Here is a 288,358-nt window from a genome sequence, read left to right as displayed (position 1 = left end):
CCATACTTCTCTTATTTATTTTATTCTCTTTCTCTTGTTTTCATGCTTTCTGCATGTCTTGTGCCACAGGTCATGCTGAGTGGATTGAGCTCTCATGCAAAGATTGAAAGTTCAGCCCAGCAATAATCCTCTGAGGGAGACTGGATGCCAGACTCAAATTCTGAATGTGATCTCCCATTCAGAGTGTCCCTTTCTGGATTAAAAGCTTTAGCACGGCTGGGCATGGTGGCTCACGCCTGTAATCCCAGCCCTGTGGGAGGCCGAGGAGGACAGATCACCTGAGGTCAGGAGTTAGAGACCAGCCTGGCCAACATGCTGAAACCCCATCTCTACTAAAAATACAAAAATTTGCTGGCCATGGTGGCACGTGCCTGTAGTCCCAGCTACTCTGGAGGCTGAGGCAGAAGAATCGCTTGAACTCAGGAGGTGAAGGTTGCAGTGAGCTGAGATCACGCCACTGCACTCCAGCCTGGCGACAGAGTGAGACTGTCAAAAAAAAAAAAAAAGGCTTCAGCACAATAATGAGACTTGAGACAATACAGTCCTCCATCTGGCCAACTTTGATCTGATCCATGTGATAAGGTCATGAATGATTTTGACCCAAGTCCAGGGCCCCAAACTCACAGCCCTTGAGTTGCATTCCACATGAATCCAGGGTGGGGTATAGGAAGTCAAGACTAAGAAATTGTTGTCCCCAAAGCGGGTCATTATGGATGAAGAAAAGAAGTCACCCTCATCCTTCCATGTTCTAGCCCACCCAAATGCCAACATGGAAGATGACTGGATGGGGGTCATAGATGGCGGAATGGGACACCACAGTGAACCAATCAGTTATCTCATCTTGTTAGCCCAAGATGTGACAGCCATAAATGACTAGGAAGAAAGAAGAAGTCCCTGGGAAGAAAATAAAGAAGAGATGTGTCTGCTGTCTACTGAGGTCACTTACATATAAGGGAACTACAAAGTACAAACATTACACTCAAAAGATAAATTGCAGCATTAACTACTCATTTAACAAAACAACTAACCACTTAATTTCCTTAAATAAAAAAGTCACCCAGGATATTTTTCAAATGTTAAGATTTGCCAAAAGCTATCTGCACACTACTTTTCAGAAGCACATCAACTTCCCAATGACCCTAGTGTAGACCATGTATGGTAAAAAAAAAAATACAGGGCTGGAAATGCTGAGTATATAGAAGTAAGGACTGCTTGACATTAAGATATTACTTTTGTTATTATTTCTAGAACAACAAAGGACATGCCTTTTGAAAATTAAAAAAAAAGTCAGTTCATATCTTTCAGATCAGCACAAGAAGCAACTTTCAGATTTCAGTCTTTGCAAAGAGACTGTCATAGTTTAAAAATCAGCCTGAAAACATTAACTCTAATGAAAGATCAAAGTTTCTGTGTTCCTTATGAGGATGTCGGTATGTGTCCCTGCCTAGAAGTTGGGATATATTTGGCTCACTAGTAATTTCTGTTTTTTCAAATCTCATTTTATCCTCTATTTCTTTTTATTTTAATCCTTCAGGCACTACATTTTCTTCAATTAAAATTTTAATGACATGAGGCATCTGGTACTTGCCTCCTTCACAAAGAAAAAAATGGTGAGTAGATAATCACACTTCAAATAGATCATCTAAGAAAGAACACTGGAATTCAATGGAGAAGTGACAAGAAACACCTAAAGCAAGGAAGGAGAGGAAAACAGGGCAGCCCGCTTGGCCAGGATCTACTGGGAGCCCAATCTGGGGAAAGGGTAAGTGAGCGAACTTCAGTGGTCCACATTCACACTGCGGAATCCTGCAATCCTAGCCATGGGAGAGCCTTCAAACCACAAAAACCCTGAGACTAACATGGGGAGCTGCCTGAAGAACACAGGATGGCATTGCTCCAGAGAGAGGACCCATGCTGGCTCCCACACACCCTGAGCCCTAAGTAGCTACAGCAAAGTGTCATATGGTGATCCAGCCCCCAAAAGACTGAATCCTGCCTGCAAGCCCAACAGCTCTGCATCTCCACCTCCCTAGATCCATACTGACATTCCCCACCTGTCGCCACTGCCTTTGACTGACTGCTTCTGCCAGGGCTGAATTGCGAGCCATTGGCAATGACCATGCTGCCCCCAGCAGAGAAACCACCATGCATTTTTACACACCTCAAGGACAAACTCCCCAACTGCAGCCACCATCACTGCAGGCTGCCACTGCCTATGGCCAAATGGCAAGTGAAGCGCATGCTCCCCAGGCACCTACAGATAGCTGCTGCCACTGAGAAGAACCCTGCCCTCCCCAGTAGCAGGGTCACATACATAGCCAGCACCTGTGCACATCACCAAGAGGCCTGAGAACAGGTCTGCTAGGCCAGTTTCTGCCTCCCCAGTGCCTGAGCATGCCATCAGGGGCCTGGGGACTGCCCAGCCCAGTCCTCCATCATTGGCACCGAAGCACTCCTTCTGGGGACCTGAGGTCAGGCCTTCCCAACCTGCCACTACCACCACAGTTGACATCGCCTGCACATACCTCCTGCAGGCCTGAGGACTGGCCTGCCCATCCTTTCACAGCAACTGCCAACACCAACGTGGACCACTTAGGAGCCATATAATTGTCCTGCCACTGCTACTGCTAATACATGCACTATGCCTGCTGCCCACAGGCTTGAGAATCTGCGTACCCACCTGGCCCACCACTGCCACTAACGACACCCAAGCAAGCTGTCTGAAAGCTCAAGAATTGGCAACCTGGACCCACTAACACCAATACCAGCATATGCCACCCTGGAGCCCAAGGACAGGCATGCTCAGCCAACAACTGCCACCATTGGAACCTGAGGACAAATTCACCTGGCATCCCTGTCCCCAGCAAACCTTCATCGAGCCTCCACTAACCACTGCACCCTGAGACACTGAGGAACTCATGTATACTATTGACAGTGGTTAGAGCCAACAAACTCATACAAAGACTACACTACTGCATGCATCAAAACCAAAGTGCTCTACCAAACCCGTGTCATAGATATATATTCAGGAAAAAGTTCTCCCCTACCAAAGCAAATACAAAAAAATTTTTGAAGACATGATTGTCACATCAGACGTGCAGATAGCAATCTAAAAATACAGGAACTATGAAAAAGCAAAGAAATATGACACCTCCAAAGAAACACAGTAATTCTCTAGTAACAGATTATAATCAAAAAGAAATGTATGAAATCCTGGAAAAATCATTCAAAATAATAACATTGAGCCAGGTGCAGTGGCTCATACCTATAATCCCAGCACATTGGGAGGCCTAGGCAAGAGAACCATTTGAGCCCAGGAGTTTGAGACCAGCCTAGGCAACATAGGGAGATCCTGTCTCTACAAAAAAATTAGCCAGGCATGGTGGTGCATGCCTATGGTCCCAGCTACTTGAGAGGCTGAGGTGGAAGGGTTGCTTGAGCCTGGGAGGTCGAGGTTAATGTGAGCCATGACTGCCACTGCACTCAGCCTAGGCAACAGAGATCCTGACTCAAAAAAAAAAATCAAAATAATAATAATATTAAAGAAACTCAGTATAAGAGAATACAAAAAAAACTAAGAAATAAGAAAAATAATTCAGAATGAGAAATTTACTGAAGAGATAGATATCATAAAAAGGAACCAAACAGAAAATCTGGAAATGAAGAATTTATTAAATGAAATTAAAATACATTTGAAACCTTCAACAATAAACTAGATCAAGCAGAAGGAATAACTTGACATAAAGACAGGTCTTTTTGAAATAACCAAGTCAGACAAAAATAAAAAAAAAGGACTTAAAAAAATGAACAAAGCCTAAATGACATATGAGAGACCATAGAGCAACCAAATATTCAAATTTTCAGTGTCCCAGAAGGTGAAGAGAAAATAAAATAGTTAGAAAACCCACATAACTAAATAATAAAAAGTTCCAAGTCTACTAACAAATTTAGACATCCAGATACAAGATGCTAAGAGACCCCCAAACAGATACAATTCAAAAAGATCTTCCGCATGACACATTATGGTCAAACTGTCAAAAGTCAAAGACAAAGAAACAATTCTAAAAAGAGCAAAAGAAAAGCATGTAGCCACTTATAAGGGAACTCCCACCTGACCAACAGCGGATTTCTCCACAGAAACCTTACAGGTCAGGAGAAAATGGGATTACATATTAAAGTGTTGAAAGAAAAAACTTTCAGCCAAGGATACTACACCCATCAAGGTTAGCCCTTATAACTAAAAGAAAAATTAAGTCTTTTCCAGACAAACAAAAACAGATAATTTACCACCACTAGACTGGGCCTACAAGAAATGCTAAGGGAATCCTACATCTGGAAGCAAAAAGACAATATATAACGTTATGAAAACACACAAAAGTATAAAATCCACTGATAGAGCAAACACACAAAGAAAAGAAGGGACTCAAATGTTACTACTATAGAAAACCACTAAACTGCAATAATAAACAAAAGAGAAAGAAACAAAGAATATACAAAGCAACCAGGAAGCAATTAATAAAATGACAGGAAATAACCCTCACATGCCAATAATATCTTTGAATGTAAATGGATTGAACTTTTCACTTAAATAATACAGACTACCTGAATGGATTTTTTTCAGTGACCCAACTATATGCTGCCTAAAAGAAACCATCTCACCTGGAAAAAAAATAAATAAAACATAAACTGAAAGAAAGGGGGTGGAAAAAAATTCCATATAAATGGAAACCAAAAGAGAACAGGAGTAGTTACACTTGTATCAGATAAAACAGACTTTATGTCAAAAAAAAAAGTAAGAAGAAGATGCACTTAACACCAGAATACGCAGATACATAAAGCAAATATTAGTAGATCTAAAAAGAGACACAGACTTTAATACAATAATAGTTGAGGGCTTTAACACCCCACTCTTAGCATAAGATAGATCATCTAGACAGAAATTCAAACGAAATATTGGATTTAAACTGCACATTAGACCAAATGGACCTAATAGATATTTACATAACATTTTATCTAACAACTATAGAATATATAATTTTTCTCATCAGTACATGAAACATTCTCCAAGACAGACCATATGTTAGGACACAGAACAAGTCTTCACAAATTTTTGAAACTTAAAGGAAATACTTGAAATCAGGCCAGGCACGGTGGCTCAAGCCTGTAATCCCAGCACTTTGGGAGCCTGAGGTGGGCAGATCACAAGGTTAGGAGATTGAGACCATCCTGGCTAACATGGTGAAACCCCGTCTCCACTAAAAATACCAAAAAATTAGCCAGGTGTGGTGGTGGGCACCTGTAGTCCCAGCTACTTGGGAGGCTGAGGCAGGAGAATGGCGTGAACCCGGGAGGCGGAGCTTGCAGTGAGCCGAGATCATGCCACTGCACTCCAGCCTGGGCGACAGAGTGACACTACATCTCAAAAAAAAAAAAAGAAAATTGTATCAAGTATTTTCTCAGACCACAATGGGATAAACCCAGAAATCAACAAAAAGAGGAACTCGGGAAACTGTAAAAATATATAGAAATTAAACAACATGCTCTTGAATGACCATTAGGTCAAGGAAGAAATTAAGCAGGAAGTAAAAAACATTTATTAAAACACAAAATACCAAAACCTATGGAATACAGCAAAAGCAGTGCTAAGAGGAAAGTTTATAGCAATAAATGCTTACATTTAAAAAGCATAAAGATAATAAATAATCTAATGATGCACCTTAAGAAGCTAGAAAAACAACAAATCAAACCCAAAATAAGCAGAATGAGAGAAATAATGAAAATGAGAGCTGGGGGATTGGGCCAAGATGGCCAACTAGAAGCAGCCACTACAGGAAGCTTCCATCAAAAAGAACCATAGCATGTAAATCCTGCCCAGCAACTAACATATCCAGATTCTGTCATTAGAACTGACTAGGTAGCTGGTATGACCCACAAAGAGGAAGGAAGAGCAACTTGATGTGGCAGCCCACTTGAGACCCACAGCCCCCCACCCCATAGCCAAGGGAGGCAGTGAGTGAGCATGCTGCCCAGCCAGGGAAACTGTGCTTTTTCCACGGAACTGTGCAACCCATGGATTGGAAGATTCCACTCGTGAACCCATGCCACTGGGTCCTAGGGTCCCACCCCTGGAGCTGCACAGATTCTCAACAGCCTCTCAGCTAGAATCTGCTTAAGCCTGCTGAGTTCCCAGTGGGGAGGGGTGACCAGCATCACAGCTGCATCTGCCTGCTGTCTAAGCCATTTGAGCTCCTTGGGGAAGGGGCAGCAGCCAGCACTGGGACTGAAAGCTGCCTAAGACACTATACTCCCTGGGAAGGGGAAGGGTGGCAGCCATTTCTAAGCTTCAGGCCGTATTTTTCCCCTGCTGGAGCCAGGGAGGCTGGACAGCTTGTTCCCAAGAGGTGTCCCCCACAGCCCAACACACCAGCTGTGGCAAACTGCAACCAGAGTGCCTCTTCAGGCTTGCCCTGACCCATCCCTCTTCACTAGGCAGACTACCATGGACATTCTTCAAAGAATTAGAAAAAACTACTTTAAATTTCATATGGAACCAAAGAAGAGCCCATATAGCCAAGGCAATCCTAAGCAAAAAGAACAAAGCTGGAGGCATCACGCTACCTGACTTCAAACTATACTACAAGGCTACTGTAACCAAAACAGCATGGTACTGGTACCAAAACAGACATATAGACCAATAGAACAGAACAGAGACCTCAGAAATAATACCACATATCTACAGCCATCCGATCTTCAACAAACCTGTCAAAAACAAGCAATGGGGAAGGCACTATTCGGTAAATGGTACGGGGAAAACTGGCTAGCCATATGTAGAAAATTGAAACTGGACCCCTTCCTTACACCTTATATGAAAATTAACTCAAGATGGATTAAAGACTTAAATGTAAAACCCAAAACCATGAAAACCCTAGAAGAAAACCTAGGCAATACCATTCAGAACATAGGCATGGGCAAAGACTTCATGAGGAAAATGCCAAGAGCAAATGCAACAAAAGCCAAGATTGACAAATGGGATCTAATTAAACTAAAGAGCTTCTGCACAGCAAAAGAAACTATCATTAGAGTGAACAGGCAACCTACAGAATGGGAGAAGATGTTAGCAATCTACCCATCTGACAAAGGTCTAATATTCAGAATCCACAAGGGACTTAAACAAATTTACATGAAAAACATCAAACAACCCCATCAAAAAGTGGGCAAAGAATATGAACAGACACTTCTCAAAAGGAGACATTTATGCAGCCAACAAACATATGAAAAAAAGCTCAACATCACTGATCATTTAAGAAATGCAAATCAAAACCACAATGAGATGCCATCTCACACCAGTCAGAATAGCAATTATTAAACTGTCGAGGAACAATAGATGCTGGTGAGGCTGTGGAGAAATAGGTATGCTTTCACACTGTTGGTGGGAATGTAAATTAGTTCAACCATTGTGGAAGACAGTGTGGCAAATCCTCAAGGATCTAGAACCAGAAATACCATTTGACCCAGCAATCCCATTACTGGGTATATACCCAAAGGAATATAAATTATTCTACAATAAAGACACACATGCACACGTATGTTTATTGCAGCACTATTTACAATAGCAAAGACATGGAACCAACCTAAATGCCCATCAATGATAGATGGATAAAGAAAATGTGGTACATGTACACTATGGAATATTATGCAGCCATAAAAAGAATGAGATCATGTCCTCTGCAGGGACATGGATGAAGCTGGAAGCCATCATCCTCAGCAAACTAACACAGGAACAGAAAACTGAACACCACATGTTCTCACTCATAAGTGGGAGCTGAACAATGAGAACACATTAACACAGGGAGGGAAACAATACAAGGCCTGTTGGGGGCGTGGGAGGCAAGGGGAGAAAACTTAGAGGACAGATCAATAGGTGCAGCACACCACCATGGCACATGTATACCAATGTAAACATAGGTATACCTATGCAAACCTGCACATACTGCACAGGTATCCCAGAACTTAAAGTAAATTTTTTTTAAAAAATGAGAGCACACCTAAATGAAATAAAAACTGAAAAAGTAGTATAAAAGATGAATAAAATGAAAAGTTTTTTTCTGAAAAGATGAAAAAAATAATAAACTGCTAGCTAGTCTAAGAAAAAAAGACTTAAATACACAAAATTGAAAATGAAAAAAAAGACATTATAACTGATACCACAGAAATAAAAAAGATTATCAGAGATCACTAAAAAACTGGAAAACCTAGAAGAAACTGATAAATTCCTGGACACATACAACCTGCCAACATCAAATCAGGAAAAAATAAAACACTTGAATAGACCAATCATGAGTAATGAGATTAAATCACTAATAAAGTCTCCAAAAAGAAAAAATGTCCAGGACCAAATGGATTCACTGTTGAATTCTACCAAAGTTTCAAAGAAGGATTAACACTACTTCTCCTCAAACTATTCCAAAAAATTGAAGAGAAGGGAATTCTCCCTAACTCATTCTATGAGGCCAGCATTTTTCTGATACCAAAACCACACAGATGTAACAACAACAACAAAGAAAACTATAGGCCAATATCCATGATGAGCATAGACACAAAAATCTTTAACAAAATACTAGCAAATTGAATCCAATAGCACGTCAAAAAGATAATACACTATGAACAACTGGAATTTATACCAGGGATGCAAGGATATTATAATATATGCAAATCAATAAATATAATACATCATATCAGCAGAATGAGGAACAAAAACCATCTGATCATCTCAATAGATGAAGAAAAAGCACTTGATAAAATTCAATATCCCTTCATAATTTAAACTCTCAACAAGTGAGGCATAGAAAGAACATATCTCAACATAATAAAGGCCATTTCTGACAAACCCACAGCTAACATCATACCGAATGGAGAAAAGTTGGAAGCCTTTTCTCTAAGAACTGAAACAAGACAAGGATACCCATTTTCACTCCTATTCAACATAGTACTGGATGTCCTAGCCAGAGTAATCAAGCAAGATAAATGAATAAAAGTCATCCAAGTTGTAAAAGAGGAAGCCAAATTGTCCCTCTTTGCAAATGACATGATCTTATATTTAGAAAAACCAAAAGATGCCACCAAAAAACTCTTAGAACTGATAAATGACTTCAGTTATGTTGCAGGATACAAAATCAACATAACAAAAATCAGTAGTGTGTTTATACACCATTAATGAAATAACCAAAAAAGAAATCAAGAAGGCCACCCCATTTACGATAGCTACAAAAAAAAATACCTACAAACAAATTTAACCAAGGGGGTTAAAGATCTCTATAAGAAAAATTACAATACACTGATTAAGAAATTGAAGAGAACAAGCAAATGGGAAGACATCTCATGCTCATGGATCAGAATTAATACTGTTAAAACAACCATACTGCCCAAAGCAATCTACAGATTCAATATGATCCCTATCAAAATACCAGTGTCATTTTTCACAAATATAGAAAAAACAATCCTAAAATTTGTATGGAACCAAAAAAGAGCCAGAATCTCTGAAGAAATCCTGAGCAAAAAGAACAAAATATATGGAAGTATCACACACACTACCTGATTTCAAAATATATTACAAGGCTATAGTAAACAAATAATCATGGTATTGCTATAAAGGTAGACACGTAGACCAATAAAACAGAATAGAGAACCTAGAAATAAATCCACATATTTTACAGCTAATTGATCTTCAACAAAGCCATCAAGAATATACAAGGAAAGAATGCCCTCTTCAATAAATCGTGCTGGGAAAACTGGGTAACCATATGCAGAAGAATGAAACTGGACCCCTATCTCTTACTATATGCAAAAATCAACTCAAATTGCATTAAAGCCTGAAATATAAAACCCAAAACTACTGAAAGGAAACAGGGAAAATTCTTCAGGTCATTAGTCTAGGCAAAGATTTTATGGCTAAGACCCCAAAAGCTCACGCAACAGAAACAAAAATAGACAAATGAGACTTAATTAAACTAAAAAGTTTCTGCACAGCAAAAGAAACAATCAACAAAGTTAAGAGACAACCTCTTGAATGGCAGAAAATATTTGCAAACTATTCACCTGATAGGGACTAACAACCGGAATATACAAGGAACACAAATAATTCAACAATAGAAGAAACAAATAATCCCATTTGAAAATGGGCAAAGGACACAAATAGACATTTTTCAAAAGAAGACATACAAATGACCAACAACAATATGAAAAAATTCTCAACATCACTAATCATCATCTCACACCAGTTAGAATGGCTATCATTAAAAAGACGAAACATAACAGATGCTGTTAAGGATGTGGAGAAAAGGGAATTCTTATACACTTGTTAGTGGGCTGTCACTAACAACCACTATGGGAAGCAGAATGAATAGTTCTCAATAAACGAAAAATAGAACTACCGTACAATCCAGCAATCCCACTATAGGGTACTTATCTGAAGAAAAAAAATCAATATATCAAATGAGTACATACATCCCATGTTTATGGCAGCACTATTCACAATAGCAAAGATATGGAATCAACGGATACGAGTCCAACAACAGACGAATGGATAAAGAAAATGTAGTACATATATACACAATGGAATGCTTGACCATAAAAAATGAAATCATGTCACTTGCAGCAACATGGATGGAACCAGAGATCATTATGTTCAGGAAAATAATGCAGGTACAGAAAGACAAGTGTGGCATGTTCTCACTCATATGTGGGAACTAAAAATGTTGATCTCATGGAGGTAGAGAATAGAATGATAGTATCCAGAGGCTGGGAAGCGTGTATGGGTGGGGGGAGTAAAGGGAGATTGATTAATGGCTACAAACATACAGTTAGATAGAAGGAATAAGTTCTAATGTTTAATAGCAAAGGAGGGTGTCTATAGTTTACAACAATATGTTGTATATTTTTAAATAGCTAGAAGAAAGGACTTGAAATGTTTCCAATACATAGAAATGATAAATACTCAAGATGATGGATACCTCAAATACCCTGGCTTGATTATTACACAATCTATGCATGTGATAGAATATCACATGTGCCCTATAAATATATAAAATATTATGTATCAATAGAAAATTAATGATAAAAATAAAAGAAACATGTTGTAATAACATGTTCTCAGCAACAACAAAAAAGAACAGGGAAAGAATTCTGCAATTGCCATTTATACTATCCTCTGATAATCCTGCTGATTTTATTTATCTAGCTATTTTGATGTTAATTCTTAATGAGCATTAAAATTGTGTCTACTTTGATGTGGAATTTCATGTTTGTCAGAGTACGTTTTGCCTAACGGTTTGAAAGAGAGAGAAAGTCTGAAAACCAAAGGATAAGGAAGAATAAAGTGATTTTAAAGCAATTTTGAATTGGTGTTAAGAAGCAGTAAAGGCAAAAGAAAAGTCACTCATAAAAGCTTGGTTAAATTAAAAAGTCGTCAAATGAGCCTACTTTGCCTGGGATGGAGAGAGTTCCTGGGATGTGGGACAGACAGTGCTGAAGCCAGGATAGTCTGGGGCAAGCAGGGATGACTGGGCATCCTGGAGAGAGCCTGAGGTGTTATGGAATACATGCTATGTGCACCTTATATACTGCCTAAATCCGGAGTGTTCTGGATTCTGAAACCCATGTGTCCCTAAGAGGTCTGAATACACATATGCTGTCTCCGGAAGGGACAAAAGCACTGGCCACAGCATCTGGGAAAGAAATGGGTGGCTAGAAAGCAGGGACAGGAGAGAGAGTTTTTCACTGCAAATTATTTGCATATTTATAAATACTGAAATTATTGGGGGAAATGTGGTCAGCATTAATTTGGGGTCTCTATGCATCTGAAACAATTAAGTTTCCTGGTTATTTATAAAATCAGTGATTTCCAGTATCACTTCAAATTACTCCCTTACTCTTTTTTGGCCATGTATACTATTACTATGGACTGAACTCTTCCCCCAACAAATTTATATACTGAAGCCCTAAGCTCCAATTTGATGGTATTTAGAGGTAGAGCCTTTGGGAGATAATTAGGTTATATGAGGTAATGAGGGTGGGTCCCTCATGATGGGATTAATGTCCCTATAAGAAGAGACACTAGAGATCTTACTGTCCTCTTCTCTCCCCTCTCTTCTCCCCTCTTCTCCTCTCCTCTCTTCTACTCTCTTCTCTTCTCTTGTCTTCTTTTCTCTTCTCTTTCTCTTCTCTTCTCTCTGTTATTCTGCCATATATGGACATATCAAGAAGGCAGCCATCTACAGGCCAGAAAGAGAGCCTTCACCAGAAACTGAATCACCCAGCACATTGATCTTGGACTTCCCAGCCTCCAGAACTGTGAGAAAATAAACTGTCGTTGAAACCAAAAAAATTATATTTTAACTAATTGACTTTTAACTTTGCTTAATGATTTTTGACACATGACATATTGATCAGGATATATCATTATGTGTATATGACACTATATGTGTAAGGACACCAAGTAAGACTAAGGCCTTACTTTGGTACCTGGCCTCAAGAAGCTCACATCAATGATGAAGAAAGTGAATGTGTGGAGGGTGGGGTGAAGAATAAAAGATGTTAAAGGAAAAACTTTCATTATAGCATCACTTTTAATAGTCAAGATTGAAAACAACCTCAATTTGGAAAATTATGTAATAAGTAATTATGTAATAAATGAGTATAATTACTAATAAGTCATAGCACTACACATGGTAAATCATTCTGTAGCCATTTATATTTGGTTTATGAGGAATTTTATACGCTATACAAATTTGTATGTTGTAATATTAAGTAAAAAACTGGAACACGAAATTATATGCACAATATGGTCACTGCTATCTTTAAAAAAATAGGAAAAACAGTGTGGTTGTCTTTGGGTGTCAAAGTTATGGATGACTTCTTTCTACTTTTCTATATTTTTTGATGATTGCTATTTTTACAATAGCAACACCTAATGAGACACTATTTTAAGCACTGTATACATTTAACTTACTTAATTTCTCAAAAACCCTATGAGTTAGGTATGTTGTTATCCCTGCTTTGTAGACAAGTGAAGAACAGACTTAGAGTAAATTTCCCATCACACAGCTATTAGGTTGTGTAACCAGGATTTGAATTCAATCTGGCTGCAAGTCTATATTGTCCTATAATAAACGTGTATTAATTCTTATTACTGGAAGGCTTCTAATATTTTTTAAAAGCAGATACACACAATTTGCCATAGGAATTCAAAGGAAGAAAATAAGCCCTGCACCCTGGGAGTTAGGGAAGTCTTAGGAGAAAGGTTGAATGGGATTTAAACATGCATTAATTGAAGGAAGGGCATGTCAGATAATAGAAGAGTAGTAGCTAAAACAGTTAAATTTAACATTGATGGCCTGCAAACAATGAAGATACATTGTTTTTGTGCCTGTTGTTTGCATTATTTGGTGTCTTTAATCATTCTGCATCTCCTGGGAGTGCTTATTTTGCTCCTGCACAGCGCTTGCTTTTTTCCCAAAATCCAATACCCTTTCAGAAAATGTCAGAACCAAAAGGTATTATCTTGGACAACCCCCCATCCAGAGCAAGGACCCCTTTATACAATTCTTAACAAAAAGCTCCTCTATGTCCCTAAAGAGCCCATTTCATTTTTAGAAAACTGTAAATCATTAGAATATTCTTCTTTATATATGGGCTTAAATCTAATGCTCCAAAACTTTTATCATTGGTCTGGTTTGTCCCCAGAGGTATTCAAAGTAACACTAAGCACTCCTTAGTTCCTGGGCCTTCAGTTACCAGACTCATCTTGATCTTTTCTTCCCCGTGATACAAATCTTAAGTTTCCGTCTGCAATTTTCCATGGGACTTGATGCTCAAATCCTTCCCATCGTCATTCATTCTTTTCAGGAAACCCTGCAGTTTTAGAATGATCTTTTTAAAATGTTTACTCAAAACTGAACAAGACCCTCCTACGGAGAGAATCGTGAAATAACTACCTATCGTGATCTGGGCCCCATCTATTAATGCAGCTTGATTTAGAAGCCTCTTTATACTATTGCCTCATGTTCGATGTCATCAACCAAAACTGTTTTGTTGTTGTTGTTGTTTTCTTTTTTTTTTTTTTTTTTTGAGACAGAGTCTCGCACTGTCACCTGGGCTGGAGTGCAATGGCGCAATCTCAGCTCACTGCAACCTCCGCCTCCTGGGTTCAAGCAATTCTCCTGACTCAGCCTCCCGGGTAGCTGGGATTACAGGTGCACACCACCATGTCCAGCAAATTTTTTTTTTCTGTATTTTTAGTAGAGATGGGGTTTCACTAAGTTGGCCAGGCTGGTCTTGAACTCCTGACCTCATGATCCACCCTCCTCTGCCTCCCAAAGTGTTGGGATTACAGGCATGAGCCACCACACCTGGCCGGATCTTTTTAACATATATCTGTGTGACATGAGGTATTCCTAAATATAGATTTCATTATTTATTCTGCTCAAGAAGGAAGAATATGATCCTGGTATTTGGATGAAAAAGAAATCCAATAATGGAATTTGACAGTTTTCACTTCTCAGAATAGGCCATACACTAAATCACTGGGTTTTGGACATTGAGGAGAAAACAGGGAGGTTGTGTCATGACTTTGCAGATCAAGAGGTTAAAGGGTTTTTATTTTCTGGGGATATATGGGAGAGATAAAAAAAAAAATCTGCCTTTCCCTCGCAGGATAGAAGAAAGACACTAGTTTCCACCAAGGGCCTACTGAGAGCACTGTAATACCCCATATTTTGTGAGTGGCAGCATTTGCTCCAAGTGTTGTGTGTGGGCCCTGGACAGGTGTTTATCCCTGACGACACTGCCACTGATTCAGGCAAAATTAGAGGAAAGATAAGAACAATGACTTTTATGAAAAAGTCCTCTACCTTGTTTGGTTGGCAAAGCCTTGTACTAGTCATTTCTTGCTTTCTTTTCTGTGCCTTCCTATGCCACTGGAGTTAAAGCAGAATTTCCTTCAGATGTAACAAACATCCAGTCTCATATTACTCAATTAGCTTGGGCTAAACTTAAATGTAAAGCACTGATCTGCCTTGTCCAGGATCATTCTGTTTTATTTCACCTGCCATTAAGAGGACTGCCATCGCAGGCTTTGAGGGGGACTCTCACTTGATATGGCAAAGACCAGCTGAACATAGTGCTCACAACATATTCTGCTTCTCTTTCTTTATTGGCACACAAATACACTGTATTTCCTAGTTCTCCTTCTATTAGGGATGGGCGGGTAGTTGAGATCTCCTAGGCTGTGACTAGAAGGCTAAGGCCTTTAAGAAGTAAAGCATGTCCCCTGTATGCTCTCAATCTCCTCCACTGGCTGGAGGCAGTGAGGCCCTGGGGGATCCCTGAGCCACAAAATGGAAGGAGGTTTGGTCTTTGAACCACCTTCTGGAAGACAGCCACCTACCAACCTGAAACATGTCTCTTGGTTTGTTGCCTGGATGAGAAATCAACTTCTATTATGTTTGGGCCATTGTTATATTTTGGGTTCTAATTATTACAGCAGCTGGTGACATATTTAGTTTGGTGCAAAAGCAACTGCAGTTTTTGCTATTACTTTTAATGGCAAAAACCGCAGTTACTTTTGCACCAACCTAATACGCATAATCTTGACCTTCTCATTGTGTTAAACTGGCTCAGTCTAAGCTATCTTCTCTCTGCACTATATTTCCTTGGAAAAGCAGCCTCTTTGTGGCCTGGGCCTCCAGCCTTTCTCTCATCTTTCTCAATTTTGAATTGACACTGTCTCCTCACAGTCATCTGAATTCAGTATATACACGTTGGATAAGTGGGTGCAGCACACCAGCATGGCACATGTATACATATGTAACTAACCTGCACAATGTGCACATGTACCCTAGAACTTAAAGTATAATTTAAAAAAATAAAAAAATAAAAAAATAAAAAAAATTAAAAAATAAAAATGATCATTAAAAAAAAAAAAAAAAAAAAAAGAACTTGTCCACAGAAAGTCCCCAACTAGTTTTTCCTCTCTCTGTCCTGGATGGCAAAGCTGAACCATGGTGCTGAGCCAGCATACTTCCTGTGCCTGCCTCTTTACTTATGTGTGCTGTTTTTCAGAAGCAAATAAAGTTACAGACAAGACAGGGCTAGAGAATGTAAAAGCACTAGAGCAGCAGTTTACAGACGCCAGTTCACAGACCTGAACTGAGCTGTCTTCGTCAGAATTGCCTGGGAAGAATTTTTAAAAATAGAGATTCATGGGCCTCACACTCAGAGATTTCGATTTGATGTTTCTGAGGTAGGTGACTAGGAATCTGATTTTTGAAGTATCTTTATGACCCTGATGCATAACCACTGTCCTAGACAATGTCATGTCAGGGTCAGCATTAATGCTAGCAAATATTAACAGTGAAGCATCCCATGATGGCCAGCAAAGCATAGTGGGTAAGAGCTTGGGATCTGAAGTCAGACTTGAGTCTGAGTCCAGGTACCATCACTAGTAAGTTGTGACTTTGGTAAACTTACTTAATGTCTCTGAATCTCAGTTTTATCACCTGTTACCTGGGCTTAATAATGCACAATAACAAACTTAAATGAAATACTGACTGTAAAGTCCCTGGCTTGGAGAAAAGAAGAGCTAAATAAATAATAGATGTGTGTGTGTGTGTGTGTGTGTGTATGTGTGTGTGTGTGTGACAGAAAGAGAGAGAGAGAGAGTTCATTTACAGAGATGACAGCTGTAACGACTTCCATACTGGGTAAAAACAGCATTGGAACAACACTGCATGTTTAGATCTTCCTCCCACAGATTACATTATCCTTCATAAACTATTCTTGGGGGCTGGTTTTGCTGCTCCCACCACTACTAGAAGTAACCACCAGAGGGAGTGATTTTGCCCCTGTCGTGATCTTTTGAATCTAACCACAGTTGGGTTTCCCCTCCCTCCTTCTTCCTTAAGGAAAAACAAAGTGTAGCCAGGCCCAGTAGTCTGATGCATGAGTGTAGCCCTGGTACACACTGAGCACAGGGCAATCTCAGCACCCCCTGCGTACAAAGCAGGTCCCATTCAGGGCAGCAGGCCTCCTGCTCTCTGCTGACCCCAACACTGGGCACCCTGGCTTCCTAGCTGCTGGAAAAAGCTCTTTTCACATCACCCAGGACCTCCAACATGTCTCCTCCCTCTGGCCCCTCTCCTACAGCTCTGGGACGCAGCCCCTTTGACTGCAGGTGTAAGAGGTGGCTTGACCCCACTCCGTCACTTGCCTCCTGTACAATCCTGGGCTTGTCACTTAATCTCTCGGAGCTTGTCTCCTGATCTGTAGACTCATCAGTTTCACAGGGTTTTCATGAGGATTAAGTAAGCTAATATACATGAACATGTCTTGTAAATGGAAAGCGCCATGTGAGTGTAATGCATTAATGCTAGCATCAGTTAGCATTTAGCAGGACACAAACCCCAGCGCAGCATCACACCCAGTACACTCTGCTTTTCCTATGAACTATTATCCTACTTCCTGTTTCTCCAAGGCAACTTGACAAAAACCAAAGGATTATTCTGCCTTAGCTTAGTTTACTTTCCCAAGTTCGAGTAAGGAATGTTTATAAACCCGCAGAAAGCCCCATTGTGTCTCATCTGTCCCAACTGTCCATTGATTCTTCACAAATTCACAGCGAACTGAGGAAGCTGGATTTTACTACCGGAAGGTCCACGCTCAGGGTAAGGGAATCTTTGGGTTAGAAAAGTGATCCTAGAAGACCCTACTAGGAATTCCCAAAGGACTTTTAAGAATTAAGGAAAAAAAATTAATTTAGGTTCTGGGCCAATGAAGAAGCTGAAATAAAAATTGGAAGCTTTTACTTCCAGAACTGCCAAAGCTTGTGGGGAAAAGACTTCACTAAGCCTCAGTTTCCTTGCCTGAAAAATGGAGGTAACAATCTGCCCTCCCACTACTCCATGGGATTTTTAGGGGCGTAATATAAAAGAATTATGATACAAAAATAATGTTGAGTACCTACTGTGTGCCAGACACTGTTTTCAGTATTTTATGCTTAAATCTTCAGAACAAACTCATGTGGTCAGCACTATTACCCCATCTTATAGATGAGGAAATCACGCATAAAGGAACAATAGCTTTCAAAGTGCTTATTGATGATTATCATGATTAAATATAAATGTTCAAGGGGATGGGCATAGGACTCACACCTGTAATCCCAGCAGTTTGGGAGGTCGAGGTGGGAGGAACACTTGAGCCCAGGAGTTCGAGACCAGCCTGAACAACATGGCGAAACCCCGTCTCTACCAAAAATACAAAAATTAGCTGGGTGTGGTGGCACACGCTTGTAGTCCCAGCCACTTTGGAGGCTGAAGTGGGAGGATTGTTTGAGCCCAGGAGGTATAGGTTACAGTGAGCTGAGATGGCACCACTGCGCTCCAGCCTGGGCAACACAGCAAGACTGTCTCATAAATAAATAAATAAGTTTCAGGCACTTATATTTCTGCCTTGTGGAACCCAGTGAAGACATGGGCTTTTACTAACCAGATGACAGAGACTGTCAAGTGAGATGAAGTTTTCTGGGTTCCCCTTAGAGCAGGACCCTTCACAGTAGAACATTTTAAACATGACTGCTCCAAAAGGCAGACATCCATGGGTTAAGATAAAGGACTCTAGGTGCCGTCAAACTAGAATGGGGCGCAATGGATGGATACTCATCCATTTCATGGAGGAGACTAGGAACCAGGACACAAGGTGGCCTCCTCTATTCTTTTGTTGATTTCCCCTTCTCCATCCTGTCCAGGCCATGAATACCCTCCTCCCTAATTCTCTTTCTCCCAGGAATACTGCTTCTCTTCTTCCAGCTGCTAAAGAAAGTGGGGTAGATAAAACTCTGCATCACATCATGGAGATGGCTGTTTAATTTGAGATGAGTGTTACATTACTCATTGCTCTGAGCCCCCTTTGATCCACCAACATTTGCTTCTTTTATCCCCATGTAGTGAGTACATTAGTGCCTGAATGCTGAGTGATCTCATTGTCTTTTAGATGCTGTCAGAGATTATTTACTCAGGAAAACAGATGAATATCCTGTTTAATGTCAAAATAATTACTATTTGGCTGGCCTGACAGTTTATTTATGCTTTCAATATTTTTATGTTTATATCAAAAGAGCATTGCTAAAATTGTATTTTGCCATTAAACAGGATATGACAACTTTTTTAAACTTAATTTTTCTGTTTGATTAGTTTGTTTATTAAAATGGTTAGAAGATAACGGAACCAAGTGGAAATGGTCACTCGAGTTGAAATGTGCAGCTTTATGTTTCTTATTTGTATAAAAGCTTGAAAGAGGCAGTAAACAATGCTTTAAGCAAGGGGCACTAAAATGCAGTGGTTAAGAACACAGACTGTAGCCCCAATTTCAAATCCTCACTCTGCAGTCTTAGTCCAGTTTTTCAACCTATCTGTGACTTGGTTTCCCCATCAGCAAAATAGATATTATTGTAGGAGTTGAAGGAGTTCATATCCATAAATTTCCTGGCATATGTAAATGCTGCTTAAGTATTAGCTATTATTTAAATAAACATTTGTTTTTTGTTTTTTGTTTTTTTTGCAGTTGCAGGATTTAATAGAGTGAAAACAGAGCTCCCATACAAAGGGAGGGGACCCAAAGAGGGTAGCCGTTGCTGGCTCGAATGCCTGGGTTTATATCCTGATCATTGTCCTTCCTGCTGTGCTCTCAGGCAATAGATGATTGGCTATTTCTTTACTTCCTGTTTTTGCCTAATTAGCATTTTAGTGAGGTCTCTTTATTACCTGATTGGTTGGGTGTGAGCTAAGTTGCAAGCCCCATGTTTAAAGGTGGATGTGGTCACCTTCCCAGCTAGGCTTAGGGATTCTTAGTCAGTCTAGGAAATCCAGCTAGTCCTGTCTCTCAGTAACCCCTCTCAACAGGAAAACCCAAGTGCTGTTGGGGAGGTTGGTCGACGACTGCTCTAACTGCTTCCTGCTGAACTGGGGCATAATAGGGGTTGTGCAGTTGAGATTTCCTTGGGAGGGGTGCCTTCAATGTCATTAACACAGAGCATGGGCTAGCAGGCCAGTCCAAGGGTCCTCGTTAGATTTTAGTCATGGACTGCATCTGGGGCTCCAATTTAAGAACGATTTGCAGCTTTACAGCTTCAATTCTGGAAGAGACAAACTTAACAAGGAGATAAAAGATACAGGGTCCAAAGAGGAGTAACAATATTATAGCTGCTAGAGGTCCTAAGAAGGGGAGAATTCAGGGCATCCATTGGCTGAGGAGGCCCCAGGGTCTGGTGTTTTGAAGCTCCTCTGCTCTACATTGCATTTGATCTTGAATTTCTTTAAATTTCTCGGTAACAATTCCAGATTGATTAACATAACAACAGAATTCTTCCCCTAAAAATAAACAGGTTCCCCCTCTTTCCGTGGTTAGCAAGTCTAAAGCTCTTCGATTTTGAAGGACTACTGCTGCTAGGGAGTTAAGTTAATCTTGCAAGGTGACCAGGGAGTCGGCGACCCATTCCATGTCACCATTTAGTTCTTGAGACAGTTTGTAGTAGAACTGAGTAGAGGTTGTGATACCACCACACAGCACACCTAGCACTCCTGCTCTGATAACAAAAGGAAGAATGGGTACTCTTCTGTTGCGGGGCTTAGGTACATAATTGTATAAATCTTGTTCAGTGTAGATGGTCATAGGAGGCACTAAGAATGAGAGGAAGCACATAGATTCTGAAGAGCCATTCAAACAACGATAGGCTGAGGTACCACAGACAAAAAATATTCCTGAGGGTAGGCAGACCACTCATGTGGGAGGAGTTACCCACCTGAAATAAACACAAGTTTTACAGTCATTCTGTGAGTTTGAAATGGGGAAAGGGAGTCCCTATAATTTTACAAGGGACTTGACCTAGAGTGAATCTCCGTGAGCCACCACCTTCCAATGTCTCTGGCCCAATGGCCACCTTGCCTCCATTTTGTAAAGCAAGAAGCCTTCTAAATTCCAACGCCCTGTCCTGACACTGGACAAATCTTCCCGTTTCTTGGCTGAGCTTATCTGGAAAGGTGTTAAAAAGCCAGGTTTACTTGGCAATAATGTGTCCACTGTTTTCTCTTTTTGGGGGACTCCCTATAAGATTAGTTCATCTACACAGACAGGTTTCTCTAGCCATAAACCTTTATTCATTTTCATTCAGCAGCTTTTATTTCAACTCTTTTGTTTACCAAAGAAGCTTAAGGGAGGAAAAGCCCTCCCGGCAGGTTACAACCACTGTGGCACTTGGAAAGAGACACAGGGGATGAGGATTCTACAACATAACCCTGCTGGGAGCTCTTCTGGTTATTTTGGCTTTGTTTTTGTGTGGTATGTTACTTCTTTATTCTTCATATGACTGCAACTTTCTATTAAAATAAGCACATATAACTAGATATTAATTCATTAATTCAGCCAAACCAGGTTGTTTCTATTTGCTTCTCAGCTGGGTGATAAATGTATTGGTTTAGCCTCAGGTATGCTTTCTCAAATTCAAGTTCTTTTCTCAAGTTTACAATGGCTGTGGAGACTCATCTTTCTGCAAGATGTCATTTCTTTTTTTTTTTTTTTGAGATAGTCTTGCTTTGTTGCCAGGCTGGAGTACAGTGGTGCGATCTCAGCTGACTGCAACCTCTGCCTCCTAGGTTCAAGCGATTCCCCTGCCTCAGCCTCCCAAGTAGCTGGGATTACAGGCATGTGCCACCATGACCAGCTAATTTTTTGTATTTTAGTAGAGATGGGGTTTCACCATGTTGGCCAAGATGGTCTCGATCTCCTGACCTCGTGATTCGCCCGCCTCGGCCTCCCAAAGTGCTGGTATTACAGGCGTGAGCCACCGCGCCCAGCCAAGATGTCATTTCTTAAGAGCACTTCTCTCTACCCTGAGAAGAATGAATCCAGAAATGGTTCGTTTGTGTGTTAGGTTACCAGGTTTGGGGCTTGTTTCAAGTCTATGGGACCTTTGAATTTCCCTCTTTGCCATGGAGAGGCAGGTAGGATGACTGGAATCAGGACTGGCAGAGAAGACTATAGAGCCCATTATACTCCCAGAAAGTAAGCCAGGGTGGGGCTGGCTTCCTTAATTTTCCCAAAGCCCCTTAGCAGAAGACTAGTGGCCCCACAAAAGACACATTCTGTCTTGCAGAGATTAGATGCCATACACTATTTTTTTACCCAAATGGCAAGAATTACACATGGCATTTCTGCCATGTTGTAAATTCTTTCTATGTATCTGGCATTAAAGATCTGAGAATAATAAAATTTTGTTTTATTCCTTCACCAGAAATTTCAGAAATATCAACATTCAAAAGCCTGAGATGGGCGCAGTACCAGGCTACAATTAAAGTCAAGCACTAATGAAATAGCAATTTAATTAGGGTAGAATAGACGTGTCATAGTGAAATACAATTCTGTGTGTTGGGAATCGATTCTTAGACCCGAAAAGGACCTTAAAAAGCCATTTAGGACTCTTCTGATATTAAAAACCTTAGAGAACCACATTAACTGACAAAAAATTTTAAAGTGCAGGATGTGGCAAAATAGAAATACATTGTGCAGGATGTGGCAAAACAGAAATACACTCCTGGTAGGGATACAAAGTAGTTCACACAGTGTGGATAGAGACTTGGCAATATCTAGAAAACTCAAATATGTACATGCCCCTGCTTCACATATTCCACTTCTAACATATATACCTTAGGAAAGAATCTCATATAAATGCCCAAGCAGACAAGCAGAAGATGTTCACTACATATTTAACAGCTTAATATTGGATAAATATTGAATATCAATATGAATTGATGAATATTGAAATGTTCATCAAACAGAAGATGGATAAATAAGTTATATATTTTTACAATATAATACAACAGCTAAAATAAATAAGCTGAGCTTTGTGCATCAACATGCATAAAAGTTGGGCCAGGCGCAGTTGCTCACGCTTGTAATCCCAGCACTTTTGGAGGCTGAGGCAGGAAGATAGCTTGAGGCCAGGAGTTCAAGACCTGTCTGGACTACATAATGAAAACCCATTTCTAAAAAATACTAAAATCTCAGCCGGGCTACTAAAATCTGGGGGAGGCTGAGGCAGGAGGATTGCTTGAGCCCAGGAGTTCAAGACTGCAGTGAGTTATGATCACGCCACTGCACTCCAGCCTGGGTGACAGAACAAGACTCTGTCTCTAAAAAATAAAAAATAAGATGGCCAGGCGTGGTGGCTCAAGCCTGTAATCCCAGCACTTTGGGAGGCTGAGGCAGGCGGATCACAAGGTCAGAAGATCGAGACCATCCTGGCCAACATGCTGAAACCCCGTCTCTACTAAAAATACAAAAAAATTAGCCGGGCGTGATGGCGGGTGCCTGTAGTCCCGAGCTACAAGGGAGGCTGAGGCAGGAGAATGGCATGAACCCGGGAGGCAGAGCTTGCAGTGAGCCGAGATTGCGCCACTGCACTCCAGCCTGGGCGACAGAGCAAGACTCCGTCTCAAAAAAATAAATAAATAAATAAAAAATAAAAAATAAAAATTTAAAAACAGATAAAAGTTGGAAACAACGCTGAGTGAGAAAAACAAGTTGCTGAAGGATGTGTTCCCAGGATGATGTCATTTATGTGGAGTTGAGACTATATGCAAATACATACATACCCAGTAAAAGTAAAAATATAGAAAGGAACCATATACACCAATTTCACAAGAATGCTATCTCTGAAGAGGGGAGGCCAATCAGGGAGGAATAAATAGGGCTTTCAACTGCATCTGTAAGAATTTATGACATGAAAAAATAGACATGAAAAAATATGGCAAAAACTGCTCTGTAAGAATTTATGACATTGAAAAATAGACATGAAAAAATATGGCTAATATTACTGTGGTAGACACATGATTTCTTTTAATTCCCTGAGCTTTTGTATGCTTCAAATATTTTTTAAATTCCCTGAACTTTCTGTACATATGCTTTCTTTCATCATCCTTACAATGTAGATGGCAGGGCAGCTAGACTTTTCCTCACATAACATTTCTGTTTAGACTCATGTTTAGACTCTTTTATGATCATTAATATCTTTAATTCTTCAATTGCAAAGGAGCTTGAGGTTCAGGAAGAGCATTTTATTTTCTAATAAGTTCTTTCTGTCCTCAAGTGCTCTTGTTCAGACAACTGAAAGTCATTTCCAAATTAAATCAACTCATCAATGTCTGGACAGAATTGCTTCTCTGCCAATAGAGCTTATTCTTCTTAGGTATTTCCTCTGTTCCCAAGGGTGTCATGACACCTTCCCATCTAATTCCATCAGCCAATTTGTGAAGGTACTGTTTGTTCTCTAATCCAGATCACTAATGACTCTATCATGTGTTTCTATCTGATTCTCTCGGTTAGGAGAGAATTGTCTTCTGCCTAAGCTGAAGGAGAGATCTTACTCTCAGTAGAGACATTAAAGTTGCCAAAATAGCTCCATAGGATTGTCCATTCTCTTACTGCCTGTGTGCTTTCTCAAGGGTAAATTAAAAACCTGAAAAATATGTTGCTTAATGAAAACCCAATGTATTGTTCTGGATTACCCCAACTATGCACTTGCATCTTCTTTTTTTTTTTTTTTTTTTTTTTTGAGATGGAGTCTCCCTCTGTCGACCAGGCTAGAGTCCAGTGGCGCCCTCTCGGCTCACTGCAAGCTCCACCTCCCAGGTTCACGCCATTCTCCTGCCTCAGCCTCCCAAGTAGCTGGGACTACAGGCACCCGCCACCACACCTGGCTAATTTTTTGTATTTTTTTTAGTAGAGACAGGGTTTTACCGTGTTAGCCAGGATGATCTCGATCTCCTGACCTCGTGATCCGCCCACCTTGGCCTCCCAAAGTGCTGGGATTACAGGCATGAGCTACCACGCCAGGCTACATCTTCTTTATAGTTGGCTCAAACTCCAAGAAATTTACCTCTAATTTGAAACATCAGGTCAAGGTTAGCTATACAGAAAAACAAACATTTAAATTTTCTTTGAAAAATCTTCGAGAGCACTAAATGGAAAATAAAAGAAATAGACACATTTCTACAGGGCTGCTGAATAGACAGAAATGGGAAAATTTAGTGCTTAGGGTGTTTACAAGTCTCTGTCCTCTTCTGTTTCCCAGTTCCTTTCAATGGGAACATTGAAAAATGTAGAAGGAGGAAATCTGGGATATAATGAATAACCTTAAAGACAAAAGCATAGGATGAGTTCAAAGAGGACAAGGTCAAAATTTTTTAATTAAGGAAGAAAACCCAATTTCTGTTATATGCCTCCATCATTTTATAAGCATGCTCATTCATGATAAATTATTATTATTGTGGAACAGATGGATGAATCTCAATCATTATACTATAACGGAAGATTAAACATTTTCTTAACTTCTATTCATCAAATTAAGTCTTTATACTCACAAAAAAGGACAATGCATCAATGTTATCATTAGGGCTTTTTTAAAATATAACTTTAGCGTGAAGCATAATAAGACATGATTAATATACTGACAAAAGTAAATACTAAACAACACACATTAGTCTAGATTAGAATCACTTTTTCAGTAGTTCCATTTTGTAGCTTCTCAGGTTGCTATGAATTGTGTCAAAGAGAAATGACCATCAAAATAATCTGGTCTTTTCAGCTACATCTTTACCTGTAAAATATTGCTTATTCCCTAAAGCTGTGGGTTCAAAGGGTGATAGTATCTATCCAACCCCCAGTGAGGAGATAGGGTTCTCATTTTGTTGAGTTTTGTGTCACATTTAACAGACTGTCGGGGCTGGAGAGAAATCTCAGGATCTACAGCCCCACTTGTCCACCCCTTCCCAACACGAAAGAGCATCCAGAACTACAGCAGATCCACAAAGCAGAGCCAATCTTTACAGCAGCTGGGAAGGCAGTTCTGCAATCTCCCTCTAAATTGCATTTCAACACTTTTCATCATTACCAAACACTCATCTGTAGAGGCAAATTTAAAGAACTGACAGTCGCAAAAAACTACATAGTAGGACAAAGAGCACTAAACTGGGAGTCGTGGGACCCAAGACCAAGCCCCTAATCACCTTATGAACCGGAGGATCTTGCACATGCTGTTTAGTTTTTTATTTTATCTTATTTTTTACTTATAACACTTATTACCATCTCTGACCAGATGCACATTAAACATTTGTATATAATGTCTCAGTTTATTAATTAGGAAACCCCTTCCCCCACTACATAGGTCCTATTATCCCCTCTTATGCCCATTGTTATTATTCTTGCTAATTTATAAAGAACTGAAATACAACAAACTTATGAAGGCTTCAAGAAAAAATTGTCCTGTGTGTAGTTCAGGTGCTGAAAAAATTTAAAAGAAAAAATTGCAAGAGTAGTTAACAGGCCTCATGCATTCATTGTTCAATGAAATATCAATAGTTAAATATTTGAAGACATAATAAAGAGGATCAAATGTCAATTACTGTGCAGCAGCACATCATCTATCAAGCGTGGGGATCCCCAGCTGAGATATGTGCTAAGATTTTTAACATAAAAAAGAATTTCATGACAAATTTTCCCATCAGTCCAACCAACTTTTGGAGGTCATATTTTTCAATCAATAAAGCCTAACAAAGTAGGGTACTATGTGGAAAGAAGAAAAACAATAGTCCACTATAGTTTACAATAATGTATTATATATTTCAAAATAGCTGAAAAAATAATTCTAATGTTCCTTACCTAAAGAAAAGACGAATATTTAAGGTGATGGATATCCCAATTACACTGATTTGATCTTTACAAATTATATGAATGTGCTAAATTATCACATGAGCCCCAAAGTATAACGATTATGTAGCAATGCAAAAATAAAATTAATTTTTAAATGCTCAAAGATGCTCTATGAAGTAAAATATCAGCAAAACCAAGTAATGACTCTATGTTTGCTTCACCTTACAGAGAGGAGCTTGATCCACACAACAAGAAACATTTCAGCTTTTCAGCAGGTAATGCAGGAAGGTAGTGGGACGTAGTTTAAGTATCTGCAGTACTAGAATAATTACTCTACCTCTTAACCATAAGATAACCCTGATATAAATCAATCCTTTCTTGGTAATGATCCAGAAGTCATGTCAGATCTTGAGGCCCTGCAGCATCATTTCCTACATTATCACTGAACAGAACTGAAACTTCAGAACTATAAAAAGATAGGCTGAATCTTGCTATCAGACCACTTGTCTGTCATTCATCTATTTCTTGTTAACATTCAGTACAGACACATGCATGCCTACACAGGCTCGGTTTGGACTCTAGATACAGAATTTATGATACCTAATCTAAATCTAATCCTTGTTTAAATCCCATTGTCTTTTATTTTTAGACTAAAGAGACAAAATGAAAGATTTTCTTCATGAGTGAGATGCTATTGTAAAAAGAACATAGCCAGACTCTGATACTATGAGGAAGAAAGCAAGCTTGGAGGAAGGGCCCGGCAGGGGTAAGGGTCACACATACATAGTTTGGTGTGGGAGCCAGCAAGCAAATGTACTGTCAAGGAATCATGGAGATTGTTAGCAGAAAGAAGGCAGTTACACAACAGTGTGTACAGTTTGATCTCATTCTACAAAAATACATACATATATACACATACATGTATTCTTGGAACTATATGGACTAAGGTATAAACAATCCCTGGGTAGTGGGAACATGATGTTTTCCTTTGCTTATTTTTATCTGTATTTTCTAACTTGCTTCAATGTAAAAACACTGATTTTGTAATAATTAAGGGTTTTGCTAGTTATTTACTTAAAGTAGATAACTTTCTCTACACGTCTCATAGTCTTGCTTTATTGCTCCATCTTCTGTCTATTCATCATGGTCTCAACCGCAAGGTAAGGCTAGCATTTTCCCTTTTGTTCTGAATGTTGGAAAAGGACCAGTATTGAAGAATATGCTAAAAGGCTGTGATTGCTGTCTCTTCCCTGCCCTCCTCAGCACACACGTGCACATGCGCACATGCACACACATGGAGTTATGCTTCTAACTCAGAAACCTGTGTCTGACTCTAAGTTCCTCTATTCGTTAGCTCTTGGCCCAGACAAATGAATTAACTTCTCTCCACCTCAGATTGTTCAATTATTAAGTGTGGTTGGTAATACATACCTTAAAGTGTACTGAGTGAATTAAGTGAGAAAAATACTTGTAAAAACATGGTAGACATTCATAAATGGTAGAGCCCCAAAAAGCACATATGTGGCAATTATGTGGGGAAACCATTGCTCTTGGATGCTGACAAGTTGAACCCTGTGTCTCTCGGACTATTGGAACTGAAGCCTAAATATGATTTCTCATCTACAAAAATTACTGAAGCAGGGAAAGAAAAGGTATTCACCTTTTGCTACCCACTTTCTTATTGCCAAGAAATAGAACATTGTTTCCTGATAATCTGACAAGAATGGATATAGAAAAGAAGATGAAAATAAAATGCTATCTCATTTCACAACTGCAAAGAAAAGTACACAAAGGTCTTGGCATTACCATGTAAATACCATAATATAGAAAAAGTGTTACAAAAGATGATTGCAGAGTTTTTCCTAATCTGAATTCAAGAATCTACTACTGTCATAAACTGCCCCAACCCTCCTCTGTCCATCTCCAAATGTATTCACCAATATCTGTAACAGACTTGTCAAGAATATGGCTTGCATTTAGTAAGTGAGCGAGAAGCCAAATTTATGGCTGGAGGTCAGATGAAGATTTGGAAGATAAGTCTCAAGGGATGTGTGTGTGTGTGTGTATGTGTGTAATACAGATGCTTCTCAACCTACGATAGGGTTATGTCCCAATAAACCCATCGTAATTTGAAAATGTCCTAAGTTGAAAATATATTTAATACATCTAACCTACCAAACACCCTAGCTTAGTGTAGCTCACCTTAAACGCACTAAGAACACTTTTATTAGACTACAGTTGGGCAAAATCATCAGGCAACACAGTCCTCTATAGAGTATCAGTTCTTTACTCTCAGGATCATGTAGCTGACTGGGAGCTGTGGCTCGCTGCCACTGCCCAGCATCTTGACAGAGTACTGTACCTCATATTGCCAACCCGGGAAAAGATCAAAATTCAAAGTATACTTTCAATTGAATGTGTACCATTATAAGGTGAAGCATCATAAGTCTAGGAACATATGTACTCATTTGTGCAATGTAAATCCTGTCTTCACTCTTTCCTATGAAACCCTCAGTAAAATCTGCATTGTTCACAAATGCTTTCGTGCAAATAGATTCCTTATGATGAATTTAAAGGAGTGACAGGAGGAGGTAATCATGGAGGTTGCCCTTGGGGCCAGCTAACATGTGGGTCACTTTACTCTGAATGAGTTCAAGGTCCTGCTTAGTGCCAGTCAAACCAGCGTTGGCAAATCCCCACTGTTGCAATGTGATGCAAACACTTTCATAACCAACTTTCACCATTGATGTAGCCAGCCAAGGTAACGTGTTCAGTGATGCTATGCAAGAACTATCAAACTTACCCAACTCTCACTATGGCCCACCGGTCTGGGGTGCCCTCAGACTACTTTCCTCGAACCTGGGGCCTCCTGGGTTCCATTCTTGCCCTCCTGTACTCAAGAATAACTGACGCATTATTATCTCCAGAACATAGTCTTTCTGAGCAGCCCTGCAGGCATTTTATTAAATGATACTGCTTAATCATTTGAAACTAATTCTCTCATCACCTTTTTTAGAAAATTTTAAGACCAAGTATCACTAACTACCCTATACAATGCTTCTGGGGTTTCAACACATTTCTATCTCTTTTCAGGTAAATTCTAAGAGTTCATGTCCCTGCTGTTATAAGTGGACTGGCCTAGTGTAAAGGTCAGAATTTAATACAACAAACAGAAACTGCTCTCAGTTTTTCAACCTCTAAGAGATTTAACATAGGGAATTGGGTTCTTTTAAACAATGGAAAGTCTCAAGGGGTGAAAGTCAGGAGGCCCCAATAGCCTGTGTTACAAAGTTCTAACATCATCACCTTGCAGTACTCAAAATAATTTACAAATTAACTGACAGCTTAAAATGTTTTTCCACGATAGGATTTCTCAATTTTAAGGGAAGATATACCGTATGTAAGATAAACATTTCAGGCAAAATTGCGGAACACATTTGGAGTAGATAGGCTTGTAGAGCCTAGGACCTATAAAGAGGAATGTCTACATGTCTGGAGGTCTAGTCCTAAATAAGTGATGAAATTCTATTCAATGTTAGAAAAAGAGAGAGCAAGCTCCTTGAGGACAGAGGTTTTGCCTTTTTTTTTGGTTCTATCTCTAGCCCTTGGTAGAGCACCTGACGTAATAGGAATTCTACAAATAGGAATTCTATAAATTTTTAAGTGAAGAAATGAGTGAGTAAACATGGCAGGAAGCTGCTTGGTTCTTTGTCTCTCTGCCATCTCATCACATCCACACATGATTTTGAAGGACATAATGTTTTCTTCATCAATCAACACAAACCCCACATTTGCTCCTTAGACTTGTCTCTGTGATTTTGAGTGGTAAAGGACATGAACAGACACTTTTCAAAAGAAGACATACATGTGGCCAACAAACATATGAAAAAACTCAGTATCACTGATCATGAGAGTAATGCAAATCAAAACCACAATGAGATATCATCTCACACCAGTCAGAATGGCTATTAAAAAGTCAAAAAATAGCAGACACTGGTGAGGTTGTGGAAAAAAAGGAACACTTATACACTGTTGGTAAGAGTGTGAATTAGTTCAACCATTGTGGAAGACAGCATGGCTATTCCTCAAAGACCTAAAGACAGAAATACCATTCAACCCAGAAATCTCATTACTGGGTATATATCCAAAGGTATATAAATCATTCTGTTATAAAGACAGATGCAGTTTATGTTCATTACAGCACTATTCACAATAGCAAAGGCATGGAATCAACTTAAATGCCCATCAATGATAGACTGAATAAAGAAAATATGGTACATATATACCATGGAACACTATGCAGCCAAAGAAAGAATGAGATCCTTTGCAGGGACATGGATGGAGCTGCAGGCCATTATCCTTAACAAACTAAAACAGGAACAAAAAACCAAATACTGCATGTTCTCACTTAAGTGACAGTTAAATGATGAAAACACATGGATACATACAGGAGAACAGCACACACTGGGGCCTGAGGGTAGAGGATGGGAGGAGGGAGAGTATCAGGAAAAATAACTAACGGGTACTAGGCTTAATACCTGGGTGGTGAAACAATCTGTACAATAAACCCCCGCAACACAAGTTTACCTATGTAACAAACCTGCACGTGTACCCCTGAACTTAAAAAGTTTTAAAAATTGGTTTTTTCACAGTTTTTATTTGGAGGATGTTCTTACTTTGTTTGGTTTTGTCTAGTTGATTGCTTTAGTAAACTCTATGTTTCTTTGAGGCACAAATATGGCATTTTGAGATAGCATATGTTTCTAAGATATTTCTCACTTGTGTTAACATTAACCATGTTATAGGACTTGCCTGAGGCACCCTGCCCAGGTACAAGCTATCTTTCAGAAAATTTTACCAAAATGGGCATAAGAGCAGACAGGGAAAGACAGCCTGAATTAAAAGCAATTTTTAAAAAGTGGGGTATAAAGTGCCTCACAAACAAAGTACTGTAACTGGTATTATGGACCAGAAATAGCAATTATAAAAAAGTAAGACGCAAAGTATATTCCGTGCCCATAAACATACTGCTGATACAGATGAAAAATCTAAAACCTGAGCTTTTCAGAGTAAATTGCAGTCTTTGAAAAGACAGATCAAATTTGGGAAACTATTAAAATCTAGATTGAAATATCTCTCTTCTATCATCAATTTTGTCACAAGTAATAAAAATCCTCAAGCATCTTTAACTAGAAGTAAATAATCCATTCTTGAGTAGCGGAAATACTGACATGCAAACCAATGCTATTAAAGATTGGACTAAAGAAAGTCCTAGCTCAAAATATACAGGCATAGTAAAACCAAAAGAATAAAGGCTGTATCTTCATAATTACTTTCTTTCTGAGCCAGAAATAATTTGTGACTACAGGCTAATCTAATGTATTGCATTTGGATAGTCGTGATATCATCTAAGCTTTCAAATAGTGCCCATTAAGTTGCACAACAAACATAAATATAACAGCTAAGCAGAGTTCCTACCTTCCTAATTTAAGATTTATCTCAGAAATTATTGCTGAATAGTGGCAAAATTAAGTTGAGAATAAGAATGTTAAGTCAAAGAAGAAAATATCATTATTTTAGTAGGAGGTGTAAGAATTCCTTTCAGGGAGGGAGCCACTTTTGTTATGAAAATTCCTACTTGGGTATGAAGCAGAATCAGTAATGCTCACCAAATGTCCTATGGCTTCCCTGTATTTCTAAGCCCTTTAAAGTTAGTGGAGTTATGTGGGGCATCTTCTGGCCAATGAGCTATAAGAAGTGAAACCATGTGTCACTTTGACATAGAAGCATAGAGGAGCATTTGATGTGTTGAAATGGTGGAGCCCCTGTCAGCCTGGTTCCCTGAGTGGCTCTTTGGAGCAGAGACCCTTAATGACCCATACTGAACATCTATCAAGAGTAGGAAATAAATTTTTTTTTATGATAGCCTCTAGGATTTTAGACTTAATTTGTTATGGAACATTCATCACACCTATTCTGACTAACACAGATTAGAAGACAGATCCTGAAAAGCCTGGGTACTCACAGAATTGATCTATGTGAAGAATGTGGTCTTAGTTTAAAAAGTAAAAGAAATGTAAAGAGAAGAATAGGCACAAAACAAAGGGAGGCTGTGAGTTATACAATGGTATCCTCATCCTATAACTTCCAGATCTTAAGTAAATGCTACAAAAACTCACAAAATGCTTGGTGTCAGTGGATTATCAGTAAAGCGGTAAATCTTTGCATGAGGGTGATATAGGAAGAGATTGCAAACAGCATATTTGCTCTTAGAAGCAACACCAAAACAGCACTGGGAAGTAGCAGAAATCGTAGGCAAGCTTATGAGATCTTCAGCCCATAAAACAGGGGGTTTGAGGCCCTCATGTGTCAAATCCAGGGTTAAGGAAGCCTAAGCTTTCTTGTTTTGTCTCAGCTATTGAGCCACTTCTTTTAACTACAGGAAAAAGTTTTTTATTAAAAAAAAATTTTTTTTACTTGAATCAATAAAATCCAGTAGTTTATGATCATAGAATCTCAGGATCTCAGGGTTAGAAAGACCATTAAAAGTCACCTATTCTACCTCTTCCTACCCTCATTTTCTAGGATAATCTCACCAGGTAGCTTTTGATCTCTGCTTGGACATGTCCAGTGCAGGATATTCACTCTCTCTCTCAAAGGAGCACTTTCGATCTCTGCAGAGCTTTGATAGTCTGTAAATTCTCCCTTATATTAAACTGAAGTCTTTCTCCCTAGAACTTTTTGTGGCCCAAGTTCTACCTCTTGGGGCATATAAAACAAGTCTAATCCCTCTTCCATGAAATAGGCCTTCAAATACTTGAAGGCAGCAACAATCATGTTGTCCTTTCTCTGTAAGTTATTTTTGGAAAAGCATTACTCATATTCTTATCACCAAGCCTGGGTGCGGTCTGTCCCCTTTTCTTCTACTAATTACTCTGCTCTTCGGAAATGAGTTAGATGCCAGGGAGGGGGAATAGAGGGAATACAGATCATGTTAATATCATGTTAATATCAACCAAAGACCTAATTAAGCAAGATTTCCTGTCTGCTCATTACCACTTCATGAATCTCACCTCAAGGGACCCATTAAGTGGGTGAGAACCAGAGTTGCCTTTTGAGTAGCTCAAGTAAGGGCTGCCCTCATGGTATCAGTTGAGACTATACCAGACAGGGCCCTCTGCCTTAAAATGTCAAACCCGACACAAAACATTTGGCTATTATCTCTTTGGATAATTGGGGTTTTCCTGATGCACCTCCACAATAACAATTATGGTTTTTTTGTTGTTGTTTTGGGTTTTTTGTTTGTTTGTTTGAGACAGAGTCTCTCTTGTCTCCCAGGCTGGAGTACAATGGCACAATCTCGGCTCACTGCAACCTCAGCCTTCTGGGTTTAAGCGATTCTCCTGCCTCAACCTCCCGAGTAGCTGGAATTACAGGCGCGTGTCACCACGTCCAGCTAATTTTTGTATTTTTATTAGAGACAGGGTTTCATCATGTTGGCCAGGCTGGTCTCGAACTCCTGAGCTCAGGTGATCCACCTGCCTAGGCCTCCCAAAGTGCTGGGATTACAGGCATGAGCCACCGCACCCAGCCACAATAAAAATTATGAGACAACAGTTCTCTGACTGCAGCCCATTCACCAAGATAAGACCATCCATTCTCATCTGCTAACAACACGCAGAGTCAAAGTCAAAACTGGTATCACTGACCAGCTATATTTGAACGGCAGTGAAATTAGGAAACATTTCTCCTCCATACCGTTCTAGCCTCATTTATAACACAAGCCCCCAATATATTATGTTCCCCATGTCTTACCAAGATTTCAAACAACTTTCAGATTATTTTCAGTCCCTGATTTCTACCACTCAGACTGGGCTGGAGGAACTCTAAGAAACAGACTTCCTGCTGACCCTCCTGCTCTGACTTCTAGGCATGTCTCTGGTCCAAATTTGGGCTCCTCTTCCTCCCTCATGCAAATGAACTCTTAAAGATTAGTCCATCAAGTCTTCTAGAGATGTCTACACAAGTCTGAATTCTAGGGTAAAAGTGGCTGAGGTTTAAGTTGAGAGTCAGGATGGCAGATTCCTGGCTCTTAAAGGTTTTTAGTTTGAAGAAGATGAAATGCATGAATCATACTAGGGCAGAAAGAGTTCACAATAGGTGTTTTAGTGACAAAACACTTGTTCTACATAGCTTAAGGGTAAATGCCAATACATATTTAGAAGGGAGCAGTGAAATTGAAAATAAATTTGAACCCCCCTAATGTAAAGCTTCTGTTTCATATCCTGGCTCTTACCAACCGAGTGACATTGAGCAAGTTATTTAACCTTTCTGAGCCTCATTTTCTCACCCTAAAATGGAGATAATATCAATATTGTCCCTATCACTCCCAACCCCCTTACTGTTTAGTAAGAATTACATGACATAAAATATGTAACTAATGCAGTGCCTGGTACAAAATAAGGAGTCAGTTAATATTAGCTCTTCTTCCCCCACCAGCTCAGCTCCTTTCCTCTTCCTTATCCAGGAAATACAGAAATATATGGATTCACCATAGAAGCTGGAACCAGCTCCTCAGATGCAGCAGATGGATTGGTCCACTCTGTAACGGCCCAGGATGGGGCAGGTGTTCTCCCACAGGGTGACTGAGAATGTGAGCCTCAGAATGAAATGTAAGAACATCAGGCTCCATGAGGAATGGCTGCAGCCACAAACTACAGGTCAGTGTTCACAGGTGCTCGTAGGAAGAGAGAGGGGTTTGCAATTTTTTTTTCACCCAGATGGAAATATGCATTCATAAAATGATTCCCCCCCCCAAAAAAAAGGAGTTTGTGCCTGTGCATGTAGTGCATCTCTTTGTCTTTTTATCCAAGAAAGCCAGTACCTTTTGCAAAATGATGACAAAATAATAAAAATATCCAACAGTGGAGGGAAATGCAGCATCAGCTCAGCATGGTATAACACAAAACAACATGCCCTTAGATAAGAAGCACTTGATCTAAATGTATGTAGAAGCCAATGAATAATTATCCAATATGGAAAAGAGATGGGGTAAAAATTTTAATGCCATATCTTCCTTACTTGCCATTTTCCCCAGTGTACCTCAGAAAAGGGAAGTTTTGTTTGTTTGTTTGTTTAAATAAATAAAGCCAGAGTTCTTCCGCCTAGCCCCTCCACCCCCAAGCATCTTGCTAGGGAACAGCAAGGCATTAACTCAGAGGGGAGGCTGCCACCTACTGGGCCACCAATAACATCCTTCAACATTTTTTGTTGGCCTTTCCAGGTCTCCCCTTAACAATCTCAATTTGACCTGAACCTGCTTTGTTAGTGACAGTGACAACAGCATAGCCCAAGGTACTACTATATAGAAACTTAAAAGCTGCGGCATAAATTAATCATATCACAATGTCTTACAAACTTTGCAGCAAAAGATTTTTTTCTTTCAGCCTCAGAGACCCAAATTCAAATGGAAAAAGAAACCTTTCTCTGAATTTCTCTGTTGTTTTCTGAGGACAAAGTGCTTTAATAGTCGGTAAGTGCTGCTAATTGCTCCCCAGACAGCCCTAATCTAGCCATTTCCTCCCTGCCTTTTACTCCATAAATCCTTCAGAAAACTAATATATTGGTTAGCATTCCCCAAAAGTACCCACTGGATTTGACTGGTTTATATGTTATAGTTTCTCTACATCCACCCATTTGAAAGAGCCTATTTTTTTTTTGATAAATCTTCTATTATTGATGCTCAAAATAACTTCAGGCTTATCATTATATTGCCAAGATCAACCACCAAATCATCTTTCCTTTGTCTTTTTCGTTTTTGTTTTCAGAACCAACGGCCTGTACTCAATGGCAACCAGAAAATATGAAATCTCTACCTCCAACCAGTTGTATGGCTTTGGACAGGTTGTATGCCTTGGATTTTTTATATATGAAACAGGAATAAGAAACCTGCCTTTTAGCACACTTGTAATAGTGGCTATACTTAATAAGTGTGCACGTCACTGCTCTATCATGATAAAGCACTTTCTCTTATTCTGAATCCTCCAACAACCCTGTCTATGAGGCAGGCATCAATCACCCTAAAGAAGAAATTGGAGATTAACCTAAGGTCAACCAAGGAGTTGAATTCACACTGGGAAACTCCAATCTGTGCCAGGGCTATTTCCACTGCCTCCTGCTGTTGCTCTTGAGCAATAGATGGAGTTTTATATATGTGAATGCATTCAATAAAGATATAACTACATGCAAATTCACATTTCATAAAGAATACTACCCTTTGAAATGATAACTTGGAATAACTGGCCTCCAATGAATACTCAGTACTCTGAGATTTAGAAATATTTGCCTGTACAAGCAGGCAAGCAAGACTGACAGATAGGTAGGTAGGTAGATGGATAGATAAATAGATAGATGATAGATAGATAAGATAGATAGATAGATAGATAGATAGATAGATAGATAGATAGATAGATAAAAGAGCTCTTCTTTTCTGGTTCTTTTTCACTTCAGGCTTTTTCCCCCTGCATGTTTGCAGATTGCTTAATTACTTCATTGGGCTTTGGAACTTATACATTACAGATACATGATCATCCAAGTCATTACCTGCATATTTTCCCATTAAGAATAATTATAGCTCTTACCATCACTGCCCACGTACTTATGTCCTGCAGGCCTGGGCACACTGAAGTAATCATCTTTCAAAAATGATCTTGATGGGCAAGTGTTGTGTGTACAATCAGCAATAAGCAAGATGAGGTGGGAAGATTTCCATCTCCTCCATTATTGAGCGGCTCAAAAATCACATTCCCGTTATTTCATCACAGTGCCATGCAGGACACTAAGGTGGTTTATGTTCTCCTGAAAAGCGAATTAGTGCTAAGTGCAGAGATGAGACCCATGGGATGCTGGATTGTACTGTCTCTCCATGGATTATCTTTCCAAGCACGTACACATCACCCATTTCCCAGCTCAATTTCATTGTCTACAAAATGGGATTTATAAGATACTTTAAAAATGTCCGGTCATCAAATATGAGGTGGAACAGTTTTACAGATGGCAGCATAGCTTTTTTTTTTTTTTTTTTTTTTTGAGATGGAGTCTCACCTTGTTGTCCAGGCTGGAGTGCAGTGGTGCAATCTAGGCTTACTGCAACCTCTGCCTCCTGGGTTCAAGTGATTCTCCTGCCTCAGCCTCCCAAGCAGCGGGGATTACAGGCATCTGCCACCACACCCAGCTAATTTTTTGTAGTTTTAGTAGAAATGGGGTTTCACCATGTTGACCAGGCTGGTCTTGAACTCCTGACCTCAGGTGATCCACCCGCCTTGGTTTCCCAAAGTGCTGGGATTACAAACGTGACCCACCGTGCCTGGCCAGCATAGCTTCTTATACTGATGAAGAGTTCACACTCTGGGATTCTGGCTTCTCCACTTCACCAACTCTATAACCTTGGGCATGTTACTTAACCTCTTGAAGCCTCAGTTTCCACATCTGTAAAGAAGAGGTAGTTAATAGTCCATTCCCATTAGAGATTCAGTGAGATCTTCCTTGTAAGGCACTTTGTCTAGTGCCTGGTACAGGTGATTGTCCAGCCAACATTAGCTAATATTATCATCAAGATGAAACTCAAAGAGTCTAGGGCTGTTCAACAGAGCTCAGGCAACACATCTAAATTAAAAACATTAACTGTCTGCCCAATAATCATTGAAAGCCATTGTGAAGGGGCCACATGTTCTTTTAATCAGTGAATCATGAATGAGCTCAATTCCAAAGGTAAGAGAAAAGCTAGCAGATGTTTGAAAAAATATTAGAGTATACCCAAGAAAAAAGTATTTCAATAACTAGTGAATAATCTCCAACTGGTTGTAATTAATTATTCTTAAGTTTAAAAAAGTTTTTTGTTTTATTTCCACACAGACAAAAAGCACTCACTGTTAAATTTTCTAGATTTTAAATTAGCAGTTAAGAGTTTCCAAAAGCCATTAAAATTGCCCATTTTAACTAGAAACAAGGCTTAATATTTGTTGCAAGTCATTCTGCTAGCTTTCATCCAGGTTCTTTCTTATTACACTTTCCATATATAATAAATAATGATTTTGTATACACATTCTTTTCTTATACTGCTCTTTTCACTAAGCCATATCTAGTAAATACCTTTCTATATCAGTTGATATTCCTTGTCATCTTCTTAATGGCTACATATAGCCATTAACATATAATGTAATTCATTTAACCAAGTTTTTATTGTTGATTATTTAGGTTTGTTCCCAAATGGTTGTCATGAATATCCACGTAGCTGACTCTTCGGATAAATTTCTAAAAATGAGTCTCCTAGATCAATAAGAGTACACTTTTTCCCCCACAGTTGATTTTTAAACCCCATATTTTTAGCTGATTTGTACATGTAGACAAGTCCTCATCTTAACTAGAATTTGGTGTTCCCACTGGAATAATGTGTGTGTTTCTTCTGACAGACTATCTTTGAAGCAGGTTCTACTGGTGCTACTTGGCTAGGCTGCAAGTAGCAAATGACCAACAGCTCTGAAGACAGCGTCTACTTGGGCCTCAGTAGACTAAACGTGTCACATTTATAACCTTCTTGGCTGTGCTCCCCATAGCTGGGGACAGCATAAGCTTAAGGTGTGCTAGCCACTATACCCAACTGAATATAATTATTTAAGGGTCTGAGTAGCTTGGCTTTCCAAGACCCATTTAGTGTCATTGATTTGATAGACTGTGTTCAAAATGGTTTAGAAAATTCAACCTTTTTTTTTTTTTTTTTTTTTTTTTGAGATGGAGTTTCGCTCTTGTTGCCCAGGTTGGAGTGCAACACGGCAATCTTAGCTCACACAACCTCCGCCTCCCGGGTTCAAGAGATTCTCCTGCCTTAGCCTCCCGAGTAGCTGGGATTACAGACATGTGCCACCATGCCCAGCTAATTTTGTATTTTTAGTAGAGACAGGGTTTCTCCATGTTGGTCAGGCTGGTCTCAAACTCCCAACCTCAGGTAATCTGGCTGCCTCGGCATCCCAAAGTGCTGGGATTACAGGCGTGAGTCACAGTGCCCAGCCTCAACCGTTCTTTTACAAAGTTATTTGAAATATAAGCTTGTTTATACTCTGTAGAGTATCTCCAGAAGGATATGCAAGCAACTGGGGACAGGATTTGCCTCTGACTAGGGGAAGAGAGAATAACAGAAGTGGGTGAGAGACTTACTTTTCACTGTATTCTTTTGCACTGTTTTAATTTCTTACATATACAGGTTTAATTTCTTACCCTATTCAAAAGGGAAATTATTAAGCAATAAAGATTAAGTCCAAAAGAAACAATGCATGCATGTAGATGTTTTCTCATTGTCAACTACTGGATTAGTAAAACATAAGCAACAGTAAAGCAATTGAACAACTTTACCAAAAGGGTATGGTCTGGTAGTGAAGAATGCAAGCTCTGGAGTCAAACAGTCTGCCAGGGTCCATAATGCAGCTCTGTTATTTATCAGTTATGTGATCTTGGACAATTACTAAACAACTCTGTATATCAGTTTCCTCATGTATAAAATGGGACTAATAATGGTACCTACTTCATAGTTAATTGTATTAAATGAGTGAATAGTGGTGATTCCAAATTTGCAAATTGTTGCAAGTCTTTGTGAGAGTATGTGACTCAAACTACTTCACATCAATATGGCCTATGAATAGATTTTTAAAGTCATTATATTCTGGGGGGTTAGTTTTATGTTTTGTGTGTGATTCTGTTTCTTTTTTGAGCATACAGGTACAGTGGTTAAACAATGGCAAAAGAAAAGCTGCAGTACCCATTCAATTTGATCATGTCTTAAAGAACTGTATTTTTGAGAAAGGTGTTTTGAAATCAGTATTTGCCTAAGGAAACCATTCACAAGATAAGAGGGCATTAAATATTCTGGAAAACATTCTAATCCCATTCACTCTGAATAATGTGCTCAGTCATTGGAAATGTATGGCTGGCAAAGCAGGTGATATGGTGACAGGGACAAGTAGACTCTGCTGTCACACAAGCCTAGATACATTCTTTTGCCCAACACTTTACTGAACATGATAAACAGAGTGCTGTTATTCCTGTTTTATGGGTGACCCCTGCTTCCCTATTTCAATGTGGCTCCTCCCAAGCTGCCAAATCATCAGAATGGGATCTTCACTCCAGGGTTTTAGGTTCAAGCCATCCCAAACTCGGGTAAACAAATTTAATGGATGAAAATACAGAAGACTTTTAACATTCATGAGGACTCTATTCTGGAGTCTTCGTAGATTCAGCATTGTGTCTCTCCCACAATAGGTGTCCAATAAGCGTTTATTGAGTGAGTCCTCAAATTCATCATGTGGCTATTACATAGTATTTCCCCATAAATGCAGGCCAATCTCAAATGCCCTGGATATGCAACACCTTCAGGCATCAAAAGGCTGTTTTGTATGGTCCAGAGTCCTTCCCCTACTGCTTATTTGATTGCCATAGATGATTCAGACAGAGCAAAGGGTAAGACTTATGTCCAAACAATAAAGTCTACTGAGAAAACATTTTCATTTTATAAACACAGTTTATGTTAGCTTAGAATTCTGACTCTCAGGACATCCTATGATAACAGCTTTAAAAACAAAATGAATATTTGTTTGCTTCATTTTACTAAATTATTCAAAATCCAAAAAGTTTGAAAAAGTGGGCTCCATGATGAATGATCTGATAGACCATCTAAAACCAGAGACAAATGTCTGTCCTGCCTTCCTTGGATGACATGAGCAGCGTCCAGTTTGCCTTACCAGTACAGAAGGAAGCGACGATCAACATTATTCTGTGCACCACAGTGTTCAGTATTCCCCTGTGAAATACACACTTTCTTTGAACAGTGATATAATTGCATGACAAAACTTTGAAGAAAGAATATTTAGACTGTGTGTCTGTTTGTGTGTGTGCGTGTGTGTGTGTGTTTTTTTTTTTTTTTTTTTTTTTTTTAGAAGGACTCTCACTCTGTCACCAGGCTGGAATGCAGTGGGGCAATCTCGGCTCACTGCAGCCTCCGCCTCATGGGTTCAAGTGATTCTCCTGCCTCATCCTCCCGAGTAGCCGAGATTACAGGCACGCGCCACCATGCCCGGCTAAATTTTGTATTTTTTAGTAGAGACAGGGTTTCACCATGTTGGCCAGGATGGTATCAATCTCTTGACCTCGTGATCCGCCTGCCTCAGCCTCCCAAAGTGCTGGGATTACAGGCGTAAGCCACCAGGCCCGGCCTAGAACGTTTTATAAAACTTTTGAGCAGATTGAAATAACTATATTTAAGCCACGTAAATTAGAATTTACCAAGACATCAGATCCAGATATTTTAAAAGCAATATTGTAGTGAAACACTTAAGACACTGAGGGATGGGATAATGTGATTTTCTTGTCAGTGGTCACAAGCTATATGGCATTACATTGTTAAATCTCCCCCAGAGACAGGGAACAACTAAGTTCTTGGAATACAATCTGTCTTGTTAATATTAAAACTGATGGTCATGGCTCTTTGGGGCTTGTAGATATTTTAATTATAGTATATTTGCTTTATAATTTTAACTGAGGTTATTTTATAAACATTTTTAACATATCATTATTAATAGGCTGAAGAAAGAAATCTATTTAAGACAGCAGATGGGAAATAAATCTTCACTATCTCCTTGGTCTGCTAGTCTACATTTAGAACATCACACGTTTTCTGAAAAGCTCTTGGAGGCACATACTCTCATTATTGTCCTGCAGTGAGTTATCACTTACCCCGAAACACACAATATATCCGTCTTACACACTAACTGGTGCCCTATTCCAATTCCCACAAATTAACTCAAAATGTGTTACTTTTACACAAACAAAGCATTATTTTAACATTCTTATGCTTTAAATCTCCAACTAATATTTTTCTTTTGCCAATATTTATTGAAAACCTATTATATACCCAATGCTGTATTACTCAATGATATTTTTTAGTTTCCCAAATATATCTGAAACTTCTTATATAAAAATTTATTCTCAAAACTGAAAATCTGTAAGAAGAGCCGCAGGGTCAGAGAGTAAAAATATGAGACTGTAGACTTTCATCCCAGCTATGCCAACAATTCATAGTGTGGGACAGAAGCCATTGCATATCTCTGTGCCTCTGTTTCTCCACCTGCAACAGAGTAGTAAGTAATTTTTTTTGACCTGATTTCAACTGTTAGGAGAAACAGCTAATAAAAATTTTGCAAAGCATCATGAATATTGAAAAGTGCATGATCATCATGATTAATAATAATGCGTAGAGCTCAAATATTGAAATGACTCTGGCTTCATTCCAAATCAAGAAATACAAGCTCTGGTCTTGCATAGTAATGAAGAGAAGCAGTGTGAGATATTCTTACTGTATTAGTTCGAATGAACATAGTGATGAATATCTTTAATTATGGACTGTATTCTGTAACATTGCATGTATGTGTGTATGTTTTAAACTAAATGCATTGCAATCTTCTCCATAATATTTCAGGGGTTCAAATGGAACCATTCCCAAACCAGGCAGACATTTATATGCCTGTACCTAACCTTGGAATGAATGTTCATTTTGATAGAGAATGTGAACAGGTAAGAGCCCTCAGTTAAAGAAAGCAAGCTCTGATTTCATAGATCTCCAAACCTGTCATCTTCATGTTAGCCAACTGTCTGGCACCTAATGAGAAAAACAAATTGCTTTTACTTTCTACATAAGACATTTGCATTTATAATTTTTGGGGGCTCGTAAAAGCTTTATAAAGCATCCACTCAAACCATTCTACCTGCATTTTTCACCTAAAAGGGTCTTTATGAAACCTTACAGTAAATTTAGTAACCTTCTTCAATAAACATAAGCTTTTATGAGTGTGACATACCTAAATAGACTCAACGGTCTGGGAATAAAATCTGCATCAGTAATATTTTCAGTGCCGTAATATCCCACATATTTTTAAAAAGCCACTTACAGAGCAGACCACTGCATAAGGAAAAAAAATCAGTCTCCAAGTTTAAGAAAGCAACTGTTCAGTGAACACCTGGGTAACTCATTAAGTTAAATGTGAAATGTCCTGATGTGTACAACATCGAGCTTCATAATATTCAAACATTAGCATCTGTCTTTTTCTTCCACTTTCAGCAAATGCACATTAGAGAAATAACTTTAGGAATGGCCTTCAGTAATCATTCACACTGGGTTTTTTCAGGAAAGGGACCTTCACATGAGACAGTTCCCCAGTTCAATCACCTCCACAGGGAACTTCTGCTTGGGTGAACCTGCTGACGTGAGTCCTGCTGCCCTGGGTATCTCATAGCTTCTTTCACCAGTTAAGCTACCAAATTAGCCATGAGACTGGGACCCCCATTTCTCCCATTGCTGGTATGTATCAGTGAGAAAGACAGGAGAATGCTAGTGACTTTTTTATAGCTGCTACATAACAAGAGAATGAAATGTCAAAAGCCTGGAAACTCCATCTTTCTTAGTCCCATGAAAGCTCATCTAGCTCCTGCTGGTCGTGGGACTTGCATTCACCTTCAACTTTGCCTTGCTAGCAAGTGGCAATTTAAAATTCAACAACTCAAAGCAATCCAATGAATGAAAACATCCTGATTATGGACTCAGTACTTATCAAACATCTACTTGTGCTAAAGGCTTGAGCAAGCATTAAGAGTGGCCAACCCTTACTGAGGTAGCTCACTTCCCACAATTAGACATACCCTTGAGAAGTTGCATGTAAGTTGCTTCCTTGATACCTAGTTCATATTTATAACACACCAAGGGACTGTGTTTTAGAACATGATGAATTTTTTTATACATTTTTAAAATTCTTAAAATTATTTCCTTTTAAATCAAGCTTTGCTTGCTTAAGGTAGACAAGAGAGGGGGACAGAGATAAATTAAACACAAAACCACAAATTCTCATTTAAGATTTTATTTCTATCTTCTCTCACCCCCTCATATTTTTTTAGCAGAATTTCTAGCCAGAACCAAATGGAGGAAAGTTGTCCAACAGTGAAAAGAACTGTTTCCTCTTTTAGTTCAAACTTTATTTTTCAAATCATTACATTATAAAGACTGAGAAGCAGCAAGATTGTAAGAAAAACAGCTGGGGATAAACATGAGACCTCAGAAGGAGATGGTCCATCTATGCCTTGGGCCTTCTATTACCCTTATCTAGATCCTCTCATTGTCTTCAATTCTCTGCAGCTTGGGACACAAGACCATATAGAAGCTGAAGAGGAGCCTCTGCTTCCATACTCATTTCTTCTCTAGACAAACTCAGCCTAGAAGCAGCAGAATTGCCCAGCCAATCTCTCCTTCCAGCTTAGGCTCCCCATTCTCATACCCAACCTCTTCCTCTGCATGTTTTTTTTTTTTTTTTTTTTGCCATCTCGGTGGACCTAAGGGGCTCTAAGGCAAGAAGGCCTTCTGCATTTTGGAGAACCCTGCGGTCAGATGCTCAGACAAAGCAGAGTTAGGTGCTTCTAGAATGCCCAGCGTCGCCTTAAAATCTTCCTTCCTGCCTGCCCTTGGGACGCTTGCCACAGAGCAGCAATTGGTCCAAAGGCTGACAAACAGAAGGAAAAGCACTCTTCTTAATCAGCAAAATAGATCATTGTCCCTAAATAGACAAGAATTGGCAAGTCACTACTTAAACTTGGTTTTAAAACTTGTTTGTAGGGCCTTTAGACATGCCTGCTGCCTACAGCGAAGTGGGAGGGTATTTGTCAGTATCCTTGCCAACATGACCAGGGGCCCATCTTCGTGCCAAAGAGCCCCATATGACCATAAAACGTTTTCCCAAGGCCTACATAGCTGTGCCTACTGAATGTTCTATTCCCAAGAATCAATGAAGCCTACTGCTCCAAATTAGTGCATTTTAAAATGACCAAATAAAATGAATGAGGTGATGATACAGAGAAAAGAAAACATTTAAAGATAATGAGTACAGAGCACAGAGCTTCATTCTATACAGGAGGGGAAAAGGTCAGTAAATTTAGCACACACATAATGGTCCTCGCAAATCATCTCCTAATTAAACCTCATCCAGCCAAAATGTACTGGTTTAACCTTTTCATTCTGTGCTTCTCACCATATTTATGAACCACTGCCTCTCAGCAGAAATGGAAAATGTGCCCATTCTGGAACCCTTGGGGCTAGGTGTGCTTCTAGATGTGTTCCTGCAGGACAGGAGACGGTGCCTGGAGCTGTCCCTCCATGTACTGGCAACAATTTGGAGTCTGACTGTATAATCAGAAACCATAATCCAAACATTTCAGGCTGATGTCTACATTTTCAGTGCCAGAGTTACACATACTTAGAGGCAAAAGGTTTTGGGGGGTTGGTTTGGTTTGGTTTTGAAATAACAGTAATATAATTGATCCCTTCTAAAACAGTACAGCTGACCTCAATGAGAAACAGGTCTCACCTGGATCCTGTCCAAGAGAGTATGATTGGTGATTTATGAAAAAAACCTTGACCAAAGGCAATTTAATTATAAGTTAATCCCTAAGCATGGGGATACTGAGAATAAAGAACACTTGTGAAGATGCTAGGGCAGAAATTCCAAAAGACTATTCCAAATACATAGTTTCTCAGGAACAGTATGTTGATAACCAACTTAGGGTTTTCATTTGGAAAAACCACAGGGAAGTGCATTACGTGCATCACCTACTGAATGCTGTCATTTTGAACCCCTATTACACTGTACTAGCCCTACTCTGAACAAAGAGCACAGAAAAGGAATCAGTAGCCTCAGCTTTCATGTAATCTCCTCCATAATTTCAGGTCCACTCCAGCCAGTGTGCAGCCTTCTACCCAAAAGGGTCAGTCACTTTGATCACCATCACATGAAGAGTCAGAGAACTTTGGCAGAGCTAGGATGAGGTGTGAGGAGAGTGAGAAGGATAGGTAAGACAGCAACCATATTTAATTACTCTAGTGTCTGCCTGAGTAAATATAATAGATAACATCTACTAAATGCTTTCTGTGTCCCAGACACACTTTTATGTACTTTATAATTAAGCCATTTAGCCTTCATGATACTCCTATGAGGTAGGTATTATTGCTATACTTCTCTGTGCTGACAGGCAGATTAAATAATTTCCCTAAGGTCACAAAGCTAGGAAGAGGGGGAGCCACCAGATTGTGAATATCTCAAGGACACAGTGATATTTTATTCAACTCTGTATTCTTTCTTTAATTTTATTTTAAGTTCCAGGATACATGTGCAGGATGTGCAGGTTTGTTACGTGGGTAAACATGTGCCATGGTGGTTTGCTGCACCTATCAACCCATCACCTAGGTATTAAGCCCTGCATGCATTAGCTATTTATCCTAATGCTCTCCCTCCCCTCACTCCACTGACAAGATCCAGTGTGTGTTGTTCTCCCACCACGTGTCCTTGTGTTCTCATCATTCAGCTCCCACTTATAAGTAAGAGCATGCAGTGTTTGGTTTTCTGTTCTGCGTTAGTTTGCTGAGGATAATGGCTCGAGCTCCATCCATGTCCCTGCAAAGGACATGATCTAATTCCTTTTAATGGCTGCATAGTATGCCATGGTGTACATGTACCATATTTTCTTTATCCAGTCTATCATTGATGGGCATTTGGGTTGATTCCATGCCTTTGCTATTGTGAATAGTGCTGCAATGAACATATCATGCATGTATCTTTATAACAGAATGATTGATATTCCTTTGAGTATATACCCAGTAATGGGATTGCTGGGTCAAATAGTATTCCTGGTTCTAGGTCTTTGAGAAATCACCACACTGTCTTCCAAAATGGTTGAACTAATTTACACTCCAACAGTGTAAAAGTGTTCCTATTTCTTCACAGCCTCACCAGCATCTGTTTCTTGACTTTTTAATAATTACCATTCTGATTGGTGTGAGATGGTATCTGATTGTCATTTTGCTTTGCATTTCTCTAATGATCAGTGATGTTGAGCTTTTATTCATATGTTTGTCGGCCACATTAATGTCTTCTTTTGAGAAGTGTCTGTTCATGTCCTTCGCCCACTTTTAAATTTTTTTTTTTTGTAAATTTGTTCAAATTCCTTGTAGATTCTGGATATTAGAACTTTGTCAGATGGATAGATTGCAAACATTTTCTGCCATTCTGTAGGTTGTCTGTTGGTTCTGATGATAGTTTATTTTGCTGTGCAGAAGTTCTTTAGTTTAATTAGATCCCATTTGTCAATTTTTGCTTTTATTGCAATTGCTTTTGACATTTTCGTCATGAAATCTTTGCCCATGCCTATGTCCTGAATTGTATTGCCTAGATTTTCTTCTAGAGTTTTTATAGTTTTAATCTATCTTGAACTAATTTTTGTATAAGGTGTAAGGAAAGGGTCTGGTTTCAATTTTATGCATATGGCTAGCCAGTTTTCCCAACACCATTTATTAAATAGGGAATCCTTTCCCCATTGCTTGTTTTTGTCAAGTTTGTTGATCAGATGGCTGTAGATGTGCAGTCTTATTTCTGAGTTCTCTATTCTGTTCCATTGGTCTATGTGTCTGTTTTGGTACCAGTACCATGCTGTTTTGGTTACTGTAGCCTTGTACTGTAGTTGGGTAGCATTATGCCTCCAGCTTCATTTTCATTGCTTAGGACTGTCTGGGCAATATGGGCTCTTTTTTGGTTCCATATGAATTTTAAAGTAGTTTTTTCCAATTCTGTGAAGAATGTCAATGGTAGTTTAATGGAAAAAGCACTGAATCTTTAAATTACTTTGGGCAATATGGCCATTTTCACGCTATTGATTCTTCCTATCCATGAGCATGGAGTGTTTTTCCATTTGTCTGTGTCTTCTCTGATTGTCTTGAGCATGGTTTGTAGTTCTCCTTGAAAAGGTCCTTCACTTCCCTTGTTAGCTGTATTTCTAGGTATTTTATTCTCTTTGTAGCAATTGTGAATGGGAGTTAATTCACGATTTGGCTCTATGCTTGTCTATTGTTGGTGTATAGGAATGCCTGTGATTTTTGCACAATGATTTTGTATCCTGAGACTTTGCTGAAATTGCTTATCAGCTTAAGAAGCTTTTGGGCTGAGACAATGGGGTCTTCTAGATATAGGATCACGTCATCTGCAAACAGAGACAGTTTGGCTTCCTCTCTTCCTTTTTGAATATGCTTTATTTCTTTCTCTTGCCTGATTGCCCTGGCCAGAACTTCCAACACTATGTTGAATAGGAGTGGTGAGAGAGGGCATCCTCGTCTTGTGCCAGTTTTCAAGGGGAATGCTCTCAGCTTTTGCCCATTCAGTATGATATTGGCTGTGGGTTTGCCACAAATGGCTCTTATTATTTTGAGGTATGTTCCATAATACCTAGTTTATTGAGAGTTTTTAACATGAAGGGATATTGAATTTTATTGAAGACTTTTTCTGCATCTATTCAGACAATCATGTGGTTATTGTCTTTAGTTCTGTTTATGTGATGAATTACATTTATTGATTTGCTTATGTTGAACCACCCTTGCATCCCAGGAGTAAAGCCAACTTGATCGTGGCAGATAAGCTTTTGGATGTGCTGCTGGATTCGGTTTGCCAGTATTTTATAGAGAATTTTTCCATTGATGTTCATCAGGGATATTGGCCTGAAGTTTTCTAGTTTTCTTTTTTCTTTTTCTTTCTTTCTTTTTTTTTTTTTTTTTTTTTTTTTTTTGAGACAGAGTCTTGCCCTGTCGCCCAGGCTGGAGTGCAGTGGCGCAATCTCGGCTCACTCCAACCTCTGCCCCATGGGTTCAAGTGATTCTCCCGTCTTAGCCTCCCAAGTAGCTGGGACTACAGACATGCACCACCATGTCCAGCCAATTTTTGTATTTAGTAGAGACAGTTGTTGAACAGGCTGGTCTCAAACTCCTGACTTCAAGTGTTCCACCCACCTTGACCTCCCAAAGTGCTGGGATTATAGGCGTGAGCCACCAAACCCCGCCTAAGTTTTCATTTTTTGTTTATCTCTGACAGGTTTTGGTATCGGGATGATGCTGGCCTCATAAAATGTTCAACTCTATATTCTTACACCTAATCCAGTGGTTCTCACCTGGGTAGCTTTTCAACTGGCTGGTTGAAAAGAATTAGGATGAATTGCAGAGTTTAAGGAATGCAGAGATTGCCTGAGGCTGCAGAGGGAAAGGGGGACACTTGCACAGTGCTTTGTGAGCAAGAATCATGGTTTCCTAATCCTGGTCAATATCTAAGGTTTGTACATTCATTGGGCAGCCCTCTTTTGAGACGTATAGCACACTGGGAGTGCACATAAGCCTCCATCTCCCCTTGATATTGCCTTTTCTCGAATGGTGCCTGCTGATTACAAATAGTAAGTGTGTTTCCTACTGCTATGGATTTACTTGAATTTAATTTCACACCTTACGGCAAGGTGCTATTGTTTCTCCCTAGCCAGAGTTTGAAATACAAAGGAGGAATAATGAGAGCTCCCACATCCCAGATGCTGATACTTGCCCAAGTGGGACCCTGAACTTATTCAAACTGCACCCTCTACAGCACTCTCCTGAAAAGGAAGGAAAGGTTACATGTGACAAACCTTGACAGTGGAGTAGTCATGCAGATTAACAAAAAGTTGGGGGAAAAAAAACAACAGGGTAGGAATTAAGAAATGATCACAACCACCAATGTACCTGTTACTAGGGCTGAAGACTTGCTGTGTGAACTCAGCTTTCTATAATCTGAGAGGTGTTGGGACTTACATGTTAACCTTCTGATCATACCAATGGAAAAGAGAAGGAAAGCCTTTTATATTGGCACAAGGCTGTGGTCGCAATTTGGAGAATTAGACCCAGTTATAGAAAATTGCTGCAGGAGCAATATTGGGAACCATTACTGGGGAAGCACAGACTGCTGAATTCAAGAGGCCACTGAATTCTCACTTATTGGGAAGCTAATTTGGAAGGAGGAAGAGCAGCCAGGTTATCGGCTGTCCTCGGGGAACAAATCAGAGCATCAAAACTGAAATTGAAGACCTAGGTTCTGGTTTGCAAAAGTTTTAGCCTCCTGGTGGGCAAACTGTCAAAAAGCAGGGTCCCAGGAGAAAGAAGTAACTACATTATACATATCTGGTTAAGACTATACCATAGAACACAACAGGGGCTGACTGTGGAGACAATACCCAATGATGTGCCTTCAGTATAGGGTCATCCCACACCTAGATGAGATGCTATGGGACCTAGCAGGGGCCAGGCATACAGTAGAAGCAGAAGCACACAGGACTTCCCAGGACTATGTGATGTGAAAACCTTAATTTGTGTTGATGGCAAAGCATGTATGGTAGAAGTTCTAGTCCCCAATACCACTGTACAGCAACCAGTGATACTGCCCCAGCCCTCTGTGGACCACCAAGGACTTCTGCTGTTGAAGGAAACCCACTGCCTGCATGTAGAGATGGAGGAGGCCCGGTACATGGCACTAAGTCAGTGAAAAGAAGGTGACACCCTTTCCAAATACCTAGGTGATGAGCAGAGCCAGGAAGGAACACCCCCAAAAAGGCCTCGGACTTTAAAAAGTCCTGCCCAGTCCCTTAGAATAAAAAAAAAATGTGTGAGACACAGATGCCACAAATAAATCTTGAGTTCTGTGGTACAATGGGAAATAGGTATTTGGTCTTTGTCTCTAGTTACTGGCTCACAGCTCCTAAAATGCTTGGACTCGCCAAAGTGATGAGTGTCTTTTGTATGCTCCTAAAATTCTTGGACTCTCTTAAGTGATAAGTGTCTTTTGTATGCTCTCCAAATTGATGACTGGTGGCTCAGGCCCCTAGGAGACTTCAGGATGAGGGCTGGTCACTAGAAAGACCTAGGCATGACTAGAAGATTGGAACTTTCAGCCCACCCCCTGACATCTGGGGAGGGAAGAGGGGCTGAAGATTGAGTTTATCATCAACCGTCAGTGGTTTAATCAATAGTTACAATATAATGATACCTTTATTTAAAAATATATACATATGGGGTTCAGAGAGTTTTCAGGTTGGCAAGCACATCAAGGTACTGGGAGAGCTGTGTGCCTGCAGGGGGCATGGAAGGTCCAACTTCCCACCCTCCTCCCCCTGACCTTGCCCTATGCATCTCTTCCATTTCACTCTTCCTGAGTTGTATCCATTATAATAACTGGTAATAGGAAGTAAAGTGTTTTCCTGAGTTCTGTGAGTCATTCTATCAAAGTGTTGAACCTGAGGAGGGAGTCACGGGAACTCCCAATTTATAACCAGCTGGCGAGAAGTATAGGAATCCCTGGACTTGAGATTGGCATCTGAAGTGAGGGGCAGTCTTGTGGGACTGAGTCCTTAAACTTGCAGAGGCTGCTCTAATTCCAGGTAGTTCGTTCAGAATTGAATTAAATTATGACACCTCATTGATGTAATCAGAGAATTAGAGAATAGCTGGGTGTGGAAAGCCCCCAGACATTTGGTGTCAGAGGTCGTTGTGGGTAAAAACAGCTCAGGTTCTGTCTTCTTCCATGTGCCTTAGACAGTTTGCGCAGTAAATTAGCAAGAATGGAAATATTTTTTTCTCATGGGAGAATGTAAAAGATGGTGAAAATGTTCTCTTAGCAATCACCCTGAGAAATCCTCTTCTGGGAGAGAGGCACCTATGTCACAAACTCCCTGATAAGGTTTCTTGAGGCAGAAGGTGCTGAGCTTCCCTTCCCCTGCCCTCCAGGCCTGTTCTGGAAACAGAGGAAGGATGGGTTGCTCAAGAGAGAAGGATGAGCGAGGAAGAAGGAAGAGTAGAGGCAATAGCAAGGTGGACAGCAGGAGGTAAACCTGCTGACGTCACAAAATGCTTTGTGCATGTGGATTAATTGTCAACACACTGGGCTTCGTGTTTACATTGATGTGACAGTGGGACCAGAGCCCCAGATGCATGCAAATGCAAGAGCCAGAGACAAAAGGATAGAGCCAGGAAGGGATGCCAGGGAAGCGCAATTTCTGAAACTCACAGAAATCCAGGGAGGATTTGTGAAGGGAAGATGGTGAAGCTGAGGATACATGAAGCCTCCCTCAACCAGGTAGGCTTCATGTGTCCTGGGTGACCCAGGCCTTTGCTCCCCTCCTTCCTCCCTCGGATGATCCATGGGCCTCCTCTGCCTTCCCCCAGCCCTGGTGCTTGCCTTTCTTCACACTCCATCCTCCCATTGTCCATCTCTTTCCTTTGCCCTATTAATGCTAGTTCACAGACCTCATTTCCAAAGATTCCCCCTTTTCATATGAAGCCCTTCATAGGCTCGTTCAATTTCCTGCTCTCACTAGAGAGTTTCTTCGTAGGCATTCAAACCGTGCATGAATAAAGTCACTTTTTCCTATTTCAGCCAGCTAACAAGATCACACACCACACAAATAAACTGATCTGTAATTCACAAACCTACACACATGGGATGTTTCTGTTTTACAGTTAGTACACATACTAAACAGAGTAATTTAAAATAAAGAATTGGATGGCTACGTATTATAATTTGTCATTGTTAAAGAATGAAGGTGATCGGATAAGTAGACAGGACAAATGCATGTGAGATAATATCGACAGCATGTTGACTAATCAAACACCCAATCATCTTACTTGCCACAAGTGAGAATTTGGTTAAACATTTTGATGACGTTCAGAATAGCTTGTGGAGGGATTTGTTCCCAGGTAATTGGCAGAAACTGCAGCTCATTAAATTAGCTCTCATCTGACATGCCAAATGATACTCACAGTTGATCCGTTAGATCATCAGCAAGCAATTGTTTATCTCTTCCATAAGCCAGGATGACAAATAAGCAATTTTTGCCACAAGGGTTAAGGCCAGTGCCAATCATTATTCATACTGCAATTTAACTGATTCTCTGGCAATCAATACCATGCGTTCAAAATGCAATACAGCAGTTTCTTCCACATTGTGGGGCCCTTTATATGAATATTCTGCCAGAATATAAACAAACAAAATACTAAATAAAGACAGGTCTCAAATGTAGTATTTATCATCTTATTTTTAGGGAGTGGGGAAATCAGTAAACCTAGAGGCATTCACATCAGGTTGTTGCTTAACAGAGCAGGTATATTAAGGGAGCTCCTACCCAGATTATTGGGCTAAACCAATAAGAAATCAAGGAAAGTGGTAGAAGAGAAATGATAGGGACTGGTTTAATGCCTACACCAAGCTTATAAGCCTCATCATGAAGTCTGAGATAATGATGGATAAAGCAGCTCTAAATGGCTACATTTTGCACTTTCATTCCCATGCACTTGAAATCAATGTCTTCACATGAGATTAACCAAGGGAAGGATTTGGCACCATGGCAATGCCTTATTCAATTTTCCCATTGAAACGGCTGGCCCTTGTCCAATAATAGATGCTATTTCCTTTTCTGACTGACCTTTTCTCATCTTGCCTAAGGCTCCTGACATTATGACAAGGGTCTAAGTTGTTGGGACAGCATTTCTCTTCATTGTACAAATGACCAAAATATAAATAGTCACAGGGAAAACCACTACAGATGAGTATTTTAAATCTTAGAACTATAGCCCAGAAACTCAGTCATCACTATGCCACTTAGTGGGATAAGTATAAGTGAAACAAAAGCACAAAGACTGATGCGCCTCAAGCCTTGATTTCTCTTTCACTGGAACATGCAGAGTCTTATCTAGTTTGTAAATTATTTGGGTTTCTTGCTTCTTCCTCTTACCTTGACTATGGGAATTATGGTCTCTTGTCTACTTCACTGCTCATTTGCTTTGAGGAACACAAGAGGCAGAAATTCAAGCCAATAACAGCTTCCTCACATGATGCCTCTGCTGATAAAACATTCAGAGGGAAAGAGGATTGAAGTTATTGCCTAATATGAGACTTTGGGGTCATTTCATTATTCTCATTTCTTGTGCTTTTTTTTTTTTTTGGCCTTCTAACCAAGATCATTAAAATTTGGTCATAAATCTCCTTGATTAAGGGTCCTTCTTCTGAGATGTTCCAGTAATCACAGTAGTAATCAAAAGCCTTGTGGAAAAACAGGTACCTTAGGTCTTTAAAGCAATATATGTAATTAACCTGGTCATAATATTTCCAATTTTTATTCATGAATAAAATAATAAATACTATGCACAAAGCTTTCTCTCTGGAAGCTTGTTAGACACTCAGTGATGAACGCTAGATACTGAACTATGTGAGTGTAATGGGGCATGCTGTATAAAAAGCCATGGTGACTGGTCAGATTCTGATAGGAGGAGGAGTCAAACAGGGTGAGAGAGGGAAAGTCTAGAATCATTCCATGTTTCTAACCTAGAAAACTAAGTATATGCAGCATTAAGGTGGTTTGAGATGGGTGAGTGAGATATGCTTAGCACATATTGAGGTTAAGATGCCAGTGGGACTTTTAGATGAAGTAATCAGTTAGATATTTGAGCCTAGAGTTCAGGAGAAAGGTAGGAGCTGGAGATGCAGACTTGGAAGCTGATAGCACATAGTTAGTGCTGGAGCCATTAGAAGTGAGTGAGAGCTTTCTGGGGTGTGTGTAAAGAAAGAGCAAGACATGAGTTTCTGGGGTGTGTGTAAATGAGTTTCCAGGGTGTGTTTAAAGAAAGAGCAATGCAGAAGAGCAGAACTCTGGGGGCACGTTTAAGGAGCTAGCCCGGGAAAAGCAGTCATCCAAGGAGGCTGAAACAGGACAGGAGACACTAGTGTTGGGGAACCGCCAGGGACATCCAGAGTGGGTTCATAACCTTCTGGAAATGTTCAGGCCTCCCACCATTGATAAATGTGTATTTCTATGCAGCATAATTAGAGTCCTGGGCATAGGCTGGGCATGAATACTCCCGAGCTCAGACACCGGAGTGACACATCTTTTGTCCAAGGACTGTGTTCATGGAAATGTTCTGGGGAGGTGATGAGAGGAGATCTTAGGAACACAGCAAATGAAAATCCAGGGAGAATATCTAATGAATAGTCATCTATAGATGTTAGACAGAGAGAGAGAATCAGGTATGAAGTAAAGGACGCAGAATACAGGGAGTCTAGGCAGGAAAAGAGGATGAGACTAAACCTCAAATACAGCCCCAAGCCAATGAGAAGATAGGTTCTGGACTTCTCCTTTCAGTAAGTTACTTGGAATTTGGGTCATGGGAAGGAAGAGCCACGTAAAGCAAGGATGTAGCCTCGATCCCAGATGCTTTACTTACATATATTATCTCTAGGCTTTACAACAACCCTGAAAGGTAAACACTCTCACCTATTCCCATTGTGGAGATGATAAAGTTGAGGCTCAGATACGCTAAGTATTTGTACAGTAAGTAGCAGAGCCAAGATTCATATTCATATCATCTGTCTACCTTCAATACTGATGTGCTTACCAGGCCACCTATGGCTTCCTTAGAGTACATTAATTCCCCTAAGCAGGAAGAACTCTGGGTATACTGACAAAATCAAGTCTGCAAATCTGAAAAGCTGAGAATCACACCCTGGATGGCAATGGTTCCAGCCAAACACTCTCTACGGGGCACAGTTACACAGCTATTCAGGACATCCCTTTGACATCAAGCAAACCCCAGTGGCCTTCTAGGTAAATCACCATGTTTTTCCTGATTACCACAAAGTGCATAAGTCTTGAGATGGAGCAACATATAAGTGATGTTAAATTCAGGAGTCTAATCTCATTTAAACCAGTAACTTTAATTTGATCCATAACATACACTATGTCCCTAAGTCTTACCTCTATATGTGGCCAAGAAAGTATAAATCAATCAATATTATCCATTATAAACACTAGAAAATAAATCAAAAGAAATGCCAAATTAGCAGTGGGTAGATAATAATTATATTTCTGTATAGTTCTAATAAATTAAGGTGGAAAAAATAATCAGAGTTCATTGTAAATTATACCAGTGAAAAATAAAAAGAAAACTTTTGTCTTTCTTTGATATTTAGTAACAACTATTTTGGGTGAAGTTCCTGGTCTTAAATTGAAAAAAAAAATAGGTCTGTTAGTTATTACAATTTTAAAAATTATGAAGTTTAGAAATAATTCTGTAATCTTAAACCAACAGTCAATGTTATACATAATTACAATACACTAGAGCATTTTTCTTGATAGCCAGTGGGGAAACATTTAAGGTTTTTAAGAGGTGTAATGTAGAGATCAAAACTGATGCCTTAAGAATTTGAATCTTACAGTAGCATAATGTATAAATGAAAATGGAGAAGAACTAGAGGTAGGAATACCAATTATGAATTTAAGTGTACGGATTTCTGGTCAAGAGAGTGGAGCAGCTCACACCAAACACCCCTCAGCTCTACCTCACCACCACTATCACTATGACCTCGAAACAAGAAAGAAAGAGATAAAAATAAGAAGAGAAAATTTTTAAAAGGCAGAGTTATACTCAAAATCAAGACAAATATCTTGACAACGAGAATAGAAGGGGAATTAAATTCATGAGGGGGAAGGAAGACTGAACATTTCCCACAAGGGGAAGGGAATCAGAGATTGGATGGGGCTGCCCATCCACGGAACAGAAGTTGAGGTTCTGGGATGAATGAGCAACATCCCCCCCAGGGTAACAGCTCTAAGTTGCTCACATAACGTAAGACCTGGTTATGGGCTGGAGTCTGCAGGAGACAGCTACAAAATCACTAAAAGAAAGGCTGAGCTCAGGAAGAGAACGAATACAAACAAAATCAAATTTCCACTCAAAATGAGTTTGCAAATGAGAGTTACAAAGCACATAAAGAAAAATTCACCCAATGAAAGACAGTCAACAAACTCAAGGGACAGAAGAATTTACTTTTATTTTGGAAATGGAAACAATAGAGTAATTTTAAAAGAACATTTGTGAGATCCTCAGATATATTTTCTTTTAAAACAACAGTAGGTTATAAAATAAAGCAGGCAGCTCTGAATCAAGTGCAGGGATATTTAAAAAAAGATTTAGAAATCCTGGAAATGAATATAATCATTGCAATTTTATAAAACCCTTAAACAGATGGATAAATTTTAACTAGTCATAGTCAAAAAGAAAACTGGCACATCTGAACAGGAAAACGATTGCAAAAACTGAGGTAGAGGTAACAAGCGTCGAAGTAAGGTAACGGCAGGAGAAATGTACAAGCTAAAAAACATTATAGAAGCATAGAAATAAGTAGGCTCTGACACTGTTAGGCAGTATTCATTGAGACTTAATTCTATCTAAACCTTGCCAAAGGCTGACTGTGGCTATGGCCATTTGAAATTCTTCTATTTGTGGAGCCTCATTAATGCCAAAAGAGGACTGAAAAGATGAGAAGTAGACCTTCAGTCTGTCCATCAGCAGCCAACAAAAATAAAATGAACTTACAATGAAAATTCCTCGTTATTTGTGTCTGTAGCAATAAGAAATCTTTATTTAAGGATCAAGGAAGTTCATTAGAACTCTCCATTATCTGGCTGTTTTCTGCTTAAGTCCACAAATAAATAGTTTTAACATGAAATACTTACTATATATTTCTACATTTAGTATACATTATATATTTATTACATATTTACATGTTACTATATTATTCCCTCTTAGGTTTTAGGCCGGGCATGGTGACTCACGCCTGTAATCCCAGCACTTTGGGAGGCAGAGGCAGGCAGATCACGAGGTCAGGAAATCAACACCGTCCTGGCCAACATGGTAAAACCCCATCTCTATTAAAAATATAAAAATAAGCTGGGTGTGGTGGTGCATGCCTGTAATCCCAGCTACTCGGGAGGCTGAGGCAGGAGAATTGCTTGAACCCAGGAGGCGGAGATTGCAGTGAGCTGAGATCGTGCCACTGCACTCCAGCCTGGTGACAGAGTGAGACTCCATCACAAAAAATAAAAAAATTAAAAAAAAGTTTTAGAATATCCTCCTTTGTATCAATAAAGTGATTACAAAATGATGAGTATTGGAGTATTGAGACTGTAAGAATTTTTTTAAAAGACAGAATTACAGTTTAGTTGAAAAGTTAACATGTAAAGTAAGAATGTAATAGAGAAAATGAAATTATTTATATTAAAACAAAGTTTAGAAATAAGTTAGAATTCCTTTAAAAAGAAACATTTTTCCAGCTCTACCACTAAAGATGTCCCGAGAGAAGCAGCAGCATCTTTGCTCAACTCTCAAGTTTTGAGGCAGGGAAAAATCAGAACAGACTTGGAGCATCCCAGAGTACTCAGACTTTAGTCTCCAATACTGTTCTTTATTAGGAAGAATCAGAACTACTTGGAGGATAGATGATTCCATGTTTTGAGGCAGGGAAAAATCAGAACAGGCTTGGAACATCCCGATGCTGCCAGTCAGTAATTCTGGATGTTCTCAAGGACATCTGATGTCCTGCTGAAAGGATAAAGAAAGACCATCCACTGAGAGGACAGTCTGGGACAAGGGCTGAGGGACAAAGCAAGAGGCCAAGCCTAAGGGGGCTCTCAGACTCTTACAGAGGACTCTTCAGGTGAAGGCACCTTTCAGCCCTGAGAAGAACTCATCAAAGCACCCCCTAACAGCCACACAAGAGACCAGAATTTGGACAGTTGATCCGTCACAGAGAAGGAGCAACAGTGATAAGAAAGGGGTCAAATGTGGGATGTGCTTCGATGGAAACAGCAAGTACAACTGACAAGACACCTTGAGCGCCAAAGTTACAAGGACATGATTTTGTTCTTTTGTTCCTCCTTGCCCCTACACCAGAGGAATAAGAGCAAGAAAGAGACAAAGTGGTATGTGACAGAGCTAACCATGCAACACACACACACACACACACACACACACAGAGTCACTCCAAGCTGTTTGAGTCCCAAGGCCAGTCTGTATGGATGGAAGAGGAATGTTTTAGATCAAATGAGATGTTAAAATTTTTAAGTAAAAAGGACTAAGTTTTAATAACAAAAATGAGACCACTTTACTAATTATAAGAAAGGTGACTGAAAAGGTTGAGAATCAGAGGGAGCCATTATCAAGGCAGCTCCTATGCAGGAAATAGCAAGAGCCCATGACAGCAGTGGTTGCAGTACAGAGCTCTGTGATGGCAGTTTATAGCTGAATGAGTTGAAATTCCTCAATCACACCGCATAAATAAGATGTGTGATTCAAACGCTAAGAAAGATAGTAGAGAGACTACCCTCTACACACACACATACAAGAAAAAAAACCTTTGAGCCACACATAGAATACAACCTTTTAAAATATAGCCACTTTTAGGCAGGTTTTCTCTAATATGGCTATTCGCATCCTGTACTATTAGAAGTTGGCTGTTTATTGTGGCAACTGCAACTTACTTTTAAAACATATCATAGTATCTTCATCTTTACTTAAGATTGTAAGCAGAAATTAAAGTGTAGACATATATTTAGCTTGTAGAATCTATTCTTAAAACTTCCAGCCATTTTCCTGTACATGTGTGTCAATATATTTCAACCTCCTACTCCCAACTCTGAAATTGTTAAGGCTAATAAATTACCTTAGGATGTTGTCTCAGACATGTTCATTTCTACCCAGTGTTATGCTGGGCCACTTTTCTTTTATGAAAACATGATCTACAGTTCAATAACACACTTAGTCCAAGCTATTCGAGTCCCAAGGCTAGTCTGTATGGAGGGAAGCGGAATGTTTTAGATGAAATGGGATATTAAAGTTTTTAAATAAAAAGGACTAAGCTTTTTTTATTTAAAAAACTCCTTCACATGTGCTCCTTAACAATAGAAGAATATGGATCATAGCATTCTAGCTGTTTTTAAAACAACATAATATATAACCATGTAATATTACAAATAACACAATTTTTCATGTGTCACTTCCTTCCAAGACAGTTTGAGCTTCGATAAATTTTAATTGATATAAGTTAATCTCATATAATTAATGTAGATTTGCTGTAAGAATTAAATGCATAATTAGAATTTCTCTACTAAATGCAGATTCATTTGCAAACTCTTTTGAAATATATTTGGAAATGCATACTGGCAGCAGGATAGATTTTTGAACCTTAGAAATATAAATGCATTCTTTAATTACAATAAGTTACCATGATTTTATATAGTCAATATGTAATTAATAAATACACTTAAGTTACTTTTATTTAGGAAAAGTTTAATGCCTTGAGAGAAAAGGAGATAAGTGATTGGGCTGTGAGTTAGCAAGAAAACCTGAAAAAGAATGAAACCTCCTGAACCATGTGGCTCCCTCTTCTTTTAACAGAATTTCTAGCAATGAAGTGCTTGGAGACTCTGGTTTGAGTTCTAAGTCCCGCATTTCCAACATGTGAACCTGAGCGAGCCACGTATCTACCCCAAGCCTCAGTTTCCTCATTAGTCAAGTAGCCTATTTCAGGATAATCCTGTCAAGATCAATAGAGATCTGCAGGGCAGAATTATAAGCAAGTATTATCATCACAATTATTGTATGTAATACACTTCTACTCATTTTGTAGCTACCAGTTGCTGTATCAAGGTATAGTTAAATTTGGATAGTGATAGCCACCATTTATTAAACACTATGCATCAGATATTGTGCTAAATGCTTCACATATGCCATTTCATTCATTTTTTACAACAACACTAGTATTATCCCCATTCTATAATTCAGGAATCCAAAATTCCATAAAGGAGTAACTTGTCCATGGTCACACAGCTGGTACTTGACGGAGCTGGGACTGAATTGGTATCTAGCTCCAGAGCTGATGCGCTAAACCACCTGGGTAGACTTTCTCCCTACTAACATTGATAAAATTATACAAGCCCTACTCATCACATGCAAACTCCCTATTCATTATTAAGAACAAAATAGCCAGTGAATTCTAAACCTAGGAAGAAAACAATCTATTAAGGTATGATCAATCCCTTTGCTATGCTACCCTCCCTAGCAATGAGTGTAGTGTGTTGGAAGCAGTTACTATCCTACTAGCTAGACTCTAAGCTTCAAGAGGGCAGGTTCTCACTGCCTACTTCATCACAGAGTGCAAGAATACACTGCTTATTTGGTAAATAGTTCATGTTATCACCAAATTCCTTAAAAACATGCACTATTGAAGGAAAATTCTTGTCAGGCTAGTCTTTTGCATTACTGATAGAAGAAGTAAAATTTGGAAGAGGACAGAGACAGAATAGCATCTACTGGGTCACTTGCTGGCCTAGGAGCTTTAGGATAGAGGCATCCCTGCAGCTCCTTAGTCCCAGAGGCCTGCATCTTACATGTGAAGACATCCGGGGTTAGAAATCAATGAAGGGCCTGTACCTCTGGGAAGCAGGGATATGAGCAAGAGAAGGAGGAAGTGGAGAAACCATTTTTCTCCTTCATCCTAAGTGACCGGCACAGCAATAGACCCTGTGTCATTGGGCACACTGGGGAAAAATGTTCATTGTAGAACCCAGGTGCCAAAGTGAAGAAGAAACAGAGCGTTTTCAGCAGCTGCATCTGGCTTTTTGGCAAGCTCTCCACACTTTGGTACTGATTATCCCTGCATCTGCTCCTTAATCGTTTCACTAGTTACCTGTGAACTGTTTTACTCACTTTGATCACACATTGCTTGGAACATGGAAAAAGGTGCCACTGTTATGTCTATTTTCAAGCTGCTGTGAACCTTTCCAAAGAAATCAATATCAAAAAACTTTCAGCTGTAGGGATAAAAAGAAAGAAAGAAAGAAAAAGAAATTCTCTATTCTGGACTCCCAGCAGCTAAGCACCCTGATCACGTACACATATAACGATTTCAAAAATTGAGAAAAAACTGTGCCTTATCCTGAAGTAAGTGCTCCCTTTCTGTAAATGAGAATAGGGTTCAAAGGGTTAATCCAGTGGCCACACACAGTTAGGTAGGCCCTTCGGAAATTTAATCTACAAGGAGGATTTGTTAAAACTCTCATCTTTAGCAGGGCTTTTCTGCACATCAGAAAAGTGAGATACATTTCATGGCTTTCCCTCTACACATTTTTATGCTACACCTTTCAGCAAAAGCTTTTACAATGATATTAAACATTAACTCTGTATGGGTTAATCCCAAGACACAGCAGCAGCCTTAAGGTTAATAGTCCTTTTAATTAAAAGATAAGTCAGTTATTGAACACAGAAGCTAATCACAAAAGGATTACCACTGAAAATGAACATAGTCTGTGCAATTAGTCTGATAATTAAGACTTAAGTACTGGACAGAGATCAAAGTGCTTGTAATATGCAATAAAGTTCCCAGAGTTGTAAGGATATTCAAAATGTTAGCTTGTGCTTTTATTGCACCTTCCATTTATCGTGTACCCATGATAGCAGCAAACACATTTCCCCGATGGATGTCAGCATGGATAACTGCAACAGCTGTTACTACATAAGCCTGGTGTTTCTCACAATATGATTACTCTGTCAACGACGGCCGTAAAAGGTGGCATCTGCATTCATCAAACAGAGTTATCAATAAATGTAAAACCATACAACAATTAGAGATCTCAAAGGAAGAACAAATCTAACTGGAAAAAAAAATGTCAACCACACTCTTTAATTACTAAAATTGTTAATCAATAAAATGCCTTCATAACTTTTAATTAAAATTTGATTTGAACTGGATGTTTGGATAATCTGATTTTTTGTTTTCATTACCTTTAACAGTTGCATTACAAAATTCTTAGTGGCATCTGTGAGCCTGTGTTCCCTGGGGAACACTTTATATCTGTAATTGCATATTGTTACCTACAGAGGGTGTTAAGAATCCTTGTTAAAAATAAAGGAAATAGTTAGGAGACATCTCACAGTAGCCATTATTATGGAGCAAATTACTAGCTAGAGCAATCCAGAAGCTGTCAAGAAAGGTTAGCAAAAAGGAGTGTCAGGAAATCAACCATTCAGCAATTCATCATGGGCCAAAACTAGCTCTAAAATAAAACCAAGGAAAAAAGGTTTTATGAAGTCAATACATTGTCTTTGTTTATAGCAGTGAATAAAGATTATAAGAGGTTACCGATGAAGGATAAAAAGATGAAATGATAAAGGAAAAATCAATTGCTTTAATCACACTGATGCTCAGACAAGATATAATGAGAACAACTACTTAGAATTCCAAAAGCTCAATGCTGTATACATTATCTTTACTTTAATTTGTGTTCATAAGGGTCTGTGTAATTTATGCATCACCAGCCCCAGGAGTTGACTGGTAAATTTTCATACCTTCATATCAGTCTCTTCAAGCTGAATACATGTATCACTGTTACTTTTTTTTCTTTTTTTAAGACAGATTCTCACTCTGTTGCCCAGGCTGGAGTGCAATGGTGTCATCTCGGCTCACTGCAATCTCCATCTCCCAGGTTTAAGCGATTCTCCTGCCTCAGCCTCCCGAGTAGCTGGGATTACAGACGCACACCACCACGCCTGGCTAATTTTTTTTTTTTAGTAGAGAAGGGGTTTTGCCATGTTGGCCAGGCTGGTCTCAAACTCCTCATCTCAGGTGATCCGCCTGCCTCAGTCTCCCAAAGTGCAGGGATTACAGGCGTGAGCCACCATGCCTGACCACTGTTACATTTTTAAATGTCTTTTTGATTTGTAGAAAAACAAAGTTGATCTTGAATTTCTTTCCTGAGTTTTCACTGGGATTTCATTTGACTGTCAACTCCAACCTACATGAATAAACCAGGTTGACTGTTGCTTATTTCACTGCTGAAAGAATTAGCAAGCTCTCCTTTCACATTTTTGAATGCTGATACATGTAGAATTTAATACTCAAAGATTCACTCTTATGGGCTTTTCTTTCCTTAATCTCAGCTTGGTTTCCTGGATTCCCATATGCATAAGAACAATTGAGAACTATAGCCAACCAACCTATCCAGTGTCCTAGCAAAGGCCACCGACGGGGTGCAGAACACACAATCTCAAAATATGGCACCTTGGCATTTGAGAAAACAGTAGAAGCAGGATGGTCACTCTCATCTTCTTCCCTAAAGTAGGCCCTCAACAAATTATCTCATCTTCCAAAGTAGGTCATAAGACAGTCATTTCAGAGACACCTTCCCTATACCTTAGGGAGGAAAAGAATGTCTCTATGAAGGACTATGAAGACACAGGGAAACAGAAAAGAATCTGAGCAATCAGGCCTTACTAAGTTCCCCGGTTTATTACCATTAGATCATACACCCTTTATCTAATCATACTTCTGCACGACTATCCACTTCTTCATCAAATTTAGCATAAAAATACACAGGTTTCCCTGTTTCTTTGGGTCTTCATTTCTGAAGGCTTTCATGTCACATGAAACTTATATTAATTATGTTTATGTGCTTCTCTCTTGTTAATCTGTCTTTTGTTATAGAGGCCTCAGCCATGAGCCTTATGATAAGTGAGGGAAAGATAGCCCCTTTTCTCCCCTACACTATAATTCATAGCTCATAACAGACAGAATGTGCCCTCTATGCTTTTTTTTTTTTTTTAGACGGAGTCTTTTTCTGTCACCCAGGCTGGTGTGCAGCGGTGCGATCTTGGCTCACAACAAGCTTCGCCTCCCGGGTTCACGCCATTCTCCTGCCTCAGACTCCCCAGTAGCTGGGACTACAGGCGCCTGCCACAACGCCCGGCTAATTTTTTGTATTTTTAGTAGAGACGGGGCTTCACTGTGTTCGCCTGGATGGTCTCGATCTCCTGACCTCGTGATCCACCCGCCTCCCAAAGTGCTGAGATTATAGGTGTGAGCCACTGTGCCCGGCCACTTTCTTTCTTTCAAGAAAAGTTAACATGCTCTCATCAGAGCATTGCTTGGAAATCAGCTAAAGAAGGCTCTATTTCACCAACAAGTTTGCAGCTCAACTTTGCTTCAAGTCATTGGGAAACAATGGTTACACTTAACCTTGTTCATGAGATCAGGGTCATATCTTGAAGAAGGAAGAGGAAAATAATGGTACGTTGTACCAAAACAATGCTTACCAGATGCCAGGCCCTATTCTAAGTGTTTTACAGATATTAACTAATTTAATCCTCACAAAAACCCCAGGAAATAAATTGTTACCAAACCAAGAAGTTAGATAGCTTGCCCACATCACACAACTGGTGGAGTTGGAACTATGAACCCAGGCCGTCTAGCTTCAGCGTCTATGCCACTAACCTCTTCTATACTGCTTTTGAGAAGACAGCATTTACTGAACATGCTATTTTGTGTCAGGCTTGTGCTAAATGTTTTATTTCTGTTTGCGTAACTCTGAAAGGTAGGTTCGACAGATGGGGACATTGAGACGCAATGAAGGGATATGAACCTCCCCAAAGTCACACAGTAATGTAGTACCCAGAGTCAAATCTATGTGTATCAGACCCTACAATCCCCTATTACTTTACGTATCATCAGTGTAAGATATTATTGTTGGATTTTTTTTCTATCTCCTTTTTTTTTTTTTTTTTTTGGTAGAGACAGGGTTTAGCCATGTTGCCCAAGCTGGTGGTGAACTCCTGGGCTCAAATGATCCACTTGCCTCAGCCTCCCAAAGTGCTGGGATTACAGGTGTCAGCCACCATGCCTGGCCAGAAATTATCACTGGATTTTGATTCCACTAGCATTCAATGATGAATGAAAAAGGAAAAACAAAAGATGAAAAAGGCAAGAGAGGAAGAGACCATGTCTATGTGCTACATAATTTCTCTCCTGGCAGGTTGAAGAGTAAATTGGGTCCAAGACAAAGGAAAGATTAGGCAAAGTTTGAAAAATTTCCCAAAGGGTAAGGGTGGTTATTAAACAGAGTTTAAATATTATAGGGTGGGTTTTCTAAGAGAAGAAGACACTCTAAGAATGAGAGCTTTTGTTTCAAAGAGGATCTAAGATCTAAGAGGGCAGAAGGCAGGTAAATAACAAAAAATTTTACGTGGAGATGTTCCCAAGAACTCTGAGAGATGGTTGTGTTCTTATTCTCCTTCTCAGGCATGAATATTAAGAGTTGTGACATTCTTGGTGAAACACTCTCCACCTGCCAGGTTAGGAAAACAAAATATACTCCAAGGAAGACACGGGTGTGCAAATAAATGATTAAGCAGTCCAGGATGGGAAATAATTCAGCAGGGTAAGTAGAGGGGGGCTGCTAAAGTGGGGAAAATTGAGGTCTAATTTATCTTTGTAAAACCACAATACCATGCAAAATAGTTTACAGGCTCTAGTCGACATGTCTGGACTAAATGGTGGACCTCTTTCCCCTTTATTTAGCTACTATCCTAGGAGATGGTAACCCCCAACCTCTCAAAAAACAAGACTCAGTAGCCACTGTCAACCTACCAATGATTGCACTTGCCAATCTTTGGCATTTAACATTTGTTTTTTTCCTGTTTTTCACCCCTGTTATTCTTAGAAGTTGTTAGCTTTTTCCCTTCATATAATCAACAGTGTAGAATGGTCAACAACTCTATTTAATTCATCAAAATGTAAATTTTTAATATCACAGTAGGACCTATGATTTCTTCCCCATTACTTAATATGGCCTACCTAGTGTGTCACAGACAGCAGTCAAAAACATCAATGGAAATGGTGCATATTTATGAAAAATCCTTAGTGTTTTGTTCATACCTATAAACAAAGCAGGGGCATGCCCAGTACAAGTAATTTTAACCACTTAATCTCATCCATTGAATATAAATGGCAGTCATATTTGAACATCAAAGAGATGTTTTAAACCTTAAATGATATGTAAAAAGCACTGTAGACCCCCGGATGTTATTCAATTCCTACATTTTGAGATGATTGAAAATGAACATGATTGAAATATGAAAGTCATATTTTTTAAAACTATCATTTTGCAAAGGTTAATTGACAAGTAGTTTGAGCAGAGGGAATGAGCTGAAAGTAAGTTTCCAATTACCAGAACTGGGCCATAGACTTGGGAGAACGTATGAAATATATAAATCTTGAAATGCTAACAAAACTTCCATTTACTAGGCTGAGGAGTGAGCAGTACAGACTTGAAGACATCACTCTCTTTATAAAGCTATCTACATGAAGATAAAACATAATAAGTATCTTGAATTTAATTTCAGAAAAAAATTATTTTAAAATTCTCTATAGGAACCATTAACGACTAACAAAATGAGACTGCATTTTCTATTAACAAAGTAGAAAAATTGCACGAGTACAGCTGCATGGTTGTATGACTCTCTATATATTCACATATAGACACACATATGTAAATTCACTCCCAAATAGATTAGCAAAATGAAAGTAGTACGGCAATCTGGAGGAGAGTCTATCTTGTTGCAATTTTAAAATTTCTCAATCCATCAGTTAAATGTGGATTCAGGGCACAGACTCATATTTCCTTGTCAAATAAATTATGTCTTACATCAAAGACCACACAGATTTCCACTTAACAAAACAGGAGAATGTCTGAATAGACCATAAATGTGAAATATGCAAGAGAGCAAAATGAGACAGCCAATAAAATAAAAGATTTGTTAGTCAGCTAAAAACTATCTACAAAATGGTACTACTGACAATCAGAACTGTTGATTAAAGAAATATTCTTTTAAACTGATGCTAATTTTTTTTCCATGAGAAATGAGCTCTGGTGATAATGCAAAATGGTAAGAAATTGCTATGCATAAAAAGTTTTAATTAGACAACAAAGACTAAGATAGTGCATACATCTTTTTTGCTTGATTATTGAAACGCCATGTACACATAATATAGCAGGAGAAAACAAGAAACGTCCTAGGTCTTTAAGAAATAAACCAGGTACCAAATTATTATATAGCTGTAAATCCATGGGTCAATAATATTCTTTATATGAACTTGACATTTTTCCCTTCCCAGGTAATTTGTAGCAATTAATTCTTATTTATAGATATGTTTGCTACCCTGTTTTTTTCCCCCAAATACGGCATTAAAATATACAGTTGCCCCTGTCTAGCAGCCACTGTTAAAGATGTTATTTGGTTTAATGATTCTGGCAAATTAAATTGTTATCAGTCCTTAGATTAGTATTATCTTAAAATGTAACACAATATAACAGATTATAAGATAAAGAAAAATACCTTCAATTCTTCTTTAAAACAGCTTCACTACAATAATGAGTTTCTTAGATAAGTCTGATTTCCAAAGGGTTTTGGAGGATTCAGCTTAATGGTTAAACGAGATAACACAGGGAAAGTGTTTAACACTGTGTCTAGCACTCAGAGTAGGAGCTCTATATAATTGGGATGAGTTCTACAAATATGCGGAGAAATGAGAGTCCCTCGTTGTCTAGGGCTTCATCATACACATATTAGTTTATTAGGGCTGCCATAACAAAATATCACAGGCTGGATAGCTTAAACAACAGAAATTTATTTTCTCACAATTCTGGAGGCTGGAAGTCTAAGATTAAGGTGCTGGCAGGGCTTGTTTCTCCTGGGCCTCTCTCCTTCGCTTGCAGGTGGCTACTATTATGCTGTGTCCTCACATGGTCACTCCTCTGTGTGCACTGATGTCTAGTGTCTCTCTCCTCCATAAAAGGACACCAGTCATACTGGATTAGGACCCACCCTAATGGTCTCATTTTAACTTAATCACCTCTTTAAAGACTATCTCCAAATACAGTCACATTCTGAGGTGGTGAGGGTTAGAGCTTCAACACTGGAATTTGTAGAAAACAAACAATTTAGCCCCTAACAACATAAGATCATATATGGACACCTCCCAACATTTAAGGAGGATGTTGGGAACCCAAGTGTGCAGAAGTGGGAGTTACAGCCAGTCTGGAGTAGAAAACCTGATGTGGGTGGAGTCCCAGCACCCTCTCTCATGCTTTCTTCCTGTCCTGGTCCTGCTGGCCTTCTCTTCTGCACCAGCATCTTCACATCTTTGCAATTTTTTTTTTGTACCAGCATCAAAGCATCTTCACCCTGAGTCAGGTGTTGATTTGTTTGAATTAATTATTAGATGAAAGTGAGTAAAAAGCTTAGCACGCCAAAGAGGTGCTCCACAGCCCCCCAGAGAACCTAGTTATCCAAAAAGAACCTCTGCTTAATGAAATGGGCAGGGAGAGGTGTAGCAGGTGGGTAGAGACATTTCCCAGTCATAGCTTAAACTGCCCACTCAGGACCCCTCACTGAGTAACTGCTTTTATCTTCCACACCCTCTTCCTTTTGTTAGTGGCTCTGTGCTCTTGCAGAGTGAAGCGAAACCAAGTCATGGAGTGAGGTGGGGGTGACTATTCCAAATGGGGGCAATGGAGGAGGGGTGAGGAAGAGAAAGGGTCAAGGGGAGGGCAGACAATACTCTATATTTAAAGAGACCTAAAGAGACTTGGAAAACTTGTCTCAGCATAAACAAAAGTGTTATTTTATCCATGTCTCATCCTGTGTTATAATTGTCATTTATGAAACTGTATTATGTTCTCTTCGGAAAAGAGTCATCTTTCCTTAACAGGATATTAGTGTTGACAAAGACTGTCATTATGGAAAATCATCTCACTGGAATATGTTATTCACTATAGTACAAACCCTAAGGAAAGGGAGGAAGCAAACATCTCTTCCCTGTTTCCCTTCTCTCCAGGTTACAGGAAGAAAGGGGGTGTGAGTCTGAGAGTGTCTGTGTAATTTAAGCCCTGGCATAATGCCTAGTACAGTGCTCTGTGCTGTGTTCAATAAATAGATGTTGTCAACTGACAACACCATTGTAAAGTAACGTTTGTTTCTTCAGCAGCCAAATTCACCATATCTGCATAGTTCCATTATTCTTTGGGGCTCTCTCCTCCTTAAAATGATGGATTTCCAAGTAATAAAACACTTTCACCTTTATCTCCACCTATCTCACCCCCTTTAGCTCTTCTTTTATTGCCAGGCCCTGTGTCAGGTGACCCATCCACCCATCTCTCCCTGGCTTCCTGGTACCCAGCAGCTCACGGCCATTCTGGATTTAAAATATCAGAAGGTCTTTCATTATAATCATTGAGGTTTGTCGATTAAAGGAGGTGTGGATTGTGTTTTAATTGTTCAGAAACAACAGCATCCTGATTGGCATTAACCTAGAAAGTCTCCCCTGAGCCAAGGGGACCCAGTTGGGGAAAATTAAGAGGCCAACTCCACAATGAAATCAGGAAGCTAAGCAGTTGCACAGCCCAGCTGAGGGGTGATCATCTTCTTTGCCTAACCCTGAGATAAGTCTCCAAAAGCAGAGACCTCAGATTGAAAAGGGTTATTCATTCTTTTAAAACACCTAGAAAATTAATGGTTTTCTCAAATAACATTTTTATCAAAAAAGGAGATGAAGGGCTTCTCTAATCTCTACATGTACCATCTCTTACTGTGGAGCTTTCTGTGGCCCACATTCCCCTTCATCCACAAATCAGAACCAAAAACACATGCAGCCACCTGGAAGAAAAGGCACTCAAATAATAATAAGTTAATGTTTGTCATCTCTGCATAATCACAAAGTAGTGTGAATATTCTTCAGGATAGAACCAGAAAGATATTATGCATAAAGTTCATTGAAGGACTTTGCAGCTCAGGGTGAAATCTAATCAATGAGATGCGACCTGTGCAAATTCAGTTTTCAAAGGGCAGCTGTGAAGTTTAGGACTACTAAATTAGAAATCCAAGTTCATAATTTTGTATTTTTCTCCTGCATTTTATAAATTATTTATTTATTTATTTTGAGATGGAGTTTCGTGCTTGTCACCCAGGCTGCAGTACAATGACACAATCTCTGCTCACTGCAACCTCCACTTTCCGGGTTCAAGCTATTCTCCTGCCTCAGCCTCCTGAGTAGCTGGGATTACAAGCGCCTGCCACCACACCCAGCTATTTTTTGTATTTTTAGTAGAGACGGGGTTTCACCATGTTGGCCAGGCTGGTCTCAAACTCCTGGCCTCAGGAGATCCACCCGCCTCGGCCTCCCAAAGTGCTGGGATTTCAGGTGTGAGCCACTGTGCCTGATCGTGTCATTTACTTTTTAAAATCACTTAACGTCGACTTTGTTCTTTAGGCTTTCTGGCTAAATATACCTGGTGCTTGAGTTCCTAGCAGACATTTTGAGTAAATAATAAAACCATTACCTTCACTATTCCTTTTCCTTTTTGAACTAAAGATCTAAGTAGAGTTCATTTGGGCCTGTTCCCCAGCCCACCCCAAAAAAAATCACTAGCCCTTATAAGGTGGTATAATAGAAAGAGCACTAGAGCAAGACCTAAGAGATCAGGGTTCTGGTGCCTTTGGATGTTACTTCATTAGTGGATGAGAGAGGAGACATCTTGGATTGGGGACTTTGGGTACCCTGTGAACAAAGTCATCCACAAGGAAACATGAATTAAGCATATTGCCCTCCTTATTTTTCTCTTCTCCTTCCCCACACAGACATCCCTCCTTAAATTCACATCGAAGGCAAACATTGTCAATTACTCAGTCTTTATGATAACTATATTATTACTTCATTGTATCTTAAACAAATGAATGATAATTTGGTCATCTTATTTATCAAAGTATTCTCAAGCTTACACTTGGAAAGTCTTAGGATATAAAATGTCTCAAAGTCAATAGGTTATGAATGTTTAGCAATATTTAGTAACTCAATGTGCAAATCATTTCCAACACCAATGAGAAGAGTTTACAATTTAATTTCACTAAAAAGCAAAGTTATGTATGATCTCTTTATAGAAGGAAGTAGCATGTAAGTAAAATAATTGAATATGAATATTCTCCTTAGAAAATGCATTTTAATTTACTATAACAAAATAAGATTTGAATTTTTTCCCTTTACAATTACTTTACTAAGAAATATGAAATTTAAGCTATTTCATATAATTTATCTAAACGCTTTTCAACACGGCTTACAAAGAAAAAACACAAATATCCATCTTTTGTATGTGGTGAGTCCAACCGTTATATGGTACTTTGCCTTTATTTTTCAATGGAATAAAAAGAAATGATAAATTTCTAAATTCTGTAAAGCCCAAATCATTTCTTAATTTATAACACACTAACTCAAAAACATAATTGAAGCTTTTATTCTACCCCTAAAAAGAAGCTAAATGGCTAACATTATGTTGTCATCGCAGTTTTCTCTGATGAAGTGTTTAAGTGAGCTAAGCTACTACTCATGTGGCTTTATGTTAAAGCCCTCAGTAAACACATATTTTTCACCTTCAAATGAATTACATTCCAAAGGATGGAGAAGAGATATATCTGTGTAAAGGCTGATCATTTTTAGAGTCATGCGTTTCAGAGCTGGAGGTGCTGGGAGGAGGCATCTCTCCTTCCTCAGAGCTTCATCAGCACCAGGCTCACACCTCTGTCAAAGCACACAGCACCCTGAAGCCCAGTGGTCTTTATTCTACTACAAGGGGAGCTCCTTAAGGAGAGGGATTATAACTTATTTTTTTTTGTTATCCCAGGGTCTAACTTGTCTTTTCAAATGTGTTCTATAGATTGTAGGTGAATAAATAGCTCACGGCCCAATCCAAGAGGGATGTTTCAGTCAAGAAAAGAAAAGTCAGTAGAAGCCCAATGACTTGTGTTAGATCATACAGTTAGTTAGAAGCAGGATGAAAACCCAGATCTTTTGATTTTCATGCTGTGGAAATCTCAGTCAGCAAGTTAAACCTAGGTATTGAAAATGGGTTGAATATAGTGTGTGGCTCATGATGACTGGTTTATACACCTTTTTATGAAGGTGTTCTTCTAAATATGATAAATGTAATAAATTAACCATCCTAGTTCACAGAGATATCTAGCATGAATGCCCAGTGATTCAGAGCGCAGTGGATTCAAATTCCAGTTCAGACACCAGCTGCATGGCCTTGATAAGTTCTTCAGTGTAATCCTCAGACACTCTTCTGCAAAGTAGACACAATAGTAGCTACCTCATAGGAGTTGTAAGAGCAAGACAAAACAACACGTGTAAAACACAAGCTCACGGCCGGCCACATGGTCATCAGCATGACAATTTAAACTGCTTTGCAGGGATTTGTTGAGTGAATGAAAAAAATAGATCTGACTAAAAAGTATATTTAAAATATGTATACATATGTATGTATATTTTTAAATATAATTTAATATGCATACACATTCTTTTTTTAGCATTTACATATGTATAGTAGATATATATATATACATATACAGAGGGAAAATTTTTGGATAAAAGGACAACAAAATATTAAAATATTAAGATGATTAAGTAGTGGAAGTTTGTTTTAGTCTCTATTTGTATATAGTTTCTACAATAAGCATGAATAAGAATTTGTGTAAAATAGGTTTACATATTATTTTTAAAAATCAATTTTGACTTTTATCCAAAATGAGATTTGGTTTAAATCTCATTTATTTGGCGGTAAAACCTAAAATTACTTTCACATGTGAGCTACTGACAATGCCAAAGTTATCGGAATTTTTCCCCAAAATGTTGCTGGGATTTTATTTTTAATTAATTTAGTTAATTTTTGCATTTATTTACCGATTTTATTTAATACTTACCATGCAACAGGCAGTGTTCCAAGTGCTTTATGAATATTAACTAAGAAAGAGTAATATCTTATTTGGAGAGGAAAATAACTAAATGTAGGAGTAAGACATACCTAGAATTAAAAGAAGAAAGCATAGTCTAACTTGTCTTTTAAAACCAGACCAATGAAAAATATAGGGCAAATGTAAGACTCCTGTGAATTATTTTATTCCCATATACATCATATCCGGCAAAATAATCTAGCTTAAGTACACTCTGCTAAGAAATGAGTCACTATTTTCTAAATAATTTAGACATGGTTTCATAAGGCATGATTTTACAAGGAAACCATCAAAAACTCTGTAAACTATATAACAGGCTCCTAACATACCATATTGTTTTCTCTCTAACCAAAACTACCAATTGCTGTTGTCTTGGTGAAATTCAAGTACACAATTACAAATGTAATAATAAGATTGAGAAATCTTTCTCATTATCTCCCCATCATGTTCTTTTCTGCACATACAAGATCCCCACGAAGCCAGCAGGCAGAGACTCCGTAGCATGGAGGACACAGAGGTGGCACAGAAGTGGGTAAGACTCGAGCTGGTAGTCAATATGATATACTTCTAGAATCAGTATAATCACCCTGAATAACACGGGAACATCTCCGTAATATATGACGGACTATCATTTTTCCTTGCTGTTCCTTGTGTGGCCGTGATGACCATAACTCAACAACAAATTTGTCATAGAACCTTCAAAGAAGTGGGGGAATATCAGTGGGCTTGCATATGTCTCTTCTGGGAACATACGATTTTTTTCCAATATAAATCCAAAGATATTCAGGACCATATTTGCTTCAGGTGTGGAAGTGGCTACTCTTAAATATCAGTGTTCCAAAGGGTAACCACACCAAATTTGCCACTTCTGTCACTCAAACACTGAGCAATATAGAAAGAGTTGCAAGCCCTTAGGAAAAGGAAGAGTCACTAGCGTTCCTGATCTGGATGCTTCAGGAAAACCACCCTTACAAAGATCAGTGGCTACAGCTTAACCTGGAAGAAAGTAGTTGTTTTCCAACCTGCCCTAATGTTCATTCAGCACCAGAGACGAGCTCAAGTTCGAAGTCTGAAATCTAAGCATTTAGATCAGTGAAACAATAGTCAGCTGATTCTCCCTTCTGACACACCTGATTCCCTGATTCTCCCTTCTGACACACCTGTACTGACTTCAGGACGTCAGATATGTGCAACAGCTAATGGCTGTCCTGGTAATTATTTTCACACCAAGAAAGAAGAGAGCAGAGGATTATTAAATCTTCTTTCTCCTTCTGGGGATAAATCAAGGAGCTTTTCCAACTTCATGGCAAAAAGCAGAGGTCCTCAGAAAAATGTTATTCAATTTCTTTATAAATCTCCTATGCTGTATTAGTCTGTTTTCACACTGCTATAAAGAACTTCCCTGAGACTGGGTAATTTATAAAGGAAAGAAGTTTCATTGACTCACCCTTCTGTATGGCTGGGGAAGCCTCAGGAAACTTACAATCATGGCAGAAGGGGAAGCAGGCACCTTCTTTGCAAGGTGGCAGGAGAGAGAGAAAAGCCCAGGCAACATTGCCATTTATAAAACCATCAGATCTCGTGAGAACTCACTCACTATCACCAGAACAGCATGGGGGAAACTGCCCCCATGATTCAATCACCCCCTATCAGGTCCCTCCCTCAACACATGGGGATATGGGGATTAAAATTCGAGATGAGATTTGGGTGGGAACACAGCCAAACCATATCATATGCACACGTTAGAAGATATATCAAAGTCTGAAGCCTCCTAAGTCCAAAGAGGGGTAGGGCTCTATAAATAGAACAATAGCAATAAATAGGAAATAAAGCAGAAGGGATGTTAGGATTCACCACACCCAGTCCTCCAGCCCCCATCCCATTACTGATAAGGAAACAAAGATAAGAAACTTATCCCAAGTCAGACAGTGCATTTCAGGCAGAGCCAGGGTTGGAACCCACAGCAGACTGCAGACTATTGGCACAGTATTTCCCCGACTATAACAGACTGCTTCACAGTAGAAAATGGGGAGTCACTGCAGGTTTTTGAACAAAGGAATGGCATGATCATCTTTGTGTTTCAGGAAGGTCAATCTGGCAATCCCATATGTAAAACGGAATTTAAAAGATCAGGATTAGCACAACACATCATCAGTCCAGGCCCATGGAAACAGGAACTAAGGGAATAGAATGGAAGGGGCAAGATGCAAGAGATATTTCAAACCTGCTTGTTTGCAGGCTTTATGAAGGCAAAGCCAGTTGTATCCCCAGCTCCTAATACAGTGTCCAGTGCATAAAAGGCAGGCAGTCACCACTCACTAAATGGACAAATATTTTAAAGAAGCAGAAAAAACAGGAATCAGTGACTGATTGGATAAAAGGAACGGAAAGTGTCAAAAATTACCTCGAAGTTTGTGAGTTATATGGATGACAGAATGTTGAAGAAATTGGTGGTCTGAGCACAAGGAAAACAATGAAATATAAGAGGTCATTTAGAGTGGACCTGAAGAGGGCTTTCTGGAATGACCAACATAGAAGTGATCAGTGAAGCCACAGAACAAGTGAGAATGCCACCAAATTATAAAAATAGAAATGGGGTTGGAGATATCCGTGGGGTTAACGTGTGCACCTGTAGAGTGTACCTGGGGGTGGTTTTAGACTCATGGTTCTCCACATCTGAATGACTGAAAGAACCATGAATTTGGCATTTGACAAAAATAAGGGGCAAAATTTCAAACCCAAGCTCAAAGTCAATGTGAAAGTTTTAAGCAGAAAGACCTAAATGTATGTATACAGTAGCAGTCAGAAAATTTTCGCTTCTATGAACTTGTACAGAATTTTACAACCAGGAAACCTTAATAATAAGACAAAACAAAACATAAACCCTCATGATTTTCATTTTAACATCTGTATAAATTTTGAGTTTTGTAACAAAGAGATATTTTAATTTCAAAATACACACCAGGTATGGGGGGCATCATAATCTTTTCAGGGACTGGACCAGGTAGCAGACAAGCCCTGACATCCCGACCCCTGGAAGAGACAACATTTGCATGCATCCTTTCTGCAGGATCCCTGGGGAGCAGTCACCTGCCCACGTCTGCTGCTGGCCACAGCAACCTCCTCAGGGGTATCCCTGCTGCTTTTCCACTCCTTCCACCCACCTGGTCAATCACATATGGGCCAGAGCTTTGAAACGGAAATATAAAAGTATATTCTGTGGTTATTACTTAATGTCGTAGAATCCTAGAACCATAAAAATCAAGATTCATATTCTGTTAGAGCTAAATATGACCTTAGAGATGAGCTAGTTTAAATCCCCTTGAGGGAACTGGGAACAAAATCTGACCTTCCCTCCAAAGATAGAAGAAGGGCTAGGTTTTTAACTGAGGTTGGTGTTTTAAGGTCTGCGGCTGGAAAGTGAGGCTGAGAGTGGGTTTGCCCTCCTGCTGTAGAATGTGCACTTGTGAAGAGAGCACAGGGCGGAGGGACTTGAGAACCACAGATACAACAGCAAACAGGATTGCAGACAGGAAGTGGGATCTGAAGAAGTGACAGAAGGTGACTGGACAATCAGCGGAGGTGTGTCATCGTGGGGACGATTCTTACAGACCGTTGGGGTTAGGAGTTCTCTCCACAGTAACCTGGCCCTGCTGTGAATTAGGGCTATCCACTTCCCCTGAAGAGAGGTTTCTCCAACATTCATGGCATTACGGTTGATTGTTATCACTGGTGGAAATAAGAGTTTTTAAATAAAGGGAAAAATGCAATAAGATCACAAGTATTAGCTAAGCAAGACGGAACTATGTTTTATTATAAAGAAGAGTAACATTAATTTGCCAAAAGAAAATGAAACCCGTCAACTTGTATTGGGTATGTATAAAGACTTCTAGTTATTTTTCAATGTTTTTTTTCTATTTTCTCACTGGCCTTTCTACCTACCTACATTGAAAAAAAAATTCATGCATTCATTTGTTTATGATTTACTCAGTAAATATGTATTGTTTGCCTAATATGTGTTGGACACTAGGTATACAATAGCTCACAAAATTGCATTGAGCTTTCAAAGAATAATTTTAATTTCCTATAACAGATATTCAGCTAATTTCATCTTTTATTCTTTCTTTTCCTAAAAACAATTATGTTTTCATAGAACTCAGTTCCGTTAAGCTGAGACTATCTCTTTTTGGGAGAAGGAGAGTAAATAAAAAGTCTCTCCATTGCAGTAAAACTCGCATTTTGTGTACATTTATCCTCAAAGTAGGCAGGAATTTATAATCTGTTCCTTAGGAATATTCAGAATAATTGGAAAATCACCCTCACTTATCTTTGCTTTTGACAAGAGTTTGTTTGTAATATCCTCATTTGCCCTGTTCAGTTGGCCTCGGATTTCAAAATTCAGTACCTACACTCTTAAGAGTAACTCTTCCCAGTCTCTATTCATGCCGATTTCTTTCAACACTTAACGAACCTGTGGATAGTGAGGTTGCATTAAATTATTCTCAATTTTATCTTTAATATGGTCAGCAGGCAGTATTTTCTGCAAAAGGCATTTACTCCTAACTAAAAGGAGAAGAAAGCTAACTCTAGCTTCCTGTGGGCCCTGTCCCTTGTGAATTCCAAGAGGGAGAAAAAGGTTAATTGCTAACAGTTCTGTGCATGTGTCACTTACAACTTACCACTGGATTCCTTCAGTCTAACACCCTTTCAGCAGTAGCATTTAGAACACTGAGACCAGACCGAGTTTTTTATTGCTTACTTCAATAAGATACAGGGTGAGTTTAAAAAAGGCGATCTTTAAGATTTATCTGTGTACTCTACAATAAGAGTTCAATAATTCCTTTAATCCATGTTGTCATCTCCCTTGGCCTTTTGCTTTACTTTGCTCTTTTAACATTACACCTTATTTTAATAGCAGTTATCAGAATCCATATACTAATTCAAACTAACAAGAACTCTAGTATGAGCCTAGTATGAGTAAGGTACTGAATCAGGTACTCATATTATACTTAGTAATTATACCATATTTCACAGGCAAGTAAACTGTTTTCATAACCATACTTTATCTACAATTTATCTTTAAAAGATCTGACAACAAATCAAAAGGGTTAATTGGATAAATTTTTCTTAAGAGGAAAGTATAGTCTTATAACCTCCCTTAACACTAGTCGAAGCAGTGGACATAAAAACTTGCAAATGTACCACAGAAATAATTTAAATTTAGTGAACAGGATCAAAAGAAGTAAAAGCCAGGCTTTAAATAGAATTCGTGGATCCAAAGTTTCTTCTGGAAACTTTAAAATTATATTTATATTTATTGATTGATCAATCTATCAATTGACCTGTCTGTCTGCCTATCTCATATCTATCTGTAAATGTCTGTAGATATATTCTTAAACACACTTAGTTCTTAATGTATTTAATTTTCCACTTCAAGAATCACTACATACAGACTCCATTTCTAGGATGTTTTGGGTTAGAGCAACAGCACCTCCTTAAAATTTCACAAAATCTTCCATACCTATGATATCTCTAGATAACCACCAAAAGAGAGCTGAGCACTTCAACACTTGAAAACAGTAAAAATCATTCCCATCCTAAAAGTAAATCAACAGAATCATTTGCTCTTATTTCACAAACATATCCAAAAACGGAACCTCTATGTATCATGTGGTTCATCCTGTATCTAAAATAATTGCCATCTTTAGCATCATACACTTGGTATAATTTTGCAACTCAGGGGTTTCTTAGAAATCCACTCATCCATTATTTCTGCAACTGCCTTCCAAAAAATATTCATGTACTTAAACATGTTAATAGGTGTTTAAGGGAACAATGTCTGTGTTCAGATAAAATTTGAAAATTTTTTCTGGGAGCTTGTGGTGCACATTTTAGCAGTAATAAGGCTGAGAAGATCTGCTGTTGAAAAAAAAACAAGGGGGGAGTTTACATTTTACTCTCTAAATATATTTGTACTTTTTATTATTTTATATAAAAATATTGTTTTGTACAAAAATATTGCATGCTACTTGTATAATAAATGATGAAATAGATCTCAGAGAAAGTGAAGAAAGAGAAGAGACTTGGGGAAAGATGTGATCAGTCCCAATGAGGAATGTAAATTTAAAAATTAAGAGATATGTCTTACGAGCATTTCTACCAAGTTTTATAATGTAAGGTGCTATATATCTCTTCTTTGATGTCCTTAAGAATCACATTTCTTGTCAGGGCAAGAGAAAGAAGAAAGGAAAGAAGAAGGAAAGGAGGGATGAAGGGAGAAAGGAACTAAGTTTGTCTAACTCTGTGCTTCCAAAATTTATTTGACAGTAGAACGCTTTTTTTTCAAAGAATATTTGTAAACACTAGAGATATGCTGGCAAATGCTTAACAACCAGCTCTTGGGAAAGGGAGAGGGCCTGGTTTGTAGCACTTGTCCATTTCCATGGTGCAAATAATCCCAACCATGGCCAGTAACAAACTGCCAATATGACATCACTGGCTCCCAAGCTTCTGGCTCTAGCCCACCACTGCCAGTGTTCCTTGGAACACAGTTTTAGAAATGTTGAGCTTGTGTATCTTACCCTTTTTCTCAGTCCTCACTCCTGTATACATATGTGCTTCAAAGATGAAAAAAACTAAGACCCAAAGAGGTTATGTGACTGTTCAAACTACACAGCTACTCATCTTTACTGGTATCTAAACTAATTTCTAAATTAAAAGATGATCCCATACTATCTAAAGTAAAAATTCAGCTATATGAAAAAGAAGTATAGTACTGTAGAGTCAGTGATAAGGAAGGCCCTTACCTCATAAATATAAAATGCATATTGATGTCTTTTAGCTGCTCAGCTCCTCTGCCTGGAGTTAGCATAACTTGGATAATATGTATGTATTACCAATATCTTCTAAAAGTAGTAAGAAATTTGAGCCCATTTGTTCATAAATATTTTCAAATCCTTAATCAAAAAAGGTTGCAGAAGAATTTAAAATATTATTATAAAGTCATTCAAGTCTTAAGATCTCTTGGATCTTTGTCTCACCCAGAGGTAACTCTCTAAGATTAGAGAACACACCTTACTTAGAAAAAAGGAAAGTTTACTCTTACTTATTTTACTATTTTTTTTGTTCAGACTTTTCCTTCTAGCCCATAATTTATCTTGTATTTTTTACTTGCCTTATCATATTTTCAAAAGATAAGAATTTGTTGAGATACATGCTTTTAAAACAGAATTGTTTTTATGTGAATCAATACATATATATCAATAAATTTATTTTTGTTTGTTCAATGTGATGCTACTTCCTTAGGTTCAAAGATGATAATATGAATGTGTTTATTGTTATCCTTTGTGGCAGAAAAGTGTCTATGAGCACTTCTCTAAAAGGATTTGTCATATAAATCCCACGCACTTCCCTGCTGGATTTTACTAATCTCAGACAAGTCCTTTAATCTCTTATAACCCTGATTTTCTTATTCATAAAAAAGAATAGAATAATAGTAACCTATATTTCATGGGGAAGTTGGTCTCAAATACATAGATTTTGAGAATTGATCATTAAGTTTGTGAATTTCACCCTAGCTTCTGGCCATTTTACAACATGTTGACTGTTTCACCAAGAGCTTGGTGGGGAAAAAGAGTGAAGATTAAAATTTGTTTTCTTTAAATTATCTCTAGATTGAAATCATTCAGATGCTCCTGGCTTCTTGTTAAGAATGGAAGCCAAGAGTAAGCAACAGTGGATAGTCAGTATATTGTAAGCATAATAACAGACTTGTCTTGCCACTATAATTATTTAATGAGCAGCATCAACAAAAGGACAGTTTTAAAAATAAGGACCTTACAAACTCAATAGGCCACAGATACAAGATGAAAAGAAAGAAAGAAGCTTAAGAAAAGTAGAAAGAATTAAGATAAATGGAGCTCCCTGCTTGGCTGGGGCACTTTCCTGGGCTGAACCACACTTTCCATCTCAGGTATACAATAACTAACATTCATTCTGTAATGATGCCTATCTGATTTTTTCAGACATTCTAATGAAATTCTGCAAACTTTCAGTTTTTTAACTTGAAATCTACCTCTACCTCCAAGTTTCTCTGTGGTTACAAAGTGATTGGTTCCTTTGATAATGCATATGCATCATTCAAGAAGACAATTTCCTCATAGGTATCCTAAGCTCTGCTGGAAAATTCTAAACAAACAGGTAACTACAAGTCAAATTAGTGCTCCTAGGATTGGAACCAGTGATCCTTATTCATTGCTCCATCCAAGTCTACTAAAGTCAGTTCATCAAGCAGCTAGTGAGTGCAACTACTTTATAAGAGAGATTTTGCTAAAAATCCTGAAAATGGTGTTATATGAAAAAGAAGGAAATTGTAACTAATATTTAAATAGGACTTTACTGTTTAGCCAGTGTTTTCCCCATGTTATCTCACTTGATCCTCACAATAATGCCCATAGGGTGTCCTGTCCCAATTTTATGGATTAAAAAGCTGAAGTTTTAAGAAGTTGACTTATTTAAATCAATAGAAGACTGTCAGGGAAAACTTTGAGATTCAAATATCAAATTCTGTGCACCTTCCATACTGCATTAACTCTTAGAAATGAACTTGACTTTTGCTCCTAATACTCAACTAATTACTGATGCCAGCTAGTCCCCCAATCCTGAGGAACCAGCAAAGGTCAGGGAAATAGTTGCCTCTACATATTTGCAATAGGCCTGTGACATACAAATGCAATGGTAATAAGGCCGTATACCAAAGAGCCCTTCCTCTGTAACTGGACAATGCAAGGTGCAAATCCTGGCTGCAATGCTTACTTGGACAAGTTACCTAACATCTTAGAACCTCGGATTTCTCATCCGTACAATAGGAATAATGATAGCACTTGCCTTATAGCATTGTTGTGAGGATTAAATGGGGCTAAACACAGCAAGCACTTAGCACATAGCAAGCATTCAATAAATATTAGCTTTAAAAATACATAGATTTATGTGGCTATATGGTCTCCTTTAGACTATATAGCCTATACTTGACTAGGAGAATCAATCAGACTTAAAACTCTGTCCATCCAGCTGAGGTAACCAATTAGATACATATGAAAATTCCATAGTCACTACCACCTCTGATACCAAAAATACTATTGGTAAACAGTATTAAACTATTTAAAAGTATACAGTATAGATTATATAAAAATAAAAATTAAAATATATATCAAATTCAGTGCAAGAGATTGAATTTAAACATGATCTCTAAGACTCCAGTCCAAAAATTTGATGACTCCATGATAACTTGGTACTGGTTATTGGTATAATGAGTTTACCAAAGGCAATTACTCAGTTTCATTATATTGCCTTTTAATCTCTTAACAAAAATTTAGTCCAAAATTAAAATTAAAGGTATTCAACTCAAGACACACACACAATGTTTACATAAGGCCCATCACTTGGGCCTTAACTGTTCACTCCTGTCTGCAGAAATCTAAAAGCCACCCAGGCCACCAACTTAATTATATCCAGGATGCGCACCAGAGGTGAAAAGCCTCCTAGAACTGTTTTTCAATCATCATCTCTCCAACTGAGCTGGACTAGTGACACTAAAACCAGCAATTAAAAGCCTCAAGTTTAGAAATACATTCAGTTTCCCAAGTCTCCAAATGGCAAAGGTTAAGTGAATTATGTGGAGATAATTCACCAAAGTCCCAAGGGAGGGTCCTGCTAACTTCACATTGCTGGCTGTTTCACTCTTATTTTTTTCTTCTCAACTGATATGCTTCTTGTCATGGTGCTGCCAATGCAAATGGCAGGAAAATAAGAAAAGTTGCAGATAGGGAAAATAAAATCCCTTCGATGTGTTTTGCAAGGGGAAGTCATGCGATTAACACATTCAGTGTTTCTGTAACACAGAAAGCTGTCTCCTCTAGCTATTTTCAAGAATAATTGTGAGTAAATTTACACTCACCTCATATTAAAAATACGTTAAATCTTTACTGTGTTGCTTTGCTACTTAAATTGGATGGCGTCGCTGGGCATCTTACTGTGTGAGACTATAATGGGACCGGCAACTCTCCTCCAGGCTGAATTAGAACCACCCATTACACCTCGAGTTGTGTGGTAACACCTCCACAGTGTTTCCAATTAACTTTGTAAGTTTTTAATCAGTGACAAATGCATCTTTGTAAATTCAATTTACCTTTTATTGCAGCGCTATAAACCGTCTTGCAGCATTCCGATATGTTGTGAACATTTTACTTGCTACTGACATAAGACAGCTGTTGGACCTACAACAAAGGCTAAGCTTTATGAGTTACCTGAATTAGGACGTAGGTGAAGTAATTAAACCCCAAAGAGAAAGAGGGGGAAAATAGATAGCCCTCCATGATCCACATACACCGATAGGTAGGCAAGGACTCCTGAAGCAACTCTGAAGCTGAAACATTCAAGATTAAAATCCCAGAAACTCCCTTCTGGTTTAAACTCACAATATATTGAAAGAGGTAGATAAGTGAAAAGGTCAGGCACATTTTATTAATAAATCCATACAGCTCTTTGTTTTTCTTTTTAATCAGATTCAAATGCATCCTGTTAAAGAGCCATGGGTGATTAGATCATAAATCTGCATGACCCTGAAGATGATGAAGGAAATGCTTCTCTGTAAAGTGATCATCATGCTGCCAGTTCCATCATTTACACATTTTTACAGGTGCAAGGAAAAGGTTTAATTTCAAATTGCTTGCAAAAATCACTCAAAATAAAATATTACTTTATAAGATCTCCAGATAATAAAGTAAATGAGCTAAATGTACTACTTGAAAATGTATTTGTATTTTTGTTTCTATCTTGGCTCCTAACATCTACAAAAAGAAAAAACTAAGAGGAAAGAGTAGTATAGGTGTTTGCCTCACTGTACTTACTCTAGGAGTCTAGCTTAGGTTTTGTTTGCATGTTATTAATGACACATTATTAACTCATTGCCACTGGTAGCATATTATTTACAATTACTAACTAATTGTAAGTAATATGGTCATAAGACATATCTTTTGTTACCTATTTAATCAAAAGTCTGCATTTTATATAGGCAGCAAATTTATGGATGGCATTTACGGTTTTTTCCTAAAATACTGAAGAATTCTTTTTGTCTTGCTTTCAGATTTATCACCCAACCTATAAGACATTTGACATTCAAGTTGTAGATATGAGTCTTGCTATTTTCACACTGAAAATATTGTAAATGTTATAATTTGTCAAGAGTTTTTAGACCCTAACATTAGCTAATTCATTAATTCATTCATTTATTCATCAAGCATATTAAGTGTCTAATATCTGCCATGGACAAATAGTGAATAAAAATGTAGTCCCTCTCCTGAAGATCAAAGATTATAAACACAAGAAAAATTTCAGACCTATATTTATATATTGCTTACTTCACACCTCTATTTAGACTTTATACAGTTTTAAAAATCAGCCATAAACTAAAACTTTTTATTAAATCTGTACATTGTTACCATTTCTAAACAATAGGCTTGGCTTTCTTTGACCTTTTCTGAAGGGCATACTCTTTGAATGCTGTTTTGATTCTTCTGTATGTATCACACAGCCTTATGGTAGCTTATGAATTCTTTATAATACATACACAAACTAGTCAAAATACAGCTTTGATTTGCATAACCCTATTTTTCTCCATTATTACATGTATTAAAGAAATAAGAAAACGCTTGACAGGTTACTATATAGCTACTTTAGGATGTAGGAATTAGAAATGAAAAGCACCCTTTTAAATTCCTATAAACTGGTCATCAGTTTCCCACCATTTCCTCTGGGTGCTCAGAAAAATATGACCGGCTGAAGGAGTGGAGTTTCAGCAGACGATACTGAGTTTATGTTCTTTATCCCACATTGTGCTGTTCAACCAATGGAAGGAATACTCTGATGGCAGTCTTGTGACTTCCAGGACAAAAGGAATCAGTGCCCTGCCACAGCACAGAAATTAGAGAGGCCTTTGAGAGGCTACTAAGCCTTCCCCATCTCGTTCTCTGCGTAACACTCACAAAAACAACCCGAGCACCTTGCCAAATGGGTGGAGAGAGAGGTGGCCTCCCAGCACTCAGGCTTTCATAATTATTTCCCAAGATCTCATCTGACATCTCACCTCAATGTGACAGCAGAACATGCCTTAAAGATGGGGCAAATCAGAAGTGAGAGTCAAAAGCTTTAGAGAAGTGTCTGCGTGTAAGTGGCTAAGCTGTATGAAGATACCATTTATTAAGAGCTTGAAATTTGCAGGCACTGAGTTCGTCACAAAAACCCCATGTGATGGATGAGAAAGCTGAATCTCAGGGGTTTTACCGGAGTTACAAAACTTTGGAACTGTTATTCAAACCCATGTTGGCCAGCTCCAAAGCCTACCTTCTTTTTTTTTTTTTTTTTTTTTGAGACAGAGTTTCGCTCTGTCACCCAGGCTAGAGTGCAGTGGCGTGATCTCGACTCACTGCAAGCTCCTCCTCCCGGGTTCACGCCATTCTCCTGCCTCAGCCTCCCGAGTAGCTGGGACTACAGGTGCCCGCCACTGCATCCAGCTAATTTTTTTGTATTTTTAGCAGAGACGGGGTTTCACAAAGCCTACCCTCTTAACCACTGCACCACTTTGCCTCTCAGATGCCAACAGGTCATGCTATCTCTGAAGCCTAAATCCTTATTCTTTAAAACATGAAGCTTAAACTCTATGGCTTGCCTGTTTAGTAACAAAGTTTACACCCTCAGAAACCCATCCTTAAGTGAAAACTAAATAACTACTGTTATATTTCAATTCTATTTCTTTTACTTTATGCTGCCCAGCTATGTTTGATAGAGACTATTCCCACCATTGTAACTATACGTTGGAATTGAAGATCCTCTCTAAAATAGCAAAATCTGCCCTATCTTGATTGCAAAATATGTCTCTATTTTAGAAAAGTAGATGAATCCCTTCCCTCCCGATTGTCAATTTTAACCATCTTAGAGCCAACGCCACTTTACCATAATTTATGTTAAGCTTTTTTAATAAATGTCTTCTAATAATGGCTCTTGCATAAGAAGGATTTTATAGTATTGTATGTGATATGTAAATTGTTTCCACTAAAACAAATCTAAAAGAAGGTTTGTACATATTCTGCATTATTTAGTGATACAGGACTCTAGCTCTTGAAGTAATTAATTAGGGATCATTGGGAATTATCATTTTGGACCCCGATCAGGGAACATTTTAAAAATCAATGAATATTGGAGACTTCACTTTCTTCACACCCAAAAGGAAAAACAAAAGATTAAAAACAAATTCCTTGGGTATTGTCAGGCATTCTCAGCACACTCACATCTGGTACCGTCTGCAACAGCTCAATCAATAGAGAAGAGTAATGTAATAATTGCTACAACGTATTTTGTAATTCCTCGTTGTGGTGGCAACAGCATTTCAATAATATTCAGAGAGACTATTTATGATGCTTAAGGTAAGAGGCTTCTACCATGTGCAGAATAACAAAATTCAGCAGATATTTAACCCTTAGTGTGAAAAACCTTTAGTGAAAGTAAAGAAGCAGTTAAGCTTAAACTGAAGTCATCAAATATTCTCTGTGCCAGACAACAGTCACAGCAGGTTGAGCCACAGGGCATTTGAGTAGGCAAAATAGTTTTTGATGACTATTAATTAATACGGAACCAACTGAATAAAATATGCTATATCTACACAGTTGAAGATTATGCAATTGTTAAAATGAACAAAAATTGAAGAAGCTCTCTGTGATATAAAAAATTCCAAGGTATTTTGTTGAGTAAACAAAGCAAAACACAGAATACTGTGTCTAGGAGGCTACCTTTTCTGTAAAAAGAGAGGAAAATTACAAATCTACATTTGTATTTACTTCTATATGCATAAGGAAACTTTGGAGACTATATCTAAAATGAGGGGATGAATATCCCATTCTCCATGACATGCTCATTTCACATTGTATGCCTGTATAAAAACATTTCATGTACCCTACAAATATATATACTATGTATCCAAAAAAATTAAAAATTAAAATAATAATAAAAAATATATATAACTATAAAGTTTTTACCTGAGTGTATGTGTGGTGGTTGAGGGCACTGGAGTGGTTGGACGACATGAATGAGCACAAGATGTCTGTATATGTGTGTATATACATATACACATATATACACATATATACATATATACACATATGTGTATATATGTATATATAAATATATATACATATATATAAAACTTATATATAATTGTTGAAACATATTAGTGTATTACTTATTTAATGAATTAAATTAAAAGTTGTTTAAGTAATGTACCTATTATCAACAGGAGCTAGTGAAATAAATATGGTAAATTAATAGAGTGGAATACTACGTGGCCATTAAACAATAACAATAAGGAAGCTCTTTATGTATGGATACAGAAAGATCTCTCAGATGTGTTATTGTGTTTAAGAGAAAATCAGAATAGCGTCCTTAATGTGCTACCATCTTAGTGGAAGGAAGAGGACCATCACTGTGTGTTTGCTTGCATACAACTATCTCCGAAGGGTGGTTGGTTGTGTAGAGGGGAGCCACTTTGCGGTCTGGCTTGGGAGCGGAAGGGAGATTTTCACTGCCTTTTCTGCTTTATTCTTACCCACTTCAACGTATTATCTTTTCATTAAAAATAAAACTCAAGCACTTTTAGATCATTTTTAAAACAGTATTTAATTATAATTACTGGGTTTTTTTTCTAGGGAAAGAAAAGAATTAATCAATAAATCGAACTCAGAATTAGAGAAAGGAGGAAAACCAAGCCCTCTTGAAGTTTAAGCTATGTAAGTCAACCCTTGAATGAGATCTAATTTATCAAACTATCTAATTAATCAAACTACTACTCCAACTGCAGCTCTTAATATTTTTTATTTTTACTCCGCTCATTTGACTGCAATGTATTGCCATTAATTCAAACTTAGCTTAATAAAATTAACAGGATTTATTTCTTCCCAGATATATAAACAACTGTCATGTTGTCTTTCACCAGCTCCACCTCCACTCCAAGAAAGGAAAACTAAATGGATTGAGATTGAGTAATTTAAGTTTTACCTGGTTCATTATCAGTTTCAAATAATTTATGCATTTTAAGCAGCTGCTTTTCTTCTCCTTATGTGTCACTCACGCAAATTAGCAAGACCTCAAACTAGCCTATAACAAACCAATTTTTAAACTAAGTATTTCACAGGGTTATCTTTCCCTGTGCAGATTTTAACAGGGTAAAGCACCCACATTTCTACATTGTAGTGGAAAGATTATGAGCTTAAACACATCTAGGGCTTAATCTTGACTCTGCCACTTAGAAGGCACATGTCCTTGGACAAATAATTTAACCTCTTTCAGCCTCAGTTTTCCTTACCTGTAAAATGGGAATGGGAATACCTCTTCACAAGGCTGTCATGTGAATCATATAAAATATATTAAAGTGCTTAGTAACATCCCTGATACCAGGGTGACCAAAAGTCCTGGTTTGTCTGAGACTCTTAAGTTTCATTTAGCAACACAAATCCTAGGAAAACTCTCAGTTCCAGACAAACCAAAACAGCTAGTCAATGTATCTGTACACACGAAATATTCAATGGAATATCCAATGAAGTGATTTTCAAAGGGAAATTCTGAGTGCACAGACCAGGGAGGGCAGTAGTGTCCACAGTAAATTGCTTTTATTGCTATTAGGGTGAAAGATACAAAAGGACACAAAAAATTCTGCAACTTTTAGGCAATGGAAGCACAAGATAAGCAGGGAAAAGTAACTTGTCTTTGGAGCCAGATGGCCTAAATTTTAGTTCTGGTTCTCTTGAACCAGAATGACCAACTCTCTCACTGGCCTCTGTGCCACTGGCCCTTGGTTTCATCATGGATAAATGAGAAGTTTAGACCTGCTCTTTCCTACTCTAAAATTCGATTTCAAGAATAAGATTCTCAAATGACGTGAGAAATTCTTCAACACCCCCAGAAGCAGATGAAAAAGGTCAACATCCCTTTGTCTTGTCAGCCCCTCCAATACTGTGGGCACTGGAACATTAGCTATTCTTTGAAAAACATTCCACTAAGTAGGAACAACGTAAAGAAGATCCATCCACGCCCTTCACTCACGCATCACAGAGTCAGAGCATTTTTGCCAGCCAGAATCTGAAAAAGCTCTAGCAACAAGTGGTTACCAGTTGGGCCTGAAAGTTGGGTAAAAAGTTAGTAGGCAACTGAGTAACTAAGGGCAGAGGCAACTGCCTGAAGGAGGGAGAACGCTAGTCATCTAGAATCCTACTGCACTGGGTTTGGTGAAAGCAGATAAGAAGAAATATTCTGGAACGCTATTTTACGAGGGTCCGTAGCAATATCATCGGGATTTCCAAGGGGGGAAGAACATGGAGGTCTTGGAAAATGAGGAGAAGAGAAGAGATGAGAACCTGAAGTAGCAACAGAGTAGCAGGGGCAAGGAAAGTTTTCCATAGTAAAGAGGGGAGATTTGAACATGTTTGTAAATATATCAAAAATTAGCAGCAGAAAGAGAGCAGAGTTAGAAAGGTACACTTACGGGAGTAAGGAACTTTCTTCTTTCTAGACTTTAGGTACAGGAAGAAAAGAAAATTTCAGAGAAGCTGAAAATGCTGGAATTTGGACTTGGTCTCAACAGAGTAAAATAACATGCAATGCCTTCTTTCAGCTAATTTCATTATCACCTCAGTTTGTTGAATTGTCTTCATGTTCTTGTACTAAGGACAGTGGTGCTTAATTAATGGATGGAATACTAACAATGTTTTGGTTAAGTCAAGCTTTGTTGAAGATTTCAAACAAATTCTGCCTTGTTCCAACTCTGATTTTGAATTTTATAAAAAATATATTAGTCTACTCTCCCTTCTTGGCAATATAACTGTAAACATTGACTTTTTTAAAAAAAAATAGCCTATATATATGCATTTTTAAACAAAATGTATTTTATGAAAAAAAGCTTAATTATAGAAGACATGGAAAATAAAGACATGTAAAGATGAAAATTTTTCACATAGCACACAACACAAACACTATTATTTTGGGGTCAGTATTTCCTTCTAGTTTTTTTTCTAGACTTTTTTTACAGTTATGGTAGTATGCAAATAATAAATATCACAGCTTTTTTGTTTCACTTACCCACAGAAAACAGAAATTTTCTCAAATTACTGAGAGGTGACAGCATGCTGGCAGCCCTCACTCGCTCTCGGTGTCTCCGCGGCCTCGACGCCCACTCTGGCAGCGCTTGAGGAGCCCTTCAGCCCGCCGCTGCACTATGGGAGGCCCTCTCTGGGTGGGCCGAGACCGGAGCCGGCTCCCTCTGCTTGAGGGGAGGTGTGGAGGGTGAAGCGCCGGCAGGAACCCAGGCTGCGCGCGGCGCTCGCGCGCCAGCGCGAGTTCCGGGTGGGTGCGGGCTGGGCAGGATCCGCACTCGGAGCGGCGGGGTGCCGCCGCCGGCCCCGGGCTGTGAGAGTCTTAGCACTCGGGCCAGCAGCTGCGGAGGGTGGGCTGGGAACCCCAGCACTGCCGGCCCGCCCGCGCTGCGCTCGAATTCTCGCGGGGCCTCAGCCGCCTCCCCGCGGGGCAGGGCTGAGGACCTGCAGCCCGCCATGCCCAAGCCCCGCCCGCCATGGCCAAGCCCCGCCCGCCATGGCCAAGCCCCGCCCGCCATGCCCAAGCCCCGCCCGCCATGCCCAAGCCCCGCCCGCCATGCCCAAGCCCCGCCCGCCATGCCCAAGCCCCGCCCGCCATGGGCTCCCGCGACGCCAGAGCCCGAGCCTCCCCTACGGGCGCCGCCCCCTGCTCTGCAGCACCCGGTCCCATCGACCGCCCGAGGGCTGAGGAGTGCGGGTGCGCGGAGCGAGACTGGCGGGCAGCTCGCCTGCCGCCCCAGCGCGGGATCCACTAGCTGAAGCCAGCTGAGCTCCTGAGTCAGGTGCGGTCTTGGAGAACTTTTGTGTCTAGCTGGAGGGTTGTATATGAGCCAATCAGCACTCTGTGTCTAGCTCAGGGTTTGTGGATGCACCAATCAGCACTCTGTATCTAGCTAATCTGGTGGGGACTTGGAGAATTTTTATGTCTAGCTAGAGGATTGTAAATGCACCACTCAGCACTCTGTATCTAGCTAATCTGGTGGGGACTTGGAGAACTTTTCTGTCTAGCCGGAGGATTGTATATGCACCAGTCAGCACTGTGTCTAGCTCAAGATTTGTAAATGCACCAATCAGTGCTCTGTGTCTAGCTCATCTAGTGGGGACTTGGAGAACTTTTGTGTCTAGCTAAAGGTTTGTAAATGCACCAATCAGCACCCTGTCAAAACGGACCAATCAGCTCTCTGTAAAATGGACCAATCAGCAGGATGTGGGTGGGGTCAGATAAGGGAATAAAAGCAGGCTGTCAGAGCTCCAGCGACGACCTGGTGGGGTCTCTTTCCACACTGTGGAAGCTTGGTTCTTTTGCTCTTTGCAATAAATCTTGCTGCTGCTCACTCTTTGGATCTGCACTGCCTTTATGAGCTTTAACACTCACCACAAAGGTCTGCACCTTCACTCCTGAAGCCACCAAGACCACGAACCCACCAGAAGGAAGAAACTCCGGACACACTATCTTTAAGAACTGTAACACTCACCGCAAGCGTCCGTGGCTTCATTCTTGAAGTCAGTGAGACCAAGAACCCACCAATTCCATACACATTACTACAACTTTTTATAAGACTTTGCCTACATGAAGCATTTTAATATCTGCATTCCATGATAAGGCTATACCATACATTATTTAGCCACACACCTATTTGGTCATTTGGGTTGTTTTTAATTTTTCACTATTATACATAATGCAGCATTGTGCAACACTGTGCACGAAAGGAGTTTTCTGGTTTATTTTGGATCATTTTCTCAACTTTGATTTCCCATAAATGTAATTATTATTGAAGAGATTTGTTGAGTATTATTCACTTACCACATAATTCACCCATTTTTAGGGTATAATTAGATGTGTTTTTTGTGTATTCACAGATACATGAAACCATCACCAAAGTCAATTTTTAAACATTTTTATTATCTCCAAAAGAAACCCAGTACTCTTTAGCTATAACTTCCCTACCCTTTTCTACCCTTCCCACCACCCCTACCAATAGTCTGCATTCTGTCTCCACAGATTTCCCTGTTGTGGATGTTTTATATTAATAGAATCATGTAATATGTGGTCTTATGTAACTAACTTCTTTCACTTAGTATAATGTTTCCAAGGCTCATCCACGTTGTAGCCTTCAATACTTCATTCCCTTTTATAGGCAAATAATATTCCACTGTAGGGATATATACTACATTTTGTTTATCCATTTGTCAGTTGATGGACATTTGGGTTGTTTCCACACATTACTATTATGAATAATGCTAGTAGAAACATTTTTGCAGAAGTTTCTATGTGGACATACATTTTCATTTTTCTTGGGTATATACCTAGAAATGGAATTTGTAGGACATAGGACTAGAAATGGAATTTTTACTTCTAAAAGTTTAGACACTGCAGTCTCTTAATATGTATCTCCAAATGCTCTTCGAAAGTGTTTTGAATTGAGTTTTAATTCTGATTGAAGACCTTGTTGCTGTTCATGGTCAGTTGGTTCTCGAGAAGCAATGATGTCACAAAGTAAAACCCTAGGATATTGCTGTACAAGGGAAACAAAATATGAGTCATACATGTAATTTGAAATTTTCTAATAGCCTCATTTTTAAAAGTAACAAGAAACAGGTAAATTAATTTTAATAATATGTCTTATTGAACCCAACGTATCCAAAATGTTGTCTTTACGACCTGCAATTAATATAATACTTTGTTTGTTTGTTTTGAGACAGATATTCACTTTTGTTGCCCAGGCTACAGTGCAGTGGCGTGATCTTGGCTCACTGCAACCTCTGCCTCCCGGTTCAAGCGATTCTCCTGCCTCAGCCTCCCAAGTAGCTGGGATTACAGGCATGTGCTACCACGTCTGGCTAATTTTTGTATTTTTAGTAGATATGGGGTTTCACCATGTTGGCCAGGCTGGTCTTGAATTCCTGACCTCAGGTAATCCACCGGCCTTGGCCTCCCAAAGTGCTGGGATTACAGGAGTGAGCCACCATGCCCAGCCAATATAATACTTTTTAATGAACTATTTTATATTCTATTTTATTCACATTCCATTTCTGAAATCTGCTATGTATTTTACACATAAGCATATCTCAATTTGAACTAATCACATTTCAGATGCTTTATAGCCACATGTGGCTGATGGCTACTATATTGGAGAATGCAGATTCAGGAGTTTGACTATATTTTCTTTGGAAGATAGTGGAAAGTTACTTTTTAAAACATAGCCTCACAATTATTTCCCCTTATGTTTCTCTATTTAATTAAAAAAAAGCATGAACAAAATTTAGCTAACTGAAGAGTCCTCCTAGATAAAGAATGGTTAAGTGCTTATTGCTTTCGTGCACTACTTTATATTTTTACCTGATGAACAACAATGTATAACGTGTCAAAAAAAAGTCAATTTTAAAATATCCACTTTTATTCGCGTTAACTTGGACAGACCCTGGAGCTATTTTTGTTTCCTGAATCTACATAATTGTGCTGATGCTAAACACTAATGATAACATTCCCCAAATTGGTGAATAATTTTCTTTATTGGGTCTTTAATGGTGAAATAAACAGGAAAGAAGAAAAGGCAAGAAATAAATTTTACTATGCTATGCTGGGGAAAACCATGTTTTCCAATTTATTCTTCACACAACAAAACCTATTTGATCTGAGATCCCATATAATCCCAGGACACAACAATCCTTCTCTGTTGTATGGCAACTTCCTGCCATGCATAATTATTTTGCAAAAGCGTATCAGGTCAGAGATGAAGCAAAGAATGGGGGAAAGAGTCCATGGTGACCTCAGGCAGATTTTTTTACTACTACAAATCAGTTGGATAGTTATTACCACCTGGCGCTGCTAATGAGTCTAGTCGGGAAAACAAAGCTGCTAAGCATTCCACAGCAGACTGCACTGCAGTCCAGGACTGGGGGAGTCTTTTGGGTCTGCTGAGCATCTGAAAATACATTTTAAGGTGTTTTGGCTATTAAAGAAATCAAACTTCTTAGTTTCTTATTTTTAAAAGAAACGTGTTGCTAAAAAGCATTATCTGTTGTTGATTCTTTTGTACTTCTGTAAACTATTTTTCTGTATTCATAAAATAATTCTAAAACCTTAAGTGTATCTTATGCATTAAAATTTTTTATTCATAGTATTTTCAGATGAAGTAGACCATCTCTTCCAGGAAAATGTTTCCACTACTAATTCAAATTGCCCCTAAGCAACCTAAATAAAGAGACCATATAGTGCAGTCATTCAGAACAGGAAGTTGGATGTCAAAGAGTTCTGGATTCAAATTTGAGCTCTACTACTTACCAGCCCTGTGACCTGAAGCAAGTTACTTTTCTGTGCAAGATCTCTGTACTGAAAATAGAAATAATGAGAGTTATTTTAAGAATCAAATTAGATAATGAATGTATGGTGCTTAGCAGAATGCCTGTCACTACTATTTTGTTGTGTACTTTTTGTTGTTTTATTACATCCATCTCATGAATTTCAAGCCTTAACAGCATAGAGAATAGCTGTTCTATCCAGGGAATAGAAAATCATCAAGCATCAATTATTATGTTGGTCAGCTGCTATGTTGCATAAAAGGAAAGCACGGCTATCCCACAAGTTGTGAGAACTAGGGAAAAGAGAACTGGAGTGATGGGAAGAGGAAGCAGTAGGAAACATGAAAGTCACTTAATTACCAAGAAGATGTTTTACTAATGTATCTCACATGTTGTTAATTAATTCAGTATATACTTATTGCACACTAACTATATGCAAAACACTGTGCTAGGTGTCAGAGTGTTCTGGAGTTACAAAGATCAGACATGTTACCTGCCTTCAATAATCGTAAAGCCCAGCAGAGTGGTTGCCTTCATTATATCTGTACTACCTTGCCTCGTAGTCACTGACTTATCAGCCTTAGTCTATTGATTATGAGAAGGTATGCTGTCATTCACATTTGTTCCTCTGCACTTAGCACAATGCCTTTCCCCTAATAAGTACGCAACAAATGTTTGTGGAAGTAAATTCTTATCATGAAGGAGAGAATCAATCATTGTTGGATTTCTAACTATACTATGTAAGCTCTTAGAAGGCAAAGACATGTACTTGTAAATTTCTTGATGCCAAGAGAAAGGTGTTTTTGATATTAGATTAGCAGTTATGCCAATATTAAAATACTGCATCATTTGTTCTCACTCATAGGTGGGAATTGAACAATGAGATCACTTGGACACAGGGCAGGGAACGTCATACATCAGGGCCTGTCGGGGGGTGGGGGGCTGGGGGGAGGGATAGCATTAGGAGAAATACCTAATGTAAATGATGAGTTGATGGGTGCAGCAAACCAACATGGCACGTGTATATCTACGTATGAAACCTTCACGTTGTGTGCATGTACCCTAGAACTTGAAGTATATATATATAAAAAAACTGCATCGTTGTTAAAATGAGAGTTGCTATGCAATATCAAAATGCACTTATTGCAGTCTCCATTTTCAATAGGCCTCTTTAGTCACAGGTGCGTAAAATATGCATGGTATTGCACTGTGGTATCTAATTAAAGGAAATAAAGCAATGAAAATATGCTCTCTGTAAACAGGCTCTTTCCTTGAGGTTTGGAAAACCCATTTTTTGATAAGATACTATAAAGAAGCTTTACGTTGAGTCATAAATGCTGGAACTTCATGATTTATTTTTAATTCATATTATTTTAGTTTATTTGTCTATTAAAATACATTATAAAATGTGGACAATTATGTTTAAATTAGGAAAAACTGATTACACAATGTGTATGTTTTCCAATTCTCATGTGGCTGTAATAGACAATTCATAATACTGTTGTAGTTTATTTGATAAAATTATGGTTTGAGGAGTTTATTCTTTCTGATGTTCTATGAGGTAGATTGTGCGTTGTTATATTACTGAACTTTGTTGGCTGTGGAAGTTTGCAGCTGAGGCTTTAATGGCAGAGTGGAGGCAGGCTACTCCTCTTCTGTTGAAGCTGATTATAATCGGTAGGCTGGAATGAAATTATGTACAGCCTAATCCAAGCATGATGACTTTCCATTAATCTGTGATGTGGTTTTATTTCTTTATTATGAGCTAAATGTGTAAATGCCTAAGAATTAGCAAAGCAATTTTGGCACAATTTAATTCTCAGGGCTCCCTCTGCTGGTAGTGAAAGACGACAAATTTACAGAGAGCTTAAGAATGAGGGCAATACAATTATTACCACAATTTTGCCATTTATATTAGATCTAAATTTATTGTTGGACACTTATGCAATAAAACCAATGTTTTGGTTTACAGCTAGCCAGTTTTCCCCTTAAAGATTAAGTGATATTTTGTAGTTGAATTAATTAGTCTTTTCATCATGGAAAATTGAGCTATTTTGTATTTAAAATAAATATTTGCCAGAGTTATACACAGTCATTTATAACATCACTTATACAAATTATTACCAACAGCTTACATAAATAAAAATAAAACACTTAATAGAGACATAGTGAAGATTTAGTAGCTACCCAAACTACTTCATTCTCCCCTATAATTCCTATACAACAAATACCCCACATACCATCTGATAAAAATTACTTTCTGAGACATAATTCCCATCTCAATGTAATATATGTATTACATGAAAAATTGGGGCTGGGCGAGGTGGCTCACGACTGTAATCCTAGCAGGATTTGGGAGGCCAAGGTGGATGGATCACTTGAGGTCAGGAGTTCGAGGCCAGCCTGACCAATGTAGCAAAACCCTGTCTCTACTAAAAACACAAAAATTAGCTGGGCGTGGTGGTGGGCACCTGTAATCCCAGCTACTCAGGAGGCTGAGGCAGGAGAATCACTTGAACCTGGGAGGTGGAGGCTGCAGTGCCACTGCATTCCAGCCTGGGCAACAGAGCAAGACTCCACCTCAAAAAAAAAAAAAAGAAAGAAAGAAAGAAAGAAAAGAAAAAAATTGGAAAAAATATTCAAAGTGGAATCTCTGAGACTGAGTACTCATATATATGAGTGCTCTTTTAACTTTGAAGCATACTTTCATATTTATTATCATATTGTATCCTAACAACCCTAGAAATAGAGCAGAGACTATCAACCTAATTCGACAAATACAGAAACAGAGGTCAGAGATTTTAAGTGACTGTCCCCAAGTTATACACTAGTTAGTGGAAAAGAGCGTTTCTTCCAACAAGGCTCAAAAGCCTCTGTCTCTTGAGAACTATTTAATAAAAAGGCATCAAGAAAATTATTTAAATAATCTAGTTTTTTATTAATGATGTTGTCTTGGATGGCTTCTTCATATTTATACTTCACAATACCCTATTCTGACCAGCTCTCAATGAATCAAAATCTTCTGAGAGCTGTAGACAAATTTCAACAAAGGGTTCTGTCAATGAATGAGAGAAGGCATGAGGGAACTGGCCAGGTAGAGTTCTAGTCAGGATCTTGAGAGACCTCCATCTAGTATTCAGCTAAAATTGTGCAAATGTAGGCATTGTCCTCTTCAGAGACTTTTTTGATCCAAAAGGGACCACTCTATCATTATCCAGTAGGTTGGTGCTTAAAAGATGGGTTATTTTCTCAAAACTCCAAGTTTCAAGATCATTCAGGAAGTGATGAGAGTTCTGTTATTGTATAGAACTATAACCTGGGTTCTAATTAGGTCAGCCTCAAGATAAAAACAAATGAATAATACAGTTCCCAAGAGTCACCCAGACCATAAGCAGATAATCTTTTGAAACCAAATCATGAACTTAGCTTTTTTCCATGCATAAGTGCACAACCTTTTAGCAAAATTTAATGACAGAGTTGAGACCAAAGATTCTGGTCTAACTAACAATCCTCAGTGAAATCAGTTTGATGGTTTCAGTTCAGTGCATATCATGAAAGCACTCTGGCACAATTGATAGGATGTTCATGAGGAGGTAATATACAGATCCGCAGATTAAATTACTTTTCACCCCAAGAGATATTTATAGGGGCGATCTATCAAGGTTACAGGGAAGAGCAGAGACATGACAGTAAGAATGTTCAACCTAAGCTTATATGCTAGAACATAAAGACACCTGCAATTTTGTCTTTGTTAACTATTACAATTGACAACTTTTCATTAAAAAATGTTTTGGTACAGAAATTAGTTCTAAAGATTTATATTTGTTTATTTGTTTTTCAAATTGAATAAAAATGTAAAAATGCATCAATTTATTTTATTATAGAAAAGATACTACCTATATTTTAATATATATATGAAATTACTGTTTCCATAGTTAAAAAGTCAATTTATTTTATTATAGAATATGTGCTACCTACATCTTAAAGAATAAAGACCAGAAATATGAAATTATTATGTTTTTACAACTATAAAACCCATTCAATGACAAAAAATTATTTTTCTGAATAGAAGCTTCGGCAAACATTTTGCCTCTATAAAACCTTCCATGAGATCTACTCAATTTCGACTGCATTTCAATGTTGGGTAATACAGGTGGATGAAATTGTCATGTTCAACTCCACAAATTCTATTCCAATAACTCTTAATTGGAATGGAATCTGGGCCACCTGACCTTTAGACTTCACATTAATAAACTGTGTTATTTTCTTGATTTTGTCAACAATTGAGAAAATAGACTTAACTATGTTTTCAAAAGCACAGTAATATTTTATTTAACTGTGTCTCACATATCTGATTACTTCATTCTACAGACTGCAACAACCAAGGAACCAGAAGAAAACTAAAAAGGCATCTAAAAAATAAGAATAAATTGGGTCAAAGCTCAACCACTGTATTTGTGAGAAAGTTCCTTGGTACCTCATTTATAGTCTATTTACTCTTATTTTTATATACATTCCAACAAGCTTGGTTAACTGGAAGAAAGGTATTGTTAGAAGTGAGCATACTGGCATTAAGAACAGCATTTTATGTATATCAGATGCAAATCAAATTACCACTCAGGTCCAGAGAAAGGGAGAATTGTAAAATTGTAAAACACACATAAAAATCTACTCTTGTCTAGTCATAATATCAGAAAGCAAGATTAAAATGTATGCCTTATAATCTTTAATGCTGAATAAACTGAAGAGTCCATATTGCCTACTAACTCCACTAAGGAATATTTACTCAACCACTTGGCTCAGACCAGGCTGTCACAGATCCAGAGAGAGACCACCGAGGTTTACACTAGGAAGGGGAGAACACGTCTCTTCCTCCTTGCCTGAATGCAAATCTAGCTTCAGAGGCCCAGATGGGGCTCAGCAGAGAAAGAGAGAAGCCAGAGTTGTCAGCCAATGTAACCTGTATTCACTTATCCACAGAGGGCCACCTCTACAGGATCTCCATGGCAGGTTCTTCTGCTCTACTTGTACAGAGGCACAAGAAAGCCGTGTTCCCCACTCTTCTTGAGCAGCATTCAGCAAGGGTGGGAGTAAAGGAAGCATTCTCCTTTCGGTATTGAAGTAGAGTCAAACAAGAGCAAGAAATGGATACTCAGGGGATACGCACTTTATATCCTCCCAAAGAAATAAATCATGGTTTAAACAGAAAGCCAAATAAAACACATCCTGCTGATGGACCTTTCAATACTGAATTAAAGTCCCATTTTTCTCTCCATAAATATCTTCATTTGATAAAGTCAGAGTGCCTTTCATACTTCCTGTGTTTCTTTGATTCTCTTCCAAAATGTTGAACCCAGCAAAAATGGAAATATTTTACAAAGACAGTATCATGAGAGAAACTTCTAATTTTGAGTGGATGTCTTTGAGAACATTTAAGAAAACACTTGAAAATCTCTAGAAATTATTTAAAGAATCTCAGAGTGATCATTTGTAACAGGGTTCTCAACCTTCTTAATCACAAGGGGACTTTTAAAAAGTTTGTAGAAAATGGAATTAAAATATAAAATTTAAAAATATAAACTTTGTTTCTCAAAAAAACTCCATCAAGGTCAAGACACTTTTGTAAGTGATGATATCAGCCATTTTAGTCCATACCTAAAGAACTGACATTTCTGAGAATTTAACCGCATCAATGCAGTCTTTCTTTACACTATTAAGTGAAGGAAAATAAGTGTCCTTTAGAGACTTTTTAAGATTAGAAAGCAAAAAGTAATCAGAAATAGCCAAATCACGACTGGAACATGGATATCTAATGATTTTCCCCTGAAAACTCTTGTTTGATGAGAGGAATTAGCAGGAGCATTGTCATGCTGGAGAAGGACTCTGGTGAAGATTTTTCTGGGCATTTTTCTGCTAAAGCTCTAGCTCCTTTTCTCAAAACACTCTTTAATAAACAGATCTTATTGTTCTTTGGCCCTCTAGAGAGTCAACAAGCAAAATGCCCCAAAAAACTGTTGCCATGACCTTTGCTCTTGACCAATTTGCTTTTGCTTTGATTGAACCACTTCCACCTCTTGGCAGCCATTCCTTTGATTGTGCTTTGTCTTCAGAATTGTACTGGTAAAGCCATGTTCCATCTCCTGTTATAATTCTTCAAAGAAATGCTTTGGGATCTTGACTTCACTTATTTAATGAAAGCTCTGCTCTTGCTCTTATCTGCAGCTCTTATCTGGGTGCAATGGTTTTGGCACCCATCAAGTGGAAAGTTTGCTCAACTCAATTTTTCATTCAGAATTGTGTAAGCTGAACCAATTAAGATGTCTATGATGTTGGCTATTGTTCCTGCTGTTAATCATCAGTACTCTTAAATTAGGGCATGAACAAGTTTATTTTTTTCCTCAAAAATTGATGTGGATGGTCTGCCACTGTGGGACTCATCTTCAACATCATCATGTTCCCTTCTTAGAACTAGTTTTTCATTTGTAAATTGCTGATTTATTTGGGGAATTGTCCTCATACACTTTTCATAAAGCCTCAATGATTTCACCATTCTTCCACTAAAGGTTCACAATAAATTTGATGTTAGTTCTTGCTTCAATTTTAGCAGAAGTCATGTTGCTCTGATAGGGGCTCTTTTCAAACTGGTATCTTATCCTTCTTAATGCCTCAAACTAAATCCTGTTCAGGCATATTATAACAAGTCACTATGAGTTTATTTTGGCACAAAAATTTTTTGAAATTCATGTATTTTTTTTCATAATATGCATTTTCTATGAACTTTTTGAAGTCACCTTGTATGAGGACTCCTTGCTGGAAGTCTTTAAACTTTTAGTGTCTGTTGATTAGGAAGCAATATAATGATGAAAAGCTACTACCAAGTTAATGATTAATTTAATTTTAGATTAACTTTCAATTAATTAATCACAACATCTACATATATTTGGAAAGTAGCAATATATGTATGTGGGAGACAGTATTTAAAACCTATTTTAAATCTACTCACAGATTCACCACAGTAACTTCAAAGACTCCTAGAAACTAAGATCCACAGGTTGGAAACTACTTTAGAATAACTAAACTCATAAAAATAATAAGTAATTAAATCATCTGACCATTTTGAATGTGTGCCAAATTAATGGCAGGAATCTGAAAACAGATGAAATTAAGTGTTTCCCTACTTTTTTAAGATCAAGTATATTTTGAATACAAATAGTATAAAGAAACTGAAAACTAAATACTTGACTGGCATTGAGACAAAAGAGACTTCACATTTAACACAGGAAAGGATGTCATTAAAAATTAATCCTTGCCTGAAAAAAATGGGTTTTTTTTCCTCCCCTTTTCTCTTTTATTCTGGAAGAAAAGGAAAAGATAGGAACATATAGATGATAAGGTAGCAGAATCATGTGGTGGCTAAGAGCCCAGTTTTCAGAGCCAGACAAAGTTGGGTTGGGTTTAAAACCAGGCCTCAACTAAACCAATATATAGGAAGGATCTTGACAAGTTTCTTCACACCTCTGAGTCTTTTTCAAATGTAAAATAAAAATATCTATATACAAAAATACCTATTGTATTATTTTGTTCTCATGCTGCTGATAAACACCTACCAGAGACTGGGTAATTTATAAAGAAACTAGGTTTAATTGACTCACAGTTCCACACGGCTGGGGAGGCCTCACAAACATGGTAGAAGAGCAAGGGACATCTTATATGGCAGCAAGCAAGAAGAACTTGTTCAGGGGAACTCTTCTCTATAAAACCATCAGATATCATGAGACTTATTCACTGTCATGAGAACAGCACAGGAAAGACTCACCCCCATGATTCAATTACCTCCCACTTGGTCCCTCCCACAACACGTGGGAATTGTGGGAGCTACAATTCAATATGAGATTTGGGTGGGGACACAGCCAAACCATATCACCTATTTTATATATTTACTAATAGGAATATTTATATTCCCATTATATACACTTGAAATAGTGAAATAATTTACAATTACTTCACTCAGAGACTACTTCAGAGAATGGTGATATAACCATCTACTTCAGAGAATAGTGATAAGCACTGAGTAAAGTAATTGTAAATTGTAAATTGGTGTATAATAAGAGCTCAAAAAGTGATCATCATTGTTGTTAGGGAATTTTGTATGTAAATGGATACTCTAATGAGGTTTATGTTTAGAAAGCTAATATTTTTTAGTACACATAGAGAAAGAACAAATTGCAAACAAACCTAAATGCTAGATCTTCAAAGTGCAAAGTGTAGATAGGTAGATATCCTCATCCTGTTTAAGTCAACTCCAGAAGATGAAAAGACAGAATTTTTGTCATTATTTATTTTATGCTCAGACTCTTTGCTGAGGTCATAAGTACCAAATGGTCTCTGTACTCCCGGTAATATACAAGACACTTACAGAAGCTAATGTAAGTCAAAAAATGCCTATAAACTTAACAGAGTGTCTGAGACAAGCATGGATTATGACAAAGACATAGTCTGGGGACCTTCCTATTGTTTTAGTGAAATGTATAGTCTTCATTTGTGAAAGAAAACCCTATTTCTGCTTTTAAATAGGCATTATGTATTCCACTACTAGGTTTAGAGATTGTGTATTGTCAAAAAGGATCATATATGAACTCATATGCTGACATTGCACTTTTTCTTTAGTAGAACATTAATTCCCTTCTACCTCCCCTTAAAAAGAACAGTTGAATAAAAACACAAATCAAAAATATATTGTGCCTTTAAGTTGGAAAACCAAATTTCCACTTCTCACTCTTGTATAATGCTGAATATTATGCATTTCTTTTACCTTGAAGATAAACAGGTATAAAGATCTATTTCTCCATTTTTGTATGGGGTGGGGAAGAAGGAATTGCAACTCAGAATTTCCTTTTTCTTGAAACGTATTAATACTCAGGAGCCAAACATTTAGCTTCACTTGAAATAAGGATTGTAACACCAAGAAAGTGTCTTTGGCCCTTCAGGGATTTTTTTGAAGTCTGCAGAAAATCATGCTGATAGCACCTGAAGGATCAGGAAGGGATAGTTCAATTACAGTCGGGAAGTGCTGCAAAGAAGATCTGCACATAATTCTCACAGTGCTCATTACCTCTGGCTTTCTGCCTTAGCAAGTGCCGTGTACTATATCAAGCATGTAAATGTTCTATGCAGAATGCTTTTTTGTCACAGCCTTTGGGCCCCTGGGGCACAGACAGGGCTAAGAGAAAGTTAGCATAAGACATTCAGGATCCAGTTTCCTAACTTTTCAAAGTGTTGAGGTTTTAATCATGAAACTTATGATGAATAAAAATATCAAGAAGTATAACACAACAAGTATTTAATAGTTGGTTAAACCAGATAACAATCCTATGAGGGATGCAAATACTGTGGCCATCTTCATCGGGTTTGTTTGGTTAGTTCGTTTTCAATATAAGGTGTAAGAACTCATCCCGAGTCATCCATCAAGTTTGGCCCAAATATCCTAATCTCTCTCTTTGTTATACTGTCCCGAAGTCATATAAGGTCTGGGCTTTCTTCTTTCAAATTCTCAGTTTCTTGTTCAGTCTCCGATCATTCATAAGCCCATTCATCCATTCCACATGTGTTTTTGAGCTCCTACTGTGTGCAAGGCACTAAATATACATAAGTATGTACTCCCTCCCCATGTGTAGGTTACAATCTGTGGGTGATACCAATGATAAACAAATAAATATGCAACTACAAGTAATTATACATGCTCTGAAGGGAATGAGTAGCGAACACTGATGGTCAAATAGAGAAGACCTCTCTGGGGTGACATTTAAGCCACAGACTGCAAAATGAGAAACATACAGAGCTTTCCAAGAAGAGGGAACAGAAAGAAAGTGCTCTGGGATTCCTGGGTATTCCCAGGACCCAGGGAAGCCAGTGTGACTGAGGCAGAGCAGGTGAGGGGCAGTGTGGCTACAACGGCATTAGAGATGGGCTGGGGCCAGATCACACAGGCCCTTGTAAGATCTCATTAACTTGAGTTTTCTAAAGTGCAATAAGAAGCCTTTGAAAGGTTTTAAGCAGGAAAGTGGCATGGCTTTAAAAGACCTTTCTCTAACTGCTGTGTACTAAATGGACTGAGGTTGGTAATACTGAAACAGGGAAGGTGAATAAGGAGGCATTTGCACTTGGCTGTGCTGTGGAAGTAATTCTCTTCAACTGACTTCAAGAAAAGCTGTAAATGCAGTGGGAAGGTAAATTCCAAGGCAAGGAAGTGCTATGCTGCTAACCAAACTTTTTGTGGTGTTTATAAGCTATATCCTACTACTTCATTTCTTTGAGCATCAGTTTCTCTGGATAAACTTGCCAATCTTAAAAAATTATATTGAGGATTATATGACAAAATTAATTAACATGAAACATCTAACACCATGGCTGGCACATAATAGGTGCTCAATAAATAATATTGTTATTATTTTCCATAAAGGTACTACTTTATGGAAAAGGTACTTCTCATGGCCTTAGAAATCTCCATTTTTTAGTGGTCAATATCTCTATTTAGAAACTTGTTAAAACAGAAATTACCTCATTTAAATGAGTTCTTATCTTCTTGCTTGCTTTTTCTTTTACATCTTGAGGTAGAGGCTGATTTTTCAAAATAATGAATAGCCTACCAAACGTATGAAAATCAATCAAAACCTTAAAAATTCAAAGTATGTTCAATATCATTCTATAGTAGTTTGCTTTATTTCTGGTTAACATGTAGGACACATTTTACATACCCATTTCTGTTTATATACAAATAGAGAAAAATATTTCAAATATGAATTATTATCATATTTAAATTGTTTCCAGTTTTAATCCATAGTTCACTAAATCTGAATTACATTTTATGAGTCAGTATTTATCATTTAATAATAGTACATTTTATATTTTATATCATGAAATCATAAACTAAATATTAGGGACCAAGTTCAATTAATATTTTTACTTGCTAATGTTTATAACTAAGATATTGGTGTGCCAGTATCAGTAAATGAGTATTTTTTCAGTGAAGAAATATAAACAATATTCTGACTAATATTGTCCATTTATTTTTCTTAATCTCATATTTAGTTTTTAGCTACATAAACAAAAAGGAGTTTGGCCTGACTTCGGGGTTGGGGGGAAAGTAAAATTCTGGATTTGGGAATACTGGATTAGTAATAGTTTGCAGGGCATCTGGAAAGTGCTCCCAAAAGTACCTATGGCCCAATCATAAAAGAGTTTGAGGAGACCGCGGCCACACAGGACCCAAATCTGACAGCATCCAACCTTTAGAGTTTTTCTCTGCATCTCTTCCCCTCCACTGACCCACATGCAAAGACAAAGGCCAATTCATGATTGGGCAGATATATTTGAATCTAGGGCCAATTATAGAACACTCTCTAAAGCTATATGTTAGTAGATTGATAGAATGCAACTCAGATCAAATAAAGACCCCACAAATATAGCTATATCCAGAAAAATCTGGATAAAATATTGTTAGTGACCAGCATACCTTTTTAGTAAAAAGCTGTGTTTCTAATGTTGTCTTGTGAATTAGTGTGTATCAGATCAGCCACAGATTTTCCATTAAAAATGAACCAAACAAAGTATGGAATCTAGAAACACTGCAGAAAATAAACATAGCTTGGCTCAATCTTTCTTGGAAAATGAGTTCAGAAAATCGGGCAAAGGTACTAGTGATGTAAGTCTTCTGGCTGCCACCCTGGAAGAACACAGGGACTCTATCTTTTCCCTTCTCCATTGTCATATAGAGGGAGTTGGGGTTTCCAAGCTCTAAAATACAAGTCATAGGTACCACCTTCATGAGCAGCGATGGGACTCTGTGAACTACAAGGAACAGAGGTCTAAGAAGTAAGGGTGGAGTCTGGGAGCAGTAGCTCACTCCTGTAATCCCAGCACTTTGGAAGGCCGAGGCAGGAGGAACACTTGAGCCCAGGGGTTCAAGACCAGCCTGGGAAACATGGCAAGACCCAATCTCTACAAAAAATTTAAAAATCAGCCATGTGTGGCTACACACATCTGTAGTCCCAGCTACTTGGGAGGCTGGGGTGGGAGGATAGCTTGAATCTTGGAGGTCAAGGCTGCAGTGAGCCATGATCATGACACTGCACTCCAGCCTGGGCAACAGTGTGAGACCCTGTCTAAAAACAAACAAACAAAAAAAGAAGTAGAAGTGGGGGAAGGGAGCTGAGAAGCAGGGGAGGAGTTCTGGAAAGGGGGGAATGTAGAGAGGTCCCCACATGAACTCTTGGATATTCAGTCCAGCCCTGGAGAAGCTGGAGAATGATGATGAATGTCCCAGTTGTGTCCCAGGCAGAGGCAAGAACAGAATGAGGGCAGGAGTGGAACTGATCACAAATCAGAGAAAGGGGAGGGGGAAAGAGAAAAGAGTAAATACTTAAAGCCATCAACACAGTGAGATGTGTCTGCAGGTCATGGGAGAGGGTGAAGAGCTGAGAACATATATAATACAATAATCAACACAACACAAACAGAAAAACTGGTGGCTTATCACATTATTCATATTGACTTTTAAAGAGATGTTCAATGCCCAGTTTTTATATCTCTCAGAGGTTGGAAGTGACATGAATTGGTTATCACTGTTAAATGTGATTTTCTAGATTAAAGTATGCTCATGAAGAAAATGAGGAAAAGTTTACATTTCTGCCAGAGTTATATAAATTATTTTATATGTGTTTAAGTTATTTTTCTTTTTACACATTTAGGATGCAAAGTATATGACAGAGTATCCAATACTGAAGGTTGGGAATTATCCCATGCCACTTTCCTATCTTGACCTGCACTATGTGTCTTAGCCTCTGGTAAAGATCTGTTGTGTGGGAAGCTCTCAATTAACAGCCATTGAGAAGACAGTGATAGTTCTTAAAATTAATACCTCTAGAAGAGTTCACAAGTGTAATAATCATGCTGTAATTGTCACCAACACATTCAAAGAACTAGAAACTTTAAATGATTAAGCTAGCCATGCCCATGACCATGGGGCCACAGATCCAGACCATGAAAGCAAGTATATCATGAAAGAAAACCATTTTGCAAGGGGAAAACCTTCTTTTTTAAAGTTTTTAAGGTACCTTTTATTTAGAACAGCTTTAGGTTCTGATATGGTTTGGCTGTGTCCCCACCCAAATCTCATCTGGAATTCCCACAGGTTGTGGGAGGGACCTGGTGGGAGGTAATTGAATCATGGGGGCAGGTCTTTCCCATGCTGTTCTTGTGACAGTGAGTAAGTCTCACAAGATCTGATGGTTCTCTCTTTGCTTGCTGCCATCCATGTAGGACATGACTTGCTCCTCCTTGCCCTCTGCCATGTGAGGCTTCCCCAGCCATGTGGAACTGTAAGTCCAGTTAAACCTCTTTCTTTTGTAAATTGCCCAGTCTTGGGTATGTCTTTATCAGCAGCATGAAAATGGGCTAGCACAGTAAATTGGCACCAATAGAGTGGGGTGCTGCTGAAAAGGTACCCAAAAATGTGGAAGCAACTTTGGAACTGGATAACAGGCAGAGGTTGGAACAGTTTGGAAGGCTCAGAAGAATATAGGAAAATGTAGTAAAGTTTGGAACTCCCTAGAGACTTGTTGAATGTCTTTGTCCAAAATGCTGATAATGATATGGACAATGAAATGCAGTCTGAGGTGGTCTCAGATGGAGATAAGGAACTTATTGGGAACTGGAGCAAAGGTGACCCTTGTTATGTTTTAGCAAAGACACTGGTGGCATTTTGGCCCTGCCCTAGGGATTTATGGAACTTTGAACTTGAGAGAGATGATTTAGGGTATCTGGCAGAAGAAATTCCTAAGCAGCAAAGCATTCAATAAGTGAATTGGGTGCTGTTAAAGGCATTCGGTTTTATGAGGGAATCAGAGCTAAAAGTTTGGAAAATTTACAGCCTGACAATATGATAGGAAAGAAAATCCCATTTTCTGAGGAGAAATTCAAGCTGGCTGCATAAATTTGCATAAGTAATGAGGAGCTGAATGTTAATCCCCAAGACAATGGAAGGGCACATCAGAGGTCTTCATGGCAGTCCCTCCCATCACAGGCCCAGAGGCCTAGGAGGAAAAAGTGGTTTCATGGGCCAGGCCCAGGCTCCCCGTGCTGTGTGCAGCCTAGGGACTTGATGCCCTGCATCCCAGCCACTCCAGCCATGGCTGAAAGGAGCCAATGTAGAGCTCAAGCTATGGCTTCAGAGGGTGCAATCCTCAAGCCTTTGCAGCTTCCACATGGTGTGGAGCCTGCGGGTACAGAGAAGTCAAGAACTGAGGTTTGGAAACCTCTGCCTACATTTCAGAATGTGGTTGGAAATGCCTAAATGCCCAGGCATAAGTTTGCTATAGGAGCGGGGCCCTCACAGAGAGCCTCTGCTAGGGCAGTGCAGAAGGGAAATGTGGGGTTGGAGCCCCCACACAGAGTCCCTACTGAGGCACTGCCTAGTGGAGCTGTGAGAAGAGGGCCATCATCCTCCAGACCCCACAATGGTAGATCCACCTACAGCTTGCACTGTTTGCCTGGAAAAGACAAAGACACTCAACTTCAGCACATGAAAGCAGGCTGGAGGGGGGCTATACCCTGCAAAGCCATGGGGGCAGAGCTGCCCAAGACCCTGGGAACCTACCTCTTGCATCAGCATAACCTGAATGTGAGACATGGAGTCAAAAGAGATCATTTTGGCGTTTTAAAATTTGACTGCCTTGCTGAATTTTGGACTTGCATGGGGCCTGTAGCCCCTTTGTTTTGGCCAATGGCTCCCATTTGGAATGACTATACTTATCCAACTCCCATACCCCCATTGTATCTAGGAAGTAACTATCTTGCTTTAGATTTTACAGGCTCATAGCTGGAAAGGACTTGCCTTGTCTTGGATGAGACTTTTGACTGTGGACTTTTGAGTTAATGCTGAAATGAGTTAAGACTTTGGGGGACTGCTGGGCAGGCATGATTGGTTTTGAAATGTGAGGACATGTGATTTGGAGGGGCCAGGGGTGGAATGATATGGTTTGGCTGTGTCCCCACTAGAATCTCATCTTGAATTCCCACATGTTGTGGGAGGGACCGAGTGGGAGGTAATTGAGTCATAGGGTCAGATCTTTCCCATGCTGTTCTTGTGATAGTGAGTAAGTCTCACAAGATCTGATAGTTACTGTAAGGGGGAGTTTTCCTGCACAAGCTCTCTCTTTGTTTGCTACCATCCATGTAATATGTGACTTGCTCCTCCTTGCCTTCCACCATGATTGTGAGCCTTCCCCAGCCACATGGAACTGTAAGTCCAATTAAACCTCTTTCTTTTGTAAATTGCCTAGTCTTTATCAGCAGCATGAAAATGGACTAATACAGGTGCATAGCAAAATTGAGCAGAATTCTCAGTCACTGCTGGTGGGAAGGCAAAATGGCACAGCCACTTTGGAAGACAGCTTGGCAGTTTATTACAAAACTAAACATACTCTTGCCATACAATCCTTGGTATTTACCCAAATGAAGTGAAAACTTGTATCCACATGAAAACCTGTACATGGATGTTTACAGCAGATTTATTCATAATTGCCAGAACGTGGAAGCAACCAAGACATCCTTCTGTAGGTGTATGGATAATAAACTGTGATATGCCCAGACAATGGAATATTAGTCAATGCTAAAAATAAATGAACTATCAAGCCAGGAAAAAACAGGCAATAATATTAAATGCATATTACTAAGTGAAACAAACCAATCTGAAAGGCTACACACTATGTGATTCCAACCATGTGACATTCTGGAAAAGGCAAAACCATGGAGACAGTAAAAAGATCAGTGGTTGCCAGGGGTAAGAGGGATAGGAGGGATAAAAAGGCAGAGCACAGAGGATTTTTAGGACAGTGAAACTACTCTGTATGATGCTGTAAAAGTGGATACATGTCATTATACATTTGTCCAAACCTATAGAGTATATCCCACCAACAGTATGAACCTTCATGTAAACTATGGACTTTGGGTGATAATGATGTATCAGTGTAGGTCCGTTGATTGTAACAAATGCACCACTCTGGGCAGAGGGGGGATTTTAATAAAGAGGGAAACTGCATGTGTTGGGGTGGGGATATATGGAAAATATCTGCATCTTCCTCTCAATTTTGCTGAGAAAAGCTTTTCATAAGCAGTTTGCTCCGAGTGACGGTTTAATAATAGCTAACTTTGCTGCCTTCTTACTATATGTCAAGTAGTTATACACCTTGTCACATTTAATCCTGAACACAATCCTATAAAGTAGGTATTATCATTACCAGCATCTCTGTTTCACAGAGGAGGAAATGAGGTTTGAAGAGATTGAGTAACTTACCAAAGGTCACTGTCATAATGGACAGATCCCAGGATGTCATCGTTATGCCATGCTCTCTCAGGCCACCAACCCAACTGAAGTCAGTGCTTTGTCACAGGGACATTGTAACTTATGGGCATGACTAGTAGCTATGATGGGATAGGAAAGACTTGGACTGAAATTTTGTATGAAGCTGTTTGTAAATAAGTTGTAAGATCACATAGACTGCCACCAAATGAGACATCTAGGGAATACCTTTGCCCGATTGACTCACTTAGCATCCACTGTCAGAGCATCCGGGAATCATTTTTTGTGTTGAGGTAATGTTTATCATGCTTTTCCTGTCAACGAAAAAAAACAGTTAAAAGTCATTTGGTGGCAAAAATTTAAATAGATTCTAATGGTTTATGCTCTGACTTTTTTTTTTTAAAGTGTTCTTCATTATGTCTAAAATGAAGTAAAATATGACTTCTTCACTTTCTAGTGATTTATAGGTTGTACCCCACACTGTGGCCTCACAGGGCACATACAAAGGGAAGGCTGAAATCATTAATAATGTAAAGGACGCCCGCATCTGGTTGATCCTCCCAGGTGAATCAAGCCAAAGCCTGATTTAACAGATGGACACTGCACTGTTTCCTGATGGTAAAATCACCAGATGTTCAGAGATTCCAGAAGTACAAAGGCAGAAGGAAATGCGTTAATGATGAGGTTTCTGGCATACCTTTGAATTATCTTCCTTTTAAACACTGCATTTTCTTGCACATTGGGTATATGTGCATGAATTGTGCCATTCCTTGAATTTTAATTAAAATAGAATTTTGCTCTAGAATGTTTTATTCTAAAAATAAGAAATAAGGGAAATGTTTTTATCTGCCATCATCAAACTATACTAAATATTATTCAAAGCTTGAAAACATTAGTTATTTTATTTTCCATTGATTTTCATCTGCAAAAGCCCTTGAAGTAGTCTGGGTAAGGTATTCTTGCCTTTGTAGGGATGACTTGCCAGGTCCTGTGTGGCTCTGTCTCCCTGGTTGTGCAGGGGAGTCTTTGCCTTCTGCTGCAGAGGGATCACAGCAAGTTTGCTCCAGCACTTTCCTAGGTGGTATATATTATTTTGTTTTATTATTATACTTTAAGTTCTGGGATTCATGTGCAGAACATGCAGTTTTGTTACATAGGTATACACGTGCCATAGTGATCACCTGCACCCATCAACCCGTCATCTAGGTTTTAAGCCCCGCATGCATTAGGTATTTGTCTTAATGCTATCCCTCTCCTTGTCCCCCACCCCCTGACAGGCCCGGGTATGTGATGTTCCCCTCCCCGTGTCCATGTGTTTTCATTGTTTAACTCCCACTTATGAGTGAGAACATGTGGTGTTTGGTTTTCTGTTCCTGTGTTAGTTTGCTGAGAATGATGGTTTGCAGCTTCATCCACGTCCCTGTAAAGGACATGAACTCATTCTTTTCATGGCTGCATAGTATTCCAGATATATATTATCTTTAACCCTCTTACCCTAAAGGGAAATTAGGCCCAGTCTCCTTCAAAAAGGGAAAAGTGTGGAGGCCATGATGCTGGGGAACCTGCATTAGGACTGTGGTCCCTGTACAGCCACAGGAGGGAAGTTTTTCAATGGTGAGTGAGAGTTATAACTAAGACCTAGATTTGAATCTTGACACCAGCATTAGTAAACCATGTGACATTACCCTCAGACAAGTTACCTAACCTCTCTGTATCTTGGTTCTTAGTTTTCTTCTCTGTACAGTGGGGATTATAATACATACCTCATAAGACAGTGTTGATGATTAAATGAGATAATACATAGAAAGACACTTTGCGTCTGGTTGAGAATAAATCCTTAAATAAGAAGAAACCACAGTGATAGAGAAACCACACATTGTTAATCCCATGTGAATGAATTCAGGTAATATATACTTCCTTCCTTCCTGACATTTCCATTTCGATACCTGGAATGGACTAGCTTCAGTGTGATTGTTCCAAACTTGTCTTGATCACCTTAGTAATTAAAGTTTAGAGCCCTGGACTTTTTCAGGGTGGAAATCCTTATTTCAGAACCCAGAGCAGGCTAAATGGCCCACCCAACACAGCTATCCTGTCATGGTTCCTCTTTAGAAGTTCTGAAGGTTGGCCTCTGAGTCCACCTGAATACAGAAATAAGCTACATTTTCTAAAAAAATAGCTTTCTCCAAGAATCTTTCATGTGTGCTTTTAACAGGATGAAGCTGCCCTAGGGTTAAGCATTGTGCTATCAACTGATGGAAGACAGAGACGCACCCCTGCAAGAGTAAGACCGCACTTCCCTTTTTCATATCCTCTCTCAAACTACCTGCTGGGTGACTGTTTAATTAGTGGGCAAGCAGTGATTCCTAGAAATTATGGAGTCTTTAGTGTTCACAAGGATATAGTTCCTAATGTTTTTCTCAGCAGTATATACAACCACTTCCTACTTTTAAATAGTAGGCTAATCTGAATATTAACTACCTGCCAATTTCAACACACCTCTCCTATAAACATTTCCTTCCTGGGTAGGGAGGAAGCCCAAACGATGTGGTCCTGTGTAGTTCTTTAACTTTCTTTTTTATGATTGGTGCAGAGCATCTGATTATTTCCAGGTGTTTCAGATTTTCTCATGGCCTCCTTGTTATTTTCCCCCTTTAAGCTCCTTTGGCAATGAATGTGACCATGAGGTCCAAAGCTATAAAGGATGTGTTCACCACTTCCCTCTTATGTCTGTCTCTTTATTTAACCACAAGTTCACTGTCTTTATCCATGTTAATTCCCTGAGGTATTCACACAGCATTTGTGTTGACTGCCTTAATTTTGATCTTCTCTAATCATTCCCTGCCAGATGGTAGTTAAAGTTTAATGGCCCCTGTAAAAATAGTTCCCTTTCTTCTTTCATCAGTCATGTGTCTTTACTTAGCTAACTGCTGGATGTTCAGAATGAACACAAAGTGACCACCAGCAAAACGAATTCAACAAACACATTGGCTTAATACTTTTCGTGGTAGCTAAAGATGTCTCCTGCCATTATCCACTCAGCCATTATCCTTACCTTTTATCATCTTTCTTTTTCTGCTTTGTTAGTTTTCTTTTGTTTTTATCTCCCTTCTCAGGTTGTCTGATGGAAAGCCACAAGACTGAGGCCTGGTAGTCATCAGTACGCAACAATTAAAGTGTGCGGACGTGTCCAATTTCCAACGGCATTTAAGTGCTAGATGACATTTGGCAAATCCCTAGAGATTTCCATGCCACACCCATAAGATGCAGGTAAGCATCATTCTTTATCATTCAGATAAAGGAGCAGAGATAACTCACAGCAAGCCACACAAGAGGCTGGCATAGAAACTTGGCATTCTCAAGGTACAAAATAAAGAAGCAGATACATATAACAAACTCATCACTAAATAAATAGTATGCCTGGCATGTCTTTAGTGCATCCTACTATCATCCCCAAGCTCATTAGTTTGGAAATAGTAATTAAATAAGGATTATGTCGTATGCCATTTTACAGATGAGGTAACTGAGATGAGTCATATTATATGAACTCTTGCCAGACCACATACATATCTGTAGAACTACCCTGTCACTTATATTTACATTCACTTTAGTTAAATATGTAAGGGTTATTTAAAAGAAAAATAAAACTAACCAAACAAAAGATTATCTGCATTTTTAAAGTAAGCATTTTTAAAGCAAGCATCACTTTATATATACAAACATTACTTAAAATCTATAAAATACAGGACCCTTAGCCAGGGTCAGAGAACCACAGCCTGAAGGCCAAATTCAGCCCACTGCCTTGTTTTGTAAATAAAGTTCTACTGGAACATATTCATGCTCATTCTTTTGCATATAATTTATGGCTGCCTTCACTTTATGATGGCATCGTTGAGTAATTTCAACAAAGACTGTATGATCTACAAAACCTAAAATATTTACTATCTGTAAATGTTTTACAGAAAGCGTTTGCCAACCTCTGCTCTAGGCCTTTGAAATATGGCACCACATGTTATTTCTACTTAAATAATTACTTTTTCTTTTTTTTTTTTTTTTTTTTCTTGAGATGAAGTCTTGCTCTTGTCACCCAGGCTGGAGTGCAATGACACAATCTCTGCTCACTGCAACCTCTGCCTCCCGGCTTCAAGCAATTCTCCTGCCTGAGCCTCCCAAATAGCTGGTACTACAGGCACCCGCGACCATGCCTGGCTAATTTTTGTATTTTTAGTAGGGATGGAGTTTCACCATGTTGCCCAGGCTGGTCTCAAACTCCTGAACTCAGGTTATCTGCCCGCCTCAGCATCCCAAAGTGCTGGGATTACTGGTGTGAGCCACTGTACCTGGCCAATTTATTTTATAATTCAGGAATGCTAATTAGGTGATGTTGGATGTTGCTTTAAATGACATTGATTTGGCCAGGCGTGGTGGCTCACGCCTGTAATCCCAGCACTTTGGGAGGCCAAGGTGGGCAGATCACGAGTTCAGGGGATTGACACCATCCTGGCTAACATGGTGAAACCCCGTCTCTACTAAAAATACAAAAAATTAGCTGGGCGTGGTGGCAGGCACCTGTAGTCCCAGCTACTCGGGAGGCTGAGGCAGGAGAATGGTGTGAATCCAGGAGGCGGATCTTGCAGTGAGCCAAGATAGCGCCACTGCACTCCAGCCTGGGTGAAAGAGCAAGACTCCATCTCAAAAAAAACAAAAAACAAAAAACAAAAAAATGACATTGATTTGAAATAGCATTTCAAGTACAAAAGGATAATAAACTCATCTACAAAAATGCCATCCCAATTGTAATGACCATCTTGAAGAGTGAAGAAACTATAAATGTTCAACAACTTCTTGATAACTTTGGAAACAGCTGATGGCCACTTTACATTCTATAACTCATAATAATATAGAATGTGGGCAAGAGATATCCTAATTAACTATTAATCAAGGAATAAATATTAATACTTGGCCAGTTTCGTAGTTTGGGACAAGAGCTATGATCTATCAGGGCTTTAGTTTCTTCATCTATAAATCAATACTATGCATTAAATAATCTCTCCCAGCGCTTCTAGTACTAATATTCTATGGTCCATATTCTTCTACCCGGTCAAAATGCAACTGGCTGGCCTCCTCCCCTACCAAAGAAAAAAAAGTTTCTAGACTCTTATGGGCGTATAGTTAGTCCCAATTTTTAAACAACCCCTGCAGAAAGTTTTTAATTCTGGACAATTTTGACCTGAATCTCAGGAGGGTGAGGGAGAGATAATACTCTGGAATGAAGATCATCAAGCAGTCTCATGCCAAATATCTCAGTTTAATGACTATAAAAATTGGAAACTTGTGCCTTTGAGAACATGAGGAAGTGTGTTTGGACACAGGACAAATGAGGTATCAAGTTTCCACAAAGATTTTGAAGGAGTAATTAAGAAATTTAACTGATGATTTAAATTATCTTTTTATATTAAAGCAATTACAGCCATATTGCGGAGGAGCATGCAAAAATCAGCATGAATTTTTAAAGTAAAATACAATCCTTCAAATCAATTTTGTCCATGAGCAAGGAAGTTTAGAGTTTACACCTGGAATCCCTCTCTCACCTTGGCCTCTATGCAAAGGGCTGGTCACTGTTCTTGGTCACTAGCAAACTTCAAGGGAAAAGTTGGAGAGTCGTTGCCTTAGAATTTGAGTGAATTCTCAAATTCTACTACGAAAAATATCACTTCAGCTTCAAGTCAGTACACTAGAATTTATAGTCAGACTTATTACTGTGTCCCAAAACTTCTTACTAGTTCGAATTTATCCCTCTAACATGTGTGTAAGTGAACATTCAGAGTGACTCAAATTTATGAATTATCAGGAATGTGTGTATCTTCTCCTTATGTTTCAATAAATTACTGTGGTTAGAATGTAAGCATCATATATCAACCAAATTATCTCTAAGTTCCTTTCCAAGCAAGGGAGGCAGTATAAGGAGCTGAGAGATGGGACAGGAAATAAACCAGGAGGTTCTGCCACTAACTCACAGTGTGAACTTAGTCAAGTACAACAACTTTGGGCCATGGTTTATTTATTTATCTATGGATGAGAGGTTTGAACTAGAGGCAGGCCCACATGTGTCACGTGTGAAATTCTTATAAATTATAACTGCTGTGAAAATGTTACCAGTACTGTCTTCTACTCACTATCCTATGATTATCCTCACTATCCTATTTACTACTATGAAAATGTTACTAGTACTATCTTTTCTACTCACTCTCCCTCCACCGTATGTCTGGCAGTTGTAAAAACGTATCATACCTTACGTTCTATAACGGGGTGAAAAATACTATTATTTTATACCTATTTCTTATCTCTTAGTAGAATAATAAACACTGTGAACAAGGAAAGTATCAGAAACTAATTTTGAACACAGTAAGTGAAAACAAAAAAAGAGAGATGATTACATATCCAAAGAAGCGGCCATAAGACTGAACGATAATAAGGCTTAAGAAACATGGGAGTTGATTTCTCTCTCAGATAGCAGTCACAGATAGGGAGGCAGCCTCTGTTCCACGTAGCCATTCAGGGACTGAGGCTGGTGACAGCCCTCCTGCTTCCACGTGTGATTGCCAAAATTACTTTGGTTGTTGCCATCCCAGCCTCAAGACAGCAGAAGCCTGGAAGTCCAGGGCCAGGAATTTGTGAGAGGCAAGTTGCTCACATCACCTCCACCTACCTTCCATTGACAAAAGTTTAGCCACACACACACATCTAGCTGCAATGAGGGCTGGGAAATGGGATGTTATTATGAAAGAAGATAGATTTGGGTGGACAGATGATCCTTATAATCAATAAAATGAAAGGAGGCTGAAGAGGCAGCCTAGTCTGTTCCTCGGTGTACAAGAGGATATATACATATGTATACATTTTTTAATATTTCATATAAATTTTCTTATATTATATATACATAAATTTCAATAATAATAAAACAAATTAGTGTGTACTCACCGCAGCTGTAACAAATCTTAGACTTTATACAGTTGGAGACCTCCAATTCTCTCCCCTCCCTTAACAGAGGGAAACTCTCCTTTAGTGTGAGTCTTTCAATTCTATGTCATTTAAAATGTTACTACATTTTAAATTCAATAAACAACATAATGAATAACAATGTGTTTACTTCGACTTTATGTAAAGTGATGTCACATCATATCATAACATAGCTTGCTTTGTCCCCCTGACCCAAAATTTTCCCTCCATAAAAGCAGCTTCTTTTTCCCTCCAAATTGTATTCTTTAGATTTACCTATGTCAATAATACAAACTCAATTTATTCATTTTGACTGCTTTCTCATATTTGTGTGTGAATATGGCTTTTTCTGATTTTTTTTTTTTTTTTTTTGAGATGGGAGTCTCGCTCTGTTGCGGCTGGACTGCAGTGGCACGATCTCTGCTCACTGCAAGCTCCGCCTCCCAGGTTCAGGCCATTCTCCTGCCTCAGCCTCCCGAGTAGCTGGGACTACAGGGGCCCGCCACCACGCCCGGCTAATTTTTGTTTTAGTAGAGATGGGGTTTCACCGTGTTAGCCAGGATGGTCTCCATCTTCTGGCCTCGTGATTCGCCTGCCTCAGCCTCCCAAAGTGCTGGGATTGCAGGCGTAAGCCACTGCGCCAAGCCTGATTTTTTTATGATTACAGATATTGCTACGATGAGCATCTTAGTGAATGTGGGCAAGCATCTTGCGAGGGTTGTGTTGTTCAGTAAAGTAGCCACTAACCACATGAGGCTACTTAAATTTAAATTCATTAAAATCAACTAAATACAACTAATTGAAATTAATTAACTTAATAAAATTAAAATTTCAATTCCTCAATTACACCAGCTACATTTCTTTTCTTTCTTTCTTTTTCTTTCTTTTTTTTTTTTTTTTTTTTGAGACAATGTTTCACTCTTGTCGCCAGGCGATGTGGTGCGTGCCTGTAAGTCCCAGTTACTCAGAAGACTGAGGTATGAGGATCGCTTTAGCCCAGAAGTTAGAGTACAGCCTGGGCAACGTGATATCCCTTCTCTCTCTCTTTTTTTTTTTTTTTTTTTTTGAGACAGAGTTTCACTCTTGTCGCCCAGGCTGGAGGGCAATGGCACAATCTCGGCTCACTGCAAACTCTGCCTCCCAGGTTCAAGTGATTCTCCTGCCTCAGCCTCCCAAGTAGCTGGGGTTACAGGCGCCCGCCACTATGCCCAGCTAATTTTTTGTGTTTTTGTAGAGACAGGGTTTCACCATGTTGGCCAGGCTGGTCTCAACCTCCTGATCTCAGGTGATCCACCCGCCTCAGCCTCCCAAAGTGCTGGTATTATAGGCGTGAGCCACCGTGGTGGGCCAACTAGCCACATTTCAAGTGTTCAGTAGCCACATGTGGCTAGTGGCTTCCATAATGGATGGCACAGCCATTATTATAGAAACTTCTATTGGACAATGCTGCCATAAAGTGTACATGTAACTGTGGAAATGCTGAGTTGCAGGGTATGCATATCCTCAAGTTTAATGGATATCGCCAAATTGCTTTTCACATCATCAAAATTCTTAATTATAAGCAAGAGAACACCATTATGGATCATTCAAACAAGAAAAATTCTTTTTTAAAGGATGTTGGATAGCTTACAGAATCTCAGGAAGTGCTTGAGAACCACCCAAATATGAATGGAATTGACTAATGTGGATGCTGCACTGCTTATGGGTACAGTTCCTGCAACTTATATTTCTGAAATGACATATGCTGGGTGGTGGTATTGTTTCCTGCACTGTCATCATTGCTGCCTCCAGAAACTGTACCTAGGTGCCATCACTGCTGCCACATTTACTACAGGGGTTCTGCTGGGTTCCTACTTTTTAATACTATCTTCACACTTCATACAGTTTGGAGCTGCTGTATCTGTTTGGCAGACTGAGTAAAACACCTGCATCCCATCTTTACAGAAGGCTTAGGAAGACATATGTCTTGCAATTTTTCATTGCTGGGAAATATGCAAATTTTCAGACTTACTACCTATTACCCAGTTGGTCTTTAAAGTAAATATAAACATTTTAATTTCTACCACAACAAGGGACAGTTCCCATTTTTCTACAGTTTCCAACATGTAGTGCCATCTAGCATTTTAATGCTTGCCAAACTAATAGTTGTGTAAAGATGCCTCAATGTGGTTTTAATTTGCATTCTCCTGATTAACGTAAAGCTCATCATCTTTTAATATTTTTATAATTGTTAGAGCTTCTTATTCTGTGAACTACCTATTCATATTCTTTGCCCAATTTTTAAATTGGGGTTTTGGCCTTTTTCTTATTGATATAAAAAACTTTTAAAATATATACTTGATATTAATTTTTTTAATTCTAGGCATTAAATATATCTCTTCCCAGGTGGTAGATTGTCTCTTCACTTTTAAAAAAATCTTATTATGCAAATCTTCAATCATATACAAAATAGAATAATATAATGAATCCCAACATACCCATCACCCAGCTCATAGTCAATCTTGCTTCATCTATATCACCACCCACATCCCCCCACACTAGGTTATTTAGAGGAAAATTCTCTGACATCATGTCACTTCCTATGAATCTCTGAGGATAAGAACTCTGTAAAACTGAAACCATAATACCATCATCAACCTAGTAATATGTAAAAAGACAGCGCCTTAGTATAATCAAATAATTCCATGTTCAAATTTTCACAATTGCTTTATAAATGTTTTTACAATTTGAGTCCATATCCAAACAACTAATTACCATCAGTGTTCAACAATCAATATGCAATAACCACTACAAATGGTTGATATGTCTTTTAAGTACATTTTCATCTATAGGTTACCTCTTTATATCTCTCTCTCTCCTCTTTATTTTTATTGTTATTTTTATTTCTTTGAGATGCAGTCTCGCTCTATTGCCCAGGCTGTAGTGCAGTGGCGTGAACTTAGCTCACTGCAACCTCTGCCTCCCAGGTTCAAGTGGTTCTCCTGCCTCAGGCTCCTGAGTAGCTGGGATTACAGGTGCACACCACCATGCACGGCTAATTTTTGTATCTTTAGTAGAGACGGGGTTTCACCATGTTGGTCAGGCTGGTCTCAAATTACTGACCTCGTGATCCGCCCGCCTCAGCCTCCCAAAGTGCTGGGATTACAGGAATGAGCCACCGCGCCCAGTCTTTATTTTTTATTTTTTGAAATGTTTTGTTATTGTTGATAAAGCCAGGTTTTTGTCCTGCACAGTTTCTAAGATTGGAATTTTGTTGTTTGAATCTATGTGGTTGTAGTGTAGCACATTCCTCTGTCCCCTGTATTTTCCATAAATTGGTAGTTAAATTGAGATCCCTAAATAGATTGAACTTCAAATCTTTTGGCAAGATTACTTCATTGATGGTTTTGAGCTGGGCATGGTGGGCTTACACCTGTAAGCTCAGCATTTCAAGAGGCCGAGGCATGAGGGTCATTGACCCCAGGAGTTCAAGACCAGCTTAGGCAACACAGTGAGACTCCCATCTCTATAAAAAATAAATAAAATAAAGTACTTCATTGATTATATAGTGTAAGTCTATCAAGAGATACATAACTTCTACCTGGCTCTCCTTGTGAGATGCTAGCAGCTCTTGATGATCATTGCCCAGTTCCATTCATTCATTAAGGCTTGCAAAATGGTGATATTCTAATGCTATCAATCCATCTTCATTTGTTAGCTGGAACACTTCTATTAAAAAACAGAAAAACTTCTTCTAATGAGCTATTGGTACCCTGATGTGCAAGTACCTCATATATTGGTACAAGTACAAGCACAAGCACCAATATATGAATAAGAAAGACAAAACAAATGCTATTTTTCTTTTAACCATTTTCAGCATCATAAATTGATTTCCTACAGTCCTACAAGGAAGAACACATTGTGAGCTCTAAATATTGTTTACTACTGAACAAACTAAGGATACTTAAATAAATGGCTATCTCCTAATTTGGAACAAGAAATATATGGAATAAGTCTACAACATCATAATTGAAAGTGACAAAGCTATAAAGACTGCTAGTGTTGCATCAACAGTGCTCAGGAGTCAACCTGAGTTTTCCACTGACCAAAGAAGGTAGTTTGAACATTCAGAAGAATAATAATTAAAGGATTAAAATATAATTTATGTGTTTAAATTCACAAGTTCATAATGACACCAAACAAAAAATGTTTTATATTTCAAATGGTGTGTTCTTCTGTGTCCAGATATTTTTTAACCTTAATATAGTGAGATTCACTAATATTTTCCTTTAAGTCTGTGCTTTATGTCTTGTTCCAGAAATTCTCCCTTACCCTGAAGTCATAAAAATATTTTCCTAAAAAAGTTTTTAAATTGCCTTTCATATTTAAGACTTAATTCAAACTATTTTTGTATATTATGTAAGGTAGTTCTAAGTGTTTAATTGTAGCCCCAGAAAGAAAGATTAGAGAGAATCAAATAATAAATTTTTAGAAAGAGTGGCTGGAATTTTTCTGGAATTAAAGTGTAAATAAAAAGAAATTCATGCTTGGACACATCATGTAAAAATGCAAAACAGCAAAGACAATGATCTTTAAACCAGTCAGAGAAAAAAGAGAGATTAAAAAGGAGTGGCAATTAAACTGATGGTAGATTTCTTAATATCAATAATAAAAGCCAGGAGCTAGTATTTATCTCAAATACTGAGAGAAGGAAAAAAACCCTCAATCTAGAATTGTGTACCTTTCAAAATTATCTTTCAAGAATGAAAGTGGAATAATAAAAGAAGGTACTTTGGGAACAATAAAAATGACTCTATAAAATGCTAATCTGAGATAGGAGAAGGAATAGTGAGAAAATAAAATGGTAATGATGTATCCAATTACTATCTGTTTAAATAATAACGACAACAGCAATAATGTCTAATTTATGAGTTTAGAAAAAGAAAACGACAAAATTAAGATATGGGATAACAAACAACTCAGGAAAGGGGGCAGTATGATCCAAATTAAATCGTTAGAAAGACGTATTATTCAACAGGAGATTAAGTTATTATGTAACTTTAGATTTTGTTCAGTTAAATATGTATAATTAAACTTCTATAATAACCAATATAATAAATGGTATCATTCCAAAACAGCACAGGGGAAAACAGTGAATAAAAAAAGAAGTATACGTAAGGATAGACATACGAATTAAAGAGAATAGAATCGAGAGTCCAGAGATACACTATTACATTCAAGGTCAATCAATTTTTGACAAAGGTGCCTAGACAATTCAATGGGGAAGAACAGTCTTTTCAAAAAATAGCTCTGGGACAACTGGATAGCCACAGGCAAAAGAATGTTCCTTCTCTTATACCATATACAAAAATTAACTCCAAATGGATCATAGAGCTAAATGTAAGAGGTAAAACTATAAGACTCCTAGAAGAAAATATAGGACTCAATCTTTGTGACCTGGGGCTATACAAAGGCACAAACAACAAAGGACAAAAATAGATAAACTTTCTCAAAATTTACCGCTGTAATGCTTCAAGGGAGAATATCAAGAAAGTGAAAAGACAACCTACAAAATGGGAAAAAATATTTGCAAATCATATATCTGATGTGTGACTTGTATTTAAATTCTATTTTAAAAAACTCTTACAACCAGTAATAAAAAAACGAAAAGCCCACTCAATTTTTCTGTATATCTAAAACTGTTCAAGAAGTAAAGTCTAAAGTCTATTCATTTTTAAAAGACAAATAACTAAATTTTAAATTAGACAAATGATCTGCATAGAAACCTTTCCAAAGAAAATAAACAAATCGCCAATAAGCAGCTGAAAGGATGTTCAACATTATTAGCCATTAGAGAACTGCAAATCAAAACTATAATAAGATAGCCCTTTACACCCAATAGGATGACTATAATAAAAAAGATAGACAATAATAAGTGTTTGCAGAGTTGTGTAGAAACTGGAAGACTCATACATTGCTGATAGAAATGCAAACTGGTGCAGCCACTTTGGAAACAGCTTGGCAGTTCCTTAAAAACTAAACTGGCTTGCTATATGAGCCTGCAATTCCACTGCTAGGTATATATCCACAATAAATGAAAACATATGTCTATGTAAAAACTTGTACACAAATGTTCACAGCAGCATATTCAGAATAGCCAGAAAGTGATACAAATCCAATTGTCTTTCATACAGTGAAATATTCAGCCATAAAAAGGAATGTGGTACAGCTACATGATTCAAGAGAGATGAATTCTGAAAACAGCATGCTAAGTGAAAGATGCCAGTCATGGTAGACCACATGGTAGACCACTGTATTTATATGCCATATCAAAGATAAGAAAATCGATGGAGCACAGTGGCTCACTCCTGTAATCCCAGCACTTTGGCATGCTGAGGCAGGTGCATCACTTCAGCCCAGGGGTTTGAGATCAGCCTGGGCAACGTGGTGGAGCCCCATCTCTACAAAAAACTACAAAAATTAGCTGGGCATGGTGGTACCCATATAGTCTCAGCTACTTGGGAGGCTGAGGTGGGAAGATCACTTGATCTTGGGAGGTCGAGGCTGCAGTCAGCCATCATTGTACCACTGCACTGCAGCCTGGGCAACAGAGTGAGACAAGAAAGAGAGAGAGAGAGAGAAAGAGAAAGAAAGAGAAAGAGAGTGAGGAAAGAAAGAAAGAAAGAGAGTGAGACAAGAAAGAGAGACAAGAAAGAAGGAAAGACAGAAAGAGGAAGAGAGAAAGAGTGAGACAAGGAAAAAAGAAAGAGAGAGAGAGTGAGACAAGAAAGAGAGACAAGAAAGAAAGAAAGAAAGAAAGAAAGAAAGAAAGAAAGAAAGAAAGAGAAGGAAAGAAAGAAAGAGGAGAGAAAGAGAGTGAGACAAGAAAAAAGAAAGAGAGAAAGAGAGAAAGAGAGTGAGACAAGAAAGAGAGTGAGACAAAAAAGAAAGAGAAAGAAAGAAAGAGGGAGGGAGGGAAGGAAGGAAGGGAAGGAAGGGAAAGAGAGAAAGAAAGAAAGAGAGAAAGGAAGGAAGGAAAGAGAGAAAGAGGAAGGATGGAAGGAAGGGAGGGAGGAAGGAAGGAAGGGAGGGAAGAAAGGGGAAAAAAGAAAAAAGCACACATAAAAGTAAATTAGTGGCTTCCTAGGGCTGAGGTGGTTAGGGAGAAATGAGGAGTGACTACCAATGGGTACAGCAGTTTTTTGGCAGGGTTGGGGGGTGAAAATATTCTAAGGTCGACTGTGGTTAATGACTTTGTTAATGTAGCAAAAATCATTGAACTGTACACTTTGAATCAGTGAAATGTATGGTATGCAAATGATATCCCAATAAAGCTGTTAAAAAATAAAAGAAAAAAGTAATACTATCAAAGAATGGTCGGAGCCAATGCTATCAGACCTCTCTCTCAGCCTCTTTTCTCTGTTTTTCTCACACATTCGATGCAGATCTTTCCCAACATATAAGTGATATACAGCTAGTCATGGCTTCCAGACTCCACAGCTAACTCCACAGCTAGAGAGCAAGGTGGCTTCTCTTTCCAGAATCAGTTTGAAATATCCCAGCAAAAATCTCTGATTGGCCCTGCTAAAGTATTGTTCGTACCTTCAAGCCAATCACAGTGGCCAAAGACACGAATAATTATGTTTGGTCAAGTTTTGACAGGCGGAGTAAGACAGAGAAAGGCTGCTACCGGAAGAGAAAATGGAGAAGAAAAAGAGGAGGAAGGGGCTGAGAGGGAAGTTTTCCACTTTAGGTTTACAGTTTACCTATAGACGCATCCTTAAATAATCATTTGTTTCTAAATCACAGCCAAGAATCTTATTCACTAGCCTGGCCAACATGTCGAAACCCTATCTCTACTAAAAATACAAAAAATAGTTGGGCATGGTGTTGTGTGCCTGTAATCCCAGCTACTAGGGAGGCTGAGGCAGGAGAATCTCTTGAACCCGGGACGCAGAGGTTGCAGTGAGTGGAGATCGTGCCACTGCACTCCAGCCCGGGTGATGGAGCAAGACTCCAACTCAAAAAAAAAAAAAAAAAAAAAAAGAATCTTATTCAAAGTTTCCTATGCAAAAATTCTTGAACCCGAGTGATGGCAGCTTTCAGTTCATCAGTCAATCTGCTGATGCCCAGCTTTAAATGAGTCTGGCCAGCTATCTCTTGCACGAACTTATTATAACCCTTGTATCCAAAGGGGGACTATTCCTATGGGGTACTATAAGATACAAAAAGGTTACACAATTGCATGATTTTATCTAATTTTATGATGACATTTATGTGATTGCTTCTTGGCAGTGATCAAGGCCAGAGTTCCTCTGATAAATTAATTTCCTTTTATATCATCCCTAATCACACTCTTCAGAGGCTCATGTACTTAGGAATTTACCTGCCTTAATTCACTTCAATTAAAAAATTGTTTTTTCTTCTTTGGCTTCACATTTATTGTGCTTCTTAAAGTCAATTTTATCAACAGAACTTCTAAAATTGCCAAAGCACAAGGATGAATGTCAGAATGTCAAGGGTTTTTAAATGAACTCTGACAAGACAGAAAAGGTCAAAGCAGATTTCCTCAACGTGTTCAAATGTGGTCCTGATTATAAAGATTTTTACAAGGAGTATTTAGGTTATTCCTTAAAACGACTGCAGTATTCTGCTATACTTGATGGATTAAATTTTGCCTGGACCACCTTTCTCTCTAGGGCCCCCACCTTCTGTCTGGGTCAGCATTCCTCATGCTTCTGTTGTTGGTTTAGATGTCATCTCTTTCAAGAAGTCTTTCCAGGTCCCTCAAGGCATAACCAGTTGCCCCTTCTGAGGTCCTCTCCATACTCAGTGTTTACCGTTATTATAGCATTTACTATACTGCATTGTAATTATCTGTTAATTTGTGCATCTCAGCTCCTCTCCACAATAAGATCAACTTCCTGGGGGCAAAGACTGAACCTAAACTAAAGCACTTCAGAGCCTAGCATAATGCCTACAAAAGTGTCCCACGGGCCTTTGTTAAATTGTGGGACATTTTTCAGATAATTGCCCAGTACTCCATAGACGTGTCAGGGTTATGAATGACTGAAAAACTGCCTCAGATTGGAGGATTGGAGGAGATCAAGAAGGCATGACTCTGATCTTGTATAGGATCCTGGACCAGAAAAAGAACATTAATGGAACAATTGGCAAGATTTGAATTAGGTCAGTAAGTTAGTTAATAGTAATTCATAAATATTAATTTCCTAGTGTTGCTCATTGTACTGTGGTTTTATAAGATGTTAACATTTGGGGAGTTGGTGAAAGGCATATGAGAATTATTTGATTTTTGTGATATTTTTATGAGCCTAAAATTACTTCAAAATGGAAAGTCAGAAAAATTTTAAATAGGAACAAATATGCATATGTTGGCTTATAAATAAAAAGAAAGAGAGAGAGGAGGAGGGGAAGCAAGGTAGGAGGGAAGAAGGAATGAAATCAAAAAGCTAGCTGGTTTTGGAAGTATAGCTAGGGTGATAGGAGGGTAGATCTGAAAGCTTTTATAACTGCAAGTGCCTTGAATGCCATATTATTACCACATTCTTAGCAGTCTAATTAGGAAATGCTGCTCATGAACAGAACCTTGGGTAACCCTTTCTTTGCTGTTTACTCTTGAGCTTTGTTCCAATGCTTTCAAATTATTCTGTTTAATTTTAACAAGTACTTACTGAGTGCCTGATATGTGTCAGGCAGAATGATGAGCACCCAGGATAGATGCAAATGTGGTAAGACACATTACTTGTCCGCGGGGAGGAACACCATCCACAGAAAAGAGCCAAGCAAAAAGAAAACAAAGACTGTCCATAGAGTAAAAAATGTGCAACTGTTTTTACACAAGTACCAAATAAAGAGGCAATGCAGAAAAGTGCTGCTCTCCTGGGAGCACAAAAGCTTCACAGGAGGGTTAATGTGGAAGCTGAGTGTTGAATAAGTGAGAATTTGCCAGGTAGACAAAATTGGGAGGAGCATTCCCAGCACAGCATGTGTAAAGATCTGAGTTGGGAAACAGCAGAGTGAGATCAACACAGCTAAAATAATAAGTACCCACAGAAAAAAATGGACCCTTATTTGTAGTAGCTTTACTGGGATATAATTTACCTATCATAAAATTCACTCATTTAGAATGTACACTTCAGTGGGTTTTAGTATATTCACAGAGTTATACCACCATCATCCCTATCTAATTTTATAACAGTTTCATCACCCCTCTCCCAGTGAAATCCCATACTCATTAGCAGTCACTCTCCATCCCCCAACCCCAGCCTTAGGCAACCACAAATCTACTTTCTGCCTTCACAGATTTGCCTATTCTGGACGTTTCATATTGAAGGAATCATACAGTCTGTGATATTTTGTGACTCCATTCTTTCACTTAGTATAATATTTTCAAGGCTCATCCATGTAGTAGCATGAGTTAGTACTTCATTTCTTTTTATTGCTAAATTATATTCCAGTGTATGGCTAAACCACATTTTGTTTGTCTGCAACGCATAGACTGATGAACATTTGGGTTGTTCTCACATTTTGCCTATTAACACTGTTATAAACAGACAGCTACAATTTTTTATGTAGACATACATTTTCCTCTCTCTTGGATATATACTTAGAATTACTGGGTCATACGGTAATTCTATGTTTTGTTTTGTTTTGTTTTTAAGAGATGGGGGTATCAGGCTGGGCGCAGTGGCTCATGCCTGTAGTCCCAGCACTTTGGGAGACTAAGAAAAGCGGATCACCTGAGGCCAGGAGTTAGAGACCAGCCTGGCCAACATGGAGAGACCCCGTCTCTAATAAAAATACAAAAATTAGCTGGTTGTGGTGGTGGGTGCCTGTAATTCCAGCTACTCAGGAGGCTGAGGCAGGAGAATAGCTTGAACCAGGAGGTGGAGGTTGCAGTGAGCCGAGATGGCGCAACCGCACTCCTGCCTGGGTAATAGAATGAAACTCTGTCTCAAAAAAAAAAAAAAAAAAAGAGAGAGAGAGAGAGAGATGGGATATCATGTTGCCCAGGCTGGACTCTAACTTCTGGGCTAAAGCGATCCTCCCACCTCAGCTTTCTGAGTAACTGGGACTACAGGCATACACCACATCGCCTGGCTATATTTACTTTTTGAGGAACTGTCAAACTGTTTCCCAAAGTGGCTGTACCATTTAACATCACCACAAACGCTTGTTATTGTCTAGCTTTTTAATACTATAGCCACCATAGTGGGTATGAAGTGGTGCATTTGTTTGCTGCTGTAACAAATTACCACAAACTAGGTGGCTTAAAGCAACAGAAATTTATTCTCTCACAGTTCTGGGGCTAGAAGCCTAAAATCAAGGCACCATCAGGGTTATGCTTTCTCTGGAGGCTCTAGGGGAAAAAGCTGTTCCATGCCTTTCCCTTATTTCTTGTGTTCCTAGTAATCCTAACCATATCTTGGGTTACTGATGCATGTCACTCCAATCTCTGACTCATCACATGGCATTCTCCCCTGTGTCTCTTCTCCAGTCATATTGAATTAGGGCCCCCCCCAATCCAGTATTACCTCATCCTGCCTTGATTACCTCTGCAAAGACCCTATTTCTAAATAAGGTCATATTCACAAGTACCAGGGGTGAGAAGGTCAACATATCTATTTGGGGGACACAATTCAACTCACAGCAAGAGGTGGTATCTCTTTGTAGTTTTGATTTATATTTCCCTAATGGTTAATGATGTTGAGCATCTTTTCATGTGCTCATTTGTATGTCTCCTTTGGAGAAATGTTTATTCAAATTTTTGTTTGTTTTGTAATTAAGCTATTTTTTTTTATTCTTCAGCTGTGAGTTCTTTACATATTCTGGGCTCTTATCAGATATATGACTTGCAAATATGTTCTTCCATTCTGTGGGCTGTCTTCACTTTTTTATAGTGCCCTTTGAAACACAAGAGTTTTTCATCTCGATGAAGTTCAATTTATCTATTTTTTCTTTTGTTACTTATGCTTTTGTTGATAAGTCTAAGAAACTGTTGACTAATTCAAGGCCATGAAGATTTATGCCTATGTTTTCTTCTAAGAATTGTATAGTTTTATCTCTTATATTTGGGTCTTTGATCCTTTTTTAGTTAAATTTTGGGTATAATGTGAGGTATGGATCCAAATTCATTATTTTGCAAGTGAATATTCAGTTGTCCTAGCACCATTTGTTGAAATTAATACCCATCTCCCATTGAATTGTCTTGTCACTCTTGCAAAAAAAAAAATTACCAGAAATATAAGGATTTGTTTCTAGACTCTCAGTTCTATTTCATTGATCTCTATGTCTATCCTGGTGTTGGTACTACAATGTCTTGATTACCGTAGCTTGGAAATCAGGAAACGTGAAAAATCCAACTTTATTCATTTTTCTTAAAATTACTATGGCTATTCTATGTCCCTTCAATTTTCATATGAATTTTAGGATCAGATTGTCAATTTCTGCAAAAAGCCAGCTGGGATTTTTATAGGAATTGTATTGCATCTGTAGATGAATTTGGGGAGTACTGCCATCTCAACAATAGAAAGTGTTCCAATCTCTGTGCATGGATGATGTCTTTCTATTTATTTAAACTTCTTTAATTACTTTCAACAATGTTTCGTGGTTTCAATTCATAAGTCTGAATTTCTTTTATTAAATTTAAGTATGTTATAGTATTATAGAGGAAATTGTATCTTTAATTTCATTTCAGATTGTTCATTGCTAGTGTATAAAAATAAAGAAATTTTTATATATGATCTTGTATCCTGCAACTTTCTAAATTCATTTATTAGTTCTAATAGCTTTTTAGTGAATCCCCTAGTATTTTCTATACACAAAATCATGTTACCTGCAAATCGAAATACATCTACTTTTTTCCTTTCCAATCAGGATGGCTTTCATTTCTTTGTCTTGCCAATTGCCTTAGCTAGAGCCTCTGGTACAATGTTAAATAGAAATGATGAGAGTAGACATTTTTGCCTTGTTCTTGATTGTGAGGAGAAAGCTTTCAGTCTTTCACTAAGTATGGCATGAGTTTTAGGTTTTTCATAGATGCCTTTTTGGTTAGAAAAACTTTCCATCTATTCCTAGTTTGTTGAGTGTTTTTGTCATGACAGGCCGTTGGATTTTATCAAATGTTTTTTCCTGTCTATTGAGATGATTATGTGGTTTTTGTCCTTTATTCTATTAATATAGTATATTATTTATTGATTTTCATATGTTCAACCTTGCCTTCCTGGAGTGATTCTCGTGTGGTCATGGAGTACAATTGTTTGTATATGTTAATGGATTTAGTTTGCTAGCATTTTGTTGAAGATTTTCATATCCATATCCATAAAGTATCTTGGTCAGTAGTTTTCTTGTGATATCTTTGTCTGATTTTGGTATGTGAATAATGCTGGCCTCATAGAATGAGTTGGGAAATGTTTCCTCCTCTTCTGTTTTTTGAAGGTTTGTGAATGATTGGCGACTCTCCTTTAAATGTTTGATAGAATTCACCAGTGAAGCCATCTGGTCCTGAGCTATTCTTTGTGGGAAGTTTCTTTGATTACTAATTTAGCCTCATTACTCGTTATAGGCTTATTCAGATTTCTACTTCTTTTTGGGTCCATTTTGATAGTTTGTATTTTTCTAGGAATTTGTCAATTTCATCTGTTATAATTTGTTGGCTTATAATCATTCATAGCATTTATTTATAATCCTTTCAATTTTTTAAAATCAATAGTGATGCTCCCTCTTTCATTTCTGATTTTAATAATCTGAGTCTTATCTCTCTCTTTTTTCTTGGCTAATTTAGCTAAAGAATTGTCGATTTTGTTCATTTCAAATAACAAACTTTTTCGTTCACTGATTTTTCTCAATTGTTTTTCAATTTTCTATTTTATTTATTTCTACTCTAATCTTTTTTTCTACTTGCTTTGGGTTTAGTTTCCTCTTCAGTGCCATAAAGATCTTTTTTGTTTTTTATTATAGACATTTACAACTGTAAATTTCCCACCAAACACTCTGCACCTCATGCATTTTGGTATTCCTGCTTTCATTTTCATTCATCTCAAAGTATTTTCTAATTTCTCTTATAATTTTTTTAACCCATTGGTTATTTAGAAGGAGTATATAATCTTATTTCCATATGTTTGTGAATTTTCCAAGTTTCCTTTTGTTGGTTTTGTTTGTGTTTGTGTTTGCGTTGTTTGTTTGAGACAGGGTTTCACTCTGTTGCCTAGCTTGGAGTATAATGGCACAATCACAGCTCACTGCAGCCTCAACCTCCTAGGCTCAAGGGATCCTCTTGCCTCATCATTCCAAGTAGCTAGGACTATAGGCACATGCCACCATGCCTGGCTAATTTGTGGAAATGGGGGTCTCCCTATGTTGCCTAGGCTGGGAATTGAACAATGAGAACACTTGGACCCAGGAAGGGGAACATTACACACTGGGGCTTGTTGTGGGGTTGGGGGAGAGGGGGAGGGATAGCTTTAGGAGATACACCTAATGTAAATGACGAGTTAATGGATGCAGCACACCAACATGGCACATGCGTACATAGGTAACAAACCTGCACATTGTGCATATGTACCCTAGAACTTAAAGTATAATAAAAAATATACATATATATAAAAAAGAAAACATCAGTTCTCGGGAAACTGTCAAGCAAGGTGACCCACCCTCATCTGCCAATGAGAAAGGGGCATCAGCATCTTGCCTCCTGGAATTTGAATCTTGAGCAGTGAAATTCAATGCAGTGGGAACTGATCTGAGGTTCTGCTATCCTGAAGAGAATATACATTGTTTGCCACTACTTAGAATCCAGAGTTGACCCCTATTTTTTTAATTTTTTTTTTTATTATACTTCAAGTTTTATCGCAAGGACAAAAAACCAAACACCACATGTTCTCACTCATAGGTGGGAATTGAACAATGAGAACACTTGGACACAGGAAGGGGAACATCACACACCGGGGCCTGTTGTGGGGTAGAGGGAGGGGGAAGGGATAGCATTAGGAGATACACCTAATGTTAAATGAAGAGTTAATGGGTGCAGCACACCAACATGGCACATGTATACATATGTAACTAACCTGCAAGCAGAGCTAGCGCCAGGATTAGGGTGAGGGGATGAGACAAGTGAGGCATTCACCTGGAATGGAAAATTTAAGAGGGCTCCAAAAAACTCAGTAATCAAGTTAATAATATTTGAAGGCAATATTTTAAAAAATAAAAATTAATGCAAAAATCTATGATGAACAAAATGTCATTACTTTAAAGACAGGATCAGTGTTCCTGATTTTTTCTTTTGCCTCAGGTTCAAATATGGTTTAAAATTGGACTACAGAGCCCTGGTTGTTCACATTTTCTCTTGTTCCCACAAGTCAGTTCCCATCCTCCCAGTAAATTCCTCCTTTCCATAAGTTCCAGAAAATGTTTTCTTTGTTTACAACCCAAAACCCAACTGATATGGAGTCTGACATTATAAGTAAAGGCAAGTTTCTGGTAGTTCCTTGGCTGCTACAGATTCCAACTCACAATTCTAATCTATTGGCCTTCTAGTGAGAGAGATTTTATGTTGTCCTCAAAAAAACCTAAAAATTCCCTTTACCTGAAGACTATCTGAAATCAGAGATAAAAAGCTACCAATTAGGGATGAACTCAAAATAATTATGCCAAGTGAGATAATTCAGACAAAAATGGATACACACTGTGTGACTTCATTTATATAAAGCTTCAGAAAATACAAACTAATCTATAGTGACAGAAAGCAAGTCAGTAGTTGCTTGGGGGCAGTGGGAGTAGAGGGGATTGCCAAGGGTAATAAGAAAACTTTTGGTGCTGATGGCTATGTTTACTCTCGATGGTGGTGATGAATTCAAGTGTATACATATGTCAAAACCTATCAGATTATACCCTTACATATGTGTAATTTATTGTTTTTCAATTGTACCTCAGTAAAACCATTTTTGAAAAGTCACTAATTGGCTTTTAGACTTTGCATTTTTACTATCAAGTAATTTCCACCTTTTGAAAAGATTTATTTGAATGCTACATAAAATGTTTTTAATTTATGTTTTGGATATTTGTTGTATTTGGCTTTTTCCATTTCTTCCTGTCCCTATACGGAGGTGGATTTATTCATATAATTAGAAATTGTTTTAAGGGACTATTTCCCTAAATTGCAATGGAATAGTAATTTAATCTATCAACTGCATAATATCCCAACTGAGAAGTGTATGAAAAGTGTACCTATTCACACTGAGAAACAAAGATAAGGAAATAAATTTTTTAAAAAAAGGAAAAGTGTACCTAAAGTGTTCTTCTTTTCATCTAGTTTTCTACTCATGAAACTCTTCTTTCTTATGGTTAAATTGTTTGTCTTATTGATATGAGAAAAGTACTGAGTAAAAAATGTTACATAAAACTAACAAAGATACTCATGTAGAGAACAAATTACAGCATGAGTCTTAAAGTTCTTCTGCAATAGTTCATTCCAGAAAATTAAATTTTAGCAATATACTTTAAATATTATACTTTTAAAATAATAACCTCTCCCATAAAATGATAATGGCAATAAAAAGATATCCCTTTTGTTTCCTTCATTAGTGAATCAAAATTGTATAAAAGAAACATGAATGAGCATTAATGAGCAGCACTAAAATCTTTTTTACTCAACTTCATAATAAAACAATATTTCTCAAGTAGAATCATACAAATACTGGGTTCGATCATGTACACATACACACATAAATAAAATAACATAATATGTAAGGTACATGTTTTGCTACTTGTTAAATCCTAATTCTTAAAAAATTTAGAATTGCATTTCTAAATTGTAAAGGAAAATAAATACCTGATTGGCCTTCAGTTATGTTAGTATTATTATTTATAACTATTCATTTTAATCAGAGGAGTTTCGGTGGGATTGTTCTCAACTTTTGGAAAGATTGTCTTCTCAAGCTCTTTGCCTATTTCTAAACTGTGTGCTCTGCTCCTGGATAATATTTTCTCAAAGGAATGATGTTGTACATGCCAGATAAACCCATAGACTAATTCCCCAAATTTTGTTTTGGCGTAGTTACAAATCCAACCTGGAAATTAAAAAGGAATGAAAAATCTTTCTTGAAAAATAATTATTACTAATTGTGATAGTTCATAATATCTCAGGCTGGGTAATTTACAAAGAAAGGTTTATTTGGCTCACAGTTCTGCAGGCTGTACAAGCATGGCATTAGCATCTGCCTGGCTTCTGATGAGGCCTCAGGAAGCTTTTATTCATGCTGAAAGGCATGGGGAAACAAGCATGTCACATGATGAGAGAGGAAATAAGAGAGAGGGGAGGTCCCAGACTCTTTTTAACAATCAGATTTCATGGAAACTCTTTACCATAGGGAGGGCACAAAGCTGTTCATAAGGGATCTATCCCCATGGCCCAAATGCCTCCCACCAGGCCCCACCTCCAATGTTGGGGATCACATTTCAACATGAGATATGGAGGGAACAAAAACATCCAAACTATATCACTAAATTTAGAATTTATTTTAAAAAATAAATTCTAAAAAGTGAGTTTTTAAAATTTAACTTCAAAACTTGCCTTCAATAAAGTACTTATGTACAGAAGTTGGAGAGATGGTCAATGGAGATACCTATGGAAATTCTGAAGGAGACTTCTAGACTTTCAAGGGCTTTATAGGATAATAAAGAATCTCAATGATTCTCTATCATTTCTAAATCCACTTTAAGTATTCGTTTTCTCATCCAGCCAAGTGAGGATAATTAATAAAAAATGATTTCTTTTCTATAGTCACAATTTATATTCAGCCAAGTGAGGATAATTAATAAAAATGATTTCTTTTCTATAGTCACAATTTATGTTCAGTTTTGCTTTAGGTCTTAACAGCCAGGGCTCATTTCCTGGAATTTGGGGTACATAATGCTTCAGACCTCCATTGCCCCTTTGAATGCCACTTATACCAATATAAAATAAAGCCATAGTTAAGGAAGAAGGCTGGCTCTTCTTCCAGTTTCTCCTTGCTCATCTATTGTTCCAGCCCTAGCTTACCATGCACAATCCCAGAGTAATCAGTATGCTTTCTTAAAAGAAAGTAATTTTTTGCAACTCTTATAAATCAATGGACTTTTTATTATAAATCAATGGATTTCTTGTTTTGTATGTTTTATATTTATTTATTTATTTTAAGGAGCTCAAATAATTTTTAATCTAAATATTAATATTTTAATCTTTAAAAATTCAAAGATTTTCTCATATTCCAAATTTTATTATAAGACAAAATAATATACACATTGATTTATAATGTAATTGGAATTCTGTAGCAGAACCCCTCTTACCCCCAGTCTAAATTTATAATAGGACTCTTCTGGATTTTAAAAGTCAAATCAGACTCCTGGTTTTCAGTCCAGCATGTAAAAAGCTTGAAAGTTGCCACTCTGTCCTAAGAACAAGTAAAAATCTGAACAAACTGAAAAATCAACAACTGTTGTAAGGGAAGTAAGGCCACAGGACAAACCACTGCCTCCAAAATTGGAGAGAGCAACAGGCAAATATAGAGAATCATAACTTACCAGAGGCAGAAACTTATGAGTAGCAACCTCTGTAGGGACTAGTACTAGGCTACTGTCACTCAGCACATCATGTGCAGCTAACAACAAAAACTTATAACGTATACTAAAAGGAAAAAACACAGTTCGAAGAAACAAAGCAAGCATCAAAACCAGGCTCCAATATGACAGGAATGTTGAAATTATTAGACCAGAAATTTAAAACAATTATGATTAATATGCTAAAGGTTCTTATGGAAGAGGTAGGCAGTGTGCAAGAATAGTTGGGCAATGTAAGTAGAGAGGTGGAAATTCTAAGAAAGAACCAAAAAGAAATGCTAGAAATAAAAACATTGTAACAGAAATTAAAAATACCTTAAATGGGTTTATTAGTAGACTGGACACCACTGAGGAAAGAATCTCTGAGCTTGAGGCTATCTTAATAGGAACATCCAAAACTGAAAAGCAAGCAAAAACAGACTGGAAATTTAAAAAACAGAACAGGATATCTCTAAGAACCGTGGACAACTAGAAAAGGCATAACATATGTATGATGAAAATACCAGAGTATAAATAAAGACAGTAAGAAACAAAATATTTAAAATAATAATGACTGAGAATTTTCCTAAATTAATGTTAGACAACAAACTACAGATTAAAGAAGCTCAGAAAATGCCAACCAGAATAAATGCTGAATAAACTACACCTGGGCTGTCATTTAAAAGCTACAGAAAATCAAAGTTGAAGTCCTGAAAAAAAACAGAGGGAAGAAAACACCTTATCTTTAGAGGAGCAAAGATAAGAATTACATCTGACTTCTCCTCAGAAACCATACAAGCAAGAAAAGAGTGGAGTGAAATATTTAAACTGTTGAGAAAAAAACTTACCAACCCAGAATACCATGTGAAATTATCCTTCAAAAGTGAAGGAGAAATGAAAACTTTCTCAGACAAACAAAAATTGAGAGAATTTGTTGTCAGTAGACCTGCGTTGCAAGAAATGTTAAAAGAAGTTCTTTAGAGAGAAAGAAAATTATATAAGTCAGAAATGTGAATCTACATAAAGAAAGGAAGAGTATCAGAGAAGGAATAGGTGAAGATTAAATAGAAACTGTTATTTTTCTTCTTCTTAGTTGGTTTTCAGATAACAGTTTGTTTCAAATAACAAACATATGTAGTTTGTTGTCTAACATGAATTTAGGAAAATTCTCAGTCATTATTATTTTAAATATTTTGTTTCTTACTCTATTTATACTCTGGTATTTTCATCATACATATGTTATGCCTTTCATTGGTTCCAAATAACACCAACAATTCAATTATGTATGCGTATACATATGGTTAAATATGCTTATGTACACATATGCTTATATATACTCATATATAAGTAAAATAAATGGACAGCAATGATACAGGGGAGATGAATTAGGATTATTTTGTTATTGTAAGGTACCTATGCTACCTGTGAAATGGTAGAATGTGACTTGAAAGTGGACTTGGATTACATGTAAACGTATATCGCTAACTCTATGGCAACCACTTTAAAAATTAAAAAGAAAAGTACAACTGATATGCTAAGAAATTGAATTATATGTAGTGCTTACTTAAAACTACAAAAGGCACATAAAGAGTAGAAAGCAAAAATAGGAACAAAGAACAAGAGCAACAAATAAAAAATAGTTTTAAAAGTCATCTATATGTATATGATTTATACATATAGATGACTTTTAAAATTATTTTGTATATATAGTAAAAGTGTATATAATATATGCAAAAGTATATATAATATATGTAAAATTATATATTATATATATATAATATATATATATAAATCCAGAACACTGAAAATATCAAATCGTGGTGACAATGTGGAGCAACAGGAACTCTTATCCACTGCTGGCAGGAATGCAAAATAGTACAGCAACATCGAAAGACAGTTTGAGACTTACAAAACTAAACATACTCTCACCACACGATCCAGCAATTTCATTCCTTGATGTTTACCCAACAGAGTTGAAAACTTAGGGCCACACAAAAATGTGTATATGAATATTTATAGCAGCTTTATTAATAATTGCCAAAAGTTGAAAGCAACCAAGAAGTCCTTCAGTAGGTGAATGGACAATAGAATGTGATACATCTAGACATGGGACATTATTCAATTCTAAAAAAAAAAAGAGTTATCAAAGCATAAAAAGACATGCAGAAACATTAAATGTACATTACTAAATGCAAGCCATCTGAAAAGGCTATCTACTATATGATTCCAACTGTATGATATTCTGGAAAAGGCAAAACCATGTAGGCAGTAGAAAAATCAGTGGTTGCCAGGGGTTAAGGAGGAAAGAGGGATAAGAAGGCAAAACACAGAGAATTTTTAGGACAGTGAAACTATTCTGTATGATACTATAATGGTGGATACATGCCATTACACGATTGTCCAAACCTAACAAAGAGTGAACCCTCATGTAAACTATGGACTTTGGGTGATAATGATGGGTCAATGTAAGTCCATCAGTTGTAACAAACGTAGTACTATAAGGGGCAGGGAGTATAACAATACAAGAAGTTATACATGTGGGAAGGGCAGGGGGTACATGGGAAATCTCTGTACCTTTCACTCAATTTTTCTATGAACCTAAAACTATCCTAAAAAATTAAATCTACTTTAAAATATGTATATATATATAAGCATTTTAAAAATCAAATTAGGCTGAGCACAGTGGCTCAAGCCTACAAGCCCAGCACTTTAGGAGGCTGAGGCAGGAGGATCACTTGAGTCTAGGAGTTCAAGACCAGCCTGGGCAACCCAGGAAGACTTTGTTTCTACCAAAAACAAAAAAAATTTTTTTAATTAGCTAGGCATGGTGACTGATTTGGTCCTAGCTATTCGGGTGGCTAAAGTGGGAGGATTGCTTGGGCCTGGGAGGTCAAGGCTGCAGTGAGCCACGATTATGCCACTGCAATCCAGCCTGGGCAACAGAGAGCAAACCTGTCTCAAAATAATGATAATAATAAATTAGTGAAGACCTCAGAATACTGATGATAAATGGGGAATAAGTCTAGCTCATGAACAGAGTAAAAGCCTAAATAAAAATACAGCAAAAAATGATAATGATATTTTCAAAGGAACAAATGTAGCTGATCCAAACCTTGCAGTTTTAAAGCATTACATTTGTACTCTATGGTCCTTTAGAATGGCTTCCAGCTTACTGAAGAGAGAGTGCCTCTCTACAGGCCAAATTACAACACTAAGGCAGATTGAGGGAGAAATATAATCAACCATTTGTTGATTATTTATTTTTTAATCATGTCCTCAAGCATGTACAGATGTAAGAAAGCATGTGGCCTCAGACTGGAGCTGTTTGCAAACAGCAGGATTGCCTGGCCCAAGAAATGGCGCTTGCTGTGTGATGAAAGCCACCCTTCTAAAACCGTGTTTGGTTAGCACCTATGCCCTGCTGAAATTGGCATAGCACATTCTCTGCGGGCATGCTGCCAGCCTAACAGATGGGCCTCAATGTAACCCTGCCAGAGAATCAGTGTGTGCAATGAGTTCACAACTGTAGTTAGACTCCTTTCCAAAGATGTTGCATCTACTTAGGCTGCCCAGCAAAAATTTATGACTTTCATGTCTTCAAATGGCATTAATGAGTAAGTAAATAATTCTCGAAATCAGTGGTTCTCAAACTGTGGTTCCCTGGACCAGCAGCACCAGCACCATGTAGGAAATCACTAGAAACACAAATTCTCAGGCCCTACCTTTAACCTACTGAATCAGAAACTCTTGGGGTGGGGCCCAGCAACACGTGGTTTAACAAGCCCACCAGCTGATTCTAATGCAGCTAAAGTTTGAGAACCACTGCACTAAACGACTGGTTCCCAAACATTCGCATTATTTGAGAATTTTTTAAAAATACTGATGCTTATGCGTCAAGTCCAGAGATTTCGATTTAATTGGTATATGGTGCAGCCTAGACATCAAGAATTGTTACATGTCCACAGTTGACTCTAATGTGCAGCAGTGTTTGAGAAGCACCATTCTAGCTCATCAGAATACCTAGCACAAGCTTCGAGGAGAAATGCTTCAGACCTTCCTAAATGCCGATAAGTCTATATTGAAAGAGAATATGTATAGATCTTTGCTTAAATAATTATTTGATTGATGGATCATTTTATTTTAAGCCCTGAGATATAATAAAGTTTATGTAAAATCTGGCTTTCAGCAAAGCTCCTCTGTGGTTCACTTACCTTCAAGCTTACCTTTTCTCACAGTACTATATTTAACTTTGCTTCTGATTTCAGTGTGCTTTTTTTATCTCATTGAACTGGACACCTTCTGATGTAATATCCTAAACCCCTATTCTACTGGTATCCTGCTCCTTGTATCTTCTTCCCAGTGAGGGAGAGACCTGATATCAAAATATTTAAACTTCGAACAATCTCAGTTGAGAAAAAAAAAAAAAAAAGGCTCTTTAAGCCTCAAGGTTACCCTGCATATTTGGTATTCATAAGTATTTTAATAAGAAGACAAGAGGAGGAAAACTTGATATATCAACTAATTTGCTAGGTTTTCCCAACTGATTTCACATCAAAACACATATAGAAATGATAATATTCGCACAACCCACTGGAGTGAATGGGACAGGTGGCTGACCACCTGTCTGCTTTGAGGGCAAGAGATCAAAAACTCACACACCAAATTCACTGTTGGGAAGGTCTGAAACGATGAAAATGCAGATACACAAATGAAATGTTAATACAGTTTTATGAAAAATGAAATGGAACAAATAAATACCTGTTTCCTTTCAGGTTTTCATCAACAAATCTATTTTAACATGAAAATGATGGTCCTTTATTGTACTTTTGACACTGCTAAGGTTCAGCTTGATGCTGATAAGAAACAATGAGGTGAGAAGTTAAGTGACTGGAATTAGCTTCCTACAGTAGAAGTCACTCAGTTATGTCACTTACAAGCTATGTGACCTTGAGCAAGTAATTTAATCATGTTGTACTTTAATTTACCTAACTACAAAATGCAGAAATAATAGTACCTGTCTCATAAGATTAAGAAATTTTTTGTTGGCCAGGTATAGTGGCTCATGCTTGTAATCCCAGCACTATGGGAGGCTGAGGTGGGTGAATTGCTTGAGCTCAGGAGTTCAAGACCAGCCTGGGCAAATGGCAAAACCCTGTCTCTACAAAAAATACAAAAAAAAGTAATATTTTTTAAAAAGGAAAATTTTTGTAATTTATCTTTTATTGATATGTAATAGTTATACATATGGGGTACATGTGATCTTTTGATACATATATACAGCATGTAATGATCAAATCAGAGCAACTGTGATATCCATCACCCCATCATTTATCATTTATTTGTGTTGGGAATATTTCAAATCTTCTCTTCCAGCTATTTTGAAATATACAATAAATTCTTAACTATAGTTGCCCTACTGTGCTAGCGAACACTAAAACTTATTCCTTCCAGTTTCATCTGTGTTGTTGCAAATGACAGGACTTTATTCTTTTTATGGCTTCATAATATTCCATCATATATACCATATTTTCTTCATTAATCCATTGATGGACGCTCGGGTTGACTCCATATCTTGGCTACCATGAATAGTGCTGCAATAAACATAGGAGTGCAGATATCTTTTAGATATACTGATTTCCTTTCTTTTGTATATATACCCAGCAGTGAGATTGCTGGATCATATGGTAGTTCTATTTTCAGTTACTTGAGGATGTTATGAAAATTAAATAAGTTAATATATAAAAGCACATGGTAAGTCATGATTAAATGGTCGCTGTTCTTATTAACACTGACTACATTTAATTATTGCATTGGTGGACCTACTGCTAGCCCATAACTTCATTTCCCTTATCTCCATCTGCCCTGACTCTCTGATGATGGATCTACTGAAGGAATGGACATTCAACCACTCTTTTTTTTTTTTCATTATTGTTGTAAGATGAGTCATTCAGCCATTCTAACAGATGAACAGAACAGGGTACCAGCGAAGTCCAAGGAAGTTGTGAGGCATGCTTCTGCAGTTGCCTGACTACACACGATAAATAGCCTACACTTTCCAGGCTATTTGTGATAACTCCAGCTCCCCAAAAACTCTGGACAGTGGCTTTGTCACTTACAGGCTTGCTGCATAAATAAATCTTAGCTATTCAATATCTATATTATTCATTCAAAAAGGACTGAGCAATTTCATAAAGATCAAAAGTAGAATAATGGTAACCAGGTACTGTAAGGAGTGAAGACTTACTGTCTAATGGATACAGAATTTCAGTTTGGGGTGATGAAAAAGTTATGGAGATGGATGGTGGTGATGGTTGCACAATAATGTGATTATACTTAATGCCACTGAACTGTATACTTAAAAATGGTTAAAATAGAAAATTTTATGTCATACATATTTTACCACAATTGTTTAAAAGGACTTCGAAAACAGGAAACAGGAATATTATTCTCTCATATTCTCCTACTCTAGTTAGTTACTTTTGTTGGGAAGGGACAGATATTCACTCAAGTTTCCACAAGTAATGGCTGTTTATTGCAAGACTTAAGATGGAAGCCAGGATCTCATGGTGATCAATGAGCAGGGACCAGAAATGGAACAGAAACTGGGACTGTACCAAGAACCCTCAGGAGCAAGAACTGTGAACCTTCCCTCAAGAGCTCCACCAGAAACACTGCTCAGCCTCCTCTTGTCCCTGCTTCTCTTCACATATCTTCTAGCTAAAGACTGAATTCCTCTTCATCTTTTCTTTTTCTAGTAGCTTAAGCTTAGTTATTGTCTCACTTTCTTCAAGGCTTACTTTCCTCATAATCTGGCTGTGCTCTTGGCCTCTATTCTACATTATACCCCCACTATACATTATTTCATATCAGTTTCTACTATGAGTCCCCTCATATTCTGTATCCCGAATCAGATTCTCACAGGTAAGCATATAATTGGTCCAACTTGTTCCTCTTTGAACAGGTTTTTGAGCTAAATCACCCCATGAGCTGCTCTCCCATCATACTTTGGCTCCCTCTGGTCTAAGCAGCCATATTAAAGGTGGATTTATATGGTTTAAAACATGGCCACCTTCAACTGCCTCTTTAGCAGCAGTGGTGGATATGAAAGACTGTGATAGCCACATCCAGTACAATCTTGTTTGCTGTATCTTCTCTCCTTATGCTCTGGAATAATAACCCCTCTCTGGGCAAAGCCACAGAAACTACATCTGGGTTCAGTGGCATCTTAGACATTTGTATATATCAGGAGGATCTCTACTATCAAATAGAGCTAAAGACCAAATGGCTGGCCTGGAGATTACATCAGCAGCAGCACTGGAGATCGCCAACACACGTCCCTACCAAAGAGTATGTTTCAGGTGAGACGACAATGCAAAACTATTTTAAAACACTTAGCTTGATTTTACAGCACATTTTTTACCCCTATTGGTTAATCATTATGTTCCTAATTTTGGCATAGCGTAAATCCAAAAAAAATCCTCTGGACAAATGTATCATTTTAAGTCATCAAATTATTTTTAGTTCTTGGTCATTAAATCCTAACATATATCTAGCACGTTTGGCCTGTAGCAATTGTATTAATTATTGATGTTTTAAACTGCAGAAAATAGTTTATCATGTGGGCAACAAACTAAGTAAAATATCCCCTAAACTTGGAGATATAGGGCACTATTTATTGAGATATCAGATCGGGCTGTCTGAGTCCTGTAGAGCAGCTGGCTCAATCCAGCTCTGCAGGGCTCGAAGCTTCTAGGCAGGAGAACAGGCAGAAAAGCTGCATTGTGGGTGCCCCCAAGTGGGTACAATTTGATGTGCACGCTGAGGATTTTCTCGCCAGCTCCTCTATCATTTGGTCATGTCTGTGAAGTGATTTTAAAGATGGAGAAAAGCTAAAACGCGTGTATGTTTTACAATATACATCTCTCATAATATCAACTGAAGCAATATTTAATGTTTCAGCCTACCACAGATCATTTATTTTCTAGCAAATGTCTTTCAGAAATGTTTTCGAGTTATGCTGCCATTAAAATATGGAGTAGAAAAAGAATGGAGTTTAGTGTCAGACAAAACTTGACTTTGAACACTGGCTCAGCACCTTACTAGCTGTGTGGCCTTGGGAAATTCATTTTACTTTCCTAATCTATAGTTGTCTCATTTCTAAAATAAATTCAGGAGTATTGGAAAGGAAATTTACCTCGTAGGGTTATTTACTGGATAAGGCAATAATGTAATATGATCAGTGTGCAGCACATTGTAAGTGCTCAATAAATATAATTTATTATTGTTTGTAAAAAATATTTATTGAGATATACTGATATATTAAAATTCTAGGAGGTCCTCAATACCTTTTCAATAAATCCCTTTCCTACTTAAATCAGCCACAGGCAATTTCTATTATTTACAACTAATAACTGGGAAATATATATGATCATAGCCGGGAAAAAGTATGCAGTTGACCTGTATTCTTCAAAAATGTCAATGTGGCTGGGCCCACATTAGAGGGGAAAAACTCTATAAAGAACCTTATTGGAACAATTGATGAAATTGGACTATGAACTGCAGACCAGGTAAAAGTTTTATATCAATGTTAAATTTCCTGAATTTGATAACTATACTGTGGCTATGTAAGAGAAACTTCTTGTTTTGAGAAAATATGCACAGAAATATTAAGGGGCATAATGCAGGCAACCTACTTTCAAATGGCTTAGAAAAGTAATTAAAATATCTATAAAATGTCTTTGTGCAAATGTGTATAGATGATAGACACATAGATGTTTATGTATACAGTTAATACCATACGTGTGTGTGTGCATGCATGCACACAGTCAGAGAGAGTATTAAAAATTATGGAAAATGGCAAAATTTATTGAATCGGCATAAAAAATAAATAGGAATTCTCAGCATACTTGCAACTTTTCATGGTTTAAAATTTTAAGTTTAAAAACCTACGTTTAAAACGTACATAAAGAAATGTAAAAGGTAGTGAAGTAGCCCCTGAAAAAAATTAGCTAACTATCCAGAACTTTGAGAAAACACACAAAATTTTTGCAAATTCTTTAGCAAATAATATCTGTTAAATGTTAAAGGAGTGTCTGCTCTCTAAATAACATTGAAATATATCAACTAATTCTTTTTGAAAATTGAGAATTAAAACATAAATGGTTTTCATGAGCAAGAAAAATTATGAACTTCAAGAGCTCAAAGGAACCATAGAGATTACCTAGTCCAGGTTTCTTTCAAAGACAGAAAATCATCCAAATTCCCTTAGGGACACGTCATCCACTCTTACTCTATGAGATAATCACCCTACACTAATTACTTGATGGTTTAAAATTATATATGACTCATTATTCTGAAAACTAGTAAATAAAAGGAAAAACTCAACAATTTAATTCTGGCTTTTTGGTTCTAATTGTATTATCAGGTAACAAAAATCGTTGATAAAGGAAAGTTCTTCTTTGCAAAATAATTCCAGCTAATAGATGAAGAAGAAATGATAGGAAAAGAATATTGTCGTTTTTCAATTCTGATGAAATAATGGATCTAGGTAGTAATCATTAATGGCCACTAAAATCACTAAGTGAAAAGCTGACAGGGAATTATAATAAATCAGGCTGACCTCACTGATTAATTACAACATCACAAAAAAGACAATCAGATGTTATGTGTCTCCTAAATGGTGCACATAGGAAGTACACAACATCACCTGTGAATGCTATTTGAAGAAAGCAAAAATCCAAATCAGACCAAGCCTGTAGCTCTAACTCCCAATTTACAGGGTATATAGGGTTCAGATGAACATATTTAGTAATACCATGAGGATAAAATTAGCAAAATCCAGAATGTGGGAAACTGCATGACAAAAAATCTAGTTTGTTCAACTAATCAATTTGAAAGAAGAGGAAGGGAGAATCTATGGATTAAAAGAGACTTAAACGATATATGACTCATCATAATTTATAGACTTGTTCAGATCTTTAATTTCAACAAACCAACTATTAAAAAAATATTATCAGGCAATCAGATCAACACTAGCTGGATCTTTGATAATATTAACAAAATGTTAAATATTTAAATGTGATAGTGGTTTGTGGTTATGTTTTTCAGAAAAGAGTCCTTATGGAAATCATACTTAAACATTTATAATTTAAATATTATGATGTCTGGAATGGGTTTCAAAAAAATGAGGTAGTGAGGAAATGACGTGGATGAGAAGAATAGAAGACACAAGATTGACCACGTGTTGATAAGTGCTAACCCTGGAAGACAGGTGGGAATTTATTATACTATTTCCTTTCTTAATATGTTTTAAATTTCCATTATAAAATTGTAAACATTATTTTTGAAAGATTGAGGTAACTTTGTTTACTGAAATTGAAATACTAATACATATGAGTTGAGAAGTCAAGGTTGATTAAGGTAGCTCTGTGCTGTGTTTACTGAAATTAAAATACTTATACATATTAGTTTTAAAATAATTTTTATTATGGTAAAATATACATAACATAAAAGTTACCATTTCAACCATTTTTAAGTGTACAGTTCAGTTGCATTAAATGCATTCACATGTTGTGCAAACATCACCACTATCCATTTCATGAAAGATGAACTTTTCATCTTCCCAAGCAGAAGCTCTGTGCCCATTAAGCAATAACTCCCAATTTCCCCTGGCCCCAGGCCCTGGGAACCTCTATTTTACTTTCTGTCCTTATGAATTTGCTAAACCTAAGCATGCCACATGAGTAGAATCATATACTGTTTATCCTTTTGAATCTGGCTTATTTCACTTAGCATGTTTCCAAAGTTCATCCATGTTGTAACACACATCAGAATTTTACTCCTTTTTAAGGCTGAATAATATTCTATTGCATGCGCATACCACATTTTGTTTATTCATTTATTTGTTGATGGACATGTGGGTTCTTTCCACCTTTTGGTTACTGTAAATAATGTTACATGAACATTGATGTACAAGTATCTGTTTGGGTCACTGCTTTCAATTCTTTTGAGTATATGCCTAGAAGCGGAATTGCTGAATCATATGGTAATTCTGCGTTTAACTTTCTGAGGGACTACTATACTGTTTTCAACAATGACTGCCATTTTATATTCCCAACAGCAACAAACAAGGGTACCAGTTTCTCCACGTCCTCACCAACCCTTCTTATTTTTCTTTTTTTTAATACCAGCCATCCTAATGTGTGTGAAGTGGTATTTCATTGTGACTTTGATTTGCATTTTCCTAATGACTAGTGATGTGGGTCTTTTCATGTGCTTAATGCCCATTTGTATATCTTGTTTTGGAGAGGCATCTATTCAAGACCTTTGTCCATTTTTATTTATTTATTTGAGATGGAGCGTCACTTTGTCACCCAGGCTGGAGTACAGTGGTGCTATCTCAGCTCACTGCAACCTCCACCTTCTGGGTTCAAGCAATTCTCCTACCTTAGCCTCTCAAGTAGCTGGGACTACAGGCGCACACTGTCAGGCCTCTGAGCCCAAGCTAAGCCATCATAACCCCTGTGACCTGCACATGTACATCCAGATGGCCTGAAGCAACTGAAGAACCACAAAAGAAGTGAAATAGCCAATTCCTGCCTTAACTGATGACATTCCACCATTGTGATTTGTTCCTGCCCCACCCTAACTGATCAATTGACCCTGTGACATTTCTTCTCCTGGACAATGAGCTCCCCACTGACCACCTTGTGTCCCCCACCCCTGCCCGCAAGAGAAAACCCCCTTTAACTGTAATTTTCCACTACTACCCAAATCCTATAAAAATGCACCACCCCCCCCACCACCACCACCCAGCTCCCTTTGCTGACCCCTTTTTTGGACTCAGTCTGCCTGCACCCAGATGAATAAAAAGCTTTATTGCTCACACAAAGCCTATCTGGTGGTCTCTTCACACGAATGCGCATAACACATGCTACCATGCCCAGCTAATTTTTGTGTTTGTAGTAGAGATAGGGTTCACCATATTGGTCAGGCTGGTCTCAAACTCCTGACCTCAAGCGATCCACCCACCTCGGCCTCCCAAAGTGCTGGGATTACAGGCATGAGCCACTGCGCCTGGCCTGTCCATTTTTAAATTGGGTTGTTTTGGTTCTTGTTGTTGAGTTGTCAGAATGCTTTACATATTCTGGGTGTTTTAACTTCATCAGATATATAAATATTTTTCACCATTCTGTGTGTTGTCTTTTCACTCTCTTAAGAGTAACCTTTGATGTATAGAAATTTTAATACTGCTAAAGTCCAATCTATCTATTTGTTGTTGTTGTCTGTGATTTTGGTGTTATATCCAAGAAATTATCACCAAATTTAATGTCATGAAAATTTTCTCCTATGTGTTCTTCTGAGAGTTTTGTAGTTTTAGATCTTACATTTAGATCTTTGATGCATTTTTAGTTATTTTTGCATGTGGTATAAGGTAAAAGTCCAACTTCATAATTTTGCATGTAGATATTCAGTTTTCCTAGCATCATTTATTGAAAAGAAGGTATAAGTTTTTATTTAAGAAAATTAAAACCATATTCATATATTTCCACATAAAAACACAGTAAAATATCTGGAAAGATACACATTAAACTGTTAATAATGATTACTTCTGGGAAGGAAAACAACGCTGGGGAGTAGGCTGTGCAAGAGCTATGGTTTTTGTTCTACATAATTCATATTGTTTAGATTACTTACGAGCTCATATTCCTGCATTTCTTATACAATTATAAAAGGATTGTTTTGCTCTTGGTTTTAAGAGAAAGTTGGTCAGATGTGAAAGCACAGGACAAGTAGGCCAAGAGTCAATATATCAGCAGGATACAGATCCAAATTTAATAAAAACTGTGAGGCAGAAGAGTTGAGCGTGGGAAGGAATTAGCAGATCTCAAGGGTAATGCTGTTTGTCCAGATAATTTGGCAGCAGCAGTAGCAAACAGGGACAATAAAGAAGACTTGGTCTTAATTCTCAACCTTCCCCTACCATTCCCCACAATTTATTATATTTTTAATCTTCAGCTGTGTTTGGGTAGGTTATATTTTGCTAATATATGAAAGAGATAACTGAAGACTCAGAGGTCTCTGAACTTTACTACAGCAAAGCAGTCAGAGTTACAAAGAAGTTCTTATGCAATGGGTGTCTGGAGGATGGGAACTGGGCCATTTTGGCCAAATCAGGGGGTTTCAATAATGGGCAAGGTGGGGGAAGGACAGGAAAACAAAGAAGGCTTTTAAGCTTACATTAATTAGTATACATTTTATTCTAGGTTTTTCATCAAATGAATATCTTTTTTTTTTTTTTCTTTTTTTTTTGAGACGGAGTTTTGCTCTGTCGCCCAGGCTGGAGTGCAGTGGCGCAATCTCGGCTCACTGCAAGCTCCGCCTGCTGGGTTCACGCCATTCTCCAGCCTCAGCCTCCTCAGTAGCTGGGATTACGGGCGTCCGCCACTATGCCCGGCTAATTTTTTTGTATTTTTTAGTAGAGACGGGGTTTCACCGTGTTAGCCAGGATGGTCTCGATCTCCTGACCTTGTGATCCGCCCGTCTCGGCCTCCCAAAGTGCTGGGATTACAGGCGTGAGCCACCACGCCCGGCCCAAATAAATATCTTAAGAAAGCAGTCTAACAATTGTATGTAATAAATAAATAAAATGCTTGTTGAATGAATGAATGAGACACAAGAATCTAAAGAGAGGAGATGAAGACAAGCGGATTAAATAACAGATTAACACCAGTAAGATATTAGTGTAAATAGAATGGTTTCAGTGGAGGAAGAAAATAAAGGAATGTGTCTAGACTTGTTCCCCGGTAACACTGGACAGGACCCCTATAAGATCAAAATTGTGAATCCTGGCCGGGTGCGGTGGCTCTCGCCTGTAATCCCAGCACTTTGGGAAGCCAAGGTGGGCAGATCACCTGAGGTCAGGAGTTTAAGACCAGCCCGGACAACATGGTGAAACCCCATCTCTACCCAAAATATAAAAATTAGCCAGGCATGATGGCAGGTGCCTATAATCCCAGCTACTCGGGAGGCTGAGATGGGAGAATCGCTTGAACCCAGGAGGTGGAGTTTGCAGTGAGCTGAGATCACGCCATTGCACTCCAGCCTGGGTGACAGCAAGACTCCATCTCAAAAAACACAAACAACAACGACAAAAAAGTGTGAATCCAGAAACCCATGACTTTCACCCTCCGGTAAGCTATCAGTGAAACTGACCCATCATTGAACTGACACTGTCTCACATTTCTTGGCCTTCTTTCTATTACCTTTCTGGCCAAAACTCTGTCATTGATGATTCTTCTCTAGCTGCCCTGTTCCTGCAGGGTTTTCTAACCTAACAGCAACTTGAAACCACTGGAGCCCAACCTGGAAATGTATTTCCAGCTCTTTTTTTTTTTTTTTTTTTTTTGACACGGAGTCTCGCTCTATCGCCAGGCTGGAGTGTAGTGGCATGTTCTTGGCTCACTGCAACCTCTACCTCCCGAGTTCAAGTGATTCTCCTGTCTCAGCCTCCCGAGTAGCTGGGATTACGGGCATGCACCACCACACCCACCAGCTGTCTTTTAACAGCCAATGTAGTTCATAAAGTGTTATGTAACTTTATGCTCAAGAGCATTTCAGCAGCGCTATTACGTATCAGCTTCCTGTTTCTACCTGCCTAGAGGTATCAACCTTCTCTTCTTGTACACTTCTGTCCATTTCTTGGGTATGTGTTTTTTTTTTTTTCTATTTTCCCAAATTTTGGGTGCCCAGAATAAGCTTGGTCCTATGACCCAACCCACTGGCTAGTATACCACTATGCTTTTGTAGATCCTATCAACATTTTGTCAGGGCACAGCCCTGCTGCTCATATCCCTGACCTTGCACTAAAATGACCTATCCCATATAACAAAGTCCACCTCAGCTGCCTGAATTCCAAAATCAAGGCTCCATCCACTCTTCTTCGTTTGTCCTCCCAGATTAACGACCCATGTCTAGAATCAGACAAAAGTTTGACTACTGTATTAGTTTCCTTCTACTGCTGTAACAAATTACTACAGACTTGTTGGCTTAAAACAACATAAATTTATTACCTTACAGTTCTGGAGGTCAGAAGTCTAAAATGGGTCCCAGCAGGCTAAAATCAAGGTGTTGCCAGCACTGCATTCCTTCTAGAGGCTCCACAGAACTCATTGCCCTTCCTTTCCAGATTCTGGAGGCTGCCCACATTCCTTGGCGGGTGGCCTCCTTCCATATCTTCAAAGCCAGTGACAGCTAGTGGAGTCTTCCTCATGCAGCACCACTCTAATTCTGCCATCATCACAGCTCCTTCTCTGATTCTGGACCTCCAGCCTCCCTCTTTAACTTTATAAGGGCCCTTGTGATTACATCATGCCCATCCAGCTAATCCAGGCAAATTGCCTTGCCTCAGAATCCTTAGTTTAATCATATCTGCACGGTCTCTTTGGCCATGTGAGGTAACGCATTCCAAGGTTCTGGGGATTAGGACATGGATATTTTTTGTGGTAGTGGGGAACCATTCTGCCTACCAAAACTGCGCTCCAAAGTATTTATCTAAAGAAGTCACAGTCTTTCTATGGGGGAAGCAGTTATCACTTTAGTCACTGAATTTACCCTGAACTCCTTATACCTCGTTTCTTTTCCCAGTTCATTCCCCAGAGCTCTCAGCATGCTGTGTGATCAGATGTTAGCTGATACTGGCCAAAAATAAGAGTGTGGTACAAAAAAGCATGAATTGGATGTTCTGAGCCAAGAGGTTAAAAAAATAGTGAGGAAATAGGGTGGGGAAAAATTTGACTAAGGTTAACTCTTGAGAAGTTAAAATTGCTAGGATCTTAAGAATTTGTACACAGTTTGCTATAGTCTAGTAAAGTTTCCAGAAAGATGGACAATTTACCTGCTGTCTGTATTGTTGTAGATTATGTACCCTCTATTAGCCAGAGACCATGGGATGAGCAGATAGAAAGAGGAATGTCTGACAACAAATCCCTCCACCGAAATCTGAGATTCTTGCACTCTTGAGGTATGCAATGGTGGGATAGGATGTGAGCAAAACCATAAGAAAGCAGGACCTATCTCCTAGCACATCAGTTTTACTGGAGAATAGGGTGGAGAATTCAGTAATTTAATTGGTAATTTAAAGTATTTTAAATTATCTCAATCAGATACACAATAGAATGTAATATAAACATTGCATAATTTTTTTAAAGATTTGAAGTTTTTTCTAAGCTAAAATAGAACAGAAGCCTTAAAAAAGTTTTACTCTTTCTTTAAGGCTATACTCTCATAGGGGATCTGTTTATCTCCATGATGGTAGAACAAGTTCAGAGGATTCCCTTAAATGGTCAAGAAGGGCAGATGGAGGCCAGGTGCAGTGGCTCATGCCTGTAATCCCTGCACTTTGGGAGGCCGAGGCGGGCAGATCACTTGAGCTTAGGAGTTCCAGACCAGACTGGGCAACATGGGGGATAGGACCCTCTAAATTAAAAATTAAAGCTTTTAACTACTGTGTTCTCTGCTTTGTTTTTCTGTAGCTATTGATCATGGGTGTTTGTCGGACCATGTTTTCTACTTCAAGTTCAAATACAAGTTTTTAATTTAAAACGTGCATCTTTTGTTTAGCTATCCTCTAGTTCAAATCAATGAAAGCAATTTTAACAAGCACTCTAATTCAATCCATAAACAAATCCTGATGCTTCCACTTACAGACCCCATTTTGTAGAATGTGTCTTCTTGATGTTTTGCCTCTGAACATCATACTCCACTTAAAATTGTTATACAGCGATCACTACTTTAAGCCAAATTGCCTGGCTTGGGGACCTGGCATAGGAAACTAACCTAATTTTCAAAGTCCAGAGATCAGAAATTTTTAGAAGGGCAAGATGGGTAAGGAAAAGTCTGAAACTAATCATCTAATGGAATAAATGATTGAAATCAGTAATGGGAAAAGGTGGCCGAGAAAAGTATGACTAGTTCTGTGTAACCCTGTTATTCCTCCATAGGACCATGACAATCCAAAAATGGAGAGAAAACGAAGCATACTCAGCATGATGCACTTGTACCACATGCAAACCCTAGAATTCTGTAATTGATACAAGGAATTGACTAGGAATACAACCCTTACAGACCTCACTGGGACTACAGTAGCAGAAAATTTTGATACATAGAAGTGCTTTGAAACATTTTGTTATTGTTGTGAAATTTCCTATCTCTTAACCAAAATTTGAATATCTGGGTCCATTAAATATAGATGAATTTGACTTCTTGAAGGAGAATGAGGACTTATACTTGCAATTGATTTTATTAAAAAATAGCCAAAATTCACATAACATCTTCCTATCACATATAAGAAACTATAGCCAATATATAGATAGAAAGGTACACACACACTCACACACTACACACACACACAATGCTTTAAAACAAGGATAGCCTAGCCATAGATAAATTAGAGTTAGAATATAATTTGAAGAGTATTGGGTAGGGCTATAGACTGAAAGTACACCCAAGCCTATCACCAAGAACTGAAATTCAACATTTAGCCACGCTTCCCTTTGGTTTAATTAATGCAAACACACAGAGGGAATAATATATTTTATTAATTATTGTGAATTATTAAAACATTCCTAACACATTTTTTTAATTTTTAAAGTAATTCATGTTTATTGTAACATATCAAATAATACAGAGATGTACAAAGAAAAAGTTAACAGTTTATCCTTTCCTTCTCCAACCCCATTTCTCAAAAATTCATTGAGTGCCTTTTAATGGGCTAAGCATGTTCTAGACTATGTGAATACAGCAATGAAAAACACAAAGTTTGCTGGATGCGGTGGCTCACACCTGTAATCCCAGCACTTTGGGGGGCCGAGGTGAGTGGATCACCTGAGACAGCCTGGCCAACATGGTGAAACCCCATCTCTACTAAAAAAAAAAAAAAAAAGTAGCTGGACGTGGTGGCACACATCTGTAATCCCAGCTACTCAGGAGGCTGAGACATGAGAATCACTTGAATCCAGGAGGCAGAGGTTGCAGTGAGCTGAGATCGTGCCACAGCACTCCAGCCTGGGTGACAGAGCAAGACTCCATCTCAAAAAAAAGAAGAAAAAGAAAAAAAGAAAGTCCCTGTCCTCATAGATTTATAGTCTAATACAAGAGCCAAACAAACTAATGATCAATACATGACACCAGGTAGCAAGAAGAGCTCTGAAGAAATATAAAGATAGGTAAAGGATATGGGAAGCCCTCTCTTAAGAGGTGATATTTGAGCAAAGACCTGAAGAAAGTGAAAGTGAGAGACAGGTGAATATCCAGGGGAAACGTATTACAAGCTGAAGGAACAAAACATACAGCATTGTGAGGTGGAGTGTAGTTCACATGATTCAGGAACAGCAAGGAGGCCAGCATGTGTGAAGCAGAATGAGCAAGGACTTGCCTTTTTATCCCTTAATAGAAACTCTTTCTATTTACTCTGTGTAATCGTGCTACCAGCTATGCAGAGTTAAATTCATTTGTTCCGTTAATTTTTAATTTTTAGAAATTTTTAAAAATTTTACTTCTCATATGGTTTGCATGGTTCCAAATTCAAATCCACAAAGCAAAGTACACTCAAAGAAGTCCAGCTTCTATTCCTTTTTTTTTTTTTACATAATTTATTTTATACTTAGGATCATGAAGGAACGATTTTTTTTTTAATTATACTTTAAGTTCTAGGGTACATGTGCTCAATGTGCAGGTTTGTTACATATGTATACATGTGTCATGTTGGTGTGCTGCACCCATTAACTCATCATTTACATTAGATATATCTCCTAATGCTATCCCTCCTCCCTCCCCCCAGCCCACGACAGGCCCCCGTGTGTGATGTTCCCCACCCTGTGTCCAAGTGTTCTCATTGTTCAATTCCCACCTATGAGTGAGAACATGCAGTGTTTGGTTTTCTGTCCTTGTGATTGGTTGCTGAGAATGATGGTTTCCAGCTTCATCCATGTCCCTACAAAGGACATGAACTCATCCTTTTTTATGCGTGCATAGTATTCCATGGTGTATATGTGCCACATTTTCTTAATCTAGTCTATCATTGATGGACATTCGGGTTGGTTCCAAGTCTTTGCTATTGTGAATAGTGCTGCAATAAACATATGTGTGCATGCGTCTTTATAGTAGCATGATTTATAATCCTTTGGGTATATACGCAGTAATGGGATGGCTGGGTCAAATGGTATTTCTAGTTCTAGATCCTTGAGGAATCGCCACACTGTCTTCCACAATGGTTGAACTAGTTTACAGTCCCACCAACAGTGTAAAAGTGTTCCTATTTATTTCTCCACATCCTCTCCAGCACCTCTTGTTTCCTGACTTTTTAATGATCACCATTCTAACTGGTGTGAGATGGTATCTCATTGTGGTTTTGATTTGCATTTCTCTGATGGCCAGTGATGATGAGCATTTTTTCATGTGTCTGTTGGCTGCATAAATGTCTTCTTTTGAGAAGTGTCTGTTCACATCCTTTGCCCACTTTTTGATGGGGTTGTTTGATTTTTTTATTGTTAATTTAAGTTCTTTTTAGATTCTGGATATTAGCCCTTTGTCAGATGGGTAGATTGTAAAAATTTTCTCCCATTCTGTAGGTTGCCTGTTCACTCTGATGGTGGTTTCTTTTGCTGTGCAGAAACTCTTTAGTTTAATTAGATCCCATTTGTCCTTTTTGGCTTTTGTTGCCATTGCTTTTGGTGTTTTAGACATGAAGTCCTTGCCCATCCCTATGTCCTGAATGGTATTGCCTAGGTTTTCTTCTAGGGTTTTTATGGTTTTAGGACTAACATTTAAGTCTTTAATCCATCTTGAATTAAGTTTTGTATAAGGCATAACGAAGGGATCCAGTTTCAGCTTTCTACATATGGCTAGCCAGTTTTCCCAGCACCATTTATTAAATAGGAAATCCTTTCCCCATTTCTTGTTTTGTCAGGTTTGTCAAAGATCAGATGGTTGTAGATGTATGGTATTATTTCTGAGGGCTCTCTTCTGTTTCATTGGTCTATATCTCTGTTGTGGTAACAGTGCCATACTGTTTTGGTTACTGTAGCCTTGTAGTATAGTTTGACATCAGGTATTGTGATGCCTCCAGCTTTGTTCTTTTGGCTTAGGATTGTCTTGGCAATGTGGGCTCTTTTTTGGTTCCATATGAAATTTAAAGTAGTTTTTTCCAGTTCTGTGAAGAAACCCATTGGTAGCTTGATAGGGATGGCATTGAATCTATAAATTACCTTGGGCAGTATGGCCATTTTCAAGATATTGATTCTTCCTATCCATGAGCATGGAATATTCTTCCATTTGTTTGTGTCCTCTTTTATTTCGTTGAGCAGTGGTTTGTAGTTCTCCTTGAAGAGGTCCTTCACATCCCTTGTAAGTTGGATTCCTAGGTATTTTATTCTCTTTGAAGCAATTGTGAATGGGAGTTCACTCATGATTTGGCTCTCTGTTTGTCTGTTATTGGTGTGTAGGAAGACTTATGATTTTTGCACACTGATTTTGTATCCTGAGACTTTGCTGAAGTTGCTTATCAGCTTAAGGAGATTTTGGGCTGAGATGATGGGGTTTTCTAAATATGCAATCATGTCGTCTGCAAACAGAGACAATTTGACTTCCTCTTTTCCTAATTGAATACTCTTTATTTCTTTCTCCTGCCTGATTGCCCTGGCCAGAACTTCCAACACTATGTTGAATAGGCATGGTGAGAGAGGGCATCCCTGTCTTGTGCCAGTTTTCAAAGGGAATGCTTCTAGTTTTTGCTCATTCAGTATGATATTGGCTGTGGGTTTGTCATAAATAGCTCTTATTATTTTGAAATGCATCCCATCAATACCTAGTTTATTCAGACTTTTTAGCATGAAGGGCTGTTGAATTTTCTCAAAGGCCTTTTCTGCATCTATTGAGATAATCATGTGTTTTTTGTCTTTGGTTCTATTTATATGATGGATTACGTTTATTGATTTGCATATGTTGAACCAGCCTTGCATCCTAGGTATGAAGCCAACTTGATTGTGGTGGATAAGCTTTTTGATGTGCTGCTGGATTCGGTTTGCCGGTATTTTATTGAGGGCTTTTGCATCGATGTTCATCAGGGACATTGGTCTAAAATTCTCTTTTTTTGTTGTGTCTCTGCCAGGCTTTGGTATCATGATGATGCTGGCCTCATAAAATGAGTTAGGGAGGATTCCCTCTTTTTCTATTGACTGAAATAGTTTCAGAAGGAATGGTACCAGCTCCTCTTTGTACCTCTGGTAGAATTTGGCTGTGAATCCGTCTGGCCTTGGACTTTTTTTGGTTGGTAGGCTATTAATTATTTCCTCAATTTCAGAGCCTGTTATTGGTCTATTCAGGGATTCAACTTCTTCCTGGTTTAGTCTGGGGAGGGTGTATGTGTCGAGGAATTTATCCATTTCTTCTAGATTTTATAGTTTATTTGCGTAGAGGTGTTTATAGTATTCTCTGGTAGTTTGTATTTCTGTGGGATTGGTGGTGATATCCCCTTTATCATTTTTTATTGCGTCTATTTGATTCTTCTCTTTTCTTCTTTATTAGTCTTGTTAGTGGTCTATCAATTTTGTTGATCTTTTCAAAAAACCAGCTCCTGGACTCACTGATTTTTTTGAAGGGTTTTTTTGTGTCTCTGTCTCTTTCAGTTCTGCTCTGATCTTAGTTATTTCTTGCCTTCTGCTAGCTTTTGAATGTGTTTGCTCTTGCTTCTCTAGTTATTTTAATGTGATGTTAGGGTGTCAATTTTAGATCTTTCCTGCTTTCTCTTGTGGGCATTTAGTGCTATAAATTTCCCTCTACACACTGCTTTAAATTTTTGCAATATTCAGAAGAAATACTAGAGGTCATCCTAATTTTTCTCAAGAGACACACATCTTAGCTAAAAGAGAAGAATAATTATGGTGCTGGGAAAACTGGATATCCATATGAAGAAGACTGAAATTGAGCCCTATCTCTTGCCTTACATAAAAATCAAATCAAAATGGATTAAAGACTTAAATCTAAGATGTCAAACTATGAAACTACTACAAGAAAATATTGGGAAAACTCTCCAGGGCATTAGTCTAGGCAAAAATTTCTTGAGTAATACCCCACAAGCACAGGCAACCAAAGCAAAAGTGGACAAACAGAATCACATCAAGTTAAAAAGCTTCTGCACAGCAAAGGAAACAATTAAAATGAAGAGACAACCCACAGAATGGGAGAAAATATTTGCAAACTACCCATCTGACAAGAGATTAATAACCAGAATATATAAGGAAGTCAGACAACTTTATAGGAAAAAATATATAATAATCTGATTTTAAAATGGGCCAAAGATTTGAATAGACATTTCTCAAAAGAAGATATACAAATGACAAACAGGTATATAAAAAAGTGCTAAACATCACTGGTCATCAGAGACATGCAAATCAAAACTGCAATGAGATATCATCTCACCCCAGTTAAAATGGCTTTTATCCAAAAAAAGAGCAATAAAAAATGCTGGCAAGGATGTGAAGAAAAGGGAACCCTTGTACACTGCTGGTGGGAATGTAAATTAGTACAACCATTATGGAGAACTGTTTAAAGGTTCCTCAAAAAACTAAAAATAGAGCCACCGTACGATCCAGCAAACTGCTAGATATATACCCACAAGAAAGGAACTCAGCATGTCAAAGATATATATACACTCCCATGTTTACTGCAGCACTGTTCACACAACAGCCAAAATTTGGGAGTGGCCTCTAAGTGACCATCAACAGATGAATAGATGAAGAAAATGTGGTACTTATACACAATGAAGTACTATTCAGCCATAACAAAAAATGAGATTCTGATATTTGCAACAACATGGATGGAACTGGAGGACATTATGTCAAGTGAAATAAGCCAGGAACAAAAGGATAAACATCACTTGTTCTCACTTACCTGTGGAATAAAAAAATCAAAACAATTGAACTCATGGAGATAGAGAATGGAAGGATGGTTACCAGAGGACAGGAAGGGTAGTGTCGGGTGGGGGTAGGAGAGAAGGGGGGATGGTTAATGGGTACAAAAAATAAAAACTAAAAAGAATAAGACCTAGTATTTAATAGTACAACATGGTGACTACAGTCAATAATAATTTAATTGTACATTTTTAAATAGGTAAATGGGCCGGGCACGGTGGCTCACGCCTGTAATTCCAGCACTTTGGGAGGCTGAAGCAGGCTGATCCCCTGAGGTCAGGAGATCAAGACCATCTTGGTTAACACAGTGAAACCCCATCTGTACTAAAAATATAAAAAATTAGCCAGGCGTGGTGGCACGCGCCTGTAGTCCCACCTACTCAGGAGGCTGAGGCAGGAGAATCGCTTGCACCCGGGAGGCAGAGGGTGCAGTGAGCTGAAATTGTGCCACTGCACTCCAGCCTGGTGACAGAGCGAGACTCCATCTCAAAAATAAATAAATAAATAAAATAAAAATAAAATAAAATCAGTAAATGGGTATAATAGGATTCTTTGAAAACAAAAGATAAATGCTTGAGGGGATGGGTAGCCAATACCCCATGATGTGATTATTACACATTGCATGCCTGTTCCAAAATATCTCATGTACCCCATAAATATATACACCTACTGTGTACCCACATAAATTAAAAATAAAAAAGAATAATAAAATTATTGCCAATTATTTCATACATACTATTTATTATTGAGCAAACATTTATTGAGTGACTACTATGTTTAACACTCTGTTAGGTGCTGTGAAAGACACAGCATGCCTTAGACATAATCCCTGCCCTTGAGAATCTTACTATCTGTGCTAGTTATTAACTTATGACTTCTCAGCTACAAGTCCACCCTTTTTTCCCTTGCTTTGTTATTCTGGAGCTGGACCCTGTAAGCATTTCTGCTTTGGCAATGGTATTCTGCCAATAGAGGGTGATGGGGAGACACTAGGAGGCCAGAGCAGGAGGAAAGAACTTGACATTCTTCTTCTGGTAGACTTTTTTGTGTGGAGCCAGTGGATTGGTTTGCAGGCGGGGCCTGGTAGTATTCACCTATACAGTCCTCACAGTTCAGTTACAGCCCATGCCTCCAGCAAGTTTCTTCAGCACAGGTGGACTGCACATTCCTGTGGCAGCCACACACTCCCCTCTAAATTTCTCAGCTTCTTTCTTGTTGTACATTCTTTTTCAGCCAAGGTTAGTAGCTGTGCCTACAGGACTACTACTAGACCCCTTAGAGTCCACTCTACTCCTTTTAGGCATCTTTCACTGGTTAATTTTTTTTTATGTTAAATTTTCCCTATTCAAATTACAGGTATGTTTTTTGTCTCCTGATTGGTCCCTAGCAGACATACCATCAAATAAGGAAGAAAAGACAGATCTAAGTTAATGTAAATTTGGGGGGAGAATGGGCACTTCAGCTGTAATCACAGCCCAAAGGCCAAAGATCTTCAGAGACGTAAGTCTATAAAATTATCTACTAGTTAGGGTTATGTTTAGCTGAATATAACAGAAACTGACCTCAGTGACTTAACCAAACAGAGATTTATTTTTTTCATGTGACATGAACTCCATAAATAGGCAATTAAGGGCTGATACTCCAAAAAAAAAAGTGAAAAATTCAGGTTCCTACTTTCCAGATTCTCCATCCTTAACGTGTGACTTTTGTTCTTGTAGTTGCAATATTCCTGCCTCCCATCTAGACATTAGATCTGTATTCCAGGAAGGAAAAAAAAGGTAATGGAAAAGAAAGAATGATCCATTTGAATCTATCCCTTTTCTGCACATTCTTAGGGGCTTCATGGAGTAACTTCAACTCACATGTCATTGACCATTCCTAATCATAAGAGAATCTGAGAAGCTCAGCATTTTTTTAACTGGGGACAGATCTCTGTAAGTAAGAAAAAAAGGAGAGAATGGATGTTGGATAGGCAAGTAGCTGTGTCTGCCACAAATTGAAAAATTAGGAAATTACTTACATTTGAGATGGGCAAGAATTAGCAGAGGGATTTGATTTCATTTCCATATACTTGTTCATTTTCTTTTCATGTAAGTAGTCTTTTATATTAATTATACACTATGACATACAATTGTTTTTTCCTCAATAACTAGCATATCTTACCAGAAAAGAAGGACAGAATAACATTTATTTTATTATGACATTGTTTTCATGTAACTCTTTTATAAAGTTTAGCCTAGACCTAAAGAGGACATGGAGACATACATTTACTTTTAGTTTCTTACTAAATTATTTGTGGCCCATTTAGTAAATATTCTAGTCCAGTATACTAGATGTCATTAAAGTGGTTAAATAATTTGTAGAACAGTCAAAAATGAAATTTAAGGACAAAATTTTCTACACTAGAAATTGATTAGCAATGTAGGCAGTTGATGGATCTGGGAGTGTTAGGATCTATTTAAGAGATACCTAGAAATTTTTTCTATCCAAATCATGCCATCTTTCAAGTCCTAGCTCAAGTTTCTCTTCAGTAAGCTACTTTCTGACCAGGACAATCTCTTTTCTAATGCGATTTCCCTTAGTGCATCACACAACTTTGTCCTGGAATGTGTACTAATTTGTATTTTTCTCTAATTTTTTATATAAGTCAGTCCAATTTCTCATATGCCCCAATTATATTGCAAACTCTTACCTTTTCCCTGTGTCCTCACAATGTTCAAAGAAAGAGCATAGTATTTATCTGAGCTAACCTCAATTTAATGTCCTGTAAAACTAGTGCAGGTTCAGAGGTTTTTTTTTTCAAAGAGAAATTGATAACAAATTAAAGCCAATAATAAGACACAAAAGCTTTTATAAGAAAAACTAAATATAATAACAGACCCCAGAATATTTTAAACTTATATTTCTGATTTTCATTTCAACAATTTTTTTTCTCTCACACCAGCATGAGAAGGCTGGTGAAACTTTTGCAGGCTATTAATATTAAAAAAAATTTTTTAAGACAGGGTTTCATTTACATCACCCAGTCTGGAGTACAGTGGTATAATCTTGTCTCACTGCAACCTCCACCTCCCAGGCTCAAGGGATCCTCCTGCCCCAGCCTCCCAAGTAGCTGGGACTACAGGTGTACACCATCATGCCCAGCTAATTTTTGTATTTTTTGTAGAGATGGGGTTTTGCTATGTTGCCAGGCTGGTCTCAAACTCCTAAACTCAAGTGATCCACCCACCTTGACCTCCCAAAGTGCGGGTATTACAGGCCTGAGTGAGCATGCCTGGCCTAAAATGTTCAAAAGTAAATAATTTAAATATCTTTCCATGTGGTCAGTTAGAATTACCTTACTAAAGTTAATGATAACAATCCTACTCCACCTCAATACTTCAAGGAAAGGGAGTTAGTAACCAAGACCTGGGCTTCTTTCTATCTGGTTTGCTATGAGCTACACTTGGAATTTTAAACTGAAATTCCCCATTTTAAGATGCTGCTACCAGATGGATGTGGTGGCTCGTTCCTGTAATCTCAGCTCTTTGGGAGGCTGAAATGGATCGTTTAAGCCTGGGAGTTGGAGACCAGCCTGGGCAACATAGGGAGACTGTGGCTCTATAAAAAATTTAAAAATTAGCAGGTGTGGTGGTGCATGCCTGTAGTCCCAGCTACTCAGAAGGCTGAGGTGGGAGGATTGCTTAAGCCCAGGAGGTCAAAGCTGCAGGGAGCTATAGTCGCAACACTGCACTCCAGTCTGGATGACAGAGCAAGACCTTGTCTCAAAAAAAAGAGATGCTGCTACCCCCACATAGATCTCAAAGAAGTAGTGAATATTTAGCAGACAATGTTTCCTGTTTTAGTTATGTATTACTAAATAGATATTAGCACTTCATAATAAACAACCCTAAAACTTAATAGCTTCAAATGACAAAGTTTCTTTTTTTTCTTTTAGCACCAGAATCCATGAGGCATTTTATCTGTAAATATGTATTACATCTCTAAAAAAAGAATCCCAGGATTTTACCTCCTGTGTGTTTTCTTCTTGCTTCTTCATGGTCCATGATACCAGCTGAGGTTGTTAGTACAATAAAACCAAACTGGTGGGATAGAAGCAGATTATTCTGCCATTTTTCCAGATGTTTGAGTTGCACATCAAATCTGGGGCTGATTACTCAACGCTTGTTTAGCCTACCTGTGAGGTTCACAACAATTTTTCCCAGCTCTGTAATCATCAATGATTCAAATTTGCCAATGTAACCATACTTCACCATTACAGTGAGAAACCAGATGATGATTTTGGAGCACAGCCTAATAAGAACCTGGCATTTGCCTCTTCTTTCGGCATTGTTGATGCTCTTGAGAGCATCAGGCAGGACATTCATGTGCACCATTGTGGTGGCACAAAAAGATGGCGGAAAGAGCCAAACGACAACCCTTTCATTGCTCTTGACACCGTGGGTCAGGAATTTGGGTAAAGCTCATTTGGATGGCTCATTTTTGTTCCTCGTGGTGTTGGGAAGGCTTGATGAGAGCTAGAGATCCAAGAAGGCCTCACTCATGTGTTGGACACCTCAGTTCTCTTTATCTGGACTTTTTTCTGTCCAAGTGGTTTCTGGAGAGGGCTATGTTTGGGAGTGATCTGTCATACTTCTCTTTGCTATCGGATTTCTATCTTCATCATGCCATCATCACTCAAGCTATCATCATCACCCGGTCTTATCAGATATTGCCAAATTATGATGTCATAACTTACTATGACTGTCCCCACTGTCCATGAAAAAAACACAGAAAAGATAAGATACTTCTCAGGGAGGTCCCTGTTCATCTTTATGGCCTCACTTTAGTCCTCTCAGAAGGTACTTTTTTTCTTCAATCTTCCTCAGTGCAAATATCCACCCTCAATCAACATCAACATGGGTTGGTGTTACTCCAATTCACTCCTCTTTTTCTTTTCTTTTTTTTTGTTTTTTTTTTTTTTTTTGTTTTTTTGAGATGGAGTCTTGCTCTGTCACCCAGGCTGGAGTGCAGTGGCGTGATCTTGGCTCACGGCAACCTCCGACTCCCAGGTTCACGCCATTCTCCTGACTCAGCCTCCTGAGTAGCTGGGACTACAGGCACCTGCCACAACGCTTGGCTAATTTTTTGTATTTTTAGTAAAAAGACGGGGTTTCACCATGTTAGCCAGGATGGTCTCCATCTCCTGGCCTTGTGATCCGCCCGCCTTGGCCTCCCGAAGTGCTGGGATTACAGGCGTGAACCACCACACCTGGCCTTCATTCCCCTCTTTCTATAACGCAATCTTAGGATGCAAAACCAAGCAAAGTCTGAATTAATCTATCTAGAATAGCACCGTGGAGTCACAGCCATGGTCAGGCCCCTCCACAGAACAGACTGGATTTCGGAACCTATGTGTCTCCCTGCCACAAGCAACTAGTCCATATGCAACTTGGAAGCAGCCACTGTGGATCTTGGCTTCTTTCTTGCTTCCTCCTCAATAGTTACTGCCACTGATTTAGTGCTAAAGAGATAGGAACATCACTTAAAACCATCTCTACACATAAATCCACTTAGAATAATTTTTTCCCCTGGAGGATCTATTATTGAAGTAAAAGGCTTTACTGTTTATTCTACTGTAGACACCACAGGACACCATGTTCTTCAGGTTAGAATTGAGTACTTGAGAAACTATATGAATAATTGCTTGTTTAACAGTACACGTGAATTATCTCTATTTTCCAGCTAAAGACTGAGCCTAAAATGATTAGTATTTTTGTAATTTTGAACCATTTGAAGTTGGATTAGTGACAAAGTCTTATTCATTTTTCAAGTGTTAGTTCTGAGGGCTTCTCCCAGAACTAGCAGCAACCAGCGTTGCTGCTAGATAATATTGCACCTTTAAGCTAACAAGTAAAAAGCTGATCCTCTGGGTTGATGTTGTCTCATGCTAGGGCTGTAGGCAGAGTGGGCTGGAGTTCAGTCCCCAGCCATCTTCTTAGCAGGGCATTCTAGATGTTTAATCTTTTATGTTGACGTGTTGATATCACTTCCATTAGCCATTTGTTAGAATTACTAAATTAAATTTATATAATTCAAGGATCTAAAAAGACCAGAAGTTCAGTCAGAGCCATTTTGCTGAGATATTTCTGCATTCCTCTGAAGAAGATAATTTGTCCAAACTTAACAAAAACAGGTGTTAAAATTGAGTACGTTCTGAGAATACTCAGACTTTTTTTAAGACTTTTTTTAGTCTCAAGCCCTACATGAAATACAATCCCTTAAATCTTCCAATCTTAGAGCTAGAAGAAAAGTTGAGCACCCTCACTTTACCCAGAGGCAATTTTGTGCCCCAGATGACAAAGCTCTTAGATCTACTCATTTGCTTATGGCTCCACCAGTACTTCTAGGTCAGGCCCTCTTTCACCTGAAGGATTAGCCATACTTCTGGAACCATTTTCCAGGTTCCTTGAAATAAATATCTTCGCTTTGCTGGGGACCCTAGTTTCCTGTTAAGTAGTGAATGACCCTTCTTTCCTCCCGCCAGCCACAGTCCTATTTCACAGAGGAAGAGAATGACCAGCAAGTCAACTTCTACTACAGAGAAGCAGCAACTGATAAAAGGCCAAATCTTACAAGGTGCCAACGTGAAGAAAAAGGCCCACTATCCTGCAGCCAACTCATATCAAAAGTTAATCTGTTTAGTCCTCTCTGCCGGGGCTAATCTACAGTTTTTCTTTTTGTCTCCCTCTTGCCCCATCACCAGGTGGTTGTCGTTGTCCTTCCCGGCTAGTTGCCAATAAAGTTGTTACAAAGTGACCTTGAGTGTCTTCCTTGGTGCACCCGAAACCCCGCCTTCTTCATCCGGGTGCTGCGGCGCGAATAAGAGCCGGACCGCGCTTGCGCATTCAGTCCCACTCCTTCGACCTCTGCCGCAGACCGTGCCGCCGCCGCCTCCCGGGAAGGTAAGTGGAGGGCACAGGGAGCCCGGCCTGGCCAGGGCGGAGCGGCGCCCAATAGGGACCCATTCATTGTGCCGGCGCCTCACTGGGCACGGGGCCCAAGCTGACGGCGTGCACTGCAGCCTGCGGGGCCTGGGTGGGAAGAACAGGCCCCTGGAGGGCACTTGACCTTAAGCCTCTTTGCCTCCTCAGAGAGGAAGCGGGAGAGGAGCCCACGTCGCCTGTCACCCAATATCTCCAGCCGCGCAGTCCCGAAGAGTGTAAGATGTTCGCCTGCGCCAAGCTCGCCTGCACCCCCTCTCTGGTGCGTAGCCCAGGCAGGGTCGGGGGGATTGAGGGGTGGGCCTTTTGGCCTGGAGCGTCCACGTTGTTGAATGGGGCAACCTTCGGGCGGGGCACACCGCCCTCTCGGGAACGGCTCTCTCCTCACCTATGAACCCATTGCCGTTTTCTTCCTAATCTTAGGGCATCTCAGCCTTCTCCTTGCCACTAGGGCGAGGCAGAGCAGCCGAGGCCTAGCTGTCAGGCCTCACTCGGTGTAGGTCAAACTCTCTTGTCCCTAGACCCGGAGTGGCCCTTTCCCCCACCTTCTCTCAGCCTCTCTGTTGGATTGGGGTCGACGCGAAGGTTGGAGTACTGCAGAGGATGTAGGGGGCCGTTGAGGCCTAGTTCACCTCAGCAGCGCTTTCCAGTGCCTGTCTGTAGGTCAAACTCGTTGCTGCAGAGGGAGGGACTTTGCCTTTCCGTGTGGGGGCGGAGGAAGGTGGTGGGGGAACGAGCCCAAAGTCTTTCTTCCTGCCTCCGGAGTATTATTTTCATAACAATTTTGCAGGCTTTAAGTGAGGTCTAGATCTGGAGGATTTGTCTTAGAGAATCAGGTTTTGGTTCGGAAGGGTTTTTCTGTGACCTTAGTTTAGTGGACACTCAAGGGCAGAGAAGTTGGACTGGAATATGTCCTTATGGTCAGATATTTCACAGATTATTCTTAAACTGATGTAGAATTGCTTAAGTTCCTTTTTTAGAAATTTTTTTTTATGATTAATGGTCATATAGAAATATCTTTGAAATGGTCAGGGCTATTAACTGCTGGGCTATTTTGAATGATAAATGTTTATTGTGACGCTCCTAGTATACTTGTTGGTCCACTTAAAATTGCCAAAGAATGTGTGGTATTTATTGCTTTTTTCTGACTTGACTTACGGCACTACAATAATGGAAATGTCAAAAGCAGTTCTTACTCTCTTTGTAACTGTTATTAGAAATTTTATTCAAGGTAGCAAGCTTTACAATTTCATTAGCATGAAACTTTATTAAAATTGTTTATGTATTAAAAATGACCAAACAGCAAAGAGTCAATTCAGAAGTCTCTGATTCATTTTTACTGCTTGCTTTTTTAGAATTCATGGTACCAGAAAAGTCATTGAAGTCTTACCTGTATTCTTTCTTAATATTGAAATCTTTATTTTTTTTTCATTAATAGATCCGAGCTGGATCCAGAGTTGCATACAGACCAATTTCTGCATCAGTGTTATCTCGACCAGAGGCTAGTAGGACTGGAGAGGTAATAGTAGCAATAATTGAAATTAGGTAACACTACCAAGTAAGGGTAGGGTTTTGATTAGAGTGAAGGAAAAAAACTTTATTAATAAGAGTTTGAGGGCAAGTCTTCCCCACCCTTTTATCCAAAAAACTAGATGAGCCAAATAGCCAAAAATAGCCAAAAAACTAGATGAGCCAAATAGAGAAATTTCTCTATCCAAAACTTGGCCAAGTATTTATATTCAAGTCTATTGATTTAAGTTGCCTATATTTAAAATTATAATAGCTACAGTTATTGAAAAATGTACTCTATTGGGCTGGATGCGGTGGCTCACACCTGTGTTCCTAGCACTGTGGGAGGCCAAGGAGGGAGGATTGCTTGACCCCAGGAGTTCAAGATCAGCCTGGGCCACATAGTAAGATCCTGTTTCTACAAAACATTTAAAAATTAGCCCAGCCTGGTGGTCACCTGTAGTGTTAGCTACTCAGGAGGCTGAGGTGGGGAGCTGGCTTGAGCCCAGGAGTTCAAGGCTGTAGTGAGCTATGATCACACCACACTGTACTGCACTCCAGCCTGGGTGACAGACCAGGTGAGACCTTGTCTCTTTTAAGAAAAAAACAAAACAAAAAACCCTACTTTATTTAAAAGCATATTTATATATGTTGTTTCTTAATTTTCAACACCCTTTTAAGATGTAGATATTGTTATCCCTGTTCCACAAGAGTGAGATTATTCTAAGCTCTTGATTTGTCTCTTTACACTCAGCTACAAAATAAAAAAGTAGTTATCATTTTGACAATATGGTATTTAATTAAAATAGCTACCTGTGGTTACTGATACGACCTTTACCTTTATTTTCTGTTTTCCAGGGCTCTACGGTATTTAATGGGGCCCAGAATGGTGTGTCTCAGCTAATCCAAAGGGAGTTTCAGACCAGTGCAATCAGCAGAGACATTGATACTGCTGCCAAATTTATTGGTGCAGGTGCTGCAACAGTAGGAGTGGCTGGTTCTGGTGCTGGTATTGGAACAGTCTTTGGCAGCCTTATCATTGGTTATGCCAGGTAATCATTTCTATCCCTAAATAAGTTAGTTTAAGAGCATGCTTGCAGTAGTTGGAAACTTAGCTACTGAAATAATAGCTACTTTGCATTAAGTGCTTACTCTGTGTCTTGCATTATATTTAAAGGGGTTTGTATGCATTATCTCACTTAATTCTCATAACACCATTTGGGGTGTTATGAGAATAACATCTATGAAGGACTAGAGACACAGAGGCCACATTACTTGCCCAGGTCATAGCTAGTAAATGTCAGAAAATGAATTTTAACTAAGTCTGACTTCAGAGTCTGCATTCCTAATTGTTAAGCTATTTTGGGAATAAAATTATTAGAGCACATTCCTTAAAAGGATCAATTTATTTTATTTAAGACCTAAACTGTCAGATCTTAAAAGGTATAGATCATATTTTCAGATGGATAAGAATGTCAGAACCCATCAAAATGAATGAAAACTAACCATTTATATTGACAGACAGCTCCCTACCTTTACACCATATTATCAGGATTGAAGGAGAATAGTGTAAGAGAGATCTAGGCAAATGCTCTTCCAGCAGACTTTTCAGTTTACAAAAATCCCCACACTAGTAATCTGATTCTTTAACATTTACCAAACATGTTGAAACTAATATTTCAAAGTAACAGTCATATGTGGTCTCTTTTAGAAACCCTTCGCTGAAGCAGCAGCTGTTCTCATATGCTATCCTGGGATTTGCCTTGTCTGAAGCTATGGGTCTCTTTTGTTTGATGGTTGCTTTTTTGATTTTGTTTGCCATGTAACAAATTACTGCTTGACATGTTGGCATTCATATTAATTACGGATGTAATTCTGTGTATCTTACTGTGACTCCGAAAACTGTAGTATTGGTGTCATGGAAATGTACGTTATTTCCAAAGTCATTTCATTAAAGACGAAAACTTTAATTTCTTCTGTGATTTGTACTTACACTAAGTTTAGATTATCACAAAGAAGAACGTGCATTCAGGCAGATGCTGTCCCATTCAGAGGAAGCTACAGCAGTTGCTCCACTGATGAAAAATATTCCAATGTAATTTTTATGGGAATTCTTTTATATAGTGTTCTGCATATTGTAATTCATAGGGCTTTTGTTTATTCATAAAAAGGATAAATATTTGGGTGTTTTGAGCTTCTATAAAATATGATTAATTAAAGGTAGTTAATACTCAAGATGGTCTTGTGTTTTTAAGGTCTAACATCAGTTAGAATACTTCAAATCAGAATCACCTTCCAAGACTGACTTGGCAGGTGGTTCTAAAAATAAATCATGTCAGCTTTTTAGGAAATGAAGCCTTAAGCTAGGGGGTAATGTGACTTTTGTTTTTCAGTAAGTCTCACATTAAGCAATTGTGTGCCTCTAATGAATCTTCCATGTCTTTTCAGAACAGGCTCAGTCCAGCTAGCAGCTAGTTTCTTACTTGAACAAGACTATTAAAAACCAAATATCAAAAAGTAAACTGAATTGGCTAGATTTTTACAGCCAAAAGTTGCTGTACGGCAGTGTGTATCACTGTTGCTAACATGTTTATAGTGGGAGTCTTGGGGATGATAGCTGGTTCAACAGTATTTTGCTGCTAATACTTTATGTTGCTTCTTGGTCAAACTTTTCCCATTCAAAGGAAGAAGATGGTGCTACTATAGACAGTTTTTCCCCTAGCAAATATATTGTACCATAATATCTATCGTCCAAGTTTCAGGGTTTTTTGAAAGTTGATAATTAGGAAAGTGACATTTTACTTTTCTTAGTGCCCTTTGCCTGTTTGATTTCCATTGAGAAAGAGCAGTCAGTTACCAAAGTTCCTCAAGTGTGGGAAGACCACCTCCATCAGAATCAGTGCTTGTTTAAAAAATAAAAATCCCTAGGTTCCAGACCTACTGAATTGGACTCTTTGGACATGAGACTCAGCAATCTACATCTTTAAAAAGGCTTCCCAGGTGGTTTTTGTGCATACTGTTTGAGAATCACTAAGTTATATATATATCCTAACTTCTGTAAAGTGAAATGAGGCCCCAAAAAGCTAAAGAGGTAGAGCTGCTACCTCGTTTTTAGTTGATTCATCATCTAGTCTATATCACCCAAAAGAATTGGAAATAGGTATTCAAACAAAAACCTGTATACAAGTATTCATAGAAGCACTACTTACAATAGCCAAAAGGTAGAAACAACCAAATGTCTATCAGCTGATGAATGGATAAGTAAAATACATCCATATAATGGAATATTCAGCCATGAAAAGGAATGAGGCACTGATACATAATGAATAGATGTGAGTGAACCCTAAAAAAGCATGCTAAGTGGAAGAAGCCAGCCACACGATTCCATTTGTATGAAATATCCAAAATAGGCAAATCCATGGTGACAAAGCCAATTAGTAGTTATCAGGAACTAGGGAGGGGGTGAAAAGGGAGTGACTGCTTAATGCGTATGGGGATTCCTTTTAGGATGATGAAAATTGGATGAATTACAGCTGGTCTGATGGTAGTGGGTTATCAGAACTTATTAACATTAGTGTCATTAAAGTTGGTATATAGCCCCTCTCTGCTAAATCTGGCTCAAAAATTAAAAGATTATTAAAATTTGATGAATTAGTGGTGATGGTTGCACAACATTGTAAATATAATAAATGTCACTGAATTGTACACTTTAAGGTGGTTAAAATGGCAAATTTTACATGTCTTACTGAAACTAGGTACTGTACTATTTAATACAAAGTACATAGTATAAAATTTTAAAAGTGATAGGAAAATGCTTAGATTAATAGTCACCTATTCCAAGTATATTTTAAATAAAAACAGTCTTGGTAAAGACCTGTTCTTGGTGCTGGTTTTGGTGGTTGAAAAGACTTGAAACGTTGATTTGGGAACAGGTTTCTTGTAAGAGATGTCCCAGCTGAGGGAATCTCCCAGAATGAAAATGGACTAACTGAACTGTGGCTGCATAGTCTTCAGGCTACTGAGAAAACAATACAACAAAAAACCACACACAATGACTCAAACTTTATAGAGGGGAAAGGGAATAGTGCATCACAAGTTTAACATCCTTGAGTATACATCCTTTTACTTAACTTTTGTTTCTAGTAACAAAGTTATGACATTGAAAGTACATCACTGGAATGCATCTACTAGCAGAAATGTTTATTGTGCACCATTTTTATAGGAAGTACTGCCTCAGCTTACGAGCTTTGCAAACAAATATTAATGCTAAATGCTTTTTACTGACATCTTCGTTTCTGAACAGAAGCTGATAAAGATACTATTTTTCTGTCAAACATGAAATGGATTTTCCATGTTGATAAGATGGTGTTGGTAAAATGGTGAATTAAATGAGTGGCAGTAAGTGTTCAGGTGTTCAGAGGGAGTAGAAATAATTTTATAGTTGAAGAATTACATGAAAAAGTACTATTTGTAACTTAAGACAAACTACTTAAAGAACCGTGTCACAAGGACAGACCAGAAGAGGGCATTTTGGCTGGTGAACAGCATGAGGAAAAGTAAATGAGCACAGCATTGGTACATGAGAAACAAGGAGTTACCTGAGTATGAAACAGAAATGGTGTGAGATAAGGCTGTAAAGGAAGACTGGGGCCATTTTATGTAAACAGGCAGGTATAAGATTGTGAGTTTTATTCATGTGATACTGTCAGTCATTCAAAGTTTAGAGCTGTATTTTAGAAAGGTTGATAGGAGACCAGTATGTGAGATGGACTGGAGCCAGCAATGAACAGCAGTTCATACTATAGTAGCTTTGCTGAAATGTAATGAAGGTCTAGTCTAGGATGGTGGCAGTGAAGACAGTTGACCCCCTGAACAACATGGGTTTGAACTGTGCAGGTCCACTTATACACAGATTTTTTTCAATATGTTGGAAAATTTTTTGAGGTTTGTAACAAATTGAAAAAACTCTCAGACAAACCATGTAGCCTAAAAATAATTGAGAAAATTAAGAAAATGGTATGAATGCATAAAATATGTAGATACTGGTCTACTTTATTTACTGCCATAAAATATACATAAATCTATTACAAAAACAAATTTATCAAAACATGCACATAGACTACATTGTACCATTTACAGTTGAGAGAAATATAAACGTAGAGATGGAGTAAATCATAGTTGCATAAAATTAACTGAAGAACATACTGTACTACTGTAATAATTTAGTGGCCACCTCCTGTTGCTATTGTAGTGAGCTTAAGTGTTATGAGTATCCACTTAAAATGCTGTGATGCTCATCATCTTCATGGGGCAGTTCATCTCCAGTAAATTGTGTATCACAAAAAAAGTGATCTTTTGCAGTTCTTGCCTTTTTTTTTTTTTTTTTTTTTTTTGAGATGAAGTCTCTCTCTTGTCTCCCAGGCTGGAATGCAATGGTGGCTCACTGCCAACTTCCACCTCCCGGGTTCAAGCGATTCTCCTGCCTCAGCCTCCTGAGTAGTTGGGATTACAGGCACCTGCCACCACACCCAGCTAATTTTTGTATTTTTAGTAGAGATGGGGTTTCACCATGTTGGCCAGGCTGATCTCGAACTCCTTACCTCAGGTGACCCTGCCACAGCCTCCCAAAGTGCTAGGACTACAGGCGTGAGCCACCGAGCCCGGCCAGTTCTTGCATATTTTTCACTGAGTTAGTGCAATAGTATAAACCTTGAATAACACCATGGAACCTATACAAAGTACTAGTAGTGATGCTAGAAGCGGTCCCACGACGTGAAGTCATGACATTGCAAGAAGTTGAATGGCTTGATATGCACCATAGGTAGAAGACATCCGCAGCTGCAGTTGTCACCATTTCAGACAGACAATTCATCTTGTAAACAGATGGTGTAAACTTGTAAACTTAATGATATGGATATAGTACTAGAAATGTATTTTCTCTTAGGATTTTCTTAACATTTTCTTTTCTCCACCTTTATTGTAAGAATACAGTATGTAATGTATATAGAGTACAAAATTTGTTTATCAACTATGTAATCAGTAAGGCTTCTGGTCAACAGTAGGCTGTTAGTAGTTAAGTTTGGAGGAAGTCAAAAGCTATATGCAAATTTTTTTATTGCATGGGAAGCTGGTGGGGGGAATCAATGCCCTGAACCCCCAACCTTATTCAAGGATCAACTATATTTTAAAAAGAGTGCAAAGGTAGTATCAGTAGGATTTAATGCCTAGATCTCAGGAACCAGTTGGGAGAAGAGAGGGTGTGTGCATCTAGTAAGTGCTAGCTATACTGTTATTTAACCCTCATAACAACTCTGTAAACTTGGGAATAATTTCCAAGATGCAAAGCAAAATAGGCTCAGAGGTTAAACAGTTCCCAAAATTACATAGCTATTAAGTGGCAAAGTCAGGATCCAAAATTCAGATCTTCCTTAAAGCCCATGCTCTGATTTTTTTTTTTTAATATGACTGTTATCAATGACAAGGAAAAAGCTGATTTGGGGAAATGATGAACTTTGTTTTTTATATAATTTTAAATACAAGAGGTATAATTTTACAGATCTGGGCTTGAAAAGAGAAGAAAGGTATGTACAGCACAGACCAGATGTGCATAAGAGAAGTGCAGAGCAGCAGTAGGGACCCAGCTCCACACAGGTAACAAATTGGTAGTGAACATCATTCACCTAGTTTTGTGACTCTCCAGCAATGTTGGGAAGCTTGTTAATACAAACTGATGTAAAGAGCAGTGAGGGTTATCAGGGTTGTGCACTGGGAAGAAGAGATGATGGAAGGTCAAAGTGGCTCTAGGCAGACAGCAAACAAGCGCACTGTTCAGCAAAATGACCTATGCATTTCAAACTGGGTAAGGAACAAGGGAAGACACAATAAAGGTGATAAATTGAAATAACAGAGGGGTCAAGAGCTCAGAGGTTTCACTAATGTTGAAAAGCCGTTTCAATAAGAACCAAAAAATACACAAGAAATTTAAAGAATTTCAGAGTTCAAGATCTTGGAAATAAGGTAGGCTCGAGGAATGATCAAAATTTGAGGTCAAGTTGCTGAGTGATTGAAGTTGGGTAGAAATAAATGTAAATGCTGTTAATTTTAAGGCAGGATTGTAGATAAATGGGAAATAACATTTGAGAACCAAATAAACTACTTGTGCTTCTGCTGTAAATTTTAAGTTCTGTTAGACAAATTTAGTGAATATGGTTTGGTTTGGGTGTTGGGTGCTTGGAAGAGGAAAAAATTGTATTGTTATGGTCCTACGTGCAAAGCCTTTTAAAATATTTTGTGATTTCTACATAGGAAATTATAAATGAGTTGTTGATTCCTCTACATGCTGAGCATATCAACATAGTTATTTCATAGTATAATTCTACTGACAATGTTATGGACTTAACACCCAAATACATGGTCCATCAGTTACTTGCCCAATTCTTTACATTATTAAGGGCAAAAAAATATTATTTCCCTAAAAACTGGTTCAGGTTCCTGGCAAGAATTTGCACTTCTTTCTCCTGAATTGACAAAAGTAATGTGTCTCCTCTGAGATATTTAGTGACTTCGATCTTCTTTCTCAAGGGAGCTTAAATATTGGAGAGAGGAAGTAAAGAGAGTACCTAAGACCAATAGAGACTCATAAATCCAAGAGCTTTTGGTTGTTCCTCCCATTAGCATGAGCTAGCATCCTACAACTTATTATGGCAGAGACTCCTGAGAGGACCCATGATTGTTGTCAGTGGCGCTTCAACAACAGCTTTTAGTCAGCACTTCCCAGCCATGGAGACTCCAGGATCTCCTCTTATAATTGCATCCCAGGCTTTGCTTCCTCAAATAGCTACACAGGTTGGCTGAATCTCTCAGCTGCCAGACATCGCAGTATTTTTCCCTCAAGAGTTGTATCTTAAGGACAACTCACAGAATTCTCCGACCGCTCTAGTGCTATCTAAAGTGTCTGTTACTTTCAAGTTCTCTAAAGTTGTATTTAAAAAGCAAGTTCTAATATTGTATGTTATTACACCCCTGCTCTATTTTCTCCATAGTACTTACCACAATTTAAATTATCTTGTTTATATATGTAGCATGTCTCCCCCTGCCCCTGCACCCAACCACAAGAGTCTCCTGAAAAAACTTTGTCTTATTTATAGTTGTCACCTCAGAGCCAGAAACAGTGCCTGGAATGTTCATGCTCAATTAATATAGATGCTTTATGAGTAAAGAGAGCATTAAGTTGATGCTTGACCTCATTGGCCATAGTTGACCTATGAGGCTGTATCCAAGGTAAGAAGGTAACTGAAACGAGCAGGATGTTAGTCTAAGGACCCAGGAGGATCCATATGCTAACAGACCTCCCTTGATTGCTAGGATACAGATCACATGGCTTTGGTGTTACGTGGGCCTCAGGTTGACAAATAGACTAGTTATGGGAAGCTATGAAAGGTAGGAGTGATCCTATTTTTATTAATAACTTAATATTGTATAAAAAGAATATAATGATGGCAATCCCTCTTTCTGGTGAGTCAGATGAGAGAGAGAGGTGACATTAGCATCAAGAATGAAAACAAGGCCCTTAAATTCCATTCTCCCTCTCTCTGGGCTGGTTTTGTTGAAGCTAGTATAAGCTAACTGGTATGATGTGAAGATAAACATAGCCCTTTTTCCCCATAATGCCACACCCCATTAATTATAAATTCTTTTGGGAAACCCAAGATTTGGGTTGGAGGGTAGACATCCCTGCACTTAAAATTTCCATGATGAGGACAAGTGCTGAGAGGTAACTTTAACATAGGCCATTTCAGCAATGTGCAGGAAGACCCTGAGCTGGCAGAGAGAGGAAAAGATCTGCCATGAGATAGAAGCTACCAAAATGTCTGTACAACGTCTAGGGCCACATTATCCTATTTCATTTCTCAGATATCAGTGGGGTAATCATGTCCTGCGTCTCCCACCCCTTTCACATCTCACACACACACACACACACACACCACACACACCCCTACCTTGATCCCACTGATAAAATCCCAGCTAATCCACTGTACTGGGCTGCATCCTGAGAATATCATGAAAATGTAGAGGCTCTTTCCCTAAGCCTAGGATTAGTTGTACCAAGTAGACATAAGGGGTGCCCTGTAGTCTTCTATGTTTTGGTTAGCTGCAGACAAACAGAAACTATGTTCTGAAAATTAATTATTAGTGAGAGAGAGAAGGAGAGGAAGTTGAAAGGGAAGATGGAGAGAGATATGGTTTGGCTGTGTCCCCACCCCAAATCTCATCTTGAAGTGTAGTTCCCATAATCCCCACATGTCATAGGAGGGACCAGGTGGAGATAATTGAATCATTGGGGTGGTGTCCCCATCCTGTTCTCATGATAGTGAGTTAGTTCTCAGAGATCTGATGGTTTTATAATGGGCTTCTCCTTTTGCTGGGCACTCATTCATGTGAAGGAGGAGGACATGTTTGCTTCCCCTTCCGCCATGATTGTGAGTTTCCTGAAGCCTCCCCAGCCATGCTGAACTGTGAATCAATTAAACCTCTTTCCTTTATAAATTACCCAGTCTCGGGTATATCTTTATTAGCAGCGTGAGAACAGATATATATATATATATATATACATGCACACATATATACACATATATATATACACACATATATATACATACATATACACGCACACACACGTTTTAGAATTTTTGTGAGCAGTTTTAACAGATTATGGATTAACAGCCCTATCATACTAAGGTGGAAATACCACATTGTGTGGCATTTGGAAGATTTTGAGGGCACTTAAAGACCATCATTGTTTCTTGTGATATTTACTTATTAACATTTTCATGACAGAAATGCATTTTCTTCAAATAGCCTCATTTTGTATCTAAGGAATATTAGTTTTATTTAGCAGTCATGCTGGGTTCTTAAAGGAGATTCACTAGACCCTCACTAATTCTCTTAGAACTAAGTTGGGTAGATGCATCATGGAACAAGACAGGCAAAGAAGAGGTCTACAAGAAGTTTCCTGCGTTTGTAAAGAGAAGACTGTAAAGAATTTTAGGACTCTTGGGGATATTGAGGAATGCAAAAGTGAGAACAAAGATGGGAAAGGGTGACATTTTATGAGGATATGAATAAGTAGTGAGACAAGTTCATGGAATCAGACCTGAATATGGTAACTACATTCATTTTGACAATGCTGAATGTTTTCCCCACTTGTAGAAAAACTATAGTAAACAAACTGCTGTGGAACTAGAAATATGTGGATAAAGTGAGACCCTTTGTTAAATGCCGGCCTGCCAAAATGCATATATAACAGATTGGCGTAGTTTCCACCTGTTTCCTGCCCCCATCTTATTTTTTTTCTCACTTTAGGTATACCCTCTCTTTAGAAAATTAGCTAAAACTGAATTATCAAAACAGATCAGAGTACTGTTCATATCACTAAACAGTTCTTCTCTTGTCTAAAAAGAACTGAAAGACTTTCTTTAAAATAATGTGTTTCTCGAATGCATCATGTAGATAACTAACTGCTTGACGACAGACTGGAGAAGTAGCAATGAGAAATTTAAAACCAAAGCTACTGCCCAACTGAATCAACACTGGAAAAAATTTCAAATTTTAATACACGTGAATGGAAAAACAATTTTTTTAAAAAAATCTATTCTAATTGACCCAAATTTCTTTTGAAATGTCGTAACATTTGTAGTTCTTTTTCTCACATTAGTTGTTTTGGGAGATGGAGAGAGAAGCATCTATTTAATCAATGTGTTCTAGACCTAACAATTGTGATGTCAATCAAACATTTTGTCCACCATTTCCATCATGAGTAATCTGAACTGTGAGGTTTTGCTGACATAATTAGTGTTACACTACAATGGCACTACTACATTACTGTTACTATATGGGGACAGTACTTTCATTTTAAGTAGGAAAGTGTTAATAATTTGGCTTAATGTTTCTTAACTAAAATTAGTTTTAAAAGAGGACTAAGTTGGCTTATACACATGTATGCGGTCCAGAGACCTACCTGTTAAAATGTCAATGCCATTAGAATTTCACTTTTATGCCAGATATCATTCTTGAACTTCAGGCTCATTAACTCTCATACTATCCCCCAAAACCTTTCAACAATTTTGAGAGTGTATTTTATGTTAATATATAAACTAGTTCATAATTTTGTTCCAGACTAGAAATCAGTATTTAATAAATGGAAAAAATAAGACACTGAAAATCTTTTATTGAATAATGTAAATTTTCACAGAGGCCTCTGATCATACTTTTCAACTTGTGCCTATTTATTGAATAACCAACATCCTTACAGTTAATATTAAAATCTTTAAGTTGTGTGGGGTTTTTTGGAGGGGAGGGATGGGCAATTACCAGCAAACTCCGCCTCCCCCAAACCTCACCTAACCCGAAGCTCCCCGCCTCAGGCTCCCGGGGAGCCAGGGGGTGGGCTGAGGAACGCAGCCTACTTTTACCCACCTCCCTACCTAGTGCTGGGAAGTGACGGAAACGGAGACACCCGGCTCCTGGGGCTGGGCTCGGAGGACCCATCCTGCTTTCCCTCTAGCAGCCTTTCCGGAGCTCACCTTTCCTCCCCTCACACCGCCAAAGCCCTGCCTAGCCCTCCACCGCCGCCTGCACCCGCGCCCTCCTCCAGCCGACAGCCAATCACAGTCTTCCACAGCTCTGGGTTTACAGAAGTAACGCTCCTTGGGCCCTCTGGTCCCGCCCCCTCCAGAACTGCTTCCCGCCCTTCGGGCTCCTTGTCCAATCATGAGCGCCCGAGTGCTCTTTGGTGCCCGTCCCCTCTACCCGCCCTGCCGAAGACCCGCCTTCTTCTCCTTAAGCCTGACGGAATCACCTGACTCGGAGGCGCTCCCTCAGAAGGAAGGCAAGAAGGGGCGTGTGGGTGAAGGGGAGGGGCGCCAGAAGGAAGGTGGGGATGCCGGGAGCGGGGCGGGCGGGCGGAGGTTGTCAGTCCGATCTCGCGAGAGAGGACGGAAGCCTGTGGGAGCCCGTGGCCTTTAAAGTGCCGTTCAGCCTTTTCCTCCAGGGGTGCTTTGTAAACACGGCTGTGCTCAGGGCTCGCGGGTGACCGAAAGGATCATGAACTAGTGACCTGGAAAGGTAAGTAACGATGGGCAGACGTCAGCAGGGCTGGAGACTGTAGGGATACGGAGAAAGAAGGCGCTAACATGGCGACGTCGCTCAGCACAGTCCCCACCCCCCGTTTCCCATCACCTCGGGTGCTCCTGACGTGCTCCTTAGCCCTTGGGGCGATTGTGGCTGTGCTGCCACCTCGGCGGCCCGCGCGGTGTGGGCTTTGGGAGCCTGACTGGCTGGGCCGGACCGTTAGGTAACCAGCGTTCGTTGTTCCGGCCCCTCCCTCTCGCGCGCTTTCCTAAGGCAGAGGAAAAGGGAATAACGGCTCCCTCTTAGACCCCTCCCTCCGAATTATCTTCACCCTACTTGGGTCAGTTCAGAGGTCCTCGGGGCGCGCGTCGAGTCAGCCGTGTGCGCAGGGAGACCTCTCCCACCCACGGTCCTTGGGTTGGGCGGGGAGAGGGCCCACTCTGGTCTCCCCACCCAGTATTCAAGCGATTGAGGACCGTGTATTGGTGATGGTGGCGGGGAGGAGGATCGGGAGGCGCGGCTGAAAATAGAATCAGGGTCCCTGGCTGCGGTGCAGCTTGAAGGAAAGAATGGTGTGGAGAACCTAGGAGCTGGAAGTCCCGGCCTTTTCCGTCCTTTCCGCCACCCTCACAATCCCGCTACCCCCAGCTTTTTCCCGGTGGGGCGGGGCTTAGGTGTGGGTGCAGACTGATTCTGGTATTTTCCCCTATTTTTTTTTTTAATCTCTCTGGGTGGACAGCAGAGCGTATGTAAAGAAATAATTTGCTTTTCATCAATGCCCTAGGGACCAGGGCCGAAAGGGAGTGTGTGTACGTGTTTTCTATGTTCGCTCGTTTAACCGAACCTAGGAGGAAAAAGAGAGGAGGAGCTGGGAACTATTTTTGTGCCCCTAGGTAGTATAAAATTGGCTTTCTTTAATGGAGAGTCTTAAAACTGGTGAGGCCAAGAGCAAAACTACTGTGAATATCATGGAGTAAAAAGAGATTACTCTTGATGGACCTTAGGCATCAGAAATTTTAGTGAAAGAAATGTTTCTCTTAAAATTCAACACCTATTTTAAATAGTGATGTAAAGCATTTCTTTACATGTACCTTCAGGTTTTCTAATGCTTTCCTGGCTATTGTTTAACTGGTACTAAGGGATTGACTAATCCCTAAATTATAATGTGAAAGTTTAAATGTCTTAGAGGTTTTAAATTATGGAGACGGTCACAATGCATGCATTTAAGATATACATTTAAAATCAGAACAAAAACTGACTTCCTTTGAGCACACTTTTTGTCCTATTTGAAGAAACATGACCACTGGCGTTATCATTGTGAGTTACAGCCGTTCTAATCTTTAAATAGCCATATAGCTTTGGTCTCTTGAATCAAAATTATGAAGGTAAAGCTTTATTTATAAAAGCTTGTTAAAAAGTCAAGACACTACAGGTTTAAGTGTCTTAAAGTACAAACACAGAAGCAGTTTTATCATGTATTAATTTTTTTTCCTTACTTGAGGAATCCACCGTAAAAACTGTTTCAAAAATGATAGGAACATCCTTGTAAAATACGTTTTAAATATACAGATTCCCCTCTGCAGATTAAGAAAGTTCATGGATCTTTAAGGCCATCAGTAGTTGCGTAATAGTTAAGAATCCTCGTCTTTGTAAAATAATTTCTAGGAATCTTCCAAATTTACCGTGATGTGTAAAAGAGTTTCTGAGAATCTTCCAAATTTACCATGATGTGTATGTTGCCTTCCTAAGACGTTTAATCTTGCTTTGAGATAATGCTACTGCCATTAAGTTTTAAGAACTGATTTAAAATGTAATATCGTGGAAATTTAGAACTTAGTTGTTATGTATTTTAATTGTCAGTAAGGAAGGAGCTTTCAGGGACTTTTTTTTGTATGTGTAGTGTACATAATACCTTCTATAGCTCCGGGTGCATTTCCTGAAAATCCTTTTTAAAATATCTTATCCGAATGTTTATTTCGTATTTGGGGCACTGTATTTTTATTAGTTAAATATGTAACCCAGGAATTCCTGCACTTTTTTCTTTGGTGTTTTTTGTTTTTAAGCTAAGGTAATAGTAGAGGCTGGGCGTGCGCGGTGGCTCATGCCTGTAATGCCAGCACTTCGTGAGGCCGAGTGGGGCGGATCATGAGGTGAGGAGATCGAGACCATCCTAGCTAACACGGTGAAACCCCGTCTCTACTAAAAATACCAAAAATTAGCTGGGTGTGTTGGCGCCTGTAGTCCCAGCTACTCGAGAGGCTGAGGCGGAGAATCTGTTGAACCTGGGAGGCGGAGGTTGCAGTGAGCCGAGATGGCGCCACTGCACTCCAACCTGGGCGACACAGCGAGACTCCGTCTCAAATAAATAAATAGTAGAAATGGTTGTCAGCATTTTAACAAATAGTGGGGTTGGGGTGGTCTTTATTGGTATTCAGGATATGAAAGCTCTATGAGTGTGGTTGAAAAATATGCCATACGTCAAACATCTATCTGTAAGTAGCATTAACTCTTCAAAAAATAATGTACATTTTTTTCTACCCAAATTTTTGTATTTTGGAAAACTTGGGTTTTAATGATACATACGTTCTTGTCTGGTAAATTGTTAGATCATGTTAGATCAGGTAAACAATCTCACCAATGTGTGCTTTTTCTACTAATTTTGTCTAAAGGCTCTTCCTTCCAATATGAAATATGCCTATAAGTAGGCATTTCTTTCTCTTTTTTATTCTTACTAAAATGTCGTTGGAGAATATAAAGTAGTTGAAGTCTCCCTTATGAAAACCAGATTTTCATCAGAACCTCTCGTTAAAAATTCAGTGAATAGCAATAATTAATATTCAACTGATTTTTATAAAAGTCAATGCATATAGCACCTGTTGGGTTATTTTGTATAATTAAAATGTACCCTAAAAAAATCCCACCTTAGCCAGGTGTGGTAGCTCACGCCTGTAATACCAGCACTTTGGGAGGCTGAGGCAGGCAGATCAGCTGAGGTCAGGAGTTCAAGACCAGCCTGGCCAACATGGTGAAACCACGTTGGTAGGCGCCTGCAATCCCAGCTACTGGAGAGGCTGAGGCAGGAGAATCGCTAGAACCTAGGAGCAGGAGGCTGCAGTGAGAGCCGATCGTGCCACTGCACTCTAGCCTGGGCAACAGAATGAGACTGCATCTCAAAACAAAACAAAAACCAAAAAATTCACTTGGTATTGTTATAATCTGGAGTTTAATTTAGTATTTCTGTGTTTATCTTATACTCACACCTGTTCCTCAAGGCTAAGAACTTGTCTAGAATGCTGCATGTTCTCTTTATGTAAGTTTTAATGTTGAAGTAGTAGGATAGTATTCACCTATTTCTATTTGAAGGAAAACCCCAGAGAACATTTTATTTCCTTTGTTGTTTCTCAAGGTTAAAAGGTTATATAGTAAGGTATAAGATAGTTTCATAGAAAATCAAGGAAATTTGTGGATCTTTAAGGCCATCAGTAGTTGTATTTTATCTTATTTTATTTTTGAGACAGAGTCTCCCTCTGGCTTCCACGCTGGAGTGCAGTGGTGCAGTCTTGGCTCACTGCAGTCTCCACCTCCCGGATTCAAGCGGTTCTCCTGTCTGAGCCTCCCGAATAACTAGGATTACAGGGGTGCACCACCATTCTCTGCTGATTTTTGTATTTTTAGTAGAGATGGGGTTTCACCATGTTGGCTAGGCTGATCTCGACTTCCTGGCCTCGAGTGATCCACCCGCCTTGGCCTCTCAAAGTGTTGGGATTACAGGCGTGAGCCACTACACCAGGCCTATTTTTACACATTATTTTATAATATAAATATATTTAATGTTACATATTATATAAATATAAATAAATGTGTATTCATTATATGTGTCTTTTCAATTTGTTGAGACTTTTTAACAACCTTGCTGACAACCTTGAAACTGGTGTATTCATTTTCACTTTTAAGGCATTACAGGCATGAGCCACTGCACCCGGGCCTATTTTTACCCATTGTGTTACAGGTGTATTTAATGTTACATATTATATAATTATAAATAAATATGTATTCATTATATATATCTTTTCAATTTATTCTTGTTGGCAACCTTGAAACTAGTGTATTCATTTTCACTTTCCTTTTTTTTTTTTTTTTTGAGACGGAGTTGCTATGTCACCCAGGCTGGAGTGCAGTGCCGCTCTCAGCTCATTGTAACCTCTGCCTCCCAGGTTCAAGTGATTCTCCTGCCTCAGCCTCCTGAGTAGCTGGGATTACAGGTGCCCGCCACCACACCTGGCTAATTTTTGTATTTTTAATAGAAACGGGGTTTCGCCATGTTGGCCAGGCTGGTCTCGAACCTGCCTCGGCCTCCCAAAGTGTTGGAATTACAGGCATGAGCCACCACACCCAGCATCATTTTCATTTTTTAAGTATGTTTATTGATTTTTTTTCCTTGGCATTTTGACATTGACAGTAAAGAAGAGATGTAAACAATGTTTTGGGGGCTTTGCGTATTCACCCATATTTGCATTCTGTATCTTAACAAAGATACTGGTTCTCAGCCACTTTTTTGCCTTTCTACCCAAGGAATACAAAATACTTTCAACAGTAGTAGTGGCTTATTACCGCAGAGATTCTCAACAAGATTGGTAGGGAAAGACAGGGAGAAATAATTGTAATTGGCAAAAATACCATATGGACTTTGGTTATTTTTGTAATATATAGTATTTTTATCTATAATATTGACCATAAATTTATAAATATAGTCCCTAAATATGCTTTAGTTTGCTAGCAGAACCGAAACCTTTGTCATTCTAATTTTTTTAGCTTGCTCCAATGTTATAGCTTTGGTTTTTCTAATTTTACTGTTTGGGCTAGTATGTTTGCTTTTATTTATTTATTTATTTATTTATTTATTTATTTATTTTTTGAGACAGAGTCTCGCTCTGTTGCCCAGGCTGGAGTGCAGTGGCATGATCTTGGCTCACTGCAAGCTCCGCCTCCCAGGTTCATGCCATTCTCCTGCTTCAGCCTCCCAAGTAGCTGGGACTACAGGCACCCACCACCACGCCCGGCAAATTTTTTTATATTTTTCGTAGAGACGGGGTTTCACCGTGTTAGCTAGGATGGTCTCAATCTTCTGACCTTGTGATCCGCCCACCTTGGCCTCCCAAAGTGCTGGGATTACAGGCATGAGCCACTGCACCCAGCCTGCTTTTATTTATTAAACATGTGTCAGAACAATTTTTTTATATATCAACTTGTTTTGCCATACTAACAAATAATTGTGTTCATTATTTTTGTTTTCTTCTAGTTTGTGCATATGTATTGCAGTTTTTACAGAGTTATATCAAATAAGTTTTATTTTACTTTTATAGCATTGTATTTTTCCATGTTGTATAACCTTTATGATATTTGATTGTTACTTGATAGTTGAAAAATAAGTATTAAATTTGTTCTAAATGCCTGACAGGAAAATAATAGTTTTCAGTTTATGCCTATTTTGACATTGAATTGAACATCTCTGTGCATTTATCTTTTTCTTTTATGAATTGTTTCTATAGGATACTAATCTCAAATGAATTACTAGTCAAAGGATATAAATGTTTCTACAGTTGCCAGATTTTTGCCTCCCCAAAGACTTGAGCAAGTTTACACTGTCAGCAGAGCATGAATGTGTTAGCTTTGCCATACTTTTGTGAACTTTGGAGTTATGATTAATGAAGTGTGATTACCTAACTGGGAATTATTGCTGGGAATAAGTTGTATTATTTAGCAGTTTTAAAATTATTTAGTTGGCCATATCATACTATAGTTATTTATCTACCAGTGATCTATGTGATGTGACAAATACTGTGTATTTCATATTTTCTGACATTTTACTGTCTTTGTTTCTTTTAAAGTTTACCAAAACTTTTGACAGACTGGTAACAATAATTCTTAGATTTCATGCAGTTTTATGTGGTTTGTACACTGAATATTTTAATGCTAGTTTAAGAGTTAATTTCTGGGCTGGGCGTGGTGGCTCACACCTGTAATCCCAGCATTTTGGGAGGCCTAGGCGGGTGGATCACCTGAGGTCAGGAGTTCGAGACCAGCCTGGCCAATGTGAGAAAACACCATCTCTACTAAAAATACAAAAATTAGCTGGGCATGATGGCGGGCGCCTGTAATCTCAGCTACTCGGGAGACTGAGGCAGGAGAATTGCTCGAACCTGGGAGGCAGAGGTTGCAGTGAGCCAAGATCACACCAGTGCACTCTAGCCTGGGCAACAGAGCAAGACGGTGTCTCAAAAAAAAAAAAAAAAAAAAGAGTTACTTTCTGAACTATACATTTCATAGTTCTGTCTTATGAATGTGTCATTATGATTTATTAAGATTTATAATGACAAATTCATTTCCATGTAGGAAACACTTGGAATAAAGAAAGTGTATATGAGTATATGATAGCCAAATTGACTGAGTTTTGTCTCTGGCACATAGTTAAGTATGTAATCAATATTTTAGGATAGTTATTAAAAGCCAGATTGTCAGGGGTCTACCACTTACTGTGTTATCTTGAGTAAATTATATAACCTCTCTGCCTCAGTTTCCTTCTCTTTAAGGAGAATAATTTAACTCATAGTCTTGCTGTGAGCATTCATGTAATATATATACAATACTTAATACAGTGTCAAGAACTTAATGAGTACTCAGTATATGTTGTGGGAATTATTATTGAAGTTCATTCAGAAATAATCTAGCCTAGCCCTCCAGGCATGCGTGTGCTGTAGCTTGAAAGCAGTACAGCAACCATCTACTTGGTAGCTTTGGCAACAAAGTTGTTTTTCCCTAAGAATTTATAATTTGTGGAGGAACATGCCACCTTAGAATTTTCATAAATTCATTTGAGAGAATGTCTCATGGTTTTTTGTTCCATATGTACCCCTTCTTAGACATTTTCTGTATCAAATTCCTTCAGTATAGCATATCCTTATTTTAAGATGATAAAATTATGATACTGTGATTTTCATAAAATCCAATTATCTTTGTATTTTTGAGACAAAGTCTTACTCTGTCATGCAGGTTGGAGTGCAGTGATGCGACTAAGTCTCACTGCGGCTTCCACCTCTGGGGCTCGAGAGATCTTCCCACCTAAGCCTCCCAAATATCTGGGACCACACTCACATGCCACCACACTCAGCTAGTTTTTAAATTTTTGTAGAGATGGGGTCTTGCCGTTGCCCAGGCTGGTCTCAAACTCCCAGGCTCAAGCGATCCTCCCACCTCAGTATCACAAAGTGCTGGGATTACAGGCTGCTCCCCACCCCAACTATTCTTTTCTTCTACTCCACCAATCCCATTATAAACATTCTAGGGAAACCTTTCAATTCTCCTTCCCCATAGTGGAATTGAGATTATGATTAAAATAACCACAGTTCTAAAGTTGTTTTGAAGTCTCTGCTAATTATACAATTATAACTACACTATCAATTTTTGGCCACAAAGTTGAGAATCAGTGAAATATTTTATCATTTGTAAGGTAGGTTTTAATGATTGTTGATATATGCATGTTGGGTCGAGGGGTATTTTTTGTAGTAATACACTTTACATACTTGAATTTTGACATACTTTGAAAACGGAAGAAAGAGGTGAGCTTATCATTGTTTTAATGGGCATAGTACATAATCCATAGTCTTACTTTATTTCATTTTTAGAGACAGGGTCTCTATCACCCAGGCTGGAGTGTGGTGGTGCAGTCATAGTTCACTGCTGCCTCAAACACCTGGGCTTCAGCGATCCTCCCACCTCAGCCTCCCGAGTAGCTGGGACTACAGGCATGTGCTACTATACCCAGCTAATTTTTTAATTTTTTGTAGAGATGGAGTCTCACTATGTTACCCAGGTTGGTCTTGAATTCTTGGCCTCAAGTAATCCTCCCATCTCAGCTTCACAAAGCGCTGGGGTTACGGGCGTGAGCCACCACACCAAGCCTGTAGTGTATTTTATTTGTGCCCTCTTCATAATGAGAAATTTTTATTGATGTATTTTTAATAATGGTGATGACTATGAATTACTGTAATTCTTGGAGAACTGAATTTCTATTTCTATTTTCTTTTTGCTTTTACAAAAAATAAGTTTCTCAGGAGAAAAAAAGCAATGAAAGGTATTTTATCACCTACCTTGGGCAAAAATAATGCTATGGACCTTAGACCACATAATTCTGTTACCAAATCTAAAGTGATGTTATTAGCACAACTTGTGCTACCATTGTTTATATTCATAATTATTACTCTGTAAATTTTTTGTATTTATGTATTTGTTATTCTAATACAATTTTAAACTATAAAACTACTTGCTTTCTTTACATTGCCTAGGAATAATCAAGACTCACTTTAAAAATGTTTAATTTAAAAATTGGACTACTGATATTTTAATTAAATATTTTTGAGATATTGAACTGATTTCACTATTCACATACTCATAATACAGTCTGGAGAAGTTTGTGATACTTTTTTACGTGTACCATCAACTTTGAGAAATTTCATCAAAATTTTAGTATACTCTTGGGAATTGTGTGAAGGACCTCTCTCATGTCTGCTGTGAGTGGGGGAAAAAATACTGCTGCTTTCCTTGTTAACATTGGGCTTAATATTTTTCTCTCAGCTGATGAATTTGAGTTCCCTAAATTGATGAACTAAACATTATATATCAAATAAACTTATAGATAGCATCAAAATCATGGGTTAAAGATTAACATAAAACTTTTTTTTTTTTTTTTTTGAGACAGAGTCTTGCTCTGTCGCGCAGGCTGGAGTACAGTGGTAGGATCTCAGCTCACTGAACCCTCCACCTCCCAGGCTCAAGCAGTTCTCATGCCTCAGCCTTTTGAGCAGCTGGGACTATAGTCTCCGCCACCACGCCCAGCTGATTTTTTTGTATTTTTAGTAGAGACGGGGTTTCTCCATGATGACCAGGCTGGTCTTGAACTCCTGACCTCAAGCAGTCTGCCTACCTTGGCCTCCCAAAGTGCTGGGATTACAGGGTTGAGCTATCATGCCTGGCCAAAACTCTTATGTCTAAAAGTCAAACTGAGTATGTAGTTCAGTTTCTGGCCGTAAAAATAAAGAAGATAGTAAGATTAGGTATTTATTAGACATTAGAAAAATGTACATTTAAAGTCAAAGTAAAATGCAGTAAAATTTATGAACTTAATAAATACCATTTTAGTGTCATGCACTATTCTATGTATTTTACATATGTTACTTTTATATATTTTGATAGCCCTGAAATGTATTTTTTTTTTTACTGTAGAGGATCATAGTGTAATCATACAATTTAAAATTTTCCTGGCCAGGGGCAGTGGCTCACACCTATAATCCCAGCACTTTGGGAGGCTAATACAGGAGGATCATTGCCTTGATTAATGGAGGCTTTAAGTCCCTCTTATTTTAAATTATCCATTTAAAATATCCACTTGGGTTCCTGTAGAGATGACCTCAGTTTCCAGTGTTCCCTCCAGATGTTTGCTTCTTGCCGTAGGATCAGGAAGCTTTAAGGCACTCTTATTTTAAATTATCCATTTAAAATATCCATTTTAAGTTATCAATTTTAAAATTATTCCTGGATAATTTAAAATAAGAGTTTGAGCTCAAGGAATTCAAGACCAGCCTGGGCAACATCGTGAGACCGGTCACTCCAAAAAAAATTTAACTGGGTGTGGTGGCATGTGTACCTGTGGTTCTGCCTACTGAGGAGGTTGAGGTGGGAGGATCACTTGAGCCCAGGAGATCCAGGTTGCAGTGAGCCATGGTTGGGCCACTGTACTTACAGAGCAAGACCCTGTCTCAAAAAAAAAAAAAAAAAATCCTGAATTCAAAATACTTTAGTCTTGAGAGGCAAGTGAAGTCCTACTAGGTCGTGGCTGCAGGTTTTCAAACTCCTTGATTTAGGTTTGTTATTACGACCACTTTGCTATTCCCAAGGTGATCTCTAGGATCATTTCAGGAATGTATGAAGATAGTCATGAATGTACTGAGTGTTCGTATCCTACTTCAGTTCACCTTGGCTGTGCCTACATGATGACAAATATTGGTGTTCTTTTTTTTTGAGACAGAGTCTCACTGTCACCCAGCCTGGAGGGCAGTAGCGCGATCTCGGCTCACTGCAACCTCTGCCTCCCGGGTTCAAGCAGTTCTCTGCATCAGCCTTCTCAGTAGCTGGGATTACAGGTGCCTGCCACTACGCTCAGCTAATTTTTGTATTTTTAGTAGAGAAAGGGTTTCACCATCTTGGCCAGGCTGGTCTTAAACTCCTGATCTCGTGATCCACCCACCTTGGCCTCCCAAAGTGCTAGGATTACAGGCATGAGCCACCGTGCCCAGCCCATGATAACAGATATTTGACAGGGAATAAAGTCATGTCTAGTGTCATTGTGCTAGCGTGCCCCTCCCCCTTCAGTGTTGGCCCCAAATCTTCCCTTTATTTTTTTATGTTTGTGGGAAGGGGCCACATCAGCAGCAATCATCAACCAATCAATAGGATCTACTTAGTGGTGAACATATTGGCTGTTTAATTGGTAAGAGTCGCTGGCCTGACCACACCACAGCATGGCCACTTGGGTTCCTGTAGAGATGGCCTCAGTTTCCAATGTTCCTCCCAGACGTTTGCTTCTTGCCCAATCGAGAGGGGATCTCAAGACTCCTGATTGGTCGTTGTGAGCTCTCACCCTGCCTGGCTGTGTAGATAGACTGCATAGATACATGAAGTGGGGATGGGGGCCAAGGTCCTATTACTGCTGTTTGGAAATACTTGCCTCTTACAGATCCAGCCTTATTGTTTTTCTGACATCCTAGTAATGGCAGATCCTGCACAAAGTGGATTTCAGAGTTAATACTGTGAGGAGACAAAATAATGAGAATAGTTTTACCAAAGACAATGAAATATCGCATAATGTCTGCATTTTGCCATTGATTTGAGTGCATCTTTAGAAAACTGAATTTAACGAAAACCCAGGACATTGCTGGAAATTGTATGCCCTTTAGAAACTTTGTGTGAATTTTTATAGAAACGCTGTTTTATGAGTTACATAAAATGTTACAAAAATAGAAAAAAAATACCCTGTGTCTATAAGGTGGTGCTGCTGTTGAAGTCGTGGGGCACAAGTCCATCTTCCTGGTACCTTACAACTCTTCTTACCGTATTAATTTTCTGTTTCTGACTCATACATTACCACCTACTTAACACCTTAAAACAATAAAGATTTATTGTCTCACAGTTTTTGTAGGCCAGAAGTCCAGGCGGGCCCAACCGAGTCCTCAGCTTAGGGACTTAGAAAGCCAAGATCAGTGCGTTGGCAGAGCTGCATTCCTTTTTGGAGTCTCTAGGGAAGAATCCACTTCCAAGTTAATTCAGGTGGTTGGCTGAATTCAGTAGGTCTTTCCTTTCTTTGTGTCCCTCTTTCCTTACTGGCTATGAGCCAAGGGCTGGTCTTTTCTCCCAGGAGCTGAAGTGCTTTCCATGTGGCCCCCTCCAGTAATGGCAGGTCAAATCCCTCTCATGCTTCTAACCTGTCTGACTTCTTTTTCTGGCTGAATCTCTGACTCCAGATGGAGAAAGTTCTCAGCTCTTGAGGTCTCTTGATTAGATTCCTGGATAACCCAGGAATCTATCTTATTTTTGGATCTGTAGTCCTTTTTTTTTGTTTTTTTTTTTGAGACAGAGTCTTGCTCTGTCACCCAGGCTGGAGTGTAATGGTGCAATCTCGGCTCACTGCAACCTCCGCCTCCCAGGTTAAAGCGATTTTCCTGCCTCAGCCTCCCGAGTAGCTGGGATTACAGGCACGCGCCACCACGCCTGGCTAATTTTTGTATTTTTAGTAGAGACGGGGTTTCACCATGTTGGCCAGGCTGGTCTCGAACTCCTGACCTCAGGTGATCCGCCTGCCTCGGCCTCCCAAAGTGCTGGGATTACAGGTGTGAGCCACCATGCCTAGCAAAGATCTGTGTAGTCTTTTTACATCTGCACTGTTCCTTTTGTGGTGGAAGGTAACCTATTAACAGGTTCCAGGGATTAGGGTATGGACATCTTTGGAAGGCCATTCTGCCTAATACACTCATATACTCCTGAAAAGAAACTTGATAAATTCTATACCCTTGCACATTTTAAAGTTGATTCCTACAATTTTCATCATAGATTGAAATTGTTGAAAAAAATATAATTTCTGTTTTTTCCAGATACACCACTTTTATAAGTACCTAAATATAGTGATTTGATGCTGTCATTGGTTTTAAAAAACAAGCTTGAATTAATTCATTTCACAGTTGGAAGTTTTCAGCGTCCCTTTTTCTTATTAAACTTTATTTTCTTTCGACTTCTGCAACATAATTTTATTTGAATCCAATGTATTTTAATGTTTTAAAATACTTTATTAATGACTCTATCATACTTGTTTGTAGCAAATATACATTTAATTTTTCAAAATTTTTTACTGATTTCTTCATTCTTGCGGAACTCCCTCTCTGGACAATGCATTTTTGTATGGTATTTCCGCAATGGAAGAGGTAATCATTAAATGAAAATTGTTATTCTTTCTGTCATCACACTATACAATAAAGTATATCTGAATTCCTAAACACAAAGCAGAACACCAATTCTTAAAGCTATGCTTTGCCTTTAATAGAAAAATTTGTAAGACAGGGAAAGCCAGAAGCTTGAGGGTTAATGGTGTCCTGATTAATGGAGGTTTTAAGGCACTCTTATTTTAAATTATCCATTTGTTTTGTTCCGTGGAAGCTTCTACAACCTAGGGCAACTCATTCTAATAAGATTTGGGATGGGGATAGGTATGGATTTCTTGTGAAAAGTGGGAGAATGAGGGCTCTGGGAAAGTAGGCAGATCATCTTTGGGAAAGCAAACAAAGGGAAGATGAAGATACAGAAGCTGATTTTCTTAAAACTTGTCTTGCTCAAGTATCCCTTGGAAAGCCTTAGTGTGTACCTTTAGTAATACATACCCCACTTTGTCTGTATCCCATACTGCCTCCTTGAAAGACTGTCCACCTCCTGCCTACCTCCTGTCCTCCCACAGGGACAGAAGCTAACTTCTCTCCACCACCCGGGATTGCCCTTGCATCTGTTACACACTTTTGAGTCCATGCCCAAGAGAGGATTAATTCCTTTCTCATACTGATGCCTACTTTTTGGGCCCTGTTTCTTGTCACAGTATTTGGCTCTTACCAGGAAATTTGCCATTAGCAGTGTTTGCACATTTCAGCAGAGATTCTACCCACAGGTTAGTGATATCCAAATATAGCCATTTGCTGCATAACAACATTTTGAGTCAGCAGACCACATATAAGATGTGGTAGCCATCATGATATAGTATAACACATTACTCACATTTGTAGTGATGTTGGTGTAAACAAACCTACTGTGCTACCAGTTGTATGAAAGTATAGCATTTGTCTTTCATTAAGAAAAGGAAAAAAAAGCACAATTACATACAGTATATAATATTTGATAAACAATGATGTTACTGGTTTATGTATTTAAATATACTTTTTAATCATTATTTTGGAGTGTACTTTTACTTTTTTTTAAAAAAAAGTTTATTTTAAAACAACCTCAGGCAGGTCCTTCAGGAGGTATTCCTCAAGAAGGCGTTGTTATCATAGGTGATCACGGCTCCATGTTATTGCCCCTGAAGACCTAGTGGGACAAGATGTGGAGGTGGAAGACAGTGACACTGATGATCCTCACCCTGTGTAGGCCTAGGCTAATGTGTGTATCTGTGTGTTAGTTCTTAACAAAATAATTTTAAAGTAAAAAAAAATATATATATATATATATATATTTTTTCTTTTTGAGATGGAGTTTCGCTCTTCTTGCCTAGGCTGGAGTGCAGTGGTGCAATCTTGGCTCACTGCAACCGCCGCCTCCCAGATTCAAGCGATTCTCCTGCCTCAGCCTCCTGAGTAGCTGGGATTACAGGTGTGTGCCACCACGCTGGCTAATTTTGTATTTTTAGTAGAGATGAGGTCCATGTTGGTCACGCTGGTCTTGAACTCCTGACCTCAGGTGATCCGCCCACCTCGGTTTCCCAAAGTGCTGGGATTACAGGCATGAGCCACCATGCCCGGCCTAAAAATTTTTAAGATAGAAAAAAGCTTATTAGAATAAGGATGAAAATATTTTTGTATAGCTGAACAGTGTGTTTGTGGTGGTGGCTTTTTTTTTTTTTTTTTTTTTCTTTGAGGCAGAGTCTCGCTCTGTCGCCCAGGCTGGAGTGCAATGGTGTGATCTCGACTCACTGCAACCTCTGCCTCCTGGGTTCAAGCGATTCTCCTCTGCCTCAGCCTCCCGAATAGCTGGGACTACAGGCGTCCGCCACCATGCCTGGCTAATTTTTTGTATTTTTAGTAGAGACGGGGGTTTCACCATATTGGCCAGGCTGGTCTCGAACTCCTGACCTTGTGATCCACCCTCCTAGGCCTCCTAAAGTGCTGGGATTACGGGTGTGAGGGTGTGAGCCACAGCACCCGGCCTAAAATCTTTTGTACTGTATTTTTACTGTACTCTTTCTGTGTTTAGATACACAAATACCGTTTTGTTACAAATGGTAACAGTATTCAGTACAGTAACATCCTGTACAGGTTTGTAGCCTAGGAGCAATAGGCTATATCATCAAGGTTTGTGTGAGTACAGTCTGAAGTTTGCACAATGATGTTTTGGCCTAACTTCACATTTCTCAAAGAATGTATCCCTGTTGTTAAGTGATGCATGATTATGTAAGAAAGATGTCTACAATAAGTCAGGTAGTGGGGGCAAAGCAGAGGCTCCTTACATCTGTGCCTTTCAAGTTACAAAAAAAGGATGTTATTTTTAATGTTGTTCAAAGTCTGGGTGATTATCTTAACATTGCATGTGTTAAGACATAAGCTATACAGGCCAGTTACAACTGGCTATCTTATTTCCTTTTGCTTGAAATGACAATACCAGTTTGTCTTCCAGTTTTTTAGGGTATTGTATTTAATGGAGAAAACCGCAATTATTTTTGTACCTGGTCTTTTGTGAGTAACTGCTGAAATAAGAACCCAAATATCTCTATACAAATAGGAAAACCCGAAGCCATACTTTAAAAATAAACATTTCTCTGAAAGAAACAATTTGCAGAAATTTATCTCTATCAAGAAGATGTGGTCCTTTACATTATCCCACAGAGCCATTTGTCCTTTGAATTGCTGCTCCATTTTTGTAGTCTCTATTTTACGTTTGTATGGCTGAATATACTATTTGGGTCCTTTTTCCCTTAAGGAACAGCCTGTATATAAAGCATAATTTTGTTGCCAGCTTTGAAATGAGTTTCTAGTTTCTGATACAACAGTGTTTTAAACATATTAAATATTTAAACATGTTTCAAGCAATCTTGAAAGTGTCAGGAAATCAAAGTTAAGTGCAACCCTTCTTTCCAACATTCTGCACAATAGGGAAATCTCCCAATACCTATATGACCTGGTAATGGAAGCTCAGCACTGAGATAACGTAGAGAAAAGTGTCTTTCTCTTTGAATATTGTGCCTTTTCTTAATGCGGTTGGTAACTGAGCTTTCTGCCAGGTTCTTACTCATTCTCACCTTGACCACACCATTATTTACATAATGATTCTGAGCAGTCATTTCTGAGTTCTGTAGACTGAGTATGTGAGTTTACCTTTCCAAACTACAATAATTTAGGTTGTTTCTTTGCTCTTATGTTGTCATTCTGGTCTTCATATTTTTCCTTTCTTTTGTCACCTATAGATTAGCCTTACATATTAAAGAAGTCCTTATGAATTTTAGTCTTGGCTCCTGACAGGACCTTCTGCTTTCGAAAACTCTCTTTGCCAAGCCATCTCCATGAGGTATCTGGACATCTTACATTTTAGAATGAAATAAGTATGAGGACAGAAACAACTAATTGTCTGCCAATATTCCTCCTATTATTTTTTCTTATTGGTAGATGCTCCAGTTCTTAAGCATGTGGTGAAATAAAGGACATATTTCCTAGCCCCCCGATAGCTATGGTCATATGATTAAGTTCTAAACCATGAAATGTAAATAAGTTTCCTGTGAAATTTCTGAAAAATTTCCTTAAAGGGAGGCTATTGCTTATCTCCTTTTTCTCATCGTGCTGTCTGATCAGCAGATGTGATGGCTAGAACTTACTTGAACAGTTACTTTTAAAACCATGAAGGAGAAGCCACATGTTGAGGATGGCAGACCAACAAAATATAAGGACCCTTGGTTCCAGACGATCATGGTTCTGGATTGCCTATGTTTTTTTGTGAAAGAAATAAACTTCTGAATCATTTAAGCCATTGTTATTTTGAGTGTTCTGTCATTCCATTGTTATTTTGAGTTTTCTGTCATTAACAGCTAAACCTAATCCTAACTGATACACGTATATTTAAAAGTCAAGCTTTTTCCAAATAAGCACATAGACTGGGTCCCATGGGTTTTATTATGCAGCAATGACATAAGAAAAACTGTTAATCTCCACTCTAAAAATTTTGATGCTCAAATTCAGCACTGACATTTCACCTGTTATCTATGACTCCTCTTTCATTTTTCTACTTTCACCAAGGTTTCATTGCCCTACTTCCATCCTTGAAATTGTTAATACCTCTAATAGGTGGTAATATGCCAGGAGTTACGGGAGGCTACAGGATAAACATCTTCCTGGAGCAGTGACAATTTGGAGGGAGAACCTTAAGTTTTATATTGAAAAACATGGAATGGGAGGCAAAATTTACATACATTTTTGAAATATTAAGAAAACATTTTTAAAAATTCTATGGAATTGAAATACAAGAGGCTATTAATTTAGATCCCACATGGTAATAAGTTCACTCTTTTCTGCCTCTCTTTTTCCCTAAGGATACTAGATGGAAACTTGAGAAAGGACTGCTTACTTGATAACAGCTAAGGTATTCCTGGAAGCAGAGTAAATAAAGCTCATGGCCCACCAGCTAGAAAGGTAAGAGATTTTAAGCTTTTAACATAAAAGTATTCTTTTCATTTTGTGATTATCTTTCAGATACTACCGAATTTAGTAGATGTTTCCAGACAGTTGTCTTCAGAATGCTGATGTCCTACCATATTGATAGTGTTTAGTAAAAAAAGATTCTGAGATTCAGCAAATTTGGAAATGTCTTTTGGAGATAGAATGAATGTCAGCATATAAAAGCACAGTGAGGACTTAGGTTAAATATTTAATTTTGTTTAACATAGAGTTTCCTAAATTTATCTGACTAGGGACCCCTCTTTAGCAAAGGGTTCCGATATAAAGGTCTCAGTTCTTCTAAGAATAATAATATAAATTAATCTGAGGTATTTTCTGTCTTTCAAAAATATTTTGGGCAAAAAGTTTACCCACTCTAAGGCTGTACAAGCTAATGAAAATGTCAAATTTATTTGCTTTCTAATTGAATGATATCAACTAAGTTTATTACCACAGTTGTCTCATGCTGATCAGAAACGTTAATTGGAAGTTATACAGTCCCTTATACATACCTTTATTGAATACTGTGTGCCAGCCACAGAATGGTGATATTAGAGTATAAAGTAAAAAAATTTTTTTTTCTAATCTCAAGCCATTTACAGTTTGGGGATGTAGCTTCTAAATATGGAAGGAAAATACCAATTTAATAAATGTAGTCTGGCATACAAAATCTTTCAAAACATAGTGATAGACTTTGTTAGATATATCAAAATATACAAGCAGATTGGGTTTTTTGTCACACCTGGATCTGGAGGTTCACATCAAAAGAGGAACTATGCATAAAAGTATAGTTATTCTAATTTTGACAAAAATTCGGAAAATAATTTAAATCTGTCAATACATTTATATATTTGAAAAGCAAAAAATTTTAAAGCAAGTATAAAGCAGAATGGGTGATAACACTTGATAATTTTTTCTTACTCTGTGATACCTGCATTAAATAATTTTAAGCTGCTTGACTAACTTAAATGATCAAGTTTACTAGAAGCAGTCATCATAAAATATAAGCTCCATTAGGTCAGGAACTGTGTCTGTGTCATCATACCCTGAAGTCTAGCACATTCCTACCCTATTGCATGTGCTCAATAATGTTTATTGACTGAATGATGGGGTAAATGAGAGATCCAAATTTGAGGGTAGGGGAGTAGTAGATGGAAGAAGCTCGGAAGTTAGTGGTGTTGACTAAGAAAGGAATGGATGAATGGGAAATGGATGATATAAGGGAGGAAACTGATTAAAAGCCTGCATAGCTAGAGCCAGAGATTAAGGGGAAGCCTAAGACTGGTTAGGAGGTAGTGGTCAGTCCATGCAAGGGTCTAGAAACAATGTTAAGCATTTGAGACTATCCTGTGAGCTGCTTTTTTTTTTCATAACTGATCCTTGACTCTCATTTTGATAGTACTGCTTTAGTTCAGACCATTATTCTCCCTTCAACTTAGCAGTAGCTTGTGCCAGTTTTCTTTCTGTTTTGTTGTTGTTGTTGTTTAGATTTACCTCTTATTTTTGTTATTTTTTGCCAGTTTTCTTATGCATAGTGTGCTGCCCATCTTCTATACTTTTGTTAGTGATCTTGCAAAAATCCTCCTCTTGATTTAGTTCACGTACTTAAAATGTTTCAATTTCTTACTACAGAGTTAGACAAACTTTTTCTTTAATGGGGGAGTGGGAGACTGGGAGACTGATCATATGTATTTTAGACCTTGTGGGAACCACATGTGATCTCTGTTGCATAGTCTTCTTTGTGTCCCCACCCCCACCTTTAACAATTTTAAAGTGTGAAGAACTCAGCACTTTGACCCAGGGCCATAGCTTATATAACCTTGGGGCAGTGGGAAGGGAAGGAAGGATGGTGGAAGGGCAGGTAATGGTGGAATCCAAACATTTTACCATGTTATTAAAGGCCTTTCAAGATTTGGATATCTCTCTGGTCTTACTGTCTTAATCTTCTGTCCTGTTGATGAGAAGAGTGAAACTCTATAAAATATTTGAAGAGATTTATTTGGAACCAAATATGAGTAGCCAGTGGCTAATGACACAACCTAGGAGACCCTGAGAACATGTTCCCAAGGTGGTTGGGCTACAGCTTGGTTTTATACATTTTAGGGAGACATAAGACATCAATCAATACATTTAAAATGTGCATTGATTGGGTCCAGAAAGGTAGGACAACTGGAAGTTTGGGGGGTGGGGTGCTGTGCTCCAGTTCATAGGATTCAAAGATTTTCTGATTGGCAGTTGGTTGAAAGAGTTACTATCTAAAGACCTGGAATCAATAGAAAGGAATGTCTGGGTTAAGATAAGAGGTTGTAGAGAATAAGGTTTTATCATGCAAGAGAATAGACTGTAAATGTTTCTTACCAGACTTAAAGAGTCTGTTCTATCAATCTTACGGTCTCTGTGTTGATATTAATGTTGGTCAGCTGTGCCTGCATTTCAAAGGGAGGAGGGTATAAATGAGGCATGTGGGACCTCCACTTCCCATCATGGCCTTAACTAGTTTTTCGGGTTAACTTTGGAATGCCCTGGGCCAAGGGAAGGGTCTGTTGGTTGGGGGGCTTAGAATTTTATTTTTGGTTTACAGTCTCACACTTCAGCTATCAGAGGTTCTCAGAGTCTCCTCAGTGGACTGTGCTTTATTGTGCCTCAACATGCTGTCTCCTCTTTATGAAATATCCCAGAATGGCTGATGCCTCTTGCTTTGATAAAACTCAACTCAGGCATTACTTCCTTTAGTAGCATTTCAGGGCCCTCTCCAGGATTGGCTAGGTATTTAGGCAATGGAAACTCAATCAGATAAATTCAAGTAAAAAGAGGGGATGAGACTCATACTAATGGTACTGGAGACTCTCGGATCCAATCACAAAACATAGTTGGGCATCACAGAAACTATTTCCCTTCATGATTTCTCACCTCTGTTTTTCTGTGCCTACTCCATTCTGGCTTTTATTAGTTTTTTTTTTTTATCAGTAAGAACATGACAGAAAATGTCTACCGGTCCTAAAATATGATTTTGAATCTCTGATGCTCACTTCTGTGTGACTGATTTTTTCTTTCTACAGATTTCCTGAAGAGGTAGTCTGATTGGCTTAACTCGGTCAGTATCTCCCCTAGTTTACCTGAGGCAGGTATGTCAGGATCATGGATATATAGGATTGCCCTTTTCTCCACTGTTGGCAGATCAAGCTCTTTAAGAGGGGAATATGAATGCTTTTGATTTATGTTCCCATAGCCTGTCTTTATTATTATATGTATCACTGAATTACTATTTTCACTTTTTCTCTTCCTTACTAGTCTGATTTTAAGGGCAGGGACTATGTCTTATTCTTTTTAAAAAAATGTTTATGTATTTTCATAAAAACCGTGGTAACATCAAGCAACTTTTATTCTTAATATGGTATTAGATACAAAATAGGCAGTGAAATGTTTTCCAAATAAATTTTATAAAGTAAATGATTTGTATAGCAAATGCTCAGAGTGCTATGTATTATCTATAACATTTAGTATTACCTAAATCTTAGAAACTTGTTTGGAAACTTGAGTACGTGCTTAAAAGGTTAAGAGTTTGCAACGTTTATAGTTCTATAACCAACTAAATAGAAGATCAAATTCATATTTTAGAATCCGGATATTTCTAACGTTAGTCACCAGAAATGTGATTGCTCCCTCCCATTTTTGTAGACTGATTTAACAGCAATATTTTCTACGAAGTGAATTGCTTTCCTCATTTGTTTTTGATAGGGATGTAGGAAAATAAAATATTTTATCGTGTGAATCACTTCAGTGATAGAATTAAAAATGACATGGGAATATTGATACTACAGCCTAAAGCATCTTCCTTTTCCTCAACAGACGTAACCTACATGTCATATTTTAAAAAGGGAACAAGGAGCTAACAGAATAAATGATTATATAATATCACCCTTTGAGTCTTCTGATTTGTAAATTATTCTACTGTAGTATAATTTTATTTGCTGTTAACCTTGCAGTGCAGAATGTAGTTTTTCTATTCTTTGATATATATCATAGCATGAAAATTATAAACAAAAAACAAGCAGAGTTCTTAGAGAATAAATATATCTTGTAGTGTTTTTTTCATGACTGCTGCTACAAACTACATCTATGCTAATTATATAATGGTTATACAGTACTCCCCCCTTAACTGTGGAGGATAAGTTTCAAGAGCCCCAGTGGATGCCTGAGACTGTAGATAGTACTGAGCCCTATACATGCTATTTTTTTTCCTATGTAGTAATGAGCAGGTAGCATATATAGCCTGGATGTGCTTGACGAAGCGACAATTCACATCTCGGGTGGGATGGAGCAAGAAGATGCGATTTCATCACTCTATTTAAAACAGTACACAGTTTAAAACTGTTTTGTTTAAAACAAACTGAATTGTTTGTTTCTGGAGTTGTCCATTTAATATTTTTAGACAGCTGTTGACTGTGGGTAACTGAAACCATGGAAAGTGAAGCTGCAGATAAGTGGAGGACTGCTGTGTAATGAATTATTACAGTGCATATTATTTACATACAACTTAAACTCCTTCTATAAGTTTTTATTTTTTACTTCGAAACTCTTTAAGGGTTCTACAATAAGACATTCTCTTACAAAATCACAATATGTCCATGAAAGTCAGGAAGTTAACATTGATATATTGCTACTATCTAATCTGCAGGTCACATTTAAGTTTTTCCAGTTGTTCTGATAATGTACTTTATAGAAAAAGGATTCCGTCTAGAATCTCAGGTTGCAATTATTTGTTACGTCGCATTGGTCTTTTAAAATCGGAAACAGTTCCTTAATGTTTCCTTGACTATAATGATTTTGGTGCTTTTGGAGATTATTATGCCAGTTAATTTATAGAGTTTACCTCAATTTGGGGTTATATAATACTCTTCATTATTAGATACAGGTTCTATATCTTTGGCATGACTATTATAGAAGTGATGCTGTTACATTCTTATTACATTCTATCAGTGGCACATGATTTTATCTTTCTTATTTCTTGTGGGGTTAAGTCACATCACTTGATTAAGGTGATGTTTGCCAGGCTTTTGTGCTGTAAATTACTTTTGCCCTTAGTAATTAAGCTGTATAGGGAGAAATAATACTTTGAGATGATATAAATATCCTGTTTCTTATCAAATGTTCAGTTTATTCCTTTATATCAGGATGGGTTCATAGAACCCTCTTTATTCACGATGTGATCCATTACTATCATTATTTATTTTGATCATCATATTATCCCAGATTTAAGTCCTTTCTTACTTTCTGGCCAAATCTGGCAGCAGTACAGATTGGCTCTTGAATATCTTGTGCCAGAAAGTAAGGAAGGACTTCTTTATTTCCACTACAAGACCCATCCTGTACTGCTGAATTAGAATCAGCCAATTCTTCAAGGAGCTGAGGTCCCTTTTGGTGGAGAATGGTGTTTACACACCGTATTAGGCCATTCTTGCATTGCTATAAAGAAATACCTGAGACTGGGTAATTTATAAAGAAAAGAGGTTTAATTGGCTCCTGGTTCCACAGGCTATACAAGCATGGCACTGGCATCTGCTCAGCTTCTCAGGAAGCCTCAAGGAGCATTTACTCATGGCAGAAGGCAAAGCAGGAGCAGGCACATAACATGGTGAGAGCAGGAGCAGGAAGAGAGTTGCAGGGGGCACACAATTTTAAAAAATCAGATCTCCTGAGTATTCATTCACTGTTGAGAGGACAGCACTGAGCCATGAGGGATCTGCCCCAACACCTCTCACCAGGCCCTACCTCCAACAATGAAGATTACAGTTCAACATGAGATTTGGCAGGGACATATATTCAACCTATATCACACACCAGAGTCTGGATGCTAAGTGTGCTTATTGGGGTTTCAGTGTTCCCAGGCCCTCTCAGTGGACACAGCTAGGGACCTACATGACCACATATGCGTGCATATACACATTAACATCTATATTTCTGTATCTTTATGTTGAGAGCCATAAGTTACCACCAGTATCTTCAAATGTCATCTAATACCAAGGTTCATTCTATATTTATAATTCCCTTCAACTGTAGTATGAATTCACTCTTACCTAGCACATCCTTGATATGTTTACTTATTTGATCAATATCCACGTATTTACATAATGAATTGCCTGGTGCCATTAGGCACTCACCTTTCCTCTCCATCAAGTAGATGTCTTCCTGTTTGGGTCCTGACACACTGTGCTGGACTAGTGCCACTCCTCTCCTTTACTTCATGTGGATGCCGCCTTAGCCCACTTGGGCATTGACAGCTCACATCAGGCTGCCTTCCCTTCTTTTCTTATCCTTCTGAGACTCCAACATTAAATGCAGGGCTGACCACCTCTTTCCCAGCCCAACCCTCAACTCATCTATCTCCCGGTGGACATCTTTCTCACTCTGCTTAGACTCAGACATTACAGTGGGCTGCCCTCAGGTAGCCTGTCTGAGCTACCTCCTGTGCAGACACTCTATATTTGTTTTCTCTGGTGGCTTAACTTTTATGTGAATTTTAAGTTGGAAGATGCGTTTTGCCGGTTAATTTCTTCCATTTTCTTCTATTCATCTTTTCTTAAAATGTTTTTCTTTATTATTCTCTTTTCTTATTGGCATTTTATAATACATGATTCCATTTGGTAATGAGCCTGTCTAATAACTCTAGAAATTCTAAAAGTCTCTCTGTACTATTAAAAGTGGTTTACATAAAATTTCTGTATAGTTGTTAGTTGTAAAATAGCAGGAGAAATATTTTTGTCCCATTTTTGACCTCGAATAAGTCATTTTACCCTTTCAGACCTCAGTCTCCTCATTTGCAAAATGAATAGTTAGGACTATATTAGGAACCTAACAACGAGGTGCCCGATCAGAAATCCATGTCATAAGAAAAAGCCTATATTCTATATTCAAGTGAGAGAATTTTAACTAACATTTTGTTTTTTAAAAATGGGCAAAGAGGCCGGGCGCGGTGGCTCACGCCTGTAATCCCAGCACTTTGGGAGGCCGAGGCGGGCGGATCACGAGGTCAGGAGATCGAGACCATCCTGGCTAACATGGTGAAACCCTGTCTCTACTAAAAATACAAAAAATTAACCGGGCGTAGTGGCGGGCGCCTGTAGTCCCAGCTACCCGGGAGGCTGAGGCAGGAGAATGGCGTGAACCCGGGAGGCGGAGCTTGCAGTGAGCTGAGATTGCGCCACTGCACTCCAGCCTGGGCGACAGAGCCAGACTCCGTCTCAAAAAAAAAAAAAAAAAAAAAATGGGCAAAGAGTCAGGTGCAGTGCCTCATGCCTGTAATCCTAGCACTTTGAGAGGCTGAGGCAGGAGGATGGCTTGAGCCTAGGAGTTCAAGATCAGCCTGGGAAACATAGGGAGATCCTGTCTCTACAAAAAATGTAAAAATTAGCTGGAGATGGTGGTATACACCTGTGGTTCCAGCTATTTGCGAGGCTGAAGTGGGAGGATTGCTCGAGTCTGAGAAGGTGGAGCCTGTAGTGAACCATGATCATGCCACTGCACTCCAGCCTGGGTGACAGAGCAAGACCTCATCTTGAAAAAAAGGCGGGGGCTGGGCAGAGGAGGCATTTTACATAGAACCACAAATGACCATTATATATATGAAAAAGTTCAGCCTCATTAGTGTGTCAAGATATGCAACTTAAAAATTAGTTTTTTTACTAATATGACAAAAATGTTAAAAAATGATATCCACTGTTGGTGTTGATATTGAGAAATGAGGTCTTTCTCTGCTGGTAAAGTAGAAATCAATACTGTATATTTGGAGGGCAGTTTAGCAATATAAATTGAAAGCCTTAAAATATGCCTTTACTTTGATACAGCAGTTTCACTTCTAGAAGTTCATCTTGTGGAATTTATTACAGATATTGCACGAAGATTTGTCCCAAAGATACTCATTGATGATAAAAGCCCATTAATAATTATATGATGGAGTACTATATAGCCGTTAAAAATGACATCTATTTAATGACATTACTATTTAATTATATGGCAGAATTTAGATAATTGCATTTTAGAGGAAGTTATAATACTATTTATATATTTTTCTTTTTTTCATTGTCATAGAGTCATGTTTTTGTAATTTATAAAGTTATGTATCACCATACATTGACAAGACTAGACTGTGTACTCTGGAATGTTAACAGTAGTTATCTCTGAATGGTAGTATTCAAGGTAACTTTTATTTTCTTTTTGCCCTTCTGTATTATTCTTGGAGCAGATTTAAAGTTCCTTATGATGCCTTAGTTCATTAGGTGTAGTTTAGTTTACATTATTAGGATATAACAAGTGATCTCCTTCTGAACACCAATGATAACTTCAGCTTTTAGCCAGGCATGGTAGCATTGCCTGTAATCCCAGCTACTTACTTAGGAAGCTGAGGCGGGAAGATCACTTGAGCTCAGGATTTCAAGGCTGCAGTGAGCTATGATCATGCCACTGCACTCCAGCCTGTGTGACAGAGCAAAACTCTGTCTCTTAAAACACACACACACACACACACACACACACACTCTCTCTCTCTCTCTTGCTCGCTCGCTGTTGCTCTCTCTTTCTGTTTCTGCAGCTTTAGGGTTTTTTAGAATTATGTAAGATTGATCACACACACACACACTCTCTCTCTCTCTCTCTCTCTTTCGACAGCTTTAGGGTTTTTTAGAATTATGTAACATTGATCATTTATACAGGATACCTAATAGCAGAAATTGCTATATGTTGTCACAAACAAAATTGAAAGTAGAATTTAAACAAATATGGAGTTCTAAAATAACATGCTTTATAGCAATAAAATAGAGAAAATATGAGGAACATATACATGTTTGTATGTGGAACTATCTTAGAAAACTGGAAAGAGGGCCAGGCACAATGGCTCAGACCTGTAATCCCAGCACTTTGGGAGGCCAAGGCGTGGATCACCTGAGTTCAGGAGTTCAAGACCAGCCTGGCCAACATGGTGAAACCCCATCTCTACTAAAAATACAAAAATTAGCCGGGCGTGGTGGTGCGTGCCTGTAATCCCGGCTACTCTGGAGGCTTGAACCTGGCAGGCGGGGGTTGCAGTGAGCCGAGACGCAACATTGCACTCCAGCCTGGGCGACAAGAGCGAGAGTCTGTCTCAAAAAAAAAAAAAAAAAAAAAAGAAAACTGGAAAGAGGAAGCCTTCACTTTTGTACTGATCTAAGTTCTGCAGCAGAACATCAAGCAAGTGTTCTCAGTTCATAGGATCCTCTTATGCCTATATTAAAATAACTGCCTGTTACCTCAATATATTTTGTAGGTTTTTTTCTTTTCTTTTTTAGAATTTTCAGGGATTTGTTCTTCCCTATTTTTCTGTTCCATCTCTTCCTCTAATCTTGGGAGCAATTGTTAGTGCTCTTTTACCCCAGAGCTGTTTTTGGTCATATTTCTCATTTGAAGTTTGAGACAACAGTTTGTATGGAGGAATATTTATTTTTTTCTGAAGTAACACATGTAGATAGCATACATGTTAAGATTTTTGTAGATTCACATTTGAAAAATACATTTATAGGGACCAGGCACCGTGGCTCACACCTGTAATCCTAGAATTTCGGGAGGCCAAGGCGGGCAGATCACGAGGTCAGGAGATGGAGACCTTCCTAGCTAACATGGTGAAACCCCATCTCTACTAAAAATACAAAAAAATTAGCCGGGCATGGTGGCGGGCTCCTGTAGTCCCAGCTACTTAGGAGGCTGAGGCAGGAGAATGGCGTGAACCCGGGAGATGGAGCTTACAGTGAGCCAAGATTGCGCCACTGCACTCCAGCCTGGACGACAGAGCGAGACTCCGTCCCAAAAAGAAAAAAAAGAAAAGAAAAATATGTTTATAGTTTTATGTTGATTCTACCAGAACCACATACCTAGGTGAAATTTTTAAGTGTTGAAGATAAAGCTTCATGTTGTATTTAATTTGGATGAAGTGCCGGGGGCACTTTATTAAGCCCCTGCCAGCAGGAGACAGAGAGAAAGTTGCCATTTCAAACCTGGAAATTATGCTGAGTTTTTATAGGATGTGAAATGAAGAATCCAGCCCATGGTGGGATAGGATGAGGGAAAAAAACTAGAGTGAGTTTCACTGACTTAAGTAATTGACAGATACCATTTATGAATGGTCAAATGGTCATTAGCCCTGGTCTTTGACTTCATGCAGCTATGGCAGGAAGGTTATTTCACAAACCTTGAAGTTCATATTTTAAGGGTATTTGTGTGTGTGTGTGTGTGTGTGTGTATACATATATATACACACACACATATATATACATATATATATATATATATATTTTTTTTTTTTTTTTTTCCTGAGACAGGGTCTTGCTCTATCCCCCAGGCTGGAGTGTATTGGCAAGAGCATAGTTCACTGCAGTCTCAAAATCCTAGGCTCAAGGGATTCTCCTGCCTCAGCCTCCTGAGCAGCTAGGACTAGACGCACATACCACCATGCCTGGCTAATTTTTAAGTTGCTTTTTTTTTTTTTGTATAGAGACAGAACCTTATGTTCCCCAGGGTGGTCTTGAACTCCTGGCCTCTTGATCCTTCTGCCTCGGCACCCCAAAGTGCTATCATTACAGGTGTGAGCCATTGCACTTTGGGCAGGATTTATATATTTTTCAAACAGTTCAAGATATCCTTTTAAAAACAGCTTTTTAAGGTATAATTGACTTATAATAAATTATACATATTCAAAGTATACAGCTTGATACGTTTTGACTTATATGTATACACCCATAAAATCATCACCACAATCAAGATGATAAATATGTCACCCTCAAAAGTTTTCTCATGCCCCTTTGTAATCCTTCCCTCCCACTCCTTCTACTCCTGTCCCTCAGCAGCCAGTGATCTGCTTTCTGTCGCTGTGGTTTTCATTTTCTAGAATTTTATATAAATGGAATCATACAATATAATTTCTTTGACTGTCTGCTTTCACTTGGCATAATTATTTTGAGATTCATCCATTGTTGTAGTATCAGTAGTTTTCAAGAAAATCTCTTTATTCGCTTAAGAATGCCATTGTCACTTTGAACCAAGTTATTAGTAAAAGAAGAGCAAATCCAAGATGCAGTCTGATTTGGGACTTTTAATCTTTGGCATTTTCGCCTAGCTGATTTTTTTTTTTAAACCCACAAGGCATTGTAAACATTCCAGAATGAGGACACTTTTTCTTATGTGTATCTGTGCAGTGACTGCTTCATAGTTACCTCTATGAAATTAAAGATTATTTGTTACTTAAATTTATTCCTGATTTCCTGATGTATTTTGTTATTTTTTTCTCAAAGAGGGAGTTATATTATTTTGCTTTTTACACACATTGGTATGGCACTTTAATTTTAGCTTAACTTTTTGGGCATTTTGCTTTAACCTTCATTTTACTTTATGTTCATGAGTGAGTATATTTCAGCAATTTACTTAAGATGCCTTCACCAGTATTGAAGAATTGGAATGGAAGTATTTACAATTTGCTGAGAAATGGGAAAGTCATGTTTTAGATTTTTAATAATATTTGAACTTTAGGTTACCCAAATTTACTGGTCTGTCTCTTTAATAAAAATCATCTGTTTACACTTTTCCTGATTAAAGGGGTGGTGGTATTTAATGTAATCTATTTCTTTCTTTCTTTTTTTTTTTTTTTTTTTGAGTTGGAGTCTCACTCTGTTGCAGCGCAGTGGCACGATCTCAGCTCACTGCAACCTCGGCCTCCCGGGTTTAAGCAGTTCTCCTGCCTCAGCCTCCCGAGTAGCTGGGATTTACAGGCATGAACCACCACAGCCGACTAATTTTTGTATTGTTAGTAGAGACGGGGTTTCACCATGTTGGCCAGGCTGGTCTTGAACTCCTGACCTCAGGTGATTCGCCCACCTCGGCCTCCCAAAGTGCTGGCATTACAGGCGTGAGCCACCGCACCTGGCCATCTATTTCTTTAAAACCTTGGAGCATAGAGGTTGGTAGCCTCTCCAAGATGCAGAGTTATTATTTCCATGTGAAGTAAATATGGACTTACACATTTTACAAATTACAGTTTTTTTAATTTTTTAAAATGTATCCAACTGATATAATTTCTTTTAACAATTTAACAGTCACTCTGTGCCTGCTGTTAGCAAGTAAGATACTGTGCAGATACAACGATGAATAGAGACAGCCTTATAATTTTAATAACAGTAGAAATAATAGAACTGCAGCTGCCATTTTATCCAGTACTCATGTGCCGAGCATTGTGCTATATACTTTACATATACTATTTTAAAATGCTTACAACAACTGTGAGGTAGGTGATACTACCCTTGTATTATAGTTGGTGAAACTGAAGTGCAAAGTTGCTTAGAACCTTGCACAATATTGTATAACTTACGAGTGACAAAACCAGGTTTTGGAGCCAGTTCTGACTCAAAAGCTCATATTCCTTTGGCTGTGTTATGTTTCTTCAAGAAGTAGTAGGCAGTAGAATGGGGTGGGAGAAGCACACAGATTATATAATAGATGACATTACAGAACACAATGTGGATGCTGTAAGCAAAGCATAAACAACATAGCTTGTGGAAGAAATTTCCAATCTGGATTATGGGGAAGGTATCACAAAGGAAGTGTTATTTGAAGTGGGCCTTGACAGTGTAATATCAAAGGAGGCAAACATTCATTTGGGAGGGTATATTTTAGAGCTAAAATAATATGCAAACTGAGGGTGATTTTCAGAGGATGGCAGGCAGTCTGATACTGTTAAATGGGCCATGGTGTATTGGAAGTAGCATTTAGAAGGTCAGATTAGATATAAATGATAGCTAAATTTGTATCTCTCAAAGTATACCTAAAAGGTTGAGTCTGTAGGATTTACTATGTGGATAATCAGATTTGTATTTATGGTATTCAGTGATAGTTTTGATTCTTAATTTGAGGTTGTAAGAAAAGGAGCTCTGAGTTGGATGCTTGATTAGTTAATGTAAGCCCCATCACTATCTTGGAAACTCCATGAAGGCAGGTATCTATCTTGATTTGCCAGTACATCCCCAGCATCTAGCAAGAAGTACTCGTGCCAAGTACAAAATGGAAACTCAAGAGCAAGGAAGATAAAGAAATGTTAGAAGAAGAGTTAAGAGAAATCAAAGAAGCCGACTTCTAAAAAATTTTACCTAGAACTCTCCTGGGTGCTTTTCATGACAGTTGATTTTCCTACCAGTATAGATTGTAGATACTTGCCAGAGAGTAATGTGATATATTAACGATTGTCTATGTGCAGTCATTGACTTCTCCAACAATCTATAGCTCAGCAAAACCTCCCTTCCAGGCTTCTGTTATGAGCATATTTGCAACACTGCAATAAAAAGGAGATAAGCCTGGATTTATAGGCTTTAGATTCAGTTAGATTAACAAAGATATAGCATTTAAGCCTCCCAGAATTGTTATCGTTTCTGTCTCAGGGTGCTTGAACTGTTAATATTTATAACTCTCTTAGCTAGGTATTAGAAAATGGTAATAAGGGAATGGAGTTTTTATTTGTTGGCTAAGAAATGGGCTGCTGTGTAGGTAAGAAACTTGTTTTGTAGAGGAGGGGGATAGTATAGTGGAGAGTAGAAAAGATTAAGGAGAAGGGTACCAAGGGCTAACTCCCTCTGAAAGTTTTTCTAGAGCTATCAGATTGATCCCTCCACTACCTCTCTACTCTCATAATATTTTAACTCTTATTCCTACCAAATTAATTGAAAATTGTACTTCCATATTCCTCTTTCCTCTAGACTGAAAGTTTCTCAAATGCAAGGAGAGTTTTCTTCATCTTTGTGTCTGTGTATAGTTGATGTTTAAATATTCCTTGTACTAAACTGAGCTAGGCGCTGTTGTAGGTGTTAACACAAAGGTAAGTTCCTTGCCCTCATGGAGCTCATATTCTACTTGTAATGACAGAAGCATGGCTATTACAGATTTCCTTGGATTTTTCTAGTGTTCTTTTTCCTCTCCTCGCAGACAGCATGGTAAAGTTGAATGTGAGTGAAGAAATGGAACCCTCTCAGATAAAAATTTTGCATGGGACAAGGGAAGAAACTTTCTCTCTTCTTATTTCCTATACCAGATCCACCTTTACTCCAGGACTCTGAACTTTGGCTAGTTACACATTTCCCCACAAGAATTACCAAATTTTTCTGAGCATGACATTCTTGAAACTTCATTTATGAACAAAATTATGAAAAATGCAATTTTCCTCTATGCACCATTAGCTTATTTGGATAACCACATAGTTACTCTTATTTACCACTGGATGAGGTTTCACTGACTATAAGGTGAAGCCATTGGTGGAGTTTTAAAAATGGGTCATCAATCTGAGTAGTTTCAGTATACTGTACTTGTCCTTAAGCTGATACAAATGGGAGCTGTTTATATAGATCAACTACATTGTGGGACAAATAAATTTTGATGAATTAGGCTGAGAAGCTGAATATCAGTAAGTACATTTTTTAAAATTAAAAGCTTTCTGAAGAGAAATATGGAATTACTAGGTTGCATCATTCTCATCAGTGTTCAAAGTAAGGATTTTTTTACTCTTTTAATGGCTGCCCTTCAATCACAGCCCTAAGGGCTGAATTAAATGTTTCTTCCACTTTTAATCCCTTTGGTGGAGTTAGATATGTTAATACCTATGTTTAGGATATTTGTGTAGGTGTGTTGATATTTCAAGAGCAGTACTCTATTATAAAAATTGTTAATAGTGACTAGTTTTGGGGTGACAGTAGTGTTACAAAGAGTAATTTGAGCACTTTATTTTCTACTGTGTTTCAAGAAGTGTTTCAGAACTATTTTTAACAGTGTGAAACCACTTTGTTTTTCAGTATTCTTGCCATGAGAAAAAGAATGTGATAAGTTATTCAACTTATGAAATTCAAGTTACATGTGAATTCTGCCAGGTATGTGTGCAATATTTGGTATTTTTAGCCATTTTTTACATTTTGGGTTGTAAAAATCTTTATAGCTTGTTTCTATTAGATAAGTATTTGTGGTGTTTTTTTCCATAGAAAACAAGTCACTTATTTAGTATGTAGTTTAGCTGATACTCCTATTTTGTTTTTAAATAATCAAATTAAAAGCATCTAAGTACACTTAGCTATGACAGACATAAACATGTTTTAAGGTTTTGATTTCCTCTAAAATGAGTTCTATCAGTCCCATGGGATGTTCTGTGAAAAAGTATTCAAATAGCAAATAGCTTTGGCAAAAATGCCATACTCTGGGTGCTCCCCTAGTCATTTTACATTAGCATATTAAAGACTGTGAAGAGTCCTGCCAAAAAAAAAAAAAACAAACAAAAAAAGAAAGAAAGAAAGAAAAGTATGTTTTAGCATTTCCCGGATTTGTTTGGCCACACCTTTTTTTCTTTAGTGTCTACTGACATCCCCGTTGAAATGTTTTGGGGAGCACTGCTGTTGAAGGGTTAACAAGCTACTATTTGAAAAAGAAACAGTGTTACAGAATTATTAGTTGAGTCAAATATATTTGCTATATATAATTTCTAGAAAGAAAACAAGTTGATGGATGGGATAATTGAGAACTTTTAAATCGAAATTTAAAAGTAGGAAAGTAATCCTGACTCAGAGATGTCTTTTTGCATTTGTTTTGTTCGAATCAGGATCCAAAAAGGTCCTTAATTTGGTTGTATGTTTATTAAATTTCTTCTAATGGAAAACAGCAACCCTCTTACTTTGCTCTTCTTTTTATCTCCGTGACATTTACTTGTTGAGGAGACCAGGTCATTTGTTCTAACTTACAGTGATTCATCTTAGTGTTTTTTGACTTTACGATGGTGGGAAAGTAATACAGTCAGTATACTGCTCAATTCATGATGGGGTTATGTCCCAATAAACCCATCGTAAATTGAAAATATCTGTATTGGATTTGGATGATTGCCTCCTGGTGGTGTTGTTTAACTTCTTTTTCTGTCTCCTGAATTTCCTTGTAGTTGGAGCTAGGGAGGCTTGATTAGATTCACTTTCGACTTTTGACATTCCCTGCCCCCACCCTTAACAACCTTTGGTGTTAATTTAAGACTAATCTGTGAATTCAGATGCTGTCAGCCTGGTCCAACCATTATGAAGTTCCTATCAACTTTTCTCCTAATGGTTTTAAAAATCAGACATTGATGATAGTTGCCCAGATCCATTATTTCATTAGGGATTAAAATGGTGGTCTTCTTCCTCTTCCACTTGTTCCTCCTCCTCCCCCTTCTCCATGCCTGGTTAATTTTTTGTATTTTTAGTAGAGGCGGGGTTTCGAAAGTGTTAGCCAGGATGGTTTTTTTTTTTTTTTTTTGTAAAGAGATGGGGTCTTATTCTGTCACCCAGGCTGGATTGCAGTGGCACAATCACAGGTTACTGCAGCCTGGACCTCCTGGGCTCAAGAGATCCTCCTGCCTCAGCCTCCAGAGTAGCTGGGACTACAGGCGTACACCGCCATGACGCTACCACGACACTACCACAAGTGGCTGTTTTAAATTATTTGTAGAGAGGGGGTCACGCCGTCTTTCCCAGGCTAGTCTTGAACTCCTGGGCTCAAGCCATCCTCCCACCTCAGCCTCCCAAAGTGCTGGGATTATAGTCATGAGCCACTGCAGCCAGCTAAAGTGGCAATTTTCTAATTATTTTATTCTTCTGCACTTGTTGAAATTCTATAAAAGACTTTTCCTTCATCAACTCTTTGGTTACTGGAAATACATTTTATGCACAAAAGGCAGATTAAACACACTGATCTTTTTTCTTTATTTCTTTTTTTTTTTTTTTTTACCGGTTTTCAGATGAGTGCATTTTCTTAGTTGTTGGGTTGTATGACTTGTCTGTCAAGCCCTTACTGGTTTGCTGTATGCCAGGCTTTTCTTTCAATCTCTTACTCCACTTCTACTTAGAGTCCTGTGAAAATCAGTCGTTTTTTTAGATATACAGTTGTTCCTCAATATCTGTGGGTGATTGGATCCAGGATCTCCTGAAGATACCAAAATCTGAGGATGCTCCAGTTACTTATATAAAATCGTGTAGTATTTGCGTATCACCTATGCACATCCTCCCGTATACTTTAAATCATCTCTAGATTACTTTTAATACCTACTACAATGCATATGCTGTGTGAATAGTTGTTACACTATATTGTTTAGGTAATAATGACAAGAAAAAAAGTCTGTACATGTTTAATACAGATGAAGTTTTTTCTCACATATTTTTGATCCAAGATTGATTGAATCCATGGATGCAAAACTCATAGATACAGAAGGCTGACTATACATATTCTTTTATTTTTAATTATTTTTTATAGTATGTGTCCTTCTCAAAGCTTCTGTAAGGTTTCCTGGAACACACTGTCTCTGGATGTAGTTACCTGTATAATTTTTGTCTTTTTCCTAGTATTAGGTTAAATAACTGTTTGCTCCTTTTTTGCTTTTTATTGAGGTATAATTTAAACAGAATAAAATGCACTATGTAGAGTAAAATCTGTTTTATCAATCTTTTCTTTTATGGACCTTTTGTGTCCTGTTTAACCTTTGTCTACTCCAAAATCATGAAGATTCTTTCCTATTTTTCTTCTAGAAACTTATGCTTTGCCTTTCACTTTTAGGTCTATGATCTACTGTGACTTAATTTTTAGCATAATGTGAGGTAGAATTCATGGGGCATTTTTTAAAGTTATGAATCCTTAATTGACATAACTTTAAGGTCATGAAAAGTCCTGTGAAATGAAGCCTACACATTCAACATTTCCCAAATTTATTTGGCTAAAAATCTTTTTTCTATGATAGCTACCATGCTTTGGGAAACATTGATCTAAAGCACTGATAAACTACTGTTGTCAAGGGAATATTACATAATTATTATTAGTTGAGTCAAGTACTCTTGCTATATAAAATTTCTAGAACCAATTATTGAAAAGACCATCCTTTTCCCACTTAACTGCAGTTGAGCATTTGTACAAATCAGGTAGCCTTATGTGTGGTTCCATTTCTGTACTCCTTCTCTTCCATTTCTTTGTATGTTTATCATTGGACTGATACCACAGTGTCTTAATTATTGTAATTTTATAATGGGTCATGATATCTGATAATAAAAGTCCTCTAGCTTAATTACAGTTCTTCATGACTGCCTTGTTTATTCATTGTCTTTTGCATTTTGTTACAGATTTTTCAGTTTCTACACATACATAAAAGCACTGGGATTTATTTTATTTATTTATTTATTTATTTTTTGAGACAGGGTCTAACTCTGTTGCCCAGGCTGGAGTACAGTGGTACAGTCTCAGCTCACTGCAACCTCTACCTCCCCAGGTTCAAGTGATTCTCATGCCTCAGCCTCTCTCAAGTAGCTGGGAGTACAGGTGTGTGCCACCATGCCCAGCTTATTTTTTAATTTTTAGTAGAGACAGGGTTTCACCATGTTGGCCAGGCTTGTCTCGAACTTCTGACCTTAAGTGATCCACCTGCCTCAGCCTCCCAGAGTGCTGGGATTGCAGGCATGAGCCACCACACCTGGCTGAAGAACAAAACTGATACAATAATTTTGGTTTGTATCTATTTAAAGATACTGAATTCATTACTTAAAACCACCCAGAAGAGAAACCTCCAGGCTCAGTTAGCTTCACTGGTGAATTCTTCCAACATTTAAGGAAGAATTAGTACCTATCTTATGCAGATTTTCTAGAGAATGGAAAAGAATTAACATGACCCAATTCTTATAAAGCCACTGAACTTAGATACCTGGCAAGGTTATTTCTTATGACATAGATGTAAACATCTTAAAATACGAGCAAAAGGGAGGATTTATAATTAAGAAATTCTGGTTGGTTTGTCAAACATTCAGTGTGATATACCACGTTAAAACAATAAGACAAAAAAATAGTATCTGAATAGATGCAGAAAAAGCATTTGATAAAGCTCAATGTCTATTCATCATTAAAACTCGCAGGAAACTAGAAACTGGAGGAAGCTTTCTTAATCTGATAAGGAGTATCCGAAAAAAATCTGCAGCATCTGCTTTCTCCCTGAGATTTAAGTGTATTTTTAAGACTAGCATCTGCACAGTGCAATAAAGCTAAGCACAATAAAATGAGATATGCCTGTACCAGGAATTCTCATAATGTGAGAGCGGTCTGTGAAGTCAAAAACATTTTTATAATAATACTAAAATATTTACCTTTTTAAAATTCTCATTATCTCACAAGGATTTGATGCCATTTTCTAGAGGATACATGATGATATCACAACAGGTTGAATACCAGAAGCACATAGGAGAATTCAGCTGTGTTACTCTGTTAAGCCAGACGTTAAGGATTTGCAAAAAGTGGAAATAATGCCTTTCTGACTAAATTTTTTGTTTTGAAAATATATTGTTTTAAAAAATATATGTTAACATGCAGTGAGTTCATTGTTATTTTTAAATCATAAATTAATATTTTTAGAATTTCTCAGTTTTAATTTCTGATGTGGTCGGTATTGATAGTACATAAACAAAAACGTTCTTTGGGAGCCTAAATTTTTAAGAGTGTAGAGGATCCTGTTTGAGAACTGCGGTGCCATACTGTTCTCACTCATTATTTAGTAAGTTTTACTAGTGGTCAGTTACAGCCAATCTTATTAGAATACTTTGCTCTTACTTAAAAATTTATATATCAGTATTCCTTAGTTTGTAAACATTTAAGAAGCATTAGAAGGATAATATGTTATTTAGATAAATCACAGATATCATGAGGAGGTGTTCCAAATTTAGTTATAAAATAGCTTATAATGCTCACAGATTGTGTAGGTCAAAAATTTGTACAGGGTACAAGAAAATGGCTTGTCTCTGCTTTTTTCTCTGCCTAGTACTGGCACCAGCAGCAGGCATTTGCTGTTAATAAACTGTGATTCTCAGTGTCTGCCTCAGTCTCAACTTTTCAGGGCACTGCCCTTTGACCTCATTTCTCTGATGGATGTAAGAAGAGTTGATGCTTTTCTGTTTGTGTAACTTATTTCTCTTTATGAGAACAGGAATGATGACTTTCAGGTTCTTTATGTGTTGGACTAGAAACCAGAAGTCTAGACCAGTGTTTCCCCAAGTGTCATCCTTGCACCTACCAGTGCAATATCAAGTTGTCCATAGGCTATTTGACAATTATAGCAATAAACATTTTGGATAAAGCAATAAAAATTTTGTTAACACATTTCACAAATTTTGTATATGAGATCAATAATGGTGACTTCCTGGAAACCATTTGTATTCTCAGTGATCATTGCGTACATGCTTTAAACATGAAGCAGTGACTACTGTGAACCAGCATGGGTTTCCTAAAAATGAGATATATCAAATCTTTGGCAAAAGTTTTGATATATTACAAGGAAACAGCATAAAATATTGACAAGACTTTTGAACTTGGACTCAGAAGATTAACTTATGATCCTCAGTATACTACTAACAAAAAGTTGGAAATTTAGGATTTAGAAAGAGATCAGAGTTAGAGATACAGATTTTGTTATGTTAATACTACCTTATCTCCTTTAATGGGAGGAGAGATTCCCTGAGGCTGGGATCCATTTCTCTTTTATTTTTGAATTTCTCTGAGTCTTCTATAGTGCTTCCAATATAGGAAAAGGTGTAAATTTAAGAAGGGATTTAAGAGTTTGTTTTTAGACATGTTGATGTTTTGGTAGCATATTTAGGTAGAAATGTTTAGCCAGTAGATACAAATATTCCACTAGAATATAGGACTGGAGATGGAGATTTCGCCACATTATTTTCATAACAGTACAGTATGATCCTTGGAAGACTGCATAGTATTTGCTCATTTAATTTTCTTGAATAAATGAAATGTGTTCATTTCACCATAAGTACTTTTACACTGTTGAGCAGGAAAAAGTTTGCCTGACAGAGCAGTGTTCCTAACCTTTTTCCTATAGTGCAAAATCTGCATGTTACATGCATTTTATCTACTCTCATAATAAGAAAGATAGAATTAAAATGTCAGAAAAGTGTTTTATTTTGTATTAAAATAGAAAAGTTAATAAGCTTAATGAAAAATCCTGAGATTTATATTTTAAATTATTCTTTATTTTAAAATATGTACTCTAAAGTGTCTTCTGTTTGATTATAGGCAATACAAGGACCTGTGGAATATGAGTGATGACAAACCCTTTCTATGTACTGCGCCTGGATGTGGCCAGGTAATATATAAATTACTTTAAATTATTTTGTATATTTCCACTTATTAAAACATTGATGATATAATATGTTAGCACTAAAAGTATTTTCTTACAGTATTCTGTAAAATTTTAGAATTAGGATGAAAAAAAACCCAGGAAACTTTTGGCAAGAAATTCTGCTTTTTCTTCAATAGTGCAACTGAGCTTTAGAAAGTATAATCTAATACGGAGGGGGGGAGCATTATATCTTGTAATGGAAAGGTGGAAATCCTACACAAAAGTCCAAGATATAAAAGTATAATTTGACTGTTAGTGGTTGAAAATTATTGATGAACTGCCTAATTAGAAATCAGATCGATATTATATGAGAATTATTTTGCTTACTGAACTTTTATGAAATTAACTGATATTTACTTCTTAGAGTATCACTAATGTATTAATGTTGTTAAGCCTAACGTCTTTAATATTGGGCATGTGGCAGCAGTTTCAGAAAGTAATATTTTAGTTTTTTTTTTAACAACCCACTAAATTATTAATCTATTCCTATTATACTTATCTTAAAATAACTATAGACAGTAAGGAAGAATTAAAGAATAAATGTAATGTGTAGCGAAGTTACAAAGTACTTAAATATACGGACCATAAATGTAAGTAAGCATTATTCCTTCTCATTTATTTTCTTTAGTTGATATTTTAAATTGAAATATAATTGACCTACAATAAACTGTATATACTTAAAATGTACCATTTGATAAGTTTTAACACACGTATACTCATAAAACCATCAGCACAATCAGGATAGTAAACATACAATCACCCAAAAGTTTCCTCATGCCTATTTATAATTCCTCTTATCCCACCTACCTTCATCAATTACTGGTCTGCCTTCTGTTACTGTAGATTTGTTTGCATTTTCCAGAATTTTGTATAAACGGAATCATATAGTATGTACGTTTTTTCACTCCACATAATTTAATATTTCTCCATGTTATGTTACCAATAGTTAATTCCTTTTCATTGAGATATAATATTTCATTATCTCACAATTTATCTGTTCATCTGATGGATATTGGTTTACTTCTATTTTTTAGTTGTTAATAAAGCTGATGTGAATACTTGTATACAAGTCTTTTTATGGACACATGCTTTCATTTCTCTTGGAGGAATACATGGGAGTATAATGATGGGATTATCTGATAGATATATGTTTGACTTTTTAGGAAATTACCAGGCTGCTTTTTTCATGTGTTTGTTGGCCATTTGTATCCCTTACATTTTGTGAAGTATCTTTTTAAATCTTTTGCTCATTTTAAAAAATTGGGTTGTCTTTTTATTATTGAGTTGTAGGAGTTCTTTATATATCCTGGATACCAGTCCTTGTCAGAGGCTTCTTTTTCTGTGGTTTGCATCTTAATTTTCATAATAATATCTTTTGATGAGCAGATGTTTCTAATTTTAATGAATCCTAATGTATTAATTTTTTTCCTCTTATGGTTGTTGTTTTCTGTGACTTGTCAGAAATTTTTGCTTGCCTTTAGATTATGAAGGTATTCTCCTTTGTTTTCCTCTAAAAGCTTACTGTTTCATTTAGATTTCTCTTTAATCTTGAATTAATTTTTGTGTATGGTGTGAGATAGGGGTTGAAGCTAACTTTTTTTTTTTTTTTTTGAGATGGAATTTCGCTCTTGTTGCCCAGGCAGGAGTGCAGTGGCACAATCTCGGCTCACCACAATCTCCACCTCCCGGGTTAAAGTGATTCTCCTGCCTTAGCCTCCCAAGTAGCTTGGATTACAGGCATGTGCCACCACACCTGGCTAATTTTGTATTTTTAGTAGAGATGGGGTTTCTTCATGTTGGTCAGGCTGGTCTTGAACTCCTGATCTCAGGTGATCCGCCTGCCTCGGCCTCCCAAAGTGCTGGGATGATAGGCGTGAGCCACCGCGCCCAGCCAGTTGAAGCTAAGTTTTTAAAAAATACGGGTTTAGATATCCCAGCATAATTTCCTGAAAAGATTTTTCTTTCCTCATTAAACTGCTTTGGCTCCTTTAATGAAAATCAAATAATTGTGTAAGTGTGGGTCTGTTTCTGGGCTTTATATTCTGTTCCATTCATCACTCTGTCAACTTTTATGCCAGTACCACACCACATTTTGATTACTCTAGCTTTACAGTTAGTGTTCCAGTCAGTTAGGGTAAATTCTCCAATTTAGTCCTCATTTTTCAAGATATTTTTGGTTAGTCTCTTAAGTTTTAGTCATTCTGGTGAGGGTTTAGTGGTATCTCATTGTAATTTTGATTTATGTGATATTTAATGATGTAGAGTGAGGTAAACATAGGAGTTATCAGGGTTAATGCTATTTTAGATAGGTTAACCAGGGAATGTGCCTCTGCTAAGGTGACATTTGAACAAAGACCTGAAGAAAATGCAGGAGCAAACCTTGTATGTTTCTAGACTAAAGGAGCAGCAAATGTAAAAGCTCTAGGGAGGGAATGTGTATGGTGTGTTTAAGAACAGAAAGGCAACTACTGTGGCTGGAGCATATAATGGCCAACAGAGAGAAGGTTAAGAGAGGAGGTCAGAGGAGACAGAAAAAAAGACATATCCTATGATAAGGTGTTTGGGTTTTATTCACTGAGCAGTGAAAAGCCACTGCTGAGTGGTCACAGGGAGACAAGAGGCTGACAGCAGTCCAGGTGAGAGATGATGGTGGTTTGAATTAGGTGTTAACAGTGGACACAGAGAGAGAAATAGGCTAATTTGACATATGTTTTGGAGACATATTTGACATATATATTTTTCTGTGAAGTTAAGAGAGCTAAAAACTACAATTCTCTTTGCACCTAGAATTCTGCATATGATTTTAGGTTTCACCAACCAAATTTACTCTTTCTGGTAAATCAGATTTACTTTAACTTTTTTTTTTTTTTTTTTTCTCGAGACAGGGTCTCACTCTGTCACCCGGGCTGGAGTGCAGTAGCATGATCATGACACACTGAAGCCTCAACCTCCTGGGCTCAGGTGATCCTCCCACCTCAGCCTCCAGAGTAGCCGGGACCACAGGTGCTCACCACCACACCTGACTAATTTTTTGCTTGGTTTTTTTTTTTGGATACAGGATCTCCCAATGTTGTCCAGGCTGTTCTCAAACTCCTGGGCTCAAGCCATCTGCCTACCTTGGCCTCCCAATGTGCTGAGATTATAGGCATGAGCCACTTCGCCTGAGCCACTTTACTTTTTGGATTTGGTACTGAGTTATAATGGAATGAGAGATGGTATTACTCAAATCATCCATTTTGCTGGCTTGGAGTGAACAAACAACTTGATTCTGTAATCCCTGAAGTACAGCTAATGCAATATGTGTTTCTAGGGCCAGCCTTTGGACAAAGACTAGTTTTGACATGTTCTAGGTATCATTCTTGGAGACTCAAAAAAGGCCTTTCCTGATTCTCTTCTGCTTAAAATAGTTAGAATGGGTTTTGTGATTGAATTCTTACTAATACACATGCCATTTTAAATAAAAGCATTACAATTAAACAGAAGAAAAACTGATTGCTGAACATTAGAATTTGTGTGTGTATCTGTATCATAAGGAATTGTTAAAAGACCTCTGTAACATTAACTATATATGTGAAAAACATTAAGAAGTTAGGGAATTATTTTTTTAGGTTTCCTACTATTAAAGGAGTTAACATTCATACTTTCTACCTACACTTCCCTATCCGCTAATGTCTGATAATTACTCTTATTTTTTCCATTGTCGAGGTTTGTAATACTTACATTTTGTCTTATCCATAATTCCCATATTTGCTTAGTTTTACTTCTGTATCACAATAGTATAGATGGAAGGGTGAAGGCTAAGCTTTAGGGCACCTCCGGTGTTTAAAAGTCAGAAAGAGGAGGAGAATGTAGCACAGAAGATTAAGAAGTAGCAACCAGTGAGGAAAATTGAATCTTGAAAGTTAGAAAAAATATTTCAAAGTAAGGGAAACAATGTAGTCCTATCCTAAATAGGATAAGATGATAATTCAGTATTTACTATTGAATTTAGAGACTATGATAAGAGTAGCTTTCAATGAAGGGGCAGTAACAACAGTGTAATTGGAGTAGGTTGAAGAGAGAATGGGAAGAACCAGAAATGGAGACATTATAGGACAGTTCTTTCTTGGAGGTGTAGCTAAAGGGAAAGTGAGATACATAGCTTCAATGTAGGATTGAAGATGGTGGAACTTTTTTGTTTTGCATTTTAAGGTGGGAATATCACAGCATATTTGGCAATGCAGAAAATGGGACCATTGCAGGAGTGGGGTCCTTAAATAGCTAGGAGAGGATGGGATTTAGTTTTATTTTTAAAACAAAATTGGGACCATACTGCACAGTTTTGTATTCTGTTAGTATTTGGATGACATTACACATATCAGCATTTTGTGTATTAATCGAAAGCATGGCTTTAAGTCACTATTGCTTGAGCATGTCCCATGATTTACTGATTCCACTATTATAAACTTTTAATTTTGGTATTATAAACAACATTGTGATGAATATCCTTCTACATAACCCTTTGTATATGTCTCTACTTAGTTTCTTAAAATACATTTTGGAACTAGAATAACTGGATTTAAATGTTTACACGTTTCTAAGTTTCTTCATGTATTTTGCCAAATTGTTTTTTAAAAGCTAAATCAATTTTTTATTCTCACTCATAATTGAATTCTCACTAATAGTGATTCTTTTAAACATTAAGCATTTGATCCTGAGTATTATTTTAGGGGAGCCTGTGTTTATACCCTAAGATACTTAAAATAATCTCTTTGCAAGTATTACTGATCAAAATATAACCTGGCTACTCATCCATTTGTTAAATCTTGCTGAGAACAGAAATGGTATGGTCTGTTTTTAGATTTATATAATATTTCCTAGGAACTACTTAGTAAGAATTGGTTTTAGAAGCATCATTTTGATGGTGACTGCTTTTTCACAAGATTGCTTTTTCACACTGTCTTTTTAAGTTTCTTGTTATTTTTTGTCACCAGTAAGCAATGACATTATTCTGAATTTGAGTTTCAGCTTTAACACAATGGTCTTAGTTAAATTTAAGGTTTCAAATAGATTTTTACAATTTAAAATCTATTTTGGTGATAATACAACTTCAGAGAGAGACCTATAGAAATGATTACAAAGAGTTTTTAATACTAGACTCGTGCTATTAAATCTTTTCTTGTATGCCTCAGTTACTCTTAGGTTTTCCACATGCCTGTTAATTTCACTTGTTTTAAAGTGATGCTCCTTGGAATTTAGTAAAAGAGACACTGAGATAATTTGGTGAAAGATTCATTTATCTTTGTTAGTCTTCCATATACTTGGTAGTACCTTTGCTTTTGGTGCCCCTGTCATTGAAAAGTGTTTCTTTGGTAGAATGTTTACACATTATAAGCTGTTTTATAAAGGAGATAAAGATTCATTTTATATTTAGTCTAAAGTGACAATGGAGATGTATGTGTGGGAGTGTGTGCGTGTGTGTGCGTGAGAGAGACAGTGAATATATCAGTGTAACTTCCTGCTGTTGTTCAATAGTCCTTAAACTAGTGAAAAAAGTAGTGAAATGAGCTATTGGCCCAATGGCTTGAAAACTTATTTGTGTCTATCTACTATGTTTAAAAGGAATAATAATATATCATGGATATGAGTGTATGTATTAACTATAGAATGACTGATTTTTTAGGAAGTTAATTCTGCTGAGAGTGGTCAAGCCTTAGTAACACAGATTTCCCAGATATCAGAACTTAAATTATTATAGAAGCAACTGATCTACCTTCTTCCCATCTGACAGGTTACCCTTTCTTTTTAACCTTTTAAGAGAGATTGCTACCTGCTAGGCACCTATCAAAAAAAAAATTTTTTTTTTTCACTTTTTCCATTGTTTATTGAGCTATATACTCAAGGTCTTAGTCTTGTTTAACAAAATACTTGTGTTTCTTTGTATATCTACAGCATTTTCTTTGGGGTTGTGCTTTGAAATGCCTGGAAGAATACCGTTCATGAATTCAGTATGTTGGTGTTGCTAGTAATATAGATATTTTTACAAAACTTGTTTTTGGAATAAACTTTAATTTGACTGGGAAGACATTTCATATAGATTCTGTAAAAAAATTTTAGCTTGCAGCTACTTTATAAATAAATAAAGAATGCATTTCTTTCATATTAAACTTCTGGTGACTGCCTTTTCACAAGATTGCCTTTTCACACTGTCTTAAGTTTCTTGTTAAAAATAATAAATTTTCTCAGATAACCAAGGTCAAATTCATCTGTATCAAGTGCCAGTGTATTTTGTCTTTTGCAGTGTTTTTGTATTTTGAGTGTATTTTGTCCTTTGCAGTGTTGCTGTCCCTGTATTAATACTGTTACAGGATCAGTAATCCCTTTGTAAATTGCATTTAGGGAAATTTGATCTGTGGATCTTATATAAGAGTTTATAAATACATATTCTTTGCATTCTCCCTTTTAATATTCATATTATCCTAAATATTTGTTAGGTTGCTTCTGGCCACTTCTTTACACTTAGGATTGAACTTGGTGCCATTTTGTATGTTTTTGTACGAACACAATGTTATTTATTCTACATGCAGTTCTTTGATTTGAATATTTGGGGTCAAACTAATCCAAGCAAAGAAAATTGATAGAATAAAATTCCTAGGCGACAACATTCCAACTTCTAATCTATTAATTTGTTGACTTTGCAGTTTTAAAATCTGGGACCTGCACCAAAATGCATTCATTCACAAATGTTTAATGATTGCCTTCAGTGGAAAAGCCACATTATGAGGTTCTTTGAAACATAAACTAAATCTTACTTTCAGATGCTTTTAGTGTAGGATGTAAGACACATATATTTAAAACAGCAGTACAAAGAAAAAGCATACAATATTAATGTCAGTATGCTCTGCAGATATGTTCATTTTCTGAGAACTTTGTTATTCACCAATCTGTCAAAAGTACCACTGTTTCTTATTTCCCCAAGTAATAGGAAGACAGTACCTGGGTGGGGAAAAGTTTGATTGTAGTCCTACTGCCTATAGTTGCTGCCCAGTAAATGTCTGAAGAGTGAATGAATATGTCAAGTAGTGGAAGTGTTGTTGCATCTGAACACTCTCCTTCAGTGGTAATACAGGCAGGTTCTGAAGAGAGGTTATAAAATAATAGTTTTCTGTTGGTATGTGAAGTAATCCAAAGACTAAGTGATAAAATGTAGCAAGATTAAATTGAAGTTGAATTCATCTTAATGAACGATGGTTTAGGGTCTTTTTTAGCCCCCTCAGATTGATCTTTAAGATTCATCTATTTTATTGTAATGAATTCATTCTTTCAATTAGCATTTATTGAGTACTTACTATATGCTAAGTTTGGGGGACCACGGTAGGAGCTCAGCCTACTTAAAAGGACAGACATATGAAAATATGATAGGTGCTATAACCAAGGCATTGTGCCGCACATATGAGATGATTTTCACCTCTACAGGCAGACGGATAGTGGACTGGGCCAAAGATGTTAAAATGTTAAAAATGTTTCATTCTTTTACATTGTGTTTAAGGTAACCCTAAAGCTACTATTATTAGTTGCATGAAAGGATGTAGTGAATTGGTTAGGGGAAGGAGACCACAAGAAATGGAATTCATTTTGATGGTTTGGGCAAACCAAGTTCAAGTATATATATATTTTAACATCCTCACTTGTAAGGTTATAAAGAGTGAATTGAGATCTGTTAACTTAGCATTTTAAAATTATTGCTCTGAAATAACAGCTCCCTGTTTTCAGTTATAAATGTTGCTTAATGAGCATCTTCAAAAATGTTGATGTTCAGACATCGGAGATAATGCATTTATTATGTTGTAATCATAAATGTTATCTTTGGCATGCAAAACTTATCCAAGTTAGAGGTAGGAAAAAATATGATGGATAACTTTAAAAATAAAATGTTCTAAAAACAACTTTGCTCCATTTTTATGTAAGAACTCTCATGAAAAAATTATTTTGGCTACTTTAAATTTTTTTATTTTAAAATGAGCTTTTGTTATTGTATTGGTTGCTATTTCTTTGCTGGATTAAAACAAAGGCATTCTTTTTTATGTGGTAACATAAAAATCAGATTTATTTCTAAATTTTGTCCAGGCGTAATACTTTTATAAGAAAATTCTCTTTTAAAAAGTGGTAAGTAACCTTAAGTCTAGGTAAATATTAATACTACAGTACTTTCTTGAAAAGTCATTGTACCATGGAGTATAGTTTCTACTATGATAAGACAAATTAATGGTGGTCTATTTTTAGTATCCATAAGAAATTTATATAAAGTTTCTTTGCCTCCAATTTTATTTTTAAATGCTCTCAAATGAGTTATGTGACCTAGCAATATATCAGTATTGCTTATTCTTGAGTAATGGGTTTCTCTGTGATTGTTTGCAATCTAGTGTGCTATCTACTAACAATAACGGATTCTTTTATAGTTTAAAAACTGCTATTTCACTGTTAATGGTGGTTTTACATGTTGTGGAAATTAATTTCCTAATCATTTTACTTATTTGATCAAATTGAAAATCTTAACTATATTTTAAAACTTTTTGCCACAGCGTTTTACCAACGAGGATCATTTGGCTGTCCATAAACATAAACATGAGATGACACTGAAATTTGGTCCAGCACGTAATGACAGTGTCATTGTGGCTGGTTAGTATATGCTTTTATTAATAGCTTGTATACATATTTCACCTGGAATGTGCACAATTTTTGTGTATTCTCTGTAAATAATATAGTCTGGTGATATTCCAATGACTTCATTATAGTAAATGTTGGCAACATGTATTTTACCCATTACATTTTCATGTTTCCTTCTGACCATTCATTTCACTTTTTTGTGGGGTTTTCAAATTTATATTCCAATGTCGATTTTGTGGAAGTTCATTAGAACTCTGGGAACATTCATACCATCTACAAATTTTACATTTAACTAATAATTGAACTAACATGGTATTTAGTCAGCATTTCTTTTAGCTATCTTGTACAACTGACTTACAAGGCTGTGTGAAGATAGAAAATGATCAAGCTTCTCCCATTGGAGAAAGAACAGTGAGCAGACTTGTTCATTAGAGTTGTTTATATTTCTTTTCAGACTAAACATTTGTATTAGTAAAATATTCTCAGTAAGGAGGCTCTAAATTCAGTCAATGCAGTTTTTGTGTGTTGACACTATGAACGTACAGTATCACCTAAGCAGATGATTATTTTTCACTGTATGTGAAAAGAAAAACCCAGTTCATACATTGGTTGATTGTCATTCCATGCTGTATTAGCTGCCTTTTTTTGGTATTTAAATATATACACACACACATCTATGTGTATATACATATATGTCATGTATAATTTTGCTACTTTTTGGTATATTTTATAAGTATTATGATAAAACCTATATAAATTTCAGATCCTTTGTGTCATCACAGATTTACATATCATAAATATTCAGATTAACTCCAGATTTTTCTTTTCTCTTGTAAAGCTTGTTATATATCATATAAGTCTGGAATTACACCCAAATACTGTAATACTTTTAAATTATTAATCAGTATAGAGACCAAATTGTTCTATGCAGTGTTTTGGATAGATAATAAAGCAAATATTCGGTGGTTTTCCCTCTACTTTCAGTATTGAAATTTTTGTAATGAAGAAATTGAAGGGAACAATTTATCGAAAACAATATACGTAGGAAAAATGTAGGGGAACTTCCAACATATCCTAAGTTCCATAAGTAACTTAGAGATATGTTACTTATACAGAAGAGTGAGATAATCCTTTTTTTTTTTTTTTTTTGGAGTATTTTACATTAGACATTAAGAGCTAGAACCAAAGGAACCAAACAAGCAAAATAGTAACAACCTGGAAAGTTCACTCCCCTAGGCATGAAGCTCTTTGTTTCTCTGAAACTTTCTGCCTTAGCACAATCTCTGTCTGTGTGTAACTCTTTAACTCAAATATGTTTTGAAATTGGTTTCTAGAAATTACTTTCCTGTTTGATCACATTTAATGCAGTAGAAAAATAGAGCACATTCAAACACAGTACTTGACCTTTTTTTTCACTAACATGTTGAGATGAATAGGTTAACATTACTATGCAAATAAAATGCATGATGTGTGTGGTATATTTTTGGTGATCAGTAGCCATATGCAATGTGCATGTTAAATGATTGTGCCTATGTTGACTTTTCTCAAGTCTGATGGTTCCAGTAATCATTGATAAAAGTGACTTATGCTTATGTATTTTATTTTTTTTAAGATTTTCCCCTCCCTTTAATGTAAGTTAAGAGCCTTCTGATGAACTTAGATAGACAAACCCTTTGGGTGTGAAGAGAAGAGTCACATTTAGATTTGACCTACTAATTTAGTCGTGATGGACTTAAGCTAATACATGTACTTTACTTACTGTAATGTGATTTTTGAGATCTTTTGGGAGGTGGGAATTAGGGGATAGGCTAGAAACTAGTAAAATTATGATATAATAGAGTCCTTTTAGTAATTCTGATATTACTAACAGTGCCTGAGACAGGCCTGCATTATGTCTAGTTTTGTATTAGAAGTGGGTCATTTTAGTGTGAAATATATTTGTACATAGTAAAAATACTAGTTCTCTAGGTATACGTGTGGGGGGCAAAGGTAAAATAGGAAGTAATGCCCTCTGTGGGGACATAATGGTTAACAAATATGTAAATTTTAATCTTACAAAAGGAATTAGGAGTATTTTCTCTTAAACCAAGAGTCTTCCTTAGTAGAGTACTTTTACTTCACTTAGGTTAGATCCCTGCTATAGCCTGTAAAATTGGTGCTCTAAAATATATTAAATGTGAATAGAATTTGAATGTGCTACCAACTCTAATCAATATGAATAGACACCCTTGAAAATAGTAACACTAAATAGGCAGAATTTATAAGTTTCTTGCTTTTCATTCAGTGTAAATCTTACCTGGCATTTTTTGTAGCCTATACATGGACACTGAGTACATATGTTAATGTACATAGTAGGAGTACATATTCGAGTAAAGTTGAAATGTTTCATGTTGTAAGAAAATAGAGTAGACTCTTTCTTTACTCCCTAGGAATTAAGCTAGAACATTCTGGAGGCATGTGACTCACACATATTCCTTGTACCTAGCTTGTAAAATGCATTAAATTAGTTTCAGTAGATAGTGGCAAAAAGAGGGTTTGTTGTTTTAGGGCTGTTTTAACTTTTTTTTTCTTTCTTACAATATTTTTATCTACCTATTAAAGATTGTTTTATCTTAGTTTGCTTTCATAATAGAGTATGAACAGCTAGTGGAAGAACCAAGTTAAAGCAGATATACATGCTCTTATCCTAGTTTTCCCCAAATTTCATTTATTTAAATAATTGTAGTTTTTAATAATGTAAATTTAAAAAATTCTTTATACTGTGTTAGATAATAATAGTTTATCTCTTGAGTAGAGGATGTTTATGCCATTCTACTCAGAAAGAAGCAGTGGACTAAGGAGCAAAAAGGACTTCTTTCCTACTTTCGTAGTTCTTAAAGTTGGAGGAAATATGAAGTACAACAAAAATTTAACCAAATTTTGTTTGCTTTAAAGGAAGAGGTCTTTCCAAAGAGAGAATTAACAACTGACTGAACCAGTCCTGCTAATTTGTTAACTTAGTAGCTGTATTTTAGAGTCTTAACATATTTAAATATGCATGATTACTTCTTGACATTTATTTCAGATCAGACCCCAACACCAACAAGATTCTTGAAAAACTGTGAAGAAGTGGGTTTGTTTAATGAGTTGGCGAGTCCATTTGAGAATGAATTCAAGAAAGCTTCAGAAGATGACATTAAAAAAGTATGTTGTAACCATGAAATTTAAAAAGAGTACTTCTGACAGAAAAGTAATCATAGTTTATACTTCCTGCTTTTTAAACTTAGACACACTGTTTTTGAACTTATAACCTTTTCCTTACTATTTGAATTATAGATGCCTCTAGATTTATCCCCTCTTGCAACACCTATCATAAGAAGCAAAATTGAGGAGCCTTCTGTTGTAGAAACAACTCACCAGGATAGTCCTTTACCTCACCCAGAGTCTACTACCAGTGATGAGAAGGTTAGAAATTTTTAGAAATACAAAGTAAGGGGGAGGAACAGTACCCAAATAAAGTTTACTATTTAATCTCCATAAAATGTTAATGTATTAAATTCAGTGTCAGCTTGCAATAGTTTTATATGTGAAAGCCTGTCAATACTCAGATATTTCAGGGTAAGAAGACTGCAGCTTTTATTGTACATAGAAAAATTATAGGGGAGAACAGTCATGTTAGATAAAACTTATTTTTAAAAGATATATAAATTTATAAATTTAACTTAATTTTTCTGTGTTTTGCTATTTTATATTTAGCTACTTTTATACAGTAACACCTTAATTAAGAATCTATTCAAAAAATTATTTGAACAGTGGTTTTTTAGACTTTTACAGGATTAAGGGACTAGTTACTCATTCTCAGCAGTGGATCTTTGTTAGCGGCAATTAGGACGATGATGATACTAGCTTGAATATCCAGATAATCTGGGACCACCTGGGCTACAGTTGTGTGTTGAGTAACATTATTATGGGAACTTCTTGATCACTCTTTTGTTCACAAGCACATAGAATAAGCACATATTTATTTGGGAGTACCATGCAGGACACAGCGAAGAGGCAATGGGACACATAAAGAGGCAGTGGCAATATTCTTTTTTAGATTGTTATTCTAAAACCATACTTATTCATGGACTTCTGTCATGGCAGAGGAGCTAGAAATAAGGAAATACAGAAAAAATAACTTTTTGGCTAAGAATAAATGTTTTGTTTTCTGTTTTTTTTTTTCTTCATTTTCTTTTTCTCATTTTAAAAGTACATTCTCATTCTTCTTCTCTAAGAATACAGAAACATGAAAAGAAAACCAAAATCACCTATTAGCACATAATTGAATAAGAATTACTATCTTGAAACGTTTTTTTCTAGATATATACATTTATAGGTACAAATACATAAGTGAATAGTTAAATAGAAGGATAGATGGATATAAAGATCCTAGCTTTATTTTATATTGTGCTTTAGACCCTCAGTATTGATGAATATTTTCCCATGTCATTAGAGAGTTCCCCAAATCATACTTTTTAATGATTGTACTTTATTTTATTATATGATATGTATTATGTTATCCTGTTCTTTTTGGACATAAAGGTTGTTTCCACATTATTACAGTTATTGGAAATGCTTTTTAAATCTCTGATACAAATCTTTTTTCCTAGAGAGCATTTCATTCTTTTCACACTTAACAGTTTTTAATTGTTCGTGGCTGCTTTAGCATCTTTTAGGAGTATTCGTTCTTTCTGCATTCCCCAATCATTAGGCCCTCCTTGAGCAAGGTATACCATATGAAATTGATTTAAAAAAAAAAAAATCTGGACCTCTTCTTCTTTCTTGATTTTCTTCCTAGGTGATCTCATCCAGGCCCATAACTTTAATAAACATCTACATACTGATGACTCCCAAATTTCTATGGGCATAGGTATCTCACCAGATTGCCAGATTTATATCCAACTCCATCCTGACATTACCTTTTCTATGTCTAATAGACATCTTAAACTTAATAGGTCAAAATCAGAGTCCTTGATTCTTCCCCCGGTTTTCCCCATCTCAGTAAATTTTCTCCATCCATTTAGTTGTTCTAGCTGAGAATTTAGGGGTCATCCTTAATTTCTTCTTTTCTTTTACACTGAAACTAACAGCATATTTTATCAGACCTGAATCTCATCCTCTATGTCTGTGTTCAGTGACACCACTTAAGCCCAAACCATCATCATCTTTTGTTTGGATTATTAACAGTTACCTTCTAACTTGTCTTCCTGCTTCTACCTCCAATCCATTTTCTGTAAGATGACTTTTAATACATTAAATATGTCACCTGCTTAAAATCTGTCAATGGTCTACCATTGTATTTAAAATAATTCACACTCCTTGGCATAAGCCCTCTTTGATCTGGGCCTGTCTACGCATCTATCCTCACCTCATGCCTCTCCATTGTGTTCATCAAATATTCAAAGCTTTTACCTACCTCAGGACATGACATATGGTATTGCTTCCTTCTCCCTACAATGAAATGCTATCCTCCTCATCCTTTTATCATCAGTTCAAATGCTGTTTTTGCAAAGAAGCTCACCTATTCTTACTATGCTGTCTAAATTAACTGACTCTTCCTTACCTTCAGCTAATCTTTCATCCTTTGTTACATTGCACGTATTATTCTGTAACACTTAACATTTACTACAATCTGAAATTTTCTTCCTTGTTTTACTTGTTTATTGTCTCTTCCTTGAGAGCTAGTCCTTGGGAGCATAAGTTCTCAACTTACTGAATAAGTGAAGTTACAATACTACTACTTTATCCTTCTTCCTATGTAGCTTAATAAGATTTTGATAATAAGTGGCAGCATACAGGCCAATTCATAAAACACCATAGACCCAATTTTTACACTGACTATTTAAGGAATTCTGGGTAAAATCTTTTAAAACTTTTTGTTCTATAATTTGTAAAACCAGAGGAAATACCATCTTTAAGGTCTTGGCTGACAAATTCTGTTTTCCTGACTTGAAAGAGTTCACTCCGGTAATTATTTATTTTACATTCAAGATATCAGTATTACGTGGCCTTTTGATGTGAAGAAATTATTGATATAGAAGAGGTAGCTAACTGGAATTAACAATTATTTGTATTGCTCTAAAAGTTCTTATTTCTCTTTCTTAATTGTATCAGCCATAACACAGTCTCACTGGACCTGTTTCCTCTTCATACAGTATAATGAGGGAGGGGGACTAAACAGTCCCTTCTGGATTTTAAGTTCTGTGATTCTCTGAGAATGGATTATATTTTTATTTTTTATTAAAATTCTCTTGGTATCATAGCCAAGTTGCCCGGTCTAACTTATTTCTGGATTGATAGGAGAACAAGTTGTACTGGGAAAAAAAAAAAAAACAGTCTTTTTTAAAATTAAAATATTAATTGAACATTGCATTTGAATCTTTACAGCTCTTCTAAAATGTTCTAATTAATTTTAGATATTAATTTGCTTTTAGCAGTTATTATTCTGTAGATGCTTTTAGAAGTGTGTTACATTCTGTTCACTAAGGTACATGATTTGTATTTTTAAATGCCACCCTTTTTTATCTCATTGTTAAATAGGAAGTACCATTGGCACAAACTGCACAGCCCACATCAGCTATTGTTCGTCCAGCATCACTACAGGTTCCCAATGTGCTTCTTACAAGTTCTGACTCAAGTGTAATTATTCAGCAGGCAGTACCTTCACCAACCTCAAGTACTGTAATCACCCAGGCACCATCCTCTAACAGGCCAATTGTGTAAGTGATTCAGGCCAATCATTGAACATATACATGAATTAAGTTTGTTTTGTAATGATTTTTCCTAAGACATTTGATTATTCAAACTAAGATCTTAGTTTTGTATGTGCGTGCATGCTTCGAATTTTGGAAAAAGTACTTGCGTAGTCTTCTTTAAATATTAACTAACAGAGTGGGAGATAAATACAACTAAAAACAAATATAGAATGTGAATTTAAGATAGTCTTATTTTCATGCTATTTCACACAAAATATAAAATTACTGCATCACCAGATTCCATTTCTTTCAGTTCTTACTGGTAGCTCCCAAGAGCTCTCTGATGACAGTTTTTCTCATTTTACAGATTGGAGATTGTCCTAAGTAAATCCATAACTTTTCTCTTCTTTTCAATACTGCTACACAGGTTATGCATTTAAGATGCAATTAAAAATAATTAAATTTTGCTATTTGCTTTGCTGTGGTTAGAAAATGTATTTTTAAATTATATGATTATAGGAGTAAAAATACTATTGTATTTTTAAGAGACAGTTGGTATGAATCTCTTTTTTAAAATTTCTCTTCTTTTGTTTTTCTTAGCCCTGTACCAGGCCCATTTCCTCTTCTGTTACATCTTCCTAATGGACAAACCATGCCTGTTGCTATTCCTGCATCAATTACAAGTTCTAATGTGCATGTTCCAGCTGCAGTCCCAGTAAGAAAGTTAGACTATTTAAATCTCTATCGCAAAACTGATCTTTGTAGTCAGAAAATAAAGTTGGCTGCTTGACTGGCTTATGAAATTGAATTTAACATAATATTGATTAGCAGTTGATAGTATTTATTTGTTATCATTGTAATAGCATATGCCATTCAAGGTATAGCTATTTTTTCTCTTCTCCCCAAAACCTTAATTTTTTTTTTATACTGAGATCTTCTTATTCAACCCATATCAATTTGACTGGACTTGTAGCATTCAAATATTAACACAGATTTCAAATTTTAGAAAGATATTTGTATAGAATACTTGTCAGGTAACTCTGTGGTACTTCTATTAGTATGGAAATTGTTTATAAAGACACACTGAATTTTTGTGGTCAAGTAGGGTTTGTAGAATCTTTGATAGCCCAGCATGTTAAAATGTAAATGTTCTAGAAAAATAATCTTTCACTTTTCCTGTGAAAAGACCCTGCAAAAAAGTTTTTTGAGGGGTATGTTAAATATATAAATTTTGAAAGACACAGACAAAATAGTTAACTATCTACTTATGATATTTAATAGTTTGGCCAGGCATGGCGACTCATGCCTGTTGTAATCCCAGCATATTGGGCGGCTGAGGTAGGAGGATTGTGTGAGCCCAGGCGTTTGAGACTGCAGTGAGCTATGGATCCTGCCTGGATGACAGGGCAAGACCCCAAGTCAAAAAAAAAAAAAGTAATAGTTTAATGAACATTTAAAAACACATTGTTTGGAATAATGTGTGTTAGAAAATTGCTTTTTTCTTACTTACATTACATAAAACAGTTTTATTCAAACAAACTCTTCAGTTATGTCTTTGACATTCAAATTTTCATCCTGAGAACCACTTTCTGAGACATCTAGCACAGTTTCCAGAACACGTTATTTTCTTTTTCATCTAAATCATTTACGATATATTACTTTTTGAATCTCTCTATTATTCTCTCCCTGGAAATCTTACACCAAGCATTAGGTACTTATTTATGTAATAAAAAGATAGTTTTTTCTTTTACCTTCTAAGATGCTTGTTACTGATCAGTACAGTGTAATCATTTACAGTGTAGCTTTTAAAAATTATTTTTAGGCCAAGTGCAGTGGCTCATGCCTGTAATCCCAGCACTTTGGGAGACCAGGGTGGGTGGCTTGCCTAAGTCCAGGAGTTCAAGACCAGGCTGGGCAACATGGCAAAACCCCATCTCTACAAAAAATAAACACAAATTAGCCAGTTGTGATGGAAGCACCTGTAGTCTCAGCTACTCATAAGGCTGAGGTGGGAGTATCACTTGAGCCTGGAGGTTGAGACTGTAGTTAGCCGAGATTGCACCACTGCATTCCAGGCTGGGCAACAAAGTAAGACCCTGTCTCAAAAATAATAAAAAATAAAACTTATTTTTAAAAGCTTACTTATAGTAACATTCCAACACTTTCGGTGAGATTACCCCCAAGAATATTACTAGGATTAATGTTTGATATTTATATCTTTTTTTAATTAACTAATTCTTCCAGGTGATCTTTCGAACTATCCAAAATTAGCATTGATTGACGTAATTTCAAGATAATGTGCCTTCTTTAAAAAGAACTTTGTTGTTCAAAATGCATTATTTGAGAGACTTTGTGAGGACTCAGATATAAGGTATCTGCTTCCTCTTTACTGAGAATATTTTTTTGAGGAGGGAAACATTCTTGCCTTGTTTTTGAGATTCTGATTATCCTGTTACATGTACCTAGTGATGAAAGCAACCGGAAATGAAAGAAAAGATATGCTTTATTTATACAGTAACTGTGTTCACTCAGTGTTAGGTTTAAGAAAAAAAAGGAAAAAACCAAAATGGTAAAATCTGTTACAGATTATTTCAGAAATTATTACAGTGTGTTATTTGTTATTATGCGGTATGTATAAGAAAATTGATTATATATATTTTTAGAAAAGCAAAATTCATTGTTGAAATTATTTTTTATGCCTAAGTGTCACAAGTTTTGACATTCTTCCTTTCATATTCAAAATGGAAGTTTGACAGATCTTTGAGAATTTTTGCATTAATCACTTTGAATATTATGAATTTCTAACAGGGACCATTAAGAAAGAAATTGTAGAAACTGAAAATTAGGAAAGCACATGTCTCAGAAATTGACAACTTTTGAAGGATAAGTCAGGATATAAGACCAAATAAGGATTTGGTATAGAGATAAAATCAGCTGGTGATAAATTTACAGTGTTCTGATTCTTAAAGTCTCAAATTATTACAACAGCAGTAAAGTACAAATCTCATTTTGAGTATATTCTCTAGCAATTATTTTTCCTTATCTCATGCATAGCTCGTTCGACCAGTCACCATGGTGCCTAGTGTTCCAGGAATCCCAGGTCCTTCCTCTCCCCAACCAGTACAGTCAGAAGCAAAAATGGTAAGCCAGATTTTATTTGTTCTGTACATTGCTTGAGGCTGTTTTGAATTAATGTTTTCACTAAAGCCTGCTTCAAATGCACAATTTAGATCACATTTTTATAAAGTTACGGACCGTTTTATACTATAGATAAACCACAAAATTTGAAAAAAGAAATCTTCCTTTAGCATAGTGAGTAGTTAGTGATACTTTAAAATTAGTGGCAGATTAGAAGTTCTGTTTCTTGTCACTTGTTGTTTGTCTGGCTTTTTCTTGTGGCTTTTTCTCCTCCTACTGGAAGATAGGAGTATTACATCTGAAACTAGATGTGATCATCTGAAGGCAGTGCTGCTAATAATGATGAGTGGTTTTAACAGTATTAAAAAGAATTCTGAAATAGTGTACAAGTTAGCAAACATGATAAAACCATTTTTTTCTGTTGTGCTGTTTGGATGCTATTAAATTAATGTTTAGATGTGTATTTTAATTTTAATTTTAATCCTAACTCCACTATTCACTACCTTTAATTAAGCAACTGTAACTTTCCTGAGATTGCATTTCCTCATCTGTAAAATAAAAGGATTAAGCTTTGGTTTCTGGGGTACTTCTTAACCCTAAATCCTGTAAACGTTCTAATTTTCTTAGTAGAAGATCTGACGATTCTATTTTTAAAGAAAATCAGGGCCGGGCGCAGTGGCTCACACCTGTAATCCCAAGCACTTTGGGAGGCTGAGGTGGGCAGATCACCTAAGGTCAGGAGTTCGAGAGCAACCTGGCCAACATGGTGAAACCCCATCTCTACTAAAAATACAAAAATTAGCCGAGCGTGGTGGCGCATGCCTGTAATCCTAGCTACTCGGGTGGCTGAGGCACAAGAATTTGCTTGAACCCGGGAGGCCGAGGTTGCAGTGAGCCAGCATCGCACTATTGCACTCCAGCCTGGGCGACAGAGTGAAACTCCGTCTCAAAAATAAAATAAAATAAAAATCAGTGTAATTCTCCTTGCTGTGTTGTAATACAATAATGTCAGTTAATTAATAACATCGATTAGTTGGGTAGATGTTAACGTTCTATATCGTAATAGGGCTAACAACAGCAATTAATGTATCCTTAGGAAATCAATAGATTAGTAGTTATTAGACACCTTCTATTTGCTTCAGTTATTTGCTAGGCACTATACTAAATACAAATTTTTACATGCTAAAACATATTGCAGAGCTGAATTTATTTATTTATTTAATTAATTAATTAATTAATTAATTTTTTGAGACGGAGTCTCGCTCTCTCACCCAGGCTGGAGTACAGTGGCACAATCTCAGCTCACTGCAACCTCTGCCTCCTGGGTTCAAGCAATTCTCCTGCCTCAGCCTCCTGAGTAGCTGGGATTACAGGTGTGCACCACCATGCCTGGCTAATTTTTGTATTTTTAGTAGAGACGGGTTTTCACCATGTTGGTCAGACTGGTCTCGAACTCCTGACCTCGTGATCCCCCCTCCCCAGCCTCCCAAAGTGTTGGGATTACAGGCGTGAGCCACCGCACCCGGCCTGAAAAATTTTTACTGCTATTCTCCATTAGTGCAGACAATCAGTCAGAAATTTGCACAGGACACCCTGTTTTAGCAATAAAACTTACATATTATCTGAATGAACAGCAGTTGGTTGAAGAGTATAAAAATTAGGTGGTTATTGATTGTTAGAGAAGACCCTAAAAACCCAAGGAGGAAATTTTTCACATCGTAGTATGTTCAGGTCAGAGCTTTGGAAATACTAAGATGAATCTTCTTCACTTGATAGCAGAAGTGCTTCACCAGGGGCATTTTTTGCACTTCCTATTTTAGTATACTGATTGATGAAAAATTCAATTTAATTTACCATGCAGTGGGAACTGAATAGAGCAGATATAGATATTAAAAGGAGATCCTGTTATTGTGTGCTGCATCTAAAAGTATTTTTACATATTCATTGGACTTTTTTCTATAAATTAATTCAAAAGGAACAAATCCAGTTTTAAGAAATACCTTTATTTACAAGAGTAGGCCATATTTTTAGAAACTGTTAAACTTTACACTTAACCTGAATAACTGTTTCTTTTAGGTCATCAGGAAATTAAATTAAAAAGAATAAAAGTTTCTCTCTTTCCGATCAGTCCACTCCATCTATTCTGATGTTTGTAACCATAGATTAGTTATAGAATTTCATATAAATAGCCACTTTATACTCTTATGTCCAGCTCAGCATGTCTCAGATTTATCCATGTTGTTGAGTGATCACAGTTTGCTTCTTTTTATTGCTGAGTGGTATTCCATTGTCCACAATGGAATAGATGGAGTGGACTGATCGGAAAGAGAGAAACTTTTATTCTTTTTAATTTAATTTCCTGATGACCTAAAAGAAACAGTTATTCAGGTTAAGTGTAAAGTTTAACAGTTTCTAAAAATATGGCCTACTCTTGTAAGTAAAGGTATTTCTTAAAACTGGATTTGTTCCTTTTGAATTAATTTATAGAAAAAAGTCCAATGAATATGTAAGAATACTTTTAGATGCAGCATACAATAACAGGATCTCCTTTTAATATCTATATCTGCTCTATTCAGTTCCCACTGCATGGTAAATTAAATTGAATTTTTCATCAATCAGTATACTAATTGTCCACAATTTCTTTGTCCATTCTTGTGCTCATGGACACTTTAATGGTTTCTAGTGTTTAGCTATTGTGAATAAAGCTACCATACACATTCTTTTTTTTTTTTTTTTTAATTGATCGATCTTGGGTGTTTCTCGCAGAGGGGGATTTGGCAGGGTCATAGGACAATAGTGGAGGGAAGGTCAGCACATAAACAAGTGAACAAAGGTCTCTGGTTTTCCTATGCAGAGGACCCTGCGGCCTTCCGCACTGTTTGTGTCCCTGGGTACTTGAGACTAGGGAGTGGTGATGACTCTTAACGAGCATGCTGCCTTCAAGCATCTGTTTAACAAAGCACATCTTGCACCGCCCTTAATCCATTTAACCCTGAGTGGACACAGCACAAGTTTCAGAGAGCACATGATTGGGGGTAAGGTCATAGATCAACAGCATCCCAAGGCAGAAGAATTTTTCTTAGTACGGGACAAAGTGAAGTCTCCCATGTCTACTTCTTTCTACACAGATACAGCAACAATCTGATTTCTCTATCTTTTCCCCACCTTTCCCCCTTTTCTATTCCGCAAAACCGCCATCGTCATCATGGCCCGTTCTCAATGAGCTGTTGGGTACACCTCCCAGACGGGGTGATGGCCAGGCAAAGGGGCTCCTCACTTCCCAGAAGGGGCGGCCAGGCAGAGGCGCCCCCCACCTCCCAGATGGGTCGGCTGGCCGGGCGGAGGCGCCCCCCCACTTCACTCCCGGAAGGGGCGGCTGGCCGGGCGGGGGCTGACCCCCCACCTCCCTCCCGGACGGGGCGGCTGGCCGGGCAGGGGTTGACCCCCCACCTCCCTCCCGGACGCGGTGGCTGCCGGACAGAGACGCTCCTGGCTTCCCAGACGGGGCGGCTGCCAGGCGGAGGGGCTCCTCACTTCTTAGACCGGGCGGCTGCCGGGCGGAGGGGCTCCTCACTTCTCAGATGGGGCGGCTGCCTGGCGGAGGGGCTCCTCACTTCTCAGATGGGGCGGCTGCTGGGCGGAGGGGCTCCTCACATCCCGAACGGGGTCGCGGCCGGGCAGAGGCGCTCCCCACATCTCAGACGATGGGCGGCCGGGCAGAGACACTCCTCACTTCCTAGATGGGATGGCGGCTGGGAAGAGGCGCTCCTCACTTCCCAGACTGGGCAGCCGGGCAGAGGGGCTCCTCACATCCCAGACGATGGGCGGCCAGGCAGAGACGCTCCTCACTTCCCAGACGGGGTGGCCGCCGAGCAGAGGCTGCAATCTCGGCACTTTGGGAGGCCAAGGCAGGCGGCTGGGAGGTGGAGGTTGTAGCCAGCCGAGATCGCGCCACTGCACTCCAGCCTGGGCACCATTGAGCACTGAGTGAACGAGACTCCGTCTGCAATCCCGGCACCTCAGGGGGCCGAGGCTGGCAGATCACTCGCGGTTAGGAGCTGGAGACCAGCCCGGCCAACACAGCGAAACCCCGTCTCCACCAAAAAAAATACGAAAACCAGTCAGGCGTGGCGGCGCGCGCCTGCAATCGCAGGCACTCGGCAGGCTGAGGCAGGAGAATCAGGCAGGGAGGTTGCAGTGAGCAGAGATGGCGGCAGCACAGTCCAGCTTTGGCTCGGCATCATAGGGAGACTGTGGAAAGAGAGGGAGAGGGAGCCACAAAACGCAATTGTCTGTCTCATACACATTCTTATATAACTCTTTTCATGGCCATATATTTTCATTTTATTGACTAAACAGCTAAAAGTAGAATCGCCGAGTCAGAGGGTAGGTATACATTTAACTTTATAAGAAATTGCTAAACCTTTACCCAAAGGTTTACATTCCTACCAGCAGTGTATGGGAATTCCATTTGTTCCCACATTCTTGTCAACATTTGGTTCTCCCTGTCTTTTTAATCATAGACATTCTAGAGCTGTTTAGCAGTGTCTCGTAGTTTTAATTTCCATTTCCTTTTTGGCCAGGCATTAGTTGTGAGGTCTTTTGCCCATTTAAAAAATTGTGTTGTTTTTCTTTTATTGATTGATTGATTGAGACGGGGTTTGGCTCTGTTACTCAGGCTGGAGTGTTGTGGCACGATCTTGGCTCACTGCAGCCTGGATCTCCCAGCCTCAAGTGATCCTCCTGCCTTAGCCCCTCAAGTAGCTGGGACTACTTGTATTTTTTTGTAAAGATTGCTCTGCCAGGCTGGTCTTGAACTCCTGAGCTCAGGCAATCCACCCTCCTCGGCCTCCCAAAGTACTGGGATTACGGGCATGAGAGTCACCGCACCCGGCCAATTGTTTTTATTATTGCATAATTATTTTTATTTATTTATTTTTGAGACAGAGTCTTGCTCTGTCGCCCAGGCTGGAGTGCAGTGGCACAATCTCAGTTCACTGCAACCTCTGCCTCCAGGGTTCACGCAGTTTTCCTGCCTCAGCCTCCCGAGTAGCTGGGATTACAGGCTTCCGCCACCACATGCAGCTAATTTTTGTATTTTTAGTAGAGATGGGGTTTCACCATGTTGGCCAGGCTGGTCTCGAACTCCTGACCTTAAGTGATCTGCCTACCCCAGCTTCCCAAAGTGTTGGGATTACAGGCGTGAGTCACTGCACCTGACTGTAATTCTTTTTTTGTTGTTGTTGTTTTTGGACAGTCTTTCTCTTTGTCACTCAGGCTGGAGTGCAGTGGTGAGATCTTGGCTCGCTGCAGCCTCCCCTTCCCAGGTTCAAGCGATTCTCCTGCCTCAGCCTCCTAGTAGCTGGAATTACAGTCACCTGCCACCACACCCAGCTAATTTTTGTATTTTTAGAGATGGGTTTCACCATGTTGGCCAGGCTGGTCTCAAACTCCTGACCTAAGGTGATCCACCTGCCTCGGCTTCCCAAAGTGCTGCGATTACAGGCGTGAGCTACTGCACTCAGCCTGGAATCCTTTATTTACACTGGATATAAGGTTTTTGTTAGAGAGAGAGGTACGTATATTTCTACTGTCTATTTTCTGTTAGTGTGTAGCTTGCCTTTATTTTTCTTAATGGTATGTTTATACTCCCATTGACTTACTTTTGTCTTTAATATTTGTTTTCTCCTACTTAATTAAGCTTAATTTGCTTATCTTTTTTGGGTTTCTTAAAGTAGAAGCTTAGATTATCTATTTAAATCTTTTTTCTAATATAGACATTTAAAGCTATAAAATTTCGTCTGTGCACAAATTTTGATATGCTATACTTTTATTGTCATTACTTTTTAAATTTCTCCTGTGATTTCTTTGACCTGTGAGTTATTTAGAAGTGCACTGTATAATTTCCAAATATTTCAAGGCTTTTCTATTTATCTTTTTCATATTGATTTATATTTTAATTACATTGTGGTTTGGGAACTTACCATCTTTGGTATATTTGATTTTCCTTTATTTCCATTTTCTAATAGATCATAGCTATTTATTTCAGCTCATTTGTGAAACAATAGATATTGCTGTGCTGGTACAGTAACCTGAACTGGTAACTTAAAATGTCAGTGTACTGGATAAGGGAATTCTGGTTACTTGAATTTTTTTGTTGCATAGAAATTATTTCACACTTCAATATTCTTTATATATTAACAACATAATTTAACAACTATTTCTATCAATTGTTACATGGCAGACATTTCTTGGGTTCTAAGAAATTCAATAGACATGATCTTAAATTTTGAGATTTTTCTTGCAAATGTGTTCAGTGACCATCAGGAGAGTCAAAAAAGAATGTTCTTCTAAGAAGACCATTATGGTTTTCTTTTCCAGCATGTGTAGCAATTAGGATTGTATTTTATCAATGAGCTATTTTGTTTTGGGTTTTGATTTCATATTTTTTTGGGGGGGGGCAGATTTTAATGCCCTTGATGGTGACTTGTACACATAATGATTATTCAGGGACTACTTTTAAAAAATAATATAAGATTTATTAAGATTACAAGTTTAAAAACCTAGTGCTTTCCTAAGTTCTCAAGGCCATTTACATGTACAGTTATGTAATGATTGCTTTTAAAGAGCTTAAAATATAATCTTAAACACGCTAAGCTATATACATGTAAAGCTATGTACTCAATAATTCTCTCAATTGTCTGACTTTCTTAAGTACTTTAATAATTCTTAAATTTAACTAAACTTAGTGATACATAGTTTTCTTAAATATTCATTAATTATTTAGAAGCTTACTTAAGATTATCTCAGCACTTACAACTAAAATCACAGGCCCATTATCTCAGCACTTACAACTAAAATCACAGGCCCAAGTCAATCTCTTAAACATTTTCACTTAAAGTCCAAGGGTAATGTGTTATTCCACTTGGCAAGTTAGATTAGACACTTGTAGAACGTAAAATACCAAATAGGTATAGTTTATTTGAAATTTAAGTTTGAAATTAAAATGTGAGTGGTATTGGTTTACTTTTTTAAGCTTCAGTGGGCTTAAGAAGACTCACCATATAAACAATTCTGTCATCCCAACTGAAGAACATTGAAGATGGGTTCGTATCCCAGTGCACAGAGCTTTCTTAATGACCAGATAAATGGTCACAGAACTTGATTCTTTCATGCCTTAAAGATAGAACTCCAAGTCCACGTTCTCCAAATAAGTGGTTCCCAGCCCACATTCCCTAGATTCATGTTACACATTAAGTGATTTTTCTGACTCTTCACCTGTTTGCGCACCGCCCCCCCCCCCACCCCGCCACCACCTTAAAACTTGTAATTTCTTCTTATACTGCTTTTGTTGGATTTTACTTTGTTGTTTTCAGATCTTTGAAAGTATTTTAAACATCATCCTTTTGGGGTTCTGCATCTCTCTCAAGAATTTATTAGACCTTTATGATCACAATCTGTTAATAACATGCTGTATATTGTAGCAGTAGTGATTCTGCTAAAATGACCTGTGGTTAAAAATAATGGGATTGGAACATGGAAGAATGAGTAGCACACTACAGCTAAAGAGAAATTTACTTTGTATGCTAACATAGGATATTTTTGTAATTCTCTGATGTTCAGATGTTCAGTGCCTTTCCAGGAAGATATTATGTATGCATTGTGTTTGTGTGTGCTGTGAATACTGAAATAAGATCTTTCTTTTCTGCTAAAAAAAAAAAAAGTCTTCAGAGTAAGCTTGTATTTTTTAATTTTTAAGAACTTTAAGCCTTTGGAAAAGTAAGAATGTGTTAAATGTCGATAGGGACCGAAAAATGAAAGACTATTTAGTACTTTTTAATACAACAGAAAAATTCCCAGGATATAATTTTCTACAGAATTAGACTAGTTGTCACTAAATTTCGGTTTCAGGGTTTTGTTTGTCATTAAGCCCGTAAATCATATTACTCTTCTAATAAAACAATTTTCTTTTGTAATATTTGTAATAAAAAAGCAGCTCTTCTGAATAAGAAAATGTTAATCACCTGGGAATTTTAAGATTTAGTAAAGTATTTAAATAGTATCCTCCAGAATCTTTTTTTTTTTTTTTTTAAGATGTGTGACAAACTGAGAAATATCTTTGCACACAGTGGGTAGCCAGTAGGTTTTCTGCAGGGGGTTTCTACTGAGAGCTGACAGAGGGCATCTTGGCAAATGTTCAGAAACCTACATTAACTTGGTTGGGCCCTGCATGGAACCTCATGTTCAGCAGAATTCTTCTGACCTGCCTCTGCATGCCGAGCTAATCAGCAAATACCTAATGAGCCCACTGCAAAGAAACAGACCCTCTCTCAACCTACTTGATTTTCATATGTTCTCTGGGGGTGGGGAGACAAGATTTCATGAGGACTGATGATGCTGCAAAGACCACAATAATGATAATTAACTTGCTGAATTTAGAAGATTATGCTGTTAATTAGTTGCAAAATAAAGATAAGTAATAGAGCAGCAGATGGTAGGATAACACCCAGGAGAAGGAGGGTTATTACTCTGATGAGCTTTTGTGGCACATATGAAATATGGATCTGACTTTTTCATAAATTGTTTCTAGAGAACATTATCTTTTTTCTTTGAACTGTGATGGAGTACTTTGTTCCTACTACTAAGTTCTGACAGATGTGATAAAATTTATTTTCAAGGGTGCAACATAGAACTTGAATGACAATTATTTCTAGGAGATCACCTCTTAAAGCGAATGTGTCAGATTGGTCAGCACAAGAAATTAATCATCCTTTAATTAATTGAAACAATCTATATCTCTCTAAGAAAAAAAGTTTTCAGTATAGTAGTTGAACTTTATATCACTGAAAATTAAACATTAAAATACTGGTCTGTTTCATAGAAACATAATGAAGACATTTTTGTTTATCAAACAAAGTCTACCTTTACTTTAAATTAAAATTATGCCTAAGTTTTCTTGTACATGTTGGATAATATAGACCTTGTAAAGTCCTCCTTTTTTTTTTTTCTTTTTTTTTTTCAGTCAGGGTCTTGCTCTGTTGCCCAGGCCAGAGTTCACTGCAGCCTCAAACTTCTGGGCTCAAGCAAACCTCCTGCCTCAGCCTCCTGAGTAGTTGGGACTACAGGCATGCACCACCACACCTGGCTAATTTTTAAGTTTTTTGTAGAAATGGAGTTTTACCATATTGCCCAGGCTGGTGTGGAACTCCTGGGCTCAAGGAGTCCTGCCTTGGCCTCCCAAAGTGCTGAGATTACAGGCATAAGCCATCACACCCCACCTTAAATCTTTAATTTTTATGAGTGCTCAATCTTTATTTCTTAGAGTACTTAATCCTTATTTACATATATTAAATTTGTCTATTGAGAGATTTTTGATCTTAGTAATGGACTGACCAATATCAGATGCTTAACTTAATTGATTACTAATAGATTTAGAAAATTTAACATTAGACTAGAGCTCCAGTTTGGCAAAGCTTTTGTTTAGAATATGTTTGGTGAACTGGGAGTCAACAAATAGAATTTCTGGTTTTATCTCTGCTAACTTTGATTCTGGGAAGTAACTTCAGTTTTTTGGAGTTTCTGTATCTGTAAGATGGTGATTGGACTAATTGACTTTCATTATCTCTGCTAGCTCCAAAATTCTATTGTAAAATAAATGTTCATTACATTTGTTTTCATTGATTTTTTTTTAAACCAAAGTATTTGGCCTTCTTCAAATGCTCCTAACAAATATGTATGGCTGGATTGTAGATATCCTTACATTAATTGTAAAATTTATATGAATGATATTTAGTGACTGCTTTTTTGACCTAAGTCTAATTTTTTTAGCATATGTGCATTTTTGTTGTAGTTTTAGAAAAATTAATGGACAGTTTAGAACAGTGTTAATTAACCCTTAAAATCTTTTTCTTCTGTTGTATACCCACTGGCATACTTTTCAAGTCAGACCCATTGTAATCAATGTAACAGCATGGAGCAAACATTAGAGCTTCCTCACTGGATGAGTACTGTATACCCTAGGGCAGTCAAGGAAGGATAATGAATGAATACTGATGCTGCTTTTAAGTGCTTTATAAGGTAGTAACTTGCCCTACTAAAGATTATTCAAGAGAGTGATGTTTATGTACTTCAGGCTCCCCTATGTGCAGTTACTGTATTTCATTAATTTTGAGAGTTAAGCTCTTCACTGTAAAACTTTAAATGCTCTTCAATTCTATGATAATTTCTACCTAAGGACTTAAAAATCTTTTCCAAACACATAATTTACTAAGCCTCACATTTCTACTTCTAGTTATATTTGTGCACATTTTAAAACTAGAAATGAAAGCCCCAATTTATCACTATAGACTGGGTACTAGTCATTGTATTTTGATGTCTAACATTCTATTTATAAAATATATAAATATGCAGACTGGCGACCTCCCAAGACTCTCTCCCTTTGTTCTGACCCACACTTTTCCAACTCAGGTCTTTCTACTTTAAATACTTCTTGATCGTTTTCCTAAGTATTCCTATCTGGTTCTAGCCAGCTACTACTTTAGTCCCTCATTTAATTTCAGTTTTAATCCATCCACTTCCACATTATCCCGTCAATTATTAGGGTCCTAATTTCCTATGTTTTAGCTACTAATATAGTTGTTTCTGATTGTTTAGAAAAGGAACTAGGAATCTTGTCTTGATTCTAAAAAATTCAGTTTTTCTTATGGTCTTGAGCATGCCTCTGTTAGGAATGCTTGCTTGTTCCCCGGTGCTGTAAAGAAATAGCACTTGAACATAAATTTAATTTCCTCAGCAAGGCCAATTTTTTTACTTTCTGCAGAAAGGGTACACTCGCCAGCAGTTTTCCCATGAGAGTACACCGAACAAAGGAGACAGGGTCATTTATAACCTGACGCATCCACCCTACTGCTGTGTCCAGTTTCCATTGGGTGGAATGGGACCTCACATTCTGTATTTGTCCTGATTGGCTAGCAACTTAGAAGTTTTAAAAGAGGCAAAGGCAGAGGAGAACAAAGGAAGGAGGAAGTAACTTGTGGAATGCTGAGAAAGGTAAAAACACCTTCAAATAAGGAAGAGGAACAGGCTATGACCTAATGCTTGCTTGGACCAGTATACGCATGCCAGGGCAAATATGTAGGTAAATTGTGGGAGCTAAGAAGATAAAGTACATTGATTTCTTTATTACGGCTAGCAGATATTTGAATGTTAGCACAGGTCTTTGAATAAATTTTGCTTCTAAGAGAAGTTACTATTTATTCCTAATTAGATGGGGAGGAGAGTCTTTGAAGAGGAACCTCTACTTTACTTTTTACATCTCATATATAAAATATGTCTGGGATCAAACCAATGCTTAAGATGACCCTTAAGGATATTTTGAAAATTCAGAAACATAGGAACTATCCTGATTCTTTGGACCTCCATGCTAAGAAAATAGAGGCCTCAATAGTATTCTTAAAAGAAATAAGGAAACTGACATCTGAAAAATTATTTTACGAGTCAGATAGTTTTACATGTTATATTTATTTTTCAACTCAACTCTGCAAGGAAGTTATTATTCCCAGTTTTATAGGTAAAGAAATTGAGACTCAAAGATCAATGATTTGTTCAAAGTCACAGATAGTTTGAGGTAGAGTTAGGTTCTGAACCTAAAGTGTATTCTCAGCTTTATAAGACCATAGTACATTGCATGTTCTAATCAGTGAAAGCACTAGGATATTACATAAGTGGTACTTTTTATAATTCATAAAGAAGTAGTCTGTCAGAAAAGAGGGAGAAAACATGCCTGATCCTGGCTTAGCAGTTGCAGTAACAGGTTTGGCACTCTAAATCCTTACGATTGTTTTTTGAATCATTAAGCCACAAAGTTTCAGACTCTCTGTCTTGAGTTTTCCCTGTGTTTTCTGGTAGCACCAAGGATAAAGTATGCAGCATGGTGCCATGGAAATATTTTGCACTTGAAATTAAAGAGATCTGGGTTTATACCAGGATTTGAACTAGCTTAACAGCTCTGCATCCTTGAGCAAATGATATCTGGTTTCCTAAAGTGTAAAATGGGGATACTATACAATAAAAAACTCATTAAAAAACTACAGATAATACAACAACACAGGTGAATCTCAACTGCATTGTGCTAAGGGAAAGAAGCCAGATTCAAAAGGCTATACAATGTATGTTTCCAAGTATGTGATCTTCTGGAAGAGACAAAACTCTTGGGATCAGAAAACAGATCAGTCGTTTCCAGGGCCAGGGAGTAGAAGGAGAGTATGACAGGAAAGGGCATGAGGATTTTATGGTGGTAAAACTGCTGTGTATCCTGATTGTAGGGTAGGTCGCATGAGTGTATTTGTTTGTTAAAATTCAATAGAGGCCAGGCACGATGGCTCACACCTGTAATCCCAGAACTTTAGAAGGCCGAGGAGGGTGGATCACTTGAGGTCAGGAGTTCAAGACCAGCCTGGCCAACATGGCAAAACCCCGTCTCTATTAAAAATACAAAAATGAGCCAGGCGTGGTGGCATGCACCTGTAATCCCAGCTCCTCAGGAGGCTAAGGCAGGAAAATTGCTTGAACCGTGAAGGTGAAGGTTGCAGTGAGCTAAGATCATGCCACTGCCCTCCAGCCTGGGCGACAGGCGAGACTCCCTCTTAAAAAAAAAAAAAAAAAAAGAAATTTAATAGGATTGTACACTAAACAGAGTTAACTTGCTATGTGTAACTTATATCTCAAGAAAAAACTTTTCTTTTTACAAATTGACTTTATTTTAAAAATCACACCCAGAATATACGGTGATTCGCAAGAGAGAGAAAATGTCCACTAACATTTGTTCACGCATAATTACTGCCTCAGTTGAAATTCCGGTGATCTTTTCATATATGCTTCAGTTTTTATGGGATCTGGATCACATATGATAGACAGTAAGAAGATAGGCCTAGATGAAAAGGAAGAAATTACAAGTTTTGAAATAGTTATAAAAATTTCTGAATTGTTCTTAGTTGAAGTGAATGGAAATACTTGTACTGGTATTATTTGGGGGTCTTTTTTAAAAGCTTTTCTCTCACTCACCCCTTTCTGCTGTACTCAGGGAAGGAAGAAATGAAAAGATTGCCAAGAATATGTGTTCTTAACACTTAACACCCCAGACAGTTATTTATTTCTAAGAAGTTTGGGAAGCACTGGGTAGGCTGCAACATGGTTCTCCCATCTCTATCTCTCTTTTGTCTCTCAGTTGCACTCGCTCTCACTCTCTTATTAGCCTCCATCCCCTCAAAGATGCACCTCTATAAGAATCTTAGGAAAGTGTAATATACATAACTCTGACTCCAATTCCTGTAATAATATGTATTTGGGGCCCAAGAACTACATCTCAGTTAAGAACAGTATCAGCAATAATAGTCTCAGGTCTGTTGGATCCCTGAAGTCCCTTTCATTGCTGAGATACTGTGGTCTGATTATCTTTGCAAATTATTTCATATTTACAGATCATAACAAAACCACCTTAAAGATCACATATGACCATTTTCACTAAAGAAACCAATTTCTATCGGTTAACAGATATGTTTGTTTTGTACCTATGTAGCAAATCATTATATCAGTTGCTAAAAGGAATACCCAAAAATATAAGATAACCTCTGCTCTTAGAGAGCTTACTAACTGGTTGGGAGATAAAATAGTTGCATATGACAAATTTTTATTGATAGCATAATAAGCTTCATTCAAATTGTTGCTTGATAAAGTGGTAGGCATAAATATCTAGGGCCTCATTCTAATACTAGATCTGTCATGCTCTGAATGTGAGTCCAGTACAATCCAATAATTAACTGGCAAACCTGCAACAGCAAAAGAGAACTAGATCTGCTTACTGGGAACAGGGAAAACCTAAGAGAGACAAACCCAGCTGTAGGTTCTTGGAGGAGGCTCAGTTTGGGCCCATTTGATCTCTGTTTGCAGGTTTGGTGCCAGTGCTTACTTGGACAATGACATGATGTTACATTTTTAAGGCCTTTATTATTATTTTCTCAAAATTCACTAGGAACAGCAAAATACAGAATCCTCTAGTAGTACTAGGCAAAAGGACTCAGGGAAACTACCTAAGGTGTTATTGTTTGTCTTGTTGATATTCATGATGATCTTTAAGGACTTAAAAAAATTTTTTAATGGTGTTTGCATTTCAGAGATTAAAAGCTGCTTTGACCCAGCAACATCCTCCAGTTACCAATGGTGATACTGTCAAAGGTCATGGTAGCGGATTGGTTAGGACTCAGTCAGAGGAATCTCGACCACAGTCATTACAACAGCCAGCCACATCCACTACAGAAACTCCGGTATGTGTGTTGTTTTTATTATTCAGCACTCTGTCATCTTTAAACAGAAAAGTACAGTGTAACTTACAGCTTATTTAAAAAATATTACTCTGGTCATGTTGTTATTCCAAAGATGTATCAAAAGCCTCAGGAAAAGGTAGCTCAGTATACAAGTATTGATACAAAAATAAACATAATAGAGCAGTTTTTCCGTTCAGGACACCTGCAGATATTTCTGTGGGTGTCCATATATGTTGGTCACAATTCTTTTTAAAGAAAACATCTTTTTCTGTTGATTTTAGGACAGTGAAACTGAATACTGCTTTGAGAAATTTCCTTTACTCTCTATTTCCTGATTGAAGAAGTTTATAGAGTTATGACTTTGGAAAATAGTTATATAACCAGAAAAATAATATTAGAACCTTATAGTGAGAAGAATGAAATTGTATCTTGTTTTCTTATTGTCCAAAACTACAAATTTGACATAAACTGTAACTATTAACACTAGATATTTTTTCTTGCCGTGGCATAAACAGGTTTGATTTGAACTGTTCTCCTATGTAACCAAAGTATTGATGTTATAGGAAAATTTAATAGGTTAAGTTCTGTAAATTTTATAGACAATAACAACTTCTTTGTTAAGAGATGCTGTGTTCTTCAGAAATGTATGTAACTAAATCTTACCTTCTTTTTCAAGTAGCAAAACTAAGATTTCTAAAGAATCTTTTTGGATCTCTTCTTAGAAAATTATTGATTTTCCTTTTTCCTAAAATGCCATATGTTTATGATTACAATGCATATCATATTTCAGTATTGTGTTGCCATCTACAACCATTAAAGTGTGTATGTCCCCAAGAGGCAGATGTTTTTTCTGTTTCCGTTACTAGCAGAACAAATAATTCTTGTTTCTGCTTTTAATATTTGCTCACTCACTGTAAAACATTACTCTTTGTTATTTATTTGTATAAGTAACCTTATCTCACTTGTAGGTAATCAGAAGTCTTTTAGAGAAATAGGTAGATAAATATTCACACATATACACACATACGTAGGTATTACATTACTAACATAAATCAAATGATTCCTGAATTAAAACTTGTGAAACGTCACCAAAGGAGCAAATATGCTTTATGGCAGCTATTTATAATAGAGACCCCTTTCACTTATCTCTAGTTTGTGACTGCCTATGAGATGATTGATATTGTTATATGCCTGCAGTGCTTTTCTAATTCTTTCTAGTAAAGGATTATTGTACTCCTGTTAAATGTTTCAGAATTCTATTTAGACCTTTTATCTTTACTTGAAGAATATTAGCATTGGCATTAAAAAGCAAAAGTTTTCAATCAAAGAAACACATATAAACAAGTTTTAGATTGCCACCTAAGCACAGGTATTTACATAACTGTATCTTGTCTTTTAAAAACTTAATATATAATGAAATGTAGTTGTGGTTGTCATCCACTAACCAACTTTACTTAGGGACCAAAAGGGAAAATGAGGGGCTGAGTGATTGTGTATATGTGTTAATGTTATACCTCAGGGTTTAACAATGATTCACAGGCCATATGCAACCCATGGGTGTTTTTGTGTGGTCTGCAAGTTAAGTATGATTTTTTACATTTTTAACGGGTTATTTTTAAAAAATGAATATAATTTATTTTTATTGTCCTTACTTTCTTGCACTAACTATAGTTTCCCTGGATCTAATTTTTATTTATATCTTTATATGTTATTGTATTGGATGGAAGCCCCATGAGGGTAGGACTTTATCTGTTTGTTCACTGCTATACTTAGTTTCTAGAATAGTTCCTATAAGGATTTTCTGAATGAAATAGAATGAATTAATAGACATGGGGAGAGAAGGAGCAGTATACACTTCTAAGAAGCCTCCAATCCTTGGTAGGCATAAAAATATACAAATGTAACTCTGAGTAGCAGAAATTAAGCTTCTGTTATTCTGCTAGTACTTATGATTAGTCTTTGCTATAATGAGTTAAATCAATTAAAAACAAAAATAAACTGTTCTCTCTTATTCAGCCAGATGAGTAAAAGAAAAAGCCTGCCATTCTCAATAAGAAAAATAGGAGGTTGTGGCTCACGCCTATAATCTCAGCACTTTGGGAGCCTGAGGCGGGTGGATCACCTGAGGTCAGGAGTTCGAGACCACAACCTGGTGAAACCCCGTCTCTACTAAAAATACAAAAATTAAGCTGGGTGTGGTGGCGGGCACCTGTAATCCGAGCTACTCGGGAGGCTGAGTAGGAGAATCACTTGGAACCCAGGAGGCGGAAGTTGTAGTGAGCCAAGATCACGTCATTGCACTCCAGCCTGGGCCACAGAGCGAGACTCCATCTCAAAAAAAAAAAAAAAGAAAAAGAAAAATAGGAGGATGAAGAAAAAAATTTCAAGATTGCAAATCTTGAAGCCAGCCATAGAAATATTTTTCTAAAACATTAAGTTGCAATTATGTAAGTAAAAGAAACGCTCTAATTTAAATGCTTAATCTTTATTACAATTAAAATATTTCTTTTTTGAGACGGGATCTTCCTCTGTTGCCCATGCTGGAGTACAGTGGTGCGATCATGGCTCACTGCAGCCTCGACTTCCCAGGCTCAAGCAATCCTCTCCCACCTCAGCCTCTTGAGTAACTAGGACCACAAGCACATGCCACCGCACTTGGCTAATTTTTTAAATTATTTGTAGAGATGAGGTTTTGCTATGTTGCCCAGGCGTGAAATACTTTATACATGAAATAACTCTCTTTGTAATGCTAGTTATTTGGACAAAGAAATGATAACTTTATTTTTTGGAATTTGTTAGAGTGAAAAATAGTTTGGTAATTTACCTGCAGAATTTATCTTGAGCTTTATATAAGACTTGTATTACATAGATGAGGAGAAAACAAATTTTATTTGTGCTTACCATTTTTAAATATAATAAATTATAGGTAAAAGATTGTTTTCAGGCTTCTCCTTTGGATTGTGTGCCTATAGCCACAAAGTGTTCTTTTCTCTGCACCATTTCCAAGAGCTCATTTTCTTCTTTCTTTCTTTTTTTTTTTTTCTTTCGTATTTTTTGAGACTGAGTCTCGCTGTATTGCCCAGGCTGGCGTGCAGTGGTGTTATCTTGACTCACTGCAACCTCTGCCTCCCGGGTTCAAGTGATTCTCGTGCCTCAGCCTCCCAATTATCTAGGATTATAGGCATGCATGACCACGCCCAGCTAATTTTTTTGTATTTTAATAGAGACTGGTTTTCACCATGTTGGCCAGGCTGGTCTCGAACTCCTGACCTCAAGTGATCCACCCGCCTTGGCCTCCCAGAGTGCTGGGATTACAGGCATGAGCCACCACGCCTGGCCAAAAGTTCATTTTTTGACACCCATATTCATTTGTTCTGTGGCACAGTTTTGGGGTTTGTGAAAGACTTGAAGATACCTATTGTTTTATAGTCTTATACACTAGACAATATTACTAGTGACTGAAGATTTCTTTCTCTTACTAATCTGAGATAACCAAGCTGATTCATTGGGGAGCAGAGGGAACAATTAAAATGAAAATTAAGGCTCCTGTGGGATTCTCCCTACCAGAAAAATGAGTATTAATAAATATAAGAACTTGACCCTTAGAAAAAGACTGACCCTAAATTTCACAAACTGAAGAAAAGCTGAATATACCAAAGAATATATATATTTTCACTCCATAACTTTAGAGAAACAAATTTTAAGAAAATTGACATTTAATGTGAGATATTTAATTTAAAAATAGCGTAGAAATCATGGTTTTCTATCATGAATTTAAATAGGAAGTTATTAAATGTTTTGAGAAATTTATAATCAGTTTTCCAGGGATTTAATAATATAATAAAATCTGTTAAAATATACTTGGAAAAATATTTCTATATATCATTTGTATTGTATTTTAAATTTTTTCATATTTGTATGTAAATGAAAATATTATACATAAAGAATACATTTGCTGTGACATTGCATTAGTGAGAATTGTGTTATAGCATAGCTCATAACATAAGTATATTCAAGAAGGAAGTTAAACCACAGGGTGATTTTCATATTGCCCCAACATACTGATGTATTCAACAAGACTTAGAAAATACAGTTGCTCTCCCCCTTTGACACCCTTTACTGCCTATGTTAATTCACTCACTAGATACAAATATAACAGGCTTTCATCTCTGTTTATAATAGGCTTCTCCAGCTCACACAACTCCACAGACCCAAAGTACAAGTGGTCGTCGGAGAAGAGCAGCTAACGAAGATCCTGATGAAAAAAGGAGAAAGTTTTTAGAGCGAAATAGAGCAGCAGCTTCAAGATGCCGACAAAAAAGGAAAGTCTGGGTTCAGTCTTTAGAGAAGAAAGCTGAAGACTTGAGTTCATTAAATGGTCAGCTGCAGGTATGGTGCATATATGTGAATTTTGTTTTATTTCTTTTTTAATAATTGTGAACATAGATTTTTTTTTTCCTAGTTGGGCCTCCAAACATTTTAGGACATGATATTGGATGTGTATGGAATCTATAGTAAATCATAGTTTTGTAAACCTGTTTGTTTGGATGCTGAGATGAAATAATATAAAACTTTCAACACTGATACAGTGAAGAAATTTAAAATGTGTTTACCTGCGTACAAAAGTAGCTGAACTGTCCGGTTTGAACTTTATAAAGTTGTGATATAAAGTGCAGAGAATTTTAAAATTTAAAAATATCACTGTTATTTCACTTTTCTTGTCTATTTTTTTTGTTTATAGCACAACTGTAAGTTGCTTCAGTAGCAGTTTTTATTTTTAAATTCTTTAATTCTTTGAATTATAAATTTTGTTCTGTTTTGTTTTATTTAAAGTGAATATATTGCTCGTGAAAGGTGCCAGATTGACAGCTTTGGAAACTGAAGGACTCTAATTATCCACAGACCAGGTACAATATGGCCAGTGGCAGTACAGATCATTTCATACTGCCCTGCCAATGTGCCTCAGATACATTTCTTAAAACCTCATGGAGTATAAAGTTTTAAGGCAGCACCGAATCTGTTTCCTTTGTTTTTCTTCCTTCCTTTTGTTTTTGTTGTGTTTTTTAACGTAAATATTCTCCTATATAATCTTAAACTGCCAACTGATAAGTATCAACTAGAAAATTGATGTTAATGAATTGCAGTTGTTATTAGTCTAGCTCAGTCTTCTGAATTATCCATACCCAGTTAAAAATGAATCTTTCTGTATAATCATAATTGATGGTAAGAGACCTGCTGTCTTCTTAAATCTGTCTTTAAGATATCACCAATATAGTTGTCTGTTTAAATGGTTAGGAAACAGTTTTTAGCATCAGACATAGCATTTAACCAAATGTAAGTTTTATAATTTAAATTTTTTTAATGTGAAGCAGACATCTTTAAGTCTTTATTTTGCTTTGAATATTGACATGATAGAACAAATAGATTGTCTTTCAGAACTTATTTTTAACGATTTTATTTTAATGATTTAGAAGAAAATTTTAATACAACTTACCACATCACATAGACTTAAAATATGTGCTTATCTTCTAGGGTTTATTAAGAAATACATTTTATCATTTATCATCTGATAAATTGTTTTTTTGTTTTTGAGACGGAGTCTCACTCTATCACCTGGGCTGAAGTGCAGTGGCGCAATCTCGGCTCACTGCAACCTCCAGCTCCCGGGTGCCAGTGATTCTCCTGCCTCAGCCTCCCAGGTAGCTGGGATTACAGGTGCGCACCACCACACCCGGCTAATTTTTGTATTTTTAGTAGAGATGGGGTTTCACCATGTTGGCCAGGCTGGTCTCGAACTCCTGACCTCAGGTGATCCACCCTCCTCAGCCTCCCAAATTGCTAGATTACAGGCGTGAGCCACTGTGCCCAGCCCATCATCTGATAAATTTTTAATCCAGAATGTTTCAGAAACTTTTAGAAAACATTTCTAAATTTTCTTTTTTTTTAATAGTACAGACTGTAGGTACTAATTTATGCTGCAAAAATGGCTATTTTATATCAAGTCTGTTAGAATATTTATTATTTAAATTTTCAAATATTACATTAACAAAGTGATTTAGGTATGTGTATTTTTTTTCTGTTCTTAACTAACAAAATCTTCTGAATGACCTGCTATTTTATAGTTGTATGACATAAAACACAATCACTGTTGTCTTCAGTTGTCTTACCTGTAGAATAGATGTGGTAATACCACTTCTCTGTATTGTTACATAAATCAGTCAATTCAAGGGTTTCTTCGTACAGAAAATTTTAACTAGTAAGACAAATTTACCATTATTTTCCTTTGTAATTTGGCTTATTATGCCTTATTTAAGAAGTAAAAGTACCTGAAAACTATGAAGTAGTACATACATATATGTTATTATTTACAGGGATTTTAAGCTGGGCAAGTTTTCTGCTTTGACCCATTTCAGAGCAATCTTAATACCTTTTAATGAGATATTGCTGTTTCCTTAGTTACACTGCAGCACTGGTTACCACTATTAGCCCTTTATTATTGCAGAAAACCATGGAAAATTAAGTATTCAAAATAAGTATAATCTTGACTCCATTTATTTCATGTTTTTTCTGTCACACAGTCTATGATTAAAATGTCATTATTGTAGCAGTGCTTTGTATATACTTCCTAATTTGGGTAGAAGTTTTTTGATTGGAGAAATAAAGATAAGATTTATCATTAGGTAGAAGTTTGCTGACATCATTTTTAGAAGCATGAGACTATTAAATGAAAGCTAAATTTAGGAAATCACTAAATTAAGCTCTACATTTGAACTTGAGTTTAGTTAATACCTCAAATTATGTACAGAAGAAGTAAAACCAGTATTTTTGACCATTAAAAACTGGGTGATGATGGCATCATCTTAGATTTAGAAATGCATTTTAAAATAGGAGCCAAAATGATATATTATCAAGGATTTTACTTACAATACTTCTCCAAAAAAGAAAAAGCATTATATCCATCTATTTATATTAACCTGGGAAAATATCTATAATATATATATTTGTATGGGCAAAAAGAAAGTTGTTGGAAACAGCCCAAATGTCCATCCAAGATGAATGGATAGACAAGTTGTGGTTTATATGTACAATGGAATATTATTCCGCCATAAAAAGGAATGAAGTATATGCTCCAGTGTAGATGAACCTCAAAACATTATGTTAAGTGAAAGAATATAGAACAAACATCAGATGTTGTATCATTCCATTTATGTGAAATACCCAGAATAAATAAATCCATAGAGAGGGATGGCATATTAATGGGGGAGGGGGAGAATAAGGAGAAACTGCTTAGTGGGTAAGGGTTTTACTTTGGAGCGATGGAAATATTTTGTTACTAGACAGAGGGTGGTAGTTGCACAACATTGTGAATGCACTAAATGCCAGTTTAAACTGATTACCTTTATGTTATATGAATCTCACCTTGGTAAATTATGAAAAAAGGTCAGTTACATCTAAATTAAGCATTATTATTATGCTTAATAAAGCGTAATGCTTTCTTATTAATAAAAGGGTTTACAGTTAGATGGGTAAATGTATAGGTATAGGAACTGGTATAGAAATGACTCCGTAAGTATAGGTAGCATTTTAGAAATGACATGTACCAAGGGGCAAACGATGGTGAGGAGGGAATTGAGAGCATGGATGGTTTGGGAAGAAAGGGTACTTCAATGATGACTTTCTGTTATTGTTTCAAGTCAATATATTATTTTGACTTTTTGTTGTTTTCTACTTATTTGTCAAGTAAAATAAGTTTTTTAAAAGTGACAGATTTTAGCTTTCAGAATGTGAAGAGTTAACATGCCTATAATAGATTCAGGGAGAAAAATTTCTTTCAGTCTGCCAACAGCAAAACCGTTAACTGTGAAGAACAGAATGACTTGTAAAGAAAACTGAATGTCAGAGAAATAATTAAACCCTACTTTATGTGAAAACATTAATGAATTCTGTATTTCCTTGATGATCCTTCATGTGACGTGTAGGCTTAGCTGATCAGTGTAGTGGGCTGTAATGACCCATAGTTTACTTATATATTTTATATGTAATACAAGGTTTAACAAGTGTTGAGGTATGATTGTTCATATTTTTACCAAATACATATTAGGCCTTAAAATATATTCAACCTTATTGCCGCATTCACTAAATTTAATCATGTTTTAGTTTTCCCAAATCATTGCTAAAAGAGCAATTTCATCAAATTATATTAGAGACATTTATGGTAATCTAGACCAAAAATTGAATACTGTTGGTTATAAATTATTGTTTTTTTTTTGGAGGCAGAGTTTTGCTCTTATTCCCCAGGCTAGAGTGCAATGGCGCAATCTCAGCTCACTGCAACCTCCACCTCCCGGGTTCAAGCAATTCTCCTGCCTCAGCCTCCTGAGTAGCTGGGATTACAGGCATGCGCCACCACACCTGGCTAATTTTGTATTTTTAGTAGAGATGGGTTTCTCCACGTTGGTCAGGCTGGTCTCGAACTCCCGACCTCAAGTGATCTGCCTGCCTCAGCTTCCCAAAGTGCTGGGATTACAGGCATGAGCCACTGCACCCAGCCAATTACTGTATTTTTAAAGTAATATCTATTTTGTTAATTTTGTTATCTTTTACTTGAAATGGTTTTTACCTGTTTATAGCTTTGTCTTTCAGTTATACTCATTATGAGGGTTAATTTTCAGTTTATAAATGTAGCATGTTTCTTTATGAACAAAAAGCAGATTCCTTTACTAACAGTAGCTGCTTAACAGTTACTCTGTGGGTACAACTTGATAATTATTTTTGTGTGGATTTGGCTGTTATATTAGGTTGGTGCAAACGGAATCGCAGCTTTTGCCATTAAAGGTAATGGCAAAACATACTTTTAATGGCAAAAACTGTGATTCCGTTTGCACCGACTTAATAACTTAGATACTGCAAAATGTGTGTGGAGTGGAAGCACAATAAATTAATAAAAGCACACTTTTATAGCTAGAGAATTATTTACTCATAAGTTAATGATGTGGAAAAGGTTTTATTGGTCCGTTGACTTATAGAAAATGAGATTAAATCTTTTATTTCTGGTACCAGACAATATTTTATTTCAGTATTTATCACTTGAAATAGGAAAAAATAGCAATAATTGGAAGATACATTATAATACCTTTTTGATTTAATTTCTGAATTCTATGATCTATCTTCCACTTTTTTCCACTGAGTTTTTAACTATATTCTAGATGAAAGAAAGGGGTATTAGTGTAGCTGCCATCATCTCATGCATTTTATTCTGAGTTTGAGATCTAATACTTATATTTGAAGCTTTTACTAAGAATCTTCCTAAGCCTTTGTTTCTCCGTCAAACTGATAGAATAAGTACTATTATGAAAAGCAACTGAAATAAGGTACAGAACAGTGTTGTAACTACACTGTGCAAATGCTAGTTATTTTTCATTCTGTCATTATGCATCTATTACGTGCAAGGCATATTATTAGATATGGATAACAGCGAAAAAGACATTGTCTTTGCACTTACAGAATTTGTGGCAGAGGAGACAGACATGAAACAAGTAATTAAAGTGTGAGAATAGGAAAGGAGTCATTCCCATTCATTTTGCAAAGTGTTTCCAAAATATTTTGTAGCTCCAGTGAGAACTCTTGTCTTTTTTTCTGTTAAAAATATAAATTTTTAAAAAACTAGTTTGTTTTCATATGTAAGGTTTTACATTCCACGATAACCCTTGGAACTGTGTGGAGGGAAACTTGATACTTAACTGCCTTTTGTGAGGCTTAAACATTTTAAAAATTCATAGCAATGAGAAATTCCGCAAAATAAGAAACTGTTCATACTGTTTCTTTATTTTTGGGGGTAATGGCTGAAGTAGAAAGTCAAAGATCATAAATTTAGGGAATACCTGATATTCATGGCCAAATATCAATAAAAGTTTCGATTGATTAGTCAGTTGGCTATCGTGTGATGATTTCAGCAGGCTGATTTACATTACATAGACAATGTAAGAAAAATTTGTTTGCTGCTATGTAATTAACCTTTGAGTAGCCACATTATTAGAGTGGAGCGGTGGTAGAGATAATGACAAAATAATTTACATTAGATTTTAGACCAGAATAATAATTTCTTTTAGCACCTGTTCCATCTTTCCAAATATGTTTTACTTTGACAAAGTGATGATTTCTCACATTTGAATGGGACTTTTACATTTTCAAAATGCTTTTATATCCCTTATTTTACTTCATCTTCAGAATGACCCAGGAAGATAACTAACATATCCTGCAAGTATACTAACTCACAAATAGTAGATAGTATAACCAGAAGGACTTTGGAGGCTGAATCCAACTAAAATCTAGTCTAAAATAATCCACAAAATAGTAAGAGGTATACATTTTTTTTTCATTTAATATTAAGTCTTTTTGTGGCTGAACATCCCCTTGATATTTATTTTGGCTTAAGCAAACTGGTTTTTTGTGTGTATGTAACCTCTGTTTTTATATTCTGAGGTCTCTGTGTATAGAAACTTAAGGAGTCTTCCCATTATATTTGTGTAGCAGCCCCTTCTCTCTCTCTACCTGTCTTCTGATCTTTCTTAATAGAAAGATTTCAGAATTAAAATCATGACTTATGCAGCCATCTTGTCTGAATAGTAATAAATCATGCCTATCTTTATTTTTAGAAATACAGTATTTTCTTTATGAGACTAAAATTCTTGAATGCTTGGAGTAGTTTGTTGAATTTACTATATTTATCATAAATGAGGCCAGGAGCAGTGGCTCACTCCTGTAATTCCAGCACTTTGGGAGGCTGAGGCAGGTAGATCACTTGAGGCTGCGAGTTCAAGACCAGTGTGGCCAACATGGTGAAACCCCATCTCTACTAAAATAAATAAATGTGTATATATACATATATATATATATATACATATATATATATATATATATACATATATATATATATATACATATATATATATATATATACATATATATATATATATATATATATATATATATATATGACTTAGGAACCACTCAGCTTTTGTCTCTTCTAACTAATTCAGTTATAAAACCTTTACCTGCATGAGCATCCTATTTCCAACCCCCTCTTGACCTGGTCTTGACCACTAGCATATGCTTATACTTACTAGGGCTGTACAGCTCAACTAATCCACTTCTTAAAGGTTTGGCCCACCCTCATGCCTAAACTGCACTCCAGCTATGTTTGCTTTGCAGTATTTCTCTCAGTCCCAATTCCTGGCCAGTAATTGTGTCTCATTTGCTGCTTTTAATCTAGTGGTGATACCATCTTTTAATGAAATCGACTATTAGAGTACAGTAATAATACAAGTTATATTTAATTTGTAACCTGTTATCCAAAAGTCACTTTTGAGCTTCAGAATCATCATTAGGAAAATGTTACTGTAAAACATTTTAGATCAGGACAATGTAAAAAATTGGACTGAATTTGTATTGTGCAGACCTTGAATTTGTTGGTTTATTTCTTAACCATTTCTGCCATTTAAAAGGTGTAGTGGAAAAAACTGGTTATTTGAATTTTGGATAAATATAATTTACAGCATGCTTGTATATTATACCTTTTAGATACATGCAAATTTATATATAAGAATGTGCAGAGTTTTTAAAACAAAGTAACAGAAATTAAAAAATAAAAGAATATGCAAAAGTTTTTATTTTTAATTTCTTTTTCTTGACCTTTTCCATTGTTTCCCCAAGTTAACGCCAATTAAAATTCAGTTAGCACAAATATACATTGTAACAAGAGTCAAGTACTGTACCTCTTCAGTCCTTGATGTTCATTAACCTTTCCTAGCTACTGGCATCTTCATGTTACAACTATATGTTAGTAAACCAGGTAGTCTAATTAGATCAACAGTCTGAATACCACCAACAGTTAAGTTTGAAATGTAGAAATTGATGTCCTGTTCATCAGTTTCAGACCTGTCTATTTAAAGAGAGAATTTGTGTGTGTGTGTGTGTGTGTGTGTGTATGTATTTATTTATTTATTTTATTTTTTTGAGACTGAGTCTCACTCTGTAGCCCAGGCTGGAATGCAGTGGTGCAACCTCCACCTCTTGAATTCAAGCAGTTCTCCTGCCTCAGCCTTCCAAGTCGCTGGGATTACAGGCACGCGCCACCAGACCCAGCTAATTCTTATATTTTTAGTAGAGACAGGGTTTCACCACGTTGGCCAGGCTGGTCTTAAACTCCTGACCGCAAGTTATCTGCCCGCCTCAGTCTCCCAAAGTGCTGGGATTACAGGCATGAGCCACCACACCCAGTCTATATTTAAATCACTTATTTTATATCAATTAGCTAGCCAACACATAACACTTTCAGTACTTTTGTCACATATAACATTTTGTTACATAATATGGTTTATTATGAATGTATAGAGTGTTTCAGAGAGAAGGCATTTGTGATTTTTAGAGTTCCATAATTGAGGTGATACTACATAATATGCCAATTTACATAACTGAGAAAATTAACAGTGTAGCTGTATTGGTGAGATTATTGCTATAAATGATGAAGTTAGGCCCTCTGACCAGATTCATATTATTTAAGCTTTTTCATTTCACCTTCTTTGATATTTTTTACCTCCTAGACATAGAATTACATGGTCCTCTCTAAAATATGTCTGTCTACTCAGTCCATATCAGGCAATGTGCTGTGCTCTGGGGATACCAAGGAAAAGATACGTTCTGCCTTCAAGAAATTCCCAGTCTGGTAGAGGTAGCAAACAAGTACACCAAAAGTTACAATCCAGTGTGATAAGTACTATGGAAGAGATCTATATGTATACACACAAAAGTATGTGGCTGTGGGAACACAGAAATAGGCACCTAACTTATTTTCCTATGCATTCTTTTTTTTTTTAACTTTTTTTTTTTTTTTATACTTTAAGTTTTAGCGTACATGTGCACAATGTGCCGGTTAGTTACATATGTATACATGTGCCATGCTGGTGTGCCGTACCCATTAACTCGTCATTTAGCATTAGGTATATCTCCTAATGCTATCGCTCCCCCTTCCCCCCACCCCACAACAGTCCCCAGAGTGTGATGTTCCCCTTCCTGTGTCCATGTGTTCTCATTGTTCAATTCCCATCTATGAGTGAGAACATGTGGTGTTTGGTTTTTTTGTCCTTGTGATAGTTTATGGAGAATGATGATTTCCAATTTCATCCATGCTCCTACAAAGGACATGAACACATCATTTTTTATGGCTGCATAATATTCCATGGTGTATATGTGCCACATTTTCTTGATTAATCCAGTCTATCATCGTTGGACATTTGGGTTGGTTCCAAGTCTTTGCTATTGTGAATAGTGCCGCAATAAACATACATGTGCATGTGTCTTTATAGCAGCATGATTTATAGTCCTTTGGGTATATACCCAGTAACGGGATGGCTGGGTCAATTGGTATTTCTAGTTCTAGATCCCCGAGGAATCGCCACACTGACTTCCACAATGGTTGAACTAGTTTACAGTCCCACCAACAGTGTAAAAGTGTTCCTATTTCTCCACATCCTCTCCAGCACCTGTTGTTTCCTGACTTTTTAATGATTGCCATTCTAACTGGTGTGAGATGGTATCTCATTGTGGTTTTGATTTGCATTTCTCTGATGGCCAGTGATGAGCATTTTTTTCATGTGTCTTTTGGCTGCATAAATGTCTTCTTTTGAGAAGTGTCTTTTCATATCCTTTGCCCACTTTTTGATGGGGTTCTTTGTTTTTTTCTTGTAAATTTTTTTGAGTTCATTGTAGATTCTCGATATTAGCCCTTTGTCAGATAAGTAGGTTGCGAAAATTTTCTTCCATTTTGTAGGTTGCCTGTTCACTCTGATGGTAGTTTCTTTTGCTGTGCAGAAGCTCTTAAGTTTAATTAGATCCCATTTGTCAGTTTTGGCTTTTGTTGCCATTGCTTTTGGTGTTTTAGACATGAAGTCTTTGCCCATGCCTGTGTCCTGAATGGTAATGCCTAGGTTTTCTTCTAGGGTTTTTATGGTTTTAGGTCTAACCTTTAAGTCTTTAATCCATCTTGAATTAATTTTTGTATAAGTAAGGAAGGGATCCAGTTTCAGCTTTCTACATATGGCTAGCCAGTTTTCCCAGCACCGTTTATTAAATAGAGAATCCTTTCCCCATTGCTTGTTTTTCTCAGGTTTGTCAAAGATCAGATAGTTGTAGATATGCGGCGTTATTTCTGAGGGCTCTGTTCTGTTCCATTGATCTATATCTCTGTTTTGGTACCAGTACCATGCTGTTTTGGTTACTGTAGCCTTGTAGTATAGTTTGAAGTCAGGTAGCGTGATGCCTCCAGCTTTGTTCTTTTGGCTTAGGATTGACTTGGCGATGCAGGCTCTTTTTTGGTTCCATATGAACTTTAAAGTAGTTTTTTCCAATTCTGTGAAGAAAGTCATTGGTAGCTTTATGGGGATGGCATTGAATCTGTAAATTACCTTGGGCAGTATGGCCATTTTCACAATATTGATTCTTCCTACCCATGAGCATGGAATGTTCTTCCATTTGTTTGCATCCTCTTTTATTTCCTTGAGCAGTGGTTTGTAGTTCTCCTTGAAGAGGTCCTTCCCATCCCTTGTAAGTTGGATTCCTAGGTATTTTATTCTCTTTGAAGCAATTGTGAAATGCTTTCCTATGCATTCTAAACTGTTCTGAGTTGACACTTAAATAAAATATTTAGCAAGACAAAGAAGAGGGGATAAAGACAACAGTATGTATTTAGCTAGCAATTTCAAACTTTTGTAAGTCAAGACAAATACTGGTTATTTCATATGGTTCAAACTAATGTGAAGGTAGCAAGGGTATGAGAGGCTTGAAGCATCACTAGTGTTTGGTGTTAAAGGATAGAGTATATTGGAAGAGCAGTGAGAGTTGAAAATCATTATGTTCACCATCACCAGATTGTAAAAGATTGTATATTCTTGACTAAAAATAAATATCCAGCCCATTTCCTGTTACAGGATTTAATGAGAGAAACTTGTGGACATCAGTCTCAAAATCAAACTGACAGGATGGGTAATATACATTGGATTATTCATAACATGGTTTCATCAATAGTGTCATTAATACTGAACTATAATTAGCAGTATTGACACCAGTTGGAGAAGGTGTTTCCTAAATGACAGCTTATCTTTTCAAGCCAAACTGTTTTAAATTTTACCTTTTGTACTTTGATTACTATCTACCCATTCTTGCCTCAAATACAGTATTCTAAATAATTTAATCTTTTAATTAACGGTTTAGAGTTATTATGAGCATCAGTTTTTGTTCTGTACTTAAATACAGTGATGTAGTTCATTGTTATTGGGGTGTGAGGAACTGTTTGACCCAATAGACTTGCCTTTAGATTGCTTAACTTTTATTATTTAATTTTTATGTTTTTGTCACTTATCACTTAAGGAGGCCCAAGTCTGCTAATTTATTTCATTTATTTTTTTTGAGACGGAGTCTCACTCTGTCACCAAGGCTGGAGTACAGTGGCACAATCTCACCTCACTGCAGCCTCTGCTTCCTGGGTTCAAGCAGTTCTCCTGCCTCAGCCTCCCGAGTAGTGAGTAGCTGGGATTAGAGGTACCCTCCACCACGCCCAACTAATTTTTGTATTTTTTGTAGAGACAGCGTTTCACCATGTTGGCCAGGCTGGTCTTGAACTCCTGACCTCAAGTGATACAACTGCCTCGGCCTCCCAAAGTGCTGGGATCACAGGCGTGAGCCACCGTGTCAGCCTGCTAAATTATTTTACATTCAGCTTTCTGGTTAAGAAACAAGGTAGAAAATGTCATGCCTGAGCTTTTATATACACCTGTTTGCTATATTTTCTAATTTACTTTTTGGTTCATGGATGAAATCTGAATGGTTATAGTTACTGTGTGAGTCCAAGTAAGTAGAAGTATTTGTAAGTTAAGAATTTTTTATGTTACCAGTTTATTAAATTCATATTATTTCTAACTCTTGAGTATTGGTAATGATCACTGACTTACGTGTTTTTAATATTCGGGGTAACTCAAAGGAATTAGTCGGACTTGCTCAATTTGGAACTTTTTACCAGATTAATGTATCCCAAACAATGGCTGAAGTACTCATTCTGAAGATTAGGATAAATCTCCATTGACTTAGCAGATTTAAATTTAGATGTGTACAAATTGCCTGGGTCAAAGGCAACTAAGCCATTTAAATGTTATATCTAGTTTCATTGGTTTCAGTGTCCAGCAAGAGTGCCTTGCAGTGAATTTTAGGTATCCATGATTCTTTGGTTATTTTGGTTTCCCCTGTGGAGCTTTTCTTGGTTTCTAGGAAACTGGAAACTTGCTTATTTGAATTTCTAGGATGATTTTTTTCATTTTTAAGTGAATGGAATCAGTGAAAATTCATCCTGACTCCCTTGATGTTTCTTTTTAAATAATCAGAAGAGCATGCAACATATATAAAATAAAAATACTTTCAACAGGTCACCTATAATATATAAGAAGTCCCAGGGAAATGGAAACAATTTTGAAATATGCTATCCAGTTGTGGCATTATCTTAAATTTTTATTCAAGTTACAGCTTTTTAATAAATGCTAAAATATAAAAGCTGCCCTGTGCTGATTAGACATATTTAATCAGCATATTTTCTTTGTTTTTAATGTTCTGCCAGTGATGTCCAATTTTATGCTTTAATCCTTGCTTGTTTTCAATAGTAAAAAATATGTTTAGTCTGTGGTAAGGTACATAAGTTGTTTCTTCTCCAGAGTGAAGTCACCCTGCTGAGAAATGAAGTGGCACAGCTGAAACAGCTTCTTCTGGCTCATAAAGATTGCCCTGTAACCGCCATGCAGAAGAAATCTGGCTATCATAGTGAGTAATGTTCCATTACCTATAGCCTTAGGCTACGTCAGTGAAATACCGTCAGAGTGAACTGAGCTGCTACTTTAAAAATGGAGACTGCGCTTCTAATATTTAAGATTAAATATCAGAATTTCTGTAAGGTTATTATAGAATGCATTAGAGAGGTATACTTTTTTAGAATCTAGAGAGTTTGAGTTTTCCTGTTTCTAGTTTTTTTCCTAAGCATTACTGTAGATCAACAAAATGGATTAGCTAATAATTTAAAATATACTGTAAGTACTTGATGATATTTTGTTCATCTTCTCAGGATAACACTTTGTCTTAGATTGACAGGGTGAAACACTACTTTTTTCCCAGCCTCCATTCATTAATGATGATATTTTTCTTTTTAAAATCAGCTGACTGCCTTTAACAATATATGATATCCCTTTAAGGTATCAGATCCTATTGTTCTTTCTTAGATAATGTCAGCATTGTGTAATGTTTTTATTGTTGTAAACCTTTATATTGAGATATCTAGTTAGTTATAAAAATGTTAAAACGGGAACAGTAGTTAAATTATCTGCTTGTAAGTTTCCTGCTAAATGTTTTCCCAAAGAATGAGATTCTTTTGTTTTCAGCATTTTAGAGGTTAATTTTACCTTTTCCTTTTTGTAATGTCCTTCTTTTTTGATAAGATCCACAGTGTTGGAACCAGCTGTTACTCTTGAATAAATGGCCAATTTTGTCCATAGTATACAAATTTGTAACAAACAACAGAGTTGGGAATGCATTAGGCAACATTTATAATATATAACCCACAATTTTAGTCTTTATGATTTAGTGATATTTCAGGATATTTGTAAATGTGAAGATTGTTTCAACCATATGTATCCACTTCATTTTAATTTGCCAGTGTCAGTAATTCAAAAGAAAGAAACATTTTGTATTGGATGCAAACAGTTCCTCAGGTGCTCACGATAAAACTTAATGGCCACCATCTTTACTTGTAGTCATTGTAAGCAGTTTCATCAGAATGGGCAATATTTTTTAATTTAAAAGATTCCGTAGATTTAGCAACTCTCAATTGCCATATATATTTAGAACGCTGATTTTTGTCAGTTTTGAGCATATAAATCTTGGTTATTTGATATCTAGTAATTTTGACAGGATGGTGAAACACATTGGAGTAAATTGGAACCATATAGAAATATGTTTGGGATTTATATTAACAATGATTGCTTCAGGGATGAGGCCATTATGGTTCCCATCTGACTTAACAACATAATTTCCTATAGAAGCTACTAGTTCAGCATTTATGCATACGTGATTTTCTTAACAAGAAATCTCTCTTGGATTTTGATAGTTTAAAAGGAAATAAATTGTTTTATAAAATTAAAAGGAAATTAACTGTTCTCTTAAATTGTATCCAATTCAAAATTACCTGTAATTTTTAAATCTTTGATAATTTATTAGATAATCCCAACAGTTTTGACTCTATTATCCAGGCAATGTATGCTCAGCAGATGCAAACCAGTTATTCATTTGACAATCGATTTACAAGATATCTTAAGTGTATAGATGCGTGGGTTTATATACTGTATACTTAAATGACTGAAAATCTAGATTAATACATTTTTAGTACATAGAGTACTAAGTTATGAGAATAGAAGAAATGAATAGGATATTTTTGTTGTTTGGAAATAATCCTATCTTTATTCCTGTCTAGTCATGTAGATAATCAAATTAACTGAAATATAGTTCTACCATAAAATTAATTCTCTTCAGATCTTGGGAGATAATTGGATTTTGTAGAAATTTTCAGGTAATTTATATTTTCAAGTTTGAAATCTTTGAAATAAGTCTGACTTCTCTGTTGTGTAGTAGTAAAAATAGATACAGAGATTGACTAAGTGAATACCTTTGAAAAATTTACACTCTTCATTATGTTGTAGCACACAGCTCTTGCTAACAGTGGTGAGTTGTAATACTAGCTAAATCTTTAAAAACATTTGGGAATCAAAACTAAGATTTAGTAGAAATTAAGGAATGTTACAAAATCTTTCAAGTAAAGGTGGAAATACTAAGTCACAGCCATAGGGTCTGTCCCGCCCAGTTTTAGCACTGAAAGTCCTACTTCCTAAGAAGACCCGTCAGTCGTGGGAAAACCATGACAGTTAGTCACCCCAATAGTTAAGTAATATAAAACCTGAATGAAAATAATAAGAGTACATTTTAAATATTTGGGTTCCATGAAAAATAAAGCACAAAAGTGATCTTATTGCCATGAATTCACATTCTTTAGATCTGGGCATAATTAAAGTTGTATTATAATTGTCTCTATAATTATAAATGGGAAGAAAAGCTTCTTGGGGACTAATCAACCACAAATACTTTTATTACTGAAAATATGTATAGGCCAGGCACTGTGGCTCATCCCTTGTAAGCCCAACACTTTGGGAGGCCAAGGCGGGAAGATTGTTTGAACCCATGAGTTCAAGACCAGTCTGGGTGAAATAGCGGGACCCCATCTCTACAAAAAATAAAGTTTAAAAAAGCCAGGCATTTTGGCACACACCTATAGTCCCAGCTACTTGGGAAGCTGAGGCAAGAGGATCACTTGAGCCCAAGAGTTCAAGGCTGCAGTGAGCTGTGATCGTGCCATAGCACTCCATCCTGGGCGACAGGGAGACCCTATCTCAAATAAGGAAAAGAAACTTGTGGACATAGGTAGAGAACTTTCAAGATTACTGAATTGCCAAACAGCTGGTTTCTTTTAGCTTAGGTAGAGCTGGAAGTGGCTCTTTGAGTACAGCATGGTTTTCTGTATCTCTCTAGTGCTTGTGATTACACCAGTCATTTTCTCCCCTCACCTAGAACTGGACATAGGTGCAAATATATCACATTGTAAAGGTATTTGATGTGTATGTAAGGTTTATAATTACATAATTGTGAGTACCTGATTCTTTGTACTGCTTAAAGATTTGCTTTACCTAATTCTGAAAGTCTGTAGGTAAGCATTCATCCCTTATAATTTACTGTTTCATTTTAAGTTGTTGCCTCCAGTATGTATTTACGTTTCCTTATACCACTCATCACAGATCAGCCTCTTTATTTTTAAAAGCTGGTGTGTCCCTTGAACTCAACATTCAGGGAAACGTCAGCCTGTTGTTCTTTTAAAGAATAGTGGTGAAGTTAGAATGGTGATCATTAAGAAGTCAGGAAACAACAGGTGCTGAAGAGGATGTGGAGAAATAGGAACACTTTTACACTGTTGGTGGGACTGTAAACTAGTTCAACCATTGTGGAAGTCTGTGGCGATTCCTCAGGGATCTTGAACTAGAAATACGATTTGACCCAGCCATCCCATTACTGGGTATATACCCAAAGGATTATAAATCATGCTGCTATAAAGGCACATGCAAATGTATGTTTATTGCAGCACTATTCACAATAGCAAACACTTGGAACCAACCCAAATGTCCAACAATGATAGACTGGATTAAGAAAATGTGGCACATATACATCATGGAATACTATGCAGCCATAAAAAATGATGAGTTCATGTCCTTTGTAGGGACATGGATGAAGCTGGAAACCATCATTCTCAGCAAACTATTGCAAGGACAAAAAACCAAACACTGCATGTTCTCACTCATAGGTGGGAATTGAACAATGAGAACACATGGACATAGGAAGGGGAACATCACACACTGGGGCCTGTTGTGGGGTGGGGGGAGGGGGGAGGGATAGCATTGGGAGATATACCTAATGTTGGATGACGAGTTAATGGGTGCAGCACACCAACATGGCACATGTATACGTATGTAACTAACCTGCACGTTGTGCACATGTACCCTAAAGCTTAAAGTATAATTTTAAAAAAGTGACAAAAATAAAAAAAATTTTAAAAATCACATATAAATACTTAAAAAAAAAAAAAGAATAGTGGTGAAACAAACAAATTGAGCTTTGTAGTATTCCCTCCAGTTAAACTGTCATTGCCAGTATTTTGTTTTCTTTATACATGTAATGATTATGTAATGATTATATTGGCTATTTTAATAACTGAATTATAAATATTTTATAACATTCATTACTGCTTGATCAGAAAAGTAGGGGGGTGAAGGAGAGGGGCACTAGTTGAGAAACTACCTGTTGGGTGCTATGTTCACTATTTTGGTGATAGGTTCAATAGAAGCCCAAACCCCAGGATTGCACAGTATACCCATGTAACACACCTGCATATGTACCATCTGAATCTATAATTTTTTTTAAGTATTCATTCTGTTTTATATAATTTTAAAAGGATTACTACTTCTGGTGGTTGGTGGTGGTGGTGGTGTTGTTTTATTGTACCTTGAGGTCAAGTATCTAGGGGTATGGTTTTGATTTATAGCATGTTATAGAGAAGATGGGGTTCCATCTCATTAGTGTATTTTAAAACCTGCTTTTCAAAAATGCATGGATTTGAGGCAGATGTTGAAAAATTCTGTAAAAACTGTATTTCAGAAAATGCACAAAATTAATAGTTTTATTTTAGCTAAAGTTGACACTACCAGGTATCCCCCTCTCCATCTTCTACATTGCAAATCATAGGCTAAGTCCTGCTTCATAAGATGTCCACAGTTTTTTTCACTAATTGACTTTCAGAATGGGCATCTGGCCATTAGTAAGCAGGCCAATACACATTCTTAGATTTGATTTTAGAAGCCTATTTACTGTCACTCCTAAACACTGAATAAAAAAAGTTTTAATGCCAAGTGAAAAAAGCAAGGTGCAAAAGAATACATCCAGTGTGATACTGTTTTTAAAATGTTTCAAAATAAACAAAGCTGAACTATATTGTTTAGGGATACATACCTATGTGGTAAAACTGCAGAGAAAAAACAAGAGAATGGTTAAAGAAATGTCAGAGTGGTGATTACCTTTGGTGAGGACAGGAACCTCCAGGAAGCAGAAGTGTTCATGGCAATGTTCTCTCTTAGGTTGGCGGCTCGGTTCCCAGGTGTTCATGTTATCATTGTTCCTCATAACTTACATATACTATAAATATTTGTGTGTTATCTATATCAAATTTTTACTAAATCAAATTACTGGATTCTGTTCTATTAAAATAAGGATGTAAGAGACTTGTTCAGGTCTAAATATTTGCAGATTTATTTTCGTAAATATTTAGAATGCCCTTTCCTTAATATCTTTTCAGTTGCAATGTTTAGAGTTTTATATGGATTTTTACTTGAATCCCAATTTATTCATGCAACTGTAACAGCTGGTGGCATTTAGATTCTAAATACTGCTTGTTCTCCTATGTATGCATCATTAGAATCAGGTGTTACAATCATCCATGGCTGCAATAGATGGAAAATCAGTCAGAATAAATACAGTTCTGGAGAATGCAGAGGGAATAATTTGAAGATATAATTTGTATGTAAGAATTCATTTTGTTTGTGCATGTGGTTATACATTTTTATCTTGTAATAAGAATGACATGTAGGCCAACCAGACTGAGTTTGTTAAATGTGATACTTAATGTTTGATTGTATCTGTAAGAGACTATCTTCCAAACTCTACCTCATTTTCTTTCTTTAACACTATTTAGCAAATATTTCTTCAGCTCTATTCCATAAGGCAGTGGGCACCCAGATGTTTCCATATGCATGGTTGTGCCTTCTTTTGACCTATTGCAGGTAAAATTGCCTACTTCATGACCTATATCAATTCCTGTAATACCAACTTGTCTAATCAGTTTTGTAAGATACTGTCTAACTTTTTACTCTGTGTATTGCCTCAGCATACTGGTGCATTCTTACCGATTTTAGGAAAATGAATAATTTTTCTTTTTTCCACCCAGCTGCTGATAAAGATGATAGTTCAGAAGACATTTCAGTGCCGAGTAGTCCACATACAGAAGCTATACAGCATAGTTCGGTCAGCACATCCAATGGAGTCAGTTCAACCTCCAAGGCAGAAGCTGTAGCCACTTCAGTCCTCACCCAGATGGCGGACCAGAGTACAGAGCCTGCTCTTTCACAGATCGTTATGGCTCCTTCCTCCCAGTCACAGCCCTCAGGAAGTTGATTAAAAACCTGCAGTACAACAGTTTTAGATACTCATTAGTGACTTCAAAGGGAAATCAAGGAAAGACCAGTTTCCACTTATGCGAAATCTGTGGTTGTAAATTTTTTTTTTTTACTTGAAATTAAATTTGGCTCTAAAGTTGGTGTAGCAGCAGTTGATCAGACTGAAAAACAGTTTTTAGTCTCTGGAAAAAGACTGATTTTGCTTTTTTTATAAATATTATTAGATTTATTAATTTTTCTGTGCTCAATGTGTAAATTGTATTATAATTCATTGTGATTTATTTCACTTTTAATTTGCTGGTGTTTTAATAAATGGGGGTGTTACTGAATCTTTCTTCCCACTTCCATTTCTTTTGACCACCCCTTAACCCTCAACTGTGACGGTAGTAGTATTATCATTTATACCAAAGTTTTGCATAGTCCCTGTTGACTTTGTAATGTTAACGGAGTCATAAAAGCACTAGGCAAGAGAAAGATAGAAATTTGCTTTTAATCTTTTTTGCCTTTTATTTTGCACATTATGCAAAAGGAAAAACATTGAACACTTTTTTTTAAGTGAGTGAAAACATGGTAAAGACATACAGTGCTTTTATGCACATAGTTAAGTTAAATCAAGGTCATTTATAATCATTTTCCTTTTTTATTTAGGATTTTAAGTAAACAAGTTTTAGAATTTTCAGCATTTCAAAAATGATTTTATTTTTCAAGTCTTAAATTCAATATTTTACACCTATGTTTTGAGGCTAAAAATATGAAATTATATAATGTACGATACAGGGTTATCAAATATCTAATAATTTTTGAAATTAGCTCTTGTTTTTGGTTTTTTTGTTGTTGTTTTTACAGATTTCAGGTTACAAACTGCAAAGTTTATGCATAATTAAGTATGGTATGGTTGCCAGAAAAGCCTAAAATTACTACTTAGAAAATTTAAGACTGTTTACCCCCATTGTCTTGTACTTGCGAGCTAACTTGTACTTATTCTTGTGAAAGCACTGTCATCTTTTAGTAGCAAATTTTGATAATGTTTCTCGTGGAAAAAAAATCAGTATCTATCTTTAGAACAATGTAATTATAATGTGGGAAGTGTGCATGAATGAGAGAGAGTGTGTGTGTGTCTGTGTGTGTGTGCGCGTGTGTGTGTCTTTCAATAGTTTATGCCAGCAATCTTTGCTTGAATGTTTAACGATGCCTTCAGTGTGATGCTGGCCAATAGATGATTGCAGTTTAAAATGTCATTATTGTGCAGGCTTGGATAACTAACATTCCATGATGTAGCTTGTTTCTGATGAGATGATTGTAGGTACCTTTTTCTCATTATCCAATCATCTGTGGGATACTTAGTTTTCTAATGTGCCATTATCTATTTTTATTCTGCAGTTATGTTCAAAATACAGTACATATTTTAAAATAGAATAAATTGTTAAACATAAAATTTTAAAAGTAGTAGATGTGCGTAAGAAAACTTTGTAAAATAGTTATGAGTCCTACCCAGTAGCAACTTCTGGCATTCAAGCAGGATTCCACTATGTAAATATCTGTAATGCATTTATAATAAGTTGTGTAGTTTGTCCTGCATCCACACTACACTATTTGCTAAAGTCTCAGTGCCATCTCCTAATGAGACTGACATTTTAAAAGTCTGTATGGAGTATCCTTGATAATTCAAGGAAATATCCCTCCTGCCTAAGTTCCAAACTGGGAAACATTCAAATTATATAAATGACATTTCGGGACTTTAAGTATGAAGATAATGGGAATTTTATTGTTTTGCTTTTTAAAATGAGAGCATTTTTATTTGATAATTTTTCTTAAATTTTTAATTTTTAACTAATTTCATTATTTTAAAGTAATCAGTTTTTCAAATCATGATTTTGATATCATTATTCTAAGGAGTTATCTCAAAGGCACAAAATATGAATTCTGCAAGAAGGCTATTTTTTATTGTAGTTTGAATGGGTTAGGAAAAGCCTCAATTTTTGACTCTAAGTCCTTCAGTACATTTTTCTTTCATCTTATTACTTATGCAAGTTAAGGTTCTTTGGTAACAGAATTCTTGCAACTGTAAAATAAAACTACATAGATGTAAGAAGTCATGTAAACGGTTAACAAGCTTACCAACGTTAGCAAAACTTTCATTGTAAATCAATCTGTACTGAGCAAATAAAAATCATTATTAGTTGTATAAACACAAATTCCATTTTGACTTTCAGGATGTCATACTACTTCTGTACCTAGCATTTTCAGTCCTTATATTTGCAATGTTACACAAACTGTACTATTTTCTTTTATGTGCAGTTTGCATGAGTAAACCATCAGAGAATAAATTCTATCTTTAAATTATGTTCATAATTTGCTTGTTCTCTTACCTTTCCTTCATGAAGTAACATCACCAGATAATGATTTTTTTTTTTTACTTCAGGACATTTATTAACTGAGAAGAACCTGAGATTCTTTCTAGTTCTGTGATAAAATTCATTCATTCCTTTTAACTGCAGGGTACTTGGGCCTTATTCCTCTCTGCACTCACTTCGCATCCCATTTATATATAATGAATTATATAATTATATAATTCATATGTAATTCCCCACACCCGTGAACTTTAGTCACAGATCCACCTGCCTTTGGCATCCCTTGGTGATGGCCTGACAAAACATCTGAAACATAACATGTCCAACACTGAACTGCTAAACAGCTCACCCTACCCTCAAACATTTCTCCCACAAACTTTCACAAGTCAATTGATGACAATACAATTCTTCAAGTTGCTTAAGCTAGAACAACCTTGTTGTCACCCTTGATTTTCTTTCTCTCAGCCCACATCCAGTCCGTCAAGAAATACTATTTGCTTTCCCCTCAAAACAATCCAGAATTCAACCACATATCACCATTTATACCACTTTCATCCTAATCTGTGCCTTTATGATTCCTCATCCAATTACTGTACTTGCTTCATAAATGTCTTTTCACTTTCACCCCTGCCCACCACAGCCCATCCTCAATACAGCAGCCAGAGCGATGCTTTTAAAACTTTTGTCAGGTTACAGCACTGCTCTGCCTAGAATCCTGGAGTGGCTCCCCTGTTTCACTCAGAACTTGAAGATGGCCCACAAAGCCCAGAGATGATTTATTCCATATCCCATCCCATTGTGTCTCTGACCTCATCTGCCACATTGTTTTGTCAGTGAACATTTGAGTGCTACTAGGTGCCAGAGGTTGCTCTAAGCACTTGAAGTAACACGATGGCCAAAAGCAAAAATCTCTGCCTTTGTGGAGGCCACATTCTAAAGATGGTGGGAGGATGTTGGGAAATGCAATCAACAAGTCGATTATGTGTTATATTAGAAGTGGTACATGCTAAGTGAAGAAGCAGACTTACACCAGTTTTGCTGGAGAGTGTGTGGAGTGACCGTTTTAGTCATATCTGTTAGATATGACCAATCTGAGGAGATGCATGGCTATTTTTTAACAAACATTCTACCAATGTGCTTAAGGTAGATTATGTGATATAGATAAAAAGTTTCATGAAGGCAAGCTGATGTATTTCTATAACAGGTTAACAAATGATCAAACAGGTTAACAAAAGGTCAAACTCATGTTAGTCTTGACTTCAGAGGACAGGAAAGATAATCTCGTCTATGGTGTGTGCTTACTGTTAAATGTAGTTTTGCTAATTCTACATTTATGAGACTATAGGATATGATGGATGACCATATTTGAGATTATCATGAGAGAATCCTATTTATTCCAAGGCCCTCATCTTAGATAGACATGAACAAACACACACACCCAAAATACCTAGAGAACACATTATCAAAGCAATTAGTTCTAAATAGATATTTAGAAGAACTAGTTTTTAAATCTGACATTTCTAGATTGGCCACAGAATAGTTACTTTTGAAGCAAAGTTATGCCATTTTATTTCTGTCCAGTGTAGTTACAAAAAATCATTTCTGAAAACTTAATACAAATGAACTTTTCCTGTAATTCTCTCACATGGCTTAAAACAACAGCAAGTCTTTCCAGATTATCAGTAACTATATATTGAAATGTGGGTGTTCATAGAGTTAATAGTTTGGTACTAAGATCCTAGACAGCTAGCATCCTTCTGTGTGGAAAAAAAAATCTCAAAGTTTAGAATATTTCTAAAGTCCTTTCTGAAGAAATAAATGGTTCTACCATTTAAATATAAATGATGAGTTGCAAGTTACATACATTGCCGTAGAATAGGTGCCATCAGTAAAAATGTTTCCAAAATTAAAAGACTTAATCTGAAATAGCAAAGGCCATGTGGCATTGGAACCTACAATGGAAGAAAAAGCATGCATAGTTTTCTATTGTAGTCCAAATCAAAGGTTAATTGTAAAAATATCAAATATGTCACAGCAATCAAACCAGAAGGGCTCTGTTAATGGGCAAGTGGCTTGCATCATTTTTCTTCAAATGTACGTGCAAGTTCTTCCAGTGGCTTTCCAAGAAGAGAAGATACCTCATTTTCATTAGTGTTGCTAGTACACCCTTGTCATGGTCACAGTGCCTTCCCTTGTCTCTGTGTTGCATTAGATTTTACATGTGAGACATCATTTCTTGAGACATAATTTTTTGAACAAAACAATTGTATTGGTGTTATCAGGCTTTATCTCAGTTATTTGGGAAAGTATTTCTTACTCTGAATCTCAAATTTTAACTATGGCAGTTATGTCAGGAATTGGCTTACTTTAGTCATTTTGCAGTGTATTTTGCTTTCTAGGAAAGTATTAATAGAAAAAAAACAGAATATTCCCCCAAAACAGCTTCTTTTAAAGTTATTTTTCCTTAATAATTTTTAAAAGCATGTAAATTAAGAAGAGATGCTATTTTTCATAGGCTGACCCAAAAATTAGGCAAATTTTTATAAATTTTCCATTTTGTATGCACTTATAGTAGGCATATATATTTATGGGGCACATGAGATGTTTGATACAGGCATGCAATGCATAATCACATCATGTAAAAATGGGATGTTCATCCCCTCAAGTATTTATCTTTTGTGTGTCAAATCAATTATTTCAGTTATTTTTAAATGTACAATTAAAGTATTGACTATCGTCGCCCTGTTGTATTATCAAATACTGGGTCTTCATTCGTTATATTTTTTTGTACCCGTTAACCATCCCCACTTCCTACTCACCCTCCCACTGCCCTTCCCAGCCTCTGGTAACCATTCTTCTGTTCTCTGCCCCATAAGTTAAATTGTTTTTATTTTTAGAACCCACAAAGTGAGGGGATGTGATATATATCTTTCTGTGCCTGGCTTATTTCACTTAGCATAATGACCCCCAGTTCCATCCATGTTGTTGGAAATAGCAAGATCTCATTCTTTTTTATGACTCCATTATGTAGTTACCACATTTTCTTTTTCCATTGATCTGTTGATGGACACATTGGTTGCTTCTAAATTTTGGCTATTGCGAACAGAACTGCAACAAACATGGGAGTGCAGATAGCTCTTCAATATACTGACTTCCTTTCTTTTAGGTATACACCTAGCAGTGAGATTACTGGATCATATGGTAGCTTTATTTTTAGGTTTTTGAGGAACCTCCAAACTGTTCTCCACAGTGGCTATACTTTTACACTCCCACCAACATTGTATGAGGATTCCCTTTTCTCTATGTCCTTGCCAGCATTTGTTACTGCAGTCTTTTGGATAAAAGCCATTTTGCCTGGGGTGAGAGGATATCTCATTGTTTTGATTTGCATTTCTCTGTTGATAGTGATGTTGAACACCTTTTCATATATGCCTGTTTGCCATTCGTATGTCTTCTTTTGAGAAATGTCTATTCGAATCTTTGGCCCATTTTAAAATCAGATTTTTAGATTTTTTTCCTGTAGATCTAGTTGAGCTTTTTATATATTCTGGTTATAAATCTCATTCAGACAGGTAGTTTGCAAATATTTTCTCCCATTCTGTGGGTTGTCTCTTCACTTTGTTGATTGTTTTTTTGTTTGCTTTTTGTTTTTTGGGTTTTTTGTTTTTGTTTTTTGCTGTGCAAGCTTTTTAAGTCAATGTGATTCCATTTGTCCATTTTTTCATTGGTTGCCTGTGCTTGTGGGATGTTACTCAATAAATTTTTGCCCAGACCAATGTCCTAGAGAATTTCCCCAATTTTTTTTGTAGTAGTTTCATAGTTAAGAGATCTTAGATTTCAGTCTTTAATTCATTTTTATTTGATTTTTTTATATGATGAGAGAGGGGTGTAGTTTCATACTTCTGCATATGGATATCCATTTCTCCCAGCACCGTTTGTTGAAGAGACTGTCTTTTCTCCAGTGTGTTTTTGTCACCTTTGTTGCAAATGAGTTCACTATAGATGTCTGGATTTATTTCTGGGTTCACTATTCTATTCCATTGGTCTATGTGCCTTTTTATGCCAGTATCATGCTGTTTGGACTATTATAGCTCTATAGTATAATTTGAAGTCAGGTAATATGATTCCTCAAGTTTTGTTCTTTTTGCTTAGGAAAGCTTTGGCTATTTTGGGTCTTTTGTGCTTCCATGTATGTTTAAGGATTGTTTTTCTATTTCTGTGAAGAATGTGTGATTGGTATTTTGATAGGGATTGCGTTGAATCTGTAGATCGCTTTGGGTAGTATGAACATTTTAACAATATTGGTTCTTCCAATCTATGAATATACAATATCTTTCCATTTGTTGGTGTCCTTTTCAGTTTCTTGCATCAGCATGTGATAGTTTTCAATATCGCAATCTTTCACATCTTAAATTAATTCCTAGGTATTTATTTGTGGTTATTGTAAGTGGTATTACATTTTTTATTTCCTTTTCAGATTGTTCATCACTGTTGGCGTATAGAAATGCTACTGATTCTTATATGTTGATGTTGTGTCCTGCAATTTTACTAAATTTATCAGTCCTAATAATTTTCTGGTGTAGTCTTTAGGTTTTATTAAATATAAGATCATAGCATCTGCAGACAAAGATAATTTGACTTCTGCCTTTCAAATTTGGATGCTCTTTATTTCTTGTCTGATTACTCTAGCTAGGACTTCCAGTCCTATGTTAAATAACAATGTTGACAGTGGGCATCCTTGTCATGTTCCAGATCTCAGAGAAAAGGCTTTCAGCTTTCCCCCATTCTGTATGATACTGGCTGTGGGTCTTTCATATATGGCTTTTATTATGTTGAAGTATGTTCCTTCTATACCCAGTTGTTTGAGGGTTATTATCATGAAGGGATGTTGAATTTTATCAAATGCTTTTTCATCGTCAATTGAAATGATCATATGGTTTTTATCCTTCATTGTGTCCATGTGATGCATCACATTGATTGATTTGCATATGTTAAACCATGCTTGCACCCCAGGAATAAATCCCACTTGGTCATGTTGAATGATCTTTTAATACATTACTGAATTTGGTTTGCTATTATTTTCTTGAGGATTTTTGCATCAATATTCATCAGACATATTGGCTGGTAGTTTTCTTTTTATGTTGTATGTGTGTCTAGTTTTGGTATCAGGGTAATACTGGCCTCATAGAATGAGTTTAGAAGTATTTCCTTCTCTATTTTTTGGAATAGTTTGAGTAGGATTGGTATTAGTTCTTCTTTAAACATTTGGTAGAATTCAACAGTGAAGCCATCAGGCCCTGGGCATTTCTTTACTGGGAGACTTTATTACAGCTTCAATCTTTTTACTTGTATACTGATATTTTTATTCAGGTTTAGGAAATTCTCTGTTATCCTGCTGAATAAACTTTCTACCCCTATCTCTGTCTCTACCTCCTCTATAAGGACAATAACTCTTAGATTTGCCCTATTGAGGCTGTTTTCTAGATCCTGTAGGCATTCCTCATTGGTTTTTTATCTTTCTTCTTTTTTCTCCTCTCTGTATTTTCAAATTAAGCTCACTAATTCTTTCTTCTGCTTGATCATTTCTGCTATTAAAAGACTCGTGTTCTTCAGAATGCCAATTGCATTTTTCAGCTCCAGCATTTCTGCTTGTTTCTGTTTAATCATTTTAATCTCTTTGTTAAATGTATCTGATAGAATTCTGAATTCCTTTTCTGTGTTATCTTGAATTTCTTTGCATTTCCTCAAGCATGGCTATTTTGAATTCTGTGAAAGATCAGAGAATATCTTTGTTTCTCCAGGATTGCTCCCTAGTGCCTTTTTTAGTTTATTTGGTGAGGTCATGTTTTCCTGGATGGCGTTGATGCATGTAGATGTTCTTCAGCGTCTGGGCATTTTAGAGTTAGGTATTTATTGTAGACACTCAGTCTGGGCTTGTTTGTCCTTTTTGGGAACACTTTCAAGATATTTGAAAGGACTCGAGTGTTGTGATCTAAGCTGTACCTGTTTTAGGGGGCACCCCAAGCCCAGTAATGCTGTGGTTCTTGCAGACTTGTAGAGGTACTGCCTTAATGCTCTTGGATGAGATCCAGAAGAACTCTCTGGATTACCAGGTGGAGACTGTTGTTTTCTTAATTTTTCCTGCGTGAACGGAGTCTTTCTCTCTGTTCTGAGCCATATGGAACTGGGGGTGGTGTGACACAAGCACTCCTGTGGCCACAAACACTAGGACTGCACTGGGTCAGATCTGAATCTCGCACAGCACCAGGTCTCACCCAACCTTTCTATTACCTCTCATTGGCTATGACCTATGTTTGCTCAAGGCCCTGGAGCTCTAAAATCAGCAGGTGGCAAAGCTATTCAGGCCTCTGTCCTTCTCTTCAGGGTAGCAAGTTAGTTCACCCAGGCCCTGGGCTTGTCCAGAGGTGCCATCCAGGAGCCAGGGACTGGAGTCAAAACTGTTAGAAGTCTACCTGCCAAGACTGGTGTTCTATTGTACTGTGGCTCAACTGGCACTCAAACCATAAGACACAGTCCTTCACACTCTTCCCTACCCATTCCAAAGGCAAAAGAGCCTCACCAAGTGGCCATTGCCACCACAGGCCCACAGGGAGTACCTCAAGACTGCCACCAATGTTCCCTTAAGGGCCAAGGGCTCTTAGGTGAGATTGTGATGAATGCTGCCTTCCCTGGGACTCACCCTTCAGGGCAGTGGGCTCCCCTCTGGCTGAGGCAGGTCCAGAAATGCCATCCAAGAGCCACGTCCTGGAATTGGGGACCCCCAAGACCCTACTTGGTGCTCTACCCCACTATGGCTGAGCTGGTATCTAAGGTGGAAGACAAACCCCTCCCCCCCCTTTGCTTTTCCATCCACTTTCTCAAGTGGAAGGAATCTCGCCCCATAGCCACCACAGCTGGGAATGTGCTGTACTTGCCTGAAGCCAGCAAGTTTCAAGAGGCTCACTGAAGGCCCTCAACATAGTACCTGAGTATCGCTGCTGGTTATTCAGGGCCCAAAGGCTCTTCAGTTAGTAGGATTCTGCCAGGACTGGGTCCTTCCTTTCATGGAAGCAGGTTCCCTTCTGGTCCAGAGTATGTCTAGAAATGTGTCTGGGGGCTAGGGCCTGGAAACGGGGCCTCATGATTCTGACCAATACCCTATCTAGCTGTAGCTGAGCTGGGATCCAAGATGCAAGGCAAAGTCTTACCCACTCTTCCCTCTCCTCTCCTTAAGTGGAGGAAATGGGGTTGTTTTGGAGCTTTGAGCAACCTGGGGTTAGGGAAGGGATGATGCCAGCACTCACACAGTCACCCTGGCTGTGTCTCAATAGGTTGTGTTCCCTGCTGTTCATTGTCTCTGGGCCCAGTTCAGCACTAAGATTCGCCTAGGAGTTGCATTCCTTGTGGCCTAGACTGCCTTTCAAGTGTTATCTGGAGCCCCAGAGCACTTCAGTCTGCTGTGGTGAGGCTTTTGGGAACTTAAGTTCAGGCCACTGGGATCGGCGATTCCCCTCTGGCTAGGGCTGCTTTCAATGCTCCCTTCGTGGGCGGGCATCAGCTGAGTTTGGATCGGTTTTGTTTTCTAATTTTTGGTTTTTATGAAGGTGTTTTATTTTGTGTGTGTGTAGACAGTTGTTAAATTGGTGCCCTTGCTGTGAGGATAATCAGTGGAGATTTCTAGTCTGCCATCTTGCCCTGCCCCTACTCCCCAAATTTTTAATGTTATTTATTTAGCAGAATTTAAGATGGTAGCATTGTCTATTAGGAGTTTCTCATGAAGCAAATACATTATATGATGTTTATGAGGAAATGAGAAAATTTGTGAATGCCATTATCTTTTTTCTTTTGTGACAGAGTCTCACTCCTTTACCCAGGCTGGACATGATCTCAGCTCACTGCAACCTCCACCTCCTGGGTTCAAGCAATACTCCTGCCTTAGCCTCCTGAGTAGCTGGGATTACAGGCGTGCACCACCATACCCAGCTAATTTTTGTATTTTTAGTAGAGATGGGGTTTCACTATGTTGGCCATGCTGGTCTCGAACTCCTGACCTCAAGTGATAAAATGCTGGGATTACAGGCTTGAACCACCACTCCCGGCCAATGCCATTATCTTAAACCAACTTTGCATTATCGTTAATACTGTATTACCTATTTTACTGAATGATTTTTTTCTACTAGTTTTTTATCTCTATGTAATTTAAACATGTGGCTAGTTCCTAGGTCCATTTTTAGGAGGTATGCTTATTAAAATTCATTTTCATAGTGTCTAATTAAATAACATCAATTTGAATAAAGTGAGTTAGATAATATAACTATTCTATTTTAATTAATTAGGACATTTAAAAAATAATTCAACAGATAAACATTGACTTCCTCCCATGGCTAAATTATTACGAAAATACCTTCTACATTACATCTTAAATTATTCAGCTCAGGTGGTGGTTTCTGAGAACACTTTCAACACCATGAGGTAATATGCTGAATCATAAACAACCACGTCAGCCGCCTACATTAACATACTACAAACAAGACTCTTCAGATCTTTTTTATGGCATTTAAGTCCAATTCAAATAAAACTTCAATTCTTCATGGACTGGAGTATATCTGTGACAAGGAAACATTAGATAACATTTTAAAAAGAATGTATGCTACCATTGTTATTTTTATTACTATCTGTAGAAGCTTTTATACGTGCCCCAAAAGTAGCTGTTTTTGAAAATGAGATCGATCAATAATTTAAACACTTGCACAAAATATATTGGTATGCCTGTTATAAGTGCATAGGCATGTATAATTTAAAATCACTTATAATTTAAAAGTTTTAGCCTCTTTTTTAAGATTTTCTTCTTGCCAGCTGTGATGACTCACATATGTAATCCCAGCACTATGGTAGGCTAAGGTGGAAGGATGACTTGAGCCTAGGAGTTCAAGACTAGCCTGGGCAACATAGAACCTCTCTCTATAAAAAATAAAAAAAACAGCTGGGCATAATGGCACATGCCTATTGTGCCAGCAACTCAGGAGGCTGAGATAGGAGGATTGCGTGACCCTGGGAGTTCAAGGCTATGGTAAGCTATGATCATACCACTGCACTCCAGTCTGGGTGACAGAGTGAGACCCTATGTAAGGTAATGGATGTGCTTAGGCCAAGGATAGGCTGAGGTAAACATCCTGTATGACTTAGCAGGATTGGAACGCAGGCGCACAATTCCATGTATAATGTAAACACAGCTATGTACATAACACGGGAAGGTCATCACTTGGCTCTACGCCACTATTGTCTATAAAAGGTATAATTGCCCTGCGGACACTGTTCAGGCGCTCGTGCCCAGAGAAAGAGAGAGAAAGCCAGAAATGTCTGTCTTGCAGACTGGCAAGAGGGAGCCAGGACACAGCTCGGCTTGCTTACACCCAGAGGGAAAGAGTTAAGCTGGTGACCCTGAAGGCAGAGCGAGCAGGAGAGTGCAGCTGTGTGTGGGAGGGACAAGAACTGCAGAGTTAGAGCAAGCAACAGAGACAGAGACAGACAGTGTAAGAGAGCTGCTGAATAAAGCTGTATTTCACCTACCTGTGGCTCCCCCCACTTCCTGCCTCTGAGTGTTCTCTCAGCTGTCTCCCATTCATCCACCCACTCCCTTTGGACCTCAGCATGGGCTGGAACCTGGACTTGAACCTAACACCCTTTCTCTACAAAAAATTAAAATATAAAATTATAACCAAAACAGGTTAAAAAAAAGTTAGGTATAAAAAGGGGATTAATTCAGCACAGACTTAGAAGACAACTCTATAGGAATAATTTAATATTTGATAAAAAGATAATTTCTTAGAAAATGTCATTTATCCAAGATGACTCTGTAAAAGTTAGAAAACCAAATAGATCTGTAAACAATCAAGAAATGTAATTGGTGGTTAAATATCAAAAAACAAAATGAGAGAGATAAGAATCTACTTCTAGAGGCTTTATAGGGAAGTTATTACAAAATCACTTAAAAATAATATATAACTTTACAGAAGATGGGCAGAAAAAAATCTCACCAACTCATTTTATGAGCTTAACACCTAAATCAGACTGAAACATTAATACCCAAACCAGACTATGACAGTTTGGTTATTTTTATTGTTCAGTGGTATTCCACTGTATGGTTATATCACAATATGTATATCCATTCACCCTTGATGAGTATTTAGATGGTAACTAGGTTTTTGATGGCAATGAATAAAGCTGCTATGAACATTTGAGTAAAAGTTATTGCATGACCATGTTTTTCTGTCTTTTGGGTAAATACCTAGGATTGGGAATCTTAGATCCTATGGCAAGTGTATATTCATAAGAAACTGCCAAACTGTTTTCCAAAGTGTGTGTACCATTTTACATGCCCACCAGCAGTGTGTGAAAATTCTAGTTGTTAAAATTTGACTAAGGATTTTTGCATACATCAGCTCATGAGGGTTATTGCTATGTAGTTTTCTTATAAGGTATGGGTATCAGGGTAATTCTGGCTTCATAAAATCAGTCAGGAAGTGTTTCCTCCTCTTTGGTTTTTGAGAAAGTTTATGAAGATTTTGCATTATTTCTTCCTTAAATGAGATTCAGGAAGTATTTCTTCCTTAAATGAGATCTCAGAAAATTGTTCTGTCTACTTCTTTCTCCAGCCTTGGGTAGAGTGCTATAGTGTCTCTAATTTACTTTCTAATTGACTTACATTCACAAATCAGTACTCAGCCAAAGAGTCAAGGAGTCTCTCCTGCAGATCTCTGGAGATCCCTCGTCTCTAGTGCTAATATACATCACTTTCTGTTTTAGTTTTCTATTTCTGCTGTAGCAAATCACCACAATTTAGTGGATTAAAACAACACAAATTTATTATCT

General features: G+C 37.6%; 2 protein-coding genes and 1 pseudogene across 8 annotated transcripts; 2 read left to right on the top strand and 1 right to left on the bottom strand.

Moving 5' to 3' along the window:
• Positions 1-144,548: 144,548 nt before the first annotated feature.
• ATP5MC3 (ATP synthase membrane subunit c locus 3) lies at positions 144,549-171,016 on the top strand. The gene is made up of 7 exons (XM_019022052.2): positions 144,549-144,945; positions 147,695-147,857; positions 167,300-167,498; positions 167,688-167,799; positions 168,976-169,056; positions 169,905-170,098; positions 170,758-171,016. The coding sequence occupies exons 4-7, from the start codon at positions 167,761-167,763 to the stop codon at positions 170,870-170,872; spliced, it is 429 nt and encodes a 142-aa protein (XP_018877597.1). The 5' UTR covers positions 144,549-144,945; positions 147,695-147,857; positions 167,300-167,498; positions 167,688-167,760; the 3' UTR covers positions 170,873-171,016.
• LOC134756658 (small ribosomal subunit protein uS8-like) lies at positions 164,396-167,317 on the bottom strand (annotated as a pseudogene).
• A 9,451-nt stretch (positions 171,017-180,467) lies between the features above and the next one.
• Positions 180,468-277,487, top strand: ATF2 (activating transcription factor 2). Of its 7 annotated transcripts, none has more exons than XM_063695006.1 (15): positions 180,468-180,933; positions 196,939-197,039; positions 198,055-198,154; positions 213,028-213,102; positions 219,296-219,365; positions 227,963-228,059; positions 231,112-231,230; positions 231,363-231,491; positions 234,609-234,787; positions 235,364-235,478; positions 237,818-237,904; positions 252,073-252,222; positions 256,405-256,611; positions 268,977-269,082; positions 274,907-277,487. In XM_063695006.1, exons 4-15 carry the CDS (start codon positions 213,071-213,073, stop codon positions 275,131-275,133), a joined length of 1,518 nt encoding a protein of 505 aa, XP_063551076.1. In that variant the 5' UTR covers positions 180,468-180,933; positions 196,939-197,039; positions 198,055-198,154; positions 213,028-213,070; the 3' UTR covers positions 275,134-277,487. The 7 variants fall into 7 exon arrangements, 6 of the variants coding, with proteins under 6 accessions (XP_063551076.1, XP_030864634.1, XP_055235182.1 ...); XM_055379207.2 differs by lacking the exon at positions 196,939-197,039 and adding an exon at positions 274,655-274,742 and having other exon boundaries at positions 180,914-181,169; XM_055379204.2 differs by lacking the exon at positions 180,468-180,933 and adding an exon at positions 180,940-181,169.
• The last annotated feature ends 10,871 nt before the right edge of the window (positions 277,488-288,358 follow it).

Source organism: Gorilla gorilla, chromosome 11, assembly GCF_029281585.2.
Source record: "Gorilla gorilla gorilla isolate KB3781 chromosome 11, NHGRI_mGorGor1-v2.1_pri, whole genome shotgun sequence".
In the NCBI taxonomy this organism is placed as follows: Eukaryota; Metazoa; Chordata; class Mammalia; order Primates; family Hominidae; genus Gorilla; species Gorilla gorilla.
Note: the sequence above shows the minus strand (reverse complement) of the source record. Positions and strands in the feature narration are given on the sequence as shown.

What these genes read in the sequence shown, in the direction of transcription:
- ATF2 (XM_063695006.1), top strand. Translation starts at nt 213,071, where the DNA reads ATGAAATTCAAGTTACATGTGAATTCTGCCAG. An exon ending in TGACAGTGTCATTGTGGCTG is followed by an intron (nt 228,060 to 231,111) that starts GTTAGTATATGC and finishes CATTTATTTCAG; the next exon opens with ATCAGACCCCAACACCAACA. An exon ending in CAGAAGATGACATTAAAAAA is followed by an intron (nt 231,231 to 231,362) that starts GTATGTTGTAAC and finishes TTTGAATTATAG; the next exon opens with ATGCCTCTAGATTTATCCCC.
- ATP5MC3 (XM_019022052.2), top strand. Translation starts at nt 167,761, where the DNA reads ATGTTCGCCTGCGCCAAGCTCGCCTGCACCCCCTCTCTG. An exon ending in AGGCTAGTAGGACTGGAGAG is followed by an intron (nt 169,057 to 169,904) that starts GTAATAGTAGCA and finishes TCTGTTTTCCAG; the next exon opens with GGCTCTACGGTATTTAATGG. An exon ending in CTTATCATTGGTTATGCCAG is followed by an intron (nt 170,099 to 170,757) that starts GTAATCATTTCT and finishes GGTCTCTTTTAG; the next exon opens with AAACCCTTCGCTGAAGCAGC.